Consider the following 288,358-nt stretch of genomic DNA (forward strand, 5'->3'; position numbering starts at 1 on the left):
CTCCCCCAAGCTCTTTCCCTCGACCCTCGCCCTTCACTACTCCCACTCATGTCCAGGCTGTTCATGTAGATCTCATTCCATTTCTCTGTCATTGGGCGATCCCCGTGTCTTTCTTGGGGTCCTGTTTTCCAGGTAGCCTCCCTGGTGATGTGAGTAGCAGTCCAGTCATCTTTGTTCCACATCTAGTAACCTGCTATGAGTGAGTACATACCATGTTTGTCTTTCTGAGTCTGGGTTACCTCACTCAGGATGATTTTTTCTAGATCCATCCATTTGTCTGCAAACCTCATGATATCATTTTTTTCTCTGCTGAGTAGTATTCCATTGTGTATATGTACTACATTTTGTTTATCCATTCTTCAGTTGAAGGGCATCTAGGTTGTTTCCATGTTCTGGCTATTACAAACAATGCTGATATGAACATAGCTGAACAAGTGCTCTTGTGGTGTAGTTGAGCATTCCTTGGGTATATGCCCAAGAGTGGTATAGCTGGATCTTGGGGGAGATGGATTCCCAGTTTTCTAAGAAAGCACCATATTGATTTCCAAAGTGGTTGTACAAGCTTGCATTCCCACCAGCAGTGGAGGAGAGTTCCTCTAGCTCCACATCCTCTCCAGCATAAGGTGTCTTCAGTGTTTTTGATCTTAGCCATTCTGACAGGCGTAAGGTGGTATCTCAGAGTTGTTTTGATTTGCATTTCCCTGATGATTAGGGATGTTGAGCAATTCCTTAAATGTCTTTCAGCCACTTGAATTTCCTCTGTTGAGAATTCTTTGTTTAGTTCTATAGCCCATTTCATAATTGGACTGTTGGGCATTTTGATGTCTAATTTCTTGAGTTCCTTATATATTCTGGATATCAGTCCTCTGTCAGATGTGGGGTTGGTGAAGATCTTTTCCCATTCTGTAGGCTGTTGCTTTGCCTTGTTGACCGGATCCTTTGCTCTACAAAAGCTTCTCAGGTTCAAGAGGTCCCATTGATTGATTGTTTCTCTCAGTGTCTGTGCTACTGGTGTTCTATTTAGGAAGTGGTCTCCTATGCTAATGCGTTCAAGACTACTTCCTACTTTCTCTTCTAGCAGGTTCAGAGTAGCTGGATTTATGTTGAGGTCCTTGATCCACTTGGACTTAAGTTTTGTACACGGTGATAGATATGGATCTATTTGCAGCCTTCTACATGTTGATATCCAGTTTTGCCAGCACCATTTGTTGAAGATGCTTTCTTTTTCCCATTGTGCACTTTTGGCTTCTTTGTCAAAAATTATTTGTTCATAGGTGTGCGGATTCATGTCAGGGTCTTCAATTTGATTCCATTGGTCCACATGTTGATTTTTATGCCAGTACCAAGCTGTTTTTATTACTGTAGCTCTATAGTAGAGCTTGAAGTCAGGGATCGTGATGCCTCCAGAGGTTGTTTTATTGTTCAGGATTCTTTTGGCTATCCTGGGTTTTTTGTTTTTCCATATGAAGTTGAGTATTATTCTTTCCAGGTCTGTGAAGAATTGTGTTGGTATTTTGATGGGGATTGCATTGAATCTGTAGATTGCTTTTGGTAAGATTGCCATTTTTACTATGTTAGTCCTGCCTATCCATGAGCATGGGAGACCTTTCCATTTTCTGACATCTTCTTCAATTTCTTTTTTCAGGGACTTAAAGTTCTTGTCATATTGGTCCTTCACTTGCTTGGATAGTGTTACCCCAAGGTATTTAATATCATTTGTGGCTATAGTAAAGGGTGATGTATCTCTGATTTCCTTCTCCACTTCTTTGTCCATTGTATATAGGAGGGCTACTGATTTTTTTTGAGTTGATCTTGTATCCTGCTATGTTGCTGAAGGTGTTTATAAGCTGTATCAGTTCCTTGGTGGAATCTTTGGGGTTGCTCAATATACTATCATGTCATCTGCAAATAGCGAAAGCTTGACTTCTTCCTTTCCAATTTGTATCCCCTTAATCTCCTTATGTTGTCTTATTGCTCTGGCTAGAACTTCAAGTACTATATTGAATAAGTATGGGGAGAGCGGACAGCCTTGCCTCGTTCCTGATTTTAGTGGAATTGCTTTGAGTTTCTCTCCATTTAATTTGAGGTTGGCTGTTGGCTTGCTGTAAATTGCCTTTATTATGTTTAGGTATGTTCCCTGTATTCCTGATCGCTCCAAGACCTTTATCATGAAGGGGTGTTGGATTTTGTCAAATGCCTTTTCAGCATCTAGTGAGATGATCATGTGGTTTTTTTCTTTGAGTTTGTTTATATGGTGTATTACATTGACAGACTTTCGTATGTTGAACCATCCTTGCATCCCTGGGATGAATCCTACTTGATCATGGTGGATAATTGTTTTGATGTGTTCTTGGAGTCTGTTTGCCAGTATTTTATTGAGTATTTTGGCATCAATGTTCATGAGGGAGATCGGTCTGTAGTTCTCTTTCTTTGTTGTATCCTTGTTTGGTTTAGGAATCAGGGTAATTGTAGCCTCATAGAAGGAGTTTGGTAATGTTCCTTCTGTTTCTATTGTGTGGAACTATTTAGAGAGTATTGGTATTAACTCTTGTTTGAAGATCTGGTAGAATTCTGTACTGAAACCATCTGGTCCTGGGTTTTTTTTTTTTTTTTTTGGTTGGAAGACTTTTAATGAGTGTTTCTATTTCATTAGGGGTTATAGGACAATTTAAATAGTTTATCTGGTCTTGATTTAATTTAGGTATGTGGTACCTATCCAGAAAATTATCCATTTCTTTTAGGTTTTCCTCTATTATGGAATAGAGGTTTTTGAAGTATGACCTGATGATTCTCTGGATTTCCTCAATGTCTGTCATTATGTCCCACTTTTCATTTCTGATTTTGTTGATTTGGGTGCTCTCTCTCTGTCTTTTGGTTAGTATGGATAAGGGCTTGTCTATCTTGTTGATTTTCTCAAAGAACCAACTCTTTGTTTCATTAATTTTTTGTATTGTTCTCTTTGTTTCTATTTTATTGATTTCAGCTCTCACTTTGAAAGGCTGTTATGTTGGTATAACATGTGGGCCACAGATGAAGAGGAAACATAGTCAACCATCTTTTTCATGTAATAGTATTTTAATATTTAATAGCAGTAAATGAGTTAACAGAATAAATACTTTAAAAATACCAAATTACTGGATTATATCTTCCTATGACCAAGTGTAGCCAGTGAGGAAGAAAGGCTTGACCTGATAATTAAAGGTGCCAGGGGGGTACCTGTATATGAGAGAACTCTTAGCAACATTCAGGAAACTTAAACTTCCATCCACACAATCAAGGAGCACCCCAACTCGACCTATTGGCTTCTCTATATAGTGCTGGAATACTGGGCACGTGGTGAGGAGACTATAATGACTACCCTCCTTCACACACACAAGAAGAAATGCACCTTCATATTCAATCAGTTGGTTTCTACTCCTCAACCAGGAATCCTTACAGACCCCCACAGCCCAGTCCCAAGAGTCCTTCAAATCCAGTTCCCAGTAATATTTCCCAGAGGTGAAGGAGTTCTTTGATCTCCAGGAAGCAAAATAGCATCCAGCAGAAACTGCAGAAGTATCATTATGGTGAGGTCGAAAGATAAATCTTCTCATGGCATTAAATATGTTCATCTTGTGATGGAATACGATTGTATTTTCAAAGAAAATGTGAACTGTTGGAAGAATCAACATTTTAGTTAAAATGAACATTTACATTTCTCAGGTGAGAGAGGTCTGTAGAGTCTTCTTGATCTTAAAAAATGAAGGCTAAGACTTGGAGTCATATACAAAGTGATGGATTTCCACAAGAAACAGAATAGTAGCATGAAACTTTGTAAGTGCTGTAGAGGAGCTTGCATCAGCCTACTTCTATCAGATGACTTTTATTACACTGGGCAAAAGATGATGTGTGTATTGTAGCGAGGGCCAGAGCAAAGGCTATGCTTGTGTGTCTACATCAAAAGTTATTACCAAGATATAAGCAGTGATAACTTTCATATTAGTGTTTTGATTGGCGTCTAACTGAGCACATTTATACTCAAGGAGAATCTAAATATGCTCTAGAAGTGGATCCCTGAATGTATCGGTCCTCCTTTAACCTCTGGTTCCTCTGATACTCTTTCCCTGTGAGGTTTCAATTGACTTTTAGATCTCTGAGAGGGATTTAGACACTGCCTCGATGTGACTTACCTGGATATATTACTGGGGAGTTAAAATATTTGTGTTTGCAAAAGATATCTCATTATTGAAGGGTACCTCTGGTCATTTTATCAGTGGAGACACTCACCTTGGAACTGTTTGTAACTTTCACTCAATCCAGTGATGGGTAGGGCATTGAGTTTGGGGTTCGTAGTCTGAGGCATGCTCAGCTGCATTGACTCACTCCTGCAAGGAAAAGAAAATATTGATCTGCCTGGTGCTAAAGATATTATCACAGTGATTAGGAAAAAACTCACTCCAAGTACAGCCAAATGGATCTGGGGATAAGTCCCTTGTTACACAAGTCTAAAAACTTGAGTTCAGTCCCATGGTGGAAGGAGAGGACTGTCTCCTGAAAGATGTCCTCTGACTTGCACATCTGTGCAATGGCACATGTGCATGTACATTCACACCCATTCACACACATAAGTATAACAAATCAAATAGAAGAATCCCAAACATATTAAACACCAACAATTGAGTACTTTCTATATAGAGTATATCTGTACTTTGCTAAGACAGGTTCATCAATTTTATAGCATATTTCAGGGTATCTTGGGTTGCACTGATATCTAAACTCACCTTCTGAACACGCCATCCAAACCCTGCAAACAAAACAAGAAAAAATTAGATATCTTAAGAAATGGCACACAAAGTTTGTTTTTAAAGTTCATGTAATTTTAGTCACCATCACATTTATCTACTGTTAAAACTTATAGTTATGTCTCAAGATAATGCCAATGAAGCAGTTTAGCAGAATTTGAATTCTTGTTGCATTTAGACTGCAAGAGTAAAATTTGAGAAGGACAAGGGCAGTGAACGAACATTGCATTTGAACCCCCACCTGTCTGAAAAGGTAACTTTTTCTGAGCTTTTCTACAAAGCAAGGGATACTTTAAGTAAGAGTACTTCAAATGGATAAGTTCACCTCTGCATGGTGCCTCACACCTGTAATTCCTGAATTACAGAGTTAGAGGCCTGAGCACTACTGTGAGTTGCAGGCCACCATCCACCAGAAAAGGACCTTATCTAAACCTCCAAAATCCCAACCTCCCAAAGAACTCTCAAAAACACAGCTTTCAAAGATAAGATATTAAGACATAGGTCACTTTAAAATTGTGCACAATATCCAAGTAGAGGGAAAAAGAGTGTTGGAAACACCAACCACTGAATTTGGGTTCTCAGAGAAGCAAGGTACAAAAGCCAACAGTTAGGACATATTCCTTGGGAAATCTACTGACAATTTCAAAAAGCTTGTTCTTTCAAGATTATTTGTAAAAAGGAAATCCCCTAATGTAAATACAGGGGACATTGAAAGCTATCTTAGTATATCAATCACCGGTGTGGGCCTAAGACAATAAAGCCTCTTCCTGCCCTCCTTCATGCCTACCTGCAGCAGGACCACATATGGCTCCTGGGACATTGCCATCAGCTCCTGATACATTTCTCTCAGTTCTTTGTTCTTTTGGACCATCATGGCTTCACTTGTCCTGAGTTTCTCTAAAACACATTGGCCTTTATTTCTCATACACTCAATGTGTTTCTCTTCTTCTTCACAGAGGAGTGGATGCAGTTTCCTATACTCTGTCCTGATCATTTCTTCCCGAAGAGTCAAGTACTCCTGAACAAAAAGGAACATTCCAATAATATTTGCAAACATTTTATCCTCCTCCATTGCATCCTCCTATGCTTACATTTCACAAATGACTTCTATAGCTTTGTACATAGACTGTGATTGACTGTCCCCACTTTTCAGAAAATGTAAATTCCTTGGTTTCTTTTATTTCTTCTTTATTAATTACACAGGCAAACAGACACTAAGCATTTTCACCTATATTAGAGATGCAGAGGTGCCTGAAGAAAAGGTATTGATTGATAATTCATATGTTCACAAAGATATGAAATTCTGCATGTAGTAATTATAATTCATGGTGTAGTCATAGAGTCTAATGCAGTGTGCTGAACTGTCAGCAATTCACTCATTATTTCCAGACTCTTCTGCCACAGCCAGACCATTCATTCCACATATAGTTATACTAACACTAGGAATTAGAGTCTAGCAGGACATGTACTCCTAATATCATATCCAATGCCTTATACTCAAATCTTAATTGATGAATTTTGAAAAATATCTGCTTCAACCAGATTTTAAGCATGAATCTCATACTTACCATCCACAGAGTTACCATTCTGTTCTCTGCCTCTATATTCTCTTGATTTTCTTGGATCTTCTCCCATAAAGATGCCATTTGCTTCAAAACTCTATCCTGTAAAAAAACAATGAATATCAATTTTGAAAAATATAACTGATTGACAGACTCTTGGGCAATTAATACAATTACTTTAGTGAGAGTAGAAGGATCACAATATTAATTTTTTTCTTGTTTAACTATGAATTTTAGATTTCAGAACATAGAAATAGAAAGTTCAGCATACCCTTTCTCTCAGGTATACTGCTTAATAATTTTGATTAATGTGTGGGTAATTTGTATAAGATTGGGATTCCCAGATTCTTGGATGTACCTGATTCCAATGTATTTTATTAATTTAGTCTCCAGGCAGAGACACTTTCAAAAGATATGAATTCAGTATAGCTGTTTCTGGTGACCTAGGTATAATGTATCATAAAATACAAATGATCTTTTCACTCATGGGTCAAGGCATATTTACATTTCTAGTCACCCTTTCTTTATTAGCTGTTATTAAAGTGCCACCATTCTGAAAACCGTGGCTTTGTCATAATGAGACCAGCATCTTACTGTGGTTTGCTAAGGCTACCTCTCTCCAGCTTGCAAGTTCTCTCAGAAGCATCACTTACCATTTGATCTTCAGCAGCTGCTTCAATGGGACAGTGTCTGTGTCCTCTGTGCTCATGGGAGTTAGAGCAGAGTTGACAGAGGAAGATCCTGTTCTCAGCACAGAAGATCCTCTTTGTTTCCTTGTGAGTCACACACTTATGCTTCTCAGAGCTCAGGTCCTTCATGAGGCTGGTTTGTCTGTCAATGGACACCAGCTTCTTCAGAACAACGTTAGTTCTCAAGCCCTTCTTCTGGTATGGTTCCCTGCACATAGGGCATTGGACAGGAAGTTGGATGTCTTCCCAGGAAAGGTGGAGGCAGGCTCGACAGAAGCTGTGACCACAGCTTATGGTGACTGGGTCTATCAGGCATCTCAGGCAGATGAAGCAGGTGAGTTCTTTCTGGAAGACTTGTGAGATGTCTGACTCCATTTTTCTGAAGGAGCAAAAGAAGAATTGCTATTATTGGACCCCGAAGAAAGAGACTGCACAAATTTTCCATCAAGTTGTGATTCAATTCTGTGTTTGGCAAAAATTTTTGGGTGACCAAAAATCAACATTAGTATAGGATTTCAGTTGCTGATCTTTCCTGTTTCACTTTTCTTGAAAGAAGCATGGATTCATCTAATGATCTTCTGCATCCCACCACCTGTATCATTTTTGGAGACTCCATCCAAGTTAGTACCTTGGTTCATGGTCTGAGACATGATCTCTCAGTTCTTATGAAAAAAAATTATACACTGTGGAGTGATCTAATTCCTTCACACCCACATTTTGGCCTTTCACTACAGACACATGCTTCTTTGTTGTCTATCCAAGAAAACACTCCCTATTTCACATGGTCCATTATAAATGATTTGCTTGATTTCTGATGTGAGTGTCCTACTGTTTTACATGCCATTGTCCCGCCCCGTGACACATGAAGGCAATATTAGTTACTTATCTTCTTTTTGTTGAAAATATGTAATGAGAATAAGAATTATGTGGGCTCATAATTCAAGGATATTGTTCATCATTGTGGGGAAGAAATGATGGCAGGAGCTTGAGGTAGCTGATCTCATGGCATCCAAAATCAGGAAGCAGAAAGCAAGGAACACTTGCTGCTCAGCTCCTGTTCCAATTTTTTTTTCAGATTAAGACCTCAAACCATGGAATGGTCAAGTGATCTCATGAGCATTTAGTGTGGATTTTTCCAAGTGTACTGAATCTACACCAAATAATCCTTTAGACATCCCCAGAGGTTTCCATGTCTTTCCTAAATCCCATTGAGTCCAATACTAAGGTACTCTCTGGCGAAACATTTGTTTACTAAAGATACAGTTCCTGGCTTGAGTTTATGGGATGAACATGAGGCATAAATTAGGTTCTCATGACTGTTGAGAATTGGCTGTCTAATCAACAGGTGTCCATTGTCCTTCTCTTTAAACATCTACACAAATAAAGAATTTTGGTTTGACCGAGATAAACATCCCTCATATAACTTAAGCTTCTGGGGTCTGAAGCAAATGGAGTCAATGATTTTAGTATTTAAATCAATGATAATACTAATACTCATTGTCAAGATTATTTTAGAAAAGAGATGGAGACTCCAATGCTGCCTTCCTTAAATTACCTGATGGACCTCATTTGGTATTTTTTTCTGTACATTAGATACTTCATTCCAAAATAATTCATGAGTTCACAGAAACAATGAAATCTGAACACAGAATTGAAAAATTGCACCAGATTATAACCAGAATCTGCTTTTTTGAATACAATATTGTGATTAGTTTTCTCTAATTTAATCACACATATATTTCCAACCTAATAAATCTATCTATAGCAGGAATAGCCAGTTCTTCCAAGATGTAAACTATTATCAAGCTTTATTTCACACTGTGATGTTCTCCTCTAGTTTACAACAGAAAATACTAAAATTTTTTTCCTTTGGTAAATCATGAGTTTTTACTTTTATACATAATATTTATAGAATGTATCTCTAAATACTAGTAATTATCAATCTAATCTGAGCAATTATTTTTATATATTATCCATAAAATTAATTTAGAGGTGTTGATCTTGCATATATGAAGTACATACAGAAATGCTCTAAAATGTTTTCAAAATTTAGAGAAAGATCAAAATTGAAAAGTAGAACATCAGAACAAAGAAAGACTGTATATATATATATATATATATATATATATATATATATATATACACTAAAATTTACCTATAGCTGTAACTCACAGTGTATTTATGAGGAAAGATGACCAAATAAGAGCAGAATCTCTTTTGATAAACAGCCAAATTTAAGCAATTATAAGCAGAAACCTCAGTTTGGTAATACATTAAAAATAGGAAATATCAATGACTTTCCAACTGTAAATTGTCTACTTACCCACAAATAGACTCTGGCCTCAGCAGTGTTTAGTGGAAACACAACAATATTAGCTCAGCTCTGGGGTATGATCTTCAATGTGTGGAGGAGATAGATCTAGCAGTCTGAGAGCCAGAAGCTATAGAAACACACTCTGTCTAGTGTAGAGAAGAATGAACCTGACTGGGCCCTGGAGTGTCCTTATATACTCTCTAAGGACCACGCCTTCTTCCTCCCATGTTGCTTTTACTAATGATTGTTGTAGGTGAGCTCCTGTAAATAGCAGTATTCTAAATGGATGGAAGATTGAATTAACTCTATGACCAGTATCCATAATCAAATCTCCACAACAAGGTTTCCTGAGTTCCTGCTTAGCTGGGTGTGGTAGCTCACACCTTTAATCCTAGAGTCCTAGGGAATGGGCTGCTGAAGCAGGAGGAGTTTTAGTTCAATGCCTTCTTAGGATATACAGTGAGAACTTGTCTAAAAAATTGCTACAATATTTCACTGTTTCTAAATATTTCATGGTGTGCTCATATTTTTTACTTTCCTGTTGTAATTTCACAGTTAATGATATCAATCTGTGGTTTTAGCAAATATCAATATTAAAAATTTCTTTAAAATTCTTTAGAATTGTGTTCAAATCATTTTTTATCATATTCACCTCAACTGTGATTTCTTTGAGATTCACCCCACTCTCTACCCACTCAACTGTTTGTTCTTTTCTTTTTAAATAAATACATGGTGAAGCCATGCAGTGGTTGCACATACCTTCAATCCTAGCATTCTGGAGGCAGAGGCAGGCAGATCTCTGTGAGTTAGAGGTTAGCCTGGTCTACAAAGTGTTTTCAAAGATGTGCTCCAAAGATACACAAAGAAACCAGGTTTCCAAAAAAAATTGATTAACTAAAACCCAAGAGTCTTAGATTTTTGTTATGAGGGAATTTTCTTGATTGAATCTTTTGAAGTGGGAAGCCCCAACTAATCTCAGATGTTTTGAGGTGTGACAATCCACCTTAAATCTTAGCTGGTGGCAGCCTATATAAAGGACATGGAAGAAGGAAACTCTCTCATCTTTACTCTTTCTTTGTCTTCTTGCTCTCATTCTCACTGCCAAGTTCATCCCTTCACTGGTATAAGAGCCTATTTTTTGTGGGGGATTCCAAAGTATACTGAAGACCAGCTGATACATCCATCCTTGTAGACTGAATCACTTCTCTCTCTCTCTGTCTCTCTCTCTCTCTCTCTCTGTCTCTCTCTGTCTCTGTCTCTGTCTCTGTCTCTCTCTCTCTCTCTCTCTCTCTCTCTCTCTGTGTGTGTGTGTGTGTGTGTATGTGTATGTGTGCCCATATTCATTTAGTTTTGTTTCTCTAGATTCAGGGTGGTTGCTATACTTATCTCTTGGGTTTTAGTTAACTTCACAAGTAGTCAAATTGACAACAAGGAATAGTCATCAGCAGGGATGACCACTTTGTGTATGGATGATCATTCCGGAGCTCGTCCCTAATAGAGCCTAATTCTTTGTCTAGGTGTTGGACTCTCAAAATTAATCATATTCATATCAACATATTTATTGTTCTGGTCTCTTTTATGCAGCCATTTCTAGGAGAGACTGTTTCACAGCACACTTCCTGGTCTTCTGGCTCTCACTGTCTTTCTGAGTCCTCTTCCATAATATTTCTGGAGCCATTGATGAAGGATATAGATGTATCTGTTGGGGTTCAGATCCCCATGATCTCTTGATTTTTACATTTTGTCCAGTTGTGGTATTTTGTGAGTGTCTGCCTGTATGGCCGATTGATTCTTTTCTATGTTCTTGTAAATAAGCATGACTAGTCTTCTCTTACTTGATCTGAAATCTAATGTATTGTTCAGTTTAATAGTAAACCAAGTCGGCTGGTGGTGGTGGTGGTGGAGCACACCTTAAATCCCAGCACTCAGGAGGCAGAGGCAGCAGGATCTCTGTGAGTTCAAGGCCAGCCTGGGCTACAGAGTTCGTTCCAGGACAGGCTCCAAAGCTACACAGAGAAACCCTGTCTCGAAAAACAAAAACAAAAACAAAAAAAAAAAAAGTAAACCAAATCAAGGATAAATTGTTTCAGGGATTACGAGTTCAAGTAATGATAGGAATAACTACAAAGAAAACAGGCAGGAAAAATGTGCTTAGTATTATTTGTCATGCAAGTTGTAAACACTGAGATGTGTTTAGTGTTTAGAGATCACAAGGATCTCTATTAATGGGTATCTTAACACAGCTTCTAAGGAGTATGTAAAAAGATGATGAGAAAGACTTTAATATTACATATAACTTACCCATTAAATACTGGGTGAGGGAACTGAAGTTGTCAGACTGGCGATGATTTCCTGTATGTAAAGTATTTGAGTCTTCTAATATAAATATGGTTCAGATAAAAATTATTTCTGTCTGGAGTTAGCAGGAATCTTATTGATGGAGTCATGACCTGTTCTATCATTCAGGCTGTGGCTTCTAGGTAGCATCTTCCTGGTGTTTGAATTAAAATCACTATAGTAACAAGTGTTACCTGACTGGAGACCAGGAGATGGAGCTTCTTGGTTCCTCTGAGGCAATTTTCTTTGCCTCTAAAGTCATCACCAGATCCTTGAAAGCCTTAACCCTGGTTGAAGCCATTTAGAATCTGCCATTGGGAATACCAGGGCAAAAGAAGTTGGATGATTTGGTTCCTTTAAGGAAAACTTGGGGTGCAAATGAAGCTTTTTGAGGAGCTCCCTGATCCTTCTCTATGGTGGGCTCAGTATTAGGAATGGAGGCTACAGGAAGAAGACATCCTGAAGTGGAGTTTGTTGTGTTTCTTCCTTTGGGAATTCTCTGTTTAGATCTATACTCCATTTTTAACTGGATTGATTGTTTTCTTGATATCCAGTTTTTTTAGTTCTTTATGTGTTTAAGATATCAGCCCTTTATTGGTTTTATAGTAGTTCAACTTCTTTTCTTATTCTGTAGGCTTCCATTTGTCCCAATGATGGTGTTTTATGCCAAACAGAATCTTTTCAGTTCCATGAAGTCCTATTTATTAATTGTTGTTCTTAGTGCTTTTGCTATTATTGTTCTGTTCAGAAAGTCACTGGGCGGTGGTGGTGCACGCCTTTAATCCCAGCACTCGGATGATAGAGGAAGGCAGATCTTTGTGAGTTTGAGGCCAGCCTGGTCTACAGAGTGAGATCCAGGAAAGGCACAAAGGTACATAGAGAAACCCTGTCTCAAAAAAAAAAAACAAAAACAAAAACAAAAAAAACCCAGAAAGTCTTTTCCTGTTCCAGTGAGTTCAAGGCTATTCTCTACTTTCTCTTCTATCATATTCCATGTATCTGGCTGAGGTCTTTTTTTCTATTTAGAGTTGAGTTCTATATAGTGTGATAAATATTGATGTATTTGGAATCTTCTACATGAGGTCGTCCAGTTTGACCAGGTACATTTGTTAAAGATGTTGTCTACATTTTAATATGCATTTTTGGCTTTTTTAATAATGAAAAATTAGGTGTCCATTTTGCATGAGTTTATGAATTTATGTGAAGATCTTCAATTTGTTTCTATTGATCAATGTGTCTATTTTTATGCCAACATCAAACTTTTTATTACTATAGCTCTGTAATACAGTTTGCAAACAATGATAGTGATATATACAACAGTTCTTTTATTGTTCATGATTGTTTTGGTTTTCCTGAGTTTTTTGCCTTTTTTGGTTCTTGTATTTGGTTTTGTTTGTTTTTTATTTCCATATGAATCTGATGATTGTCCTTTCAAGATCTCTAAAGAATTGGTGGCCTGGCAACAACCTAGATGCCCCTCAACCTAAGAATGGATTAAGAAATTGTGGTACACATACACAATGGAGTACTACTCAGCAGAGAAAAACAATGACATCATGAAATTTACAGGCAAATGGATGGAACTAGAGAATATCCAGAGTGAGGTAACCCAGACTCAGAAAGACAAACATGGTATGTACCCACACATAAATGGATTCTAGGTTTAAATCAAAGGGTAATCAGACAACAACCCACAACTCCAGAGAAGCTAGCTAGTAAGGAAAACCCAAAGAGAGATGCATGGATCACCCTGGGAAGGGGAAATAGATCAGATCTCCATGAGTAAACTGGGTATGAGGGGTGGACAATGGAGGATAGAGGATAGGGAATGGGAACATAAGGGAATGGGATCATTGAGATAGAACAGGGATGGATGGGGAAAGCAATGAAAGAGATACCACAATAGAGAGATATATCATGGGTATAGTGAGAAACCTGGTCCTTGGGAAGTTGCCAGGAATCCCCAAGGATGAACCCAGCTTAGACTGCTAGAAATAGTGGAGAAGTTGCCTGGACTGAACTAGCTTACCCCAGTGATCAGACCAGTGAATACCCTAACATCATCACAGAGCATCTCTCCAATGACTGATAGAAGCAGATGCAGAGATCCACAGACAAATTCCAGGCTGAGCTCTAGGAGTCCAGCCAAAGAGAGAGATATGGGATTCTATGAGCAAGTGCATCAGGATCATGATGGAGAAACCTTTAGAAATGACTAAACCAAACTAGTGGGAACTCATGAATGTTGCATCAATAACCGTGGAGCCTGCATGGGACTAGGGTAGTCCCTCTGCATGGCTAGACAGTTGTGAAGCTTGATCTGTTTGGGGGTGAACCCTGGTAGCAGGATCAGAATCCATTTCTGGTGCATGAGCAGGCTTTTTGGAGCCCACTACCTATGATGCAACACCTTTGGCAATCTTGAGACAGGGGCAAGGGATTGGATTTGACTCTACTGGATGTGACTTCTCATGGGAGGCCTTGCCTTCTTGTTGGGGAAACTGGTAGGTGGGTTGGGATGGGGAGGCTGGGGTGTGGGAGGAGGGAAGAGTGGGATCTTTTTTTTTTTTTTTTTTTGGTTTTTCGAGACAGGGTTTCTCTGTGTAGCTTTGCGCCTCTCCTGGAACTCACTTGGTAGTCCAGGCTGGCCTTGAACTCACAGAGATCCACCTGGCTCTGCCTCCCGAGTGCTGGGATTAAAGGCGTGCGCCACCACCGCCCGGCTAAGAGCAGGATCTTTGATTGGTGTGTAAAATGAATGAAAAATTTTCTTAACAAAAAAAAATGAATTGTGGGCCAGCAGCGGATTTTCACTCCTTTAATCTTAGCCCCAGGGAGGCAGAGTGGACAGATCTCTTTGAGTCTGAGGCCAGCCTAGTCTACAGTTGAAGTTCTGTAACAGAGAAGGCTACAGAGAGAAACCTGTTCTTGAACCAACCCAAATAAAGAGAGGGGGATCTTTCTTGTGGTGACATAAGCCTTTAATCCCAGCACTGGGAAAGCAGAGACAGGGAGATATCTGTGAATTCAAGGACACCCTGGTCTATAGCCTGATCCAGAACTTACAAGGCTACACAAAAATACCTTGTCTCAAATAACAAATAAAAGCAAGCAAGCAAAAATGAAAGAAAGAAAGGAAGAAAGAAAAAAAGAAAGAAAGAAGGAAAAAAGGAGAAAGAAAAAGAGAAAGAGAAAGAGTTTTTTTTTTCAAGTGTTGGTGGTATACAACTTTAATCCCAGTACTTGGGATGTGCAGAGGAGAGCCAAGGCTACACAGAGAAACTGTGTCTCAAAAAATAAAAATAGCCCATGTCAAGTTTACATTAAATTAGCCAGCACAATACATATCTGTGCTCATGCTTGATGGCATTAAAAGAAATTCCACAGCTAGATCATATTTTTATGATGCTAGATCCAAGTGAGGGTCCATATCATACTTAAAAGAGCTTTCTAACTCTAACCTAGACCCTTAGTTCGTAAGACTAGTCTTTTTTATACTCTAAGCTTAATAACTAAATTAGTACTTCTAGTAAGTATGGAAAAACAAACAAACAAATAATGAGGTTTTCTTCACAGTTCTTTTTCTCCAGAAGGTTCTTCCTGATTCCCCAGCTCTGGGTCCTGGACTCTGTATCATGCCAACATGATGGACGAAAATCCATTGCTTGTGCTCAGTCAAAATACAAAGTGTGAGTCTGGACGAAAAGTTCAATCTGGAAATATCAATGCTACTAAGAAAATTGCAGACATCATCCGGACATGTTTGGGACCTAAATCTATGATGAAGATGCTTTTGGACCCAATGGGAGGCATGGTGATGACCAATGATGGCAATGCTATTCTTTGAGAGATTCAAGTCCAACATCCAGCAGCCAATTCCATGATTGAAATTAGCAGGACCCAGGATAAAGAGGTTGGAGATGGAACCACATCAGTAATTATTCTTACAGGAGAAATGCTGTCTGTGGCTGAGCACTTTCTAGAGCAGCAGATACACCCAACAGTGGTGATCAGTGCTTACCACATGACACTGGATGATATGATCAGCACTCTGAATAAAATCAGTACCCCGTTGATGTCAATAACCGTGATATAATGCTGAACATCTATAGTGATATTTTATTTGTGCTGAAATGTGATTTTATTTGTATGTTAATAAATAAAGTTGCCTGGGAGGTCAGAGCTAATAGCAAGCCATAGCAGAAGTCTGGCAGGGGTAGCATACACCCTTAATCCAGATCACATGACAGGCAGATCTCTGTGTGTTCAAGGATATAGACAGAATGGAGACACACACCTTTAATCTCAATACCAACCATAGAAGACCTGGAGGTCTGTATAGACAGGCAGTGATGAGGAGGTCATATGGTTGGGTTTACAACCATTGAGAAGGCAGAACAGAAAGTCAATAAAAAGATAGATACACAGGAAGTAGGTCTCTTTCTGAGGGGAAGGATGACAGCGACAGCGAGGGGTAAGAAGGTGGTCTTGTTCTTAGCTCTTGGCTGCTGCTCTGACCTCTTGGGCTTTTAACTCTGCATTTGGCTCTATGTTTCTTATTTAATAATAAGACTGTTACATCTACATTTGGCACCCATGTGGCAAGGATTCATTAAAAACCACTCAGCTTGGCTTGGCTTGGCTGGGCTTGGAGGCCTTGGTGGGCCCGGTTCCCCATCTTGAGCCAGCTCGGCCTAGGCCCCAGGCCTGACCGACCATAGCTACAAGCAGTTACCACAACTGGAGCTACTTGCTTAACGCTGGTGCTACACACAACTCAGGCCTGCTAGAGCTACTGGTCAGCTGCACTCGACTAATTACAACAGCTACACGCAACTGCGGATATAGCTGCTTGAGGCCAAAATGCCAACACATGTGGTCAGAGCTTAAGGAAGCCGGAGCCCAGGCTCGACTCAGCTAAAGCAGGAACATGTGGTTGGATTTAAGCTTTTAGCCAGAACTTGTGGCTATTCTTTCTTTCTTTCTTTCTTTCTTTCTTTCTTTCTTTCTTTCTTTCTTTCTTTCTTTCTTCCTTTCTTCCTTTTCTTTTCTTCTTCTCTCTCTCTCTCTCTCTCTCTCTCTCTCTCTCTCTCTCTCTCTCTCTGGATTCCCACTTTGGATGCTGGGTAGCTGTTTTGAAATTCCCTCAGATTTCTACTGTTCTATGCAGATTTGGTAAGTTAATTAAGATATCAAATATTTTAAAGGAAAAAAACTATTTAAATTTTTTTTCACATAAAAAAAGGTTATTATGTGTACACTGGAAGAAAATTGGGCTTTGTTTAATAAAATTTTAGGCAGTCTGAAAATGGAACAACTATACGAGAAGATTAATGTTGATGGGATTATGCACATTATTACTTTCCTTATCCTTATTTTATTATTTAAAAAGATAGTCAATTTAAGTGCCAGGATAAAAGCTTTAGAAAAACCTGTTAAAATGAATTACAGAGAAATTCAGATTCAGATAGAAGAAATGAACAGTGAAATTGTTTCAGGATTGGATTATAAGGTTACAGAAACCAATCCTGTTTTCACACAATCACCCTTAATTTATCCAGTAATCGTACAGCAGGTACCTGGTCAAGTGAATGCACTAAATATTTGGACTCCAATTGAAATGTTAGATTTATGAAGGTTTAAGGAGGCAATAGTATCTTATAGCATGCATTCCCCATTTGTAAAGCAAATGTTAAACTCCTGGTCAACTTGTAAAAAGATTATACCACAGGACTGGCGAGAGCTGGTAAATGCTGTTCTGGAATCCAGGGCACAGCTGCAGTGGCAAATGTGGTTCAAAGAGGAAGCTAAAAGCATAGAAATTCGATGGAGGGCTAAAGATACACAAATCTTCCAGGATCAGCTTGTTGGAGAAGGCCAATATGCTGTAATACAAACACAATGTTTATATGATAACCAAACCCTAATTCTATGTTGAATGGCAGCCTTGAATGGATGGGACAGAGTTGAGGAACCAGGAAAGAAAACTGAGTCATTTACAAAGGTTATACAGGGCCTAAAAGGACCTTTCACAGATTTCTTACAAAGACTGACTTCAGCAGTAAAGAGAATGGTCCCGAATTCAGAAGCTAGTCAGATAATAATTGAATCTTTGACTTTTGAGAACTCGAATGCAGCATGCAAGAGAATAATCAGGCCATTAAAGGCAAGATCTGCACCCTTGGAAGATTGGATTAGAGATATGGTTAATGTTGAGGCTCATGACCATGATGACTTGTGGATAGGAGAAGCAATTTCAAAAGGTTTGAGGAATGTCAGATGTTTTGGATGTGGAAAGCAAGGACATTAAAAAGGGACTGCAAACAGGACATTCCTAGAAACAATGTTTCTTCAAGGAACAAATGCAACAGAATGCTCCTTCTTTCTGGAGTATGCAGAAGGTGTGGTAAGGGAAAACACTGAACCAATGAATGTAGATCAACAAGGGATAGGCAAGGTAATACTTTGCCTCAGTCTTTGGGAAAATTCCAGAGGGGCCTCAGGCAGGCCCCCACAGCAAATCCAGACCTTTCCTGCAGTCATAGAGGAAACCCCTACTCAGAGCAATTAAATGACCAAATGCCTAATGGAATAAATCAGGCTGCCCAGGATGATGAAACAGCTGAGACAGAGAGAACAGAAAATTCAGGAGAAATGATAAAAAAATTTTTTCGCAAACTTCTATAAATGAACAAAGACCTAAATTAACAATAAAAATAAATGGTGTTTTGTTGTCTGGTCTGGTAGACACAGGTGCTGACATTACCATAATTGCACCAGAATTTTGGCATCCAACTTGGCCTCTTCAGGAGGTAAACGTTCAACTGTTAGGAATTGGAATATTATCTCAAGTGAAACAGAGTGCAAGATGGCTTGGAATGTATAGTTCCAAGGACAGAGAGGAAAATTAAAACCATATGTGGCTAACATAGCTATGAACCTGTGGGGTTGAGACCTGTTGCAACAATGGAATACTCAGATTAACATGCCTCCAACCAAATTTTCTCTGAAGTAGATTGGTACTGCCAGGAGCCGACATGTCTCATAGTCATAACAAAAAAGAAAAATTTTCTAAGTTATTAGAACATTTTAAATGCCATATTCTGTAGATCTCTGAAGGGTTTGAAGATGACCTTTCTATCTAGAATATAGCTGCTTGATCTTGAAAACACACCTAATATGACTACAAGTTCTATTGCAATATCTAACTACTAACTTTCATTTCTTTATATCCTAATAGTTGGTAATAATAACATTCAAGGACCAGCAAATTGCATTGCATCTTAAATGAATGATATCTTATCTTGAACAAGATTAGAAATATACATATAGCATTTTCTAACAATATCAATCTCAATATATATAATTTGTGTACAAAATCCTATCCAATGTAAAGTATTTAAAACTAGTAATTGTCCTTTTTTTTTTTAAAAAAAAACAAGAACCTTAGATCTAATCACCTTTGCTTAGCCCTTTCCCTAACCATTAACAACAACTTGTAACCAACCCTCCTAAACAATGAAAATTATCCCAGACCCAAAACCCATTAAAAGACCAAAAACCCACCCGCACCACACCACCTCTTTGGGAATGTGGGCATCATATTCTTAAAATTGCTTCCAGCTGGGTATGGGTGAAGGTATCTTTATTCTGAAAAGAAAAAATTTGGGTTAATTGTCAAATTCTAGGAAAGGTAGCTATATCCTTTGTTATCCAGTCTGTGCATAATGCCAAAGTTCAGGGTTTATCTCAAGTCCTTATTCAAGTAGTCTTTGAAACTGGATCATCTCAGCTAGCCCTCTTAAAATTGCTCTGAGGACTTTGTAGTCCAAAGTTGATCTGTAGATGATGTTTGTCAACTTAGTGATATTACTATTGTCCACGTGGAATTATTGTTGTTGTGGGGCCCCATCTTCTTCCTGGAGACTTCAGTTGATGTTAAGCCTGACTGTGATTTCCTGCAGAAAACTGATAAGAGACTCAAACACAAAGACATATATAGGCAGCTAATTGAAGCCTTTTTTCTAGAATTAGTTAGTACTCTAATGATCATTAATATATTAACAAAGTTTAAAACTGCCTTTATATCCTCTGGATTTTCTTGGTTCTTCTCCCATAAAGATGCCATTTGCTTTATAAGTCTGTCCTGTAAAACACAATGAATATCAACTTTTGATAAATAGTACTGATAAACAGACTCTTGGGCAATTAATACAATTACTTTAATGAGAGTAGAAGGATCACAATATTCCTTCATTTTTTCTATTTGTAACTTGAATTTTATATTTCAGTATATAGAAATAGAAAATATAGCATACCCCTTTGCTCAGGTATAGTGATTAATAATTTTGGTTAATGTCTCTGTAATTTGCATAGGATTGGGATTCCCAGATGTTTGGCTGTACCTGACTACAAAGTATTTTTCCTAATTTAGTCTCCAGTCATAGACACTTTTAAAAGATATGAATTCAGTTTTGCACTTTCCAGTGACCTGGGCATAATGTATCATAAAATACAAATGATCTTTATACTCATGGGTCCCCCAACGGATGTTTACATTCCTAGTCACACTTTCTTCATTAGATGTTAATAAAGTACCACCGTTCTGAAAACAGTGCCTTTGTCATAATGAGGACCAGCATCTTCCTGTGGTTTGCTAATCCTACCTCTCTCCAGCTTGCAAGTTCTCTCAGAAGCATCACTTACCATTTGATCCTCAGCAGCTGCTTCAATGGGACAGTGTCTGTGTCCTCTGTGCTCATGGGAGTTTGAGCAGAGTTGACAGAGGAAGGTCCTATTCTCAGCACAGAAGATCCTCTTAGGATCCTCGTGGATCACACACTTATGCTCCTCAGAGCTCAGGTCCTGCCGGGCGGTGGTGGCGCACGCCTTTAATCCCAGCACTCGGGAGGCAGAGCCAGGCGGATTTCTGTGAGTTTGAGGCCAGCCTGGGCTACCAAGTGAGTTCCAGGAGAGGCACAAAGCTACACAGAGAAACCCTGTCTCGGAAAAAAAAAAAAAACAAACAGAGCTCAGGTCCTTCAATAGGCTGGCTTTTCTGGTAATGGACACAAGCTTCTTCAGAACAATGTTGGTTCTCAAGCCCTTCTTCTGGGATGGTTCCCTGCACATAGGGCATTGGACAGGAAGTTGGGTGTCTTCCCAGGAAAGGTGGAGGCAGGCTCGACAGAAGCTGTGGCCACAGCTTATGGTGACTGGGTCTGTCAGGCAGCTCAGGCAGATGAAGCAGTTTTTTCTGGAAGGCTTGTGAGATGTCTGACTCCATTTTTCTGAAGGAAGTGTAACTAGAGTTTTCCTGCCTTGCCCACGGTCAGGGCAAATCTCTCTCACCCGCCAGTCCCACAGCCACTCAGACCCGAGCAAGTAAACATAGAGACTTATATTGGTTACAAACTGTATGGCCGTGGCAGGCTTCTTGTTAACTGTTCTTACAGCTTAAATTAATCCATTTCTATAAATCTATACCTTGCCACATGGCTCGTGGCTTACCGGGATCTTCACATGCGGCTTGTCATGGTGGCGGCTGGCAATGTCTCTCTCCCCCAGCTTCCTGTTCTCTCAATTCTCCTCTCTGTTAGTCCCGCCTATACTTCCTGCCTGGCCACTGACCAATCAATGATTTATTTATTGACCAATCAACAACACATTTGTCATACAGACCAGCTAAGATTTAAGGTGGATTCTCAGACCTCAAAACTTCTGAGTTTAGGTGGGGCTTCCAACTTCACATGATTCAATCAAGAAAATTCCCTCCCAAGGAAAATCAGAGACACTTGGGTTTTAGTTAATAAAACATTTTATTTATTCAGACCTAGATTCTCTGTGTATTGTTGGAGCACAGATTTGAATTCATTTTGTAGATCAGGCTAGCCTCTAACTCACAGAGATCTGCCTGCCTCTGCCTCCAGAATGCTAGGACTGGAGGTATGTGCCACCACTGCCTGGCTTCCCCAAGTATGTGTTAAAGAAAGAAAAAAGAAAAAAAACAGACAGTTGAGTGGGTAGAGAAAGGGAGGAAACTCTTTGAAATCGCAGTTGAGGTAAATATGATAAAAAGGAGTTGAACAAAACTCTAAAGAATTTTTGAGAATTCTTTAATGTTGATATTTACTAAAATCACAGATTGATATCATTAACTGTGAAATTACAAAAGGAAAAGCAAGAATATAAGCACACCACAAATTATTTAGAAACAGTGAAATATTGTAGCAAAATTTCTCTTTATTTATTTATTTATTTATTTTTGAAAAGTTCTCACTGTATATTCTAGACAGTCCTTGAACTAAAACTCCTCCTGCTTCAGCAGCTTATCCTCTGTGACTCTAAGGATTAAAGGTGTGAGCTACCACACCCAGCTAAGCATGACCTCTGGAAACCTTGTTGTAGAGATTTGTTTGTGGATACTGGCCGTAGAGTTAATTCAATCTTCCATCCATTTAGAATACTGCTATTCACAGGAGCTCACCTACAGCAAGCATTGGTAAAAGCAACATGGGAGGAAGTGGGCGTGGTCTTTAGAGAGTATATAAGGACACATCAGGGGCCAGCCAGTTTGATTCTTCTCTAGACCAGACAGAGTGAGTCTCCATATCTTGTGGCTCCTAGACTGCTAGATCTATCTCCTCCACACATTGAGGATCATACCCCAGAGCTGAGCTAATATTGCTGTATCTCCACAAAACACTGCTGAGGCTGGAGACTATTTCTTGGGTAAGTGCATAGTTTAAGATTGATAGTCGTTGGTGTTTTCTATTTTAATTTATTGCCAAACTGAGATTTCTGCTAAAAAAATGCTTAAAATTTGGCTATTTATCAAAAGAGACTCTGCTCCAATTTGGTCATCTTGCTTTGTAAAAATACTGTGAGTTAGAGGTAGATAATTGTAGTTTATCCATTCACAGTCTTTCTTTGCGATGATGATCCAACATTCAATTTTGAATTTTCTCTTAATTTTAAGAATATTTATAGAGTATTTCTGTATGTAGTTCATAGATGTGAGATCAACACCTCTAAGTTAATTTTACATGTATAATATATAAAATAATTGCTCTGAATAGATTGATAATTATTAGCAGTTAGAGATATATTCTATGAGTATTATGTATAAAAGTGAAAACTCATTATTTAGTAAAGGAAAATATTTTAGTTTTTCCCTGTTATAAACTATAGGGAAACATCACAGTGTGAAATAATGCTTGATAATAGTTTAGCATCTTTGAAATACTGGCTCTTCCTGCTATTAGTTGATTTACTAGGTTGGAAGTATATATGTGATTAAATTAGAGAAAACTGAACACAATATTCTATTCAGGAAAGTAGATCCTTGTTATAATCTGGTGCAATTTTTTAAATTCTGCATTCAGTTTTCATTATTTCTGTGAATTCATAAATTGTTTTGGAATGATGTATCAGAAGCTCATTTTTTAGTAAAAGGGAGGACCTGAATGTCCCTGGCTCCCGTTTTGGGTAACTGTTGGCTTGCTTGCTGACCTTGACCTTGATATCCTCCCTATGCTAATTCCCTGCCGGGTTCCACCCTCCTGAATGCTTAAGGGAAGTTCCCTGTCTGTATATCCTGCATATTGGGCATTAACAACTGAGATGCAAGATTGTAAATCATCAGTAGCAACTTATGCCCTCCTGGGTTCTCCCATTGTGCTGTAAGCCTTTATTTAATACAGCATTAGGCATTCAAAAAAAATGAAGTATCCATTATACAGAAAATAATACCAAATGGGGGTGATTAGGTAAGTTAAGGAAGGCAGCATTGGAGTCTCCATCTCTTTTCTAAAATAATCTTGACAATGAGTATTAGTATTATTTTCAAGGTAAATAGGACCACCAGCTAAAGCCATGGATTCCATTTGCTTCAGACCACAGAAGCAAAAATTATTTGGGGGATGTTTATGTCACTCAATCCAAGATTCTTTATTTGTGTAGACCTTCCAAGAGAAGGAACAATGGGTGCCTGTTGATTAAATAGGAAATTCTGATAGAGTCATGACAGCCACATTTGTGCCTCAAGGTTCATCCCATAAACTGAAGCCAGGAACTGTATCTTTGCTAAACAAACAAGTTTCCACAGAGAGTACCCTAGAATTCAACTTGATGGGATTTAGGATAGATATGGAAACCTCTGGGGATGTCTGTGAAGGATTATTGGGGGTTAGATTCACAACAGTTGGTAAGATCCACACTAAATGCTCATGAGATCACCTGACCATTCCATGGTTTGAGGTCTCAAACTAAGGAAAAGGGAACAGGAGCTGAGCAGCAAGTGTTCCTTGCTTTCTTCTTGCTGATTTTGGATGCAATGGGACCAGCTCCCTCAAGCTCCTGCCACCATTTCTTCCCCACAATGATGGACATATGCTTGAATTATGAGCCTCCCTAATTCTTATTCTTGTTAACTATTTGCATCAGAAAGAAGTCAAGTAACTAATATTGACTTCAAGTGTCGAGGGGTGGGACAGGAAAATGTGAAGAACTAAGATGCTAAAATCAGAAATTAAGCAAAGCATTTACTAGGGACCATGTGAAATAGGGAGTGTTTTCTTGGATAGCCAAAAAGAAGGGTGTGTTTATCCTACCTATGTCTGTAGTGAAAGGCTAACATGTGGACTTCTAGGAGTTTGATCACTCTAGTGTATATTTATTTATAAACACTTGGAAAGCATGTCTCAGACCAGCAACCAAGACACTAATTTGAAGGGAGTCTCCAAAAAAGATGCAGGTGGAATGGCTCAGAAGGACATCAGATTAATCTATATTTCTGTCAAGAAGGGTGAAAGAGGAAAGACCAGCAACTGCAATCCTATACTTATCTTGATTTTTTGTTCCTGAAAAATGAAGCCTGCTTTGCCATACACAGAATTAAATCACAACTTGCATCAGTTTTTGTGCTGTTTCTGGCTTCTCTGGGGTCGAATAATAGCAATTCTTCTGCTTTTCTTCCTTCAGAAAAATGGACTCAGACATCTCACAAGCCTTCCAGAAAGAACTCACCTGCTTCATCTGCCTGAGCTGCCTGACAGACCCAGTCACCATAAGCTGTGGTCACAGCTTCTGTCGAGCCTGCCTCCATCTGTCCTGGGAAGACATCCAACCTCTTGTCCGATGCCCTTTGTGCAGAGAACAATATGGGAAGGAATTGAGTACTAACATTGTTTTGAAGAAGCTGGTGTCCATTGTCAGACAAGCCAGCCTCATGAAAGACCTGAGCTCTGAGGAGCAAAAGTGTGTGACCCACGAGGATACTAAGAAGATCTTCTGTGCTGAGAACAGGATCTTCCTCTGTCCACTCTGCTCAAACTCCCATGAGCACAGAGGACACAGACACTGTCCCATTGAAGCTGCTGCTGAGGATCAAATGGTAAGTGATGCTTCTGAGAGAACTTGCAAGCTGAAGAGAGGGAGCCTTAGCAAACAACAGGATGATGCTGGTCCTCATTATGACAAAGGCACTGTTTTCAGAATGGTAGTACTTTATTAACATCTAATGAAAAAGGTTGACTAGGAATGTAAGCATCCTTCGAGGTACCCTGAGTGTAAAGATCATTTGTACTTTATGATACATTATGCCCAGGTCACTGGACAGTGCAACACTAACTTCCTATCTTTTAAAAATGTCTATGTCTGGAGACTAAATTAGGAAAAGTACATGGGAGTCAGGTACAGCCAAACAGGTAATCAAAATAACTCATCAATATACCTGAGCAAAAGGGTAAGCTGCATTTTCTAATTCTGTGGTCTAATCTAATATTCATAGTTACAAAAAGAAGAAAATGAAGGATAATTTTGATTCTGGTACTCTTACTACAATAATTGTATTAATTGCCCAAGAGTCTGTCAATCAGTTATATTTTTCAAAATTGATATTCATTGTTTTTTTACAGGACAGACTTTTGAAGCAAATGGCATCTTTATGGGAGAAGGTCCAGGAAAATCAAGAGAATTTAGAGGCAGAGAACAGAATGAGAACTCTTTGGACGGTGAGTATGAGAACCATGCTTAAAATCAGCTTGATACACATATTTTCAAAATTTGCCATTTAAGAGTTGAATATAAGGCCTAGGATAGGATACTTGGTATATGTGTCCTGCTCACCTCTAATTCTGAGTTTATAATATGTCTCTGCTCTTGGAAAGAATGGTCTGCCTCTGGTAGAAGAGTCTGGGTCTAATGAGTGAATTGCTGACGGTTGTGCACACTGTGTTAGACTTTATGACTACACCATGAATTCTAATTACTACATGCAGAGTTTCATAACTTTGTGAACATATGAATGATCAATCTTTTTTCAGGCAATTCTGCACCTCTAATATAGGTGTAAATGCATCTTAGGGTTGGATTGCCTGTGTAATTAATAAAGAAGAAATAAATGAAACCAAGGCATTTACATTTTCTGAGGTGTGAAGACAGTCAATCAGAGTATATGCATCAGAGTTATACAAGTCATTTGTAGAATTTAAGCATAGGAAGATGGAATGAGGGAGGACAAAATACTTTGCAAAGAATATTGGGAATGTCTTTTTTTCTTCAGGACTACTTGAGTCTTCGGGAAGAAATGATCAGGACAGAGTATAGGAAACTGCATCCACTCCTCTGTGAAGAGGAAGAGAAACACATTGAGTCTATGAGAAACGAAGGCCAATGTGTTTTAGAGAAACTCAGGACAAGTGAAGCCATGATGGTCCAAAAGAGTAAAGAACTAAGAGAAATGTACCAGGAACTGATGGCAAAGTCCCAGGAGCCATCTGTGGTTCTGCTGCAGGTGAGCATGGAGGAGTGCAGGAAGAGGCTTTATAGTCTGAGTCCCACAGTGGTGATTGTTATACTAAGACAGCTTTCAATATATCCTGCATTTTTTTGGGAGTTTCCTTTTCAGAAATTTTCGGGAGAAACAAAATTCTGTAATAATCTTGAAAGAAGAAGCTTTTTGAAATTATGTCCATAGATTCTTCAGGGATTATGTCTTAACTTTTGGCTTTTGTTCCTTGCTTTTCTGACCGAAATTCAGTGATTTCTGTTTCCAACATTCTTTACCTCTACTTATATACTGTGCACAATATTAAGGTAACCTATGGCTTCATTTCTTCTGTTTGAGCACTGTGTTTTTGTGAGTCCTTTAGGAGGTTGGCATTTTGAGAAAAGACCCTATTTGGTAATACATGATACCTTGCAACTCACAGTAATGCTCAGGCCTCTAACCCTGCAATTCTGAAATACACATGTGAAGCAGCATGCAGGGGTGAGGCCACCCTTTTGAAGTATCTTTAGCTAAAGTATTCCTATGGCTTGCAGAAAAGCTCAGGGAAAGTTACCTTTGCAGACATTGGGGGTTCAAAAGCAAGGTACAGTCGATACCCATGTCCTTCTCAAATTACACTTTAGTCTGATTTCATCAAGTATTCGAGTTCTGCTAATCTATTTGGTTGGCATCATTTTAAGACATGAATATAATTTACCGGGATAGATTGATGTGATGGTGACTGGCATTTATATGAACTTTAGAAACTAACATTGTATTTCATTTCTTCAGATATCTAATTTTTTTTGTTTTCTTTGCAGGGTTTGGACGACATGTTCAGAAGGTAAGTTTAGCCATCAGTGCAAGTTCGGATACCCAAAAATATGCTATAAAATTGTCGAAGTTGCCTTAGGAAGAGCAGAGATCCTTCATATAGAAAATCCTCAATTGTTTTAGTGTGGTATTTTTAGGATTCTTTTATTTATTTTGTTATTTTTATGTGTGCGTGTGTGTGTGAATGTGTGTGTGAATGTGTGTGCATGTACTTGCACATTTGTGCAGGTCAGAGGACAACTTTCTCCTTCCATCAAGGGTTCCAAGGATTGAAGTCAAGTTGTCAGTCTTGTGTAACCTGAGGTGTTTGGCTGAACTTGGAATGAAGTTTTTCCTAATCACTATGTGATATCTTTAGCACCACGGAGGTCAATATTTTCTTTTCCTTGCAGAAGTGAGTCAATGCAGCTGAGCATGTCACAGCCTATTAAGACAGAACTCAATGCCTTACCCATCACTGGACTGACCGAAAGTTACAACCAGTTCCAAGGTGAGTGTCTCCACTGATAAAATGACCAGAGCTAACCTTCAATAATGAGAAAACCTTTGCAAATTCAATATTTTAACTCCCCAGAAATATGTCTGGGTAAGTCACATTGTATTGTTATTGAATCCCATGGTCATCTTACAAACAAACCAACAAACAGAAATGCATAGTGGCTGAAAAGAGACTATCAGTTGTTCATTGAGTAGAATGGTTATTTCATTCTGGACAGTATAATTCCAAGGAAGTGTAGCCAATGATGGAGATATTTGATTATTTTATTTTCAATGTGTTAGAAATTAATTTCTTACATTGCTTTTTACTCCATAGATTAAAAAATACACAAGATAAAGAGGTTCACACTATTAATCCCAGCATCAAAATCCTAGTTTGTGGAGGACTGCCAATGAGTTTGAGGACAGTCTGGTCAACATATTGAGTTCTATGCCAGTCTAGGACAAACAAAAAGACCCTATCATGAAAGGAACAAAAAAAATCATAAAATAACATAACAAACAAAGCCATGTATCATGAGCAATGAAAATGAAACAAATTGATAGCACATGAGGCATTGTCTAAATCCTCCTTGTAGATCTAAAAGTCAATTGTAACCTCACAGAGAAAGAGTATCAGATGAACCAGAGGTTAAAGGAGGACAGATACATTCAGGGATCCACTTCTAGAGCATATTTAGATACTCCTTGAGTACAAATATGCTCAGTTAGATGCAAATGAAAACACCAATATGAAAGTTTTCACTACTTATATCTACATAAAAATAACTTTTTATGTAGATCCATGAGCACAGCCTTTGCTCTGGCCCTTGTTGCAATGCACACATCTTCCCTGAGGCAGGTGTAATTTAAAGTCTTTTCAGCATGCTACCACTCTTTTCTTGTGGAAATCCTTGACATTGGTGTATTTGAGGCAAATTTAACCTCAGGTCTTATCCTTCCCCTTTTAAAATCTCAAGAATCTGTGGACCTCTCTCACCTGAGAAATGTAAATGGTCATTTTACCTAAATATTGTTTCTTCCCACAGTGCGCATTTCCTTACCAAACATAACAATGATCCATCACAAGATAAACCTGTTTAATGCCATGAGAAGATTGAGCTTCAGAACTCACCGTAAAGATACATCTGCGGATTATGCTGGATGCTATTCTGCTACATGGAGTTCACAGAGCTTCATCTTAGGGAAATATTACTGGGAGATTGATTTGAAGGACTCTTGGGACTGGGCTGTAGGGGTCTGTAAGGATTCCTTGTTAAGGAATAGAAACCAAGTGATTGAACCTGAAGGTGCTTTTCTTCTTGTGTGTGTGAAGGAGGGTAATCATTACAGTCTCCTCACCACATGCCCAGTATTCCAGCACTATATAGAGAAGCCACTGGGCCGAGTTGGTGTGTTCCTTGATTGTGAGGAGGGATGTTTAAGTTTTGTGAATGTTGCCAAGAGTTCCCTCATACACAAGTACCCTTCTGGCACCTTCAAAAACCCTGTCTGGCCTTACTTCTCCACGGGGAAATCTGTGATCCAGTACCATAGTGATTTTTAAGTATTCCCTACTGTTATGTTACATTCGTTATTGCTATTAAATATTAAAATACTATTAAATGAAAAAGTGGTAGACTATATTACCTTTTATTCTGTAGTCCACATATTCCATAAAGTAACCTTATTTCATAGTGATTTTTGTTTGCTTGTTTTTGTGTATTTGACATTAAGTAATTATGCTTAGATACTGAGAGTAGTCTTAGAGACTCAGGCTCTAGTTGGCTGTTCAAGCTCCTTTTAAGTGTACTCAGGACCCTCAGCTGCATTCTAGCACCATAAAAATATGCTCTACCTATGGGATTCCACTTAATGGTGTCAAGCTGGAGCACAGGTATGTATTGTGCTCACTAATTTAATATCAATTTGACACAGATTCTTTTGGTGTTTTGAGACATGGTTTCTCTGTAGAGCTTGGGCTGTCCTCTGCATTCCTGGTGCTGGGATTAAAGGCTTGTACCACCAACACCTGAGAGAAACATCCTTCCTTTCCTCTTTCTTTTCTTTCTTCCTTTCTTCCTTTCTCTCTTCCTTCCTTCCTATTCTTCTTAGTTATTGCTTTTAGACAAAATTTTTGAAACTTTGTTTATACTGGAGAAGGCTATGGAGGGGGCTGGTCTTGAAGTCTCAGACATGCCTCTGCCTCTGCTTCCCCAGTGGTTTGATTAAAGGCTTGTTTTACCACCACAAGAAAGATGCCATTCTTTTTTATATCTATCTATCTATCTATCTATCTATCTATCTATCTATCTATCTATCTATCATTTATTTATCTATCTATCTGTTATTTATTTATTTATTTTTGGTGAAGGGTGGGGTTCAAGACAAGGTTTCTTTCTGTAGTCTTAGCTGTCCCAAAATTTGAACTGTAGATGAGGCTGGGCTCAGAGACACAGAGATCTGTCTGCTCTTCTTCTTTGAGCTAAGACTAAAGGAGTGCAAGTCCACCCCCAGGTCAGAATTCTTCAGACATCTTGAAAAGACAATTATCAGATTCATATGGAAATACAAAAAAACAAAACAAAACAAAATCCAAAATATCCCAATGATAACAAAAATGTCCCAAAAAATAGAAAAGCTAAAGCAATCTTGAATAATAAAACAACTGTGGATCCATCACTATCTCCGTGTTCAAATTGTACTACAGAGCTATAATAATAAAAGTATTTTGATGTTGTCATAAAAATAGATGCATTGATCAATGGAAGCAAATTAAAGCTCCACACATAAGTTCATAAATTCATACACATATGAATACCTGATATTTTTATTTTTAAAGTGAAAAATACACACTAAATTGAAGACATCTTTAATAAATATACCAGGTCAAACTAGATGGCTTCATGTAGAAGACTCCAATACATCAATTTTTATCACCCTGTATGGAAATCAACTCTAAATAGATCAAGTACCTCAGGAAAATATTTTGAATATGACAGAAGAGAAAGCAAAGATTAGTCATAACCTCACTTGGAATAGGAAATGCTTTCTGAACAGAACATCAATAGCTCACGCACTAAGCACAACAATTAGTAAATAGGACCTCATGGAACTGAAAAGCTTCTGTCTGGCATAGAACACCATCATTGGGACAAAGTGGCAGCCCACGGAATAGGAAAAGAAGTTTAACTACTACACAGCCAACAAAGAGCTACTATGTAAATATATATAAAGAACTAAAAAAACTGGACATCAAGAGAATAACCCAGTTAAAAATGGAGTATAGATCTAAACAGAGAATTCCCAAAGGAGGAAACACATCAAACTGCACTTCAGGATGCCTTCATCCCAAGCCTCCTTTCCTAATCCTGAGCCTACCAAAGAGAAGGATCAGGGAGCTAACATAAAGCTTAGTTCACACCCCCAAAGATTTCCTTAAATGAACCAAATCATCCAACTTCTTCTGCCCTGGTATTATCAAAGGCAGATTCTAAATGGCTTCTATGACCTACTCAACTAGGGTTAAGGCTATGACTTTAGAGGCAGAGAAATTTGCTTAAAGGGAAGTGAAGGGCTCCATCTCCTGGTCTCCTATCAGGTAACACTTGTTACTGTAGTGATTTTAATTCAAACACCAGGAAGATGCCACAAAGAAGCCACAGCATAAATGATAGCACAGGACATGACTCCATCAATAGGAGTCATGCTAATTCCAGTTAGGAATAATCAATATCTGAACTGTATTTATAGCTAGAAAACTAAATAAACTTTACATACAAGAAGTCTTCACCAGGTCTGACAATACCAGTTCCCTCACCCAGGATTTAACAGGTAACTTACATGTAATATTATCGTGTTTCTCATCATCATTTTACACACTCCTTGGAAGCTGTGTTAAGATACCCATTATGGTTCTTGTGCTCTCTAAATACTAAACACATCTCAAAGATATGACAAATAATACTAAGCACATTTTTCTTGCAAGTCTTCTAAGTAGTTATTCCTATCATTGCATAACCTCACAATCCCTGAAATAATGTATCCTTGATTTGGCTTACTATTAAACAGAACAATACATTAGATTTCAGGTCAAGCAAGAAAGACCTCATCATGCTTATTTACACCAACATAGAAAAGACCTGATAGGCCATACAGGCAGACACTCCCAGAATATGACAACTGGACAGAATTTAAAAGTCAAGAGATCATGGGGATCTAAATCCCAACAGATACCTCTATATTCTACATCAACAGCTCCAGAAATATTGTGAAAGAGGGCTCAAAAAGACAGTAAGAGTCAGAAGACCATGAAGTGTGCTGTGAAACAGTCTCTCCTAGAAATGGCTGCACAAATGAATATGTTGAGCAGAACAATGAATATGTTGAGATGAATGTGGAAAATTTTGAAAGAATCCCATGTCCTGACACAGAATTAGCCTCTATGAGTGATGAGCTCCCTAAAGGTTCACTTAATAAAAAGTGATCATCCCTTGAGATGGCTATTCTTGGCTGTTAATTTTACTGCATCTGGAATTAACTTAAAGCAAGAGGCTGTGATTTTTTTTCTTGATAGGGATTTTTCATGATTGAGTCTTTTAAAGAAGGAAGACTGACTAAAACCTGGATCTTCTGGAGTGTTCAGATCACCTTACATCCCGCTCACATGGTCTACTGGCAGCCTATATAAAAAGGACCTGTAAGAAGGAAAGGGAGGAGAAAGTGGTCCAATTTTGTTTCACCTAAAAACATATTGGAAATAAGAAAACCACACATCATCCAGGAGGGAAGCAATCTACAGCACTTGACTGAGATACAGAAGGTTATTTGATATTTCATGTCTAGAGCATTTTACATAGTTTTCTGTGTGGTTACTGTGATCTCTAGATGCTGGGAAGCAAGGCATCTTTTGCCTCTATTGTCAACCATAAAAAGTTGTAAATGAAATAGAATGAGATTAATGAAATTTTTTTAAGACAGCGAGTTGAGTGAGTAGGAAAAGGGAAGGAGTTGAAGTTCAGATGTATATGCTCAAAACTAGTTGTACAAAATATTGTAAAAAAAACTAGTAAGGATTTTTTAATGTTGATATTGCTAATATCACAGATTGATGACATTATTTGATGAATTATCTAGAGTAAAATATAAGCACACTGCAAAATACTAAGCACAGAACAATAGTTTTTAATTGTTATTTTTTAGTCTTTTTAAAAATGATTTTTTTATTTTACATGCTGACCTAAGTGTCCACTGCCTCCTTTCCTCCCATTCCCTCCTCCCACTGCTTTCTGCCTACCCAAAATCTACTCCTGTTCTGGTTCTGTTCAGAAAAAGAAAGGCCTCCTCTGGGTATCAACAAAGCATGGCATACCAAGTTTCAAATAAGACTAAGAATCTCCCCTTGTATTAAGGTTGGGCAAGGCAACACAGTATGAGGAACAGATTACCAAGAGCCACCAAGAGCATTGTGGAAGCCTCTGCTCCCATTTTTATGAGTCCCAGAAATAGACCAAGCTACACAACTATCTATATTGAGAGAACTTATGTTAGTCCCATGCTCGTAGGCTCCCTGCCTGTTGGTTCCTATGAGCCAGGTGAGTTATTTCTGTGGGTCTTCTTTTTATGTACTTGACCCCTCTGGCTCTTACAATCCTTCTTCCCTGTCTTCAGCAGGATTTACTGTGCTCTGTCTAATATTTGGCCATAGGTCTCTGTATCTTTTTCTGTTAGTTACTGGATGATGCTTCTCTAATGACAACTGGGGTAATCACCAGTCTGAACACAGGAGATGGCCAACTCAGGCTACCTATCCACTATTGCTAGGAGTCTTAGCTGTGGTCATCTTGTAGATCCATAGGAGTTATCTTTACATCCAGTTTCTACCTGACCCTGAAAAAGTGTCTCCCCTTTTCAGTCATCTCTTTGAGTACTCTTCCCCTCCAACCAACCTCCAAGCTCATTCTTTATGTTCCCATCCCCTCCAAACATCAGTCTACCCAGGAGATCTCTTCTATTTCTCAGTTACAGAGAGTTCATGTGTCCCCTCTTGGGCCCTCCTTGTTATCGAGCCTATTTGGGTTTGTGGATTGCAGCATGGTTATCCATTACTTTAGTGCTGATATCTACTTATGAGTGAGTGCATACCACGTTTGTCTTTGTGGGTCTGGGTTACATCACTCAGGATGATTTTTTTCTAATTTTATCCATTCATCTTCAAAATTCCTAATGTCATTATTTTTAACAGCTGAGTAATACTCCATCCCTCCATCCTGTAAATATATTGCATTTTCTTATTTTTTTTTATGGTTTCTGTGTTTATTATAGGACATGTTCAGCAGGTGGCAGTAAAGTGTCGTTTTTTCTACATACATTTCTTTTTCTTTTTTTAATTTTATAATTTGATTTAATTTTACATATCAGCCATGGATTGCCCTGTCTCCCTCCTCCCGCCACCCCCTCTCCCCCTTCCCCCAGCACATCCCCCATTCCCATCTCCTCCAAGGCAAGGACTACCCAGGGGATTCAGCTCAACCTGGTAGATTCAGTCAAGGCAGGTTCAGTCCCCTCCTCCCAGGCTGAGCAAAGTGTCCCTACATAGGCCCCAGACTCCAAAAAGCCAGCTCATGCACTAAGGACAGGTCCTGGTCCTACTGCCTGGGTGTCTCCCAAACAGTTCAAGCTGATCAACTGTCTCACTTATCCAGAGGGCCTGATCCAGTCGGGAGCTTCTCAGCTATTGGTTTATAGTTCATGTGTTTCCACTAATTTGGCTATTTGTCCCTGTGCTTTTTCCAATCTTGGTCTCAACCATTCTCACTCATACAATCCCTCCTCTTTCTTGCCTATTGGATTCCTGGAGCTCCACCTGGGGCCTGGCCGTGGATCCCTTCATTCACTTCCATCAGTCATTGGATGAGATTTCTAGCACGACCATTAGGGTGTTTGGCCATTCTATCACCAGAGTAGGTCATTTTGAACTTTCTCTTGACCATTGCCAGTAGTCTATTGGGGAGGTATCTTGTGGATTTCTGGGGACCTCAATAGCACTTTGCTTCTTCCTATTCCCATGGGGCCTTCATTTATCATGGTCTCTTTTCCCTTATTCTCCCTCTCTGTTCATGATCAAGCTGGGATCTCCCACTTCCCTAATCTCTCTTTCCCTCGACCCTTGCCCTTCATTACCTCCCCCCCTCCTCACGTCTGGTTTGCTCATGTAGACCTCAACCATTTCTCTGTCACTGGGCAATCCTTGTGTCTTTCTTAGGGTTCTTTTTTCTAGGTAGCCTCTGTGGAGTTGTGAGTAGCAGTCTAGTCATCTTTGTTTTACATCTAGTATCCTCCTATGAGTGAGTACATACCATGTTCCTGTTACTGAATCTGGGTAACCTCACTCAGGATGATTTTTTTCTAGGTCCATCCATTTGCCTGCAAACCTCATGATGTCAGGTTCTGGCTATTAGAAATAAAGATGCCATGAACATAGTTGTTCAAGTGATCTTGTGGTATAATTGTGTATCTGTTGGATATATGAGCAAGAGTGGTATCACTGGGTATTGAGCTAGATTGGTTACCAATTTTCTGATAAACTGCCACGTTTATTTCCAAAGTGGCTGTATAAGTTTGCACTCTTACCAACAATAGAGTAATGTTTCCCTTACTCCAAGTTCTCTCCAAATTCTCACTGTATACCCTAGGCTGGCTTTGAACTAAAAATCTTCCTGCTTTGGTACCCTATTCCTTCTGACTGTGGGATTGAAAGTGTGAGCTACTATACCCAGCTAAGGAGTGACTCAAGGAATCTTGTTGTGGAGATTGACTGCTGTATGAGATCAATCGTTCATCATTTAGAATAATGTTAATTACAGGAGCTCATCATTGGAAACATTATTAAAAACAACCATGAAGGAAGTTGGTGTGGTCTTTAGAGACTACATGAAGGACATCTAAGAAGGAATAGAAGGAGAAAATGATGTACTTTCATTCCCACTAACAATATACTAGAAATAAAACAAAAAATCAGGGCATCGAGGTGCAATGCAATCAACACTATCTGACTGAAATGTTGCAGATTCTGCCTGGTGGTGGTGGAGTAAGTCTTTAATCCCAGAACTTGGGAGGCAGAGGCAGGTGGATCTCTGTTAGGTCCAGTCCAGACTGTTCCACAGTTACTTCCAGGAGAGCCAGGCTACACAGAGAAATCCAGTCTCTGATAAGAAAAGTGTTGCAGGTTTGAACTGCTTCACATCCACAGCATTTCCAGTTCTCTAGGGGGTTAACTTGAACTCTAGACAGGCTGGGACCAAGGATTCTTTGAACGCTAATGTCACTGTACATTGTTAGAACTGAAATAAAGTGATACACATGGAATCATTTTTTTTAAAGGAAGACAGGTTTATTCTTGCTAACAATTTGAGATGAAACCATTCAATATAAGGGACTGGGGTGTGATGGAAGGCGGGAATGGCTTGAAGCTCTGTTTCCAGCAGTGTGGGACAGTTTAGTAGAGTCTCCATGGACAAGGTAGGATAGAGGGGGGCAGCAAACAGATCTCATGTTCAAATCTCAAGCTTCCTCTACTTCCAGTGCCCTACTCCTCCAGCTAGGTCCCACCTCCTAAAGCTGCCAAGTCATGTATAAAGAGCACCTCCATCTGCATACATGTGTGTTTGTATGGATATTTAATATCCAAAGTTCCACACCCTGATAATCCAGGATAAAATTTCATCTCAAAACCCTTCATTGAATCCTTTCTACAAATCTTGTTTAGCATGAAGAAGACAGTCATAGGGTTCAGGGATTAGGACCTGGGAGCCATTCATGGTATTACATGGAGCCTCTGGGGGGGAATTGGATATCAAAAGAGCCAGTCAAAAAGTCAGCCACAATCTAGAGTACCCATTGGGGCCTCCAGCAGAGGGCTTCTTCAAGTCCATAGCCATAGTTGGGTCATGTGGTGACCCCAGGAGAGCCTGTGTATACATTCAGTGCCCAATACTTAGTGGAATCAACCAGCAACCAACAAATCACCAGCATCTACATGGCCCTCCCAGTGGTCATTCAGCCCTGAAACACTCAGTACTTATTAATCCCCTACTGTATGTAATTGCTGTTCTAAACAGTTGGGATCCATCAATGTGCAAAACAAAGAGAAGTTCTCCCTCTTAGTTAACAAACACTCCATTGGTGTCAAGAGGCAGTCATTAAATCAAATGAGAGCAGTCATGTGTTATACTGTGAGGTAACAAGGTATGGACAAAAGGGGTAGCAGTGCAGAGGAAGGGCAAGTGTACTTTTTATGGGGTAGGATAGGTGAGGGTATTAAAAGGACTATTCACAGAAGCTGTGCATGGTGCTTCTTACCTTCAATCCCAAAAGTCAGGAGGCTAGAGGCAGGAGATCTGTGAGTTCAAGGCCAGCCTGGTCTGCATAATGAGTTTCAGGCCAGGCAGCTACAGAGAAAGACAGAAACAGAGACAGACAGAGACAGAGAGAGATAAAGAGATATAGAGACTCAGAGACAAAGAGACCAGAATGAGTTCTGAAGAAATAAAAAGGCTATCATGAGAGGTCACCTCAGTTTGTCTTGAAGCTGAAATCTAAAAGATCTTTTGCTGGGATATCATATGTGCTTGAATGCTGAGATGGGATGGATGCTGGACTAGACATTTGTCTAAAAAGATAATGGGATGTGCTTGTCTAGTTGCCTTCTAAACATTTGTGTTTACACCTGTGGGTTATTGTTGCTATCCTCTTCATTGTAAGGAAAACTTTTCTTTTCAGCTGGAGGTAGTTTTGATGTAAACTTATAACCAGTTAAGCTGCTGAGAATAAGTGTCTGTTGCTCTGAAATGGTGGCCCTGTGCTCAGCCTTAAATGAAAGAAAATATCAAATGTATATATACCATCTCCAAAACTCAGGGAATATCATTTTGTTTTATAAAGAACAGAAAGTTGAGTGGGTAGGGAAAGGGGATGTATTTGGAAGGAGTTTCAGTAGAGGTAAATCTGATAAAAATAATCTGTGCAAAATACTTGAAGGACTAATGAGACCTTTTTAATGTTGATATTTGATAAAATCACAGATTGATATCATTATCTGTGAAATTATAAAAGGAAATCAAAAATATAAGCACACCACAAAATATTTATAAACAAGAAAATATGGTTTTAAAATTAGAATTTTAGAATTTTTTTGTATTTTTATACAAGTTCTTACTGTATATGCTAGGCAGGCCTTGAACTAAAACTCCTCCTGCTTCAGCAGGCTTATCTGTAGGACTCTAGGATTAAAGGTGTGAGCTACCACACTCAGCTAAACTGTGACTTAAGGAATCATCTTGTGAAGATTTGAATGTGGGTACTGGCCATAGAGTTAATTCAATCTTCCATTCCATTTAGAGTACTGCTATTTAGAAGAACTCACCTACAGCAAGCATTAGTAAAAACAATACCAATAGCCCCCACCAGACCCTGCAGTCTACATTCCCTGCCCCCATATCCATCCTCCTGAGATCCTAGCCACTTCTTGTAGCACAGAAACCAAATCACCTGCTTGCATTAGACCAAGAGCTTTCATTGGACCAAGGACTCCAATTGGACCAAGAGAGGAGGAGATGGGCAGACGTCAATGCAAAATATATACAACAACATAAAGAACAATAGGAAATCGCTGGAACCTAGCCCTCCTACAACAGCAAGACCTGAACATCACAATATAGAAGAAGCAGAAGAAAGTGACCTTAAGAATAGCATCACAATCAGGCGGTGGTGGGGCACGCCTTTAATCCCAGCACTGGCGAGGCAGAGGCAGGCAGATCTTTGTGAGTTGGAGGCCAGCCTGGTATATAGATTGAGATCCAGGAAAGGCACAAAGCTACACAGAGAAACCCTGCATGGAAAAACTGTTGGACCCAAAGTTTAGGGTCTCAAGTGGGCGCCCCAACAACCCAGACTCCAGTCCAGTTGATGCAACAGCATGAGGAATTTACTGGCTTCTGTACAGAAGGGCAAACTCTGCTCCTAAGAGCAAGAGCCGCATCTTACTGCAGCCACATGGGCGTTTTTAAAGGAAAACCCCACAAAAGCCATAAGATTACAGTTCCCATACAATTTCGTTTCACAAGATCATGGTCTGATCACAGAGTGGGTAATTCACCTCAACAGGCACATTTTTCCTGAAATTTCAAGGGGGGGGTATCAGGGTGGGAGTGGTGTTTACACAAAGGTCACAGTGGTCCTTCCTGGAACACTTGCAACTATCCCAGTCACAGTTGAGCACGTCTCTTAACAGAAATCTTTTTACATTGTTATATTGTTACAGGGGTGATTGAGTAGTGGCTGAGTCAGGTGGCCCTTGAAACTAGTTTTCTTTTTAGTTCCTTATTTCCTGGGGCTTGGGGGGTGTAAGCCTAAAGGGTTAGGGTCTTTCATTCCCCCATTTTCTTTTTGGCAATTTTTAATCTTAAAATTATATTACATTAACTCATGCCCTGTAATGGCCATGCATAGTCCATGTATAGTTAGCCATCTTGTCTCTATACCAGGGAGTTTTCTTTTGACACAGCATTTCAGCCTTTTCTGAACAAGGAATATGGGACAATGTATTCTCTTCTGGAACTGCTTCGAGCTGGCTTTGGGAAGCCGCTATCAGGGCCGCTCCCCCCAAAAGGCTGAAAAGCTGGTCAAAGACTGGGCAAGGGGGCATTTGTCAGAAGCATGTAGCTGCCTGACCCCATAGGGACAGAGAAGAATCATGTTAGCTGGGCTGGTCCACGTTAGCCTTTAGCAAGTCCAGAGCCCACAGTCGTCTGGAGCAGTGGAGTCAGCAACTGAAACTTGGAGGTGTCGGCCAGCCAAGTAAAAATCTGTTGAGACAAATTTAAACTAGGAACAGAAGTTAAAATTTATGAACTTATTTGGAACCCTTAGGTCCATACCCTTAGTAATGGGAAAAGCAGTAGTCCCAAGACCAGGAGAGAAGAAAAATGTTATCTTTAGGAATACTTATCTGGGGTCCTTTTGACCTCTGTGAAGTGGGTCTAGGTTTTTATGAGTCTTTTGATCCTTTGAGGCCTACTTACAAAATGACATAAATGTTTTAGATACATTAGTATTACCAATCTGTACTGAAATCCATATTTTAGACAAGGCAGGTAATGGGTATCTGTAAAACAGCAGAAGTGGACTCATACCTTTGAGTCCCAACAAGAACTACAGTTTTGAGCATTTTTCTTCTGTCCAGAAAGCCAGGTATAAGTTGGACAGAGTTTTTTGGTCTGGTGAGAAGCACTTTTAGGTTTACATTTATATATTTAGATGACATCTAAAAGAAATCCAAAATGTTGAGCTTGTGACTGAACAGTAAGTAGTCATTGCTCTACCAGCTCATCAGGACTCCTAAATGGACCATAGAACAGGAAAGTAATCTGAAACATATTTTATTTTAGACTCATCTCTGAACCTTTATGACTTATTTAAACTTTTATATTTTAGAGCATTTTTTTTAAAGTGAGCTAACAAGCTAGCTATGGCCTTGTAGAAGGATCTGGTTGTCTGATGCTGCCATGCTGACAAAGTTAGAGCTAGCCTAGCCATCAGTACTTTCAGAGATCCGAGAAGGATAAACTATATCTGAGTGCAGACCAAGAAGCATCCAATCCTATAAATTACAGGGATCAATCCCTACCCAGGTTTCCATAGCCTTAGAGGCACCAGTCAGAAGAGCATCAATTTTCTTCTGCCATCAGACCCACAAAGCAGAGTATTTTTCCTGTGGAATAGGGACACAGAAGACTGACTTCGACCAGGCAAAAGGGTGCATTCAATTCCAGTGTCCTACTACTTGTCCACAGTCTGGGCTGGGTCCTGGCGGCAGGCGTTGCATTGGGGCATCTTGCCCTGTGGTTAGCATTGTCATAATCCAGGCAGAGACGTTGTGGTGCCTCGTAAATAATCTTCTTCGGAGACCCTGGGTCACTGCTAGGATCTGGAAGCCTGTCTGATATAATAAACTTTTAGATCAACATTTAAATGCCATATTCTACAGATCTCTGAAGTATGAGGGCCGTCTAGGTGTCTGAATAGACAAACTTTGTTTCTAATTACTTGTTTCAAGCTCAACCCTGAAAACATATGCAATGGACTGAGTAAATGAGTAAACTTATCCCTGTAATATTACATCAGTACTTATTTATTCTGACTACAATTAAAAAGAAACTTGATTACTCATGACTATTAAAAACAATGCTTTTAAGTTGAAGCTCTTCTAGCATCAAATGCAGGTTCAGTAAAGAAGCAAAACCAAAATATCAATATATGTATCAGCTTATTCAAAAACCTTAAGTTTAACAAACTTAGCAAATACAAGGAGGCTAGACAACATTTTTAAGCCTGAATGTACCTTGGGTAAGGAGAAACATTTTCAAGTCATTGGTTTTTCACTATAAAAACTGTTTTTAAAGGATTAAGATTTTTCAAATGTCTTTTGTAATAACAATAAAGTACCTCTTTTTATTTTAAGGGGGAGAAAACATGGCATCCTCATAATATGAAGCCAAGCTCCAGACAGAGTACAAACAATCTCAAAGTTTAATATCTGGGATTTATTTATAATCTTTTTGGTTCTTTTACTTAGAGCCTTGGATGACTTCTTTGACCCTACCTTTGGCAGCATATACATAGCCTGTCTGCTCTATTTTATTATGGCTGGTGCTTTTGGTGATCATCACCTGACATTGGCAATTTTTAAAAATGCTAAGGTCCATCCCTGCAACCAGACTTTTTTCTGACATATATTTGCAAACCTTAGCTGTTTCCTAGGATCCTTTTATGTCTTAAAATCATTATCATTTTACATGGGTAAATCTTAAATTACAAAGTTTAGCTGTCAGAGCAATGTATATTTCTGTGTATAAAAGCATTGATGTGCAGCTTTAATATTTATCAAATATTTTAAACATATGTTGTTATCTATTTAAATTTTTTAGAAACTTACTGTTGAACCCTTGGTAAAGACATAAGTACTTAGGTGTTACATATATATATATATTTTGAAACAATAATTACTTGCACACATACACACAGTTGGATCCAAGTTACATACACGCATACATACATACAGTTAAAGCTTGCTTATTTTTCCAAGTCACATAACTGTCCATATACACACATAAGCAGTTTGCAGAATCATTAGCCATTTTTAAGATGGAAACCAACCAGAATTAATTTTCAAATTCAGTATTTGCAGGTATAAGAACAGTTTACTGGCCTTTTACATCATAACCTCATATAGGGAGTGACATTTTATTCTTGGAGCCAGATCCTGATCAGGTTTTAGCCCCAGGGCAGGTCTTGGGAGCCCCTCCCAACAGTATGGGAGATGAAGAGGATGAGAAGGCATGCACCATGGGGACAAAAGATTGCTATTAATCTCAGATTTTTAAGTACACGAGAGTGGCAGACTGAAAGTGACTTCATGCCCTGGCTGGGCCCACAGACCTATAGGCCATTTTTCAGCTGCGGTCCTGGAAGGGCAGTTAGTTTTCTACCAGCCCCCACACTCTGAGCTCCTCAAGGCTCCAGCTGGCTCCTGGACAGCTCTGTCCCTTGTCCATATGGGAGCCCAGCCAGAACCTGCCAGCCATGCTCACAGCCCTCCCTAGCACATGGCAATGCCTAGTTCCCATGCAGCCAAGCCTCTACTCCATAGCTTTCTGAGTGAGCTGGGGCAGGCAAAGCAGTAGGGAAATGGCCTCACTCAGGCACCTGCAAAATGACAGCAATCAACGTTAAAAGTCCCGTCCCCCGGCCAGCTGACCTCAAAGGCCAGCCCTTTAGAGGAGCAGAAGGTGATCCATTTCTTTTTCTTGACTTCCAGAGAGGCGTTGTGAGCCTGGGCAAGCACATCTCTCTAGTTATCTAAAGTCAAACTTAGGGAGGTAGTTAGTTGTTGTCCCATATGGAGAGAGAGAGAGAGAGAGAGAGAGAGAGAGAGAGAGAGAGAGAGAGGCAAAAGACAGACTCAAAAAAAAAACCATAAAGAGGACAAGGACAGATGTCTGTGCAGTGGTTGATTCAGCCACAAACTGAAAGTACAGATTCAGATGGGAGTGGCCGCGGACAGCCTGCAGCCTCACTCCCCCCTGGAAGGAGAGACACTATGTCTGCCTCCTTCCCCCCCCCCCCCCGACCACTCTGGAGAAAACCTCCAGAGGGGTGACCTGGGGTGTCTGAGCATGTCTGCTCCCCTCACAGGTCCCAGACACTGACCACTCTGGAGGAAACATTTAGAGGGGTGACCTGGGGGTGTCTGAGCACATCTGCTCCCCTCAAAGATCCCAGACACAGGTCCTGCGCTCACCTCATGCATAGGCACAGAATACAGATGCCAAATCAACCAGACAAAGGACAAGGACACAATAACATAAAACATTGATCGAGCTCGTTTTTACCTCTAACTGGCTGAGTTGGGGTCCAGGGGCACCCCAAAAATCTCGGTGGAAACTCCAATTGTTGAACCCCAAAGTTTAGGGTCTCAAGTAGGCACCCCAGGAACCCAGACTCCAGTCCAGTTGATGCAACAACATGAGGAATTTATTGGCTTCTGTACAGAAGGGCAAACTCTGCTCCTAAGAGCAAGAGCCGCATCTTACTGTAGACACATGGGTGCTTTTAAAGGAAAACCCCACAAAAGCCATAAGATTACAGTTCCCATACAATTTCATTTCACAAGATCATGGTCTGATCACAGAGTGAGTAAGTCACCTCAACAGGCACATTTTTCCTGAAATCTCAAGGGGGGGATATCAGGGTGGGAGTGGTGTTTACACAAAGGTCACAGTGGTCCTTCCTGGAACACTTGCAACTATCCCAGTCACAGTTGAGCACATCTCTTAACAGAAATCTTTTTACATTGTTATATTGTTATAGGGGTGATTGAGTAGTGGCTGAGTCAGGTGGCCCTTGGAACTAGTTTTCTTTTTAGTTCCTTATTTCCTGGGGCTTGGGGGGTGTAAGCCTAAAGGGTTAGGGTCTTTCAAAACCAAAAAAAAAAAAAAAAAAAGAATAACATCATGATGATGTTAGAGGCCTTTCAAGAAAAAATGAAAAATAAAATTGAGGAAAAGACAAACAAAAAATTGGAAGAAATCAATAAATCCCTTCAAGAAAGCCTAAATAACAACAAAAACCATAAAAAAGCAATTAAACATGTGAGGGAAACAGCTCAAGACCCGAAAAGGGAAATAGAACCAATGAAGAAAACACAAACAGAGGGAATGATGGAAATAGAAGATCTGAGTAAATGAACAGGAAACACTGATGCAAGCATAACCAACAGAATGGAAGAGATGGAAGAGAGAATCTCTGGTGTGGAGGATACTATAGAGGAAATAGATTTGTCAGTCAAAGAAAATACCCAAACCAAAAAAGTCATAACACAAAACATCCAGGAAATCGGGGATACAATGAAAAGGCCAAACCTAAGAATAATAGGGATAGAGGAAGGAGAAGAATACCAACTCAAAGGCACAGAAAATACATTCAACAAGATCAGAGAATAAAACTTTCCCAACTTAAAGAAAAAAATATCAGGGCTGGAGAGATGGCTCAGTGGTTAAGAGCACCGACTGCTCTTTCAGAGGTCCTGAGTTCAATTCCAGCAACCACATGGTGACTCATAACCACCTGTAATGAGATCTGGTGCCCTCTTCTGGCCCGCAGGGACACATGTAGGCAGAATACTGTATACCTAATAAATAAATCTTTAAAAAAAAAAGAAAAAGAAAAAAAAAAAAGAAAAAATATCAGTCAGGGCATGGTGGTGCATGCCTTTGATCCCAGCACTTGGGAGGCACAGCCAGGTAGGTCTCTGTGAGTTCATGACCAGCCTGGACTACAGAGTGAGTTCCAGATAAAGGCACAAAGCTACACAGAGAAATCCTGTCTCAAAAAAAAGAGAAAGAAATGAAAAGAAAAATATCTATGAAGATACAAGAAGCCTATAGAACACCAAACAGACTAGACCCTCAAAAAAGTCCCCTCACCACATAATTAAATAACTAAACCCACAGACTAAAGGAAGAATATTAAGAGCAGCAAAGAAAAAAGGCCAAGTGACTTATAAAGGCAGACTCATCAGAATAATACCTGATTGCTTAATGGAGATTTTGAAAGCCAGAAGGACCTGGAAAGATGTGATGCAGACACTAAGAGACCCTGGATGTCAGCCTAGACTTATATACCCTGCAAAACTTTAAATCACCATAGACAGAGTGAACAAGAAATTCCAAAACAAAACAAGATATAAACAATACCTACCCACAAATCCAGCCCAACAGAAAGCACTAGAAAAAAAATTCCAACCTAACAAGTCAGATAAACCCACAAAAACATAGGAAATAGATATCCCCACAGCAGTAAATCCCAAAGAAGAGAAATACACACACACACACTACCACCAAAAGATAACAGGAACTAACGATCACTGCTCATAAATACCTTTTAATATCAATGGACATAATTCACATATAATAAGGCACAGGCTTACAGAATGGATATGAAAGCAGGACCCATCTTTCTGCTGCAGACAAGAAACACACCTCAAATTCAAAGATAGGCATTACTTCAGAATAAAAGGCTGGGAAAAGACTTTCCAATCAAATGGTCTTAAGAAGCAAGCAGATGTAGCCATCCTAATATCCAGCAAAATAGACTTCAAACTAAAATCAATCAAAAGAGATCAAGAAGGGCATCACATACTCATCACAGGAAAGATCCACCAAGATGAAGTTTCCATTCTGAAAACTTATGCCCCAAACACAAGGGCACTCACATAAATAAAAGAAACATGACTAAAGCTTAAACCACATATAAAACCCCACACATTAATAGTGGCAGACTTCAACACCCAACTCTCACCACTAGACAGATCAGCCAAATTGAAACTTAACAGAGAAATAAAGGACTTAACTGATGTTATGACTCAAATGGACTTAATTGACATCTATGGAACATTCCACCCTAACAAAAAAGAACATAACTTCTTCTCAGTACTCCATGGAACCTTCTCTAAAATCGACCACATACTTGATCACAAAGCAAATCTCAACAGATACAAAAACAAAACAAAACAAAACAAACAAATAAAAAAAAACCGGAATAACCTCCTGTATTCAATCAGACCAAAATAGTTTAAAGTTAGATTTCAATAACATAAGTTACAGAAAGCCTACAATCTCATGGAAACTGAATAATGCTCAAATGAATCACGAATGGGTCAAGGAAGAAATGAAGAAAGAAATTAAAAACTTCCTAGAGATCAATGAAAATGAATATACCACATACCCAAACTTATGGGACACTATGAAAGCAGTACTAAGAGGAAAATTCATAACACTATATGCCCACATAAAGAAGTTGGAGAACTCTCACACTAGTGACTGAACAGCACACCTGAAAGCTCTAGAACAAGAAGAAACAAAGTCACCCAGGAGGAAGAGACGCCAGAAAATAATCAAATTGAGAGTAGAAATCAATAAAATAGGAACAAAAAGAACAATACAAAGAATCAATGAAATAAAGAGTTGGTTCTTTGAGAAAATAACAATATAGACAAGCCTTTATTCAGACTAACCCAAAGGTAGAGAGAGCGCATTTAAATTAGCAAAATCAGAAAAGAAAAGGGAGAGATAACAACTGACAATGAGGAAATCCAGAGAATCATCATGTCATACTTCAAATAACTTTACTACACAACATTGGAAAACCTAAAAGAAATGGACAATTTTCTGGATAGGCACCTCATACTTAAGTTAAACCAAGACCAGATAAACTATTTAAATAGACCAATGACCCATAAGAAAATAGAAGCAGTCATTAAAAGTCTCCCAACCAAAAAAAGTCCAGGACGAGATGGCTTGAACACAGAATTCTACCAATTATTCAAAAACAGTTAATACCAATACTCTTCAAATTGTTCTACAAAATAGAAACAGAAGGAATATTACCAAACTCCTTGTATGAAACTACAGTTACTCTGATTCCCAAGCCAAACAGAGATGCAACAAAGAAAGAGAATTACAGAACAATCTCCCTCAGGAACATTGATGCCAAAATACTCAATAACATTTTGGCAAACAGACTCCAAGAACACATCAAAAACATTATCCACCATGACCAAGTAGGCTTCATCTCAGAGATGCAAGGTTGGTTCAACATACAAAAGTCTGTCAATGTAATACACCATGTAAACAGATTGAAAGAAAAAAACCACATGATCATTTCAATAGATGCTGAAAAGGTGTTTTACAAAATTCAACACCCCTTCATGATAAAGGTCTTGGAGAGATCAGGACTACAAGAAACATACCTAAGTATGGTAAAGGCAAATTACAGCAAGCCAACAGCCAATATCAAAGTAAATGGAGAGAAACTAACAAAAAAAAATCCACTAAAATCAGGAACAAGGCAAGGCTGTACAATCCCCACATATTTACTCAAAATAGTACTTGAAGTTCTAGCTAGAGCAATAAGACAATAGGAGATCAAGGGGGATATAAATTGGAAAGGAAGAAGTCAAACTTTCAGTATTTGCTGGTGACATGATAGTATTCAGAAGTGACTCCAAAATTTGACCCTAGAAATCTTAGAGCTTATAAACTCCTTCAGTAAAGTGGCAGGATACAAGATTAACTGAAAAATTCAGTAGGCCTTCTATATACAAATGACAAACAGGCTGAGAAAGATATTAGAGAAATATCACCCTTTACAATACCCACAAATAATTCAAAAAACCTTGGTGTAACTCTAACTAAGCAAGTGAAGGACCTGTATGACAAGAACTTTAAGTCCCTGAAAAAAGAATTTGAAGAAGATATCAGAAAATGGAAATAGCTCCCATTCTCATGGGTAGGTAGGATTAACATAGTAAAAATGGCAATCTTACCAAAAGCAATGTACAGATTCAATGCAATCCCCATCAAAATTCTTCATAGACCTGGTAAGAACAATACTCAATTTCATATGGAAAAACAAAACACCCAGGATAGTCAAAAGAATCCTGTACAATAAAACAACCTCTAGAGGCATCACGACTCCTGGCTTCAAGCTCTACTATAGAGCTACAGTAATAAAAACAGCTTGGTACTGGCATAAAAACTGACATGTGGACCAATGGAACCAAACTGAAGACCCTGACATTAATCCGCACATGTATGAACACCTAATTTTTGACAAAGAGGCTAAAACTGTACAATGGAATGAAGAAAGCATCTTCAACAAATGGTGCTGGCACAACTGGATATCAATAGGCAGAAGATTGCAAATAGATCCATATTTGTCACTGTGCACAAAGCTTAAGTCCAAGTGGATCAAAGACCTGAACATAAATCTAGTCACTCTGATCCTCATAGAGATATTTGGAAGTAGTCTTGAATGCATTGGCACCAGAGATCACTTCCTAAATATAACACCAGTAGCACACACACTGAGAGAAATAATTAATACATAGGACCTCTTGTAACTGAAAAGATTTTGTAGGGCAAAGGATATGGTCAACAAGACAAAAGGACAGCCTACTGCATGGGAAAAGATCATCACCAACCCCACATCTGACAGAGGGCTTGACACAGGATATTTTGTTTTTTTGAGACAGGGTTTGTCTGTGTAGCCTTGGTTCTCCTCTACACATCCCAAGTGCTGATATTAAAGTTATGCACCACCAACACATGAAAAAAAACCTCTTTCTCTTTTTTCTTTCTTCCTTTCTTTCTTTTCTTCCTTCCTACCTTCTTTCCTTTCTTTCTTCCCTTCCTTCTTTCTTCCCTTTCTTCTTTCTTTCTTCCCTCCCTTCTTTCTTCCCTTCCTTCTTTTTTCCCTTCCTTCTTCCTTCCCTTCCTTCCTTCTTTCTTTTCTTTCTTTCTTTCTTTCTTTCTTTCTTTCTTTCTTTCTTTCTTTTTTCTTGCGTTTTTGCTTGCTTTTATTTGTTATTTTAGACAGGGTTTCTTTGTGTAGCCTTGTCTGTTTTGACTAGGCTATAGACCAGGGTGTCCTTGAATTCAAGAGATAACCCTTTCTCTGCTTTCCTCATGCTGAGATTAAAGACTTATGTCAACAACAAAAGAAAGATCCCCCTGTCTTTATTTGGGTTGTTGGTTCAAGAATGGGTTTCTCTTTGTAGCCTTGGCTGTTCTAGAACTTCATCTGTAAACCAGGCTGGTCTCAGACTCCCAGAGTTCTGTCCACTCTGTCTTCCAATTCCTAAGATAAAAAGAGTGAAAATCCACTACTAGCCAACAATTCTTTTTCTTTTTATTAAGACATTTTTTTCATTCATTTTACACACCAATCAAAAATCCCCCACTTCCTCCTTCCACACTCCCCAGCCTTGTCCTCCCAACCCACCCTCCAGTCTCCCCCACAAGAAGACAAGTCCTCCCATGGGGAGACACATCCAGCTGAGGCAAGTCAAACACTTCCCCCTGTCTCAAGGCTGCACTAGATGTCCCATCATAGATAGTGGGCTCCAAAAAGCCAGTTCTCATACCAGGGATTGATTCTGATCCTTGTACCAGGGGGCTTCTCAGGCAGATCAAGTTATACAACTGTCTAGCCACGCATAGGGGGGCCTAGTCCAGTACCGTGCAGGCTCCACAGCCAGTGAGCCAAGTTTCATGAGTTCCCACTAGTTTGGTTTGGTCATCTCTGCAGGTTTCCCCATCATGATCCTGATACACTTGCTTGTAGAATCCCTCTTCTCTCTCTTTGACTGGACTTTTGGAGCTCTGCCTGGTGTTTGGCTATGGATCTCTAGATCTGCTTCCATCAGTCTTTGGAGAGAAGCTCAGTGATGACAGTGTATTCACCGGTCTGATGCATAGGTAAGCCAGTTCAGTTCAGGTACCTTCTCCACAATTTCTAGTAATCCATGCTGAGGTCATCTTTGGGGATTCCTGGCAACTTCCCAAGCACAAGGTTCTCTCTTATCTTCATGGTATCTCCCTGTATCATAGTATCTCTGCCATTGGTTTTCCCTTCAAGCCCTGTTCCAGCTCAACCATTCCATTCCCTTATGATCTCATGCCCTATCCCCTACCCTCCTTGGCCCACCCATTATCCCCAGTTTACTCATGGAGATCTCATGTACTTCTTCCCATGATGATCCATCCATCCTTCTTTGGTTCTTTCTTGTTAGCTAGCTTCTCTGGAGTTGTAGGTTGTTGTCTGATTATCCATTGCTTTACATCTAGAATCCACTTATGTGTGGGTACACACCATGCTTGTCTTTCTGAGTCTGGGTTACCTCACTCTGGATGACATTTTCTAATTACATCTATTTGCTTGCAAATTTCATGATGTCATTGTTTTTCTCTGCTGAGTAGTATGCAATTGTGTATATGTACCACATTTTCTTAATCCATTCTTCAGTTGAGGGGCATCTATGGTGTTTCCAGGCCCACAATTCTTTAGAGATCTTGAAAGGACAATTGTCAGGTTTATACAGAAATATCAAAACAAACAAACAAACAAACAAAACAAACACAAGAACAAAAAACAGGGGAAAAACTCAGGAAAACAAACACAATCATGAACAATGAAAGAACTATCATTGTTTGCAAATTGTATTACAGAGCTATAGTAATAAAAAAGTTTGATGTTGGTATAAAAATAGACACATTGATCAGTGGAACCAAATGGAGATCTACAAATAAAGTCATATATCTAGAGACATTGGACACCTGAATTTTTTTTTTCTTAAAAAAGCCAAAAATATATACAAAAATGGAGACATCATCTTTAAGAAATATAACTGATCAAACTAGATGGGCTCATGTGGAAGACTACAAATACATCAATATTTATCACTCTGTATAGAACTCAACTTTAAATAGATCAAAGATCTCAGCCACATTCATTGAATATGATAGAAGAGAAAGTGGGGAATAGCCTTGAAATCACTGGGACAGGAAAAGACTTTCTGAACAGAGCACCAATAGCACAGGCACTAAGAACAACAATTAATAAATAGGATCTCATGGAACTGAAAAGCTTCTGTTTGGCATAGGACACCATCATTGAGACAAAGTATCAGTCTACAGAGTAGGAAAAGAAGTTTAACTACTACACAACCAATAGAGGGCTAATATCTAAAACCTATAAAGAATTAAAAAAAAAAACTGGACATCAAGAAAACAATTAACCTAGTTCAAAATGGAGTATAGATCTAAAGAGAGATCTCCCAAAGGAGGAAACACATCAATCTCCACTTCAGGATGCCTTCATTCTATAGCCTCCCTTCCTAATCCTGAGCTCACCGAAAAGAGAAGGATCAGGGAGCTCTATATAAAGTTTAGTTCACATCCCAAGTTTCCTGAAATGAACCAAATCATCCAACTTCTTTTGCCCTAGTATTCTCAAAGGCAGATTCTAAATGGCTTTAACTTGGGTTAAGGCTTTCCAAGACCTAGCTATGACTTTAGAGGCAAAGAAAACTGCATAAAGGGGAACCAAGAGGCACCATCTACTGGTAACAACTGTTACTGTAATGATTTTAATTCAAACACCAGGAAGATGCTTCATAGAAGCCACAGCATGAATGATAGCACATGTCATGACTCCATTAATAGGGTTTCTGCTAACTCCAGTTAGGAATAACCCTTATCTGAACCATATTTATAGCTAGAAGACTCAAATAAACTTTACATAAAGGAAATCTTAACCAGTCTGACAGCTCCAGTTCCCTCAGCCAGTATTTAATGGGTAAGTTACATGTAATATTATCATCTTTCTCATCATGATTTTACACACTCCATTAAAGCTGTGTTAAGATACCCATTATGGTTCCTTGTGCTCTCTAAATACTAAACACATCTCAGTGTTGACAACTTGCATGACAAATAATACTAAGCACATTTTTTTTTCTGCCAGTCCTCCCAGTAGTTATGCCTATCATTTCCTTGAACTCACAATCCCTGAAACAATTTAATCCTTGATCTGGTTTATTTTTTAACTAAAGAATATATTAGATTTCAGATCAAGTAAGTAAAACCTAGTCATGCTTATTTACAAGAACATAGAAACGAATCGGTCAGCCATACAGGCAGACACTCATAGGATACCACAACTGGACAGAATGTAAAAATGAAGAGATCATGGGGATCTGAACCCCAACATACACCTCTATATCCTACATTAATGGCTCCAGAAATATTGTGGAAGAGGGGACAGAAAGACAGTGAGAGCTAGAGTACCAGGAAGTGTGCTGTGAAACATTCTCTCCTAGAAATGGTTGCATAAACAAGACCAGAACAATGAATATGTTGGTATGAATGTGGGAAATTTTGAGAGTCCCATCCCTAGACAAAAAATTAGGCTCTATTAGGGACAAGCTTCCTAACTGATCATCCAACACCAAGTGGTCAGCCTTTCTGATGGCTATTCCTTATTGTCAATTTGACTAAACGTGGAGTTAACTAAAACCCAAGAGAAAAGTGTAGCAACCACCTTGAATCTACAGGAAGAAAACTAAATGGATATGAGCACACATACAGAGAGAGAGAGAGAGAGAGAGAGAGAGAGAGAGAGAGAGAGAGAGAGAGAAGTGGTTCAGTCTACAAGGCTGGATGTATCAGCTGGTCTTCAGTATACTTTGAAATCCTCCCTAAAAATAGCATCTAATACCAGTGATAGGATGAACTTGGCAGTGAGAATGAGAGCAAGAGGTCAAAGAGCAAAGATGAGAGAGTTTCCTTCTTCCATGTCCTTTATATAGGCTGCCACCAGCTAAGATTTAAGGTGGATTCTCAAACCTCAAAACTTCTTAGTTTAGGTGAGGCTTCTCACTTCAAATGATTCAATCAAGAAAATTCGCTCCCAAGGAAAATCAGAGACACTTGGGTTTTAGTTAATCAAATATTTTATTTATTCAGACCTAGTTTCTCTGTGTATTGTTGGAGCACAGATTTGAATTCATTTTGTAGATCAGGCTAGCCTCTAACTCACAGAGATCTGTCTGCCTCTGCCTCCAGAATGCTTGGATTGGAGGTATGTGCCACCACTGCCTGGCTTCCCCAAGTATGTGTTAAAAAAAGAAAAAAGAAAAGAACAGACAGTTGAGTGGGTAGAGAAATTGATGAAACTCTTTGAAATCCCAGTTGAGGTAAATATGATAAAAAGGAGTTGAACAAAACTCTAAAGAATTTTTGAGAATTCTTTAATGTTGATATTTACTAAAATCACAGATTGATATCATTAACTATGAAATTACAAAAGGAAAAGCAAGAATATAAGCACACCACAAATTATTTAGAAACAGTGAAATATTGTAGCAAAATTTCTCTTTATTTATTTATTTATTTATTTTTGAAAATTTCTCACTGTATATCCTAGACAGTCCTTGAACTAAAACTCCTCCTGTTTCAGTAGCTTATCCTCTGTGACTCTAAGGATTAAAGGTGTGAGCTACCACACCCAGCTAAGCATGACCTCAGGAAACCTTGTTGTGGAGATTTGTTTGTGGATACTGACCATAGAGTTAATTCAATCTTCCATCCATTTAGAATACTGCTATTCACAGAAGCTCACCTACAGCAAGCATTGGTAAAAGCAACATGGGAGAAAGTGGGCGTGGTCTTTAGAGAGTATATAAGGACACTTCAGGGGCCAGCCAGTTTGATTCTTCTCTAGACCAGACAGAGTGAGTCTCCATATCTTGTGGCTCCTAGACTGCTAGATCTATCTCCTCCACACATTGAGGATCTTACCCCAGAGCTGAGCTAATATTGCTGTATCTCCACAAAACATTGCTGAGGCTGGAGACTATTTCTTGGGTAAGTGCATAGTTTAATATTGATAGTCATGGGTGTTTTCTATTTTAATTTCTTACCAAACTGAGGTTTCTGCTAAAAAGTGCTTAAAATTTGGCTATTTATCAAAAGAGACTCTGCTCCTATTTGGTCATCTTGCTTTGTAAATATACTGTGAGTAAGAGGTATAGATAATTGTAGTTTATCCATTCACAGTCTTTCTTTGCGATGATGATCCAACATTCAATTTTGAATTTTCTCTTAATTTTAAGAATATTTATAGAGTATTTCTGTATGTAGTTCATAGATGTGAGATCAACACCTCTAAGTTAATTTTACATGTATAATATATAAAATAATTGCTCTGAATAGATTGATAACTATTAGCAGTTAGAGATATATTCTATGAGTATTATGTATAAAAGTGAAAACTCATTATTTAGTAAAGGAAAATATTTTAGTATTTCCCTGTTATAAACTATAGGGAAACATTACAGTGTGAAATAATGCTTGATAATAGTTTACCATCTTTGAAATACTGGCTCTTCCTGCTATTAGTTGATTTACTAGGTTGGAAGTATATATGTGATTAAATGAGAGAAAACTAAACACAATATTCTATTCAGGAAAGTAGATCCTTGTTATAATCTGGTGCAATTTTTTAAATTCTGCATTCAGTTTTCATTATTTCTGTGAATTCATAAATTGTTTTGGAATGATGTATCAGAAGCTCATTTTTTAGTAAAAGGGAGGACCTGTATGGCCCTGGCTCCTGTTTTGGGTAACTGTTGGCTTGCTTGCTGACCTTGAACTTAATATCCTCCCTATGCTAATTCCCTGCCGGGTTCCACCCTCCTGAATGCTTAAGGGAAGTTTCCTTTCTGTATATCCTGCATATTGGGCATTAACAGCTGAGATGCAAGATTGTAAATCATCAGTAGCAACTTCTGCCCTCCGGGTTCTCCCTTTGTGCTGTAAGCCTGTATGTATTAGGCATTCAAAAAAAATGAAGTATCCAATACACAGAAAAAAATATCAAATGGAGGTGATTAGGTAAGTTAAGGAAGGCAGCATTGGAGTCTCCATCTCTTTTCTAAAATAATCTTGACAATGAGTATTAGTATTATTTTCAAGGTAAATAGGACCACCAGCTAAAGCCATGGATTCCATTTGCTTCAGACCACAGAAGCAGAAGTTATTTGGGGAATGTTTATGTCACTCAATCCAAGATTTTTTATTTGTGTAGACCTTCAAAGAGAAGGAACAATGGGTGCCTGTTGATTAAATAGGAAATTCTGATAGAGTCATGACAGCCACATTTATGCCTCAAGGTTGATCCCATAAACTGAAGCCAGGAACTGTATCTTTGCTAAACAAACAAGTTTCCACAGAGAGTACCCTAGAATTCAACTTGATGGGATTTAGGATGGATATGGAAACCTCTGGGAATGTCTGTGAAGGATTATTGGGGTGTAGATTCACTACAGTTGGTAAGATCCACACTAAATGCTCATGAGATCACTTGACCATTCCATGGATTGAGGTCTCAAACTAAGGAAAAGGGAACAGGAGCTGAGCAGCAAGTGTTCCTTGCTTTCTTCTTGCTGATTTTGGATGCAATGCGACCAGGTCCCTCAAGCTCCTGCCACCATTTCTTCCCCACAATGATGGACATATGCTTGAATTATGAGCCTCCCTAATTCTTATTCTTGTTAACTATTTGCATCAGAAAGAAGTCAAGTAACTAATGTTGCCTTCAAGTGTTGAGGGTTGGGACAGGAGGGTGTGAAGGACTAAGATGCTAAAATCAGAAATTAAGCAAAGCATTTACTAGGGACCATGTGAAATAGGGAGTGTTTTCTTGGATAGCCAAGAAAAAAGGGTGTGTTTATCCTACCTGTGTCTGTAGTGAAAGGCAAACATGTGTACTTGAAGGAGTTTGATCACTCTAGTGTATATTTATTTATAAATACTTGGAAAGCATGTCTCAGACCAGCAACCAAGACCCTAATTTGAAGGGAGTCTCCAAAAAAGATGCAGGTGGAATGGCTCAGAAGGACATCAGATTAATCTATATTTCTGTCAAAAGGGTGAAAGAGGAAAGACCAGCAACTGCAATCCTATACTTATCTTGATTTTTTGTTCCTGAAAAATGAAGCCTGCTTTGCCACACACAGAATTAAATCACAACTTGCATCAGTTTTTGTGCTGTTTCTGACTTCCCTGGGGTCGAATAATAGCAATTCTTCTGCTTTTCTTCCTTCAGAAAAATGGAGTCAGACATCTCACAAGCCTTCCAGAAAGAACTCACCTGCTTCATCTGTCTGAGTTGCCTGACAGACCCAGTCACCATAAGCTGTGGTCACAGCTTCTGTCGAGCCTGCCTCCACCTTTCCTGGGAAGACATCCAACCTCCTGTCAGATGCCCTTTGTGTAGAGAACAATATGGGAAGGAATTGAGAACCAACATTGTTTTGAAGAAGCTGGTGTCCATTGTCAGACAAGCCAGCCTCATGAAGGACCTGAGCTCTGAGGAGCAAAAGTGTGTGACCCACGAGGATACTAAGAAGATCTTCTGTGCTGAGAACAGGATCTTCCTCTGTCCACTCTGCTCAAACTCCCATGAGCACAGAGGACACAGACACTGTCTCATTGAAGCAGCTGCTGAGGATCAAATGGTAAGTGATGCTTCTGAGAGAACTTGCAAGCTGGAGAGAGGTAGGCTTAGCAAACCACAGGAAGATGCTGGTCCTCATTATGACAAAGGCACTGTTTTCAGAATGGTGGTACTTTATTAACATCTAATGAAGAAAGGTTGACTAGGAATGTAAGCATCCTTTGGGGTACCCTGAGTGTAAAGATCATTTGTATTTTATGATACATTATGCCCAGGTCACTGGAGAGTGCAACACTAACTTCCTATCTTTTAAAAATATCTATGGCTTGAGACTAAATTAGGAAAAGTACATTGGAGTCAGGTACAGCCAAACAGGTAATCAAAATAATTCATCAATATACCTGAGCAATAGGGTAAGGTGCATTTTCTAATTCTGTGGTCTAATCTAATATTCATAGTTACAAAAAGAAAAAAATGAAGGATAATTTTGATTCTGGTACTCTCACTACAATAATTGTATTAATTGCCCAAGAGTCTGTCAATCAGTTATATTTTTCAAAATTGATATTCATTGTTTTTTTACAGGACACAATTTTGAAGCAAATGGCATCTTTATGGGAGAAGGTCCAGGAAAATCAAGAGAATTTAGAGGCAGAGAACAGAATGAGAACTCTTTTTACGGTGAGAATGAGAAACATGCTTAAAATCAGGTTGATACAGATATTTTCAAAATTTGCCATTTAAGAGTTGAATATAAGGCCTAGGATAGGATACTTGGTATATGTGTCCTGCTCACCTCTAATTCTGAGTTTATAATATGTCTCTGCTCTTGGAAAGAATGGTCTGCCCCTGGTAGAAGAGTCTGGGTCTAATGAGTGAATTGCTGACGGTTGTGCACACTGTGTTAGACTTTATGACTACACCATGAATTCTAATTACTACATGCAGAGTTTCATAACTTTGTGAACATATGAATGATCAATCTTTTTTCAGGCAATTCTGCACCTCTAATATAGGTGTAAATGCATCTTAGGGTTGGATTGCCTGTGTAATTAATAAAGAAGAAATAAATGAAACCAAGGAATTTACATTTTCTGAGGTGTGAAGACAGTCAATCAGAGTATATGCATCAGAGTTATACAAGTCATTTGTAGAATTTAAGCATAGCAGGATGGAATGAGGGAGGACAAAATACTTTGCAAAGATGATTGGGAATGTCTTTTTTTTCTTCAGGACTACTTGACTCTTCGGGAAGAAATGATCAGGACAGAGTATAGGAAACTGCATCCACTCCTCTGTGAAGAGGAAGAGAAACACATTGAGTCTATGAGAAATGAAGGCCAATGTGTTTTAGAGAAACTCAGGACAAGTGAATCCATGATGGTCCAAAAGAGTAAAGAACTAAAAGAAATGTACCAGGAACTGATGGCAAAGTCCCAGGAGCCATCTGTGGTCCTGCTGCAGGTGAGCATGGAGGAGTGCAGGAAGAGGCTTTATTGTCTTAGACCCACAGTGGTGATTGTTATATTAAGATAGCTTTCAATATATCCTGCATTTTTTTAGGGAGTTTCCTTTTCAGAAATTTTCTGGAGAAACAAAATTCTGTAATAATCTTGAAAGAAGAAGCTTTTTGAAATTATGTCCATAGATTCTTCAGGGATTATCTTAACTTTTGGCTTTTGTTCCTTGCTTTTCTGATAACTGAAATTCAGTGATTTCTGTTTCCAACATTCTTTACCTCTACTTATATATTGTGTACAATATTAAAGTAACCTATGGCTTAGTTTCTTCTGTTTGAGCACTGTGTTTTTGTGAGTCCTTTAAGAGGTTGGCATTTTGAGAAAAGATCCTATTTGGTAGTACATGATACCTTGCAACTCACAGGCCTCTAACTCTGCAATTCTGAAATACACATGTGAAGCAGCATGCAGGGGTGAGGCAACCCTTTTGAAGTATCTTTAGCTTAGATAATAAAGTATCCCTATGGCTTGCAGAGAAGCTCAGGGAAAGTTACCTTTGCACACAGGTGGGGGTTCAAAAACAAGGTACAGTCGATACCCATGTCCTTCTCAAATTACTCTTTAGTCTGATTTCATCAAGAATTCAAGTTCTGCTAATCTATGTGGTTGGCATCACTTTAAGACATGAATATAATTTACCAGGATAGATTGGTGTGATGGTGACTGGCATTTATATGAACTTTAGAAACTAACATTGTATTTTATATCTTCAGATATCTAATTTTTTTTTGTTTTCTTTGCAGGGTTTGGACGACATGTTCAGAAGGTGAGTTTAGCCATCAGTGCAAGTCCGGATACCCAAAAATATGCTATAAAATTGTCCAAGTTGCCTTAGGAATTACAGAGATCTTTTATATAGAAAATCCTCAACTGTTTTAGTGTGGTATTTTTGGGATTCTTTTATTTGTTTTGTTATTTTTATATGTGTGTGTGTGTGTGAATGTGTGTGCATGTACTTGCACATTTGTGCAGGTCAGAGGATAACTTTCTCCTTCCATCAAGGGTTCCAAGGATTGAGCTCAAGTTGTCAGGCTTGTGTAACCTGAGGTGTTTGGCTGAACTTGGAATGAAGTTTTTCCTAATCACTATGTGATATCTTTAGCACCACGGAGGTCAATATTTTCTTTTCCTTGCAGAAGTGAGTCAATGCAGCTGAGCATGCCACAGCTTATTAAGACAGAACTCAATGCCTTACCCATCACTGGACTGATGGAAAGTTACAACCAGTTCCAAGGTGAGTGTCACCACTGATAAAATGACCAGAGCTAACCTTCAATAATGAGATAATCTTTTCAAATACAATATTTTAACTCCCCAGAAATATGTCTAGGTAAGTCACATTGTATGGTTATTGAATCCCATAGTCATCATACAAACAAACCAATAAACAGAAATGCATACTAATATCATGTTGTATGTAATAGTGGCTGAAAAGAGACTATCAGTTGTTCATTGAGTAGAATGGTTATTTCACTCTGGACAGTATAATTCAAAGGAAGTGTAGCCAGTGATGGAGATATTTGATTATTTTCTTTTCAATGTGTTAGAATTTAATTTCTAACATTGCATTTTACTCCATAGATTAAAAAATACACAATATAAAGACGTTCACACTACTAATCCCAGCATCAAAATCCTAGTTTATGGAGGACTGCCAATGAGTTTGAGGATAGTCTGGTCAACATACTGAGTTCTATGACAGTCTAGGACATATAGAAAGACCCTATCACCAAAGGAACGAAAAAAATCATAAAACAGCTTAACAGAGAAAGCCATGTATCATGAGCAATGAAAATGAAACAAATTGATAGGACATGAGGCATTGTCTAAATCCTCCTTGTAGATCTAAAAGTCAATTGTAACCTCACAGAGAAAGAGTATCAGATGAACCATAGGTTAAAGGAGGAGAGATACATTCAAGGATCCACTTCTAGAGCATATTTAGATACTCCTTGAGTATAAATATGCTCATTTAGATGCAAATGAAAACACCAATATGAAAGTTATCACTACTTATATCTACATAAAAATAACTTTTCATGTAGATCCATGAGCACAGCCTTTGCTCTGGCCCTTGTCGCAATGCACACATCTTCCTTTAGGCATGCTACAACACTTTTCTTGTGGAAATCCTTGACATTGGTGTATTTGAGGCAAATTTAACCTCAGGTCTTATCCTTCCCCTTTTAAAATCTCGAGGAATCTATGGACCTCTCTCACCTGAGAAATGTAAATGGTCATTTTATCTAAATATTGTTTCTTCCCACAGTGCGCATTTCTTTACCAAACATAACAATGATCCATCACAAGATAAACCTGTTTAATGCCATGAGAAGACTGAGCTTCAGACCTCACCGTAAAGATACATCTGCGGATTATGCTGGATGCTATTCTGCTACCTGGAGTTCACAGAGCTTCATCTTAGGGAAATATTACTGGGAGATTGATTTGAAGGACTCTTGGGACTGGGCTGTAGGGGTCTGTAAGGATTCCTTGTTAAGGAATAGAAACCAAGTGATTGAACCTGAAGGTGCCTTTCTTCTTGTGTGTGTGAAGGAGGGTAATCATTACAGTCTCCTCACCACATGCCCAGTATTCCAGCACTATATAGAGAAGCCACTGGGCCGAGTTGGTGTGTTCCTTGATTGTGAGGAGGGATGTTTAAGTTTTGTGAATGTTGCCAAGAGTTCCCTCATACACAAGTACCCTTCTGGCACCTTCAAAAACCCTGTCTGGCCTTACTTCTCCACGGGGAAATCTGAGATCCAGTACCATAGTGATTTTTAAGTATTCCCCACTGTTATGTTACTTTCGTTATTGCTATTAAATATTAAAATACTATTAAATGAAACAATGGTAGACTATATTACCTTTTATTCTGTAGTCCACATATTCCATAAAGTAACCTTATTTCATAGTGATTTTTGTTTGCTTGTTTTTGTGTATTTGACATTAAGTAATTATGCTTAGATACTGAGAGTAGTCTTAGAGACTCAGGCTCTAGTTGGCTGTTCAAGCCCCTTTTAAGTGTACTCAGGACCCTCAGCTGCATTCTAGCACCATAAAAATATGCTCTGCCTATGGGATTCCACTTAATGGTGTCAAGCTGGAGCACATGTATATATTGTGCTCGCTAATTTAATGTCAATTTGACACAGATTCTTTTGTTGTTTTAAGACATGGTTTCTCTGTAGAGCTTGGGCTGTCCTCTGCATTCCAGGTGCTGGGATTAAAGGCTTGTACCACCAACACCTGAGAGAAACATCCTTCCTTCCCTCTTTCCTTCTTTCTTCTTTTCTTGCTTTCTCCCTTCCTTCCTTCCTATCCTTGTTTTTATTGCATTTAGACAAATTTTTTGAAACTTTGGTTATACTGGAGAAGGCTATGGAGGGGGCTGGTCTTGAAGTCTCAGACATGCCTCTGCATCTGCTTCCCCAGTGGTTTGATTAAAGGCTTGTTTTACCACCACAAGAAAGATGCCATTCTTTTTTGTATCTATCTATCTATCTATCTATCTATCTATCTATCTATCTTTCTGTTATTTATTTATTTATTTATTTATTTATTTATTTATTTATTTATTTATTTATTTTTGGTGAAGGGTGGGGTTCAAGACAAGGTTTCTTTCTGTAGCCTTGGCTGTCCCAAAATTTGAACTGTAGATGAGGCTGGGCTCAGAGACACAGAGATCTGTCTGTTCTTCTTCCTTTGAGCTAAGATTAAAGGAGTGAAAGTCCACCCCCAGGCTAGAATTCTTCAGACATCTTGAAAAGACAATTATCAGATTCATATGGAAATACAAAAAAAGAACAAAACAAAATCCAAAATATCCCAATGATAACAAAAATGCCAAAAAAATAGAAAAGCTAAAGCAATCTTGAATAATAAAACAACTGCTGGATCCATCACTATCTCCGTGTTCAAATTGTACTACAGAGCTATAATAATAAAAATAATTTGATGTTGTCAAAAAATAGATGCATTGATCAATGGAGGCAAATTAAAGCTCCACACATAAGTTCATAAATTCATACACATATGAATACCTGATATTTTTATTTTTAAAGTGAAAAATACACACTAAAGTGAAGACATCTTTAATAAACGTACCAGGTCAAACTAGATGGCTTCATGTAGAAGACTCCAATTCATCAATTTTTATCACCCTGTATAGAATTCAACTCTAAATAGATCAAATACCTCAGCAAAATATTTTGAATATGACAGAAGAGAAAGCAAAGATTAGTCCTAACCTCACTTGGAACAGGAAATGCTTTCTGAACAGAACACCGATAGCTCAAGCACTAAGAACAACAATTAGTAAATAGGACCTCATGGAACTAAAAAGCTTCTGTTTGGCATAGAACACCATCATTGGGACAAAGTGGCAGCCTACAGAATAGGAAAAGAAGTTTAACTACTACACAGCCAACAAAGAGCTACTAAGTAAATATATATAAAAAACTAAAAAAACTGGACATCAAGGAAATAACCCAGTTAAAAATGGAGTATAGATCTAAACAGAGAATTCCCAAAGGAGGAAACACATCAAACTGCACTTCAGGATGCCTTCATCCCAAGCCTCCTTTCCTAATCCTGAGCCTACCAAAGAGAAGGATCAGGGAGCTAACATAAAGCTTAGTTCACACCCCAAAGGTTTCCTTAAATGAACCAAATCATCCAACTTCTTCTGCCCTGGTATTATCAAAGGCAGATTCTACATGGCTTCTATGACCTACTCAACTAGGGTTAAGGCTATGACTTTAGAGGCAGAGAAATTTGCTTTAAGGGAAGTGAAGGGCTCCATCTCCTGGTCTCCTATCAGGTAACACTTGTTACTGTAGTGATTTTAATTCAAACACCAGGAAGATGCCACAAAGAAGCCACAGCATAAATGATAGCACAGGACATGACTCCATCAATAGGAGTCATGCTAATTCCAGTTAGGAATAATCAATATCTGAACTGTATTTATAGCTAGAAAACTGAATAAACTTTACATACAAGAAATCTTCACCAGTCTGACAACACCAATTCCCTCACCCAGGATTTAACGGGTAACTTACATGTAATATTAACGTGTTTCTCATCATCATTTTACACACTCCTTGGAAGCTGTGTTAAGATACCCATTATGGTTCCTTGTGCTCTCTAAATACTAAACACATCTCAAAGATATGACAAATAATACTAAGCACATTTTTCTTGCAAGTCTTCTAAGTAGTTATTCCTATCATTGCATAACCTCACAATCCCTAAATTACGTATCCTTGATTTGGTTTACTATTAAACAGAACAATACATTAGATTTCGGATCAAGCAAGAAAGACCTTGTCATGCTTATTTACATCAACATAGAAAAGACCTGATCAGCCATACAGGCAGACACTCACAGAATATGACAACTGGACAGAATTTAAAAATCAAGAGCTCATGGGGATCTGAATCCCAACAGATACCTCTATATTCTACATCACCAGCTCCAGAAATATTGTGAAAGAGGGCTCAAAAAGACAGTGAGAGTCAGAAGACCAGGATGTGTGCTGTGAAACAGTCTCTCCTAGAAATGGCTGCACAAATGAATATGTTGAGCAGAACAATGAATATGTTGATACGAATGTGGGAAATTTTGAAAGAATCCCATGTCTAGACACAGAATTAGCCTCTATGAGTGATGAGCTCCCTAAAGGTACACATAATACAAAGTGATCATCCCTTGAGGTGGCTATTCTTGGCTGTTAATTTTACTACATCTGGAATTAACTTAAAGCAAGAGGCTGTGATTTTTTTTTCTTGATAGGGATTTTCCTTGATTGAGTCTTTTAAAGAAGGAAGACTGACTAAAACCTGGATCTTCTGGAGTGTTCAGATCACCTTACATCCTGATCACATGGTCTACTGGCAGCCTACATAAAAAGGACCTGTAAGAAGGAAAGGGAGGAGAAAGTGGTCCAATTTTATTTCACCTAAAAACATATTGGAAATAAGAAAACCACACATCATCCAGGAGCAAAGCAATCTACAGCACTTGACTGAGATCCAGAAGGTTATTTGATATTTCATGTCTAGAGCATTTTACATAGTTTTCTGTGTGGTTACTGTGATCTCTAGATGCTGGGAAGCAAGGCATCTTTTGCCTCTATTGTCAACCACAAAAAGTTGAAAATGAAATAGAATGAGATTAATCAATTTTTTTTTTTTTTTTTTTTTTTTTTTTTTTTTTTTTTTTTGGTTTTTCGAGACAGGGTTTCTCTGTGTAGCTTTGCGCCTTTCCTGGAACTCACTTGGTAGCCCAGGCTGGCCTCGAACTCACAGGGATTAATCAAATTTTTTTAAGACAGCGAGTTGAGTGAGTAGGAAAAGGGGATGGATCTGGAAGGAGTTGCAGTTCAGATGTATATGCTCAAAACTAGTTGTACAAAATATTGTAAAAAAAACTAGTAAGGATTTTTTAATGTTGATATTGCTAAAATCATAGATTGATGACATTATTTGATGAATTATCTAGAGTAAAATATAAGCACACTCCAAAATACTAAGCACAGAACAATAGTTTTTAATTGTTATTTTTTAGTCTTTTTAAAAATGATTTTTTTATTTTACATGCTGACCTAAGTGTCTAATGCCTCCTTTCCTCCCATTCCCTCCTCCCACTGCTTTCTGCCTACCCAAAATCTACTCCTGTTCTGGTTCTGTTCAGAAAAAGAAAGGCCTCCCTTGGGTATCAACAAAGCATGGCATACCAAGTTTCAAATAAGACTAAGAATCTCCCCTTGTATTAAGGTTGGGCAAGGCAACACAGTATGAGGAACAGATTACCAAGAGCCACCAAGAGCATTGTGGAAGCCTCTGCTCCCATTTTTACGAGTCCCAGAAATAGACCAAGCTACACAACTATCTATATTGAGAGAACTTATGTTAGTCCCATGCTCATAGGCTCCCTGTCTGTTGGTTCCTATGAGCCAGGTGAGTTATTTCTGTGGGTCTTCTTTTGATGTACTTGACCCCTCTGGCTCTTACAATCCTTCTTCCCTGTCTTCAGCAGGATTTACTGAGCTCTGTCTAATGTTTGGCCATAGGTCTCTGTATCTTTTTCTGTTAGTTACTGGATGAAGCTTCTCTGATGACAACTGGGGTAATCACCAATCTGAACACAGGAGATGGCCAACTCAGGCTTCCCATCCACTATTGCGAGGAGTCTTAGCTGTGGTCATCTTATAGATTCATGGGAGTTACCCTTACATCCAGTTTCTACCTGACCCTGAAAAAGTGTCTCCCCTTTTCAGTCATCTCTTTGAGTACTCTTCCCCTCCAACCAACCTCCAAGCTAATTCTTTATGTTCCCATCCCCTCCCACCATCAGTCTACCCCCGAGATCTCTTCTATTTCTCAGTTACAGAGAGTTCATGTGTCCCCTCTTGGGCCCTCCTTGTTATCTAGCCTATTTGGGTCTGTGGATTGCAGCATGGTTATCCATTACTTTAGTGTTGATATCTACTTATGAGTGAGTTCATACAACGTTTGTCTTTGTGGGTCTGGGTTACATCACTCAGGATGATTTTTTTCTAATTTTTTTTTTTTTGGTTTTTTGAGACAGGGTTTCTCTGTGTAGCTTTGCGCCTTTCCTGGGACTCACTTAGTAGCCCAGGCTGGCCTCAAATTCACAGAGATCCGGCTGGCTCTGCCTCCGGAGTGCTGCTATTAAAGGCGTGCGCCACCACCACCCAGCTTTTTTTCTAATTTTATCCATTCATCTTCAAAATTCCTAATGTCAATATTTTTAACAGCTAAGTAATACTCTATCCTGTAAATATATTGCATTTTCTTAATTTTTTTTTATGGTTTCTGTGTTTATTATAGGACATGTTCAGCAGGTGGCAATAAAGTGTCATTTTTTTCTACATACATTTCTTTTTCTTTTTTTAATTTTATAATTTGATTTAATTTTACAAATCAGCCATGGATTCCCCTGTCTCCCTCCTCCCGCCACCCCCTCTCCCCCTTCCCCCAGCATATCCCCCATTCCCATCTCCTCCAAGGCAAGGACTACCCAGGGGATTCAGCTCAACCTGGTAGATTCAGTCAAGGCAGGTTCAGTCCCTTCCTCCCAGGCTGATCAAAGTGTCCCTGCATAGGCCCCAGACTCCAAAATGCCATCTTGCCAGCTCATGCACCAAGGATAGGTCCTGGTCCTACTGCCTGGGAGCCTCCCAAACAGTTCAAGCTGATCAACTGTCTCACTTATCCAGAGGGCCTGATCCAGTTGGGAGCTTCTCAGCTCTTGGTTTATAGTTCATGTGTTTCCACTAATTTGGCTATTTGTCGCTGTGCTTTTTCCAATCTTGGTCTCAACAATTCTCGCTCATATAATCCCTCCTCTTTCTTGCCTATAGGATTCCTGGAGCTCCACCTGAGGCCTGGCCGTGGATCTCTGCATTCACTTCCATCAGTCATTGGATGAGATTTCTTGCATGACCATTAGGGTGTTGGGCCATTGTATCACCAGAGTAGGTCATTTTGGGTTTTCTCTTGACCATTGCCAGTAGTCTATTGGGGAAGTATCTTTGTGGATTTCTGGGGACCTCGCTAGCACTTTGCTTCTTCCTATTCCCATGGGGCCTTCATTTATCATGGTCTGTTTTCCCTTATTCTCCCTCTCTGTTCTTGATCAAGCTGGGATCTCCAACTCCCCTAATCTCTCTTTCCCTCGACCCTAGCCCTTCATTACCTCCTCCCCTCCTCATGTCCGGTTTGCTCATGTAGATCTCATCCATTTCTGTCACTGGGCGATCCTTGTGTCTTTCTTAGGGTTCTTTTTTCTAGGTAGCCTCTCTGGAGTTGTGAGTAGCAGTCTAGTCATCTTTGTTTTACATCTAGTATCCTCCTATGAGTGAGTACATACCATGTTCCTGTTACTGAGTCTGGATAACCTCACTCAGGATGATTTTTTTCTAGATTCATCCATTTGCCTGCAAACCTCATGATGTCAGGTTCTGGCTATTAGAAATAAAGATGCCATGAACATAGTTGTTCAAGAGATCTTGTGGTATAATTGTGTATCTGTTGGATATATGAGCAAGAGTGGTATCACTGGGTATTGAGGTAGATTGGTTACCAATTTTCTGATAAACTGCCACGTTTATTTCCAAAGCGGCTGTACAAGTTTGCACTCTTACCAACAATAGAGTAATGTTCCCCTTACTCCAAGTTCTCTCCAAATTCTCACTGTACGTCCTCAGCTGGCTTTGAACTAAAACTCTTCCTGCTTTGGCACCCTGTTCCTTCTGACTGTGGGATTGAAAGTGTGAGCTACTATACCCAGCTAAGTAGTGACTCAAGAAATCTTGTTGTGGAGATTGACTGCTGTATGAGTTCAATCGTTCATCATTTAGAATAATGTTAATTACAGGAGTTCATCATTGGAAACATTATTAAAAACGACCATGAAGGAAGTTGGTGTGGTCTTTAGAGACTACATGAAGGACATCTAAGAAGGAATAGAAGGAGAAAATGATGTACTTTCATTCCCACTAACAACATACTAGAAATAAAACAAAAAATCAGGGCATCGAGGTGCAATGCAATCAACACTATCTGACTGAAGTGTTGCAGATTCTGCCTGGTGGTGGTGGAGTAAGTCTTTAACCCCAGAACTTGGGAGGCAGAGGCAGGTGGATCTCTGTTAGGTCCAGTCCAGACTGTTCCACAGTTACTTCCAGGAGAGCCAGGCTACACAGAGAAATCCAGTCTCTGATGAGAAAAATGTTGCAGGTTTGAACTGCTTCACATCCACAGCATTTCCAGTTCTCTAGGGGGTTAACTTGAACTCTAGACAGGCTGGGACCAAGGATTCTTTGAATGCTAATGTCACTGTACATTGTTGGAACTGAAATAAAGTGACACATATGGAATCATTTTTTTTAAGGGAAGACAGGTTTATTCTTGCTAACAATTTGAGATGAAACCATTCAATATAAGGGGCTGGGGTGTGATGGAAGTCGGGAATGGCTTGAAGCTCTGTTTCCAGCAGTGTGAGACTGTTTACTAGAGTCTCCATGAACAAGATAGGATAGAGGGGGATCAGCAAACAGAGCTCATCTTTAAATCTCAAGCTTCCTCCATCTCCAGTGCCCTACTCCTCCAGCTAAGTTCCACCTCCTAAAGCTGCCATGTCATGTATAAAGAGCACCTCCATCTGCATACATGTGTGTTTGTATGGATATTTAATATCCAAAGTTCGACATCCTGATAATCCAGGATAAAATTTCATCTCAAAACCCTTCATTGAATCCTACCTACAAATCCTGTTTAGCATGAAGAAGACAGTCATAGGTTCCAGGGATTAGGACCAGGGAGCCATTCATGGTATTACATGGAGCCTCTGGGGGGGAATTGGATAGTAAAAGAGCCAGTCAAAAAGTCAGCCACAATCTAGAGTACCCATTGGGGCCTCCAGCAGAGGGCTTCTTCAAGTCCATAGCCATAGTTGGGTCATGTGATGACCCCAGGAGAGCCTGTGTATACATTCAGTGCCCAATATTTAGTGGAATCAACCAGCAACCAACAAATCACCAGCATCTACATGGCCCTCCCAGTGGTCATTCAGCCCTGAAACACTCAGTACTTATTAATCCTCTACTGTATGTAATTGCTGTTCTAAACAGTTGGGATCCATCAATGTCAAAAATAAAGAGAAATTTTCCCTCTTAGATAACTAACACTCCATTGGTGTCAAGAGGCAGTCATTAAATCAAATGAGAGCAGTCATGTGTTATACTGTGAGGTAACAAGGTATGGACAAAAGGGATAGCAGTGCAGAGGAAGGGCAAGTGTGCTTTTTATGGGGTAGGATAGGTGAGGGTATTAAAAGGACTATTCACAGAAGCTGTGCATGGTGCTTCTTACCTTCAGTCCCAACAGTCAGGAGGCTAGATGCAGGAGATCTGTGAGTTCAAGAACACCCTGGTCTGCATAATTAGTTCCAGGCCAGGCAGCTACAGAGAGAGACAGAGATAGACAGAGACAGAGAGAGATAAAGAGATATAGAGACTCTGAGACAGAGAGACCAGAGTGAGTTCTGAAGAAATAAAAAGGCTATCATGAGAGGTCACCTCAGCTTATCTTGAAGCTGAAATCTAAGAGATCTTTTGCTAGGATGTCATATGTGCTTGAATTCGAGAAGCGGAAAACTAAAAGATCTTTTGCAGGGATGTCATATGTCCTTGAATTCGGAGACGGGATGGATGCTGAACTAGACATTTGTCTAAAAAACATAATGAGATGTGCCTGTCTAGTTGCTTTCTAAACATTTGTGTTTACACCTGTGGGTTACTGTTGCTGTCCTCTTCATCTTTTTTTTTTTTTTTTTGGTTTTTTTGAGACAGGGTTTCTCTGTGTAGCTTTGAGCCTCTCTGGAACTCACTTGGTAGCCCAGGCTGGCCTCGAACTCACAGAGATCCTCCTGGCTCTGCCTCCCGAGTGCTGTCCTCTTCATCTTAAGGGAAACTTTTCTTTTCAGATGGAAGTAGTTTTGATGTAAACTTATAACCAGTTAAGCTGCTGAGAATAAGTGTCTGTTGCTCTGAAATGGTGACCCTGTGCTCAGCCTTAAATGAAAGAAAATATCAAATGTATATATACCCTCTCCAAAACTCAGGGAATATCATTATTTTGTTTTATAAAGAACAGAAAGTTGAGTGGGTAGAGAAAGGGGATGTATTTGGAAGGAGTTGCAGTAGAGGTAAATCTGATAAAATTAATCTGTGCAAAATTCTTGAAGGACTAATGAGACCTTTTTAATGTTGATATTTGATAAAATCACAGATTGATATCATTATCTGTGAAATTATAAAAGGAAAAGCAAAACTATATGCACACCACAAAATATTTAGAAACATGAAAATATGGTTTTAAAATTAGAATTTTAGAACTTTTTTTTTAGACAAGTTCTTACTGTATATGCTAGGCAGGCCTTGAACTAACACTCCTCCTGCTTCAGCAGCCTTATCTGTAGGACTCTAGCATTAAAGGTGAGAGCTACCACACCCAGGTAAGCTGTGAGTAAGGAATCTTTTTGTGAAGATTTGAATGTGGATACTGGCCATAGAGTTAATTTAATCTTCCATTCCATTTAGAATACTGCTATATACAGGAACTCAACTCAGCAAGCATTAGTAAAAGCAATACCAAGACCCCCCACCAGACCCTGCAATCTACATTCCCTGCCCCCATATCCATCCACCTGAGATCCTAGCCACTTCCTGTAGCACAGACACTAAATCACATGCTTACATTAGACCAAGAGCTCGCATTGGACCAAGAACTCGAATTGGACCAAGAGAGGAGGAGATGGGCAGACATCAATGCAAAATACATACAACAACATAAAGAACAATAGGGAATCATTGGAACCTAGCCCTCCTTCAACAGCAAGACCTGAACATCACAATATAGAAGAAGCAGAAGAACATGACCTTAAGAATAACATCACAACCAGGCGGTGGTGGGGCATGCCTTTAATCCCAGCGATGGGGAGGCAGAGGTAGGCAGATCTCTGTGAGTTGGAGGCCAGCCTGGTTTATAGATTGAGATCCAGGAAAGGAACAAAGCTACACAGAGAAATCCTGTATGGAAATACCAAAAAAAAAAAAAAAAAAAAAAGAATAACATCATGATGATGTTAGAGGCCATTCAAGAAAAAATGAAAAATAAAATTGAGGAAAAGACAAACAAAAAATTGGAAGAAATCTATATATCCCTTCAAGATAGCCAAAACAACAATAAAAAAGCAATTAAACATGTGAGGGAAACAGTTCAAGACCTGAAAAGGGAAATAGAAACAATGAAGAAAACGCAAACAGAGGGAATGATGGAAATAGAAGATCTGAGTAAATGAACAGGAAACACCGATGCAAGCATAACCAACAAAATTCGAGAGATGGAAGAGAGAATCTCTGGTGTGGAGGATACTATGGAGGAAATAGATTCGTCAGTCAAATAAAATACCAAAACCAAAATTGACATAACACAAAACGTCCAGGAAATTGGGGATACAATGAAAAGGCCAAACTAAGAATAATAGGGATAGAAGAAGGAGAAGAATACCAACTCAAAGGCACAGAAAATATATTCAACAAGATCAGAGAAGAAAACTTTCCCAACTTAAAGAAAAAAATATCAGCCAGGGTTTTTAATCCCAGAACTTGGGAGGCACGGCCAGGTAGATCTCTGTGAGATCAAGACCAACTTGTGCTAAAGAGTGAGTTCCAGGAAAGGCACAAAGCTACATAGAGAAATCCTGTCTTAAAAAACTAAAAAAAAAAAAAACAATACAAACAAAAAAACAAAAAAAAAGAAAGAAAAGAAATGAAAAGAAAAATATCTATGAAGATACAAGAAGCCTATAGAACACAAAACTGACTAGACCCTCACTAAAGTCTCCTCACCACGTAATAAATAAACAACTAAACCTACAGACTAAAGAAAGAATATTAAGAGCAGCAAAGGAAAAAGGCCAAGTGACTTATAAAGGCAGACCCATCAGAATAACACCTGATTGCTCAATGGAGATTTTGAAAGCCAGAAGGACCTGGAAAGATGTAAAGCAGACACTAAGAGACCGTGGATGTCAGCCTAGACTAATATACCCAGCAAAACTTTAAATCAACATAGACAGAGTGAACAAGAAATTCCAAGACAAAACTAGACGTAAACAATACCTACCCACAAATCCAGCCCAACAGAAAGTACTAGAAAAAAAATATCCAACATAACAAGTCAGATACACCCACAAAAATATAGGCAATAGATATCACCACAGCAGTGTATCCCAAAGAAGAGAAATACACACACACTACCACCAAAAGATAACAGGCACTAACAATCACTGCTCATAAATACCACTTAATATCAATGGACTTAATTCACATATAATAAGGCACAGGCTTACAGAATGGATATGAAAGCAGGACCCAGCTTTCTGCTGCATAAAAGAAACATACCTCAAATTCAAAGATAGGCATTACCTCAGAATAAAAGGCTGGGAAAAGATTTTCCAATCAAATGGTCTTAAGAAGCATGTGGGTGTAGCCATCCTAATATCCAGCAAAATAGACTTCAAACTAAAATCAATCAAAAGAGATCAAGAAGGGCATCACACACTCATCACAGGAAAGATCCAAAAAGATGAAGTTTCCATTCTGATAATTTATGCCCCAAACACAGGGGCACCCACATATGTAAAAGAAACATTACTAAAGCTTAAACCACATATAAAACCCAACACATTAAGAGTGGCAGACTTCAACACCCCACTCTCACCACTTGACAGATCAGCCAAATCGAAACTTAACAGAGAAATAAAGGACTTAACAGATGTTATGACTCAAATGGACTTAATTGATATCTATGGAACATTCCACCCTAACAAAAAAGAACATAACTTCTTCTCAGTACTCCATGGAACCTTCTCTAAAATCAACCACATACTCAGTCACAAAGCAAATCTCAACAGATACAAAAAAAAAAAAAAAACTGGAATAACCTCCTGTATTTAATCAGACCACCATGGTTTAAAGTTAGATTTCAACAACATAAATGACAGAAAGCTTACAATCCCATGGAAACTGAATAATGCTTAAATGAATCACGAATGGGTCAAGGAAGTAATGAAGAAAGAAATTAAAAACTTCCTAGAGATCAATGAAAATGAATATACCACATACCCAAACTTATGGGACACTATGAAAGCAGTACTAAGAGGAAAATTCACAGCACTAAATGCCCACATAAAGAAGTTGGAAAAATCTCACACTAGTGACTGAACAGCACACCTGAAAGCTCTAGAACAAGAAGAAGCAAAGTCACCCAGGAGGAAGAGAAGCCAGAAAATAATCAAATTGAGAGCAGAAATCAATAAAATAGAAACCAAGAGAACAATACAAAGAATCAATGAAACAAAGAGTTGGTTCTTTGAGAAAATAACAATATAGACAAGCCTTTTTCCAGATTAACCAAAAGGCAGAGAGAGAGCATCTAAATCAGCAAAATCAGAAAAGAAAAGGGAGAGATAACAACTGACAATGAGGAAATCCAGAGAATCATCATGTCATACTTCAAATAACTTTACTCCACAAAATTAGAAAACCTAAAAGAAATGGACAATTTTCTGGATAGGTACCTCATACTTAAGTTAAGCAAAGATCAGATAAACTATTTAACTAGACCAATGACCCGTAAAAAATAGAAGCAGTCATTAAAAGTCTCCCAACCAACAAAAGCCCAGGACGAGATGGCTTGAACACAGAATTCTACCAATTATTCAAAAACAGTTAATACCAATACTCTTCAAATTGTTCTACAAAATAGAAACAGAAGGAACATTACCAAACTCCTTGTATGAAACTACAGTTACTCTGATTCCCAAGCCAAAAAAAGATGCAACAAAGAAAGAGAATTACAGAACAATGTCCCTCAGCCCCATTGATGCGAAAATACTCAATAAAATGTTGGCAAACAGACTCCAAGAACATATCAAAAACATTATCCACCATGACCAAGTAGGCTTCATCTCAGAGATGCAAGGTTGGTTCAACATACAAAAGTCTGTCAATGTGTTACACCATATAAACAGATTGAAAGAAAAAAAACACATGATCATTTCATTAGATGCTGAAAAGGCATTTTACAAAATTCAACACCCCTTCATGATAAAGGTCTTGGAGAGATCAGGACTACAAGAAACATACCTAAACATGGTAAAGGCAATTTACAACAAGCCAACAGACAATATCAAAGTAAATGGAGAGAAACTAAAAAAAAATCCACTAAAATCAGGAACAAGGCAAGTCTGTACAATCTCCCCATATTTACTCAAAATAGTACTTGAAGTTCTAGCTAGAGCAATAAGACAACAATAGGAGATCAAGGGGATATAAATTGGAAAGGAAGAAGTCAAACTTTCAGTATTTGCTGGTGACATGAAAGTATTCAGAAGTGACCCCAAAATTTGACCCAAGAACTCTTACCGTTTATAAACTCCTTCAGTAAAGTGGCAGGATACAAGATTAACTCAAAAAATCAGTAGCCCTCCTATACACAAATGACAAACAGGCTGAGAAAGAAATTAGAGAAATATCACCCTTTACAATACCCACAAATAATACAAACAGCCTTGGGGTAACTCTAACTAAGCAAGTGAAGGACCTGTATGACAAGAACTTTAAGTCCCTGAAAAAAGAATTTGAAGAAGATATCAAAAAATGGAAAGATCTCCCATGCTCATGGGTAGACAGGATTAACATAGTAAAAAGGCAATCTTAACAAAAGCAATCTACAGATTCAATGCAATCCCCATCAGAATTCTTCACAGACCTGGTAAGAACAATACTCAGCCGGGCGGTGGTGGCGCATGCCTTTAATCCCAGCACTCGGGAGGCAGAGCCAGGTGGATCTCTGTGAGTTCGAGGCCAGCCTGGTCTCCAAAGCGAGTTCCAGGAAAGGCACAAAGCTACACAGAGAAACCCTGTCTCAAAAAAACCAAAAAAAAAAAAAAAAAAAACAATACTCAATTTCATATGGAAAAACAAAACACCCAGGATAGCCAAAAGAATTCTGTACAATAAAACAACCTCTGGAGGCATCAAGATCCCTGGCTTCAAGCTCTACTATAGAGCTACAGTAATAGAAACAGCTTGGTACTGGCATAAAAACTGACATGTGGACCAATGGAACCAAAATGAAGACCCCGACATTAACGTGCACATGTATGAACACCTAATTTTTGACAAAGAAGCCAAAACTGTACAATGGAATGAAGAAAGCATCTTCAACAAATGGTGCTGGCACAACTGGATGTCAACAGGTAGAAGATTGCAAATAGATCCATATTTGTCACTGTGCACAAAGCTTAAGTCCAAGTGGATCAAAGACCTGAACATAAATCTAGTTATTCTGATCCTCATAGAAGAGAAATTTGGAAGTAGTCTTGAGCGCATTGACACTGGAGATCACTTCCTAAATACAACACCAGTAGCACAGACACTGAGAGGAACATTAATAAATAGGACCTCTTGAAACTGAGAAGCTTTTGTAGGGCAAAGGACATGGTCAACAAGACAAAAGGACAGCCTACAGAATGGGAAAAGATCTTCACCAACCCCACATCTGTCAGAGGGCTTGACACAGGATATTTTGGTTTTTGGAGACAGGGTTTGTCTGTGTAGTCTTGGTTCTCCTCTACACATCCCAAGTGCTGATATTAAAGTTATGCACCACCAACACATGTAAAAAACTCTTTTTCTTTCTTTCTCTTTTTTCTTTCTTCCTTTCTTTCTTTTCTTCCTTCCTGCCTTCTTTCCTTTCTTCCCTTCCTTCTTTCTTTCTTGTGTTTTTGCTTGCTTTTATTTATTATTTTAGACAGGGTTTCTTTGTGTAGCCTTGTCTGTTCTTGAGCAGGCTATAGACCAGGGTGTCCTTGAACTCAAGAGATACCCCTTTCTCTGCTTTCCCCGTGCTGACATTAAAGACTTATGTCACTAACACAAGAAAGATCCCCCTGTCTTTATTTGGGTTGGTCATCTCTGCAGGTTTCCCCATCATGATCCTGATACACTTGCTTGTAGAACCCCTCTTCTCCCTGGAGCTTTGCCTGGTGTTTGGCTATGGATCTCTAGATCTTCTTCCATCAGTCTTTGGAGAGAAGCTCTGTGATGACAGTTAGGGTATTCACTGGTCTGATGCATGGGTAAGCCAGTTCAGTTCAGGTACCTTCTCCACAATTTCTAGTAATCCATGCTGGGGTCATCTTTGGGGATTCCTGGCAACTTCCCAAGCAAAAGGTTTCTCTCTATCTCCATGGTATCTCCCTGTATCATAGTATCTCCGCCATTGGTTTTCCCCTCAAGCCCTGTTCCAGCTCAACCATTCCATTCCCTTAGGATCTCATGCCCTATCCCCTACCCTCCTTTGCCCACCCATCATCCCCAGTTTACTCATGAAGATCTCATGTACTTCTCCTTCCCATGATGATCCATGCATCCCTCTTTGGTTCTTCCTTGTTAGCTAGCTTCTCTGGAGTTGTGGGCTGTTGTCTGATTATCCATTGCTTTACATCTAGAATCCACTTATGTGTGGATACACACCATGCATGTCTTTCTGAGTCTGGGTTACCTCACTCAGGATGACATTTTCTAATTCCATCTATTTGCTTGCAAATTTCATGATGTCATTAATTTTTCTGCTATGTAGTATGCCATTGTGTATATGTACCACATTTTCTTAATCCATTCTTCAGTTGAGGGGCATCTAGGGTGTTTCCAGGCCCACAATTCTTTAGAGATCTTGAAAGGACAATTGTCAGATTTATATAGAAATACCAAAACAAAACAAACAAACAAACAAAACAAACACAAGAACAAAAAACAGGGAAAAAACTCAGGAAAGCAAACACAATCATGAACAATGAAAGAACTGTTGGATAAATCACTATCATTGTTTGCAAATTGTATTACAGAGCTATAGTAATAAAAAAAGTTTGATGTTGGTATAAAAATAGACACATTGATCAATGGAAACAAATGGAGATCTACAAATAAAGTCATATATCTAGAGACATTGGACACTTGAATTTTTTTTCTTAAAAAGGCCAAAAATATATACAAAAATGGAGGCATCATCTTTAAGAAATATAACTGATCAAACTAGATGGGCTCATGTGGAAGACTACAAATACATCAATATTTATCACCCTGTATAGAACTCAACTTTAAATAGATCAAAGATCTCAGCCACATACATTCAATATGATAGAAGAGAAAATGGGGAATAGCCTTGAACTCACTGGGACAGGAAAAGACTTTCTGAACAGAGCACCAATAGCACAGGCACTAAGAACAACAATTAATAAATAGGATCTCATGGAACTGAAAAGCTTCTGTTTGGCATAGGACACTATCATTGAGACAAAATAGCAGTCTACAGAATAGGAAAAGAAGTTTAACTACTACACAACCAATAAAGGGCTAATATCTAAAACATATAAAGAATTAAAGAAACTGGACATCAAGAAATCAATTAACCTAATTCAAAATGGAGTATAGATCTAAAGAGAGATCTCCCAAAGGAAGAAACACATCAATCTCCACTTCAGGATGCCTTCATTCTATAGCCTCCCTTCCTAATCCTGAGCTCACCGAAAAGAGAAGGATCAGGGAGCTCTATATAAAGTTTAGTTCACATCCCAAGTTTCCTGAAATGAACCAAATCATCCAACTTCTTTTGCCCTAGTATTCTCAAAGGCAGATTCTAAATGGCTTTAGCTTGGGTTAAGGCTTTCCAAGATTTAGCTATGACTTTAGAGGCAAAGAAAACTGCATAAAGGGGAACCAAAAGGCACCATCTCCTGGTCTCCCATCAGGTAACAACTGTTACTGTAATGTTTTTAATTCAAACACCAGGAAGATGCTACATAGAAGCCACAGCATGAATGATAGCACAGGTCATGACTCCATTAATAGGGTTCCTGCTAACTCCAGTTAGGAATAATCCTTATCTGAACCATATTTATAGCTAGAAGACTCAAATAAACTTTACATAAAGGAAATCTTCACCAGTCTGACAACTCCAGTTCCCTCAGCCAGTACTTAATGGGTAAGTTACATGTAATATTAGCATCTTTCTCATCATGATCTTACACACTTCTTGAAAGCTGTGTTAAGATACCCATTATGGTTCCTTGTTCTCTCTAAATAGTAAACACATCTCAGTGTTGACAACTTGCATGACAAATACTACTAAGAACATTTGTTTTTCTGCCAGTCCTCCTAGTAGTTATTCCTATGGATTCGTTGAAATCCCAATCCCTGAAACAATTTAATCTTTGATCTGGTGTGTTGTTTAACTAAACAATACATTAGATTTCAGATCAAGTAAGTAAAACCTAGTCATGCTTATTTACAAGAACATAGAAATGAAGGGATCAGCCATACAGGCAGACATTCATAGGATACCACAACTGGACAGAATGTAAAAATAAAGAGATCATGGGGATCTGAACCCCAACATACACCTCTATATCCTACATTAATGGCTCCAGAAATATTGTGGAAGAGGGGACAGAAAGACAGTGAGAGCCAGAATACCAGGGAGTGTGCTGTGAAACATTCTCTCCTAGAAATGGTTGCATAAACAAGACCAGAACAATGAATATGTTGGTATGAATGTGGGAAATTTTGAGAGTCCCATCCCTAGACAAAAAATTAGGCTCTATTAGGGACAAGCTCCCTAACTGATCATCCAACACCAAGTGGTCAGCCCTTCTGATGGCTATTCCTTATTGTCAATTTGACTACACGTGGAGTTACCTAAAACCCAAGAGATAAGTGTAGCAACCACCTTGAATCTACAGGAAGAAAACTAAATGGATATGAGTACACATACAGTGAGAGAGAGAGAGAGAGAGAGAGGAGAGAGAGAGAGAGAGAGAGAGAAGTGGTTCAGTCTACAAGGCTGGATGTACCAGCCTGTCTTCAGTATACTTTGAAATCCTCCCTAAAAATAGAATCTAATACCAGTGATAGGATGAACTTGGCAGTGAGAATGAGAGCAAGAGGTCAAAGAGCAAAGATGAGAGAGTTTCCTTCTTCCATGTCCTTTATATAGGCTGCCACCAGCTAAGATTTAAGGTGGATTCTCAAACCTCAAAACTTCTGAGTTTAGGTGGGGCTTCCCACTTCAAATGATTCAATCAAGAAAATTCCCTCCCAAGGAAAATCAGAGACACTTGGGTTTTAGTTAATCAAATATTTTATTTATTCAGACCTAGTTTCTCTGTGTATTGTTGGAGCACAGATTTGAATTCATTTTGTAGATCAGGCTAGCCTCTAACTCAGAGAGATCTGCCTGCCTCTGCCTCCAGAATGCTAGGACTGGAGGTATGTGCCACCACTGCCTGGCTTCCCCAAGTATGTGTTAAAAAAAGAAAAAAGAAAAGAACAGACAGTTGAGTGGGTAGAGAAAGGGATGAAACTCTGAAATCGCAGTTGAGGTAAATATGATAAAAATGAGTTGAACAAAACTCTAAAGAATTTTTGAGAATTCTTTAATGTTGATACTTACTAAAATCACAGATTGATATCATTAACTGTGAAATTACAAAAGGAAAAGCAAGAATATAAGCACACCACAAATTATTTAGAAACAGTGAAATATTGTAGCAAAATTTCTATTTATTTATTTATTATTTATTTATTTATTTATTTATTTATTTATTTATTTTTGAAAAGTTATTGCTGTATATTCTAGACAGTCCTTGTACTAAAACTCCTCCTGCTTCAGCAGCTTATCCTCTGTGACTCTAAGGATTAAAGGTGTGAGCTACCACACCCAGCTAAGCATGACCTCTGGAAACCTTGTTGTAGAGATTTGTTTGTGGATACTGGCCATAGAGTTAATTCAATCTTCCATGCATTTAGAATACTGCTATTCACAGGAGCTCACCTACAGCAAGCATTGGTAAAAGCAACATGGGAGGAAGTGGGCGTGGTCTTTAGAGAGTATATAAGGACACTTCAGGGGCCAGCCAGCTTGATTCTTCTCTAGACCAGACAGAGTGAGTCTCCATATCTTGTGGCTCCTAGACTGCTAGATCTATCTCCTCCACACATTGAGGATCATACCCCAGAGCTGAGCTAATATTGCTGTATCTCCACAAAACACTGCTGAGGCTGGAGACTATTTCTTGGGTAAGTGCATAGTTTAAGATTGATAGTCATGGGTGTTTTCTATTTTAATTTATTACCAAACTGAGGTTTCTACTAAAAAATGCTTAAAATTTGGCTATTTATCAAAAGAGACTCTGCTCCCATTTGGTCATCTTGCTTTTTAAATATATTATGAGTTACAGGTATAGATAATTGTAGCTTATCGATTTACAGTCCTTCTTTGCTCTCATGTTCCACCTTTCAATTTTGATCTTTCTCTTAATTTTAAGAATATTTATAGAGTATTTCTGTATGTAGTTCATAGATGTGAGATCAACACATCTAAGTTAATTTTACATGTATAATATATAAAATAATTGCTCTGAATAGATTGATAACTATTAGCAGTTAGAGATATATTCTATGAGTACTATGTATAATAGTGAAAACTCATTATTTAGTAAAGGAAAATATTTTAGTATTTCCCTGTTATAAACTATAGGGAAACATCACAGTGTGAAATAATGCTTGATAATAGTTTAGCATCTTTGAAATACTGGCTCTTCCTGCTATTAGTTGATTTACTAGGTTGGAAGTATATATGTAATTAAATGAGAGAAAACTAAACACAACATTCTGTTCAGGAAAGTAGATCCTTGTTATAATCTGGTGCAATTTTTTAAATTTCACATTCAGTTTTCATTATTTCTGTGAATTCATAAATTGTTTTGCAATGATGTATCAGAAGCTCATTTTTAGTAAAAGGGAGGACCTGTATGGCCCTGGCTCCCATTTTGGGTAACTGTTGGCTTGCTTGCTGAACTTGACCTTGATATCCTCCCTATGCTAATTCCCTGCCGGGTTCCACCCTCCTGAATGCTTAAGGGAAGTTCCCTGTCTGTATATCCTGCATATTGGGCATTAACAACTGAGATGCAAGATTGTAAATCATCAGTAGCAACTTCTGCCCTCCTGGGTTCTCCTATTGTGCTGTAAGCCTGTATTTAATACAGCATTAGGCATTCAAAAAAATGAAGTATCCATTATACAGAAAAAAATACCAAATGGGGGTAATTAGGTAAGTTAAGGAAGGCAGCATTGGAGTCTCCATCTCTTTTCTAAAATAATCTTGACAATGAGTATTAGTATTATTTTCGAGGTAAATAGGACCACTAGCTAAAGCCATGGATTCCATTTGCTTCAGACCACAGAAGCAGAAATTATTTGGGGGATGTTTATGTTACTCAATCCAAGATTCTTTATTTGTGTAGACCTTCAAAGAGAAGGAACAATGGGTGCCTGTTGATTAAATAGGAAATTCTACTAGAGTCATTACAGCCACATTTATGCCTCAAGGTTGATCCCATAAACTGAAGCCAGGAACTGTATCTTTGATAAACAAACAAGTTTCTACAGAGAGTACCCTAGAATTCAACTTGATGGGATTTAGGATAGATATGGAAACCTCTGGGGATGTCTGTGAAGGATTATTGGGGGTTAGATTCACTACAGTTGGTAAGATCCACACTAAATGCTCATGAGATCACCTGACCATTCCATGGTTTGAGGTCTCAAACTAAGGAAAAGGGAACAGGAGCTGAGCAGCAAGTGTTCCTTGCTTTCTTCTTGCTGAGTTTGGATGCAATGAGACCAGTTCCCTCAAGCTCCTGCCACCATTTCTTCCCCACAATGATGGACATATCCTTGAATTATGAGCCTCCCTAATTCTTATTCTTGTTAACTATTTGCATCAGAAAGAAGTCAAGTAACTAATGTTGCCTTCAAGTGTCAAGGGGTGGCACAGGAGGATGTGAAGAACTAAGGTGCTAAAATCAGAAATTAAGCAAAGCATTTACTAGGGACCATGTGAAATAGGGAGTGTTTTCTTGGATAGCCAACAAAGAAGGGTGTGTTTAACCTACCTATGTCTGTAGTGAAAGGCAAACATGTGGACTTCTAGGAATTTGATCTCTCTAGTGTATATTTATTTATAAACACTGGGAAAGCATGTCTCAGACCAGCAAACAAGACACTAATTTGAAGGGAGTCTCCAAAAAAGATGCAGGTGGAATGGCTCAGAAGGACATTAGATTAATCTATATTTCTGTCAAGAAGAGTGAAAGAGGAAAGATCATCACCTGCAATCCTATACTTATCTTGATTTTTTGTTCCTGAAAAATGAAGCCTGCTTTGCCATACACAGAACTAAATCACAACTTCCATCAGTTTTTGAGCTGTTTCTGGCTTCCCTGGGGTCGTATAATAGCAATTCTTCTGCTTTTCTTCCTTCAGAAAAATGGAGTCAGACATCTCACAAGCCTTCCAGAAAGAACTCACCTGCTTCATCTGCCTGAGCTGCCTGACAGACCCAGTCACCATAAGCTGTGGTCACAGCTTCTGTCGAGCCTGCCTCCATCTGTCGTGGGAAGACATCCAACCTCCTGTCAGATGCCCTTTGTGTAGAGAACAATATGGGAAGGAATTGAGAACCAACATTGTTTTGAAGAAGCTTGTGTCCATTGTCAGACAAGCCAGCCTCATGAAGGACCTGAACTCTGAGGAGCAAAAGTGTCTGACCCACGAGGGTACTAAGAAGATCTTCTGTGCTGAGAACAGGATCTTCCTCTCTCCACTCTGCTCAAACTCCCATGAGCACAGAGGACACAGACACTGTCCCATTGAAGCAGCTGCTGAGGATCAAATGGTAAGTGATGCTTCTGAGAGAACTTGCAAGCTGGAGAGAGGTAGGCTTAGCAAACCACAGGAAGATGCTGGTCCTCATTATGGCAAAGGCACTGTTTTCAGAATGGTGGTACTTTATTAACATCTAATGAAGAAAGTTGACTAGGAATGTAAGCATCCTTGGGGTACCCTGAGTGTAAAGGTCATTTGTATTTTATGATACATTATGCCCAGGTCACTGGAGAGTGCAACACTAACTTCCTATCTTTTAAAAATGTCTATGGCTGGAGACTAAATTAGGAAAAGTACATTGAAGTCAGGTACAGCCAAACATGTAATCAAAATAATTCATCAATATACCTGAGCAAAAGGGTAAGGTGCATTTTCTAATTCTGGGGTCTAATCTAATATTCATAGTTACAAAAAGAAGAAAATGAAGGATAATTTTGATTCTGGTACTCTCACTACAATAATTGTATTAATTGCCCAAGAGTCTGTCAATCAGTTATATTTTTCAAAATTGATATTCATTGTTTTTTTACAGGACAGACTTTTGAAGCAAATGGCATCTTTATGGGAGAAGGTCCAGGAAAATCAAGAGAATTTAGAGGCAGAGAACAGAATGAGAACTCTTTGGACGGTGAGTATGAGAACCATGCTTAAAATCAGCTTGATACACATATTTTCAAAATTTGCCATTGAAGAGTTGAGTATAAGGCCTAGGATAGGATACTTGGTATATGTGTCCTGCTCACCTCTAATTCTGAGTTTGTAATATGTCTCTGCTCTTGGAAAGAATGGTCTGCCTCTGGTAGAAGAGTCTGGGTCTAATGAGTGAATTGCTGACGGTTGTGCACACTGTGTTAGACTTTATGACTACACCATGAATTCTAATTACTACATGCAGAGTTTCATAACTTTGTGAACATATGAATGATTAATCTTTTTTCAGGCACTTCTGCACCTCTAATATAGGTGTAAATGCATCTTTAGGTTGGATTGCCTGTGTAATTAATAAAGAAGAAATAAATGAAACAAAGGCATTTACATTTTCTGAGGTGTGAAGACAGTCAATCAGAGTATAGGCATCAGAGTTATACAAGTCAATTGTAGAATTTAAGCATAGGAGGATGCAATGAGGGAGGACAAAATACTTTGCAAAGATGATTGGGAATGTCTTTTTTTCTTCAGGACTACTTGAGTCTTCGGGAAGAAATGATCAGGACAGAGTATAGGAAACTGCATCCACTCCTCTGTGAAGAGGAAGAGAAACACATTGAGTTTATGAGAAATGAAGGCCAATGTGTTTTAGAGAAACTCAGGACAAGTGAATCCATGATGGTCCAAAAGAGTAAAGAACTAAAAGAAATGTACCAGGAACTGATGGCAAAGTCCCAGGAGCCATCTGTGGTCCTCCTGCAGGTGAGCATGGAGGAGTGGAGGAAGAGGCTTTATTGTCTGAGTCCTACAGTGGTGATTGTTATATTAAGATAGCTTTCAATATATCCTGCATTTTTTTAGGGAGTTTCCTTTTCAGAAATTTTCTGGAGAAACAAAATTCTGTAATAATCTTGAAAGAAGAAGCTTTTTGAAATTATGTCCATAGATTCTTCAAGGATTATGTCTTAACTTTTGGCTCTTGTTCCTTGCTTTTCTGATAACTGAAATTCAGTGATTTCTGTTTCCGACATTCTTTACCTCTACTTATATATTGTGTACAATATTAAAGTAACCTATGGCTTCATTTCTTCTGTTTTAGCGCTGTGTTTTTGTGAGTCCTTTAAGAGGTTGGCATTTTGAGAAAAGATCCTATTTGGTAGTACATGATACCTTGCAACTCACAGTAATGCTCAGGCCTCTAATCCTGCAATTCTGAAATACACATGTGAAGCAGCATGCAGGGGTGAGGCCACCCTTTTGAAGTATCTTTAGCTAAAGTATCCCTATGGCTTGCAGAGAAGCTCAGGGAAAATTACCTTTGCACACAGGTGGGGGTTCAAAAACAAGGTACAGTCGATACCCATGTCCTTCTCAAATTACACTTTAGTCTGATTTCATCAAGAATTCGAGTTCTGCTAATCTATGTGGTTGGCATCATTTTAAGACATGAATATAATTTACCAGGATAGATTGGTGTGATGGTGACTGGCATTTATATGAACTGTAGAAACTAACATTGTATTTCATATCTTCAGATATCTAAGTTTTTTTTGTTTTCTTTGCAGGGTTTGGACGACATGTTCAGAAGGTGAGTTTAGCCATCAGTGCAAGTCTGGATACCCAAAAATGTGCTATAAAATTGTCCAAGTTGCCTTAGGAAGTGCAGAGATCTTTTATATAGAAAATCCTCAATTGTTTTAGTGTGGTATTTTTGTCATTCTTTTATTTGTTTTGTTATTTTTATGTGTGTGTGTGAATGTGTGTGCATGTACTTGCATATTTGTGCAGGCCAGAGGATAACTTTCTCCTTCTATCAAGGGTTCCAAGGATTGAGCTCAAGTTGTCAGGCTTGTGTAACCTGAGGTGTTTGGCTGAACTTGGAATGAAGTTTTTCCTAATCACTACGTGATATCTTTAGTACCACGGAGGTCAATATTTTCTTTTCCTTGCAGAAATGAGTCAATGCAGCTGAGCATGCCACAGCCTATTAAAATAGAACTCAATGCCTTACCCATCACTGGACTGATGGAAAGTTACAACCAGTTCCAAGGTGAGTGTCTCCAATGATAAAATGACCAGAGCTAAACTTCAATAATGAGATAACCTTGCAAATACAATATTTTAACTCCCCAGAGATATGTCTAGGTAAGTCACATTGTATTGTTATTGAATCCCATGGTCATCTTACAAACAAACCAACACACAGAAATGCATACTAATATCATGTTGTATGTAATAGTGGCTGAAAAGAGACTATCAGTTGTTCATTGAGTAGAAGGGTTATTTCACTCTAGACAGTATAATTCAAAGGAAGTGTAGCCAGTGATGGAGATATTTGATTATTTTACTTTCAATGTGTTAGAAATTAATTTCTAACATTGCATTTTATCTATAAATTAAAAAATACACAAGATAAAGAGGTTCACACTAGTAATCCCAGCATCAATATCCTAGTTTATGGAGGACGGCCAATGATTTTGAAGACAGTCTGGTCAACATATTGAGTTCTATGACAGTCTAGGACAAATAGAAAGACCCTATCACCAAAGGAACAAAAAAATCATAAAATAACTTAACAAACAAAGCCATGTATCATGAGCAATGAAAATGAAAAAAATTGATAGGACATGAGGCATTGTCTAAATCCTCCTTGTATATCTGAAAGTCAATTGTAACCTCACAGAGAAAGAGTATCAGATGAACCAGAGGTTAAAGGAGGACAGATACATTCAGGGATCCACTTCTAGAGAATATTTAGATACTCCTTGAGTATAAATATGCTCAGTAAGATGCAAATGCAAACACCAATATGAAAGTTATCACTACTTATATCTACATAAAAATAACTTTTCATGTAGATCCATGAGCACAGCCTTTGCTCTGGCCCTTGTTGCAATGCACACATCTTCCCTGAGGCATGTGTAATTTAAAGTCTTTTCAGCATGCTACCACTCTTTTCTTGTGGAAATCCTTGACATTGGTGTATTTGAGCCAAATTTAACCTCAGGTCTTATCCTTCCCCTTTTAAAATCTCGAGGAATCTATGGACCTCTCTCACCTGAGAAATATAAACGGTCATTTTACCTAAATATTGTTTCTTCCCACAGTGCGCATTTCCTTACCAAACATAACGATGATCCATAACAAGATAAACCTGTTTAATGCCATGAGAAGATTGAGCTTCAGACCTCACCGTAAAGATACATCTGCGGATTATGCTGGATGCTATTCTGCTACCTGGAGTTCACAGAGCTTCATCTTAGGGAAATATTACTGGGAGATTGATTTGAAGGACTCTTGGGACTGGGCTGTAGGTGTCTGTAAGGATTCCTTGTTAAGGAATAGAAACCAAGTGATTGAACCTGAAGGTGCCTTTCTTCTTGTGTGTGTGAAGGAGGGTAATCATTACAGTCTCCTCACCACATGCCCAGTATTCCAGCACTATATAGAGAAGCCACTGGGCCGAGTTGGTGTGTTCCTTGATTGTGAGGAGGGATGTTTAAGTTTTGTGAATGTTGCCAAGAGTTCCCTCATACACAAGTACCCTTCTGGCACCTTCAGAAACCCTGTCTGGCCTTACTTCTCCACGGGGAAATCTGAGATCCAGTACCATAGTGATTTTTAAGTATTCCCCACTGTTATGTTACTTTCGTTATTGCTATTAAATATTAAAATACTATTAAATGTAAAAATGGTAGACTATATTACCTTTTATTCTGTAGTCCACATATTCCATAAAGTAACCTTATTTCATAGTGATTTTTGTTTGCTTGTTTTTGTGTATTTGACATTAAGTAATTATGCTTAGATACTGAGAGTAGTCTTAGAGACTCAGGCTCTAGTTGGCTGTTAAAGCCCCTTTTAAGTGTACTCAGGACCCTCAGCTGCATTCTAGTACTATAAAAATATGCTCTACCTATGGGATTCCACTTAATGGTGTCAGGCTGGAGCACAGGTATGTATTGTGCTCGCTAATTTAATGTCAATTTGACACAGATTCTTTTGTTGTTTTGAGACATGGTTTCTCTGTAGAGCTTGGGCTGTCCTCTGCATTCCAGGTGCTGGGATTAAAGGCTTGTACCACCAACACCTGAGAGAAACATCCTTCATTCCCTCTTTCCTTTCTTTCTTCCTTTCTTGTTTTCTCTCTTCCTTCCTTCCTATCCTTCTTTATTATTGCATTTAGACAAAATTTTTGAAACTTTGGTTATACTGGAGAAGGCTATGGAGGGGGCTTGTCTTGAAGTCTCAGACATGCCTCTGTCTCTGCTTCCCCAGTGGTTTGATTAAAGGCTTGTTTTACCACTACAAGAAAGATGCCATTCTTTTTTGTATCTATCTATCTATCTTTCTGTTATTTATTTATTTATTTATTTATTTATTTATTTATTTGGTAAAGGGTGGGGTTCAAGACAAGATTTCTTTCTGTAGCCTTGGCTGTCCCAAAATTTGAACTGTAGATGAGGCTGGGCTCAGAGTCACAGAGATCTGTCTGTTCTTCTTCCTTTGAGCTAAGATTAAAGGAGTGAAAGTCCACCCCCAGGCTAGAATTCTTCAGACATCTTGAAAAGACAATTATCAGATTCATATGGAAATACAAAAAAAGAACAAAACAAAATCCAAAATATCCCAATGATAACAAAAATGCCAAAAAAATAGAAAAGCTAAAGCAATCTTGAATAATAAAACAACTGCTGGATCCATCACTATCTCCGTGTTCAAATTGTACTACAGAGCTATAATAATAAAAATAATTTGATGTTGTCAAAAAATAGATGCATTGATCAATGGAGGCAAATTAAAGCTCCACACATAAGTTCATAAATTCATACACATATGAATACCTGATATTTTTATTTTTAAAGTGAAAAATACACACTAAAGTGAAGACATCTTTAATAAACGTACCAGGTCAAACTAGATGGCTTCATGTAGAAGACTCCAATTCATCAATTTTTATCACCCTGTATAGAATTCAACTCTAAATAGATCAAATACCTCAGCAAAATATTTTGAATATGACAGAAGAGAAAGCAAAGATTAGTTCTAACCTCACTTGGAATAGGAAATGCTTTCTGAACAGAACACCGATAGCTCAAGCACTAAGAACAACAATTAGTAAATAGGACCTCATGGAACTAAAAAGCTTCTGTTTGGCATAGAACACCATCATTGGGACAAAGTGGCAGCCCACATAATAGGAAAAGAAGTTTAACTACTACACAGCCAACAAAGAGCTACTAAGTAAATATATATAAAAAACTAAAAAAACTGGACATCAAGGAAATAACCCAGTTAAAAATGGAGTATAGATCTAAACAGAGAATTCCCAAAGGAGGAAACACATCAAACTGCACTTCAGGATGCCTTCATCCCAAGCCTCCTTTCCTAATCCTGAGCCTACCAAAGAGAAGGATCAGGGAGCTAACATAAAGCTTAGTTCACACCCCAAAGGTTTCCTTAAATGAACCAAATCATCCAACTTCTTCTGCCCTGGTATTATCAAAGGCAGATTCTACATGGCTTCTATGACCTACTCAACTAGGGTTAAGGCTATGACTTTAGAGGCAGAGAAATTTGCTTTAAGGGAAGTGAAGGGCTCCATCTCCTGGTCTCCTATCAGGTAACACTTGTTACTGTAGTGATTTTAATTCAAACACCAGGAAGATGCCACAAAGAAGCCACAGCATAAATGATAGCACAGGACATGACTCCATCAATAGGAGTCATGCTAATTCCAGTTAGGAATAATCAATATCTGAACTGTATTTATAGCTAGAAAACTGAATAAACTTTACATACAAGAAATCTTCACCAGTCTGACAACACCAATTCCCTCACCCAGGATTTAACGGGTAACTTACATGTAATATTAACGTGTTTCTCATCATCATTTTACACACTCCTTGGAAGCTGTGTTAAGATACCCATTATGGTTCCTTGTGCTCTCTAAATACTAAACACATCTCAAAGATATGACAAATAATACTAAGCACATTTTCTTGCAAGTCTTCTAAGTAGTTATTCCTATCATTGCATAACCTCACAATCCCTGAAATAATGTATCCTTGATTTGGTTTACTATTAAACAGAACAATACATTAGATTTCGGGTCAAGCAAGAAAGACCTTGTCATGCTTATTTACATCAACATAGAAAAGACCTGATCGGCCATACAGGCAGACACTCACAGAATATGACAACTGGATAGAATTTAAAAATCAGGATATAATGGGGATCTGAATCCCAACAGATACCTCTATATTCTACATCACCAGCTCCAGAAATATTGTGAAAGAGGGCTCAAAAAGACAGTGAGAGTCAGAAGACCAGGAAGTGTGCTGTGAAACAGTCTCTCCTAGAAATGGCTGCACAAATGAATATGTTGAGCAGAACAATGAATATGTTGATATGAATGTGGGAAAATTTGAAAGAATCCCATGTCTAGACACAGAATTAGCCTCTATGAGTGATGAGCTCCCTAAAGGTACACATAATACAAAGTGATCATCCCTTGGGATGGCTATTCTTGGCTGTTAATTTTACTACATCTGGAATTAACTTAAAGCAAGAGGCTGTGATTTTTTTTTCTTGATAGGGATTTTTCTTGATTGAGTCTTTTAAAGAAGGGGGACTGACTAAAACCTGGATCTTCTGGAGTGTTCAGATCACCTTACATCCTGATCACATGGTCTACTGGCAGCCTACATAAAAAGGACCTGTAAGAAGGAAAGGGAGAAGAAAGTGGTCCAATTTTATTTCACCTAAAAACATATTGGAAATAAGAAAACCACACATCATCCAGGAGCAAAGCAATCTACAGCACTTGACTGAGATCCAGAAGGTTATTTGATATTTCATGTCTAGAGCATTTTACATAGTTTTCTGTGTGGTTACTATGATCTCTAGATGCTGGGAAGCAAGGCATCTTTTGCCTTTATTGTCAACCACAAAAAGTTGAAAATGAAATAGAATGAGATTAATCAAATTTTTTTAAGACAGCAAGTTGAGTGAGTAGGAAAAGGGGATGGATCTGGAAGGAGTTGCAGTTCAGATGTATATGCTCAAAACTAGTTGTACAAAATATTGTAAAAAAAACTAGTAAGGATTTTTTAATGTTGATATTGCTAAAATCACAGATTGATGACATTATTTGATGAATTATCTAGAGTAAAATATAAGCACACTCCAAAATACTAAGCACAGAACAATAGTTTTTAATTGTTATTTTTTAGTCTTTTTAAAAATGATTTTTTTATTTTACATGCTGACCTAAGTGTCCAATGCCTCCTTTCCTCCCATTCCCTCCTCCCACTGCTTTCTGCCTACCCAAAATCTACTCCTGTTCTGGTTCTGTTCAGAAAAAGAAAGGCCTCCCTTGGGTATCAACAAAGCATGGCATACCAAGTTTCAAATAAGACTAAGAATCTCCCCTTGTATTAAGGTTGGGCAAGGCAACACAGTCTGAGGAACAGATTACCAAGAGCCACCAAGAGCATTGTGGAAGCCTCTGCTCCCATTTTTATGAGTCCCAGAAATAGGCCAAGCTGCACAACTATCTATATTGAGAGAACTTATGTTAGTCCCATGCTCATAGGCTCCCTGTCTGTTGGTTCCTATGAGCCAGGTGAGTTATTTCTGTGGGTCTTCTTTTGTTGTACTTGACCCTTCTTGCTCTTACAATCCTTCTTCCCTGTCTTCAGCAGGATTTACTGAGCTCTGTCTAATGTTTGGCCATAGGTTTCTGTATCTTTTTCTGTTAGTTACTGGATGAAGCTTCAATGATGACAACTGGGGTAATCACCAATCTGAACAGAGGAGATGGCCAACTCAAGCTTCCCATCCACTATTGTGAGGAGTCTTAGCTGTGGTCATCTTGTAGATTCATGGGAGTTACCCTTGCATCCAGTTTCTACCTGACCCTGAAAAAGTGTCTCCCCTTTTCAGTCATCTCTTTGAGTACTCTTCCCCTCCAACCAACCTCCAAGCTAATTCTTTATGTTCCCATTTCCTCCCACCATCAGTCTACCCAGGAGATCTCTTCTATTTCTCAGTTACAGAGAGTTCATGTGTCCCCTCTTGGGCCTTCCTTGTTATCTAGCCTATTTGGGTCTGCGGATTGCAGCATGGTTATCCATTACTTTAGTGTTGATATCTACTTATGAGTGAGTGCATACCACGTTTGTCTTTGTGGGTCTGGGTTACATCACTCAGGATGATTTTTTTTTTTAATTTTCTTTTTTTTTCTTTTTTTTTTTTTAGTTTTTTGAGACAGGGTTTCTCTGTGTAGCTTTGCACCTTTCCTGGGACTCACTTGGTAGCCCAGGTTGGCCTCGAACTCACAGAGATCCGCCTGGCTATACCTCCCGAGTGCTGGTATTAAAGGCGTGCACCACAACCGCCCGGCTTTTTTTCTAATTTTATCCATTCATCTTCAAAATTCCTAATGTCATTATTTTTAACAGCTAAGTAATACTCCATCCGTCCATCCTGTAAATATATTGCATTTTCTTATTTTTTTTGTATGGTTTCTGTGTTTATTATAGGACATGTTCAGCAAGTGACAGTAAAGTGTTGTTTTCTTCTACATACATTTCTTTTTCTTTTTTTAATTGTATAATTTGATTTAATTTTACAAATCTGCCATGCATTCCCCTGTCGCCCTCCTCCCGCTCCCCACTCTCCCCCTCCCCCAGCATATCCCCCATTCCCATCTCCTCCATGGCAAGGACTACCCAGGGGATTCAGCTCAACCTCGTAGATTCAGTCAAGGCAGGTTCAGTCCCTTCCTCCCAGGCTGATCAAAGTGTCCCTGCATAGGCCCCAGACTCCAAAATGCCAGCTTGCCAGCTCATGCACCAAGGATAGGTCCTGGTCCTACTGCCTGGGTGTCTCCCAAACAGTTCAAGCGGATCAACTGTCTCACTTATCCAGAGGGCCTGATCCAGTTGGGAGCTTCTCAGCTATTGGTTTACAGTTCATGTGTTTCCACTAATTTGGCTATTTGTCGCCGTGCTTTTTCCAATCTTGGTCTCAACAATTCTCGCTCATACATTCCCTCCTCTTTCTTGCCTATTGGATTCCTGGAGCTCCACCTGAGGCCTGGCCGTGGATCTCTGCATTCACTTCCATCAGTCATTGGATGAGATTTCTAGCATGACCATTAGGGTGTTTGGCCATTGTATCACCAGAGTAGGTCATTTTGGGCTTTCTCTTGACCATTGCCAGTAGTTTATTGGGGAGGTATCTTTGTGAATTTCTGGGGACCTCGCTAGCACTTTGCTTCTTCCTATTCCCATGGGGCCTTCATTTATCATGGTCTCTTTTCCCTTATTCTCCCTCTCTGTTCTTGATCAAGCTGGGATCTCCCGCTCCCCTAATCTCTCTTTCCCTTGACCCTTGCCCTTCATTACCTCCCCCCCTCCTCACGTCCAGTTTGCTCATGTAGATCTCATCCATTTCTCTGTCACTGGGTGTCTTTCTTAGGGTTCTTTTTTCTAGGTAGTCTCTCTGGAGTTGTGAGTAGCAGTCTAGTCATCTTTGTTTTACATCTAGTATCCTCCTATGAGTGAGTACATACCATGTTCCTGTTACTGAGTCTGGATAAACTCACTCAGGATGATTTTTTTCTAGATCCATCCATTTGCCTGCAAACCTCATGATGTCAGGTTCTGGCTATTAGAAATAAAGATGCCATGAACATAGTTGTTCAAGAGATCTTGTGGTATAATTGTGTATCTGTTGGATATATGAGCAAGAGTGGTATCACTGGGTATTGAGCTAGATTGGCTACCAATTTTCTGATAAACTGCCACGTTTATTTCCAAAGTGGCTGTACAAGTTTGCACTCTTACCAACAATAGAGTAATGTTTCCCTTACTCCAAGTTCTCTCCAAATTCTCACTGTATACCCTAGGCTGGCTTTGAACTAAAAATCTTCCTGCTTTGGTACCCTATTCCTTCTGACTGTGGGATTGAAAGTGTGAGCTACTATACCCAGCTAAGTAACGACTCAAGAAATCTTGTTGTGGAGATTGACTGCTGTATGAGATCAATCGTTCATCATTTAGAATAATGTTAATTACAGGAGCTCATCATTGGAAACATTATTAAAAATGACCATGAAGGAAGTTGGTGTGGTCTTTAGAGACTACATGAAAGACATCTAAGAAGGAATAGAAGGAGAAAATGATGTACTTTCATTCCCACTAACAACATACTAGAAATAAAACAAAAAATCAGGGCATCGAGGTGCAATGCAATCAACACTGTCTGACTGAAGTGTTGCAGATTTTGCCCGGTGGTGGTGGAGTAAGTCTTTAATCCCAGAACTTGGGAGGCAGAGGCAGGTGGATCTCTGTTAGGTCCAGTCCAGACTGTTCCACAGTTACTTCCAGGAGAGCCAGGCTACACAGAGAAATCCAGTCTCTGATAAGAAAAATGTTGCAGGTTTGAACTGCTTCACATCCACAGCAGTTCCAGTTCTCTAGGGCGTTAACTTGAACTCTAGACAGGCTGGGACCAAGGATTCTTTGAACGCTAATGTCACTGTACATTGTTGGAACTGAAATAAAGTGATACATATGGAATGATTATTTTAAGGGAAGACAGGTTTATTCTTGCTAACAATTTCAGATGAAACCTTTCAATATAAGGGACTGGGGTGTGATGGAAGGCAGGAATGGCTTGAAGCTCGGATTCCAGCAGTATGGGACTGTTCACTAGAGTCTCCATGAACAAGGTAGGATAGAGGGGGGACAGCAAACAGAGCTCATCTTTAAATCTCAAGCTTCCTCCATCTCCAGTGCCCTACTCCTCCAGCTAGGTGCCACCTCCTAAAGCTGCCATGTCATGTATAAAGAGCACCTCCATCTGCATACATGTGTGTTTGTATGGATATTTAATATCCAAATTTCGACACCCTGATAATCCAGGATAAATTTTCATCTCAAAACCCTTCATTGAATCCTATCTACAAATCCTGTTTAGCATGAAGAAGACAGTCATAGGTTCCAGGGATTAGAACCTGGGAGGCATTCATGGTATTACATGGAGCCTCTGGGGGGGGGAATTGGATAGCAAAAGAGCCAGTCAAAAAGTCAGCCACAATCTAGAGTACCCATTGGGGCCTCCAGCAGAGGGCTTCTTCAAGTCCATAGCCATAGTTGGGTCATGTGGTGACCCCAGGAGAGCCTGTGTATACATTCAGTGCCCAATACTTAGTGGAATCAACCAGCAACCAACAAATCACCAACATCTACAGGGCCCTCCCAGTGGTCATTCAGCCCTGAAACACTCAGTACTTATTAATCCCCTACTGTATGTAATTGCTGTTCTAAACAGTTGGGATCCATCAATGTCAAAAACAAAGAGAAGTCTCCTCACCACATGCCCAGTATCCCAGCACTATATAGAGAAGCCACTGGGCTGAGTTGGTATGTTCCTTGATTGTGAGGAGGGATGTTTAAGTTTTGTGAATGTTGCCAAGAGTTCCCTCATACACAAGTACCCTTCTGGCACCTTCAAAAACCCTGTCTGGCCTTACTTCTTCACGGGGAAATCTGAGATCCAGTACCATAGTGATTTTTAAGTATTCCCTACTGTAATGTTACTTTCGTTATTGCTATTAAATATTAAAATACTATTCAATGTAAAAATGGTAGACTATATTACCTTTTATTCTGTAGTCCACATATTCCATAAAGTAACCTTATTTCATAGTGATTTTTGTTTGCTTGTTTTTGTGTATTTGACATTAAGTAATTATGCTTAGATACTGAGAGTAGTCTTAGAGACTCAGGCTCTAGTTGGCTGTTCAAGCCCCTTTTAAGTGTACTCAGGACCCTCAGCTGCATTCTAGCACCATAAAAATATGCTCTACCTATGGGATTCCACTTAATGGTGTCAAGCTGGAGCACAGGTATGTATTGTGCTCGCTAATTTAATGTCAATTTGACACAGACTCTTTTGGTGTTTTAAGATATGGTTTCTCTGTTTAGCTTGGGCTGTCCTCTGCATTTTTTCAAAGGTAGATATAGGTAACTAGGTAGTACTTTGTACATTTCCCCAGGAATTTGCTTAGACAGACCCATGAGATATCAGTTACGATTACCATTTTGCATGTCCTGTTAGGTAAGAAGTTTGCTCATATCCCTGTTTACTTCCTTCCTATTTTTCACCCATTTCTGACAATACATTTATGATCCCCCTTCACACCCTCATCAAGTGTTGTGGTGTCCTTCTAGCTTGAATTTTGGGTAACCTTTAGACCTCACCTTACTTGCAATGACAGGGTCATGGTATATAACTTTTTATTAAGACAAAATCCCATTTCTATATAACAGATTATATTTTATTTAGCTAGCTATTCTTGAATTAGGCTTTTTGTTGTTGTTGTAGCATGATAACTGGAGAGCAACAACCTATTGGAAAGGACATTTTGTTGTTGTTGCTCATGGTATTTGAAGGTTGAGTCTATGGTGTCCCAGTCTCCTGTCCTTGAACAGAACATCATACATCACACTGGTAGGTATGAGTGGCTTTGAAGCTTATTCTTCTGGTTGTAGAAAGCAATCAAAGAGGCCAGAAAGGGCCAGAGACTATAATGTACAAGGAAGGACATGACCCCAGTGATCTATTTCTTCTAGCTGGTCCCAACTTCCTGAAGTTTTCTTCCCTTTAAAAATAATGTCACCAGTTTATGTCCAAGCATCTGGTGCATGAATCTGTGGAGGATCTTTCATATTCAAACCATGGATCAAAAACCATCCTAAAAATGTGACAACTTAGAATAGTTTATGACTGCTGGTTCTGTGATAGGGATTCTCTGCTGACTGGCTTTAACTCAGGGTTGCTGTGATCTGGCAGCTGGAGTGGGTCCCTGAAAGCAGAACTGCGATGATGTACAAGAACACTCACTGTTGCCTGACAGTGGGCAGCTGCAGGAATTTCCATGTGTCCTAGGAAGAAGGGTTCTTCTGGATTTTCATTGTGCTTCTTTGGTTGTCTCAGGATAGCTGGATTTCCTACCTAATGCCTAGCTTCCTAACAAAGCTGTGCTGTTGGGGGCACAGAGGCCCTTTTACTCAAGAGAAGCCCCAGGAGAACCAGGAATGTTAATCATTGCAGGAGTGTCTCCTCAATGGAGGAGTTAAAAACCAAATACCACTATTCCATCCAGAAAGCTGAGAGTGGATTTTATTAATGACCTGGTGACTTTTTTCCTTTCTGTGGAGGCAGACCTCACCCACCTTTTGCTACAGAGGCAGACCTCACCTAGATTTTGCTACAGAGGCAGATGTTGCCAAAATTCACCGGAATTGTTATTCCAGATTCTTCCCTCCCTAGATAGTTACCAATCCTTTGGGAAGATGTTTCATGTACTTTATAGCCTACTCACCTCCATGCATTGGTCAGAGACCAATCTAGATTCTAGGTCTTAGCTTTAGAAATTACCCTCATGGTCACATGTACCTTGTAAAGGAGTTTCTTTGTAGTCACACTTTGAGCTTTATTGTGCACCTGGAATTGGATTGTTTGGACTGATTGTTGCCTAGAAACATTTTCCCAAATTGTACTCTTTTTAAATATGCTGACAACAAATACCTGGCATTAGACTCCCCACAGTCTGATCCAGGTTGACAAAGTCAATCTGTGCCAGGTTTTCTTTCCTTCCTTCCTTCTTTCTTTCTTTCTTTCTTTCTTTCTTTCTTTCTTTCTTTCTTTCTTTCTTTCTTTCTTTCTTTCTTTTCCTCCATCGCTCCCTCCCTCCCCCCGTCTCTCTCTCTCTTTCTTTCTTTCTTTCTTTCTTTCTTTCTTTCTTTCTTTCTTTCTTTCTTTCTTTCTTTCTTTTCTTCCTTTCTTTGAGATAGAGTTTCTCTGTGTAGCCTTGTCTGTTCTGGAACTTGCTCTGTAGACTAGGCTGGCCTCAAACTCAGAGATCTACCTGCTTCTACTTCCCAAATATTAGGATTAAAGGCATGAGCCACCACTACCCAGCTCAAGTTTTCATTCTTTTTTTTTTGTGCTGAGGACCAAACCCAGGGCCTTGTTCTTGCTAGGCAAGTGCTCTACCACTGAGCTAAATCCCCAACCTTCAGTTTTCATTCTTATCTCTTCAGTGGTTTGCTTCCCTGTATGACACCTGCAGGGACCCCCCCACTGTGTGACTTTTTGCAGCCTTGCCTATTAATTTTCCAGATGGTACCTTTGCCATGTTTCATTGATCAAACCAGTTGCTACAAATAAGGCCTAAGAGGATTTAGTTTCCACCAAAGATGGAAGAATATACTAGTAGTTGTGGCTACTGCTGGGACTCAATTATTTTTCTTTTCTTTTCTTTTTTCTTTCTTTCTTTCTTTTCTTTTTTTTTTTTTGGTTTTTTGAGACAAGGTTTCTCTGTATAGCTTTGGAGCCTGTCCTGGAACTCACTGAAGTTCACTTCAGTATTCTTCATGTATACTTGCTTAGCTCCAAGGTTATTTCAAAGAATAGTATTTAATTTCTGAATATTGAGTCATTCCTAGACTCTTGATTTGATACTGGTTTCTTATTTAAAGGATTTATATTCAGAGCATATATGGGATTTTATTTTGGGGATTTGTGTTATGGGTCAACATAATGTTCTGTTTTGGTGACTTTTCTGTTTCTTCTTTAACACTAAAGTCAAGATTTTTGTCATCAATATCTGCCTTCTTCTTGACTTTGTAGCCTATGTCCCATTAATTTCTTTTCTTTTCTTTGTTTGTTTGTTTGTTTGTGTTTTTTTTTTGGTTTTTCACGACAGGGTTTCTCTGTGTAGCTTTGGAGCCTCTCCTGGAACTCACCCTGTAGCCCAGGCTGGCCTCAAAGTCACAGAGATCCGCCTGCCTCTGCCTCCCGAGTGCTGGGATTAAAGGTGTTTCTTTTGATTTCTACCTGAGAACTGAACTCAGGTCCAGAATAGTTCTAACCCTCAATTGTTGAGCAGAGTGTGGTGTGTGTGTGTGTGTGTGTGTGTGTGTGTGTGTGTGTGTGTGTGTGCTCTCTATGCTAACTTTTTATTTTAATTTCATTGATTTATACTTTGATTCTTTTTCTTCTCCCATTGCTGTATTCAATTTTTGTTTTTCTGCTCTCAAAAGGCACAAACTTAGATTACTGATCTTAGCTTATTCTTCCTAACATTTTATTTCATGCATCAGTTTTCCTCTAGTAGCAGTTTATGCTGTGGTCTACATTTTTTATCTTACTCATTTTTTTAAAATTGAGTTCAGAATATAATTTTTTACATTTGTGTGTGTGTGTGTGTGTGTTTCCTCCTCTGTTTCTAAAAACACTCCCATGTCTCACTCTCTTTTCTTCCTTCTGACTCTCCCATAAGCCTTTCCAGTTTTTCCTGGGGATGGCTGTTGAAATCCATATCTGTTCAGTTCACTTACCTGTTCTGATACAACTTCATAGTATTATACTATAATTAGGAATTAGTAGGTCTTACAAATAACAAGTAATAAGCAGTTATTTGTATGGGCAAGGAAATATTGGAATGTCAGAGTACACACCTTTAATCTGTAAGGAATACCAGTCGGCATATAAAGCTTACCTATTGCTGCCATGAGGACCAGCCTCCAGCAACTCAAGGATTGAGGGGGAAGCCACAGAGTTGGTGAACTAATAAAGTATGCCTTTAAATCATTTTTCCAAGATATTTTTACCTCAGAGCCAATTAACAAAAACTTTTTAACCTAACCTCAAGTCATTATTTATTTAAAGCTTTGCTTTAGCTACGATGAACACCAAAACCTGTGAGCACATCTCTCAACATTAAGGTTAAAAGATTTTAAGCTATCTGGGCTACTGCTGGGACTCAATTATTTTTCTTTTCTTTTCTTTTTTCTTTCTTTCTTTTTTTTTTTTTTTTTTTTTTTTTTTGGTTTTTTGAGACAAGGTTTCTCTGTATAGCTTTGGAGCCTGTCCTGAAACTCACTTTGTAGCCCAGCCTGGCCTTGAACTCACAGAGATCCACATGGCTCTTCCTTCTAAGTGCTGGGATTAAAGGCGTGCACCACCACTGCCTGGCTTAAATTGTTTTTCTTTTTCTTTTTTAAATTTTTATTTTTATTTTGCAATACAATTCAGTTCTACATATTAGCCAAGGATTTCTTTGTTCTCCCCCCTCCCGCCCCCCTCACCTTCCCCCCATCCCAACCCCCATTCCCACCTCCTCCAGGGAAAAGCCTCCCTCGTGGACTAAGATCAACCTGGTAGACTCAGTCCAAGTAGGTCCAGTCCCCTCCTCCCAGGCCCATCCAAGCAATCCTGCATAGGCCCCAGGTTTCAAACAGCCAACTCATGCAATGAGCACAGGACCCGGTCCCACTGTCTGGATGCCTCCCAAACAGATCAAGCCAATCAACTGTCCCACCCATTCAGAGGGCCTGATCCAGTTGGGGACCCCTCAGCCATTGGTTCATAGTTCATGTGTTTCCATTCGTTTGGCTATTTGTCCCTGTGCTTTATCCAACCTTGGTCTCAACAATTCTCACTCATATAAACCCTCCTCATTCTTGCTAATTGGACTCCCAGAGATCCACCCGGGGCCTAGTCATGGATCTCTGCATCCAGATCCCTCAGTAGTTGGATGGGGTTTCTAGCATGACAATCAGGGTGTTTGGCCATCCCATCACCAGAGTAGGTCAGTTCGGGCTGTCTCTCGACCATTGCCAGCAGTCTGTTGTGGGGGTATCTTTGTGGATTTCTGTGGGCCTCTCTAGCACTTTGCTTCTTCCTATTCTCATGTGGTCTTCATTTACCATGGTCTCCTATTCCTGTTCTCCCTCTCTGTTGTTGATCCAGCTGGGGTCCTCTGCTCACCCAAGCTCTCTTTCCCTTGACCTTCACCCTTCATTACCCCCACTCATGTCCAGGCTGTTAATGTAGATCTCTTCCATTTCTCCATCATTGGGTGATCCCCGTGTATTTCTTGGGGTCCTGTTTTCCAGGTAGCCTTCCTGGTGATGTGAGTAGCAGTCCAGTCATCCTTGTTCCACCTCTAGTATCCTCCTATGAGTGAGTACATACCATGTTTGTCTTTCTGAGTCTGGGTTACCTCACTCAGGATGATTTTTTCTAGATCGATCCATTTGTCTGCAAACCTCATGATGTCATTGTTTTTCTCTGCTGAGTATTACCACATTTTGTTTATCCATTCTTCAGTTGAAGGGCATCTAGGTTGTTTCCATGTTCTGGCTATTACAAACAATGCTGATATGAACATAGCTGAACAAGTGCTCTTGTGGTGTGATTGAGCATTCCTTGGGTATATGCCCAAGAGTGGTATAGCTGGATCTTGTGGGAGATGGATTCCCAATTTTCTAAGAAAGTGCCATATTGATTTCCAAAGTGGTTGTACAAGCTTACATTCCCACCAGCAGTGGAGGAGAGTTCTCTAGCTCCACATCCTCTCCCACATAAGGTGTCTTCAGTGTTTTGATCTTAGTCATTCTGACAGGAGTAAGGTGGTATCTCAGAGCTGTTTTGATTTGCATTTCCCTGATAATTAGGCATGTTGAGCAATTCCTTAAATGTCTTTCAGCCATTTGAGTTTCCTCTATTCAGAATTCTCTGTTTAGTTCTATAGCCCATTTCTTAATTGGACTGTTGGGGATTTTGATGTCTAATTTCTTGAGTTCCTTATATATTCTGGATATCAGTCTTTTGTCAGATGTGGGGTTGGTGAAGATCTTTTCCGATGCTGTAGGCTGCCCTTTTGTCTTGTTGACCGTATCCTTTGCTCTACAAAAGATTCTCAGTTTCAAGAGGTCCCATTGATTGATTGTTTCTCTCAGTGTCTGTGCTACTGGTGTTCTATTTAGGAAATGATCTTCTATGCCAATGTGTTCAAGACTACTTCCTACTTTCTCTTCTAGCAGGTTCAGAGTAGCTGGATTTATGTTGAGTTTCTTGATCCACTTGGACTTAAGTTTTGTGCCCAGTGATAGATATGGATCTATTTGCAGCCTTCTACATGTTGATATCCAGTTATGCCAGCACCATTTTTGAAGATGCTTTCTTTTTTCCATTGTGCATTTTGGATTCTTTGTCAAAAATTATATGCTCATAGGTGTGCGGATTAATGTCAGGGTTGGATGTGAGGGTGATCTGGCTGGGACATCTGTAACCCCGTTGATCTCCAGGGTTGATTCGGCTGATCTGGCTGGCTAGGCGGGTGTCCGCTTCCTCCCTCTCAGCTCCAAGTGTGTCCCTCCTGCAGCTGCTTGCTCGGTCGAAGAGGACGACCTTCCCCAAATAGAGGAGGACAGGTCTTCGGTCAAGGGTATACGAGTAGCTGCACTCTCCTGCTAGAACCTCCAAACAAGCTCTCAATTGTTTTTCTTAATCATTAACCTAAGTCACTATTCAATGTCTATAGGGCTCCTCAAGAGACATTTTCTCGTTCTTATTTTCTGTCCTCTGTAGTCCCTGCTTTATTAGGGGCAAGAGCAACATTGTATCTTACTTTTACCTATATTAGTTCTTCCACTAAGCCTACCTTTATCCTAATCTCTTACTGTATTTATTAAAGACTGTCAATCATCAAAATCCTATTTAAGCCAGGTGGTGGCGGCACACGCCTTTAATCCTAGCACTCGGGAGACAGAGACAGAGCCAGGCGGATCTTTGTGAGTTCAAGGCCAGCCTAGTCTATAGAGTGAGATCTAGGACAGGCTCCAAAACTACACAGAATAAACTCTGTCTTGAAAAACAAACAAACAAACAAACAAACAAAAATATCCTATTTAAACTAATACTACTATTGTGTAAAATCATTGCTTTAGTTACAGTACAGTTTAGGAAGAAATCATTTTCATAATAATCCACAGGTAAAAATGCTTGGCAGAGCAGGATATTTCCATGAGGTAATCACACTACATTAAAGGCAACGGGGTTCCTCCCATGCCCATTCACACCATGCCAGATACCAGTGAAAAATGGCAGCAGCAAACATATAAAGGCATAGCAGTAGCAAGAGACATTTTGGGTCTGAAGCCCTCAGGGCCTTTCCTATCCAAGATTCACCTATCAATGCTTTGTTCCCTGTTGGGCTGACTTCTGTAACTTCAATTGCCACCTGCTGCTCCTCTGACATGCACTTACCACTGAAATCAGTCTAGATATATCTAGCTGGGTGGTGTTGGTAAACACCTTTAATCCCAGCAGAGGTAGGTGGATCCCTGTGGGTTGGAGGCCAGCCTGGTTTACAAAGCGAGTTCCAGGACAGCCAGGACTGCTACACAGAGAAACCTTCTCCTCCAGTAGTTGCCAGGCTGTGGTGGCCCATGCCTTTAGTCCCAGCACTTAGGAGGCAGAGGCAGTTGAATCTCTGAGTTCTAAACCAGCCTGGACTACATAGTGAGTTCCAGGACAACCAGAGCTACACAGGGAAACCGTGTCTGAAAACCTTATTTGAAAAACCAAACCCAAACCATACCAAAATAAAAAACAAACAACTCCACTCTCCCCACCAAAAAAAAAAGAAAAAGAAAAAGAAAGAAAGGAATTAGTCTAGATATGTAAATACAGAATCATTCACTTTACAATCAGTTTCTTCAATTTTATGTTTTCCTGTTGTCACAATACAGGGAGGTTCATTCACCTATATATGATACAATGTATAGGACTATTACTATGGTGTATGGTTGCTTGTGTGTTTGAGACAGGGTGCTGAAGGAGAGTTTCAGTCATGCCAGGTGAAGCAAAGGTTATACTTTCAAAGGTTCCTGAGGAAGGGGAGGTCTTGCAGGAAGCAGGTTTGGTTAACATATGACTTGTGCTGCATGACTTAGTGACAAGGGTCACTCTTTCTTTGGGAGTGGCAATTATTATTGCATGAGCCATACAACATGACAGTAGTGAGGCTGCCTCCAACCCCTAAGAGGGAAAGCGAGGCCTGGGTATGTTCATGCCTCACATGCAGCCCTATGTGATTAAGGCCTAGTTACCTGAATAGCCTTGGTTCTCTTACACCAACAGTGAAGGTTTTAATCTATAAGGTAATCATTGTAGTCCATTCATAAGTCAATAATATCAGAATAGTTCTTTGATATTTCTTTTTCTTCACTATATAAGCAGGGGAAATTATAATGTAAAATATACATGAGAGCCTTCCACTCCTTAAGACAAGCTGGGTCTTCAGGTTCCTGTTTATAAGCATAGAGTAATTGACTGAGGAGAAATGTGCTGTTACAGGATTTGGTGTCACTTGAGGATGTCACTGAACTTCACCTGGGAGGAGTGACAGAATCAGAGGGTGCTGTACAGGAAAGTGATGCTGGAGACATACAGCAGCCTGGTGTCACTGGGTAAGTAGTCTCAGAAGCAAGCACTTTCAGTGTAGTAAATATATGAACGAATGTGAGATCTAAAGCTGTTTAGGGGTAAGGTTCTAGGCCATACATTAGGATTGTTCAGTGCTCTCTAGTGAAAGGTCCACATTTGCACTTTGGTGGCACAGATCTTAAAACCTATTTTTGTCTTTCTTCAAAGAACCTTATTAGCAGAAATTTTCTCTAAGTCCTACACTATTTCTTATTAACAGGACAATGTATTCCTAAACCTCAGCTGATCTTCAAATTGAAACAGGGAGCAGAGCCATGGACAGCAGAGGAAACTGCAAACCAGAGTCTGCCAGGTTAGTTGTACTCATGGATGGGGAGATCATGTCTAGCATAGGTTGGTCATTTTACCAATTAGTCCCACGTTCCATATCTGAGGGTGCAAACTTGTTCATTACATACTCTACAAGGAGAATTCTCTTGAATATGTTCCTACCTTTCATTTGATGAAAATTTTCTAAGATTTATAACCAAAGTCTAATCATTGACATCTGTTTTTTGATAATTTCCTCTGGTACTTCTTTTTTCATAGTTTCAGTTGCCTCTTACACTCCAATCTCATGGGGATTTTGTTTTCAGACATTTTTTCATGTGTTTGTTTTTGTTTTAGTACATTTTAATGAAGCAGATTTCAAGTGCTGGTCATTTTATATATTGTACATCAATAAAAATGTAAAACTAATGTCTTACTTCATGGAATTAACATTTTGGTAAAGGACATATAAGTTTATTTACACTAAGGAGTCACAAACAACTCTATGTAGTGTTGAACCAGAGTATAGTGAGTAACAGATGGTGTTTAAGTTATAGAGTATTTTACTTAGGAAGTTGATAAGAAAATAGAGAAAGAGATCTAAAAGTTAGACTTGTGTGGCATGACCTAAGAAATCAGAAGGATCACCAAACGTAGGAAAAGGTGTTCCTACTTAAGAATCAAGGAGAAGTGAAATAAGTTTTCTTATTGAAGAACTCAGCGACTGGTGGTGGTGGTGCATGCCTTCAATCCAACCACATGGGAGGCAGAGCCAGGTGGATCTCTGTGAGTTCAAGGCCAGCCTGGTCTACAGAGTGGGTTCCAGGAAAGGCACAAAGCTACTCAGAGAAACCGTGTCTCGGAAAACCAAAAAAAAAAAAAAACAAACAAACAAAAAACAACAACAACAAAAACTAACCAAAAACCTAAGGCTGCTTCTTCTTTTTTTTAAATGGGGTGTATAGTCTGAGTGCAGCATTCCCCCCTCTATTTTCTTTTCTGTCATTATAAAGCAACAAAAATAATGAGAAATGGCAGAAGAGTCTACTTTTTATGAAACTAAAAGAAGCAATGTCTCTGTAAACATGATAACATCCTTGAGAAGCTATGGATTATAAGACACAGGAGTGTGTATCAACAATTTGGAGGTGAATGTCAAAGCTCATGAGATCACAAGTAGCTAGACACTTTAGAGATGATATACAACATACATATATCTCCAGGGTGGTGGTGGACAGTTGTTTCCTTGTATTTATTCTGGTTTTGAAAAGAATAGCACATATTGTTCAGTTAAGACCTCAGTTACTGGTATCTGTTTTGTGTGGAAGTGGAAAGGAAGAAATTTCATGTTTGAAAAACTCACAATCCATGACCACTCCTGAAGTAGTAATTCTAAACAAACTAAGATGCAAATTCATGGCCATAAGGGAAGCTTCAGGTTAGGAAGCAGTCCATTGGACTTCTCTCATAATCTGCAAAGAAGGTGTTCTAGAAATTATTGCCCATTTTAGACCAGAATAAAGAGAATGCCAGAAAGAAAAGGTCACAATTGTCCTATATCAAAGTATATATGAGAATAGAACAGTGTAAAAGAAATGTAACCATTATCTGAGTGGAAATGTATGCCTAGCAATTAATGTATATTTTCATTTATTATTTATTTATTTATTTATTTATTTATGTATTTATTTATTGGTTTTTCAAGACAGGGTTTCTCTGTGTAGCTTTGGAGCCTGTCCTGAAACTGGCTTTGTAGACAAGGCTAGCCTCAAACTCACAGAGATCCTCCTGCCTCTGCCTCCCAAGTGTTGGATTAAAGGCGTTGGCCACAACCACCCAGCTTGATATTTTAACAAAATATTTCTTCACAAAAATAAAATAAAGTGAGAAAAAATATGTTAACCTATTAGTGTGTTTCAGTATGTTATATCTAAAGTTTATAATTTAATCCTTAATATGATCTTAAAACACTGTGCTAGTAAGATAGGAAAAATTTCTTAACATGAACATGAGAATTCCATTAGAAAACCTAAAGTGTAATTCACAGAAATGATTTTTTTGGTCCTTCTAGGCTTCTACAATGTGGATGGCAACCTCACTGAACACCAAGAAACATACTCAGGGAGCAAATCTTGTAAATGCCTTGAAAGTAAAAAAACCTTTACTAGCCAATCAGACCTTACAATTCATCCGGGGACACATAACCAGAGGAAAGCCCATGTATATATCCAGTGTGAGAAACTCTTTAGCAATAAATCTTCCCTTACTAGTCATCAGAGAATTCACACAGGAGAAAAGCCCTATGGTTGTAGTAAATGTGATAAAACCTTCAGGCAAAAGTCAGCCTGTAGCTAGAGTTTTCCTGCCTGGCCCACAGTCAGGGCAAATCTCTCTCACCCACCAATCCAAGGCCGCTCAGATCCGACCAAGTAAACACAGAGACTTATATTGCTTACAAACTATATGGCCATGGCAGGCTTCTTGCTAACTGTTCTTACAGCTTAAATTAATCCATTTCTATAAATCTATAACTTGCCACGTGGCTCATGGCTTACCGGCATCTTCACATGCTGTTTGTCATCGTGGTGGCTGGCAGTGTCTTTCTCTCAGCCTTCCACTTCCCAGAATTCTTCTCCTTGTCCCACCTATACTTCCTGCCTAGCCAATGGCCAATCAGTGTTTTATTTATTGACCAATCAGCAACACATTTGTCATACAGAACATCCCACAGCATGTTGGGATATTAATCTGAGTATTCCATTGTTGTAACAAGTCTCGACCCCACAGGTTCATAGCTATGTTAGCCATATATGGTTTTAATTTTCCTTTCTGTCCTTCTGGACCTATACATTCAAGCCATCTTGCACTTTGTTTCACTCGAGATAATGTCCCAATTCCTAACAGTTGAACTTTTACCTCCTGAAGAGGCCAAGTTGGATGCCAAAATTCTGGTGCAATTATGGTAATGTCCACACCTGTGTCTACCAGACCAGACAAAAAAACACCATTTATTTTTATTGTTAGTTTTGGTCTTTGTTCATTAATAGAAGTTTGCCAAAAATTTTTCTTTATGTTTTTTCCTGAATTTCCTATTTTCTCTGTCTCATCATCTCGACCAACATGATTTATTCCAATAGACATTTGGTTATTTAGTTGCTTTGAGTAGGGGTTTCCTCTACAACTGCTGGAGAGGTTTGAACTGGATTTACTGTGGGGGCCTGCCTGAGGCCCCTCTGGGAGTTTCCCGAAGCTCAAGGCAGAGGATTACCCTGTCTGTCCCTTGTTGATCTACATTCCTTGGTCCACTGTTTTCCCTTACCACACCTTCTGCATACTCCAGAAGGAAGGGGCATTCTGTTGCCAGTGTTCCTTGAAGAAACATTATTTCTAGGAATGACCTGTTTCCAATCCCTTTCTAAATGTCCTTGCTTTCCACATCCAAAACATCTAACATTTCTCAAACCTTTTGAAATTGCTTTTCCTACCCACATAATCCTACAGGTCAAGCACTTATAGAAAGATCAAACAGAACTCTAAAGGATATGCTAAATAAACAAAAAGGAATAACAAAAACCCCCAGAAATAGACTACATAATGCTTTGTTAACTTTGAATTTTCTCAATGCCAATGAGAAAGGAACAACAGCTGCAGAGAGACATTGGATAATAGAAAAAACTACAGAATTAAATCAACCTATATACTTTAAGGATGTGCTGACCTCATAATGGAAACCAGGATATGTGTTACATTGGGGATGAGGTTTTGCTTTTATTTCTACAGGAGAAGATAAGCTGTGGGTACCATCAAAATTGATAAAGGTTTGATTTGAACAAGAGAGACCTCTTAATTAGAGGAGGTGATAGTTCATCAACTATCATGAACATCCAATTTAAACTGACTTATACCAGTAACACATGCCTTTTCATTTAATCAGATAAAAACTTGCCAAAAAGGTACATCCCCAAAAAAAAACCTTGGAGAAAGGTTTTTGTTTTTGTCTTTTAGGAGAATGAAGGTTAAGGAATTTGAAGAACACTGGACAAATGAGACAACTGAAGAAAAGGGACAAATAGTCTATCCTAAGAAACAGAATGAAATGGCATATGGGTATATTATCTAAAAAATTTTATGTCTTCCTAAATGTTTGTTTCTGCTTTTCTTTAAAGATTTAACACTATTGGTCTTCTAATAGTCCCAGTTCAATTAAAATTTAAAGCTGACTTTGGAGTTGGAGAATGGCTCTCTCCTTCTTTAAACTCAAGCATGTTGTTAAAAGGAAAATACAAACTCCCTGGATCATGCCAGAATAAAAGAGCCATCTTCTGCTATGGGACAGGAGAAAAGTCAAATTAATTAAGGGACTATTCTATTACTAATCTCAACTCTTTGATTCTATTCTGATTCTTTAAAACATTTCTTAAAGTATAAATTTTATATCAAAATTTACAAGATTAATATATATATATATATATATATAGATATATATATATATATATACACTTTAAACATTGTTAAGATATGAATGGTCATATAGAGTACTAATTAATTCTAGAAAAAAGGCTTCAATTAGCTGCATATATATGTCTTTGTGTTTGAGTCTCTTATCAGTTTTCTGCAGGAAATCACGGCCAGGCCTAACATCAACTGAAGTCTCCAGGAGGAAGATGGGGCTCCACAACAACAACAACAACAATTCCACGTGGACAATAATAATATCACTAAGCTGACAAACATCATCTACAGATCAGCTTTGAACTTCAAGGTGCTCTGAGCAATTTTGAGATGACTAGCTGAGATGGTACAGTCTCAAAGACTACTTGAATAAAGACTTGAGATAAACCCTGAACTTTGGCATTATACACAGAATGGATAATGAAAGATATAGTTACCTTTCCTAGAATTTGACAATTAACCTAAAATTTTTCTTTCAGGATAAAGATAACTTCGCCCATACCCAGCAGGAAGCAATTTTAAGAATACGATGCCCACATTCCCAAAGAGTGGTGTGGGGCAGGTGGTTTTTGGTCTTTTTAATGGGTTTTGGGTCTGGGATAATTTTCATTGTTTAGGGGGGTTGGTTACAAGTTGTTGTCAAGGGTTAGGGAAAAGGTTAAGCAGATTAGATTTAAGGTTCTTGTTTTAAAAAAAAAGAGAAAGAAGAAAACAAGACAATTACTAGTTTTAAATACTTTACATTGGATTGGATTGTTTTATATTATATACAAATTATATATATTAAAATTGATATTGTTAGAAAATGCTATATGTATAATTCTAATTATACTTATACTGTTCATTTAACAATGGAATTTTCTGATCCTTAAATGTTATTATTACCAACTATTAGGATATAAAGAAATGAAAGTTAATAGTTAGACATTACAATAGAACTTGTAGTCATATTAGATATGTTTTAAAAATTGAACAGATATATTTTAGACAGGTCAACTTCAAACCCTTCAGAGATCTACAGAATATGACATTTAAAATGTTTTAATAACTTAGAAAATTTTTCTTTTTTGTTATGACTATGACACATGTCGGCTCCTGGCAGTACCAATCTACTTCAAAAAAAATATGGGCATTAAAGAAACTATGTACGGAGTTAACTTTCATTGTGGCGAAAGTTAGCCACTGGACAACAAAGTATCCTCAAATCAACAGGACCAAATGGACAGACAGGACATGAAACAAAGGACTACTGTTTCTTGCCAAAAGAAGTGTGGTTATGGCTTTATCAAAAGGCATCTTCTGAGGCCAGGACAATATGGCAGCATCCCTGAAGTGGCCTTCGCAATTCAGAAAAGGTACAGTGCCCTTTTCTTCGAAGACAGCTGAACAGACAGTGGGCCGATGGCTTCTGATGTGATGAACAGCAGCTGAAACAGTTATTCTTAAAGAGTAACTAAGCTCATGCCTCTCAATAGTAGACTGGCATTTGATAGAGGGATGTGGAGAAGAACAGGATGCTGAGATGAAGCCATATATACACAGCCAAGAAGAATGGAGAGCTGAATTAAAAAACCATCAACAATTTCCAGAATTGAAAACCCTGAATCATGACATGACACTAGTGGAATTCAGGTGTTTCTGGTACATGGACTGCTCTCACCCAATGTGAGGTTGAACTGTTGACCTTGTGTACATCCTACTTCACAAATGAGTCTGTCAGATATGCTAAGCCTATAGGCTAAAGATGATGCCCCAGCATTTTGGAAAAACCTCAGGTGACTGTCCAGGCAGCTGGCTGTTTCTGTCAACTCACAAATTTTTGGAAGTTGCTTGCATGCACTTTCTGTTTTTATTTTTGTTAGCTAATATTATTTCCTTCTTGGGTCTCTGAAGGAGTTGAAGATTCGTTAGTTATAACAATGACTGGCTATGAACAGAAAGTCTATGAATCCAGAAGTACTAGGTCAGATGCTCTAAGATAGGTGTCAATGTGTCCTTTGACTCATTCACCATAAAAGTCAGTCTAGTATGAGGAGCACAGGCTGGAAATGAGCTCACATACAGCTGTTGTTCTGTTCCTGTCCCCACTGACACCTTGTACACATGACAGTGTAAACCCAAATGAAATGTAGTTACCTACCTTGAGCTACAGTACTTGATACCTTTCTCAACTTCCAGAGTTGTACTTCAAATGCATCATTCTGTGGGCTTATTCTGCCTACAGAAGATACAGTCATATCAGTTCACACCATATCAGCCTCAGCTTTCCACTGGTTCCTTGACATCTTAGGCTACAGAAGGTGCTTCAATGAGGCCAGATTACTCACTCTGCCATCCACCATAGAGTACCCTTTATATAAAGATTGAATGAGGGCTGCAGAGATGGTTCAGAAGTCAAGAGCACTGGCTTCCAGATACCCGGAGTTCAATTCCCAGCAACCACATGGTGGCTCACAACCATCTATGATGAGATCTGGAGCACTCTTCTGGCACGCAGGTGTACATGCAGGTAGAACACTGTATACATCATAAACAAACAAACAAATAAATAAATAGAAGTTGGTACTTCAAGAGTTTAGAAAAAAAAGACTGAACAGAAACATGGAGGTACTGTTACAAGTTCTTCAGGACCAGCCAGAAATGGATTAGCTTCTGCATTATTGGGCCCACACTAAAAGACCTTTGTACTCAGGTTCATATCATTGACTATAGAGAGTTGTGATCCATTGACAGTTCCTTCTGTCACAATTAATCAATCAAAAGTGAGCACCACATGTACACTTTTTCCAAGAATACATCAGAATACACACAATTTTCAAGAAGAGCTACTGATTGGAACCTGAGTCTGGGAGATTTGGAAGTAACAGAGGTAGGAAGGATGGGTGTTGTGGGAAAGATTATATTTTTATTTTTAAGTTTATTTCATCTATATTGCCTGCATTTGAATGTCTCCATATCTCTTGCATGCAGGCCAGCTGAGACCAGAAGAGGGCATCAGATACCCTGGAACTGAGTTACAGATGATTGTGAGCAGCTATATGGGTGCTGGGACTCAAATCTGGTCCTCTGGTAGAACAGAAAGTACTCTTAATCAAAGAGTCATCTCTCCAGCTCCCCCAAATCATCTTTAACTGACAGTGGGGTTTGGTGTCATTGTTTCTATCCCTCTTTACAATTATGCCTGGAAAAAGTAGTACACAAATCTCCATGCAAATCTTCACCTCACTGATACATTCCCCACTGCTTCAGCCTGCCAAGAAGAAGGTACAATCTGGCTGTGTCCTGGATCCTCTCCTATAGAGTCCAGTAGGGCATGCTGTTACTCTCCAGGAAAGCTCTCTTTACTGTCGATGTTCTGCTGTTGTTCAACATCTGTGTCTCCCACCTGGGCTATATCTGCAAGAATATCAGGACAGATTGCACCAGGTGAATCCATGCCAGTGCACACAAAATTAACCCCAGTTCTTCTTGGGAATTTTCATGGAGCATCTATGGCAGAATCATTTCCTCTCATTTAACTTTCAACCTTACTTCCCAACAAGAATCCTGATTCAGGCTTATTAGGAAGGAAACACTAAGAGATTTTCTGAACAAGAGACAAATTTCAGATGCTTACAACTTCCTAGCATGTTGGAAGCCACCTACAATTATAAATCAGGAAACATTGTTAAGATTGGGCTATACTATATATTTCACAATGGTCTGGTTTTCTCTGGATGACTTAGGGAAAATGGGAATATAGCTCTACTGGTGCTACACATGACACCAGTAGAGATGGAAAGAGACTTTCCTGCACTGTACTTTCCAAGTCCATTAATATTGCAAGCAAATCCTTAATAGAACAGGGAAAGTAATTCCTGAGGGAACTGCTTATATGATTCAATTTTAATAGATGTGGTGATGTCAAGGACACCAGAGAGCTAGAGACCCAGTGGCAGGAAAACCACCTGAACTCCACAAAGGAAACTCTCTTTCAAAGAGTAACACATATGGAACCCAAATAGAGCTGTATTTTTATAGAAGTCACAATAAAGTGTTCTTACCATATGTCTGGATTCTGGAACATGTATATCACATGGGAAATCTAGGAGAAAACAGAGTAACTGTGAGCATGTTGGCAAGTAATGATTATAAAACACTTAGGGAATATTTTCAGTGTGCACGTGTGTGTATGGAGATAGCTTGGGCTGCTGCTGGGCCATCCTCAAGTATTGAAGGATAGTCCAGAAAATAAACAAACAAACAAAAAAAAACAGAACAAAGTAAGTCATAGGATCCTTATTCCTCAATTAAAGCCCCTTTAAACAATATAAAATAAAATCCAGCTGATTCACACTTTGTGGCATATACTTATACTTTCAGCATTCAGGTGGTAGCTGAAGGACGATCAGGGTTCAAGGTCAACTATATAGTGACATAGAGTCCAGCCTGAGATAAATGTGTCCCTGTCACAAAATTATATAAATAAATATATATATATATTATATATATAAATTTATATATATAAAAGCAGCATAATTTCTAAATGTATTCTAAGTATTTATCCTCACACTCACAGGTCAGTGTAGCGTTAACCATCCAACAAAACAATTTCTCTTTGCAACAGAATGAGATCATAACAGAAAACCACAACCAATAAAAATGCAGAGAATAAGTTACTGTGGGGTGCCTGGCTTGAACTATCCATTTAGAACACTAGTCCTGCAACCAAAAACTTCAGAGAGTGGGAGATAATCCTCTTTCTCAGGGAATAGCCCAATTGGTTTTTAAATAAACTCTGGTCAGCTCTGAAATCTCATAGTACAGAGAACATATGGAAAGAGTGGATTGTATCTATATATTTAGGAATACACACACACACACACACACACACACACACACACAACTACAATCTACAATTACAGGAAAGGAGGCCAGAGGACATGAATTTGAAGAAGAAAGGGGGCAGGGCATGGGGATGGTCTGAGGGTGGAAAGAGAAAAATGATATAATTTAATTTCAAAAAATAGAAAGCTTCAAAGCACAGTATGTGTGATCATTGAAACTTGTTATGTGTCACCAGCAGGCATTTCTCAGAACTGCACAGGCTGCTCAACCAAGTCTTTCTTTGGTTACTGACAAGCTAGGTTGGAAAATCTTATTGCTCATAGTGCTATTTGAAAGTGTACTATAATATTTCAGTATATTTTTATGTTTTGGGTCAGCTTCTAAGATATTATGAGTACAGAATCTACAGAAGTAAGCCACCTTGATCTTAATGATTGTTTTTAACTCTAAAGGTCTCTGGGAAATGACCAGACACAGCAGGGAGTGTTTGGACTTTCATGAGTGACTTCAAGCATCTGTGGATGTGACCTAGTTTAATATGCAGTTAACAGGACATGGAGGCAGTTTGCCATGAAAGGGCAGCATCTCTGAACCACATGGTAAAACTCATCCCTGCTGACAATGCTCTCAAATTTCCTTAAATGTATTTAAGGCTCAACCATGGAAGCAAGAACAATGGATTTCCAAGAGAGACTTCTGTTTTAACTTTCTGCTTTTGACTTTGAGTCAGGGATTCTTCATTTTTGTTCTGAAGCAGGGGTTATAACAATTCCCAGGCACAAATGTCATGAAGACCAGCAGAGCTAATAAAAATCATTTAAAGTGTGTGTGGGAGCATGAATGTACTCCATAAACCATCACCCCGCACACAATCACATACACTAAGAATCACAAGACATTGAAGCACATGAAACCCTAACATTCTTCATGCATACAGCCTCATGGAAATCTATGCAGATACTTGACTGTAAAAGAGTATCTAGAATATCTTTAAAAATCATGTTGACTGTTTTGCTCCTTCCAGAAACAGCAAGTTGGGTGGCCTTTCAAAGAGAAGACAGTAAGGGACACCCTACCTATCTTAACATCTACATTTTTCCTCACCAAGGACTTAAACAATACTTATAACTTCCCTGAAATTTTGGAAACAAAGACATGTTGAGGACATGCAGGCATATGCCTTTGCTTTTCTTTGTCAGTAATGAAAAGGTATGGCAATCACTGCCAACACTAATCGCCGATAAAACAAAAATAAGATAAATCTGTCACAAATTTATGATTGTTTCCTGAATGATGTATCTGTAACCCTCTGTCAGTCGCCAATCACAAAACAGTTAATCCAAGGAAGAAGCATTGTTTTCCAGAGGAACAGGTAGAGCATCTATTCTGTACCTTCCTGTGCCATTCACAACTTCTCTTTATCATAAGCTGTCCATTGGCAAGAGACTGTTCTACTACTACAGAAAATACAGCATAGTATATATAACACACACTGTAATATTTTAATAACCAAACTCAAACAAAATAGGAAATTCAGACAGCAACATTTCTATTTCTGTCATAGAAAGGTTACCTTACCTCATTATGAGGGTTGAACTCTTCCTCTATACAAAAAGAATCTGTTTAATATCAGGGACATTTGTAGAACCTAGGAAAACAGAGTTACTGTTAATCACTGGTGCTGTGGGCCATGGCTTCCTGAGAGAACACTGCTTAGCTTACACAACAGGCTTACATGTATGGCTATGCTCTGAAGGCTAGACCAAGTGGCTGTTGGAGCATCCTTATTGAAGGCACTGAGTCAACAAGAAGCAGGGAAGGAATGGAAAACGGAACAGTTACAGTATGCTGATGGTAATAAAAAAAACAATAAGATAGTCTTCCAATGGTACAAACTTCCCATTACTCCTATCAATCACTTAAGGACCAGACAATCTTCTAAACCAGGAAAAAAATGTGAGTTTTAATTTATGCTAAGTGCCATCTAGTATACACTCTCCAGGGTACACAAAAGAACATGGTTTGTGGAATGGCATTTTGAACATGAGAAAATAAAGACCATGATTACTTCTGGGTACCTCAGAATGCTGGAAACGAAGCAAGGCTCACAGGAGTCCAGGAGCTAATTCAATGAACCATGCAGTATTTTAACATCTAGTGGCACCATGCTCCATGTTCAGTGCATGAACTACAAAGGAGCAGTCACATACTGGAGAAAGGAAAACCTAAAATGCTGTTGTGTTGGAGCAGCACAGCTTTTGTCTGGAGTAGATATGATTTTTAAAGTGGACTAATAGAGCTATGTAATTTTTATCTTTGGAGTAGAAAAGCCCTTTCCCAAGTCATCTGATAAAAACTTTGGCAGACCATGTTTTTTTTGGTGGTTTCATGTGATGATAGGCATATTCTGGAGCAAACATTCCATAAAATGAAATGACAATAAAATGAGTATCATGGAGATGATTTATACAATTCCTACATTCTTTTTGTAATGTAAGATCCACTCTTATGGAAGACAATGTACACACACACACACACACACACACACACACACACATACACAGAGTTCCAACTACAATCAAGACATGAAGCTTTATCTCTTTTCCCAGTGACATTGAAGCTCTGTACATATAGGAAGGTAAAACTAAGAATTCTGTACCCTCCATTGTATTGAATCTCATGACAAAGACTAGGACACTTGCTGGTTGTATGCAGTTAAAACTCATCTCAATCATTAATTCACTGTTACAGAAAACCCCCAGAAACACATGAGAAAGAGAATAATCACTGTAAACAAGTCATTCACAAAGTCATTAAAGAAACTGAAGATTTAAAACACACAGGAGGAATAACCAATTTCAAGGTAGACAAAACCATTTTAGAGCAATGTCTGACTAACAACAACAAAAAAAAACATAAGGTATATTTGAAAACATGAAATATGGCCATATGAAGAAATGTGCTACTAAAACTCGAAGTTTCTAATTGATATCTTTGAAAGGTCGTTATCACAATATTCATATTATCTTAGTGTGAAACTTAAGATTTAGATACTAACTTGGAGAACTATAGGGTTCAGCAGACTAAAAAGGGAACATTAATTGGTATGGAGAAGGAAGGAAGATATTAGGGGGTCATGATAGACACAGGTGACATGTAGGGAAAAGTAGGAAAATGGGAGGGGGTTCTGAGTGGGGAAAGGGATGGGAGGGTAGAACAAAGGAGGGATAGCACTGAGGATGTTTGAAAAAGCTAAACAGAAAATTCTAAGATTAAATATATACACAGATAGTCACACAAAAGTGTGTAATTTGAATTACTCCATACAGGAAATCATCCCAGAAGCCAGGTCTTGCCATATAAACATTTGAGTGCCTAGAAAGATGGCTTGAGGTAAAGAACACCTGTCTTTTGCAGAGGCCCTAGTGTTGATTCTCACAATCCACATGGTGTCTCATCACCATCTGTTGTAGCTGAAGTTTTCTCCATTCCTGCCTGGACCACAGTCAGGACAAATCTCTCTCACCTGCCAGTCCCACAGCTGCTTAGACCCAACCGAGTAAACACACGGAAACTTATATTGCTTACAAACTGTATGGCCGCCGCAGGATTCTTGTTATCTAGTTCTTCTATCTTAAATTAACTCATTTCTATTAATCTATACCTTGCCACATGGCTCGTGGCTTACTGGTACCTTACATCTCGCTTGTCATGGTGGCGGCTGGCAGTGTCTCTCCGACTCAGCCTTCCTGTTCCCAGGAAGAATTCTCTTCTCTCCTTGTCCCACCTATACTTCCTGCCTGGCTACTGGCCAATCAGTATTTTATTTATTAACCAATCAGAGCAACACATTTAACATACAGAACATCCCACAGCAATCTGTAACTTTAGTTCCAGAAGATCTGAGCTGTCCTCTGACCTGAGTGAAGTAGGTACTCATGTGGTGTACTAACATAAATACAAGCATGCAAAACATACATACACATAAGATAAAATAAGTCTAAATTACTTTTGAAGCCCAGTGTCTGTGAGTAGATATGTATGTGGGCATGTGCATTGGCATGTGGTTCATCCATGCCTGTAGTTGAAGGTTTTCCTGTGTCCTGGCCTGCCAGTATTCAGGACAAATCTCTCTCACTCTTATCACCCAAGTAAACACACAAGAGGCTTATATTAATTATAACTGCTTGGTCATTATCTCAGGCTTATTACTGGCTAGGTCTTACACTTAAACTAACCAATAATTCTAATCTATGGTTAGCCTCCTGGCTTGGTGCCTTTTCTTAGTTCTGCCTTGTCATCTTGCTTCCTCTGTCTGGCTGGAGACTCCTGACTCAGCCTTCCTCTTCTCAGAATTCTCCTTGTCTGCTTACACCACCTATACTTCCTGCCTGGTGACTGGCCAATAAGACCTTGCACCTACTAAAGACACTTAAAGGAAATGGGCTTCTTATCCCAAGAATGAAACATATAACAGTACTAAAGCACAGAGAACTGCTGTGGATATCGTTCTGTATAAATAAAACACTGATTGGCCAGTGGCCAGGCAGGAAGCAGGCGGGAGTAGGAGAGAGGAGAATTCTGGGAAGTGGAAGGCTGAGTGAGGGAGACACTGCCAGCTGCCGCCATGACAAGCACCATGTGAAGATGCCGGTAAGCCACGAGCCACGTGGCAAGGTATAGATTTATAGAAATGGATTAATTTAAGATGTAAGAACTAGACAGCTAGAAGCTTGAGCCATTAGCCAAACAGTTTAAATATTATAAGCATCTGTGTGTTTATTTTATAAGTGGGCTGTTGGACTGCTGGAGCTTGGTGGGACCTGGAGAGAAATCTCTCCAGCTACAAATGGCACCCAACATGTTGGCAAGAGTTTCCACCTAAAACCTGAGTAAAAAGATTCTAAAACAGAGCTAAAAACAGTTCCTAGTTTTCCCTCTCAAGTTAGCAGCAGCCTGTGTGTTTGAGCTACTATGGCGGGTTCCTGGAGTGCATGCTCGACCTGCAGTATGGTGGGAATGAAACCTCTGCAAGTGGCACATTAAGCTGCGTGGTGAATTTAGCCTTTGCTAGTACAAAACAAAATAAGAGGTTTCTGGGCTACACGCTGCTTTGATAGAAGCATAGACCCACTATGGCTCCCAGAGCTGGCGGAAAATGTACCACCCCCATGTTGGGAAGCTAAAGTGGGCGGATTCAGCAGGCACAGCCTCGTTTCAGTCTTAGAATGCTGCAGTTTAAAGCAATAGGCTCGAGGTAATATAAAAAAATAAGCCATGTAAACATGGCTACCAGACAGAGAATCTGGATTATGTTCTCTTTGATATTTATAACTGAAGGAAAACATTTGATTGCAAAAGCTGTTGATGTATGCCAAAATGTATATTTTAAAGGTACCTTGATTCAAAATTTGCATGTAAGGATATGTTGCTTTGGAAAGGAGGCTCTGCTTTTGTTTCCACAGAAAGCCAGAGGCTATGGATTTGTTCCAGTTTAAAATACGTCAGGTTTGACCAGCCAAGACCCCCTGACAGATCTCTGATGACACCAAGGCCCAGATGATCCAACATCCAGAACCATTTCAAGGCAACTGGCTCAGACGATACACCCTCACGGACTACTCCATAATCCTAAAATTTTCTTTGTGTCCCCATAAGATACAGCACCCCCCTCTAGCAGGAAGTAGTAACAGAAGATACACCCAAATTCCCAAATAATACCAAGCTGGCTTTGGAGATGTGTAAAAGTTAAAACCTTTTTGAAAGAAAAAAGAAAGAAAAGAAAAAGGGGAAGTGCTGTGGATATCGTTCTGTATAAATAAAACACTGAATAGCCAGTGGCCAGGAAGGAAGCAGGCGGGAGAAGGAGAGGGGAGTATTCTGAGTGAGGGAGACACTGCCAGCCGCCGCAATGACAAGCAGCATGTGAAGACACCGGTAAGCCATGAGCCATGTGGCAAGGTATAGATTTATAGAAATGAATTAATTTATGATGTAAGAACTAGACAAAAACCTGAGCCATTAGGCCAAACAGTTTAAATAATATAAGCATCTGTGTGTTTATTTTATAAGTGGGCTGTTGGACTGCCAGGGCTTGGTGGGACCTGGAATGAAAATTCTCCAGCTACAGAGGACAGATACAAACAAAGTCCAGATAGGTCGCAGCAGGACTGAGATCATGTTCCTAAGATGTAGTATATAGGTAGGAGTTCATGGGAACTCCCAAGACCTCTGACCTTGTAGATTGAATCCAGAGTGCATTAAAAAGGGTCAAAGCTAAGCCAAAGTCAAGGGTTTCCTCACCCACTAGGTCAGAGGTTACAAGACATAAGCCAGCTCCCAGATCTCCATTACCTCAGTCATCTTGCACATCAACAAGTCCAGAGAGAGGAGAAGAAAATTCAAATGAGTGAAACTCATATGTTTGACACTTACTTCCAGTGATGGAAGCCAGACTAAAAAGCTTTTCTGTCAGTTTAGCCATGCCATTCTCTGGGTGTCCTTTAAAACAGGTCTAAACATTGAAGAGCAGACCATGAAGATGGTAATACAAGCTCTAAAGGACTAGAGGAAGAGGATCTGATTCTCCTGCAGCATTGAGCCAACACTATGGGACTTTCATATTCAAGTTCATATGTATGATTACACATGAGAGAATTGTCCTAAGCAGAGTGATGGGGTCTACCATAGGTTAACACACAACCATTAACAAAGTACTTCATGGCTACTGTGATGATTCATGTCAGTTATCAATTTGAGGAGATCCAGATCCTCAGAGCACACCTGTGGGACATTATAGTGATGAGGACAGCTGAGGTGGGATGATCCACCAACTGTGGGAAGGCATCATTTCCTTGACTGGGATTTTAGACAGTAAAAATAGGAGAAAGTGAGTTGTGCAATACCATTCATTTTTCCCTGCTCTCTGGTTCTGGTTACTTTGGGTTTCTCTCTGTATAGATGCTCTACAATTATGACCTTAATTCTCAAGCTAATTTCAAAATAAACCTTTCATCCCTCAGATTGTTTTTCTCAACGTATTTTGTTAAAGAGGATAAAACATTAATTTATGCATCATTTCCCCCAGAGAGCTGTTGCATATTCTTATGCTTCTGAAAGAAGAAAAGCACAGGAACCTCCCATTTTCCTTGTACTTATAGATCTTTTTCCTGCTCTTTCACACTCCCAATCACAGTGTGTGACACTGCCAATCCTGGGATCCTTCTCCATTGAACCTGACCAAGAAGGCTGTTACGTAACTCAAATTTTACCTTTACATTGGGAACTCTTCACATCTGTTCCATCTGCATGACCCACATGTGGGAATAAGTAGCAGATAGGGTGGCTCACCTGTTTCTGCCCACATAAGGTGAAGCCACATCAATTTATATATGTGCCCTAGCTTTCCTCTAGTTTATGTTATTCAACGAGAGCCAATGCGACTTTTAAATACATCTTAAAATTCTATGGTTGTATTTCTACTGATGAGATAGATACATTAACATTTTTCACATTTAACAGTTCTGCTAAATCTGTTCAGTTTTACATATGGTACAGAGACTAATTGACTAATACATATAATGGAAGCAAAGCCTCAATCTGTACAGTACTTTCCCTTTGTGCTTGTGTTGTTTCTTTGGAAGTACTATCCACAGCTAGAGCAGCTGGAGCAGCTGCAGCAGATGACGATTGCTTCACATCCTGAAAAGTGACAGTTTTCTTCTTATGAAATCTTCTAAAAACTGAAGATACTTGGAATGTAGTCACAACATGGAGAGTTTTGTTAGTTAATGGCAGAAAAACAGAAAACTTATCATGACTGTGTGTTTGTAAATAAGATCTAATTTCCTGTTTCCAGCTAGTCATCAGAGTTAGAATGTTGCTTCAGGAAGATCACCACATTTTGTCATTAAGCAATACAGACACTATAGGCAATGTCTGCATTTACTTGGCTGGTACAATACAGAAAAAGCAGCAGGACTGAATGTGTTATATGGGTTTGATGCCAGATGGGAGCCCATCCTTCTGAGAATCACATGAATACCACTGTTGTTCACACAATTCCTCTTTCTTCCATGCTTTTCTCCAAACACTGGAAGTTTCAGAAGGACTTCTCATAATACTTTGTAGTCTAAAAGAGAACTACAAATGGTAAATCATAAGGAAAGGAACATGTACAGCAGAAATGCTTCAATGATGTTTGTTAAATATCAGAGGAATTCAGCTAGACGCTAGTGACTGAATTCAGAGTGATCCATTGGATCCAGCATGGGGAACATGGCTGTTGTTGACCTTCATTCTTCATTTACCCAATGTACTTATAGCTCACAGATAACATATGGTATTGCCTTAGATGAGTTGAGAAGTAAACAACTGTGTGCATTCCCTACTTTTAACCTTCAGGTACCATAGTAGTTATATTCCTGTCACTGTGGTCAAACCCCTGATAGAAGCAGCCTAAGAAAGATACCCTTTACCTTCCCATCTTTGACTCAAAATTGTACCAGCTTAGTAGAAATATTTGACCCTTCTCCTGCATCTTCAACCTGTCATATCCCTCTCAGGGAATAATTTTGATTGCCAGAGAATCACACTGAGAGATTATAGATTGGAGCATATTCCTTAGAAATACTCATAGTCCAAATCATTCTAAACCATGTTATTACATGATGGTTTGACAAAAATAAAACTCCCCTTCAACTGGCCAAATCTTTCTTGGTGTCTTCAACATGACCAGGCAAGAAAAGCAGTCTGACATTTGGGTAATATGTATGCAAATGGCTTTCTAGATGACAAATATCCTCAGCCTCTATATGGACAACCCAGATAAAAAGTAGGTAGAATGACAGAGTCTATATTAGCATTAAGTGTGCACCATACCTGCTTTGCTCTGACTCATCAGAGTCCAATTTCTACAGTCTTCCATCCATGGGCTCTATAGGGGAAATGAGTGTGGCTCACATGCTAAACATTTTTTTTAACTTCCAGAAATACTTCTAATAGAAGATTAGGCTGAAAATCCCTATATATAAAAGGATGAGTATGAATTTATGATTCTTCTCACTCCAGGTCTGAGGAATTGGGTTTACAGAAGTGTGCCTCCATGGGCACATATTATATACAGCCATTACAATCAAATCCAGGACTTTATATACGCTAAAAGCACACTAAACCAACTGGTCTTTACATTCCTGCCCATTGACCTTCTATGACAAATTCTGACTGTGAGGGTACTCTAACACAGACAGCATCTTCAAAATGATGATACCCAGCCATACTCTGCCTGTATAACTCACTGCTGCTTATATCATTTCAGTGAGTGCTCAGACATAGCAGGCAGCATGGAGATTGACCGCCAGTGATAGAAGTAATATTAGAACACAAACTTGAGCTCACCTTTAAAGATGTATATATAGCCAAAAGAATGATCCAGTGCCACTCAAAAACCAAGAGATGATTGGATTCCTTAGTGGACATTGCCCACAAATTGTGTGGTTCTTCAGGCGTATGTTAATGTTGTCTAATCTGTTAAGTCTTTATACCAGTTCTTATTGGAATGAGTCATCTCTACTATAAATCCATTTATCACACACATCCAACCTATTTTTCAGTGTAGTGTCTCCTATAGTCAAACTCTCTGATCTGACCAAACACATGGACTTTCCATCTATCATACTTATGAGCATCTGCAGGCAGGTATGGAGCACTGCCCTGGCCTTCTACTCACTTTGGTGCTCATCATTGTCTGTGATCTCCCTAGGGCTAGATTATTGCAGGCAAATGCTGAGAAGCTGGACCTATCATAAAGGGATTCCCCAGCCCTTGACGAAGTAAAACATGTTTTCTGAGTCTATCACTGGAAAGATTGATGACCTATCTCTTCACCTTGGGCTATGATTCTCCAGAGAGCTGCACAAAGAAACAAGTCTATCACACTTGGTTTGAACATTTTTGTAGGTAAAATGTGTATCTTGCTTTTTGAATCGACAAATTTGTCACTGGAAGTTGATTGTGTCATAAGGAGTAGTATAGTATAGTATAGTAGTCTGCTGAGTAGTATTCCATTGTGTATGTATACCACATTTTATTTATCCATTCTTCAGTTGAAGGGCATCTAGGTTGTTTCCAGGTTCTAGCTATTACAAACAATGCTGCTATGAACATAGCTGAGCAAGTGCCCTTGTGGTATGATTGAGCATTTCTTGGGAATATGCCCAAGAGTGATATAGCTGGGTCTTGAGGGAGATTGATTCCCAACTTGATTTCCAAAGTGTCTGTACAAGCTTGCATTCCCACTAACAGTGGAGGAGAGTTCCCCTAGCTCCACATCCTCTCCAGCATAAGCCTTCTTGAGTGTTTTTGATCTTAGCCATTCCGATGGGTGTAAGGTGGTATCTCAGAGTGGTTTTGATTTGCATTTCCCTGATAATTAGGGATGTTGAGCAATTCCTTAAATATCTTTCAGCCATTTGAGTTTCCTCTGTTGAGAATTCTCTGTTTAGTTCTATAGCCCATTTCTTAATTGGACTGTTGGGCATTTTGATGTCTAATTTCTTGAGTCTTTATAGATTCTGGATATCAGCCCTCTGTCAATGTGGGGTTGGTGAAGATCTTTTCCCATTCTGTAGGCTGTTCTTTGGTCTTGTTGACAATGTTCTTTGTCCTACAAAAGCTTCTCAATTTCAAGAGGTCCCATTTATTAATTGTTTCTCTCAGTGTCTGTGCTACTGGTGTTGTATTTAGGAAGTGATCTTCGGTGCCAATGCGTTCAAGACTACTTCCTACTTTCTCTTCTATTAGGTTCAGAATAACTGGATCTACATTGAGGTCTTTGATCCATTTGGACTTAAGTTTTGTGCATGGTTACAGATATGGATTTATTTGCAGTCTTTTACATGTTGACATCCAGTTATGCCAGCACCATTTGTTGAAGATGCTTTCTTTTTCCATTATATAGTTTTGGCTTCTTTGTCAAAAATTATATGTTTATAGGTGTTCAGATTAATGTCCAGGTCTTCAGTTTGCTTCCATTGTTCCACAGGTGAGTTTTTATGCCAGTACTAAGCTGTTTTTCTTACGGTAGCTCTATAGTAGAGCTTGAAGTCAGGGATTGTGATGCCTCCAGAGGTTGTTTTATTGTACAGGATTGTTTTGGCTATCCTGGGTGTTTTGTTTTACCATATGAAATTGAATATTGTTCTTACCAGGTCTGTGAAGAATTGTATTGGGATTTTGATGGGGATTGCATTGAATCTGTAGGTTGCTTTTGGTAAGATTGCCATTTTAATATGTTAATCCTAACTCTCTATGAGCATGGGAGATCTTTTCATTTTCTGACATCTTCTTCAATTTCTTTATTCAGGGAATTAAAGTTCTTGTCATACAGGTCCTTCACTTCCTTAGTTAGAGTTACCCCAAGGTATTTTTTATCATTTGTGGCTATTGTAAAGGGTGTTGTATCTCTGAAATCTTTCTCAGCCCATTCGTCATTTGTATATAGGAGGGCTACTGATTTTTTGAGTTAATCTTGTATCCTGCTACATTGCTGAAGGTGTTTATAAGATGTATTTGTTCCATGGTCAAATTTTTGGGCTCACTTATGTATACTATCATGTCATCTGCAAATAGTGCATGCTTGACATCTTCCTTTCCAATTTGTATCCCCTTGATCTCCTTATGTTGTCTTATTGCTCTGGCTACAACTTCAAGTACTATATTGAATAAGTATCAGGAGAACAGACAGCCTTGTCTTGTTCATGATTTTAGTGGAATCACTTTGAGCTTCTCTCCATTTACTTTGATGTTGGCTGTTGGCTTGCTGTAAATTGCCTTTATTATGTTTAGGTGTGTTTCTTATAGTCCTGATCTCTCCAAGACCTTTATCATGAAGGGGTGTTGAATTTTGTAAAAGGCCTTTTTAGCATCGAGTGAGATGATCATGTGTTTTTTTTTTAAGTTTGTTTATATGGTGTATTACTTTTTTTTTTTTTTTAAGATTTTTTTTTTTTAATTTTTATTTTGCAATACAATTCAGTTCTACATATCAGCCACAGATTCCCTTGTTCTCCCCCCTCCCGCCCCCCTCACCTTCCCCCCAGCCCGCCCCCCATTCCAATCTCCTCCAGGGCAAAGCCTTCCCCACAGACTGAGATCAACCTGGTGGACTCAGTCCAGGTAGGTCCAGTCCCCTCCTCCCATGCTGAGCCAAGGGACCCTGCATAGGCCCCAGGTTTCAAACAGCCAACTCATGCAATGAGCACAGGACCCGGTCCCACTGCCTGGATGCCTCCCAAACAGATCAGGCCAATCAACTGTCTCACCCACTCAGAGGGCCTGATCCAGTTGGTGACCCCTCAGCCATTGGTTCATATTTCATGTGTTTCCGTTTGTTTGGCTATTTGTCTCTGTGCTTTATCCGACCTTGGTCTCAACAATTCTCTCTCATATAAACCCTCCTCATTCTCGCTAATTGGACTCCCAGAGATCCACCTGGGGCCTAGTCATGGATCTCTGCCTCCAGATCCATCAGTAGTTGGATGAGGTTTCTAGCACGACAATTAGGGTGTTTGGCCATCCCATCACCAGAGTAGGTCAGTTCGGATTGTCTCTCGACCATTGCCAGCAGTCTGTTGTGGGGGTATCTTTGTGGATTTCTGTGGGCCTCTCTAGCACTTTGTTTCTTCCTATTCTCATGTGGTCTTCATTTACCATGGTCTCCTATTCCTTGTTCTCCCTCTCTGTTTTTGATCCAGCTGGGATCTCCCACTCACCCAAGCTCTCTTTCCCTCGACCCTCGCCCTTCACTACCCCCACTCCTGTCCAGGCTGTTCATGTAGATCTCATTCCATTACATTGACAGACTTTCATATGTTGAATGACCCTTGCATCCCTGGGATGAAGCCTACTTGGTCATGGTGGATAATTGTTTTTATGTGTTCCTGGAGTCTGTTTGCCAATATTTTATCGAGTATTTTTGCATCTATGTTCATAAGAGAGATTGGTGTATAATTTTCTTTCTTTGTTGCATTTTTGTTTGTCTTGGGAATTAGGGTAATTGTAGCCTCATAGAAGCAGTTGGGTAATGTTCCTTTTGTTTCTATTGTGTGGAACAATTTAAAAAGTATTGGTATTATCTCTTCTTTGAAGGTATGGTAGAATTCTGTGCTGAAACCGTCTAACCATTTGATCTTGGACTTTTTTTGGTTGGGAGATTTTAATGACTGTTTCTTTTTCCTTAGGGGTTATTGGTCTATTTAAATAGTTTATCCGGTTTTGATTTAACCCAGGTATGTGGTGCCTATCCAGAAAATTATCCATTTTTTTTTAGATTTTTCAGTTTTGTAGAGTACAGGTTTTTGAAGTATGACCTGATGATCCTCTGTATTTCCTCAATGTTAGTTGTTATGTCTCCCTTTTCTTTTCTGATAGTCATAATTTAGATGCTCTATCTCTACCTTTTGGTTAGTTTGGATATGGGTTGGTCTATCTTGTTGATTTTCTCAAAGAACCAACTCTTTGTTTCATTGATTCTTTGTATTGTTCTTTTTGTTTCTATTTTATTGATTTTTGCTCTTAATTTGATTATTTCCTGGCATCTCTTCCTCCTGGGTGACTTTGCTTCTTTTTGTTCTAGAGCTTTCAGGTGTGCTGTTAAGTCACTAGTGTGAGATTTCTCCAACTTCTTTAAGTGGGCATTTAGTGCTATGAATTTCCCTCTTAGCACTGCTTTCATTGTGTTTCATAAGTTTGAGTATGTGGTATATTCATTTTCCTTGATCTCTAGGAAGTCTTTAATTTCTTTCTTTATTTCTTCCTTGACCCGTTGGTGATTCAGTTGAGCATTATTAAGTTTCTATGAGATTATAGACTTTCTGTAATTTTTCTTGATGTTGAAATCTAGCTTTAAACCATGGTGGTCTGATAGAACACAGGAGGTCATTCCAGTTTTTTTGTATCTGTTGAGATTTGCTTTGTGGCCAAGTATGTGGTTGATTTCAGAGAAGGTACCATGGGGTGCTGAGAAGAAGGTATATTCTTTTTTGTTAGGATGGAATGTTCTGTAGATATCAATTAAGTCCATTTGAGTAATAACATCAGTTAAATGTCTTATTTCTCTGTTAAGTTTTGGTGTTGCATATCTGTCCAGTGGTGAGAGTAGGGTATTGAAGTCTGCCACTATTAATGTGTGGGGTTTTATATGTGATTCAAGCCTTAGTAATGTTTCTTTTACATATGTGGGTGCCCTTGTGTTTGGGGCATAAATGTTCATAATTGAAACTTCATTTTGGTGGATCTTTCTTGTGATGAGTATGTAATGTCTTTCTTGATCTCTTTTGATTGATTTTAGTTTGAAGTCTATTTTGCTGAATATTAGGATGGCTACAACACCTTCCTTCTTTTTTTTATTTTTATTTTGCAATACAATTCAGTTCTACATATCAGGATTTCCTTGTTCTCCTCCCTCCTGCCACCTCACCTTCCCCCCAGCCCACCCCCCATTCCCACCTCCTCCAGGGCAAATCCTCCCCCACGGACTGAGATCAACCTGGTAGACTCAGTCCAGGTAGGTCCAGTCCCCTCCTCCCAGGCCGAGCCAAGCGATCCTGCCACCTTCCTTCTTAAAACCATTTGATTACAAAGACTTTTCCCATCCTTATACTCTGCCAGGTAATGTCTATCTTTGAAACCAAGGTGGGATCAGAGACAGAACAGTCACTAGATACAAAGGCTAGAAAATGGTGGCACTCACACCTTTAATCCTAGCACTCCAGATGTAGAAATCCCTCTGGATCTCTGTGAGTTCAAGGCCACATTGGAAATGGCCAGGCATGGTGACACACACCTTTAATCCCAGAAAGCGAGCCTTTTATCCCAGGGAGTGGTGGTAGAAAGCAGAAAGGTATGTAAGGTATGAGGACCAGAAACTAGAAGCATTTGCCTGGTTAAGCTTTCAGGCTTCTAGCAGCACAGTTCAGCTGACAGCCATTTGGATATGAGGACACAGAGGCTTCCAGACTGAGGAAACAAGATCAGCTGAGAAATTGGCCAGGTGAGGTTAGCTGTGGCTTGTTCTGTCTCTCTGACCATCCAGGATTTCACCCCAATAACTGTGCCTGGGTTTGATTTTATTAATAAGTCTCTCTAAGATTCCTGCTACAGGGTCTAGTCTGTTCGGTGTTCTATAGGCTTCTTGTATCTTCATAGGTATTTCCTTCTTTAAGTTGGGAAAGTTTTCTTCTATGATCATGTTGAATGTATTTTCTGTGCCTTTGAGTTGGTATTCTTCTTCTTCTTCTTCTATCCCTATTATTCTTAGGTTTGGTCTTTTCGTTGTGTCCCAGAGTTCTTGGACATTTTGTGTTATGACTTTTTTGGCTTTGGTATTTTCTTTGACTGACGAATCCATTTCCTCTATTGTATCCTCTACACCAGAGATCCTCTCTTCCATTTCTTGCATTCTGTTCATTATGCTTGCATCCGTGTTTCCTTTTAGTTTTTAGAAGTATTTTGTACAACTAGTTTTGAGCATAAACATCTGAACTGCAGTTCCTTCCAGATCCATCCGTTTTTCCTACTCACTCAACTTTCTGTCTTAAAAAAAAATCATTAATCTCATTCTATTTCGTTTTCAACTGTTTGTAGTTGACAATAGAGATGGAAGACACCTTGCTCCCCAGCTTCTGGAGATCACAGTAACCAGACAGAAGACTGTGGAGAAATGTTCTAGATATGAAATATTGAAGAACGGTCTGAATCTCAATCAAGTGCTGTAGATCGCTTTGCACCTCCATGCTGTGGGATTTTCTTATTTCTAATGTTTTTAGGTGAAAGAAAACTGGACCACTTTGTCCTACTTTTCCATCTTACAGGTCCTTTGTATATAGCCTACCAGTAGACCATGTGAGCAGGATTTAAGATGATCTGAACACTCCAGAAGATCCAGGTTTTGGTGGGTCTTCCTGCTTTAAATGATTCAATCAAGAAAAATCACTAACAAGAAAAATCACAGCCTCTTGTTTTAAATTAATTCCAGATGTAGTCGAATTAACAGCCAAGAATAGCCATCTCAAGGGATGACCACTTTGTATTAGTGATTCTTTGGGGAGCTCATTGCTAATAGAGGCTAATTCTGTGTCTAGAGGTGAGACTCTTTCAAACCTTCCCACATTCATATCAACATATTCATTGTTCTTTTCTGGTTTATGCAGCCATTTCTAGGAGAGACTGTTTCACAGCACACTTCCAGGTATTCTGGCTCTCACTGTCTTTCTGACCCCTCTTCCACAATATTTCTGGAGCCATTGATGTAGGATATAGATGTATCTGTTGGGGTTCAGATCCCCATGATCTCTTGATATTTACGTTCTGTCCAGTTGTGAGTGTCTGCCTGTATCCCCAAGGGATTCTTTTCTATGTTCTTGTAAATAAGCATGACTAGGCTTTTCTTACTTGATATGAAATCTAATGCATTTTTCAGTTTAATAGTAAACCAAATCAAGCATAAATTGTTTCAGGGATTGTGAGATCAAGGCAAAGACAGGAATAACTAAAAAGGGTAAAGGCAGGAAAAATGTGTTTAGTATTTTTTGACATACAAGTTGTCAACATGGAGATGTGTTTAGTGTTTAGAGATCACAAGGAACCATACTGGTTAAGACAGCTTCCAAGGAGTGTGTAAAACGATGATGAGAAATACGATAATATTACATGTAACTTACCCATTAAATCCTGGGTGAGGGAACTGGTGTTGTCAGACTGGTAAGATTTTCTGTATGTAAAGCTTATTTAGACTTCTAGGTATAAATATGGTTCAGATAAGGATTATTCCTAACTGAGTTAGCAGGAATCCTATTGATGGAGTCATGACCTGTGCTATCATTCATGTTATGGCTCTTATGTAGTATCTTTTTGGTGTTTGAATTATAATCATTACAGTAACAGGTGTTACCTGATAGGGAACCAGGAGATGGAGCCCTTCACCACCCTTTAAGCAAATTTCACTGCCTCTAAAGTGGTAGCCTTAACCCTAGTTGAGTAGATCATGGAAGCCATTTAGAATCTGCCTTTGACAATACCAGAGGAAAAGAAGTTGGATGATTTGGTTCATTTAAGGAAACCTCTGGGGTGTAAACTAAGCTTTATGTGGAGCTCCCTGATCCTTCTCTTTGGTGGGCTCAGGATTAGGAAGGGAGGCTACAAGGATGAAGACATCCTGAAGTAGATGATGGTGGGTTTTCTCCTTTGGGAATTCTCTGTTTTTAACTGGGTTAATTGTTTGCCTGACGTCCAGTTGAGTTCTTTACATATTTTTGATATTAGCCCTTTATTGGTTGTGTAGTAGTTAAACCTCTTTTCCTATTCTGTAGGCTGACTCTTTGTCCCAATGATGGTGTCCTATGCCAAACAAAAGCTTTTCATTTCCACGAGATCCTATTTATTAATTGTTGTTCTTAGTGCCTGTGCTATTGGTGTTCTGTTAAAAAAATATTTTCCTGTTTCAAATGAGTTCAAGGCTATTCCTGCATTTCCCTTCTATCATATTCAAAATATTTTTCTGAGGTCTTTGATCTATTTAGAGTTGAGATCTGTACAGGGTAATAAAGATTGATGTGTTGGAATCTTCTACACAAAGCCATCTAGTTTGACCTGGTACATTTGTTAAAGATGTTGTATTCATTTTATTTTGTATTTTCCACTTTAAAAATAAAAAATCAGGTATTCATAAGTGTGTGAATTTATAAATTTATGTGTAGATCTTAATTTGCTTCCATTGATCAATGCATCTACTTTTATGACAACATCAAACTATTTTTATTGCTATAGCTCTGTAGTACAATTTGAAAACAGGGAGAGTGATATATCTAGCAGTTCTTTTATTATTCATGATTGTTTTGGCTTTCTCATTTTATTTTTATTTTTTGCATCTTTTGTTGTCCTCAAGATTTTTTTTGTATTTCTCTACGAATCTGATAATTGTCCTTTCAAGTGTTTAAAAATTATGGCCTGGCGGTGGATTTGCACTCCTTTAATCTTAGCAGACAGATTTCTGTGACTCTTATGCCAGCATGATCTACAGTTCAAAATCTAGGATAGCCAAGGCTACAGAGAGAAAACCTGTCTGGAATGTACCCATCACCAAAAAAAAAGTGGTTTCTTTTTTTGTGGTGGTAGCACAAGCCTTTAATCCTAGCATTGGGGATTCAGAGTCAGGGGGATATCTGCGAGTTCAAGATCAGCCTCCTCCATAGCCTTGTCCAGGACAGTCAAGGCTACAAAAATCTTGTCTCAAATAACAAAAAAAAAAATGAAGGAAGGAAGGATAGAAAGAAAGAAGGAAGTTTTTTTCAGGTGTTGGTGGTATATGCTTTTAATCCCACCACCTGGAATGCAGAGAACAGCCCAAGCTACAAAAAGAACCAGTGTCTCAAAACACCAAAGGAGCCTCTGTCAAACTGACATTAAATTAGTCTGCACAATGCGTATCTGTTCTCCTGCTTGACACCATTAAATGGAATCCCACAGTGTGCAAATCAAGCAAACAAAAATCCCTATGAAAGGAAGGGTTCTTTGTGGAATATGTGGACCACAGAATAAAACGAAACATAGTCTATCATTTTTTCCTTTAATACTATTTTAATATTTAATAGCAATAAAGGAGGTAACATGACACTAGGAAACACTTAAAAAACACTAAAGTACTGGATTCCAGGTTCCCCACATATGACCACGGGAGAAGAAAGGCCAGACAGGGTAATTGAAGGTGCCAGGAGGGTACCTGTATATGAGGGAACTCTTGGCAACATTCACAAAACTTAAACTTCCATCCTCACAATCAAGGAACACACCAACTCTGCCCAGTGGCTTCTCTATATAGTGCTGGAATACTGGGCATGTGGTAAGGAGACTGTAATCATTATCCTCCTTCACACACACAAGAAGAAATGCACCTTCGGGTTCTATCAGTTGGTTTCTATTCCTCAACCAGGAATACTTACAGACCCCTACAGCCCAGTCCCAAGAGTCATTCAACTTAATCTCCCAGTAATATTTCCCTGAGATGAAGCTCCGTGATCCCCAGGAAGCAAAATAGAATCCAGCATAACCCGCAGATTTATCTTTATGGTGAGGCCTGAAGCTCAATCTTCTCATGGCATGAAATAGGTTCATCTTGTAATGCAGCATGGTTACATTATCAAAGAAAATGGGCACTGTGGGAAAAGTAAACATTTTAAAGAAAATGACCATTTACATTTCTTGAGTGAGAGATGTCCATAGAGTCTTCATGGATTTTAAAAATAGAAAGCTGAGATTTGAGGCTAAATTTGGCTCATATACACCAATGTCAATAATTTCCACAAGAAGAGAGTGGTAGCATGCTGAAAAGTTTTTTGAAAATTTCAGATGCAGGGGAGTTAAAATATCTGTGTTTACAAAATGTTATCTCATTGTTGAAGGACACTTTATCAGTGGAGACACTCACCTTGCAAGTGGTTGTAACTTTCAGTCAGTCCAGTAATGGGTGGGGCTTGGAGTTTTGGTTTTATAGTGTGAATCATGCTCAGCTGCATTGACTCACTCCTGCAAGAGAAGAAGACATTGATCTACCTGGTGCTGACAATACCATCAGAGTGATTCGGAAAAACTTCACTTCCAAGTTCAGCCAAATGGCTCAGGGGATAAACACCTTCCCACATAAGCCTGACAACTTGAGTTTAATCCCATTATGGATGGAGAAGACTGTCTCCTGAAAGCTGTCCTCTGACCTGCACACATGTGCAATGGCACATGTACATGCACACTCACACATATTCACACACACATAAATATAACAAATTTAGTAAAAAATCCCAAACATATTAAACACAAACAATTGAGGATTTTCTATATAAAGTGTATCTGCACTTTGCTAAGGCAGCTTGTTCAATTTGATAGTTTATTTGAGAGTTTCCTGGCTTGCACTAATGGCAAAACTCACCTTCTGAATATGTCATCCAAGCCCTGCAAAGAAGACAACAAGAAGTTAGATTTCTGAAGAAATAGCATACGATGCTTGTTTATAGAGTTCATACAAATATCAGTCACCGTCACACCAATCTGGCCTGAAAATTTATATTCATGTCTCAGGATGATGCCAACCAAGTAGGTTAGCATGATTCAAATTCTGATGAAATCAGACTGGAGAGTCAAATTTGAGGACATGGGTATTGACTGTACATTGCTTTTGAACTCCCACCTGTCTTCAAAGGGAACTTTCCCTGAGCTTGTCTACAAGTCCCAGAGGTACTTTAGCTAAGGGTACTCAAAAAGGTTGGGCTCACTCCTGCATTGTTCCTCACACCTGTAAATCAAGAATTGAGAGGTTAGAGGCCTGAGAATTACTGTGAGTTGCAGGCCATCATGCATCACCTAGTAGGAACCTTTCTCAAATCCCAACCTCTCAAATAACACTCAAAATACAGCTTTCAAAGAGAAGAAATTGAACCATAGGTATCTTGAAAATTGTGCACAATATCCAAGTAGAGGAAAATGAGTGTTGGAAACAGCAGCCACTGAATTTGGGCTCTCAGAGAAGCAAGGTAAAAATCCAAAAATTAGGACCTTTTCCTTCAAGAATCTACTGACATAATTTCAAAAAGCTTGTTTTTTTCAAGATTATTTCTGAAAAGGAAAACCCCTAACATAAATCTAGGGAATATTGAAAGCTATCTTAGTATAACAATCACCATTGTGGGCCTAAGACAATAAAGCCTCTTCCTGTACTCCTCCATGCTCACCTGAAGCAGGACCACATATGGCTCCTGGGACATTGCCATTAGCTCCTGATACATTTCCCTTAGTTCTTTGCTCTTTTGGATCATCACGGCTTCACTTGTCCTGAGTTTCTCTAAAACACATTGGCCTTCATTTCTCATAGACTCAATGTGTTTCTCTTCCTCTTCACAGAGGAGTGGATGCAGTTTCCTATACTCTGTCCTGATCATTTCTTCCTGAAGAGTCAAGTAGTCCTGAAGAAAAAGGAACATTCTCAATCATTTGCAAAGTATTTTTTCTCCTCCATTGTATTCTCCTATGCTTAAATTTCACAAATGACTCTTATAACTATATAGAATCTTATTGACTATCCCTACATTTCAGAAAATGTAAATTCCTTGGTTTCATTTATTTCTTCTTTATTAATTACACAGGCAAACAGACCCTAAGCATTTTTACCTATATTAGAGGTGCAGAACTGCCTGAAGTAAAGGTATTGATTGATCATTCATATGTTGAGTCAGATGTGAAACTCCTCTTGTAGTAATTAGAATTCATGGTATAGTCATAGAGTCTAATGCATGCAGTGTGTTGAATTGTCAGCAATTCACTCATTAGTCCCAGACTCTTCTGGACAGCCAGACCATTCATTCTATGTATAGTTAGTTATACTAACACTCAGGATTAGGGCCAGCAGGAAATGTTTTCCAACTATCATATCCCATGCCTCATACTCAATTCACGATTGATAAATTTTGAAAAATATGTACATCAACCAGATTTTAAGCATGGTTCTCATACTCACCATCCACAGAGTTGTCATTCTGTTCTCTGCTTCTATATTCTCTTGATTTTCTTGGATCTTCTCCCATAAAGATGCCATTTGCTTCAGAATTCTTTCCTTTAAAAAACAATGAATGTCAACTTTTGATAAATAGTACTGAGACACAGACTCTCAGGCAATTAACACAATTACTTTACTGCGAGTCGGGGGATTACAATGCTATATTTTTTTCACATTTGGTAACTATGAATTTTAGATTTCAGAACATATTAATAGAAAATATAGCATACCAAGAGTCCAATTGGCGAGAAAGAGGAGGCTTTGTATGCGCTAGAATTGTTGAGACCAAGATTGGAAAAAGCACAGGGACAAATAGCCAAACTAATGGAAACACCTGAACTATGAACCAGTAGCTGAGGAGCCTCCATTTGGATCAGGCCCTCTGGATAAGTGAGACAGTTGATTAGCTTGAACTGTTTGGGAGGCACCCAGTCAATGAGCCCAGGACCTGTTGTTAGCGCATGAGCTGGTTGTTTGGAACCTGGTGCCTATTCAGGGACACTTCTCTCAGCCTGGGAGGAGGGGACTGGATGTGCCTGGACTGAATCTACCAGGTTGAGCTGAATCCACAGGGGAGTCTTTGCACTGGAGGAGATGGGAATGGGGGGTGGTTTGGGGGGAAGAGAGGGGGGAATGGATTGGGAGGACAAGGGAATCTGTGACTGAGATGTAAAATTAAATTAAATCATAAAATAAAAAAGAAAATATAGCATACCCCTTTACTGAGATATAGTGGTTAATAATTTTAATTAATGTCTGGGTAATTTGCATAATATTGGGATTTCCAGATACTTGTCTGTAGATGACTCCAATGTACTTTTTTAAATTGTGTCCTCAGTCATACAGACATTTAAGAGATATGAAGTTATTATTGCACTTTCCAGTGACCTAGGCATAATGTATCATAAAATACAAATGATCTTTACACTCATGGGTTCCCCCAAGGAATATTTAAATTCCTAGTCACCTTTTCTTCATTAGATGTTAATAAAGTGCCACCATTCTGAAAACAGTGCCTTTGTCATAATGAGGACCAGTATCTTCCTGTGGTTTCCTAAGCCTACCTATCTACAGCTTGGAAGTTCTCTCAGAATCATCACTTACCATTTGATCCTCAGCAGCTGCTTCAATGGGACAGTGTCTGTCTCCTCTGTGCTCATGAGAGTTAGAACAGAGTTGACAGAGGAAGATCCTGTTCTCAGCACAGAAGATCCTCTTAATAACCTTGTGAGTCACACACTTATGCTCCTCAGAGCTCAGGTCCTTCTCGAGGCTGGCTTTTCTGACAATGGACACCAGCTTCTTCAGAACAATGTTGGTTCTCCAGCTCTTCTTCTGTGATGGTTCCCTACACATAGGGCATTGGACAGGAAGTTGAGTATCTTCCCAGGAAAGGTGGAGGCAGGCTCGACAGAAGCTGTGGCCACAGGTTATGGTGACTGGGTCTGTCAGGCAGCTCAGGCAGATGAAGCAGGTAAGTTCTTTTTGAAAGGCTTGTGAGAGGTCTGACTCCATTTCTCTGAATGAAGAAAAGCAAAATTGCTATTATTGGACCCCAGAGATGCCAGAGACTGCACATAATTTGCTTAAAGGTGTGTTTCAATCTGTGTATTGCAGAACAGGCTTCATTTTTTTGAGACCAAAAATCAATATAATACAGAATTTTAGTTGCTGATCGTTCCTGTTTCACTCTTCTTAACAGAAATACACATTGATCTGATAAACTTCTGAGCCCTACCACCTGCATCTTTTTGGAGACTCCATCCAAATTAGTACCTTGGTTTATGGTCTGAGACAGGTTTCCCCAGTGCTTATGAAAAAAAATATACACTGTGGAGTGATCAAATTCCTTCATGTCCACTTGCTGGCCTTTCACTACAGACACAGGTAGGTTAAACACATGCTTCTTTGTTGTCTATTCAAGAAAGTACTTCCTACTTCACATGGTCCCTAGTAAATGCTTTACTTGATTTCTGATTTTAGCATCTTAGTCGTTCACATCCCACTGTCCCACCCCTTGACACTTGAAGGCAACATATGTTACTTGTCTTCATTTAGCTGAAAATACCTAACAAGAATAAGAATTAATTTGGTTCGTAATTCAAGGATATTGTTCATCATTGTGGTGAAGAAATGGTGGCAGGAGTTTGAGGTAGCTGGTCTAATGGCATCCAAAATCAAGAAACAGAAAACAAGAAACACTTGCTGCTCAGCTCCTGTTTTCTTTTTCCTTCCTTCAGTTTGAGACCTTAACCCATGGAGTGATCAAGTGATCTCATGAGAATTTAGTGTGGATCTTTCCAAGTGTAGCGATTCTACCTTAAATAATCCTTCACAGACAACCCCAGAGGTTCCATGTGTTTCTTAAAATCTCAATTAATCAAATATTAGGGTAATCTGTGGAGAACCTTGTTTGTTTACCAAGGATAGACTTCTGGGTTGAGTTTAAGGGATGAATCCTTGAGGCATAAATGAGGCTCTCATGACTACTGGATACTTGTCTATCTCAGCAACAGGTGCCCATTGCCCTTCTCTTTGAATATCTACACAAATGAAGAATCTTGATTTGATTGAGGTAAATATCCTCCAAAAAACTTAAGCTTTTGGTGTCTGAAGCAAATGGCATCAAATGGCTTTAGCTGGTGGTTCTGTATATGTATACTTCAATACAATACTAATACTCATTGTTGGAGACTGCAATGCTGCCTTTCTTAATTTGCTTGATGGCCCTCCTTCCCTTATTTTTCTGTACATTAGATACTTAATTCCAAAGTAATAAATAAGTACACAGAGATAATGAAAATTGAACAGAGACCTGAAAAATTGTACCTGATTTTAACTAGAATCTACTTTCATGAATAGAATATTGTGACTAGTTTTCTCTAATTTAATCACATGTATAGTTCCAACCTAATAAATCAATCAATAGTAGAAATAGCCAGTATTTCTAAGACCGTAAAATATGACCACACATTACTTCACACTGTGATATCTTTCTAAAAAGTTTACAAAAGGCGGGGCAGTGGTGGCACACTCCTTTAATCCCAGAACTCAGGAGACAGAGGCAGGCAGGTCTCTTTGAGTTCAAGGCCTGCCTGGTCTTCAAATCGATTTCCAGGAAAGGCACAAAACTACACAGAGAAACCCTGTCTCGAAAAACCAAAAAAAAAAAAAAAGTTTACGACAGAAAAATACTAAAATGTTTTTCTTTGCTAAATCATGAGTTTTCACTTTTATACATAATATTTATAGAATATATCTCTAAACACTAGAAATTTTCAACCTATTCAGAGTATGGATTTTCTATATTATATGTGTACATTTAATTTAGATATGTCCATGTTGCATATATGAAGTACATCAGACACGCTCAAAGAATGTTTTTAGAATTTAGAGAAAGATCAAAATTGAAAATAGAACATCAGAGCAATGAAAGACTGTATATGGATAAACTAAAATTATCTATAGCTGTAACTCACAGTATATTTACAAAGAGAGATGACCAATGGGAGCAGAATCTCTTTTGATAAACAGCAAAATATGAAGCATTTTTAGCAGAAACTTTAGTTTGTTAATAAATTAAAAACAAGAAATATCAACGACTTTCCACCTGTAAATTGTCCACTCACCCAAGAAATAGACTCCGGCCTCAGCAGTGTTTTGTGGAGACACAGCAATACTAGCTCAGCTCTGGGGTATGATCCTCAATGTGTGGAGGAGATAGATGTAGCAGTCTAGGAACCAGAAGATATAGAAACTCACTCTGTCTGGTCTAGAGAAGAATGAAGCTGTCTGGCCCATGGAGTGTCCTTATATACTCTCTAAAGACCACGCCCACTTCCTCCCATGGTTGCTTTAAATAATGCTTCCAATAGGTAAGTCCTTGAAAATAGCATTATTCTTAATAGACAGAAGATTAAATTAACTTTGTGGCCAATGTTCACAAACAAACCTCCACAGTAAGGTTTCCTGAGTTCCTGCTTAGCTGGGTGTGGTAGCTCACACCTTTAATCCTAGAGTGCTAGGGATTGGGCTGCTGAAGTAGTAGGAGTTTTAGTAGCTCACACCTTTAATCCTAGAGTCTTAGGGATTGGGCTGCTGAAGTAGTGTTTTAATTCAAGGCCACCTGGGATATACAATAATAACTTGACTTAAAAAAAACAGAGTAATTTTGCTCCAACATTACACTATTTCTAAATATTTTGTGCTATGTTTATATTTTTGCTTTTCCTTTTGTTTTTGTTTTTGTTTTCTTCTATCAAATGTCTTAGATTTAATCATTGGAAGCAAACTAAATGGAAAGGTTACAATAGAGAAGGTATACCTGTCAGTGCTTTTTGGAAACTGAGATGGGACAGACTGAGGGCTACCCCTCAGTTTGATCCTTTGCAAACAAAGATGTCCACAGTGTTCCTGGAACTCTGACTCAGGAAAGGGGGAGATTGCTGTTTCTGCACATTGAAGTCACCTTGCTCACCACTCACTCCTGGCCAGCATCTGGAGAACTACTTTGCCAGCCTTTCTTCTTGTGGCCAGAGATGATGTCATCAATCTGCAGAGGCAGAACTGCACTCTCCACTGTGGTTTTGTACATTTGTAGCTTCACAGGCAATGGCTCCCATATACCCAGCTCTTTCATGTCCCCTGAGGAACCAGTCTCACCCTTCCTACCCCAGGAATCACAACTCTCCTGTGTGTGCTTGGCTCGAAGGGAGGTAAGTGAATGCATGCTACTGGCCCCAAAGTTCTAGATCAAGGTACGAGAGATAACCTAAAGCTTGGGCCACAGCTTTATATGGCCATTGTTCCAAACCAGTCATGGCCTTAGATTTTTGTGTCAAGGCATGGGCCACAGCCATCTCTGAGGCTCCATAACCCAGTATCAACTGAGGGTCCAGAAGAATGTTTTGGCACACTTGCATGGATCTTAGAGGTTGCTTTCTACTTCTGACAGTATCACCGTGGTGGCTCCTCTAAGAAGAATGGTGCAGGCTTTGGGTCTATGCACTCAGTGAGGAATGTGAAGTATTCATCTCCAATTTTCTTGATTTCCAATAGGCCTGTGCCTGTACCATCATCTTTTCCTCTCAGTTCCTCTGATCTGCTTACTGTCTGTGCTGCACAGGCTCTAGCAATGATTATTGTGTGTCGTCCGTACTCTGCGAATGGCCGTGTCGTTGGCCAGCATGAGGTGGTGCTGAGCTAAATCTGAGATGCCCTTCTCTGAGATGACATTGCCAGGCTTCGGGTGGACAATGTCCTCACACAATTGCTGAATGTACTCTTCTTCCATTTGCAGAATTCGGGTGAAATACTCCTCTCGTGTAAATCAATGTCAGTATGGCTTTCTGCTTTCTTGTACTCCTTAGAAGAATCCAGTAGCACAATCTTAGGGTTCTTGATATAGTGGTGCATTCGTGAATGGGTCACATCCTCGATAATCATGACTCCACGTAAGACACATGAGTCTTCAATGATGCCCTCAGGGATCTTTTTTTCCACTCCTGCATACTTCTTGATGTCAGTTTCCTTTAGGCCAGTCTCTCCAAACTGCACAGTCTCGACAGCATCCAGGGCTATATTGCATGCCAAAGAGGACACTCAAATGAAGACTTTTGCAGTAATAGAGCTATTGATGATGTTCAGCATTATATCACAGTTATTGACATCAATGGGGTATTGATTTTCTTCAGAGTGCTCATCATATCAGCCAGTGTCATGTGGTAAGCACTGATCACCACTGTTGGGTGCATCTGCTGCTCTAGAAAGTGCTCAGCCACAGACAGCATTTCTCCTGCAAGAATAATTACTGATGTGGTCCCATCTCCAACCTCCTCATTCTGGGACCTGCTAATTTTAACCATGGACTTGTCTGCTGGATGCTAGACTTGAATGTCTGGAAGAACGGCATTGCCATCCTTGGTCATCACGATGCCTCCCATTGTGTCCATTGTTCATCATCGATGTAGGTCCCAAACATGTCCGGATGATGTCTGCAATTTTCTTCGTAGCATTGACATTTCCAGATTGAACTTTTCTTCCAGATTCATGCTTTGTATTTTGACTGAGCATGAGCACTGGACTGTGGTCCATCATGGTGGCACGGTTGAAAGCCCTGTACCCAGAGCTGGGGAAGCAGGCAGAAACTTCTGGAGAGAAAGAGCCATGAAGTAAACACTGCCCCCTCAGGACTGACATAGAAACCTCTGCTTTTCCTTTTGTAATTTAACAGTTAATGATATCAATCCGTATTTTAGCAAATATCAACATTAAAAAATTCTTAATAATTCTTGAGAATGTATTGAATTCATTTTTATCATATTCAACTCAACATCCATTTCTTTGAGATTCATCCCCTTTCTATACCCATTCACCATTCAACTTTCTGTTCTTTTTTTTAATACATGGAGAAGAAGACAGTGGTGGCACATGCCTTTAATCCTAGTATTTGGTAGGCAGAGCCATTTTTAAGAGGAAAACCAACCAGAATTAACTTTCAAATTCAGTATTTGCAGGTATAAACAGTTTACTGACCTTTTATAACCTTCCATATCAAAGTTTTTCTTGTGATTCCCCTCAGTAATCTAGAAATCTAAATTTGCATCAGCACTGTACCACAGACAAGAAACTGTTAGTTAACCTCATATAGGGAGTGACATTCCATTCTTGGAGCCAGAGCCTGATCAGGTTTTAGCTCCAGGGCAGGTCCTGGGAGTCCCATCCAACAGCATGGGAGATTCCATGCCCTGGCTGGGCCCACAGACCTGTCAGCTGTGACCCTGGAAGGGCAGCTGGAGCCTCTAGGAGCTCAGAATATGGGAATGGTGGAAAACTAACTGCCCTTCCAGGGCTTGGGGAAGGAAGGGATCCAGGCAGGGAGAGTTCGCCTTTGGAGCCTTTTTTGGAGGATTTTTTTTCCTGCCCAGACGGGCAGATCTGAGTCTCCTGGGTCCTCTGGAAGGACAGGGGGTTTTTCAGCACAGGGAGCAGTGCCAGCAGGAGTGCGTGAATCCTGCCTGCCAGGCCAGTGGGAGCATGAGTCCTGCCTGCCAGCAGGAGTCCTGCCATTGTGGGCCCTAGGCCACAGTCAGTCCTCAGAGAACAAATTCAAATGGGAGTGGCCTCAAACAGCCTCGCTCCCCCAAGGAAGGAGAGACTCATCTCCTTCAGATCACTCAGGAGGATTACTCTGGAGCGGGGACCCAGGGACCCTTGAGCACATCTGCTCTCCCATTTAAGTCCCAGAACAAGTCCTGCACACTTCTGCAGGCACCCAATACAAATGCCAAATCAACCAGACAAAAGACAAGGACATAATAACATAAAACATAGATCGAGCTTGTTTTTACCTCCAACTGGCTGAGTGGGGATCCAGGGGCACCCCCAAAATCTCAGGTGGGGCCTCCAATTGTTGAACCCCAAAGTTTAGGGTCTCAAGTGGGTGCCCCAAGAACCCAGACTCCAGTCCAGTTGATGCAACAGCACGAGGATTTATTAAGCTTCTATATAGAAGGGCTCCTCTGCTCCCAAGAGCAAGAGTTGCATCTTACTGCAGTCCCATAAGGGCTTTTAAAGGAAAAACCTACAAAAACCACAAGATTACAATTCCCATACAATTTCATGGCCTGATCACAGGGTGATCACAGAGGGGGTACAGTTACGTAAACCTCAAGGGGGGTATCAGGGCGGGAGTGGAGCTTACACACAGCTCACGGTGGTCCTTCCTGGAACACCTGCAACTATCCCAGTCACAGTTGAGTGCATCTCTTAACAGAAATCTTTTTACATTGTTATATTGTTACAGGGGTGATTGAGTAGTGGCTGAGTCAGGTTGCCCTGGGAACTAGACTTTTAGTTTCTCATTTCCTGGTGCTTGAAATTTTTCTCTTCTTGAGGCTTGGGGGTGTAAGCCTGAAGGGCTAGGGTCTTTCAATCTGTGAAATTATAAAAGGAAAAGCAAAAATATAAGCACACCACAAAATATTTAGAAACAAAAAAATATGGTTTTAAAATTAGAATTTTAGAATTTTTTTTGTATTTTGAGACAAGTTCTTACTGTATATGCTAGGCATGACTTGAACTAAAACTCCCCCTGCTTCAGCAGCCTTATCTGTAGGACTCTAGGATTAAAGGTGTGAGCTACCACATCCAGCTAAGCTGTGACTTAAGGAATCTTTTTGTGAAGATTTGAATGTGTATACTGGCCATAGAGTTAATTCAATCTTCCATCCATTTAGAATACTGCTATTTACAGGAACTCACCTACAGCAAGCATTAGTAACAGCAATATCAAGACCCCCCCCCCCCACCGGACCCTGCAATCTAAATTCCCTGCCCCCAAATCCATCCACCTGAGATCCTAGCCACTTCCTGTAGCACAGAAACCAAATCACCAGCTCGCATTAGACCTAGAGCTTGCATTGGACCAAGAACTCGAATCGGACGAAGAGATGAGAGATGGGCTGAACTCAATGCAAAAATACATACAACAACATAAAGAACAATAGGGAATCACTGGAACATAGCCCTCCTTCAACAACAAGACCTGAACATCACAATGTAGAAGAAGTAGAAGAAAGTGACCTTAAGAATAGCATCATGATGATGTTAGAGTCCTTTCAAGAAAAAAGGAAAAATGAAATTGAGGAAAAGACAAACAAAAATTGGAAGAAATCAATGAATCCCTTCAAGAAAGCAAAAAAAAAAAAAAACCCATAAAGAAGCAATTAAACATATGAGTGAAACGTTCATTTCAAAACATGAAAATGGAAGTAGAAACAATGAAGAAAACACAAACACAGGGAATGATGGAAACAGAAGATTTGAGTAAATGAACAGGAAACACTGATGCAAGCATAACCAACAGAATGCAAGAGATGGAAGAGAGAATCTCTGGTGTGGAGGATACTATAGAGGAAATAGATTCGTCAGTCAAAGAAAATACCCAAACCAAAAAAGTCATAACACAAAACGACCAGGAAATCCGGGATACAATGAAAAGGCCAAACCTAAGAATAATAGGGATAGAAGAAGGAGGAGAATACCAACTTAAAGGCACAGAAAATATATTCAACAAGATTAGAGAATAAAACTTTCCCAACTTAAAGAAAAAAATATCAGCCGGGTGGTGGTGGTGCATGCCTTTAATAACAGCACTGGGAGGCAGAGCCAGGTGGATCTCTGTGACTTTGAGAAACCCTGTCTCAAAAAAAAACAAAAAAGAAAAAAAAAAAGAAAAAAATCTATGAAGATAGAAGAAGCCTATAGAACGCCAAACAGACTAGACCCCCCAAAAAATCTCCTTGCCACATAATAATTAAACAACTAAATCTACAGAATAAAGAAAGAATATTAAGAGCAGCAAAGGAAAACGACCAAGTGACTTATAAAGGCAGACCCATCAGAATAACACCCAATTTCTCAATGGAGATTTTTTAAAGTCAGAAGGACTGGAAAGATATAATGCAGACACTAAAAGATCATGGATGCCAGCCTATCCTAATATACCCAGCAAAACTTTCAATCACCATAGACAGAGTGAACAAGAAAAAAACAAGATTTAAACAATACCTAACCACAAATCCAGCCCAACAGAAAGCACTAGAAAAAAAATTCCAACCTAAGGAAGTTAGATACACCCACAAAAACATAGGCAATAGATATATATCCCCACAGCAGTAAATCTTAAAGTAGAGAAATACACACACACTACCAGCAAAAGATAACAGCAACTAACAATCACTGCTCATAAATACTTCTTAATATCAATTCACTTAATTCACATATAATAAGACATAGGCTAACAGATGGATTTTAAAACAGGACCTATCTTTCTGCTACGTACAAGAAACACACCTCAGTTTCAAAGATAGACACTACCTCTGAGTAAAGGGCTGGGAAAAGTCTTTCCAATCAAATGGTCTTAAGAAGTAAGCTGGTGTGCTATCCTAATATCCAAGAAAATAGACTTTGAACTAAAATCAATTGAAAGAAATTGAGAAGAACATTACATACTCATCACAGGAAAGGTCCACAAAGATGAAGTTTCAATTCTGAAAAATTATGCCCCAAACACAAGGGCACCCACATATAAAAAAGAAACATCACTAAAGCTTAAATCTCATATAAAACCCCACACATTAATAGTGGCACACTTCAACACCCCACTCTCACCACTGGACAGATCTGCAACATCAAAACTTAACAGAGAAATAAGAGGTTTAACTGATATTATGACTCAAATGGACTTAATCCATATTGATTAATCCATATCCATAGTCAATATCTACAAAACATTCCATCCTAACAAAAAAGAGTATACCTTCTTCTCAGCATCCCATGGAACCTTCTCTAAAATCAACCACATACTTGGCCACAAAGCAAAACTCAACACAAACAAAAAAATTGGAATAACCTCCTTTGTTCTATCAGACTACCATGGTTTAAAGTTAGATTGCAACAACAACAAAAACTACAGAAAGCCTACAATCTCATGGAAACTGAATAATGCTCAATTGAATCACCAATGGGTCAAGGAAGAAATAAAGAAAGAAATTAATGACTTATTAGAGATCAATGAAAATGAAGATACCACATACCCAAACTAATGGGACACAATGAAAGCAGTGCTAAGAGGGAAATTCATAGCACTAAATGCCCACACAAAGAAGTTGGAGAAATCTCATACTACTGTCTTAACAGCATACCTGAAAGCTCTAAAACAAGAAGAAGCAAAGTCACCCAGGAGGAATAGACGCCAGAAAATAATCAAATTGAGAGCTGAAATCAATAAAATAGAAACAAAGAGAACAATACAAAAAATTAATGAGCCGGGCGGTGGTGGCACATGCCTTTAATCCCAGCACTCAGGAGGCAGAGCCAGACGGATCTCTGTGAGTTTGAGGCCAGCCTGGGCTACCAAGTGAGTCCCAGGAAAGGCACAAAGCTACACAGAGAAACCCTGTCTCCTAAAACCAAAAAAAAAAAAAAAAAAGTTAATGAAACAAAGAGTTGGTTCTTTGAGAAAATCGACAAGATAGACAAGCCCTTATGCAAACTAACCAAAAGGCAGAGAGAGAGAGAGCATCCAAATTATCAAAATCAGAAATGAAAAGGGAAACATAACAACTAACACTGAGGAAATACAGAAAACCATCAGGTCATACTTCAAAAATCTCTACTCCACAAAACTGGAATATCTAAAAGAAATGTATAATTTTCTGGATAGGTACCACATACCTAAGTTAAATCAAGGCCAGATAAACTATTTAAATAGTCCAATAACCCCTAAGGGAATAGAATCAGTCATTAAAAGTCTCCCAATCAAAAAATGCCCAGGACCCACCAGATGGTTTCAGCACACAATTCTACCAGATCTTCAAAGTAGAGTTAATACCCAGCTCTAGTTCACTTACAGACCTACTCAGGCCTTATTTTGTTCCCCATATATACTTCTAATGATTGAATCTGTTATAGTTTTTCTAAAACAATACACTTTGTATTTTCATGATATGCTTTTTTGGACATGTTCTATAATGCAGTAACTAGCATTAATTACACAATATCAGTATAAAATGAATATCCAACATTTCAAAGCAGCAGAAATTGAACAAAATTGTAATTGCATTTATTAATAATTGAGAAAAATTCAGAACTGATTGGAGGGTCAAAACAATCTATATTATATTTCATAAAATCTCAAATATTAACAACACAAAATATTTATATAAAAGCTATAGCAGTCTCAGATCAATATCCTGTACAATAAAATATACAGAAAATTGTGTGGAGGTTTCGACTTGATATAGTTATCCATAAAATTATCCTGGCATAAGTCTTCACATTTAAAATTAGTATTTATTTCATATTTGTGAAATTGATCCTATGTCATTTTAATGTATGATTATTGTGTAATTCTGTTTGATATATTGCTGTATATGTAGATTGTTTTCCAAGGAACTTTTATGAACATAAATTTTATTTCTTGGTAAAATGTTTCTAAAATCACAGCAAGCATAAGGCTTCTTGATGTCACTCTTCTGACACTGAATAAGGTTTGAACATCTGCTAAAGGTTTCCTTCCCCTACCCATATTATAGAGAATCCTTTTATCGCATGAGTACTTGGGTAATAATTATCAATTGAGTTTGTTTCTTTCATGAATTTTTCTTACATGTTCTAAGTTTTGAGCTACTTGTAAAGAAAATTTTAAAATTCTGAACGTGTTAAGTTTCTTCCCATTAGTGATACTCTGTTAGGCTTGAATATTTGAGGACTCTGTAACACTTGCCACATTCTTGATATTGTATGGGTTCTCTCTAATATGGATTACGTGATGATCTTCAAGATTTAAAAAACTAGATAAGGTTTTCCCACATGCTTTGTATTTGTAAGCTTTACCTAATGTATGGTTTTAGTGAGTTTATGCAGAGATGATCCATGGGAAAAGGATACAACATATGACACATTTATTACAATTTTAAGGGTTCTGCCTTTAGTGGGTCTTTAGTGGCCTTAAACATGTGAATAGTGGGCAAAGGACTTGTCATGATCAGTCTATTTTTAACTTTCTTCTCCATTTTGGATTCTTTGATGGACTTGAAGTTTTGAGGCCCTGGTAAAAAATTTGCCACATTCTTTACATCTGTAATGTTTCTTTCCTGTGTGGAGTTTGGGATGTCTTTGTAGATGTGAGATCTGCCTAAAGAATTGTCACATTCTTTACATCTCTAAGGTTTTACTCCTGTATGTATTCTTTGATGAATATAAAAACTTGAGCTATGAGGAAAAAAAAAGAAGAGTTAATACCAATACACTTTAAATTGCTCCACACAATAGAAACAGAAGGAACATTACCAAACTCCTTCTATGAGGCTACAATTGATTTCCAGGCTACTCTGATTCACACGCCAAACAAAGATGCAAACAAAGAAAAAGAACTACAGACCAATCTCTCTTATGAACATTGATGAAAAAATACTCAATAAAATACTGGCAAACAGACTCCAAGAACACATCAAAACAACTATCCACCATGATCAAGTAGGCTTCATCTGAGGGATGCAAGTGTAATTTAACATACAAAAGTCTGTCAATGTAATACACCATATAAACAAATTGAAAGAAAAAAAAAAACATATGATCATCTCACTAGATGCTGAAAAGGCCTTTTACAAAATGCAACATCCCTTCATGATAAAGGTATTGGAGAGCTCAGGAATACAGGGAACATACCTAAACATAATAAAGGCAATTTACAGCAAGCCAACAGCCAACATCAAAGTAAATGGAGAGAAACTCAAAAGAATTCCACTAAAATCAGGAACAAGGCAAGGCTGTCCAGCCTCCTGATAATTATTCAATATGGTACTTAAAGTTCTAGCCAGAGGATTAAGACAACATAAGGAGATCAAGGGGACACAAATTGGGAAGAAAGAAATCAAGCTTTCGCTATTTGCAGATGATATGATAGTATACAAAAGTTTCTCCAAAAATTCAACAAAGGAACTCATACTGCTTATAAACACCTTCAGAAACATAGCAGGACACAAGATTAACTCAAAAAAATCGGCAGTCCTCATATATACAATTGACAAACAGGCTGAAAAGGAAATCAGAGATACATCACCCTTTACAATAGCCACAAATGATATAAAATACCTTGGAGTAACACTAACTAAGCAAGTGATGGACTTATATGACAAGAACTTTAAGTCTCTCAAAAAAGAAACTGAAAAAGAAATCAGAAAATAGAAAGATCTCCTATGCTCATGGGTAGGCAGGATTAAAATAGTAAAAATGGCAATCTAACCAAAAGCAATCTACAGATACAATGCAATCCCCATCAAAATACCAACACAATTCTTCAAAGACCTGGAAACAACAATACTCAACTTCATATGGAAAAACAAATAAACCCAGGATAGCCAAAAGAATCCTGTACAATAAAACAACCTCTGGAGGCATCACGAACCCTGACCTCAAGCTCTACTATGGAGCTACAGTAATAAAAGCAGCTTGGTGCTGGCATAAAAACCGACATGTGGAACAATGGAATAAAATTGAAGACCCTGACATTAATCCTCACACCTATGAACATATAATTTTTGACAAAGAAGCCAAAACTGTACAATGGAAAAAAGAAAGCATCTTTAACAAATGGTGCTGGCAAAACTGGATGTCAACATGTAGAAGGCTGCAAATAAATCCATATCTGTCACCATGCACAAAACTTAAGTCCAAGTGGATCAAAGACCTCAACATAAATCCAGTTACTCTGAACCTGAAGGAAGAGAAAGCAGAAAGTAGTCCTGAATGTATTGGCACCGGAGATCACTTCCTAAATATAAGACCAGTAGCACAGACACTGAGAGAAACAATTAATCAATGGGACCGCTTGAAACTGAGAATATTTTGTAGAACAAAGGACACAGTCAACAAGGCAAAGTGACAGCCTATAGAACGGGAAAAGATCTTCACCAACCCCACATCTGACAGAGGGATGATATCCAAAAATATATAAAGAACTCAAGAAATTAGACATCAAAATGCCCAACAGTCCAATTGAGAAATGGGCTATAGAACTAAACAGAGAATTCTCAACAGAGGAAGCTCAAATGGCTGAAAGACATTTAAGGAATTGCTCAACATCCCTAATTATCAAAGAAATGCAAATCAAAAAGACTCTGAGATACCACCTTATGCTGGAGAGGATGTGGAGCAAGGGGAACTCTCCTCCACTGTTGGTGGGAATACAAGCTTGTACAGCCACTTTGGAAATCAATATGTCACTTTCTTAGAAAATTGGGAATCAATCATCAGCAAGACTCAGCTATACCACTCTTGGGCATATTCCCAAGAAATACTCAATCATACCACAAGGGCACATGCTCAGCTATGTTCATAGCAGCATTGTTTGGAAACAACCTAGATGCCCTTCAGCTGAAGAATAGATAAGTAAAATGTGGTCAATATACAAATGGAGTACTGCTCAGCAGGAAAAAACAATGACATCATGAGTTTTGCAGGCAAATGGATGGATCTAACCCAGACTCAGAAAGACAAACATGGTATGTACTCACTCATAGGAGGATACTAGATGTAAAACAAAGGATGACTTCTACTCACAACTCCAGGGATGCTACCTAGTAAAGAGGACCCTAAGAAAGACACAGGGATCACCCAACGACAGAGAAATGAATGAGATCCACATGAGCAAACTGGACATGGGGGGTGGGTAATGAAGGGCAAGGGTCAGGGGAAAGATAGCTTAGGTGAGCAGGAGATCCCAGCTGGATCAAGAACAGAGAAGGAGAACAAGGAAAGAGAGACCACGATAAATGAAGACCCTATCGGAATAGGAAGAAGCAAAGTGCTAGAGAGGTTCCCCAGAAATCCACAAAGATACCTCCACAATAGACTACTGGCAATGGTTGAGAGAAAGCCGAACTGACCTACTCTGGTGATCAGATGGCCAAACACCCTAACTGTCATGATAAAACTCTCATCCAATGACTGATGGAAGCAGATCCAGAGATTTACGTCCAGGCCCCAGGCGGAGCTCTGTGAGTCTATTCGGTGAGAAAGAGGAGGGATTGTATGAGTGAGAGGATTTGAGACCAAGGTTGGATAAAGCACAGGGACAAATAGCCAAACTAGTGGAAACACATGAACTATGAACCAATAGCTGAGGAGCCCCCAACTGGATCAGGCCCTCTGGATAAGTGAGACAGTTTATTAGCTTGAACTGTTTGGGAGGCCCCCAGGCAGTGGGATCAGGACCTATCCTTAGTGCATAAGCTAGCTTTTTGGAGCCTGGTGCATCTGTTTGGATACTTTGCTCAGCCTGGGTGAAGGCAGGAGGGGACTGGACCTGCTTCGACTGCATCTACCAGGCTGAGCTGAATCCCCAGGGGAGTTCTTGCCCTGGAGGAGATAGGAAGGGGGAGTGGATTAGGGGTGGTGGGGCAAGGGTGTGGGAGGAGGGAGGACTGGGGAATCCATGGCTAATATGTAAGATTAAATTAAATTATAAAAAAAGAAATATGGGTTAATTTAAATGTAAGAGTTAGGCAGTAACAAGCCTGAGCTATCAGCTTAGCATTTATCAGTCATCTTAGGTCTGTATGTTTGTTATTTGGGAGCAGGTGGTTGGGACAGGGAAACTCTCACCTACATACATTTTCTTCAAGTAGCTCAGGATCTCATTAAATGGTGAAGATACTTAGAGAAAAGGATGGGTTTGGTTGCTTGTGTTATTTAAAAAGAAATAAATGTAATCAAAGAATTTAAATTTTCTGAAAAGTGTGGACAGTAAATTACACTGATAGAAGTCACTAGTTGAATTTAAACATAGAAGTAGTTAATGGAGGAGGATAAAATATTCAATAAATGTGATCTAGAATGTCCCTCTTCATTTGAGACTGTGTAACTCTATGGAAAGAAATGATCAGAACAGAATATAGGAAATGGTATCCAGACTTCTACAAAGAAGAGGAGAATGATAGAGTGAATGAAAAATGAAGGCCAAACTATTTTAGAGGAACTCAAGCAAAGTGAAGCCATGATGTTCCAAAAGAGCAATTAATTGAGAGAAATGTATCAGGAACTGATGGCAATGTCACAGGAGCTGTTTGTGGTACTGCTGCAGGTGCACATGGAGGAGTCCATGAAAATGTTTTATTAAATGAAGCCCACATCTGTGACTGTTACATCTATGATAGCATTCTATATTCCCTACATTTTTATGTTTAAGGGGTTTCCTTTTTAGCAATAATCTGGAAGAACTAAATTCAGTAATAATCTTGAAAGAATAAGCTTTTTGAAATTGTGTCAGTAGATATCCCAAGGAATATGTCTTAATTTTTGGCTTCTGTAGCTTGCTTCTCTGAAAGCCCAAATTCACCGGTTGCTGTTTCCAACATTCCATTTTTACCTCTACTTGGATATTATGCACAATTTTAAAGAAAACTGTGTCTTAATTTCTTCTATTTGAAAGCTGTGTTTTTGAGAGTTCTTTGGGAGGTTGGGATTTTGAGATAGGGTCCTACTCTGTGGTGCATGATGGACTCCAACTCACAGTAATCCTCAGGCCTCCAATCTGGCAGTTCTGGAATTACAGGCATGAGGTCATCCTCTTGAAGTACCCTTAGTTAAAGTATCCCTGTGCTTTATGTTCAAGCCCAGGGAAAGTTACTTTTGTTGATGGCTTGGGATTATAAAGTAATGTACAATCAATTTATATGCCCTTCTCAAATTTTACTCTCATGGTCTGATTTATCAAGAATTTAAATTCTGCTAACCTGTTTCATTGGCATTTTCTGGAGACATGAAAATAAATTTGCAGGGTGGATTGGTGTGAAGATGACTGTTATTTATCTGAATGATATAAATGAACATTGTATGTCATTTTTTCAGAAGTCTAAGTTTCTGTTTTCGTTTGCAGGATTTTGATGATATGTTCAGAAGGTGAGTTTAGCTACCAGTGAAAGCCAGAATATCTCAAAATATGCTATAAAATTGACCAAGCCACCTTAGCGAAGTACAGATATACTTTATACAGATAATATACAATTGTTTGTGTATATTGTATTTTGGATTGTTTTCATGGATATTTGACTTCTGTTCTTCTTTACCAGAAAGTGTCCTTTATTTCTACTTATGAATGAAGGATTATATGTGTTTTAGTTAGGGTTTTTTTTTTATTGCTGTGAAGAGACACCATGGCACAGAAAAGATTGAATTGAATGGGCTCGCCTACAGCTTCAGAGGTTTAGTCCATTGTCATCATGGTGGGGAACATGTTGGAGTGTAGGCAGAGCTGGTGCTGGAGCTGAGAGTCCTTACATATTGATAAGTAGACAATGGGAATTCAACTGACTGTCACATTGAGGGAAGCTTGAGCAAAAAAGAACTTAAAGCCCTGACTCACAGTGACACACTTCCTCCAACAAGGCCACACCTAATAATAATGTCATTCCCTTTGGGGTCTATTTTATTTAAAACAATCACAGTATGTAATTAGGCTTGATGCTAAAATTTTTAATTTTGAAATCATAAACTTTGAAGCCCATGGGCTATTTTTCTGGTTATAGAAGAAAGACAGGAAACACTGAGAAGTGGATTGGTAACAGAAAGGGCTTCTAGGTGGAAACTATGCTGTTTCCTGATCATGGGGGTCAGTATGATATCAGAAATGGCTTGTTGTGAAACATGTTCAGATGAGTGTTTATTTCTTTTTAATTTGATTTGTGGTAACTATGTGTATGAGTGTGCATGCACATGTGCCATTGCACATGTGTGGAGGTCAGAGGACAACTTTCAGGAGACAGTCCTCTCCTTCCACCATGGATGAGTTCCAGGGATTGAACTCAATTTGTCAGGCTTGTGTGGCAAGGGATTTAACCCCTGAGCCATTTGGCTGAACTTGGAGTGAGGTTTTTCCTAATCACTTTGATGATATCTTTAGCAACAGGCAGATCTGAAGTGTTTAATTATTCTTTTATCAATAAAAATTTAGGAGTCAGATGTTGGAGTAAAAATCTTATTTGATCAGAGAAGTGAAGTAATGGTGAAGTGACCAGTGACTTGTCTTTCTCTCTCCTTCCTTGGTCCAAAAGGGCTGAGCATCTCTCTATTATTTCTCCGGTCTCTTTATATGTACTCAATCCTTTAAAATCTCTATGGCTAAATTTGGTCTTGTGACCATTTCTGGCGACCTTTGAAGACTCCAAAAGGAGGATGGGGCCTCACAATGACGATTCCACCTGGATTGTGGTGGCACGGTTAAGCTGACAAACACCACCCAAAGATCAGCTTTGAACTACAAACTACTCAGGACAATTTTCCAGTAGTTAGCTAAGATGGTTCAGTCTCACAGACTACTCCAACCAAGACTTCAGATAAGCACTGCACTTTCCCATCACATCTAGACTGGACAACAGCTAACTCTCCAAAGACTTGACCATTATCTCAATTTTCTCTGGGTCTCCTAAAGTTGCTATCACCTCCAGACAGCAAGAAGTAATTTTAAGAATATGATGCCCATATTTCCAAGAGGTGGGGTAGTAGTTTTCAGTCATTTTGTGTTTTATGGATGTTTGCCATTATTTAGAGGGGTTGGTTACAAGTTGTTATTGGTCATGGTCAGGGAGGAAACTAAGCAAAGGAGATCTCAGATTCAGGGATCTCATTCTGAAAAGAAAATAGGGAGGATATAGGAATCATAGGATAAAAGGATAGATTATTGAATCTGCTTTTAAACAAAAAAAACCCTACTCGTCTCAAATATTTTATATAGGTAAGGATTTTTGTATGTTGATGCAAATTTAAGGTTATATTTGTGATACTGTATATGATTATATTCTAGTTTAAGATATTTTTGTATATTGATACATATTTAAGATTATTTTTTGTCATACTATGTATATGTTTCTAATCTTGTTTAAGGTATTGTACTTACGCAGCTCATTTAACAATGTAATATAAGTTTTTAGTCCTTGAAGGTGTTATTACAAACTATTTAGGATAATTAACAAATAGAGGTTAGTGGCTAGTCGTCTAGCAATCAAATTTTGACCATATTGGTTAAGTTTTAAAGGTTAAACAGACATATATTTTAGATAGATGGTCTTCAAACACTTCAGAGATCCACATAATATGGCATTTAAGATGTTTTTAATAACATAAGGCTTTTCATTACAGTGAGACATGTCTGCTCCTGGCAGCACCAATCGACTTCAAAAAAGGATGATGAGCATTGAAGACTCTCTATATGGAGTTTGCTTTCATTGTAGCAAAAGTAGCCACTGGACAAGAAACTTCCCTTACCTCAATTGTTGACAGTATGTTGAGCAAACTGGCCAAGCAGGGCACAACGGAAGATGGCTGCCAAACTTTGCAAAGATAAGGTAGAAAGTCCTTCAAAATTCCTGCTTCACAGAAAAGTCTGTCAGATATTCTAGGCTTGTAGCCTAAATGTCAAAATGGAGTCAGTCAGCACCTGAGTTCCACAACACCCACTTTCTAGTTTCAACAGACACAAAACAATTTCTGTCTAAGACTTATCAGATGTTCCCTGATGTTAGCCAATCCATTAGTTCATCTGATAAGTATTCTAGTTTGTGAAGTGTTTTGTGATTCTGAAATGGAAAATAATGTCAACCAAGCTAGGTGTGGTGGAGCATACCTGTCACAGCAGTATGGAGGCAGAGGCAGGTAGATTGCCTCTAGTTTGAAGCTGGTATGGTCTACAATGAGTTCCAGACCAGCCAGTAATTATATATATATATATATATATATATATATATATATATATATATATATATATATATATATATGGTGAGACCTAGTCTTAAAGCAAAATGAAAATGAAGCCAGATCTTTATATTAAATTAAAAAGACCTTTTAAAGGTCTTTACAATGTGATTTTTAAGAAAAAAAAAGACTAAGTCAATAGCGGATGATATTTCAGCACTGGATGAATGAGTTGGGGGTTTGTTTTAATTACATTTACTTACTTCTTTTGTGCATTTGTGCTCTTGAAAAGGCAGCAATGTGGAGGTCACACAACAACCTCTACAAGGCAATCCTTGCCTTCCCCCTTGGGGGTCCTTAGTGTTGGAACTCAGGTTGTCAGGACTATTAGCAAGTGACTTTACCTCATGGGTCATCTGACCAGCAGGGATGTAGTAACTGATTGGAGAGTGGGGTGTCCTGAAAGAATCAAAACTGACTGATTGCAATAATTAAATAAAGTATCCTCAGGGGAAAAAAAAGAAAATGTTTCAAGATTTAAAAAGATAGTTTTGTGTTGGTAATACAAGTTAGGATAGAAAGTGAATTAGGTAAAAACTTTGAACTCACTAAGACAGGATAGATAATGGAATATTTTCTCTGAATTAGCCAAATGCAAATGGCCTGGACATTGTGAATATAATCCTTGCCTACTAATTGTCCTTACTGCATATGCTTTAAATGTGCTAGAATTAAAACCTTCCTTTTTATCTAGACAAAAAGGAGAAAATGTTGTGGGAAGTTTTGATCACACTCTGACACTCCTGAAACTGACAAAGTTTATCCTGAGTCAGAGGGCGGAGCTAACTACTAGCTGACCAGAAATACCAGAGAAAAACATCAAATAGCAGAGTCAGAGATTAGACTTTGGAGAATCTAAGAAAACACTCATCAGTGAAATGTAGGAACACACATGAGAGAATTCTCTTTGTAGACTATGTAATGTACAACTTTGAGCCCTAAGATATGGAACTTGGGATAAATTCGTGAAATGGCCAATGTGTGCTAGAAATGAGCTCCCCATCCATGAATACTGACTAACCTGGTAGATTCTGGTTTGGAGATTTTACTGATGTTCCCAGCACTGCTCCCTGTTCCAATTTGAAGACCAACTCAGGTTTAGGAATGCATTGCCCTGTTAATAAGTAATAATGTAGGACTTAGAAAAATTCTGCTAGTAAGATTCTTTGAAGAAAGAAAAGACCAGGTTTTAGGGTCTGTGCAATAAAAATGCAAATGTAAACCTTCCACTAGAGAGCATTGAACAATCATGTGATCCGAGGCCTAGATGCTTAACCCTATCTAGGTGGTGTTGATGCCTGCCTTTGATCCCAGCACTGGAGAGACAAAGGCAGGTGGATCTCTGTGAGTTTATAGCCATCCTCATTTATAGAGGGAGTTCCAGGACAGGCAGGGCTATGAAGAGAAACCCTGTCACAAAAAGAAACAAACAGAAGGAACCTTACTTCTAAACAGCCTTAAGTGTTTGCTTCTGAGTATTGCCAAGTGACAACAGGTTGCTATAGGTTTCCAACATTTCATTGCTGTATTGCATCTTCTGAGAATCATTTGAGATTCTGCCACTCCTCCCAGGTCAAGTTCACAGTTGTAGGCAGAGTTTTCACATACTGGCAGCTGTTTCCAAATTACCATACAGAGGCTTATATTAATAGTAAATGCTTTGGCTGATAGCTCAGGCTTGTTATTAGTTAACTCTTACACTTAAATTAACACATATTTCTTATCTATACTTTGCCACATGGCTCATGGCTAGTTACCTTATCTTCTGGCTGGTGTCTCCTGTGACTCCATTCTTCTTCTTCCCATCATTTTCAATTTGGCTTTCCCACCTAACTTTATCCTGTTCAGATATTGGCCAGTCAGCTTGTTTATTAAACCAATCATAGTGACATAATTACACAGTGTACAGCACACAGTGGCATCCTCAAATGAGATATAAATTAGTTTTTAGCATTTCCTGGACAAAACTCTACTAGTTAAAGAGTAATGAACAGTCTGGTTCTGTTAATTCAAACTAATCAAGTAGATGATCAAAGGTCACTCCTCTGGTTTGAACTAGGAATATAATACAGGAAGGCTGTGTCTTCTAGTCTCTGGCCACATTCCCATTTCAGGTAAGTTTTCTGTGATTGTGAATCATTTCTAAAGGGCATACCTTGATGTAAGAAAGAGCTCACTGGCTTGAGCTTGGTTATTTCCATACATGCAGCACGGATATCAATTAAACATAATCATCTCCTTGACTTTGATCTGCAAAATGAAGACTTTGCCATCAGTTCCTGTCCTCTTTTCAGACCTCATTCTAAGCCACCGCAGAAGAGCAACTGACAAGAAATTTAAAACTAACCAACTATATTGGTTAATTTTCATCTTGCCCTTACAAAAACAACTGTGATGTTTTTTTCCCCTCAGTTTCAGAGGACATAATCCATCATGGTCACGGGAGGATGCATCATCAGGTCACATTGCGTGTGTAACTGGGAAGCACTGAGAGATGAATGCTTGTGCTCATTTGATTTCAGTTTCACCCCTTTTTCCTCAGTCCTCTACACCAGCCCATGGCATGGTGCTGCCCTCACTGATGGAAGGTCTTCAGTTCAATTGCACAGACACAGCCCGTTGTTGTGTCTCCTCATAGATTCTAAACCCAATAACTGAAGAAGGAATGTTATTCATCACTCCAACACCCACAGTTTTCCAAGGATTTGAAGTGGTACATGGAGTGAGGGAATGGACACAGAAATTTCCAATACTGAATCTGGAGAAGAACTTTAACTGTGAAATGATGTCCCACTATTTCCATCCAGAGACTACACAACAAATCCTAAATACTTTCTCCTATACATATAATCTGTAGATATGACTGAGTTCTTCTTTTCCTTTGGTCCTCTAATTTCATTCCAAGATGTGACCACCTTAAGTCATGTGGGTTAAAGTCAGGCTTTCTTTCTATTGTTGAATTCAAGGCTGTCTGTGAGAGTATGTCACAACCAATTAAATGAGAATCATTATCTAAGATGTTTTAATAGATAATAAATCAATTAAATCCAGATAAAATAAGAAGACAGTCAGATTTTCTTGAATGTAAACCTGGGGGTAGGTATGACCATTTCAATACTTTTAGTTTTTCCATCAAGAAGGTGTTCTAACTTTTTTTTTATAAAAATCTAGTGGATGATATGGATGGCAAGTATAGAAAATGATTGTGTTGAGGCTGAATTCTTCTTCTTATTTGGGCAGCTAACATAGAGCATGCACTCCCATTAAGTCCTAGATATACACTAACCAATATTGATTCTAATATTAAGACAACTGTAGGTCTGCAGTGTGTATGATGGAGCCCTAATGCTACTTGGAAGATATTTTCTAGTGGCAACTCTGTGAGTCAGAAAGCAGAAGACATAGTTATTTGGGAGGAGGTGGTATATTTCAGGTTATCCTCAGGAGGAGTTCCTCAGAAGGCAGGATAAGTCTTTGTGCTGAACCTTTCTCTCAGTCAAGTGGATGAACAGGGACTTCTGGCAAGGAGGAGGACTACATGGCTAAGAAGTCAATAGCACAGTCTATCTTTTTGATTCTCAAAGGATGCTGACAATCTGGGGTTTTTACATTCTCTTGTGAGTTGAGCAAACTGAGTTATGGAAAGGAAATGCCTATTTCCTAGTGAACAGGGATAGCGATATAGATGCACATGAATATGATAACACATAAGCACACATGCACAGACACATTGAAACACAGGATGTGAAGATAGATGTAATGGAGCGCAAGTGACAGATAGAAATGACAGAACCATTAGACCTTCTCATAGGGATGTCTTCTGAAGAATTGAAAGATAGGTAACATCAGCTTTGCCTACCATGAACTTCACTTCCTTCCTAACATCTCCAGAATCAAGGAGAAATAGCCAGAACTTGAGGCTCTGCCATATGCCAGGGTACATCCTACTACCTTGACTGCATATGGGCAACATCAGTGGGTCCAGCCCCAGAATAATTTCAGCAGCTGTGTGCATAGATCTGCACAAATTAGACGCTGAGTCATAACTCTAGTATCCATGTGGAGGGCACATTTTTTGATATTTTGATATTTGGCTGCTTAGGTTTGTAACTTATCCAGCATCACCCAGGAGGAGGTTTAGCCCAGTTTTGCAAGGCCTGATGAACTACAGGCTCCTGTAGAGTCAGATGCTGCTGTTATGACAACTTGTCCCTTTCACATAGCCCTTTTCTTATGGAAGCTCAGCTTAGGACTGTAGGAGGGCCCCAAAGACCACAAGAACCCTCAACGGCTTCACTGATCTAGGAGCTCACACCATTATCCACACCTGTTCAGGCAGAAGGTAAAGCAGGGTGTATACTCTCCATGTAGGAAATCCTCACAAGTTTGACAAACCCTGCTCCCTCATTCAGAATTTAATGGGTAAGTTATAAGTCATTTTAATGTCTTTTGCATCATCATTTTGTACATACCTTGGATCTATCTTAACATACTCATTATGGTTTTTATGTTCTCTAAATTCTAAACACAACTCAATCTAAAAACTGATATACACATAAATAATATTAAAATGCTTTTCCCTCCAGCCCTCCTTAATAGTTAGACCTATCATGATCACTCAAACATTAATTTATCACTGATTTGGTTTACTACAAAAATAAACAAAACATTAGATTTTAAATGTAGTAAAAGAAAAGAAAAAAGCCTAGTAGTACTTATTTACAAGAACTTAGGAAAGAAGCACTAAGTCACACACTCACAGAATATCACAACTGGGGAAAACGAAAAAATCAGCAGATCATGGGGATCCCAACCCCCATGATACATCTATATCCTAGCTTCTGCATCAGTGGTTCCAGAAACATTGTGGAAGTGGGGTCAGAAGGATGGTAAGTGTCAGAATACTAGGAAATCTTCTGTGAAACAGTCTCTCCTAGAAATGGCTGCATAAATCAGAACAAAACAATGAATATGTGGATGTGGAAGTAGAAATTTTTTTCTTTATTAAGGAATTTTCTACTCACTCCTCGTGCTATCCACAGACCCCACTCCTCCCTCTTCTCACCCTCCAAGCCCTCTTTCCCAAGCCACCCCGCATCCCCACATCCCCCAAATCGAGGTCTCCCATGGGGAGTCAGCAGAGCCCAGCACACTGAGCCTAGGCAGGTCCAAGCCCCTTCCCACTGCACCAATGCTGTGCAAAGTGTCTTACCACAGGGAAGTGGGAAATTTTTGAAGAGACTCACACCTAGAATTAGCCTCTATCAGGGATGAGCTCACTCACTCTTCACACAATACAGAGTGATCAGCCCTGATGATGACTATTCTTGGTTGTCAATTTGACTATTTGTAGAATTAACTGAAAATCAAGAAGCTGTGATTATTCTTGTGGGAGATTTTTCTTGATTGAATCATTTGAAGTGGACAGTTCTACCTTAATCTCGATCTTTTGAGGTGTGAGAATCTACCTTAAATTTTGGCCACACCTTCTGGTGCCAGCTTAGAAAAAGGAAGTGTAAAAAAGAATAGAGGGAGAAAATGATGTAATTTTACTTCAACTAACAACATAGTAGAAATAAAGGTTAAAAACTCGGCATCCAGGTGCAAAGTGATCAACAGTACCTGACTGAGATATTGCAAGTTCCTCCTGGTGGCGGTGGTGGCACACGCCTTTAATCCCAGCTTTTCAGAGGCAGAGACAGGCAGATCTCTGGGAGTTCAGGGCCAACCCGATCTAAAGAGCTCATTCCAGGAAAGCCAAGGCCACACAGAGAGAAATCCAGTTTCTGAAAAAACGTGTTTTGGGTTCTGACTCGTTTCATATCTGAATTTTCATACAGTTCTCTGACTGGTTCATTTGAACTCTAGACAGCTGGAGAGCTAGGAATCTTTGAACTCTAATGTCACTATACACGCTTGGAACTAAAATAGAATGATGTATATGGAATGGATTTTTTGTTTTGTTAAAGAACAGAGAGTTGAGTGTGTAGGGAAAGAGGATGGATCTGGAAGGAGTTGCCGTTGAGGTGAATACGATCAAAAGAAGTTGTACAAAATTCTCAAAGAACTATTAACAATTTTTAATGTTGATATTTTTCAAAATCAGAGATTGATGACATCATTTGTTAAATTATCAACAGCAAAGAATAAACACACTGCAAAATATTTAGATACAGTAAAATATTGTAGGAAATTTACTTCCTTTTTTTTTTTTTTTTTTTAGAAATGTTCTCACTGTATATCCTAGGCAGACCTTGAACTAAAACTCTTCCTGCTTCAGCAGCCCATTCTCTAGGACACTAGGATTAAAGGTGTGAGCTACCACCACACCCAGTTAAGCAGTGAATCAGGAAATCTTGTTGTGGAGAATTGCTTGTGAAGATTGACCACAAATTTAATTCAATCTTCCATCCATTCAGAATACTGCATTTTCCAAGAGCTCACCTATTGGAAGCATTATTAAAAGCAACATAGGAGGAAGTGGGCATAGTCTTTAGAGAGTATATAAGGACATTCTAGGGGCCAGCCAGGTTCATTCTTCTCTACACCAGAGTGAGTCTCCATATCTTCTGGCTCCTAGACTGCTAGATCTATCCATTCCACACATTGAGGTTCATACCCCACAGCTGAGCTAATATTATTGTGTCTCCAGTAAATGCTGCTGAGGCCAGAGACAATTCCTTGGGTGAGTGCGCAATTTACAGGTGAGAAGTTTTTGATATTTCCTAGTATTAATTCATTACCAAACTAAGGTTTCTGCTTAACAATGACAGTTTGCAATTTTTCAAGGAAGATTATGCTCACATTTGGTCATCGGTCTTTGTAAAACTACTATATGTAACAGTCATAGCTAATTTTAGTGTATCCATATGCAGTCTTTTGTGGCTCTGATGTCTTATGTTCAGAGGCACTTACATGGTACTATTCAATTTTGATCACTCTTTAAACTCTAAGAACATTTTTAGAGAATTTCTGTATGTACCTCACAGATGCAAGAGCAACACCTCTAAATTAAGTGAAATATATATTAAATAAAATTAAATGCTTTGACTGGATTGCAAATTACTAGTTTTTAAAGATACATTCTATAAATATTATATATAAAAGTGGAAAATTGCCAGGCGGTGGTAGCACATGCCTTTAATCATAGCACTCCAAAGGCAGAGCCAGACAGATCTCTGTGAATTCAAGGCCAACCTGGGCTACAGAGTGAGCTCCAGGAAAGGCTCCAAAGCTACACAGAGAAACCCTGTCTCAAAAAACAACAAACAAACAACAAACAAAAAAAACCCACAAAAAACACAACAAAAAAAGAAAATTCAAGATAAAACAAAAGAAAATTTTTATTATTTTTCTATTGTAAACTATAGGAAGATAATACAGTGTGAAATAATGCCTGATAGTAGTTTACCATTTTGGTAGAACTGGCTATTACTGCTATTTATTGATTTACTAGGTTGGAAATGTACATGTGATTAAATTACAGAAAACTAATCATACTATTCTATTCAGGAAAGTAGATTCTGGTTAAAATCTGGTGCAATTTTTCACTTCTGTGTGCAATTTTTATTATTTTTGTGTTCTTATAAATAATTTTGGAATGAAGTACCTAGCATACAGAAAAAAATACCAAATGAGGGCCATCCAGTAAGTTAAGGAAGGCAGCACTGGAGTCTCCATCTCTTTTCTAATCTAATCTGGAAAATAAGAATTTGTATTGTTTTGATGTACACAGGGCCACCAGCTAAAGCCATTGACTCCATTTGCTTCAAGTTAAGGTTTAAGTTATATGGAGGCTTAAGTTATATGGAGGATATTTACATCAATCAAACCAAGATTCTTTAGATATTCAAAGAGAAGGGCAATAGGCACCTGTTGGTTAGATCGCCAAGTCTCCAGTAGTCATTATATATGACTTAAGTTATATGGAGGATATTTACATCAATCAAACCAAGATTCTTTAGATATTCAAAGAGAAGGGCAATAGGCACCTGTTGGTTAGATCTCCAAGTCTCCAGTAGTCATTAGAGCTTCATTTATGCCTCAAGGATTCATCCCTTAAACTCAAGCCAGGAATTCTATCTTTGTTTAACAAACCAGGGAGTACCCTAGTATTCAACTCGATGGGATTTGGGAAAGACATGGAAACTTCTGGGAATGTCTGTGATGGGTTATCTGCAGAAGGTTCACTACAGTTAGTAAGACCCACACTAAATGCTCATTAGATCACTTGACCATTCCATGACTTGAGTTCTCAAACTGAAGAAAAAAGGAAACAGGAGCTGAGCAGCAAGTGCTTCTTGCTTTCTGCTTGCTAATTTTGGATGCAATGAGACCAGCTACCTCAAACTCCTGCCACCATTTCTTCCCCACAGTGATGGACAGACATATCCTTGAATTATGAGCCTCCATAATTCTTATTCTTGTTAGGTATTTTCAGCAGAAAGAACATAAGTAAATATTGTTGCCTTCAAGTGTCAAGGGGCGGGACAGTGGGATGTGAACCACTAAGATACTAACATCAGAAATCAAGCAAAGCATTTACTAGAGACCATGTGAAATAGAGAGTGTTTTCTTGATAGACAACAAAAGGAGTTGTTTAGATGTACAGTTGTTTCACTACTATGTCTGTAGTGAAATACCAACATGTGGACTTGAAGGATTTTGATCAATCTATTGTATATTTTTTTCCTAAGAACTGAGTGAGCATGTTTCTGACCTTGAACCAAGGTACTAATTGATTTGGAGTTTCCAAGAAATATGCATATGGTAGGGCAGAGGAGAACATCAAATCAGTCTATATTTCTGTCAGGACAAGTTGTCAGGAAGACTAGCAACCAAAATCCTAGGCTAGTTTTATTTGATCATCAAAAAATGAGGTCTGTCTTGCCATACACAGAATTAAATCATAACTTGCATCAGTTTTTGTGAAGTTTCTGTCTTCCCTGGGGTTCAATGATAGTAATTCTGCTTTTCTTCCCTCAGAGAAATGGAAACAAACATCTCACAAGCCTTCCAGAAAGAACTTACCTGCTTCATCTGCCTGAGCTGCCTTATAGAGCCAGTCACTGTAAGCTGTGGCCACAGCTTCTGTCAAGCCTGCCTCCACATTTCCTGGGAAGACATCCAACCTCCTGTCCAATGCCCTATGTGCAGGGAACCATCTCAGAAGAAGAGCTTGAGAACTAACATTGTTCTGAAGAAGCTGGTGTCCATTGTCAGACAAACCAGCCTCATGAAGGACCTGAGCTCTGAGGAGCATAAGTGTATGACACACAAAGAGACAAAGAAGATCTTCTGTGCTGAGAACAGGATCTTCCTCTGTCAACCCTGCTCTAACTCCCATGAGCACAGAGGACACAGACACTGTCCCATTGAAGCAGCTGCTGAGAGTCAAATGGTAAGTGATGCTGCTGAGAGAACTTCAAAGCTGGAGAGAGGTAGGCTTAGCAAACCCCAGGAAGATGCTGGTCCCCATTATGACAAAGGCACTGTTTTCAGAATAGTGGCACTTTATTATCATCTAATTAAGAAAAGTTGACTATAAGTATAAGCATCCCTTGGGAGACCCATGAGTGTAAAGATCATTTGTATTTTATGATACATTATGCCCACGTCACTGGAAACTGCAATACTAAATTCCTATCTTTTTAAAGTGTCTATGACTGGAGACTAAATTAGAAATTATATATTCGACTCAGCTAGAGAGAAGCATCTGGGAATCCCAGTCTTAGGCAAATTATCCAGACATTAGCCATAATTATTAATCACTGTACCTGAACAAAGGGGTATGCTGTATTTTCTATGTTCTGAAATGTAAAAGTCATAGTTACCAAATGTAAAAAAAAGAAAGAGCAATGTGATCCTTTTACTCTCACTAAAGCAGTTGTATTTGTTGCCTAAGAGTCTGTCCATCAGTACTATTAATGAAAAGCTGATATTTATTGTTACAGGAACAACTTCTAAAGCAAATAGCATCTTTATGGGGAAAGATCCTAGAAAATCAAGAGAATTTAAAGGCAGAGAACAGAATGACAACTCTGTGGATGGTGAGTATGAGATTCATGCCCAAAATCTGGTCGAGGCAAGTATTTTTCAAATTCATCATTCAAGATTTGAGTATAAGACATGGGATATAATACTAGGAAAAGGTGTCTTGCTGGCCTCTAATTCTGAGTATTAGTATAACTGTACATGGAAATAATGGTCTGGCTGTGGCAGAAAAGCCTGAAACTAATGAGTGAATTGATGACAGTTCAGCACACTGCATTAGACTCAATGACTACACCATGAATTCTAATTACTACATGCAGAGTTTCATATATTTGTGAACATATGAATTATCAATCAATACCCTTTTTTCAGGCAGTTCTGCACCTCTAATATAGGTGAAAATGCTTAGGATCTGTTTGCCTGTGTAATTAATGAAGAAGAAATAAATGAAACCAAGGAATTTACATTTTTTGAAATGTGGAGACAGTCAATCAGAGTCTATGTAGCAGAGTTCTAGAAGTCATTTGTGAAATTTAAGCATAGGAGTATGGAATGAAAGAGGATAAAATGCTTTGCAAAAATGATTGAGAATGTTCCTTTTTCTTCAGGACTACTTGACTCTCCAGAAAGAAATGATCAGGACAGATTATAGAAAGCTACATCCACTCTTCTGTGAAGAGGAAGAGAAACATATTGAGTCTATGAGAAATGAAGGCCAACGTGTTTTAGAGAAACTCAGGACAAGTGAAGCCATGATGATCCAAAAGAGCAAAGAACTAAGAGAAACATATCAGGAGCTGATGGCAATGTCCCAGGAGCCATATGTGGTCCTGCTGCAGGTGAGCGTGGAGGAGTGCAGGAAGAGGCTTTTTTGTCTTAGGCCCACTTGGTGTTTGTTATTCTAAGATAGCTTTCAATATTCCCTGCATTTATGTTAGGGGGATTCATTTCAGCAATAATCTGGAGAAACTAAATTCTGCAATAATCTTGAAAGAACAAGCTTTTTGAAATTGTTGTAGTAAATTCTCCAAAGAATATGTACTAAATTTTTGCTTTTGAATCTTGCTTCTCTGAAAGCCCAAATTCAATATTTTTACTTCTACTTGGATATTATACACAATTGTAAAGAAAGCTATTACTTAATTTCTTTTGTTTTAAAGTTGTGTTTTTCAGAGTTCTTTAGGAGATTGGTATTTTGAGGAAGGATCCTACTTGGTGATGCATGATAGCCTCCCACTCACAGTAATTCTCAGGCCTCTAACCATGCAAGCTCAGGGAAAGTTACCTTTGCAGACAGGTGGGGGTTCAAAAGCAATGTACAATCAACACCTATGTCCTTCTCAAATTTTACTTTCATCTGATTTCCTCAAGAATTCAAATTCTGTCAATCTGATTCATTGGCATTATCCTGAGACATAAATATAATTTACGAGGATAGATAGGTGTGATGGTGACTCACATTTATGAGGACTTTACAAACAAATATTGTATGACATTTCCTCAGAAATCTGAGTTTTTCTTTTTTGTTTGCAGGTTTTGGATGACATAATCAGAAGGTGAGTTTAGTCATCAGTGCAAGCCAGGATATTCTGAAATATGCTATAAAATAGACCAATCTGCCTTAGCAATGTGCAGATAACTTTCAAATAGAAAATACTCAATTTTTTGTGTATGATGTGTTTGGGATTTTTTATTTGATTTGTTATATTTATGTGTGTTTGAGTGTGCATCCACCTGTGCCACTGCACATATGTGCAGGTCAGAGGACAACTTTCAGGAGACAGTGTTCTTCTTCCATCAAGGGTTCCAAGGATTGAACTCAAGTTGTCAGGCTTGTGTAATTAGGGATTTATTTATCCCCTGAGCCATTTGGCTGTACTTGGAGTGAGGTTTTTTCTAATCACTCTGATGATATCTTTAGCACCAGGTAGATCAATATTTTCTTCTCCTTGCAGGAATGAGTCATTGGAGCTGAGCATACCCCAGGCTGTGAAACTAGAACTCAATGCCCTACCCATCACTGGACTGATTGAAAATTATAAGCACTTCCAAGGTGAGTGTCTCCACTGATAAAATGACCAGAGGTCCCTCTCAATAATGTGATAACATTTGCAATTATTAAAATATTTTAACTTTACAGAAACATGACTAGATAAGTCACATTCTAATCCTATTTAATCACGTGGTCATCTTACAAATAAACAAACATAAATGAATACCAATATCATGTTGTATGATACAGTGGCTGAAAGAGAGCATCAATTGTTCCTTGAGACATAAAGGATGGTTAAGTAATTCAGGACAGCCTATTTCAATTTTAGGGTACTCAGTGATGGAGATATTTGATTATTTTCCTGTAAACTCTTCAGCAATTAATTTTTTTCTTTGTTTTTGTTTTGTTTTGTTTTGTTTTGTTTTGAGACCAGGTTTCTCTGTATAGCTTTGCGCCTTTCCTGGAATTCACTCTGTAGCCCAGGCTGGCCTCAAACTCACATGAATCTGTCTGGCTTTGCCCCTGAGTGCTGGGATTAAAGGGATGCACCACCACTGCTCAGCAGCAATTAATTTCTTATATTGGATTTAACTCCATAGATTAAAAAAGGCTCCCTCCTCTACAGCATCTAACATTCTGTTTCTTGTGGAAATCCTTTATTTTGATGTATTTGAGCCATACTTAACCTCAAGTCTTAGCCTTCTCTTTTTAAATCCAAGAAGACTCTATGGAACTTTCTCAACTGAGAAATATAAACGGTCAGTTTAACTAAAATATTGACTCTTCCAACAGTGCACATCTTCCTTGAAAATATAATTGTACTCTATTACAAGATGAACCTATTTAATGTTGTGAGAAGATTCATCTTCAGACCTCACCATAAGGATACATCTGTGAATTCTGCTGGATCCTGCTTGGCTTCCTGGGGATCACAGAGCTTCATCTCAGGGAAATATTACTGGGAGCTGGAATTGAGGGACTCTTGGGATTGGGCTGTGGGGGTCTGTAAGGATTCCTGGTTAAGGAGTAGAAACCAAATGAATGAATGTGAAGGTGCCTTTCTTCTTGTATGTGTGAAGGAGGGTAATCAATACAGTCTCCTCACCACATGCCCAGTTTTCCAACACTACATAGAGAAGCCACTGGGCCAAGTTGGTGTATTCCTTGATTGTGAGGATGGATGTTTAAGTTTCATGAATGTTGCCAAGAGTTCCCTCATATACAGGTATCCTCCTGACACCTTCAATTATCCTGTCAAGCCTTACTTCTCTAGGGCCCAAACATGAGCATATGAAGCTGTAATCCAGTACTTTAGTGTTTTTAAAGTATTTCCTGATGTAATGTTACCCCATTTATTGCTATTAAATATTAAAATGCTATTAAATGAAAAAGATGATAGACTATGTTTCCTTTTCATCAATGGTTCATATATTCCCCAAAGAGCACTTCATTTCAATGTAGTTTTTCTTTGTTTATTTATTTTACATATTTGCTAGAAGTACTCATTTAGTAATTAGACTTAGAGTATGAAACAAAGACTAGTCTTAGGAACTAAGGGTATAGTTTAGAGTTAAAAGCTCTTTTTAAGTATCTTCAGGACCCTCAGTTGGATCTAGCACCATAAAAATATGATGTACCTGCGGGATCCTATTTAATGGTGTCAAGCATGCTAATTTAATGTCAACTTGACACAGGCTATTTTGTTTTTTTGAGACATGGTTTCTCTGTGTAGTCTTGGTTCTCCTCTACACACCCCAAACACTGATATTAAAGTTGTGTACCACCAATACCTGAAAAAAAAACCTCTTTCTCTTATGGTGATATTTTATTTGTACTGAAATGTGATTTTATTTGTATGTTAATAAATAAAGTTGCCTGGGTGTCAGAGCTAATAGCAAGACATAGCAGAAGCTGGGTGGTGGTGGTGCATGCCTTTAATCCCAGCTCTTGGGAGGCAGAGCTAGATGGATCTCTGTGTGTTCAAAGATACAGCCAGCATGGAGACACATGCCTTTAATCTCAATACCAACCATAGAAGACCTAGAGGTCTGTACAGACAGGCAGTGATTGGGTTTAAAACCAATGAGAAGGCAGAACAGAAATTCTATATAAAGACAAACACACAGGAAGCAGGTCTCTTGGCTGAAGAGGAGAGCTGCAGCAGTGAAAGGTAAGGCTCTTAGCTCTGACCTCTTGGGCTTTCATCTCTGTATTGGCTCTGTGTTTCTTATTTAATAAGATGGTTACTAGTGAAGTGGCCTTAAGTCAAATCAGACACTGGTTTATTACTCCCACAAGTTTTGTGCCACCATTGCCCTAATATATTTCACAGGCAGGACAGCATTGTAGATCAAAGGGTTTGTGACAGGGTTGGTGTTTACATTTTTCTTTTTGGTAACCTACAGAGTACCTTCCCACACCAAAGACACTAGAATGTAGGAGTGAAGGTTCTGTGTAGGAACCAGCTCGACCCCTCCATGTTCAAAGAGTTGTATAGGTGATGTCTTCTACAGTGGGGCCTCACTGTCAGTTTGTGGAGAGCAGCCTATTGTCTAGGCAACAGCCTAAGTCATTTGGGGATTTCCATGGGACCTCTTTGGCCAATAACTCAATTGAATGCAATCCAGTCTTAGTACTGGACGCTTCATTTGGTGACAAGAGATGGCCAGTTGGGACTCAATCTTCCCATTATTTGAAGACTTCATTAGGATCTCCTTCATATATTTTAGGAAGTTTCCACTGCACTAGGTTTCCACACCACCCCACAAATGCCCCTAAATTCTAGCTTTCTTTCCATGCATTCTCTCCCTCAACCCCATCTACCTTCCCTCTCCCCACCTGATCCTCTGTTCCCAGCCTCCCTGCCTCATATCACAAGGATTCTAGCACAGTCATGTTCATGGCTGCTCTATTCATAATAGACAAAATCTAAAAAAACCTAGATATTCCTCAGCAGAAGACTGTATAAAGAAAATGTGGAATATTTATGCAATAGAATATTACTAAACTGTTTAAAAAAATGACATCTGCTGTCCATGGCTCTGCTCCCTGTTCCAATTTGAAGATCAACTCAGGCTTAGAAATACATTGTCCTGTTAATAAGAAATAGTGTAGGATGTAGAGAAAATTTCTGCTAATAAGGTTCTTTGAAGAAAGACAAAATCAAGTTTTAAGATCTGTGCAACCAAAGTGCAAATGTGGACGTTTCACTAGAGAGCACTGAACAATCCTAATGTGTGGCCTAGAACCTTAACCCTAAACAGCTTTAGGTCTCACATTTGTTCATATGTTTACTACACTGAATGTGCTCGCTCCTGAGACTACTTACCCAGGGACACCAGGCTGCTGTGTGTCTCCAGCATCACTTTCCTGTACTGCACCCTCTGAGTATCATCAAGATTCTGCCACTCCTCCCAGGTGAAGTTCACAGTGACATCCTCAAATGACACCAAATCCTGTAACAGCACATTTCTTCTCAGTCAATTACTCTATGCTTGTAAACAGGAACCTGAAGACCCAGCTTGTCTTAAGGAGTGGAAGGCTCTCATGTATATTTTACATTATAATTTCCCCTGCTTATATAGTGAAGAAAAAGAAATATCAAAGAACTATTCTGATATTATTGACTTATGAATGGACTACAATGATTACCTTATAGATTAAAACCTTCACTATTGGTGTAAGAGAAACAAGGCTATCCAGGTAACTAGGCCTTAATAACATAGGGCTGCATGTGAAGCATGAACATACCCAGGCCTCGCTTTCCCTTTTAGGGGTTGGAGGCAGCCTCACTACTGTCATGTTGTATGGCTCATGCAATAATAATCGCCACTCCCAAAGAAAGAGTGACCCTTGTCACTAAGTCATGCAGCATAAGTCATATGTTGACCAAACCTGCTTCCTGAAAGACCTCCTCTTCCTCAGGAACCTTTGAAAGTATAACCTTTGCTTCACCTGGCATGACTGAAACTCTCCTCCAGCACCCTGTCTCAATCACACAAGCAACCACACACCATAGTAATAGTCCTATACATAGTATCATATATAGGTGAATGAACCTCCCTGTATTGTGACAACAGGAAAACATAAAATTGAAGGAACTGATTGTGAAGTGAATGATTCTGTATTTACATATCTAGACTAACTCCTTTTTTTCTTTTTCTTTTTTTTTTTGGTGGGGGAGAAAGGGGTTGTTTGTTTTTTATTTTGGTCTGGTTTGGTTTTGGTTTTTCAAACAAGGTTTTCAGGCAAGGTTTCCCTGTGAAGCTCTGGCTGTCCTGGAACTCACTATATAGTCCAGGCTGGTTTAGAACTCAGAGATTCACCTGCCTCTGCCTCCTGAGTGCTGGGACTAAGGCATGGGCCACCACAGCCTGGCAACTACTGGGGGAGTAGGTTTCTCTGCGTAATAGTCTGGCTGTCCTGGAACTCGCTTTGTAAACCAGGCTGGCCTCCAACCCACAGGGATCCACCTACCTCTGCTGGGATTAAAGGTGTATACCACCACCACCCAGCTAGATATATCTAGACTGATTTCAGTGGTAAGTGCATGTCAGAGGAGCAGCAGGTGGCAATTGAAGTGAGAGAAGTCAGCCCACCAGGAAACAAAGCTTTGATAGGTGAATCTTGGATAGGAAAGGCCCCAAGAGCTTCAGCCCTAAAATGTCTCTTGCTACTGCTGTGCCTTTATATGTTTGCTTCTGTCATTTTTCACTGGTATCTGGCATAGTGTGAATAGGCATGGGAGGATTCCTGTTGCCTTTAATGTAGTGTGATTACCTCATGGAAATATCCTGTTCTGTTGGGCATTTTTACCTGTGGATTATTGTGAAGATAATTTCCTCCTAAACTGTACTGTAACTAAAGCAATGATTTTACACAATAGTAGTTTTAGTTTAAATAGGATTTTTTGTTGTTTTGTTTGTTTGTTTGTTTGTTTGTTTTTCAAGACAGGGTTTACTCTGTGTAGTTTTGGAGCCTGTCCTAGATCTCACTCTATAGACTAGGCTGGCCTCGAACTCACAAAGATCTGCCTGGCTCTGTCTCCCAGTGCTAGGATTAAAGGAATGTGCCACCACCACCTGACTTAAATAGGATTTTGATGATTGACAGTCTTTAATAAATAGAGTAAGAGATTAGGATAAAGGATAGCTTAGTGGGTAAACTAATATAGGTAAATGTAAGATACAATGTTGCCCCTGTCCCTAATAAAGCAGGGGCTACAGAGGATAAAAAATAAGAACAAGAAAATGTCTCTTGAGGAGCCCTATAGACATTGACTAGTGACTTAGGTTAATGATTAAGAAAAACAATTGAAGCCAGGCAGTGGTGGTGCATGCCTTTAATCCCAGCACTCAGAAGAAAGAGCCATGTGGATCTCTGTGAGTTCAAGGCCAGGCTGGGCTACAAAGTGAGTTCCAGGACAGGTTCCAAAGCTACACAGTGAAACCCTGTCTCAAAAAATCAAAGCAAAGAAAAAAAAAAGAAAGAAAGAAAGAAAGAAAGAAAGAAAAAAAGAAAGAAAAACAATTGAGTCCCAGTAGCCCAGATAGCTTAAATTCTTTTAACCTTAATGTTGGTAAATGTGCTCACAGGTTTTGGTGTACATCATAGCTAAAGCAAAGCTTTAAATAAATAATGACTTGAGGTTAGGTTAAAAAGTTTTTGTTAATTGGCTCTGAGGTAAAAATATCTTGGAAGATGATTTAAAGGCATACTTTATTAGTTCACCAACCATGTGGCTTCTCCCTCAATCCTTGAGTTGCTGGAGGCTGGTCCTCATGGCAGCAATAGGTAAGCTTTATATGCCGACTGGTATTCCTTACAGATTAAAGGTGTGTACTCTGACATTCCAATATTTCCTTGCCCATACAAATAACTGCTTATTACTTGTTATTTGTAAGACCTACTAATTCCAAAATTATAGTATAATACTATGAAGTTGTATCAGAAGAGGTAAGTGAACTGAGCAGATCTGGATTTCAACAGCCATTCCCTAGAGAAACTAGAAAGGCTTATGGGATAGTCAGAAGGAAGAAAAGAGAGTGAGACATGGGAGTGTTTTCAGATACAGAGGAGGAAAAACACACACACACACACACACATACACACACACACATAAATGTAAAAAATTATATTCTGAACTAAATTTTAAAAAAATGAGTAAGATAAAAATTGTAGACCACAGCATAAACTGCTACTAGAGGGAAACTGATGCATGAAATAAAATATTAGGGAGATAGGAAGAATAAGCTAAGATCAGTAATCTAAGTTTATGCCTTCTGAGAGCAGAAAGACAAAAATTGAATACAGCAATGGGAGAAGAAAAAGAATCAAAGAATAAATCCATGAAATTAAAATAAAAAGTTAGCATAGAGAGCACACACACACACACACACACAGAGAGAGAGACAGAGAGAGAGAGAGAGAGAGAGAGAGAGAGAGAGAGAGAGAGAGAGAGAGAGAGACCACACACTCTGCTCAACAATTGAGGGTTAGAACTATTCTGGACCTGAGTTCAGTTCTCAGGTAGAAATCAAAAGAAACACCTTTAATCCCAGCACTCGGGAGGCAGAGGCAGACGGATCTCTGTGACTTACAGGCCAGCCTGAACTACAGGGTAAGTTCCAGGACAGGCTCCAAAGCTACACAGAGAAACCCTGTGTCGAGTAAGCAAAAAAAAAAAAAAAAAAAAAAAGAAAAAAGAAAAAGAAAGGAAAAGAAAAGAAATTAATGGGACATAGGCTGCAAAGTCAAGAAGAAGGCAGATATTGATGACAAAAATCTTGACTTTAGTGTTAAAGAAGAAACAGAAAAGTCACAAAAACAGAACGTTATGTTGACCCATAACACAAATCCCCAAAATAAAATCCCATATATGCTCTGAATATAAATCCTTTAAATAAGAAACCAGTATCAAATCAAGAGTCTAGGAATGACTCAATTCAGAAATTAAATAGTGTACTTTGAAATAACCTTAGAGCTAAGCAAGTATACATGAAGAATACTGAAGTGAACTTGGATACTGACTTTTGGGAGAGGGCCACAACTACTAGGCAATTCTTCCATCTTTGGTGGAAACTAAATCCTCTTAGGCCTTATCTGTAGCAACTGGTTTGATCAATGAAACATGGCAAAGGTACCATCTGGGAAATTCATAGGCAAGGCTGCAAAAAGTCACACAGTGAGGGGGTCCCTGCAGGTGTCATACAGGGAAGCAAACCACTGAAGAGATAAGAATGAAAACTGAGGGTTGGGGATTTAGCTCAGTGGTAGAGCACTTGCCTAGCAAGAACAAGGCCCTGGGTTCGGTCCTCTGCTAAAAAAAAAAAAAATGAAAACTTGAGCTGGGTAGTGGTGGCTTATGCCTTTAATCCTAATACTTGGGAGGCAGAAGCAGGTAGATCTCTGAGTTTGAGGCCAGCATAGTCTACAGAGCAAGTTCCAGAACAGACAAGGCTACACAGAGAAACCCTATCTCAAAGAAAGAAAGAAAGAAAGAAAGAAAGAAAGAAAGAAAGAAAGAAAGAAAGAAAGAAAGAAAGAAAACCTGGTGCAGATTGACTTTGTCAACCCAGATCAGACTGTGGGGAGTCTAATGCCAGGTACTGGCTGTGAGCATATTTAAAACACAGTACAATTTGGGAAAAGGTTTCTAGGCAACAATCAGTCCAATCAATCCAATTCCAGGTACACAATAAAGCTCAAAGTGTGACTACAAAGAAACTCCTTTACAAGGTACATGTGACCATGAGGGTGAGTTCTATAGCTAAAAGACCTAGAATCTAGATTGTCTGACCAATGCATAGAGGTGAGCAGGCTATAAAGTGCGTTGAACATCTTCTCTAAGGATTGGTAACTATCTAGTGAGGGAAGAGTCTGGAATAACCATTCTGGTGAATTTGGGCAACGTCTGCCTCTGTAGCAAAATCTAGGTGAGGTCTGCCTCTGTAGCAAAAGGTGGGTGAGGTCTGACTCCAAAAAAAGGAAAAAAGTCACCAGGTCATTAACAAAATCCACTCTCAGCTTTCTGGATGGAATAGTGGTATTTGGTTTTTAACTCCTCCATTGAGGAGACACTCCTGCAATGATTAACATTCCTGGTTCTCCTGGGGCTTCTCTTGAGTAAAAGGGCCTCTGTGCCCCCAATAACACAGCTCTGTTAGGAAGCTAGGCATTAGATAGGAAATCCAGCTATCCTGAGACAACCAAAGAAGCACAATGAAAATCCAGAAGAACCCTTCTTCCTAGGACACACGGAAATTCCTGCAGCCGCCCACTGTCAGGCAACAGTGAGTGTTCTTGTACATCATCCCAGTTCTGCTTTCAGGGACCCACTCCAGCTGCCAGATCACAGCAACCCTGAGCCAAAGCCAGTCAGCAGAGAATCCCTATCACAGAACCAGCAGTCATAAACTATTCTAAGTTGTCACATTTTTAGGATGGTTTTTGATCCATGGTTTGAATATGAAAGATCCTCCACAGATTCATGCACCAGATACTTGGTCATAAACTGGTGACATTATTTTTAAAGGGAAGAAAACTTCAGGAAGTTGGGACCAGCTAGAAGAAATAGATCACTGGGGTCATGTCCTTCCTTGTACATTATAGTCTCTGGCCCTTTCTGGCCTCTTTGATTGTTTTCTACAACCAGAAGAATAAGCTTCAAAGCCACTCATACCTACCAGTGTGATGTATGATGTTCTGTTCAAGGACAGGAAACCGGGACGACAGAGACTCAACAACCTTCAATTATCATGAGCAACAACAACAAAATGTCCTTTCCAATAGGTTGTTGCTCTCCAGTTATCATGCTACAACAACAACAAAAAGCCTAATTCAAGAAGAATAGCTAGCTAAATAAAATATAATCTCAGCCGGGCGGTGGTGGCGCACGCCTTTAATCCCAGCACTCGGGAGGCAGAGCCAGGCGGATCTCTGTGAGTTCGAGGCCAGCCTGGACTACCAAGTGAGTCCCAGGAAAGGCGCAAAGCTACACAGAGAAACCCTGTCTCAAAAAACCAAAAAAAAAAAAAAAAAAAACAAAACAAAATATAATCTCTTATGTAGAAATGGGATTTTGTCTTAATAAAAAGTTATACACTGTGACTCTGTCATTTGCAAGTAAGGTGAGGTCTAAAGGTTACCGGAAATTCAACTAGAAGGACACCACAACATTTGATGAGGGTGTGAAGGGGGATCATAAATGTATTGTCAGAAATGGGTAAAAAATAGGGAGGAAGTAAACAGGGATATGAGCAAACGTCTTACCTAACAGGACACGCAAAATGGTAAGTGCAACTGAGTATCTCATGGGGCTGTCTAAGCAAAATCCTGGGGAAATGTACAAAGTACTACCTAGTTGCCTATCTGTACCTTTGAAAAAATGCAGAGGACAGCCCAAGCTGTACAGAGAAACCATGTCTCAAAACACCAAAAGAGTGTGTGTCAAATTGACATTAAATTAGTGAGCACAATACATATCTGTGCTCCAGCTTGACACCATTAAATGGAATCCCATAGGTAGATCATATTTTTATGGTGCTAAAATGTAGCTGAGGGTCGTGAGTACACTTAAAAGGGGCTTTAGCAGCCAAATAGAGCCTGAGTCTCTGAGACTACTGTTAGTATCTAAGTATAATTACTTAATGTCAAATACACAAAAACAAGCAAACAAAAATCACTATGAAATAAGGTTACTTTATGGAATATGTGGACGACAGAATAAAAGGTAATATACTCTACCATTTGTTAATTTAATAGTATTTTAATATTTAATAGAAATAACGAAAGTAACATTACAGTAGGGAGTACTTAAAAATCACTATGGTACTGGATTTCAGATTTCAGATTTTCCCGTGGAGAAGTAAGGCCAGACAGGGTTTTTGAAGGTGCCAGAAGGGTACTTGTGTATGAGGGAATTTTTGGCAACATTCACAAAACTTAAACATCCCTCCTCACAATCAAGGAACACACCAACTCGCCCCAGTGGCTTCTCTATATAGTGCTGGAATACTGGGCATGTGGTGAGGAGACTGTAATGATTACCCTCCTTCACACACACAAGAAGAAAGGCACCTTCAGGTTCAATCACTTGGTTTCTATTCCTTAATAAGGAATCCTTACAGACTCCTACAGCCCAGTCCCAAGAGTCCTTCAAATCAATCTCCCAGTAATATTTCCCTAAGATGAAGCTCTGTGAACTCCAGGTAGCAGAATAGCATCCAGCATAATCCCCAGATGTATCTTTACGGTGAGTTCTGAAGCTCAATCTTCTCATGGCATTAAACAGGTTTATCTTGTGATGGATCATCGTTATGTTTGGTAAGGAAATGCGCACTGTGGGAAGAAAAAACATTTAGGTAAAATGACTGTTTACATTTCTCAGGTGAGAGAGGTCCATAGAGTCTTTGAGATTTTAAAAAGAGAAGGATAAGACCTGAGGTTAAATTTGGCTCAAATACACCAATGTCAAGGATTTCCACAAGAAAAGAGTGGTAGCATGCTGAAAAGACTTTAAATTACACATGCCTCAGGGAAGATGTGTGCATTGCAACAAGGGCCAGAGCAAAGGCTGTGCTCATGGATCTACATAAAAAGTTATTTTTATGTAGATATAAGTAGTGAAAACTTTCATATTGGTGTTTTCATTTGCATCTAACTGAGCATATTTATACTCAAGGAGAATCTAAATATGCTCTAGAAGTGGATCCCTGAATGTATCTCTCCTCCTTTAACCTCTGGTTCATCTGATACTTTCTCTGTGAGGTTACAATTGACTTTTAGATCTACAAGGAGGATTTAGACAATGCCTCATGTCCTATCAATTTGTTTCATTTTCATTGCTCATGATACATGGCTTTCTCTGTTAAGCTGTTTTATGATTTTTTTCGTTCCTTTGGTGATAGGGTCTTTCTATTTGTCCTAGACTGGCATAGAACTCAATATGTTGACCAGACTGTCCTCAAAATCATTGGCAGTCCTCCACAAACTAGGATTTTGATGCTGGGATTACTAGTGTGAATCTCTTTATATTGTGTATTTTTTAATCTGTGGAGTAAAATGCAATGTAAGAAATTAATTTCTAACACATTGAAAATAAAATAATCAACTATCTCCATCACTGGCTACACTTCCTTTGAATTATACTGTCCAGAGTGAAATAACCATTTTACTCAATGAACAACTGATAGTCTCTTTTCAGCCACTATTACCTAAAACATAATATTAGTATCCATTTCTGTTTGTTGGTTTGTTTGTAAGATGACCATGGGATTCAATAACAATAGAATGTGACTTACCTAGACATATTTCTGGGGAGTTAAAATATTGTATTTGCAAAGGATATCTCATTATTGAAGGTTAGCTCTTGTCATTTTATCAGTGGAGACACTCACCTTGGAACTGGTTGTAACTTTCGGTCAGTCCAGTGATGGGTAGGGCATTGAGTTCTGTCTTAATAGCCTGTGGCAAGCTCAGCTGCATTGACTCACTTCTGCAAGGAAAAGAAAATATTGACCTCCATGGTGCTAAAAATATCACACAGTGATTAGGAAAAACTTCATTCCAAGTTCAGCCAAACACCTCAGGTTACACAAGCCTGACAACTTGAGTTCTAACCTTGGAACCCTTGATGGAAGGAGAAAGTTGTCCTCTGACCTGCACACATGTGCAAGTACATGCACACACATACACACACATAAATAACAAAACAAATGAAAGAATCCCAAAAATATCACACTAAAGCAATTGAGGATTTTCCATATAAAAGACATCTGCACTTCCTAAGGCACCTTGGACAACTTTATAGCATATTTTTAGGCATCTGGACTTGCACTGATGGCTAAACTCACCTTCTGAACATGTCGTCCAAACCCTGAAAAGAAAACAAGAAAAACTTAAATATCTGAAGAAATGAAATACAATGTTAGTTTCTAAAGTTCATATAAATGTCAGTCAACATCACACCAATCTATCCTGGTAAATTATATTCATGTCTTAAGATGATGCCAACCAAATAGATTAGCAGAATTAAAATACTTGATGAAATCAGACTAAAGAGTAATTTGAGAAGGACAAGGGTATGGACTGTACATTATTTTTGAACCCCCACCTGTCTGCAAAGGTAACTTTCCCTGAGCTTCTCTACAAGCCATAGGGATACTTTAACTAAGGATACTTCAAAAGGGTGGCCTCACCGCTGCATGGTGCTTCACAGGTGTATTTCAGAATTGCACGGTTAGAAGCCTGAGCATTACTCTGAGTTGTAAGGTATCATGTACTACCAAATAGGATCCTTTCTCAAAATGCCAACCTCCTAAAGGACTCTCAAAAACACAGCACTCAAACAGAAGATTAAGCCATAGGTTACTTTAATATTGTACACAATATATAAGTAGAGGTAAAGAATGTTGGAAACAGAAATCACTGAATTTCAGTTATCAGAAAAGCAAGGAACAAAAGCCAAAAGTTAGGACATAATCCCTGAAGAATCTATGGACATAATTTCAAAAAGCTTCTTCTTTCAAGATTATTACAGAATTTTGTTTCTCCAGAAAATTTCTGAAAAGGAAACTCCCTAAAAAAATGCAGGATATATTGAAAGCTATCTTAGTATAACAATCCCCAAGGTGGGCCTCCATGCTCACCTGCAGCAGAATCACATATGGCTCCTGGGACTTTGCCATCAGTTCCTGGTACATTTCTTTTAGTTCTTTTCTCTTTTGAACCATCATGGTTTCACTTCTCCTGAGTTTCTCTAAAACACATTGGCCTTCATTTCTCATAGACTCAATGTGTTTCTCTTCCTCTTCACAGTGGAGTAGATGCATTTTCCTATACTCTGTCCTGATCATTTCTTCCCGAAGAGTCAAGTAGTCCTGAAGAAAAAAAAGACACTCCCAATCATCTTTGCAAAGTATTTTGTCTTCCCTCATTCCATCTTCCTATGCTTAAATTCCACAAATGACTTGTATAACTCTGATGCATGTACTCTGATTGACTGTCTTCACACCTCAGAAAATGTAAATGCCTTGGTTTCATGTATTTCTTCTTTGTTAATTACACAGGCAATCCAACCCTAAGATGCATTTACACCTATATTAGAGGTGCAGAGGTGCCTGTAAAAAAGATTGATCATTCATATGTTCACAAAGTTACAAAACTCTACATGTAGTAATTAGAATTCACTGTGTAGTCATAAAGTCTAACACAGTGTGCAGAACTGTCAGCAATTCACTCACTACACCCAGACTCTTCTACAGAAGCAGACCATTCTTTCCAAGAACAGAGACATATTATACACTCAGAATTATAGGTGAGCAGAGCACATATTCCAAGCATCCTATCCCAGTCCTTATGGTGAATTTTGAAAATATCTGCATCAAGTTTATTTTAAGCATGGTTCAAATACTCACAGTCCAAAGAGTTCTCATTCTGTTCTCTGCCTCTAAATTCTCTTGATTTTCTTGGATCTTCTCCCATAAAGAGGTCATTTGCTTCAAAAGTGTGTCCTGTAAAAAAACAGTGAATATCAATTTTGAAAAATATAACTGATTGACAGACTCTTGGGCAATTAATACAATTATTGTAGTGAGAGTACCAGAATCAAAATTATCCTTCACTTTTTTCTTTCTGAAACTATGAATATTAGATTAGACCACAGAATTAGAAAATGCAGCTTACCCTTTTGCTCAGGTATATTGATGAATTATTTTGATTACCTGTTTGGCTGTACCTGACTCCCATGTACTTTTCCTAATTTAGTCTCCAGCCATAGATATTTTTAAAAGATAGGAAAGTAGTGTTGCACTTTCCAGTGACCTGGGCATAATGTATCATAAAATACAAATGATCTTTACACTCAGGGTACCCCAAAGGATGTTTATATTCCTATTCACTTTTTCTTCATTAGATGTTAATAAAGTGCTACCATTCTGAAAACAGTGCCTTTGTCATAATGAGGACCAGCATCTTCCTGTGGTTTGCTAAGGCTACCTCTCTCCAGCTTGCAAGTTCTCTCAGAAGCATCACTTACAATTTCATCTTCAGCAGCTGCTTCAATGGGACAGTGTCTGTGTCCTCTGTGCTCATGGGAGTTTGAGCAGAGTGGACAGAGGAAGATCCTGTTCTCAGCACAGATGATCTTCTTAGTATCCTCGTGGGCCATACACTTTTGCTCCTCAGAGCTCAGGTCCTTCATGAGGCTGGCTTGTCTGACAATGGACACCAGCTTCTTCAAAACAATGTTGGTTCTCAATTCCTTCCCATATTGTTCTCTACACAAAGGGCATCGGACAGGAGGTTGGATGTCTTCCCAGGAAAGATGGAGGCAGGCTCGACAGAAGCTGTGACCACAGCTTATGGTGACTGGGTCTGTCAGGCAGCTCAGACAGATGAAGCAGGTAAGTTCTTTCTGGAAGGCTTGTGAAATGTCTGACTCCATTTTTCTGAAGGAAGAAAAGCAGAAGAATTGTTATTATTCGACCCCAGAGAAGCCAGAAACAGCACAAAAACTGATGCAAGTTGTGATTTAATTCTGTGTGTGGCAAAGCAGGCTTCATTTTTCAGGAACAAAAAATCAAGATAAGTATAGGATTGCAGTTGCTGATCTTTCCTCTTTCCCTCTTCTTAACAGAAATATAGATGAATCTGATGTCCTTCTAAGCCATTCCACCTGCATCTTTTTTGGAGACTCCCTTCAAATTAGTGTCTTGGTTGTTGGTCTGAGACATGCTTTCCAAGTATTTATAAATAAATATACACTAGAGTGATAAAACTCCTTCAAGTCCACGTGTTGACCTTTCACTACAGACATAAGTAGGTTAAACACACCCTTCTTTGTTGGCTATCCAAGAAAACACTCCCTATTTCACATGGTCCCTAGTAAATGCTTTGATTAATTTCTGATTTTAGCACCTTAGTTCTTCACATCCTCCTGTCCCACCCCTTGACACTTGAAGGCAACATTAGTTACTTGACTTCTTTCTGATGCAAATAGTTAACAAGAATAAGAATTAGGGAGGCTCATAATTCAAGGATATGTCCATCATTGTGGGCAAGAAATGGTGGCAGGAGCTTGAGGGAGCTGGTCTCATTGCATCCAAAATCAGCAAGAAGAAAGCAAGGAACACTTGCTGCTCAGCTCCTGTTCCCTTTTCATTAGTTTGAGACCTCAAACCATGGAATGGTCAAGTGATCTCATGAGCATTTAGTGTGGATCTTACCAACTGTAGTGAATCTACCCCCCAATAATCCTTCACAGACATCCCCAGAGGTTTCCATATCTATCTTAAATCCCATCAAGTTGAATTCTAGGGTACTCTCTGTGGAAACTTGTTTGTTTAGCAAAGATACAGAGCCTGGCTTCAGTTTATGGAATGAACCTTTAGGCATAAATGTGGCTGTCATGGCTCTATCAGAATTTCCTATTTAATCAACAGGCACCCATTGTTCCTTCTCTTGGAATGTCCACACAAATAAAGAATCTTGGATTGAGTGAGATAAACATCCCCCAAATACCTTCAGCTTCTGTTATCTGAAGCAAATGGACTCCATGGCTTTAGCTGGTGGTCCTAATTACCTTGAAAATAATACTAATACTCATTGTAAAGATTATAATAGAAAAGAGATGGAAACTCCAATGCTGCCTTCCTTAACTTACCTAATCACCCCCATTTGGTATTTTTTTCTCTATGTTAGATTCTTCATTTGTTTTGAATGCCTAATGCTGTATAAAATACAGGCTTATAAAACAATGGGAGAACCCAGGAGGGCAGAATTTGCTACTGATGTTTTACAATCTTGCATCTCAGCTGTTAATGCCCAATATGTAGGATATACAGACAGGAAACTTCCCTTAAGCATTCAGGAGGGTGGAACACGGCAGGAAATTAACATAGGGAGGTTATCAAGGTCAAGGTCAGCAAGCAAGGCAACAGTTACCCAAAACCGGAGCCAGGGACATTCAGGTCCTCCCTTTTACTAAAAAATGAGCTTCTGATACATCATTCCAAAACAATTGATGAATTCACAGAAATAATGAAAACTGAATGCAGAATTTAAAAAACTGCACCAGATTACAACCAGGATCTACTTTCCTGAATAGAATATTGTGTTTAGTTTTCTCTAATTTAATCACATGTATACTTCCAACCTAGCAAATCAACCAATAGCAGGAATAGCCAGTATTTCAAAGATGGTAAACTATTATCAAGCATTATTTCACAATGTGATGTTTCCCTATAGTTTACAACAGGGAAATACTAAAATATTTTCCTTTGCTAAATAATGTTTCACTTTTATACATAATACTCAAAGAATATATCTCTAACTGCTAGTAATTATCAATCTATTCAGAGCAATTATTTTATATATTATACATGTAAAATTGACTTAGAGGTGTTGATGTCACATCTATGAACTACATACAGAAATACTCTACAAATATTCTTAAAATTTAGAGAAAGATCAAAATTCAAAGTTGGAACATCATAGCAAAGAAAGAATGTGAATGGATAAACTACAATTATCTATACCTGTTACTCACAATATATTTAAAATGCAAGATGACCAAATGGGAGCAGAATCTCTTTTGATAAATAGCCAAATTTTAAGCATTTTTTAGCAGAAACCTCAGTTTGGTAATAAATTAAAATAGAAAACATCAATGACTATCAATCTTAAACTATGCACTTACCCAAGGAATAGTCTCCAGCCTCAGCAGTGTTTTGTGGAGATACAGCAATATTAGCTCAGCTCTGGGGTATGATCCTCAATGTGTGGAGGAGATAGATCTAGCAGTCTAGGAGCCACAAGATATGGAGACTCACTCTGTCTGGTCTAGAGAAGAATCAAGCTGGCTGGCCCCTGAAGTGTCCTTATATATTCTCTAAAGACCACGCCCACTTCCTCCCATGTTGCTTTTATCAATGCTTGCTGTAGGTGAGCTCCTGTGAATAGCAGTATTCTAAATGGATGGAAGATTGAATTAACTCTATGGCCAGTATCCACAAACAAATCTCCACAACAAGGTTTCCTGAGGTCATGCTTAGCTGGGTGTGGTAGCTCACACCTTTAATCCTTAGAGTCACAAAGGATGAGCTGCTGAAGCAGGAGGAGTTTTAGTTCAAGGACTGTCTAGAATATACAGTGAGAACTTTTCAAAATAAATAAATAAATAAATAAATAAAGAGAAATTTTGCTACAATATTTTACTGTTTCTAAATAATTTGTGGTGTGCTTATATTCTTGCTTTTCCTTTTGTAATTTCACAGTTAATGATATCAATCTGTGATTTTAGTAAATATCAACATTAAAGAATTCTCAAAAATTCTTTAGAGTTTTGTTCAACTCCTTTTTATCATATTTACCTCAACTGCGATTTCAAAGAGATTCATCCCTTTCTCTACCCACTCAACTGTCTGTTCTTTTCTTTTTTCTTTTTTTAATACATAGTTGGGGAAGCCAGGCAGTGGTGGCACATACCTCCAGTCCTAGCATTCTGGAGGCAGAGGCAGGCAGATCTCTGTGAGTTAGAGGCTAGCCTGATCTACAAAATGAATTCAAATCTGTGCTCCAACAATACACAGAGAAACTAGGTCTGAATAAATAAAATATTTGATTAACTAAAACCCAAGTGTCTCTGATTTTCCTTGGGAGGGAATTTTCTTGATTGAATCATTTGAAGTGGGAAGCCCCACCTAAACTCAGAAGTTTTGAGGTTTCAGAATCCACCTTAAATCTTAGCTGGTGGCAGCCTATATAAAGGACATGGAAGAAGGAAACTCTCTCATCTTTGCTCTTTGACTTCTTGCTCTCATTCTCACTGCCAAGTTCATCCTATCACTGGTATTAGATGCTATTTTTAGGGAGGATTTCAAAGTATACTGAAGACCAGCTGATACATCCAGCCTTGTAGACTGAACCACTTCTCTCTCTCTCTCTCTCTCTCTCTCTCTCTCTCTGTCTCTCTCTCTGTGTGTGTGTGTGTGTGTATGTGTGCTCATATCCATTTAGTTTTGTTCCTGTAGAATCAAGGTGGTTGCTACACTTATCTCTTGGGTTTTATTTAACTCCACGTGTAGTCAAATTGACAATGAGGAATAGCCATCAGAAGGGCTGACGACTTGGTGTTGGATGATCAGTTAGGGAGCTTGTCCCTAATAGCGCCTAATTTTTTGTCTAGGGATGGGACTCTCAAAATTTCCCACATTCATACCAACATATTTATTGTTCTGGTGTTGTTTATGCAGCCATTTCTAGGAGAGAATGTTTCACAGCACACTTCCTGGTATTCTGGCTCTCACTGTCTTTCTGTCCCCTCTTCCACAATATTTCTGGAGCCATTAATGTAGGATATAGAGGTGTATGTTGGGGTTCAGATCCCCATGATCTCTTCATTTTTACATTCTGTCCAGTTGTGGTATCCTATGAGTGTCTGCCTGTATGACTGACTAATTCTTTTCTATGTTCTTGTAAATAAGCATGACTAGGTTTTACTTACTTGATCTGAAATCTAATGTATTGTTTAGTTAAATAATAAACTAGATCAAGGATTAAATTGTTTCAGGGATTGTGAGTTCAAGGAAATGATAGGCATAACTACTAGGAGGACTGATATGTCCTTGGAGTCTGTTTGTCAAAATTTTATTGAGTATTTTGGCATCAATGTTCATGAGGGAGATTGTTCTGTAATTCTCTTTCTTTGTTGCATCTTTGTTTGGCTTGGGAATCAGAGTAACTGTAGTTTCATACAAGGAGTTTGGTAATGTTCCTTCTGATTCTATTTTGTAGACCAATTTGAAGAGTATTGGTATTAACTCTTTTTGAATAATTGGTAGAATTCTGTGTTCAAGCCTTCTCGTCCTGGGCTTTTGTTGGTTGGGAGACTTTTAATGACTGCTTTTATTTTCTTACAGGTCATTGGTCTATTTAAATAGTTTATCTGGTCTTGGTTTAACTTAAGTATGAGGTACCTATGCAGAAAATTGTCCATTTCTTTTAGGTTTTCCAATTTTGTGGAGTAAAGTTATTTGAAGTATGACATGATGATTCTTTGGATTTCCTCATTGTCAGTTGTTATGACTCCCTTTTCTTTTCTGATTTTGCTAATTTAGATGCTCCCTCTTTGTCTTTTATGTTATTGAAATCTAGCTTTATACCATGGTGGTCTGATAGAATACATGAGGTTATTCCAATTTTTTTGTGTTTGTTGAGATTTGCTTTGTGGCCAAGTATGTGGTCGATTTTAGAGAAGGTTCCATGGGGTGCTGAGAGAAGGTATATTCTTTTTTATTAGGATGGAATTTTTTGTAGATATTGATTATGGATATGGATTAATCAATATGGATTAAGTCCATTTGAGTCATAACATCAGCTAAGTCCTTTATTTCTCTGTTAAGTTTCGATTTTGCAGATCTGTCCAGTATTGAGAATGGGGTGTTGAAGTCTGCCACTATTAATGTGTGGGGTTTTATATGTGATTTCAGCTTTAGTAATGTTTCTTTTTTATATGTGGGTGCACTTGTGTTTGAGGCATAATTTTTCAGAATTGAAACTTCATCCTTGTGGACCTTTTCTGTGATGAGTATGTAATGTTCTTCTCAATTTCTTTCAATTGATTTTAGTTCAAAGTCTATTTTCTTAGATATTAGGATAGCACACCAGCTTCCTTCTTAAGACCATTTGATTGGAAAGACTTTTCCCAGCCCTTTACTCTGAGGTAGTGTCTATCTTGGAAATTGAGGTATGTTTTTTATACGCAGCAGAGAGATAGGTCCTGTTTTAAAATCCATTCTGTTAGCCTATGTCTTATTATATGTCAATAAAGTCCATTGATATTAAGAGGTATTGATGAGCAGTGATTGTTAGTTTCTGTTATCCTTTGGTGGTAGTGTGTGTGTATTTCTCTTCTTTGGGATTTACTGCTGTGGGGATATCTATTGCCTATGTTTTTGTGCGTATATCTGACTTCCTTAGGTTGGAATTTTTCTTTGAGTGCTTTCTGTTGGGCTGGATTTGTGGGTAGGTATTGTTTAAATCTTGATTTGTCTTGTTCACTCTGTCTATGGTGGTTGAAAGTTTTGCCTGGTATATTAGTCTAGGCTGGCATCCATGGTCTCTTAGTGTCTGCATTACATCTTTCCAGGTCCTTCTGAGTTTCAAAAATCTCCATTGAGAAATTGGGTGTTATTCTGATGGGTCTGCCTTTATAAGTCACTAGGCCTTTTTTTGTATGCTGCTCTTAATATTCTTTCTTTATTCTGTAGATTTAATTGTTTAATAATTATGTGGCAAGGGGACTGGGGGGGGCAAGTCTGTGTGGTGTTCTATAGGCTTCCTGTATCTTCATAGATATTTTCTTTTTTTTTTTTTTGGTTTTTTCAGACAGAGTTTCTCAAACTCACAGAGATCCACCTGGCTCTGCCTCCAAAGTGCTGGGATTAAAGGTATGCACCAACACTGCTGGACTGATATTTTTTTTTTTAAGTTGGGAAAGTTTTATTCTCTGATCTTGTTGAATATATTTTCTATGCCTTTGAGTTGGTATTCATCTCCTTCTTCTATCCCTATTATTCTTAGGTTTGGCCTTTTCATTGTATCCCCGATTTCCTGGACATTTTGTGTTATGAATTTTTGGTTTGGGTATTTTCTTTGACTGACGAATCTATTTCCTCTATAGTATCCTCTACACCAGAGATTCTCTCTTCCATCTCTTCCATTCTGTTGGTTATGCTTGCATCGGTGTTTCCTGTTCATTTACTCAGATCTTTTATTTCCATCATTCCCTCTGTTTGTGTTTTCTTCATTGTTTCTATTTCCCTTTTCAGGTCTTGAGCTGTTTCCCTCACATGTTTAATTGCTTTTTTATGGTTTTTGTTGTTGTTTTGGCTACCTTGAAGTGATTTATTGATTTCTTCCAATTTTCTGTTTGTCTTTTCCCCAATTTCATTTTTCCTTGAATAGCCTCTAACATCATTATGATGTTGTTCTTTTTTTTTTTTTAGTTTTTGCATACAGGGTTTCTCTGTGTAGCTTTGTGCCTTTCCTGGATCTCAATTTATCAACCAGGCTGGCCTCGAACTCAGAAAGATCTGCCTGCCTCTGCCTCCTCATTGCTGGGATTAAAGGCGTGCCCCACCACTGCCTGGTTGTGATGCTATTCTTAAGGTCACTTTCTTCTGCTTCTTCTATATTGTGATGTTCAGGTCTTGCTGTTGTAGGAGGGCTAGGTTCCAGTGATTCCCTATTGTTCTTTATGTTGTTGTAAGTATTTTGCATTGATGTCTGCCTATCTCCTTCTTTCTTGGTCCCATTCGAGTTCTTGGTCCAATGAGAGCCGTTGGTCTAATGCAAGCAGGTGATTTGGTTTCTGTGCTACAGGAAGTGGCTAGGATCTCAGGTGGACAATATGGGGGCAGGGAATGTAGATTGCAGGGTCTGGTTGGGGTTCTTGGTATTGTTTTTACTAATGCTTGCTGAGGTGAGTTCCTGTATATAGCAGTATTCTAAATGGAATCGAAGATTGAATTAACTCTATGGCCAGTATCCACATTCAAATCTTCACAAAAAGATTCCTTAAGTCACAGCTTTGCTGGGTGTGGTAGCTCACACCTTTAATCCTATCGTCCTACAGATAAGGCTGCTGAAGCAGGAGGAGTTTTAGTTCAAGGCCTGCCTAGCATATACAGTAAGAACTTGTCTAAAAATACAAAAAAATTCTAAAATTCTAATTTTAAAACCATATTTTCTTGTTCCTAAATATTTTGCAGTATGGTTATATTTTTGCTTTTTTCTATAATTTCACAGATAATGATATCAATCTGTGATTTTATCAAATATCAACATTAAAAAGGTCTCATTAGTCCTTCAAGAATTTTTCACATATTATTTTTTATCAGATTTACCTCTACTGCAACTCCTTCCAAATACATCCCCTTTCCCTACACACTCAACTTTCTGTTCTTTATAAAACAAAATAATGATATTCCCTGAGTTTTTGAGAGGGTATATATACATGTAATATTTTCTGTCCTTTTAGGCTGAGCACAGGGCCACCATTTTAGAGCAACAGACACTTATTCTCAGCAGCTTTACTGGTTATAAGTTTACATCAAAACTACCTCCAGCTGAAAAGAAAAGTTTCCCTTAAGATGAAGAGGACAGCAACAATAACCCACAGGTGTAAACACAAATGTTTAGAAGGCAACTAGACAAGCACATCCCATTATCTTTTTTAGACAAATGTCTAGTCCAGCATCCATCCCTTCTCTGAATTCAAGCACATATGACATCCCAGCAAAGGATCTCTTAGATTTCAGCTTCAAGACAAGCTGAGGTGACCTCTCATGATAGCCTTTTTATTTCTTCAGAACTCACTCTGGTCTCTCTGTCTCTGAGTCTCTGTATCTCTTTATCTCTCTCTGTCTCTGTCTGTCTCTGTTTCTGTCTCTCTCTGTAGCTGCCTGGCCTGGAACTCATTATGCAGACCAGGCTGGCCTTGAACTACAGATCTCCTGCCTCTAGCCTCCTGACTGTTGGGATTGAAGGTAAGAAGCACCATGCACAGCTTCTGTGAATAGTCCTTTTAATACCCTCACCTATCCTACCCCATAAAAAGCACACTTGCCCTTCCTCTGCACTGCTATCCCTTTTGTCCATACCTTGTTACCTCACAGTATAACACATGACTGCTCTCATTTGATTTAATGACTGCCTCTTGACACCAATGGAGTGTTTGTTATCTAAGAGGGAAAACTTCTCTTTGTTTTGCACATTGATGGATCCCAACTGTTTAGAACAGCAATTACATACAGTAGAGGATTAATAAGTACTGAGAGTTTCAGGGCTGAATGACCACTGGGAGGGCCCTGTAGATGCTGGTGATCTGTTGGTTTGCTGGTTGATTCCACTAAGTATTGGGCACTGAATGTATACTCAGGCTCTCCTGGGGTCACCACATGACCCAACTATGGCTATGGACTTGAAGAGGTCCTCTGCTGGAGGCCCCAATGGGTACTCTAGATTGTGGCTGACTCTTTGACTGGCTCTTTTGCTATCCAATTCCCCCCAGAGGCTCCATGTGATACCATGAATGGCTCCCAGGTTCTGTGGGAGCCTGTTCTCGGGTTCCTCTTGGCTTTACCCAGCAGGTCCTCATAGAGGATGATTAGACCACGGGCCTGAGTGCAGGTGTCTGGGATGGTCTGCACTTGGCTGTGCTGGGGGAGGAGGTCTTTTGCTCCACCCCTTGGCATCTCTATAAAAACCCTGGGGCAGAGACAGTTGGGGCCATTGGAATAGGTTCCAGGCCCTCTTGAGGCTATCCTTTATTTTCTATCTGTTTATCTCCCCAAGATTCTCTGAAATAAATCCTTCTATCTAATATTTCCTGCTGCTCGCACTCAAGAAAACTCTGGGGACTGTGGGGGTGGTGGGTAAATGCCCCACAGAATGGCACCATGAACACGGACTAAAGAAAAAAGGGACTAAAGAAAAAAAGGGGGGACTAAAAAAAGGGGGGACTAAAGACAAATGAACAGGGACTAAAGACAAAGTAATAGGAACTATTGAATAAGGATAATAATAGTTTTATTACAGAGTTTTTGGCGAAAGTGCTGAGTCATCCCTGCCAGTGGCTAAGGCATGCTGGTGTATAGAAAATATATATTTTTTATATATATTATTGAGAGGCAGGGGTTTTATCCTCAAGAGAAAAGGAAAGCAGACTGGAAGGATGTCCGATGCTGCAGCAAAATTCTCTTCTGTCAAAATTTTCTATCTTCTATACCTTTCTCAATTTCTATCTGAAAAATAAGTGTAAGGCATAGGGTAGTAATATAGTGTAGGAAAAACTTAGAAGTGTAAGATTGTGTAGGAAAAAATAAGTAAGGCAACTAGACAGAAAAACTCTCCAATTTTCTAACTTTGGGGGCTATGAACGCAAACTGGGGAAAAAATCTTTCTTTGGGCGTTTTGGGTAGTAAAAAAGCTGCTCTTTGAGTTTATGGGGAAGAAAAAGTTTCCTATGGAAGCTTTTGACCTGGGGACAGCTGAAATGCTAAGTCCAAGCGGCAGGAGAAAGTGATTTCTCCCTGAGGCAATAATGGGGGTGTAAGAAGTCAGAGTTTAAAGTTGGGAAGTTTTGGGAAAACTGGTGGGAAAAATCTTTCTCTTAAACTATAAAGCTTTTCTTGGAAAATTTGGGGGGAAAATCTCTCTAAAAAGCCTTAATCTTTCTCAAAAACTCTCTTAAAAAACTTAAAAACTAAAACCTTTAACTTTCTCTGAAGGACAAAAATTAGAATCACCTGAAGATATTAGTATGGGGACTCCCTGTGATTAGCTTTAAGGGAAAACAACAAACCTCTGAAGACAGCAAAACCTAAGCTCTTTCAAGCTTTAAAAATCCTCCCTGCAATGCAGGAGGCAGGGACAAGTTCCTAAAAACCTCTTCTAAGCTCTGTCTCTTCAAGCTAGTAAAAAGCAGAGGGTCAGAGTACCCTGAGGGAAATGCTTGGGAGAGTATGGGTAAAGAGCTACAGAGAGCCCAAAAGGGCAAGAAACTTTACCTGAGAAAAGCAAAAAAAAAGCCAAGCTCTTCAGTTACAGCCAAGCTGAGGCATCAAGAGTTTTGTTTGAGCATTTCAGAATGAAAAGGTGCTCCTAATCATCCTAATGCAAAGATCCCCTGAAGCAATGCAAACTGTTAGCTTTGTATCCTCTCTTCTGAGCAAAAACCCAGAGGTGACTGGCCAGGTCTCTGAGTTGGAGTGCATCTCAGGGATACTAGGGTTCCTGCAGTTGCAAACTTCCTGGAGCACAGAGCTGAGGCAGGAAGGTGCAGGACCCAGGGGAAAACTGCTAATGAACAAACAAAACTAAAGCCGGTGGGAACAGCACAGTTGCCTGCTTTCCTACAAGTCCCAGATTGATAGGTCCACAGCTGAAAAAAAAAAATTGAGAAAAAAGCTTTTCTATCAAAGTAAGGACCTTTCTGGGAAAACAGTAAAACTGAACTGTGTCTGAAGCAGTTGTGCTGCTGAGTCAGAATGCTGTCTGAGGAAAGAGCCCAGCCAGGGCAGAACAGAACTATCCAGGAGTAAAGCTTTCTTTTCTATCAGAGAAAGCATCTTTTTGGGAAAAGCTTTGTTTCAACTGACTCCTGTGAGATGAGGGGGAGTGTAGCCTGAAGGGGTGATTGCCTCTGGCATAAGCTCTGTCCTTGAGCACTCAGACAAACAAATGCAACCCACTGGGGGACTGAGCCAGGTGAAGGCCTGATGAGACAAATCACCTGTCCTAATGGGAGTTTAGAAATGGCAAAAACCTCCCTTGTTAGATTTTCCGTCTGTACACAAACCACACAGACCCTGAAAACAGAAACGGACAAAAAAACCCTACCTTCAGTAGCAGGGAAAGCCGCCACTGTAGTGTTGGAAACTGTTTCTGGGGTAGAGGGGATAAACTGAGACCAAACTGGGAACTGTCTGGGAAAAAGACTCCGAAGAAACAGAAGGGACATAATCCTCCCCAGAAAATATGTGACCTGAAAAAGCTGCTAGAACTTGAGGCAGATTCGGGGGGAGAAAAAAAGCCCCTACCTCCAAAGGCAGCTAGCAGAGGTACAGAGCTGCAGACAGATACCTGAAGCTCTGCATCTGGGGGAGAAGGAACAAGCAAAATGAGAATAAAATCAGTGGGAGAAAATCTCTTCTGAAGGAGCTATGGAAAAGCTGTTGTAAATGATCACTGACTGGCTAAGGCAAACACAAGCCCCGAGGAAAGTTGCTATCACAAATTGCCCATCTCAATGTGCGCTAATGAGACAGGTGTGGTTCTGATCCGGGGCCAGTGTCTGATGAATGAGAGAGACCTGTTGAGGCCAGCTGAGGAGAGAATAGAAATCTCCCAACGTGCCATAGCTGAAAATGTAAAATGCTTGTTCAAATCTCCCGTTGCAAAAGCAAAAAACTTTGTTTAAACCTCCTGGGCAAGAATTTGTAAGCAAGTCTGGTAAAAGAGAACCAGTTGACTCTCAGACCCGAAAAGAACTATGGGAAATGACTGATATAAGGGACTGATATAAGGGAAATGCATTCTGGGAAAGGTAGTTTTTCCGCTAAAGATGGGGACATTGCCCTGAAACACACTTGTCAGCTCGAAAATACGTTCATGGTAAACTTTAAAATACAGCTTTTAAAAGAATAAGGAGGAAAATCATCTAAGAGTTTAAGTGTCAGTTCCAATGAAAAATTGGAAGAATATAGAACTAGATGCTTCGCGGTTTGGGGCTCCCTTGGTAAAATGCCTTATTTACCCTTATAGCTGTGCAAAGTTTTTACGGTAGTGGGATGACAAAAAGGTACCTATAAGAGCAAACAAGCCACTTTAAAATCCTTAAAACAAGAGAAAGCAGTTTATACACTGAACGTTGTCTTAGATATGAAGAAACTTATGTGAAATTAAAAATTCTTTACCTTTTGAACAAACTGCCTGCAATGAGTAATTCCTTTGCAAATCTAATAAGGAGACAAGGAAACAGGCATTCAAAAAGAAATGACTGCTTTATAGATGGGGACCAAACTTCCGAAAAATCTAGCTGTCTTACAAAACAGTTGCTTCACCTGAAAGTTTCTTATAAGAAATCAATGCTAAATATTACAGCTGCTAATAACACCAGGAGTTAAAGCTAATGAAGTGAAAATACTAAATACAGTTCGGAGCTGTGCCACTTGTAGCTTTACTAGCTCCTTTAAAAAAATACTTTATATCACCTAACAGCTGTGCAGTATTGAGGAAGAGCTTTACAGCAGCTAAATACGGTAATTTCACCATCATCCTGAAGTGAAGTTTTTTTGGTAGAACAAACCAAAAATACTGCTGTAATAGAAACGTTTGTCTGAATTGAAGCACTTAGGAGAACTATTATGAATTTGGGTGAAGGGATAGCCTCTAGTTAAAAACCGTTTACCTCTGACAGTGCATCTCTGCCGGTCCGGAAAGGCTGAGAGAACTGGCAACTTTGGAGTGTGGCCTCATCCCAGGAAGGTTATAGTCCCCTAGCAACAATTATCACAATTCTATAACAACACTCACTAAATCCCAGTGTTTTATAGCAAAGCTGACTATAAACTCTAAACTTTAGCAATAATGTACGTACTTCCTGTCTAGTTAGGAGAATCTTTCTAATAGAGATAGTAATAATTAAGAGTAAGAAATAGCCGGGCGGTGGTGGCGCACGCCTTTGATCCCAGCGCTCCGGAGGCAGAGCCAGGTGGATCTCTGTGAGTTCGAGGCCAGCCTGGGCTACCAAGTGAGTTCAAGGAAAAGGCGCAAAGCTACACAGAGAAACCCTGTCTTGAAAAACCAAAAAAAAAAAAAAAAGTAAGAAATAGAAAAAGATGAAAATAAGATATGTGAGTTTGTAAAAATTCTCTTGTTAGATCTGTGTTAAAAAAACTTTAGGTGTTTGCTAAGTTAAATATATGCTAATGGTAGCCCTGTATAAGTTTGTAAAATAGATCTATAGAGTTCCTTTAAGAATATAAGCTAGCAAGAAATATTTAAGGTAGTCTTAAGACATGTAATAATAAGCTTGTAATAAGTAAAGATACTAGTTGTAAATGTAAGTTTAAATAAGAAATAAGATAAGAAGTATATAAGAAGTAATAAGAAATATATTTGCTAAAGTAGTTCTATAGTTCCCTTAAAGAGTATAAATAAGTAGATGTTAATGTTATATGTGAATTTGTGAAAAAGTGTAAATGTTAAATATGAATCTATTCCTAATGTACATGGTGAAAGAACCCGAGACACAGAAGGTTAGTGTCCCAGTAGACTGCAAAGTAGGCAGTCTGAATGGTTTCAAAAGCTCCAGAAGCCACTAAGAAGCTAAGAATGGCAGATGCCAGAACCAGCACAAGGCATCCACAGCTGAGATCCGTGGAAAATCGACGCAACACAGAAAAACCTGAGCTAACATCAAAAACGGTGCGGTTTAGAATACTACTCTACCTAAAAAGGTCTCTGGCTTGAGAATAAGTTCAGAGATGCTTGTTTGAACAAAAATTGTTAACTGCAAAAAGTTTTGGTTGAAAAACGTCTCTTCATATTTTGAAGTGAAAGCCTAATGCCAGAATTTATTTGTTTGAACTTTTTGAACTTAAAATGAGATAAAACTACAAAAAGATTTTGGTTATGGATTTCTTCATATTTGGAAGGCTCGTACCAGAATTTATCATTTGAATTTTGGGACTTGAGAAATGAAATGAACAGTAGAGATTTCATTGCAATGGGACAATTTTGAGTTTACTTATAGTAATGACCTAGGAACTGTTTTCTGGAATTGGGTTAAAAACTGAACTGTTTAACTGAAGAAATTTATTATTTCTACCTAGAATCAAGATGCAGTTTTGTGTATGCATTTATGCTTTATTAATTGGTGATTCATGAATTGTTTTGTGGAACTGTTTATGTAAAATTGAAATTACTTACAGAACTTGTTTTGTGTTACAAATGGAACTGTTTAAATAGAAGTTTGGGTTTTCTAACTAGGCTTGAGATTTTGCTTAAATTATAAAGAAAAGGGAAGGAGCTAATATTCCTTAGTCTAATTTCAAAAGTTGTTTGAGTGGATTAATGTCATGTTTTTGTTAGTAAGAAATGCAAATGGGGTATACTTAGAGACTACTTTTAGAGTGTAAAGAGTTTTATTAAGAGACTGCTTTTGGATGTTTTGCTAAAAGTTTTCAAAGTGTTAATGGTTAGATTGAAAATATTGCTTTTCAATATGGGTTTGTAGAAATTGTATATGTTTGGGTTCCTCTAACTAGGTTTGAGATTTTGTTTAAAAAATTATGAAGGAAAGGAGGAGTTATGAGGTTGAATTATGTTTGCAGAAATTATATTTACCCTATTGATATTAATGCACCGTGGTTTTGTGGAGTTAAGGAAATATTTAAGTTTGATGTGAATACATTGAAGTTTTTCCTATGTTCTGTTAGCAAGAAAATTCAAATGATTGAGTTAAAGTTGTAAGATGGAGAAAATTGTTAACTATATATAGCACCATATATGCTAATTCAAATGGGTTTGTTAAGAGTTTGCTTTGAGTTATAAGATTGAGAGAATTGTGACTATGTATAGCAATATTTATGTTAACCTGTTAATGGTAATGATGAAGCTAAGGGATTCTTTAAGTTTGTAGTCGCCTTAAGAGTTTTTGGTTTAGAAAGGGCTTGAGGCAGCTAAGACTGCTGTAGTCACCTTGGACCTAATTCAAAAGAGAAATGCCATCTATATCATCCTTTACTCCCATACTGGGAGGTGTAACAGCTTGGAGATTGCTGTAAGCCATTAATAGTTATTTTTTATATATTAAGAAAGGGGGACCTGTGGGAGCCCATTCTCGGGTTCCTCGTGGCTTTACCCAGCAGGTCCTCATAGAGGATGATTAGACCAAGGGCCTAAGTGCAGGTGTCTGGGATGGTCTGTACTGGCTGTGCTGGGGGAGGAGGTCTTTTGCTCCACCCCTATAAAAACCCTGGGGCAGAGACAGTCGGGGCCATTGGAATAGGTTCCAGGCCTTCTCGAGGCTATCCTTTATTTTCTATCTGTTTATCTCCGCGATATAAATCCTTCTATCTAATATTTCTTGCTGCTTGCACTCAAGGAAACTCTGGGGAAATGTGGGGGTGGTGGGTAAATGCACCACAAGGTTCTAATCCCTGGAACCTATGACTGTCTTCTTTGTTCTAAACAGGATTTGTAGGTAGGATTAAATGAAGGGTTTTGAGATGAAATTTTATCCTGGATTATCAGGGTGTTGTAGTTTGGATATTAAACATCCACACAAACACACATGCATATATGGGGAGGTGCTCTTTATAAATGACATGGCTGCTTTAGGAGGTGGGACCAAACTGGAGAAGTAGGGCACTGGAGATGGAGGAAGCTTGAGGTTTAGAGATGAGCTCTGTTTCCTGCCCTCTCTCTCCTACCTGGTCCATGGAGATTCTAGTAAACAGTCCCACACTGCTGGAAACAGAGCTTCAAGCCATTCCCGCCTTCCATTACACCCCAGCCCCTTATATTGAATGGTTTCATCTCAAATTGTTAGCAAGAATAAACCTGTCTTGCCTTAAAAAAAATGATTCCACGTGTATCACTTTATTTCAGTTCCAAAAATGTACAGTGACATTAGTGTTCAAAGAATCCTTGGTCCCAGCCTGTCTAGAGTTCAAGTTAACCCCCTAGAGAGCTGGAAATGCTGTGGATGTGAAGCAGTTCAAAACCTGCAACATATTTCTTATCAGAGACTGGATTTCTCTGTGTAGCCTTAGCACTCTGGGAAGTAACTGTGTGGAACAGTCTGGACTGGACCTAACAGAGATCCACCTGATTCTGCCTCCCAAGTTCTGGGATTAAAGAGTTACTCCACCACCACCTGGCAGAATCTGCAACATTTCAGTCGGATAGTGTTGATTGTGTTGCACCTCGATACCCTGATTTTTTGTTTTATTTCTAATTTGTTAGTGGGAATGAAAGTACATCATTTTCTACTTCTATTCCTTCTTAGGTATCCTTCATGTAGTCTCTAAAGACCACACCAACTTGCTCCATGGTTGTTTTTAATAATACTACCAATAGATGAGCTCCTGTGATTAACATTATTCTAAATGATGAACGATTGAACTCATATAGCAGTCAATCTCCACAACAAGATTTTTTGAGTCATTACTTAGCTGGGTGTAGTAGCTCACACTTTCAATCCCACAGTCAGAAGGAGTAGGGTGCCAAAGCAGGAAGATTTCTAGTAAAGCGAGCCTAGGGTGTACAGTGAGAATTTGGAGAGAACTTGGAGTAAGGCGAGCTTTACTCTATTGTTGGTAAGAGTGCAAACTTGAACAGCCACTTTGGAAATAAATGTTGCATTTTATCAGAAAATTGGTAACCAATCTACCTCAATACCCAGTGATAACCCTCTTGCTCATATATCCAACAGATACACAATTATACCACAAGATCATTCGAACAACTATGTTCATGGCATCTTTATTTCTAATAGCCAGAACCTGACATCATGAGGTTTGCAGGCAAATGGATGGATCTAGAAAAAAAATCCTCCTGAGTGAGGTTACCCAGACTCAGAAAGAAAAACATCGTATGTACTCACTCATAGGAGGATACTAGATGTAAAACAAAGATGACTAGACTGCTATTCCCAACTCCAGGGAGACTACCTAGAAAACAGGACCTGAAGAAAGATACAGGGATCACCCAATGACAGAGAAATGGATGAGATCTATATGAGCAAACTGGACGTGAGAAGGGGGGAGGTAATGAAGGGCAAGGGTCGAGGGAAAGAGAGCTTAGGGGAGCAGGAGATCCCAGCTGGATCAAGAACAGAAAGGGAGAATAAGGAAAAAAGAGACCATGATAAATGAAGACCCCATGGGAATAGGAAGAAGCAAAGTGCTAAAGAGGTCCTCAGAAATCAAAAAAGATACCTACACAATAGACTACTGGCAATGGTCAAAAGTAAGCCTAAACTGACCTACTCTGGTGATAGGATGGCCAAATTCCCTAATGGTCGTGCTGGAAATCTCATCCAATGACTGATGGAAGTGGATGCAGAGATCCACTGCCAGGCCCCAGGTGCAGCTCCAGGAATCCAATTGGCAAGAAAGAAGAGGGATTGTATAAGCAAGAATTGTTGAGACCAAGATCTTCAAAAGCACAGGGACAAATAGTCAAACTAGTGGAAACACATGAACTATGAACCAATAGCTGAGGAGCCCCCAACTGGATCAGGCTTTCTGGATAAGTGAGACAGTTGATCAACTTGAACTGTTTGGGAGGCACCCAAGTAGTGGACCAGACCTGTTCTTAGTGCATGAGCTGGCAATTTGGAACCTGGGCCCTATGCAGGGACACTTTGCTCAGCTTGGGAGGAGGGAACTGAACCTGCCTTGACTGAATCTACCAGGTTGAGCTGAATCCCCAGGGGAGTCCTTGCCCTGGAGGAGATGGAAATGGGGGTTTGCTGGGGGGAGGGTGGGGGGACGGGAAAGGGAGGACAGGGGAATCTATGGCAAATATGTAAAAATAACTCATGTTACAAAATAAAAAAAGAAAATGTATGTGGAAAAAAGATACTTTACTGCCAACTGCTGAACATGTCCTATAATAAACATAGAAACCATAAAAGAATGAAAATGCATTATATTTACTGGATGGAGTATTACTCAGCTGTTAAAAATAATGACATTAGGAATTTTGAAGATGAATGGATAAAATTAGAAAAAAAATTCATCCTGAGTGATGTAACCCAGACCCACAAAGACAAACGTGGTATGCACTCACTCACAAGCAGATATCAACACTAAAGTAAAGGATAACCATGCTGCAATCCACAGACACAAATAGGCTAGATAACAAGGAGGGCCCAAGACAGGACACATGGACTCTCTGGGATGAGAAATAGAAGAGGTCTCCTGGGTAGACTGATGGTGGGAGGGGATGGGAACATAAAGAATGAGCTTGGAGGTTTGTTGGAGGGGGAGAGTACTCAAAGAGATAACTGAAAGGGGGATACACTTTTTCAGGGTCAGGTAGAAACTGGATGAAAGAGTAACTCCCATGAATCTACAAGGATGACCACATTTAAGATATGAAATATCAAATAACCTCTGGATCTCAGTCAAGTGCTGTAGATTTCTTTGCTCCTGGATGCTGTGTGGTTTTCTTATTTCTAATATGATTTTAGGTGAAATAAAATTGGACCACTTTGTCCTCCCTTTCTTTCTTACAGGTCCTTTTTATATAGACTGCCATTAGATCATGTAGGCAGGATATAAGGTGATCTGAACACTCCAGAAGATCCAGGTTTCAGTCATTCTTCCCACTTTAAAAGACTCAATCAAGAAAAATTGCTATCAAGAAAAAAATCACAGCCTCTTGGGTTTTAGTTAATTGCAGATGTAGTCAAATTGACAATCAAGAATAGCCCTCACAAGGGATGATCACTTTGTATTAGGTGAACCTTTAGGGAGCTCATCACGCATAGAGGTTAATTCTATGTCTAGACATGGGATTCTTTCAAAATTTCCCACATTTATATCAACATATTCATTGTTCTGTTCTGGTTTATGCAGCCATTTCTAGAAGAGACTGTTTCACAGCACACTTCCTGATCTTCTGATTCTCACTGTCTTTCTGAGCTCTCTTTCACAATATTTCTGGAGCCATTGATGTAGGATATAGAGGTATCTGTTGGGATTCAGATCCCAATGATCTCTTGATTTTTAAATTCTGTCCAGTTGTGGTATTCTGTGAATGTCTGCCTGTATGCCCGATCAGGTCTTTTCTATGTTGTTGTAAATAAGTATGACGAGGACTTTCTTACTTGATCTGAAATCTAATGTATTGTTCTGTTTCATAGTAAACCAAATCAAGGATATATTATTTCAGGGTTTGTGAGGTTATGCAATGATAGGAAAAACTACTAAGAAGACTGGCAAGAAAAAATGTGCTTAGAATTATTTGTCATATCATTGAGATGTGTTTAGTATTTAGAAAGCACAAGGAACCATAATGCGTATCTTAACACAGCTTCTAAGGAGTGTGTAAAATGATGATGAGAAAGTCAATAATATTACATGTAAGTTATCAGTTAAATCCTTGGTGAGGGAACTGGAGTTGTCAGACTGGTGAAGATTTCTTGTATGTAAAGTTTATTTAGTTTTCTTGCTATAAATACATTTCAGATATTAATTATTCCTAACTGGAATTAGCATGACTCCTATTGGTGGAGTCATGAGCTGTGCTATCATTCATGCTGTGGCTTTTTTGTGGCATCTTCCTGGTGTTTGAAATAAAATGACTACAGTAACAGGTGTTACCCCATAGGAGGCCAAGGGATGGAGCCCTTTACTTCCCTTTAAGCAAATTTCTCTGCCTCTAAAGTCATAGCCTTAACCCTAGTTGAGTAGGTCATAGAAGCCATTTAGAATCTGCCTTTGATAATACCAGGGCAGAAAAAGTTGGATGATTTGGTTCATTTAAGGAAACCTTTGGGGTGTGAACTAAGCTTTATGTCGAGCTCCCTGAGCCTTCTCTTTGGTAGGCTCAGGATTAGGAAAGGAGGCTTGGGATGAAGACATCCTGAAGTGTAGTTTGATGTGTTTCCTCCTTTGAGAATTCTTTGTTTAGCTCTATACTCCATTTTTAACTGGGTTAATTGTTTTCTTGATGTCCAGTTTTTTGAGTTCTTTAGATATATATACATATATATATATATATATATATATATATATATATATATCTCATTGGTATATAAATAAATTTAAAAATTTTACTTAAAAAAGAATGTAGGGGCTGTAGAATTTGGTGTTGATTGCACAATGTCAAGATGGATCCAATTAGTTTTTTTTTTGTTGTTTTGTTTTTTTTATAAACTGGAGTTTCTTGCTTTGGGGATGTTTGTTGATAATCTCTTCAAAGAAATTATTGCAAGCCCTTTTCTTTTCTTTCTTTTTTTTTTTGTTCATTTTCTGCCCATAATGAGGAAATTTCAGCATTAGTAAAGAGTATCACAATTTCTGCTTGGTCTATGCTTTCAATTGACAAAGTCTCAGTCTTCTTTTAGAATCAATTTATAAACCTTTCCTACATAGGTATTTAATGCTTTTAACTCTGTTTCTGTCGCAAAAAATATCCATTCTAAAATATTATCATCTCTCTGCAAAGAGATTCCTGTAGAAGAAATTGTGGAAGGTAGTATGACCAGAATACAACCATATTCTGCATCCAAACAATCCACATGAGCATCCTGTAGTTTCTTTTCTAAGCCAATTCTCTTTCACCTTCAGCTGATAAGTTTTTGGACTATTTATGTCTTTGTCACCTTGTAAAGTTTGAAATAAAATACTTAGTTCTTAAATTTTTAATGACTGAGGGCCATAACAGGTAATATCTCCCAACAATTTTTGAAAACTTTTATGAGTTTGTAATTGGTCTGGATTACCTCATTCAGTATGATATTTTTCTAGTTCCATCCATCTACCTGGAAATCTCATGATTGCATTGTGTGAGTGTCATTGTGTGAGTGTGTCATACTTTTTAATCCATTCATGTGTTGATTGACATCTAAGTTGTTCCAATTTCTGGGTAGTATGAACAAAGCATCAATGAACATGTTTTAACAAATGTCTCTGTAGTAGATCCTCCTTCAAAGGCTTCTCCTGGCCTCTCATGCTCCCAAGCCTGAGCTGTTCTCCATGACCTCTTCATGCCTTCACAACCAGTACCCCTTACACTACCAAGTCCAGTTACCAGCATGAGTACAAGCCCAGGTCGTCTGGAACACAGCTTTTGTGGGCTGACCCCGAGGAAACACTTACCAGAAGACATCACCTAGATGATGCTGGTCTCTTCTTAATCGTATCTGATTTCTTCAGCCAAGTTGACCAGCATCCATTGTCCCAGCAAAGCAAGGATTTTACTTTAGTGGTTCTGGTCTCTGGTTAATCACAGCTGATTCCAGCTCCAGCTGACAAGACATCACAGGATCTTTACACAAAGGTCCTGATAGACTCTTTCCTTCCCTCTGAAACTTCACAACTCAGGTCTCCATCATTTCAATATTCTTACCTTCCAAAGTCCTATAGAATAGGACATTGGGCACTCAACACTCAATGACTTTTCTAGCCCAAAGGTACCAAATCCTTCCACCATTCTCTCCAAGACAACATGGTCAGGGCTGTTACAGCTATACCCCACTATCCTGGTACTAAATTGTTCTATTAATAGTACTATTGCTGTGATGAAATACCTTGACAAAAGCAATCTGGGGAGAAAAGTGTTTACGGTGATATTTTATTTGAACTGAAATGTGATTTCATTTGTATGTTAATAAATAACATTGCCTGGGGGTCAGAGCTAATAGCAAGCCATAGCAGAAGTCTGGCAGTGGTAGCACATGCCCTTAATCCTGATCACATTATGGGCAGATCTCAGTATGGTCAAGGATACAGTCAGCATGGACACACATGCCTTTAATCTTATTACCAACCATAGAAGACCTGGACATCTGTATAGATGGGCAGTGACGAGGAGGTCATGTGGTTGGGTTTACAACCAATGAGAAGGCAGAATAGAAAGTCAATAAAAAGATAGATACACAGGAAGTAGCTCTTGCTGAGTGGAAGGACAGCAGCAACAGTGAAGGGTAAGAAAGGGTTTTTAGCTCTTAGCTATTGCTCTGACATCTTGGGCTTTCAACTAGGCATTTTTCTTTGTGTTTCTTATTTAAAAAGACTGTTCATCTACAAGTGTTTATTTGGCTTATGCTTCCATATCTTCATTGTTCACCATTAAAGGAAGTTAGGACAGCAACTCACACAGGGCAGGAACCTTGAAGCAGGAGCTGATGCAGAGGCCTTGGAGGAATCCTGCTTACTCGATTACACCCTGTGGCTTGCTAATACTACTTTCTTATAGAACCTACCACCAGCAGGCCTGGGAAAATCCTGCCAACAGTAATCTGCCGTGCTCCATCATCATCTACTAAGTAAGAAAATGCTCTACAGGCTTGCCCAGAGCCCATGGTCATGGATGCATTTTCATAACTGGAGTTCCTTTCTCTCAGATGACTGTAGCCTGTTTCAAGCTGACTTAAAATTAGTAAGTATGATACATACCTGTGCTCCTGCTTGGCACCAATAAGATAGTAAAATATTATATGCATAGATATGTATATATAACAGACATATATAAACAGCTACATGAATTTTTTGTGGTGCTAGAATCCAGCTGAAGGTCCTGAACATACTTAAAAAGGGCTCTAGGACCAAACTAAAGCTTTAGTCCTAATTAGTAATTCTGACAAATTTGCAAAAACAAATGAACAAACAAGACAAAGCCACTTTGAAAGGATGTTATCTTAGTATAACATGTGGGCCACAGATGAAAAGGAAACATAGTCAACCATCTTTTTCATGTAATAGTATTTTAATATTTAATAGCAGTAAATGAGGTAACAGAATAAATACTTTAAAAATACCAAATTACTGGATCATATCTTCCTATGACCAAGTGTAGCCAGTGAGGAAGAAAGGCTTGACCTGATAATTAAAGGTGCCAGGGGGGTACCTGTATATGAGAGAACTCTTAGCAACATTCAGGAAACTTAAACTTCCATCCACACAATCAGGGAGCACCCCAACTCGACCTATTGGCTTCTCTATATAGTGCTGGAATACTGGGCATGTGGTGAGGAGACTATAATGACTACCCTCCTTCACACACACAAGAAGAAATGCACCTTCATATTCAATCAGTTGGTTTCTACTCCTCAACCAGGAATCCTTACAGACCCCCATAGCCCAGTCCCAAGAGTCCTTCAAATCCAGTTCCCAGTAATATTTCCCAGAGGTGAAGGAGTTCTTTGATCTCCAGGAAGCAAAATAGCATCCAGCAGAAACTGCAGAAGTATCCTTATGGTGAGGTCGAAAGATAAATCTTCTCATGGCATTAAGTATGTTCATCTTGTGATGGAATACGATTGTATTTTCTTTTTCTTTTTTTTTTTAAATTTTTATTTTGCAATACAATTCAGTTCTACATATCAGCCACGGATTCCCTTGTTCTCCTCCCTCCCGCCCCCCTCACCTTCCCCATAGCCCGCCCCCCATTCCCATCTCCTCCAGGGCAAAGCCTTCCCCACAGACTAAGATCAACCTGGTAGACTCAGTCTAGGCAGGTCCAGTCCCCTCCTCCCAGGCCGAGCCAAGCTGACCCTACATAGGCCCCAGGTTTCAAACAGCCAACTCATGCAATGAGCACAGGACCCGGTCCCACTGCTTGGATGCCTCCCAAACAGATCAGGCCAATCAACTGTCTCACCCACTCAGAGGGCCTGATCCAGTTGGTGACCCCTCAGCCATTGGTTCATATTTTATGTGTTTCCCTTCGTTCGGATATTTGTCTCTGTGCTTTATCCTACCTTGGTCTCAACAATTCTTGCTCATATAAACCCTCCTCATTCTCGCTAAATGGACTCCCAGAGATCCACCCGGGGCCTAGTCATGGATCTCTGCATCCAGATCCCTCAGTAGTTGAATGAGGTTTCTAGCACGACAATTAGGGTGTTTCGCCATCCCATCACCAGAATAGGTCAGTTCGGGCTGTCTCTTGACCGTTGCCAGCAGTCTGTTGTGGGGGTATCTTTGTGGATTTCTGTGGGCCTCTCTAGCACTTTGCTTCTTCCTATTCTCATGTGGTCTTCATTTACCGTGGTCTCCTATTCCTTGTTCTCCCTCTCTGTTGTTGATCCAGCTGGGATCTCCCGCTCCCCCAAGCTCTTTCCCTCGACCCTCGCCCTTCACTACCCCCACTCATGTCCAGGCTGTTCATGTAGATCTCATTGCATTTCTCTGTCATTGGGCGATCCCCGTGTCTTTCTTGGGGTCCTGTTTTCCAGGTAGCCTCCCTGGTGATGTGAGTAGCAGTCCAGTCATCTTTGTTCCACATCTAGTAACCTGCTATGAGTGAGTACATACCATGTTTGTCTTTCTGAGTCTGGGTTACCTCACTCAGGATGATTTTTTCTAGATCCATCCATTTGTCTGCAAAGCTCATGATATCATTTTTTTCTCTGCTGAGTAGTATTCCATTGTGTATATGTACTACATTTTGTTTATCCATTCTTCAGTTGAAGGGCATCTAGGTTGTTTCCATGTCCTGGCTATTACAAACAATGCTGATATGAACATAGCTGAACAAGTGCTCTTGTGGTGTAGTTGAGCATTCCTTGGGTATATGCCCAAGAGTGGTATAGCTGGATCTTGGGGGAGATGGATTCCCAATTTTCTAAGAAAGCGCCATATTGATTTCCAAAGTGGTTGTACAAGCTTGCATTCCCACCAGCAGTGGAGGAGAGTTCCTCTAGCTCCACATCCTCTCCAGCATAAGGTGTCTTCAGTGTTTTTGATCTTAGCCATTCTGACAGGCGTAAGGTGGTATCTCAGAGTTGTTTTGATTTGCATTTCCCTGATGATTAGGGATGTTGAGCAATTCCTTAAATGTCTTTCAGCCATTTGAATTTCCTCTGTTGAGAATTCTTTGTTTAGTTCTATAGCCCATTTCATAATTGGACTGTTGGGCATTTTGATGTCTAATTTCTTGAGTTCCTTATATATTCTGGATATCAGTCCTCTGTCAGATGTTGGGTTGGTGAAGATCTTTTCCCATTCTGTAGGCTGTTGCTTTGCCTTGTTGACCGGATCCTTTGCTCTACAAAAGCTTCTCAGTTTCAAGAGGTCCCATTGATTGATTGTTTCTCTCAGTGTCTGTGCTACTGGTGTTCTATTTAGGAAGTGGTCTCCTATGCTAATGCGTTCAAGACTACTTCCTACTTTCTCTTCTAGCAGGTTCAGAGTAGCTGGATTTATGTTGAGGTCCTTGATCCACTTGGACTTAAGTTTTGTGCACGGTGATAGATATGGATCTATTTGCAGCCTTCTACATGTTGATATCCAGTTTTGCCAGCACCATTTGTTGAAGATGCTTTCTTTTTTCCATTGTGCACTTTTGGCTTCTTTGTCAAAAATTATTTGTTCATAGGTGTGCGGATTCATGTCAGGGTCTTCAATTTGATTCCATTGGTCCACATGTTGATTTTTATGCCAGTACCAAGCTGTTTTTATTACTGTAGATCTATAGTAGAGCTTGAAGTCAGGGATCGTGATGCCTCCAGAGGTTGTTTTATTGTACAGGATTCTTTTGGCTATCCTGGGTTTTTTGTTTTTCCATATGAAGTTGAGTATTATTCTTTCCAGGTCTGTGAAGAATTGTGTTGGTATTTTGATGGGGATTGCATTGAATCTGTAGATTGCTTTTGGTAAGATTGCCATTTTTACTATGTTAGTCCTGCCTATCCATGAGCATGGGAGATCTTTCCATTTTCTGACATCTTCTTCAATTTCTTTTTTCAGGGACTTAAAGTTCTTGTCATATTGGTCCTTCACTTGCTTGGATAGTGTTACCCCAAGGTATTTAATATCATTTGTGGCTATAGTAAAGGGTGATGTATCTCTGATTTCCTTCTCCACTTCTTTGTCCATTGTATATAGGAGGGCTACTGATTTTTTTGATTTGATCTTATATCCTGCTATGTTGCTGAAGGTGTTTATAAGCTGTATCAGTTCCTTGGTGGAATCTTTGGGGTTGCTCAATATACTATCATGTCATCTGCAAATAGTGAAAGCTTGACTTCTTCCTTTCCAATTTGTATCCCCTTAATCTCCTTATGTTGTCTTATTGCTCTGGCTAGAACTTCAAGTACTATATTGAATAAGTATGGGGAGAGCGGACAGCCTTGCCTCGTTCCTGATTTTAGTGGAATTGCTTTGAGTTTCTCTCCATTTAATTTGAGGTTGGCTGTTGGCTTGCTGTAAATTGCCTTTATTATGTTTAGGTATGTTCCCTGTATTCCTGATCGCTCCAAGACCTTTATCATGAAGGGGTGTTGGATTTTGTCAAATGCCTTTTCAGCATCTAGTGAGATGATCATGTGGTTTTTTTCTTTGAGTTTGTTTATATGGTGTATTACATTGACAGACTTTCGTATGTTGAACCATCCTTGCATCCCTGGAATGAATCCTACTTGATCATGGTGGATAATTGTTTTGATGTGTTCTTGGAGTCTGTTTGCCAGTATTTTATTGAGTATTTTGGCATCAATGTTCATGAGGGAGATCGGTCTGTAGTTCTCTTTCTTTGTTGTATCCTTGTTTGGTTTAGGAATCAGGGTAATTGTAGCCTCATAGAAGGAGTTTGGTAATGTTCCTTCTGTTTCTATTGTGTGGAACTATTTAGAGAGTATTGGTATTAACTCTTGTTTGAAGATCTGGTAGAATTCTGTACTGAAACCATCTGGTCCTGGGTGTTTTTTTTTTTTTTTTGGTTGGAAGACTTTTAATGACTGTTTCTATTTCATTAGGGGTTATAGGACAATTTAAATAGTTTATCTGGTCTTGATTTAATTTAGGTATGTGGTACCTATCCAGAAAATTATCCATTTCTTTTAGGTTTTCCTCTATTATGGAATAGAGGTTTTTGAAGTATGACCTGATGATTCTCTGGATTTCCTCAATGTCTGTCGTTATGTCCCACTTTTCATTTCTGATTTTGTTGATTTGGGTGCTCTCTCTCTGTCTTTTGGTTAGTATGGATAAGGGCTTGTCTATCTTGTTGATTTTCTCAAAGAACCAACTCTTTGTTTCATTAATTTTTTGTATTGTTCTCTTTGTTTCTATTTTATTGATTTCAGCTCTCACTTTGAAAGGATGTTATGTTGGTATAACATGTGGGCCACAGATGAAAAGGAAACATAGTCAACCATCTTTTTCATGTAATAGTATTTTAATATTTAATAGCAGTAAATGAGGTAACAGAATAAATACTTTAAAAATACCAAATTACTGGATTATATCTTCCTATGACCAAGTGTAGCCAGTGAGGAAGAAAGGCTTGACCTGATAATTAAAGGTGCCAGGGGGGTACCTGTATATGAGAGAACTCTTAGCAACATTCAGGAAACTTAAACTTCCATCCACACAATCAAGGAGCACCCCAACTCGACCTATTGGCTTCTCTATATAGTGCTGGAATACTGGGCACGTGGTGAGGAGACTATAATGACTACCCTCCTTCACACACACCAGAAGAAATGCACCTTCATATTCAATCAGTTGGTTTCTACTCCTCAACCAGGAATCCTTACAGACCCCCACAGCCCAGTCCCAAGAGTCCTTCAAATCCAGTTCCCAGTAATATTTCCCAGAGGTGAAGGAGTTCTTTGATCTCCAGGAAGCAAAATAGCATCCAGCAGAAACTGCAGAAGTATCATTATGGTGAGGTCGAAAGATAAATCTTCTCATGGCATTAAATATGTTCATCTTGTGATGGAATACGATTGTATTTTCAAAGAAAATGTGAACTGTTGGAAGAATCAACATTTTAGTTAAAATGAACATTTACATTTCTCAGGTGAGAGAGGTCTGTAGAGTCTTCTTGATCTTAAAAAATGAAGGCTAAGACTTGGAGTCATATACAAAGTGATGGATTTCCACAAGAAACAGAATAGTAGCATGAAACTTTGTAAGTGCTGTAGAGGAGCTTGCGTGAGCCTACTTCTATCAGATGACTTTTATTACACTGGGCAAAAGATGATGTGTGTATTGTAGCGAGGGCCAGAGCAAAGGCTATGCTTGTGTGTCTACATCAAAAGTTATTACCAAGATATAAGCAGTGATAACTTTCATGTTAGTGTTTTGATTGGCGTCTAACTGAGCACATTTATACTCAAGGAGAATCTAAATATGCTCTAGAAGTGGATCCCTGAATGTATCGGTCCTCCTTTAACCTCTGGTTCCTCTGATACTCTTTCCCTGTGAGGTTTCAATTGACTTTTAGATCTCTGAGAGGGATTTAGACACTGCCTCAATGTGACTTACCTGGATATATTACTGGGGAGTTAAAATATTTGTGTTTGCAAAAGATATCTCATTATTGAAGGGTACCTCTGGTCATTTTATCAGTGGAGACACTCACCTTGGAACTGTTTGTAACTTTCACTCAATCCAGTGATGGGTAGGGCATTGAGTTCGGGGTTCGTAGTCTGAGGCATGCTCAGCTGCATTGACTCACTCCTGCAAGGAAAAGAAAATATTGATCTGCCTGGTGCTAAAGATATTATCACAGTGATTAGGAAAAAACTCACTCCAAGTACAGCCAAATGGATCTGGGGATAAGTCCCTTGTTACACAAGTCTAAAAACTTGAGTTCAGTCCCATGGTGGAAGGAGAGGACTGTCTCCTGAAAGATGTCCTCTGACTTGCACATCTGTGCAATGGCACATGTGCATGTACATTCACACCCATTCACACACATAAGTATAACAAATCAAATAGAAGAATCCCAAACATATTAAACACCAACAATTGAGTACTTTCTATATAGAGTATATCTGTACTTTGCTAAGACAGGTTCATCAATTTTATAGCATATTTCAGGGTATCTTGGGTTGCACTGATATCTAAACTCACCTTCTGAACACGTCATCCAAACCCTGCAAACAAAACAAGAAAAAATTAGATATCTTAAGAAATGGCACACAAAGTTTGTTTTTAAAGTTCATGTAATTTTAGTCACCATCACATTTATCTACTGTTAAAACTTATAGTTATGTCTCAAGATAATGCCAATGAAGCAGTTTAGCAGAATTCGAATTCTTGTTGCATTTAGACTGCAAGAGTAAAATTTGAGAAGGACAAGGGCAGTGAACGAACATTGCATTTGAACCCCCACCTGTCTGAAAAGGTAACTTTTTCTGAGCTTTTCTACAAAGCAAGGGATACTTTAAGTAAGAGTACTTCAAATGGATAAGTTCACCTCTGCATGGTGCCTCACACCTGTAATTCCTGAATTACAGAGTTAGAGGCCTGAGCACTACTGTGAGTTGCAGGCCACCATCCACCAGAAAAGGACCTTATCTAAACCTCCAAAATCCCAACCTCCCAAAGAACTCTCAAAAACACAGCTTTCAAAGATAAGATATTAAGACATAGGTCACTTTAAAATTGTGCACAATATCCAAGTAGAGGGAAAAAGAGTGTTGGAAACACCAACCACTGAATTTGGGTTCTCAGAGAAGCAAGGTACAAAAGCCAACAGTTAGGACATATTCCTTGGGAAATCTACTGACAATTTCAAAAAGCTTGTTCTTTCAAGATTATTTGTAAAAAGGAAATCCCCTAATGTAAATACAGGGGACATTGAAAGCTATCTTAGTATATCAATCACCGGTGTGGGCCTAAGACAATAAAGCCTCTTCCTGCCCTCCTTCATGCCTACCTGCAGCAGGACCACATATGGCTCCTGGGACATTGCCATCAGCTCCTGATACATTTCTCTCAGTTCTTTGTTCTTTTGGACCATCATGGCTTCACTTGTCCTGAGTTTCTCTAAAACACATTGGCCTTTCTTTCTCATACACTCAATGTGTTTCTCTTCTTCTTCACAGAGGAGTGGATGCAGTTTCCTATACTCTGTCCTGATCATTTCTTCCCGAAGAGTCAAGTACTCCTGAACAAAAAGGAACATTCCAATAATATTTGCAAACATTTTATCCTCCTCCATTGCATCCTCCTATGCTTACATTTCACAAATGACTTCTATAGCTTTGTACATAGACTGTGATTGACTGTCCCCACTTTTCAGAAAATGTAAATTCCTTGGTTTCTTTTATTTCTTCTTTATTAATTACACAGGCAAATAGACACTAAGCATTTTCACCTATATTAGAGATGCAGAGGTGCCTGAAGAAAAGGTATTGATTGATAATTCATATGTTCACAAAGATATGAAATTCTGCATGTAGTAATTATAATTCATGGTGTAGTCATAGAGTCTAATGCAGTGTGCTGAACTGTCAGCAATTCACTCATTATTTCCAGACTCTTCTGCCACAGCCAGACCATTCATTCCACATATAGTTATACTAACACTAGGAATTAGAGTCTAGCAGGACATGTACTCCTAATATCATATCCAATGCCTTATATTCAAATCTTAATTGATGAATTTTGAAAAATATCTGCTTCAACCAGATTTTAAGCATGAATCTCATACTTACCATCCACAGAGTTACCATTCTGTTCTCTGCCTCTATATTCTCTTGATTTTCTTGGATCTTCTCCCATAAAGATGCCATTTGCTTCAAAACTCTATCCTGTAAAAAAACAATGAATATCAATTTTGAAAAATATAACTGATTGACAGACTCTTGGGCAATTAATACAATTACTTTAGTGAGAGTAGAAGGATCACAATATTAATTTTTTTCTTGTTTAACTATGAATTTTAGATTTCAGAACATAGAAATAGAAAGTTCAGCATACCCTTTCTCTCAGGTATACTGCTTAATAATTTTGATTAATGTGTGGGTAATTTGTATAAGATTGGGATTCCCAGATTCTTGGATGTACCTGATTCCAATGTATTTTATTAATTTAGTCTCCAGGCAGAGACACTTTCAAAAGATATGAATTCAGTATAGCTGTTTCTGGTGACCTAGGTATAATGTATCATAAAATACAAATGATCTTTTCACTCATGGGTCAAGGCATATTTACATTTCTAGTCACCCTTTCTTTATTAGCTGTTATTAAAGTGCCACCATTCTGAAAAGAGTGGCTTTGTCATAATGAGACCAGCATCTTACTGTGGTTTGCTAAGGCTACCTCTCTCCAGCTTGCAAGTTCTCTCAGAAGCATCACTTACCATTTGATCTTCAGCAGCTGCTTCAATGGGACAGTGTCTGTGTCCTCTGTGCTCATGGGAGTTAGAGCAGAGTTGACAGAGGAAGATCCTGTTCTCAGCACAGAAGATCCTCTTTGTTTCCTTGTGAGTCACACACTTATGCTTCTCAGAGCTCAGGTCCTTCATGAGGCTGGTTTGTCTGTCAATGGACACCAGCTTCTTCAGAACAACGTTAGTTCTCAAGCCCTTCTTCTGGTACGGTTCCCTGCACATAGGGCATTGGACAGGAAGTTGGATGTCTTCCCAGGAAAGGTGGAGGCAGGCTCGACAGAAGCTGTGACCACAGCTTATGGTGACTGGGTCTGTCAGGCATCTCAGGCAGATGAAGCAGGTGAGTTCTTTCTGGAAGACTTGTGAGATGTCTGACTCCATTTTTCTGAAGGAGCAAAAGAAGAATTGCTATTATTGGACCCCGAAGAAAGAGACTGCACAAATTTTCCATCAAGTTGTGATTCAATTCTGTGTTTGGCAAAAATTTTTGGGTGACCAAAAATCAACATTAGTATAGGATTTCAGTTGCTGATCTTTCCTGTTTCACTTTTCTTGAAAGAAGCATGGATTCATCTAATGATCTTCTGCATCCCACCACCTGTATCATTTTTGGAGACTCCATCCAAGTTAGTACCTTGGTTCATGGTCTGAGACATGATCTCTCAGTTCTTATGAAAAAAATTATACACTGTGGAGTGATCTAATTCCTTCACACCCACATTTTGGCCTTTCACTACAGACACATGCTTCTTTGTTGTCTATCCAAGAAAACACTCCCTATTTCACATGGTCCATTATAAATGATTTGCTTGATTTCTGATGTGAGTGTCCTACTGTTTTACATGCCACTGTCCCGCCCCGTGACACATGAAGGCAATATTAGTTACTTATCTTCTTTTTGTTGAAAATATGTAATGAGAATAAGAATTATGTGGGCTCATAATTCAAGGATATTGTTCATCATTGTGGGGAAGAAATGATGGCAGGAGCTTGAGGTAGCTGATCTCATGGCATCCAAAATCAGGAAGCAGAAAGCAAGGAACACTTGCTGCTCAGCTCCTGTTCCAATTTTTTTTTCAGATTAAGACCTCAAACCATGGAATGGTCAAGTGATCTCATGAGCATTTAGTGTGGATTTTTCCAAGTGTACTGAATCTACACCAAATAATCCTTTAGACATCCCCAGAGGTTTCCATGTCTTTCCTAAATCCCATTGAGTCCAATACTAAGGTACTCTCTGGGGAAACATTTGTTTACTAAAGATACATTTCCTGGCTTGAGTTTATGGGATGAACATGAGGCATAAATTAGGTTCTCATGACTGTTGAGAATTGGCTGTCTAATCAACAGGTGTCCATTGTCCTTCTCTTTAAACATCTACACAAATAAAGAATTTTGGTTTGACCGAGATAAACATCCCTCAAATAACTTAAGCTTCTGGGGTCTGAAGCAAATGGAGTCAATGATTTTAGTATTTAAATCAATGATAATACTAATACTCATTGTCAAGATTAGTTTAGAAAAGAGATGGAGACTCCAATGCTGCCTTCCTTAAATTACCTGATGGACCTCATTTGGTATTTTTTTTCTGTACATTAGATACTTCATTCCAAAATAATTCATGAGTTCACAGAAACAATGAAATCTGAACACAGAATTGAAAAATTGCACCAGATTATAACCAGAATCTGCTTTTTTGAATACAATATTGTGATTAGTTTTCTCTAATTTAATCACACATATATTTCCAACCTAACAAATCTGTCTATAGCAGGAATAGCCAGTTCTTCCAAGATGTAAACTATTATCAAGCTTTATTTCACACTGTGATGTTTTCCTCTAGTTTACAACAGAAAATACTAAAATTTTTTTCCTTTGGTAAATCATGAGTTTTTACTTTTATACATAATATTTATAGAATGTATCTCTAAATACTAGTAATTATCAATCTAATCTGAGCAATTATTTTTATATATTATCCATAAAATTAATTTAGAGGTGTTGATCTTGCATATATGAAGTACATACAGAAATGCTCTAAAATGTTTTCAAAATTTAGAGAAAGATCAAAATTGAAAAGTAGAACATCAGAACAAAGAAAGACTGTATATATATATATATATATATATATATATATATATATATATATATATATATATACTAAAATTTACCTATAGCTGTAACTCACAGTGTATTTATGAGGAAAGATGACCAAATAAGAGCAGAATCTCTTTTGATAAACAGCCAAATTTAAGCAATTTTAAGCAGAAACCTCAGTTTGGTAATACATTAAAAATAGGAAATATCAATGACTTTCCAACTGTAAATTGTCTACTTACCCACAAATAGACTCTGGCCTCAGCAGTGTTTAGTGGAAACACAACAATATTAGCTCAGCTCTGGGGTATGATCTTCAATGTGTGGAGGAGATAGATCTAGCAGTCTGAGAGCCAGAAGCTATAGAAACACACTCTGTCTAGTGTAGAGAAGAATGAACCTGACTGGGCCCTGGAGTGTCCTTATATACTCTCTAAGGACCACGCCTTCTTCCTCCCATGTTGCTTTTACTAATGATTGTTGTAGGTGAGCTCCTGTAAATAGCAGTATTCTAAATGGATGGAAGATTGAATTAACTCTATGACCAGTATCCATAATCAAATCTCCACAACAAGGTTTCCTGAGTTCCTGCTTAGCTGGGTGTGGTAGCTCACACCTTTAATCCTAGAGTCCTAGGGAATGGGCTGCTGAAGCAGGAGGAGTTTTAGTTCAATGCCTTCTTAGGATATACAGTGAGAACTTGTCTAAAAAAATTGCTACAATATTTCACTGTTTCTAAATATTTCATGGTGTGCTCATATTTTTTATTTTCCTGTTGTAATTTCACAGTTAATGATATCAATCTGTGGTTTTAGCAAATATCAATATTAAAAATTTCTTAAAAATTCTTTAGAATTGTGTTCAAATCATTTTTTATCATATTCACCTCAACTGTGATTTCTTTGAGATTCACCCCACTCTCTACCCACTCAACTGTTTGTTCTTTTCTTTTTAAATAAATACATGGTGAAGCCATGCAGTGGTTGCACATACCTTCAATCCTAGCATTCTGGAGGCAGAGGCAGGCAGATCTCTGTGAGTTAGAGGCTAGCCTGGTCTACAAAGTGTTTTCAAAGATGTGCTCCAAAGATACACAAAGAAACCAGGTTTCCAAAAAAAATTGATTAACTAAAACCCAAGAGTCTTAGATTTTTGTTATGAGGGAATTTTCTTGATTGAATCTTTTGAAGTGGGAAACCCCAACTAATCTCAGATGTTTTGAGGTGTGACAATCCACCTTAAATCTTAGCTGGTGGCAGCCTATATAAAGGACATGGAAGAAGGAAACTCTCTCATCTTTACTCTTTCTTTGTCTTCTTGCTCTCATTCTCACTGCCAAGTTCATCCCTTCACTGGTATAAGAGCCTATTTTTTGTGGGGGATTCCAAAGTATACTGAAGACCAGCTGATACATCCATCCTTGTAGACTGAATCACTTCTCTCTCTCTCTCTGTCTCTCTCTCTCTCTGTCTCTGTCTCTGTCTCTGTCTCTCTCTCTGTCTCTCTCTCTCTCTCTCTCTCTCTCTCTCTCTCTCTCTCTCTCTGTGTGTGTGTGTGTGTGTGTGTGTGTGTGTGTGTGTGTGTGTGTGTGTATGTGTATGTGTGCCCATATTCATTTAGTTTTGTTTCTCTAGATTCAGGGTGGTTGCTATACTTATCTCTTGGGTTTTAGTTAACTTCACAAGTAGTCAAATTGACAACAAGGAATAGTCATCAGCAGGGATGACCACTTTGTGTATGGATGATCATTCCGGAGCTCGTCCCTAATAGAGCCTAATTCTTTGTCTAGGTGTTGGACTCTCAAAATTAATCACATTCATATCAACATATTTATTGTTCTGGTCTCTTTTATGCAGCCATTTCTAGGAGAGACTGTTTCACAGCACACTTCCTGGTCTTCTGGCTCTCACTGTCTTTCTGAGTCCTCTTCCACAATATTTCTGGAGCCATTGATGAAGGATATAGATGTATCTGTTGGGGTTCAGATCCCCATGATCTCTTGATTTTTACATTTTGTCCAGTTGTGGTATTCTGTGAGTGTCTGCCTGTATGGCCGATTGATTCTTTTCTATGTTCTTGTAAATAAGCATGACTAGTCTTCTCTTACTTGATCTGAAATCTAATGTATTGTTCAGTTTAATAGTAAACCAAGTCGGCTGCTGGTGGTGGTGGTGGAGCACACCTTAAATCCCAGCACTCAGGAGGCAGAGGCAGCAGGATCTCTGTGAGTTCAAGGCCAGCCTGGGCTACAGAGTTCGTTCCAGGACAGGCTCCAAAGCTACACAGAGAAACCCTGTCTCGAAAAATAAAAACAAAAACAAAAAAAAAAAAGTAAACCAAATCAAGGATAAATTGTTTCAGGGATTACGAGTTCAAGTAATGATAGGAATAACTACAAAGAAAACAGGCAGGAAAAATGTGCTTAGTATTATTTGTCATGCAAGTTGTAAACACTGAGATGTGTTTAGTGTTTAGAGATCACAAGGAACCATAATGGGTATCTTAACACAGCTTCTAAGGAGTATGTAAAAAGATGATGAGAAAGACTTTAATATTACATATAACTTACCCATTAAATACTGGGTGAGGGAACTGAAGTTGTCAGACTGGCGATGATTTCCTGTATGTAAAGTATTTGAGTCTTCTAATATAAATATGGTTCAGATAAAAATTATTTCTGTCTGGAGTTAGCAGGAATCTTATTGATGGAGTCATGACCTGTTCTATCATTCAGGCTGTGGCTTCTAGGTAGCATCTTCCTGGTGTTTGAATTAAAATCACTATAGTAACAAGTGTTACCTGACTGGAGACCAGGAGATGGAGCTTCTTGGTTCCTCTGAGGCAATTTTCTTTGCCTCTAAAGTCATCACCAGATCCTTGAAAGCCTTAACCCTGGTTGAAGCCATTTAGAATCTGCCATTGGGAATACCAGGGCAAAAGAAGTTGGATGATTTGGTTCCTTTAAGGAAAACTTGGGGTGCAAATGAAGCTTTTTGAGGAGCTCCCTGATCCTTCTCTATGGTGGGCTCAGTATTAGGAATGGAGGCTACAGGAAGAAGACATCCTGAAGTGGAGTTTGTTGTGTTTCTTCCTTTGGGAATTCTCTGTTTAGATCTATACTCCATTTTTAACTGGATTGATTGTTTTCTTGATATCCAGTTTTTTTAGTTCTTTATGTGTTTAAGATATCAGCCCTTTATTGGTTTTATAGTAGTTCAACTTCTTTTCTTATTCTGTAGGCTTCCATTTGTCCCAATGATGGTGTTTTATGCCAAACAGAATCTTTTCAGTTCCATGAAGTCCTATTTATTAATTGTTGTTCTTAGTGCTTTTGCTATTATTGTTCTGTTCAGAAAGTCGCTGGGCGGTGGTGGTGCACGCCTTTAATCCCAGCACTCGGGAGGTAGAGGAAGGCGGATCTTTGTGAGTTTGAGGCCAGCCTGGTCTACAGAGCGAGATCCAGGAAAGGCACAAAGCTGTACAGAGAAACCCAACTTCCCAAGCAAGCAACTTCCCAAACTATAGAAATGACAGAGATATCTGGCTACCTGGACAGTCACCCAAGTTTCCTCTGCAAGGCTGGGGCATCCATCTTTGGCCTACACGCCAAGAATGTCTGACAAACTTTTCTGTGAAGAAGGAATTTTGCCAGACTGTCCTTCCTTGCTTTAGCAAAGTTTGACATTTGCCTTCTTTTGTGTCCTCCTTTTCTAATTTGGACAACATACTGTCAGCAGTTGAGGCAAGGGCAGTTTCTTGTTCAGTGGCAAAATTTACCACAATGAAAGCAAACTCCACCTGCAGGTTCTTCAATACCTACCATCCTCTTTTGAAGTAGATTTGCGCTGCCAGCAGTAGATGTATCTCACTGTCATGAAAAGCCTTATGTTACGAAAACATGAAAATGCCATATTCTGTAGGTCTCTGAAGTGTTTGAAGATCATCTGTCTATTTAATATATGTCTCTGTTGACCTTGAACACATACCTAACATAACTATAAGTTTGATTGTTATACATGACTAAATACTAATCTGCATTTCCTAATATCCTAGATAGCTTTTAAGGAATAGAACTTTGATTACATTTTTATTTTTTTCTTCATCTTTTTTTCTTTTTCTTAAGAAATTTTCTGTTCATTTTACATTCCAACCACAAATACCCCTCTCCTCCCTCCTCTCACCTGCCCCCTCAGACTTCTCACCCACCCCAACCATCATTGCCACTTCCTCCAAGGCAAGGACTCCCATGGGGATTCAGCAGATCCTGGTACTTTCAGTTGAGGCAGGTCCAAGCCCATACCCCTGAACCAGGATGTGTAAAGTGTCCCACCAGAGGTACTAGGATCTAAAAGGCCTACGCATGCACCAGGGATGGATCCTGATCCCACTGACAGGGGCTGCTTAAATAGGTCAAGCTAAACAACTGTCTCACCCATTCAGAGGGCATAGTCAAGTAACATGGAAGCTCCACAGGTATTGGTCTACAGTTCATGGGGTCCCACTAGTTTAGTTTGGTTGTCTCTGTGGGTTTCCCAATCATGATCTTGATGTCCCTTGCTCATAGAATCCCTCTTCTCTCTCTTCAACTGGACTCCTGTAGCTCAGCCTGTTGTTCAGCTGTGGGTCTCTGGGTCTGCTCCCCTCAATTACCTGATGGAGACTCTATGATGACAGTTAGGGTATTCACCATTTTGATTACTGGAGTAGTTCAAGTCGGACACCCTCTCCACTACTGCTTACAGTCTAAGGTGGTGGGTCATCCTTGTGGTTTCCTGGGAACTTCCCTAGCTCCCTGTTTCTTCCTGTTCCCTTGATGTCTTCCTCCATCATGGTATTTCTTTCCATGGTTTCCCACTCTATCCCTGTTCCAGTTCGACCATCCCATTCCCTCATGTTCTCATCCACAATTCCCTATCCTCCATTGACCTCCTCACCCCCAGTTTGCTCATGGAGATCTCATCAATTTCTTCTTCCCAAGGGTGATTCATTCATTCCCTCTTTGAGTCTTTCTTGTTAGCTGGTTTCTCTGAAGTTGTGGGTTGTAGTTTGGTTACCCTTTGCTTTACAACTAGTATCCTCTTATGAGTAAGTACATACCATGTTTGTCCTTCTGAGTCTGGGTTACTTCACTCAGGATGATATTTTCTAGTTCTATCAATTTGCCTGCACATTTCATGATGTCATTGTTTTTTTACTGCTGAGTAGTACTCCATTGTGTATATGTGCCACATTTTCTTTATGCATTTTTCAGTTGAGGGGCATCTAGGTTGTTTCCAGGTTCTGGCTATTATGAATAATGCTGCTATAAGCATAGTTGAGCATGTGTCCCTGTGGTATAATTAAGCATTCCTTAGGTATATGTCCAAGAGTGGTATAGCTGGGTCTTGAGGTAGATTGATTCCCAAATTTCTGAAAAAATGCCATACTGATTTTTAAAGGGGCTGTACAAGTTTGCACTCCCATCAACAGTGCAGTTTTCCCCTTTCTCTGCATCCTCTCCAACACAAGCTGTCTTTAGTGTTTTTGATCATAGCCATTCTGAGAGGTGTAAGATGGTATCTCAGAGTCATTTTTATTTGCATTGCCTTGATGGCTAAGGATGTTGAGCAATCCCTTAATGTCTATTTTTCGGCTATTTAAGATTCTTGCATTGAGAATTCTCAGTTTAGCTCTGTACCCCGTTTTTTTAACTGGACTGTTCAATATTTTGCTGTCTAGCTTGTTGAATTATTTATATATTTTGGAGATCAGCCCTCTTTCAGACATGAGATTGGTGACGATTTTCTCCATTATGTAGGATGCCTTTTTGTGTTATTAACTGTGTCCTTTGCCTTACAAAAGCATCTCAGTTTCAGGATGTCCCATTTATTAATTGTTTCTCTCAGTGTCTGTACTACTGGTGTTGTATTTAGTAAGTGGTCTCCTGTGCCAATGAGTGTTCAAGACTATTTCCCACTTTCTCTTCTATCAGGTTCAGTGTAACTGGATTTATGTTTGTAGCTAGAATTTTCCTGCCTGGCCCATGGTCAGGACAAATCTCTCTCCCTGCCAGTCCTGCAGCAGCTCAGACCCAACCAAGTAAACACACAGAGACTTATATTGCTTACAAACTGTATGGCCACAGCAGACTTCTTGTTATTTAGTTCTTATATCTTAAATTAACCCATTTCTATTAATCTATACCTTGCCACATGGCTTGTGGCTCACGGGCATCTTCATGTTGCTGGTCATGGTGGCGGCTGGCAGCATCTCCTTGACTCAGCCTTCCACTTCCCAGCATTCTCCTCTCTCATTGTCCCACCTATACTTCCTACCTGGCTACTGGCCAATCAGTGTTTCATTTATTAACCAATCAGAGCAACACATTTGACATTCAGAACATCCCAAGCATATGTTGAGGTCTTTGATCCACTTGGACTTGATTTTTGTGCATGTCCATAAATATGGATCTATTTGCAATCTTCTACATGTTGGCATCCAGTTATGCCAGCACCATTTGTTGAAGATGCTTTCCTTTTTCTTTTTTTAAAATTTTTTAACTTTTTTATTTTTTATTAAAAGATTTTCTATTCATTTTACATACCAACCACAGATTCCACTGTCCTCCCTCCTCCCATCCCCTAGCCCTCTCCCCAACCCACCACCCATTCCCACCTTCTCCAATGCAAGGTCTCCCCTGGGGAGTCAGCAGAGCCTGGTATATTCAGTTGAGGCAGGTCCAAGACCCTCCTCCTTGCACCAAGGCTGTGCAAAGTGTCTCATCATAGGCATTAGGCTCCAAAAAGCCAGCTCATGCCCTAGGGACAGGTCCCAATCTCCCTGCTTGAGTACCCCTTAAAAAGTTCAAGCTAAACAACTGTCTCACTTACCCAGAGGGCCTAGTCCAGTACCATGGGGGATCCTCAGCTACTGGTCCACAGTTCACGTGTTTCCACTGGTTTCACTAGTTGTCGTTGTACTTTTTCCAATTCAATTGTACAGTTTTGTCTTCTTTGTCAAAAATCAGGTGTTCATAGGTGTGCAGATTAATGTCAGGGTCTTCAGTTCTTTTACATTGATCCACATGTCGATTTTTATGCCAGTATCAAGCTATTATTATTACTATAGCTCGATAGTAGAGCTTGAGGTCAGGGAAGGTGATGCCTTCAGAGGTTGCTTTATTGTACAGGATTGTTTTAGCTATCCTAGGTTTTTTGTTTTTCCATATGAAGTTGAATATTGTTCTTTCCAGGTCTGTGAAGAATTGTGTTGGGATATTGATAGGCATTTCATTGTATCTATAGATTGTTTTTGAAAGGTTGCCATTTTTACTGTTAATTCTACCTATCGATGAGCATGGGAGATCTTTCCATTTTCTGATATCCCCTTCAATTTCTTTCTTCAGAGACTTAAATTATTGTCATACAGTCTTTCACTTGCTTAGTTAGAGTTACTCCCAAGGTATTTTATATTATTTGTGGCTATTGTAATGGGTGATGTTTCTCTGATTTCCTTCTCAGCCCATTTATCATTTGTATATAGGAGGGCTACTATTTTTTTAATTAATCTTGTATCCTGCCACATTACTGAAGGTGTTTATCAGCTGTAGGAGTTCCCTGGTAGAATTTTTGGGGTCACTTATGTATACTATATATCATCTGGAAATGGGGAAAGTTTGATTTCTTCATTTTGATTTATATCCTTTTGATCTCCTTTTGTTGTCTTATCACTCTAGCTATGACGTGGAGTACTATATTGAATAAATATGGAGAGAACAGACAGCCTTGTCTTGTTCCTGTTTTTAGTGGAATTGCTTTGAGTTTCTCTCCTTTTAATATGATGTTGGCTGTTGGCTTGCTGTAAATTTTATTTATTATGTTCAGGTATGGTCCTTTTATTGCTCTTCTCTCCAAGACCTCTTTCATGAAGGGGTGTCAGATTTTGTCAAAGGCTTTTTCAGCATCTAGTGAAATGATCATGTGGTTTTTTCTTTCATTGTGTTTATATGGTGTATTACATTGACAAATTTTTATATGTTGAAACATCCTTGCGTCTCTTGGATGAAGCCTACTTAGTCATGGTGGATAATGTTTTTGATGTGTTCTTGGATTTGGTTTGCCAATATTTTATTGAGTATTTTTGCATCAATATTCATGAGAGATTGGTCTATAATTTTCTGTCTTTGTTGCATCATTTTGTGGTTTGGATATCAATGTAACTGTAGCCTCAAAATAGGAGTTTGGTAATGTTCTTTCTGTTTCTACTGTATAGAACAATTTAGAAGAGTATTGGTATTAGCTCTTCTTTGAATAACTGGTAGAATTCTGTGTTGAAGCCATCTGATCCTGGACTTTTTTTAGTTGGGAGATTTTAATAAACATTTATATTTCCTTATGGGTTATTGGTCTATTTAAATTGTTTATCTGGTCTTGATTTAACTTAGGTATGTGGTACCTATCCAGAAAATTTTCCAGTTATTTTAGATTTTCCAATTTTGTGGTGTACAAGTTTTTGAAGTTTGACCTGTTGATTCTCTGGATTTCCTCATTGTCTGTTGTTATGTCTCCCTTTTCATTTCTGATTTTGTTAATTTAGATGCTTTCTCTCTCTGCCTTTTTGGTTAGTTTGGGTAAGTGCTTATCTATTTTGTTGATTTTCCCCAAGAAGCTACTTTGTTTCATTGATTTTTTGAATTATTCTTTTTGTTTCTACTTTATTGATTTCAGCCCTTAATTTGATTATTTCCTATTCCTTCTGGATGACTTTGCTTCTTTTTGTCCTAGAGCTTTCAGGTGTGCACTTAAGTCACTAGTGTGATATTTCTCCAACTTCTTTATGTGGGCATTTAATACTATAAATTTTCCTCTTAGCACTGTTTTTTACAGTGTCCCATGAATTTGGCTATGTTGTACATTAATTTTAATTGAATTCTAGGAAATCTTTAATTTTTTTTCTTTTTTCTTCCTTGACCCTTTGATTCAGTCGAACATTATTCAGTTTCTGTGAGATTATAGGCTTTCTGTAGTTTTTGTTGTAGTTGAGATCTAACTTTAAGCCACAGTGGTCTTATAAAATATAGGAGACCATTCCATTTCTTTTTTTGTATCTGTTGAGATTTTCTTTGTCATTGAATATGTGGTCGATTTAGAGTGATCCACAACCAAGCACTGGGATGAACTCCTAGACTTCAGTTAAAGAGAAGGAAGAGAGATCTCAGGAGCAAGTGAGGTCAGTATCATGATGGGGAAAACCACAGAAACAGCTGACCCAAACTGATGGGAGCTCATGGACAGCTTGGGAACATGTGTGGGATGGAAAGAGGCCCTATGAACATGGGTGACAGTTATGTGGCTAGATCTGTTTGGGGAGCCCCTGGCAGTGGGCCAGGACTTTTCCTAGGTACATGAAATGACTTTCTGGAACACATTCCCAAGAGTAGGATACCTTGCTCAGCCTTTGTGCAGCGGGGGGAGGGGCTTGGTCCTGCATCAGCTTAGTATGCCAGAATTGGTTGACTCCCCAACAGAGGCCTTACCCTCTCTGAGGAATGGATGGGGTGTGAGATGGGACACAGTGGGGGTAAGGTGGGAGAAGGAGAGGAAGGTTGAACAGGCACTGGTATGTAAAATTAAAAAACTTCTTTTAAAGATAGAAAGAGACAGAGATGGGGGGAGGTAAGGATGGAGGGAGGGAACAAGGAAGGAAGGAAGGAAGGAAGAAAGGAAAGAAGGAAGAAAGAAAGAAAGAAAGAAAGAAAGAAAGAAAGAAAGAAAGAGAGAAAGAAAAATTCAAAAGTTCTTGAAAATTATAATATCTTATGAAAAGACAAATTAGTAGTGAGGAGTAAATGGTATAAATTTGGTAAACTAGGTTCAGGTTTTCTTTGCAGTTTCTTGCTTTGGTTTATAAATCAGATTTTTATTAAAATACGTGACTTTGTTAATTTATTTTTCCTACAGGAATTCTTTAGTACATATGTAACATACTGGGCAAATACAGAATCTAAAACCTCAGCAATAACTGAGTTCTAGACCCAGGTACAATGACTTATAAATCAGATAATTTTTCATAGTTTTTACTTTAGCATAGTAATTACAATGCCATCTATATTTTCCTTGTAAGGATTTTTAATTTAAATTTTTATGTTTTTGAGAATATCATGCATGAGAACTGTATTTACATCATTTGTCCCTTTAGACTTCTCTCCACTCTTTTCATGCCCCCTACTCCCTTTTGAATTCATGACCTCTTCTTTATTGTTGTAGCATACAAAGGCCTGAATATGTACTTTGTGCTATGTATATATGGATATATTAAATCTACTGATATGTATATATATATATATATATCATATATGCACAATACATTTGAATTGTATTCAAACAATAAAAAAAACCAGCATGTTATTGGCTCAAAACCATCATTGCTGATCAATGGAATCAAATTGAAGGTCCAGATATGAATCCACACACCTATAGACACTTGATTTTTGGGAAAGAAGTCAGAAATACATATTGGAAAAATTGAAAAAGTAGTGCCAAAGTGGATAACTGTGTGTAGAACAATGAAAATAGATCCATACTTATGACTTTACACAAAACTCAGCTCCATGTGAATCACTCATCAACATAAGACCAGATATACTGAACCAAATAGAAGAGAAAGTGGGGAATAGTCTTGAACTCATAGGCACGAGAAAGGACATTCTGAAGAGAACACCAATAACACAGTCACTAAAAACAAGAATTAATAAATTGAACCTGATGGAATTCAAAAGCTTCTGTTTGGCAAATGACACCATCACTGGGACAAAGTCACAACCTAAAGAATGGGAAAAGATTTTTACTAACTACACATACAATAGATGGATAATATTTAAAATACATTAAGAGCTCAAAAATGCACATCAAGAAAACAATTAATGCAGATAAAAATGGAATACAGATCTAAACAGAGAATTCTCAAAAGTGGAAATACAACCTCCACTTCAGGATGCCTTTATCTTGTACACAGCCTTCCTAATCCTCAGTGCCCCAAAGAGCAGGATCAGGGAGCTCTGCACAAAGCTTAGTTCACACCACAAAAGTTTGCATAAATGAACCAATTCATCTATCTCTTTTTCCCTGATATTCTCAAAGACAGATTCAAAATGGCTTTTATGATCTACTCAACTAGGGTTAAGACTTTCCAGGATCTGACTATGATTTTAGAGAAAAAGAAAATTGCCTGAGGGGATGCAAGAATCTCCATCTCCTGGTCTCCCATCAGGTAACCCTTGTTACTGTAGTGATTTAAATTCAAACACTAGGAAGATGCTTCATAAAAGCCACAGCATGAATGATAGCACAGGTAGTGGCCTCATCCATGGGATTCCTGCTAACTCAGTTAGTAATAATCTTTATCTGAACTATATTTCTAGACACAAGACTCAAATAAATTTTACATGCAGGAAATCTTCACAAGTCTTAATCAGGATTTAGTAAGTTATCTATAATTTTTATGTCTTTCTCTGCATTGTTTTACACACTCCTTGGAATCCATCATAACATACCCCTTATGTTCCTTGTACTCTCTAAATACTAAACACATCTCAATGTTGACAACTGGCTTGCCACATAAATAATATTAAACATGCTTTAACCTGTGAGTCCTCTTAATAATTATACCTAGCCTTCTCTGAAACATTAATTTATCATTGATTTGGCTTACTATAAAATTAAGCAAAACATTCGATTTTAGATCAAGTAAGAAAAGCCTACTAAAGCTTATTTAGAAGAACATATAAAAGAAGCAATAGGCCATACAGGCAGATATGCACAGAATACCACAATGGAGAGTGAAAAAAGGCAAGAGATGATGGGGATCCAAACTCCAACAGATACCTATATTCTAGCTTCTGCATCAATAGCTCCAGAAATATTGTGGAATAGGGGTCAGAAAGACAGTGAGAGCCAGAATACCAGGAAGTGTGCTGTGAAACAATCTCTCCTAGAAATGGCTGCTTAAACAAGACCAGGACAATGAACATGTTGATATGAATGTGGGAAATTTTGAAAGAGTCCAACCTGCAGACAAAAAATTAGGCTCAATGAGGGATGAGCTCCCTAACTGATCATCCAACACAAAGTGGTCAGCTCTTCTGAAGGCTATTCCTGGTTGTCAATTCGTCTGCACGAGGAGTTAACTAAAGCCCAAGATAAGTGTAGCAACCACCCTGAATCTAGAGGAACAAAACAATATGTGCACACATGCAGAGAGAGAAAGAGAGAGAGAGAGACAGAGACAGAGACAGAGACAGAGACAGAGAGACAGAGAGAGAGCTCAGTGGTTCAGTCTACAAGGCTGGATGTATTAGCTGGTCTTTTTGGAATACCAAAAAACATAGCAGTGAAGGGATGAACTTGGCAATAACGGTGAGAACAAGAAGACAAAGAGCAAAGATGACAGAGTTTCCTTCTTCCATGTCCTGTATATAGGCTGCAACCTGCTAAGTTTTAAAGTGGATTCTCACACCTCAAAATATCTGAGTTTAGGTGGGGCTTCCCACTTCAAATGATTCAATCAAGAAAATTCCCTCACAAGAAAACCAGAGCCTCTTGGGTTTTAGTTAATCAAACATGTTTTTTTTTCCTTTTTTGTTTTTGTTTTGTTTTATTTTGTTTGAGACAGGGTTTTTCTGTGTAGCATTGGAGCCTGTCTTGGAACTCACTCTATAGACCTTGATAGCCTCAAACTTATAGAGATCTGCCTGCCTCTGCCTCCCGAATGCTAGGATTAAAGGCATGTGCCACCTCTGTCCTGCTTCCCCATGTATCAAAAAACAAGGAAGAACAGAAAGTTGAGTGGGTAGAGAAAGGGGATGAATCTCAAAGCAATTCCAGTTGAGGTGAATATGATATAAATGAGTTGAACACATTCTCAAGAAATATTAAGAATTTTTTAATGTTAATATTTGCTAAAATCATAGATTGATATCATTAACTGTTAAATTACAAAAGGAAAAAGGGAGGTTTCTATGTCAATTCTGAAGAAGCAATGTTTCCCTCATGGCTCTTTCTTTCCAGAAGGTTCTGTCTGCTTCCCCATCTCTGGGTACAGGGCTCTTCACCATGCCACCATGATGGACCACGGTCCAGTGCTCATGCTCAGTCAAAATACAAAACATGAATGTTGAAGAAAAGTTCAATCTGGAAATATCAATTCTACTAAGAAAACTGCAGACATCATCTGGACATATTTGGGACCTAAATCTGTGATGAAGATGCTTTTGGACACAATGGGAGGCATGGTGATGACCAGTGATAGCAATGCCATTCTTCGAGAGATTTAAGTCCAGCATTCAATAGTCAAGTCCATGGTTGAAATTAGCAGGACCCAAGATGAAGAGGTTGGAGATAGGACCACATCAGGAATTATTCTTGCAGGAGAAATTCTATCTGTGGCTGAGCACTTTCTAGAGCAGCACATGCACCCAACAAGGTAATCAGTGCTTACCAAATGACGCTGGCTGATATGATCAGCACTCTGAAGAAAAACAGTACCCCATTGATATCAATAAGGATGATATAATTCTGAACATCATCAATAGCTCTATTACTACAAAAGTCTTCAGTTAATGGTCCTTTTGGCATGCAATTTATCCTTGGATGTGCAGTTTAAAGAGAATGGCCTAAAGGAAATTGACATCAAGAAGTATGCAAGAGTGGAAAAATCCCTGAGGGCATATTGAAGACTTGTGTGTCTTATATGGAGTTATGATTAACAAGGATGTGACCCATTCACCGATCACTACTATATCAAGAACCCTAAGATTGTGCTTGGATTCTTCTCTGGAGTATAAGAAAGGATAAAGCCAGACTGACATTGAGATTACACAAGAGAAGGATTTCATCCGAATACTGCAAATGGAAGAAGAGTACATCCAGCAGTTGTGTGAGGACGTTATCTGCCTGAAGCCTGGCATGGTCATCTCAGAGAAGGGCATCTCAGATTTAGCTCATCACTACCTCATTTGACCCAACATCACCACCATTCGCAGAGTATGGAAGACAGGCAATATTCACATTGCTGCAGACTTTGGAGCACAGATCAGAGGAATTGAGAGAAGATGATTGTGCAGGCACAGGCCTATTGGAAATCAAGAAAATTGGAGATGAATACTTCACATTCCTCACTGAGTGCAAAGACCCAAAGGCCTACACCATTCTTCTTAGAGGAGCCAGCAAGGAGATACTGTCAGAAGTAGAAAGCAACCTCTAGGATGCCATGCAAGTGTGCCAAAACATTCTTCTGGACCCTCAGGTAGTACCTGGTGGTGGAGCCTCAGAGAAGGCTGTGGCCCATGCCTTGACACAAAAATCTAAGGCCATGACTGGTGTGGAGCAATGGCCCTATAGAGCTGTGGCCCAAGCTTTAGAGGTTCTCCCTTGTACCTTGATTCAGAACTTTGGGGCCAGTACCCTGCATTTACTTACCTCCCTTCGGGCCAAGCACACACAGGAGAGTTGTGATTCCTGGGGTAGGAATGGTGAGACTTGTTCCTCACGGGACATGAAAGAGCTGGGTATATGGGAGCCATGGCCTGTGAAGCTACAAATGTACAAAACCACAATGGAGGGTGCAGTTCTGCCTCTGCAGATGGATGACATCGTCTCTGGCCACAAGAAGAAGGGCTGGCAAAGCAGTTCTCCAGATGCTGGCCAGGAGTGAGTGGTGAGCAAGGTGACTTCAATGTGCAGAACCAGCAATCTCTGCATTTCCTGAGCCAGAGTTCCAGGAACACTGTGGACATCTTTGTTTGCAAAGGATCAAGTTGAGGGGCAGCCCGCAGTCTGTCCCATTTCAGTTTCTAAAAAGCACTAACATGTATCTCTTCTCTGTTGTATCCTTTCCATTTAGTTTGCTTCAAATAATTAAATCTAAGACATTTGATAGAAAAAAACAAAACAAAACAAAAAGAAAAGGCAAAATATAAGTATACCACAAAGTATTTAGATACAGCGAAGTTTTGTAGCAGAATTACTCTGTATTTTTTAGACAAGTTCCTATTGTATGTCCTAGGCAGGCCTTGAAGTAAAACTCCTCCTGCTTCCACAGCCCATTCCCTAGGACACTAGGATTAAAGGTGTGAGCTACCACACCCAGCTAAACAGGAACTCAGGAAACCTTGTTTTGCAGATTTGATTGTGGATACTGGTCATAAATTTAATACAATCTTCCATCCATTTAGAATACTGCTATTTACAGGAACTCCCCTACAGCAAGTATTATGTGGGCTCCCCTACAAAAGCAACATGGGAGGAAGTGGGCATGGTCTTTAGAGAGTATATAAGGACAATCTAGGGGCCAGCCAGGTTCATTCTTCTCTAGACCAGACAGAGTGTGTTTCTGTAACTTCTGGCTCCTAGACTACTAGATCTATCACCACCATACATTGAATATCATACCCCAGAGCTGAGCTAATACTGTATCTCCACTAAAAAGTGCCGAGGCCAGAGAAAATTTCTTGGGTGAGTGCACAATTTACAGGTGCAATGTCATTGATATTTCCTAATTTTAATTTTTTACCAAACTAAGGTTTCTACTTTAAAATGCTTAATATTTTGCTATTTATCAAAAGAGATTCTACTCCCATTTGGTCATCTTTCTTCATGAATATACTGTAAATTGCAGCTGTATATAATTTTAGTTTATACATATACAGTCTTTCATTGCTCTGATGTTCTACTACTCAATTTTGATGTTTCTCTAAATTCTAAAACATTTTTAGAATGTTTCTGATGTACTTCATACATGCAACATGGACATCTCTAAATTATTGTACACATATAATATATAAAAATAAATACTCTGAATGGGTTGAAAATTACTAGTGTTTAGAAATTTGTTATATAAATACTATGTATAAAAGTGAAAACTCATGATTTATCAAAGGAAAATATTTTAGTATTTTTCTGTTGTAAACTTTAGGAAGATATTATTACCGTGTGAAGTAATGTGTAGTCATAGTTTACCATCTTGGTTATTCCTGCTATTGACTGATTTACTAGGTTAGAAGTATACATGTGATTAAATTAGAGAAAACTAGTCACAATATTCTATTCATGAAAGTAGATTCTAGTTAAAATCAGGTGCAATTTTTCAGTTCTGTGTTCACTTTTCATTATCTCTGTGTATGTATTTATTACATTGGAATTAAGTATCTAATGTACAGAAAAAATAGGGAAGGAGGGCCATCAGGTAAGTTAAAGAAGGCAGCATTGGAGTCTCCATCTCTTTTCTAAACTAACCTTCACAATGTGTATTAGTATTGTATTTGAAGTATACAGGACCACCATCTAAAGCCATTGATTCCATTTACTTCAGACACCAGAAGCTTAAGTTATTTGGAGGATATTTACCTCAATCAAACCAAGATTCTTCATTTGTGTAGATGTTGAAAGAGAAGGGCAATGGGCACCTGTTGATTAAATAGCCAAATCTCCAGTAGTCATGAAAGCCTCGTTTATGCCTCAAGGATTCATCCCTCAAACTCAACCCAGGAATTGTTATCTTTAGTAAACAAACAAGTTTCCCCAGAGAGTACTCTAGTACACGACTCTATGGGATTTAAGAGACACAAGGAAACTTCTGAAGATATCTGTGAAGGATTATTAGAAGTAGATTTACTACACTTGGAAAGAACCACACTAATTGCTAATGAGATCACTTGATCATTCCATGGTTTGAGGTCTCAAACTGAAGGAAAAAAGAGAACAGGAGCTGAGCAGCAAGTGTTCCTTGTTTTCTACTTCCTGATTTTGAATGCCTTGAGAACACCTACCTCAACCTCCTACCACCATTTCTACCCCACAATGATGGACAATATTCTTGAATTATGAGCCAAAATAATTCTTATTCTTGTTAGATATTTTTAGCTGAAAGAAGACAAGTAACTAATATTGCCTTCAAGTGTCAAGGAGTCAGACAGTAGTATGTGAACCATTAAGACACTAAGATCAGAAATCAAGCAAAGGATTTACATGGGACCATGTGAAGCGGGGAGTGTTTTCTTGGTAAGGCAACAAAGAATCAGGTTTAACCTTCCTATGTCAGTAGCGAAAGGCCAACATATGGACTTGAAGGAGTTTGATCTCTCCACAGTGTATAATTTTTTCATACTCACTGAGAGAGCATGTCTCAGATCATGAACCAAGGTACTAATTTGGATGGAGTCTCCAGAAAAGATGCAGGTGGTCGGGCACAGAAGGTCATTAGATCACTATATACTTCTGTCAAGAAGAGTGAAACAGGAAAGATTAGCAACTACAATTCTATACTAATACTGACTTTTGATCACCAAAAAATAAAGCTTGTTTTGCCATACACAGAATTAAATCACAACTTGAAGGAAATTTTTTGCAGTCTCTTGCTTCTCTGGGGTCCAATAATAGCAATTCTGTTTTCTTCCTGCTGTGGGATGGTCTGTATGACAAATGTGTTGTTGATTGGTCAATAAATAAATCATTGATTGGTCAGTGGCCAGGCAGGAAGTATAGGCGGGACTAACAGAGAGGAGAATTGAGAGAACAGGAAGCTGGGGGAGAGAGACATTGCCAGCCGCCACCATGACAAGCCGCATGTGAAGATCCCGGTAAGCCACGAGCCATGTGGCAAGGTATAGATTTATAGAAATGGATTAATTTAAGCTGTAAGAACAGTTAACAAGAAGCCTGCCACGGCCATACAGTTTGTAACCAATATAAGTCTCTATGTTTACTTGCTCGGGTCTGAGTGGCTGTGGGACTGGCGGGTGAGAGAGATTTGCCCTGACCGTGGGCAAGGCAGGAAAACTCTAGTTACACTTCCTTCAGAAAAATGGAGTCAGACATCTCACAAGCCTTCCAGAAAAAACTGCTTCATCTGCCTGAGCTGCCTGACAGACCCAGTCACCATAAGCTGTGGCCACAGCTTCTGTCGAGCCTGCCTCCACCTTTCCTGGGAAGACACCCAACTTCCTGTCCAATGCCCTATGTGCAGGGAACCATCCCAGAAGAAGGGCTTGAGAACCAACATTGTTCTGAAGAAGCTTGTGTCCATTACCAGAAAAGCCAGCCTATTGAAGGACCTGAGTTCTGTTTTTTTTTTTTTTTTTTTTCCGAGACAGGGTTTCTCTGTGTAGCTTTGTGCCTCTCCTGGAACTCACTTGGTAGCCCAGGCTGGCCTCGAACTCACAGAAATCCGCCTGGCTCTGCCTCCCGAGTGCTGGGATTAAAGGCGTGCGCCACCACCGCCCGGCAGGACCTGAGCTCTGAGGAGCATAAGTGTGTGATCCACGAGGATCCTAAGAGGATCTTCTGTGCTGAGAATAGGACCTTCCTCTGTCAACTCTGCTCAAACTCCCATGAGCACAGAGGACACAGACACTGTCCCATTGAAGCAGCTGCTGAGGATCAAATGGTAAGTGATGCTTCTGAGAGAACTTGCAAGCTGGAGAGAGGTAGGATTAGCAAACCACAGGAAGATGCTGGTCCTCATTATGACAAAGGCACTGTTTTCAGAACGGTGGTACTTTATTAACATCTAATGAAGAAAGTGTGACTAGGAATGTAAACATCCGTTGGGGGACCCATGAGTATAAAGATCATTTGTATTTTATGATACATTATGCCCAGGTCACTGGAAAGTGCAAAACTGAATTCATATCTTTTAAAAGTGTCTATGACTGGAGACTAAATTAGGAAAAATACTTTGTAGTCAGGTACAGCCAAACATCTGGGAATCCCAATCCTATGCAAATTACAGAGACATTAACCAAAATTATTAATCACTATACCTGAGCAAAGGGGTATGCTATATTTTCTATTTCTATATACTGAAATATAAAATTCAAGTTACAAATAGAAAAAATGAAGGAATATTGTGATCCTTCTACTCTCATTAAAGTAATTGTATTAATTGCCCAAGAGTCTGTTTATCAGTACTATTTATCAAAAGTTGATATTCATTGTGTTTTACAGGACAGACTTATAAAGCAAATGGCATCTTTATGGGAGAAGAACCAAGAAAATCCAGAGAATATAAAGGCAGTTTTAAACTTTGTTAATATATTAATGATCATTAGAGTACTAACTAATTCTAGAAAAAAGGCTTCAATTAGCTGCCTATATATGTCTTTGTGTTTGAGTCTCTTATCAGTTTTCTGCAGGAAATCACAGTCAGGCTTAACATCAACTGAAGTCTCCAGGAAGAAGATGGGGCCCCACAACAACAATAATTCCACGTGGACAATAGTAATATCACTAAGTTGACAAACATCATCTACAGATCAACTTTGGACTACAAAGTCCTCAGAGCAATTTTAAGAGGGCTAGCTGAGATGATCCAGTTTCAAAGACTACTTGAATAAGGACTTGAGATAAACCCTGAACTTTGGCATTATGCACAGACTGGATAACAAAGGATATAGCTACCTTTCCTAGAATTTGACAATTAACCCAAATTTTTTCTTTTCAGAATAAAGATACCTTCACCCATACCCAGCTGGAAGCAATTTTAAGAATATGATGCCCACATTCCCAAAGAGGTGGTGTGGTGCGGGTGGGTTTTTGGTCTTTTAATGGGTTTTGGGTCTGGGATAATTTTCATTGTTTAGGAGGGTTGGTTACAAGTTGTTGTTAATGGTTAGGGAAAGGGCTAAGCAAAGGTGATTAGATCTAAGGTTCTTGTTTTTTTTTTTTAAAAAAAAGGACAATTACTAGTTTTAAATACTTTACATTGGATAGGATTTTGTACACAAATTATATATATTGAGATTGATATTGTTAGAAAATGCTATATGTATATTTCTAATCTTGTTCAAGATAAGATATCATTCATTTAAGATGCAATGCAATTTGCTGGTCCTTGAATGTTATTATTACCAACTATTAGGATATAAAGAAATGAAAGTTAGTAGTTAGATATTGCAATAGAACTTGTAGTCATATTAGGTGTGTTTTCAAGATCAAGCAGCTATATTCTAGATAGAAAGGTCATCTTCAAACCCTTCAGAGATCTACAGAATATGGCATTTAAAATGTTCTAATAACTTAGAAAATTTTTCTTTTTTGTTATGACTATGAGACATGTCGGCTCCTGGCAGTACCAATCTACTTCAGAGAAAATTTGGTTGGAGGCATGTTAATCTGAGTATTCCATTGTTGCAACAGGTCTCAACCCCACAGGTTCATAGCTATGTTAGCCACATATGGTTTTAATTTTCCTCTCTGTCCTTGGAACTATACATTCCAAGCCATCTTGCACTCTGTTTCACTTGAGATAATATTCCAATTCCTAACAGTTGAACGTTTACCTCCTGAAGAGGCCAAGTTGGATGCCAAAATTCTGGTGCAATTATGGTAATGTCAGCACCTGTGTCTACCAGACCAGACAACAAAACACCATTTATTTTTATTGTTAATTTAGGTCTTTGTTCATTTATAGAAGTTTGCGAAAAAAATTTTTTATCATTTCTCCTGAATTTTCTGTTCTCTCTGTCTCAGCTGTTTCATCATCCTGGGCAGCCTGATTTATTCCATTAGGCATTTGGTCATTTAATTGCTCTGAGTAGGGGTTTCCTCTATGACTGCAGGAAAGGTCTGGATTTGCTGTGGGGGCCTGCCTGAGGCCCCTCTGGAATTTTCCCAAAGACTGAGGCAAAGTATTACCTTGCCTATCCCTTGTTGATCTACATTCATTGGTTCAGTGTTTTCCCTTACCACACCTTCTGCATACTCCAGAAAGAAGGGGCATTCTGTTGCATTTGTTCCTTGAAGAAACATTGTTTCTAGGAATGTCCTGTTTGCAGTCCCTTTTTAATGTCCTTGCTTTCCACATCCAAAACATCTGACATTCCTCAAACCTTTTGAAATTGCTTCTCCTAGCCACAAGTCATCATGGTCATGAGCCTCAACATTAACCATATCTCTAATCCAATCTTCCAAGGGTGCAGATCTTGCCTTTAATGGCCTGATTATTCTCTTGCATGCTGCATTCGAGTTCTCAAAAGTCAAAGATTCAATTATTATCTGACTAGCTTCTGAATTTGGGACCATTCTCTTTACTGCTGAAGTCAGTCTTTGTAAGAAATCTGTGAAAGGTCCTTTTAGGCCCTGTATAACCTTTGTAAATGACTCAGTTTTCTTTCCTGGTTCCTCAACTCTGTCCCATCCATTCAAGGCTGCCATTCAACATAGAATTAGGGTTTGGTTATCATATAAACATTGTGTTTGTATTACAGCATATTGGCCTTCTCCAACAAGCTGATCCTGGAAGATTTGTGTATCTTTAGCCCTCCATCGAATTTCTATGCTTTTAGCTTCCTCTTTGAACCACATTTGCCACTGCAGCTGTGCCCTGGATTCCAGAACAGCATTTACCAGCTCTCGCCAGTCCTGTGGTATAATCTTTTTACAAGTTGACCAGGAGTTTAACATTTGCTTTACAAATGGGGAATGCATGCTATAAGATACTATTGCCTCCTTAAACCTTCATAAATCTAACATTTCAATTGGAGTCCAGATATTTAGTGCATTCACTTGACCAGGTACCTGCTGTACGATTACTGGATAAATTAAGGGTGATTGTGTGAAAACAGGATTGGTTTCTGTAACCTTATAATCCAATCCTGAAACAATTTCACTGTTCATTTCTTCTATCTGAATCTGAATTTCTCTGTAATTCATTTTAACAGGTTTTTCTAAAGCTTTTATCCTGGCACTTAAATTGACTATCTTTTTAAATAATAAAATAAGGATAAGGAAAGTAATAATGTGCATAATCCCATCAACATTAATCTTCTCGTATAGTTGTTCCATTTTCAGACTGCCTAAAATTTTATTAAACAAAGCCCAATTTTCTTCCAGTGTACACATAATAACCTTTTTTTATGTGAAAAAAATTTTAAATAGTTTTTTTCCTTTAAAATATTTGATATCTTAATTAACTTACCAAATCTGCATAGAACAGTAGAAATCTGAGGGAATTTCAAAACAGCTACCCAGCATCCAAAGTGGGAATCCAGAGAGAGAGAGAGAGAGAGAGAAAGAGAGAGAGAGAGAAGAAGAAGAAAAGAAAAGGAAGAAAGAAAAAAAGAAAGAAAGAAAGAAAGAAAGAAAGAAAGAAAGAAAGAAAGAAAGAAAGAAAGAATAGCCACAAGTTCTGGCTAAAAGCTTAAATCCAACCACATGTTCCTGCTTTAGCTGAGTGGAGCCTGGGCTCCGGCTTCCTTAAGCTCTGACCACATGTGTTGGCATTTTGGCCTCAAGCAGCTATATCCGCAGTTACCTGTAGCTGTTGTAATTAGTCGAGTGCAGCTGACCAGTAGCTCTAGCAGGCCTGAGTTGTGTGTAGCACCAGCGTTAAGCAAGTAGCTCCAGTTGTGGTAACTGCTTGTAGCTATGGTCGGTCAGGCCTGGGGCCTAGGCCGAGCTGGCTCAAGATGGGGAACCGGGCCCACCAAGGCCTCCAAGCCCAGCCAAGCCAAGCCAAGCTGAGTGGTTTTTAATGAATCCTTGCCACATGGGTGCCAAATGTAGATGTAACAGTCTTATTATTAAATAAGAAACATAGAGCCAAATGCAGAGTTAAAAGCCCAAGAGGTCAGAGCAGCAGCCAAGAGCTAAGAACAAGACCACCTTCTTACCCCTCGCTGTCGCTGTCATCCTTCCCCTCAGAAAGAGACCTACTTCCTGTGTATCTATCTTTTTATTGACTTTCTGTTCTGCCTTCTCAATGGTTGTAAACCCTACCATATGACCTCCTCATCACTGCCTGTCTATACAGACCTCAAGGTCTTCTATGGTTGGTATTGAGATTAAAGGTGTGTGTCTCCATTCTGTCTATATCCTTGAACACACAGAGATCTGCCTGTCATGTGATCTGGATTAAGGGTGTATGCTACCCCTGCCAGACTTCTGCTATGGCTTGCTATTAGCTCTGACCTCCCAGGCAACTTTATTTATTAACATACAAATAAAATCACATTTCAGCACAAATAAAATATCACTATAGATGTTCAGCATTATATCACGGTTATTGACATCAACGGGGTACTGATTTTATTCAGAGTGCTGATCATATCATCCAGTGTCATGTGGTAAGCACTGATCACCACTGTTGGGTGTATCTGCTGCTCTAGAAAGTGCTCAGCCACAGACAGCATTTCTCCTGTAAGAATAATTACTGATGTGGTTCCATCTCCAACCTCTTTATCCTGGGTCCTGCTAATTTCAATCATGGAATTGGCTGCTGGATGTTGGACTTGAATCTCTCAAAGAATAGCATTGCCATCATTGGTCATCACCATGCCTCCCATTGGGTCCAAAAGCATCTTCATCATAGATTTAGGTCCCAAACATGTCCGGATGATGTCTGCAATTTTCTTAGTAGCATTGATATTTCCAGATTGAACTTTTCGTCCAGACTCACACTTTGTATTTTGACTGAGCACAAGCAATGGATTTTCGTCCATCATGTTGGCATGATACAGAGTCCAGGACCCAGAGCTGGGGAATCAGGAAGAACCTTCTGGAGAAAAAGAACTGTGAAGAAAACCTCATTATTTGTTTGTTTGTTTTTCCATACTTACTAGAAGTACTAATTTAGTTATTAAGCTTAGAGTATAAAAAAGACTAGTCTTACGAACTAAGGGTCTAGGTTAGAGTTAGAAAGCTCTTTTAAGTATGCTATGGACCCTCACTTGGATCTAGCATCATAAAAATATGATCTAGCTGTGGAATTTCTTTTAATGCCATCAAGCATGAGCACAGATATGTATTGTGCTGGCTAATTTAATGTAAACTTGACATGGGCTATTTTTATTTTTTGAGACACAGTTTCTCTGTGTAGCCTTGGCTCTCCTCTGCACATCCCAAGTACTGGGATTAAAGTTGTATACCACCAACACTTGAAAAAAAAACTCTTTCTCTTTCTCTTTTTCTTTCTCCTTTTTTCCTTCTTTCTTTCTTTTTTTCTTTCTTCCTTTCTTTCTTTCATTTTTGCTTGCTTGCTTTTATTTGTTATTTGAGACAAGGTATTTTTGTGTAGCCTTGTAAGTTCTGGATCAGGCTATAGACCAGGGTGTCCTTGAATTCACAGATATCTCCCTGTCTCTGCTTTCCCAGTGCTGGGATTAAAGGCTTATGTCACCACAAGAAAGATCCCCCTCTCTTTATTTGGGTTGGTTCAAGAACAGGTTTCTCTCTGTAGCCTTCTCTGTTACAGAACTTCAACTGTAGACTAGGCTGGCCTCAGACTCAAAGAGATCTGTCCACTCTGCCTCCCTGGGGCTAAGATTAAAGGAGTGAAAATCCGCTGCTGGCCCACAATTCATTTTTTTTGTTAAGAAAATTTTTCATTCATTTTACACACTAATCAAAGATCCTGCTCTTAGCCGGGCGGTGGTGGCGCACGCCTTTAATCCCAGCACTCGGGAGGCAGAGCCAGGTGGATCTCTGTGAGTTCAAGGCCAGCCTGGACTACCAAGTGAGTTCCAGGAGAGGCGCAAAGCTACACAGAGAAACTCTGTCTCGAAAAACCAAAAAAAAAAAAAAAAAAAAAAGATCCCGCTCTTCCCTCCTCCCACACCCCAGCCTCCCCATCCCAACCCACCTACCAGTTTCCCCAACAAGAAGGCAAGGCCTCCCATGAGAAGTCACATCCAGTAGAGTCAAATCCAATCCCTTGCCCCTGTCTCAAGATTGCCAAAGGTGTTGCATCATAGGTAGTGGGCTCCAAAAAGCCTGCTCATGCACCAGAAATGGATTCTGATCCTGCTACCAGGGTTCACCCCCAAACAGATCAAGCTTCACAACTGTCTAGCCATGCAGAGGGACTACCCTAGTCCCATGCAGGCTCCACGGTTATTGATGCAACATTCATGAGTTCCCACTAGTTTGGTTTAGTCATTTCTAAAGGTTTCTCCATCATGATCCTGATGCACTTGCTCATAGAATCCCATATCTCTCTCTTTGGCTGGACTCCTAGAGTTCAGCCTGGTGTTTGTCTGTGGATCTCTGCATCTGCTTCTATCAGTCATTGGAGAGATGCTCTGTGATGATGTTAGGGTATTCACTGGTCTGATCACTGGGGTAAGCTAGTTCAGTCCAGGCAACTTCTCCACTATTTCTAGCAGTCTAAGCTGGGTTCATCCTTGGGGATTCCTGGCAACTTCCCAAGGACCAGGTTTCTCACTATACCCATGATATATCTCTCTATTGTGGTATCTCTTTCATTGCTTTCCCCATCCATCCCTGTTCTATCTCAATGATGCCATTCCCTTATGTTCCCATTCCCTATCCTCTATCCTCCATTGTCCACCCTCATACCCAGTTTACTCATGGAGATCTGATCTATTTCCCCTTCCCAGGGTGATCCATGCATCTCTCTTTGGGTTTTCCTTACTAGCTAGCTTCTCTGGAGTTGTGGGTTGTTGTCTGATTACCCTTTGATTTAAACCTAGAATCCATTTATGTGTGGGTACATACCATGTTTGTCTTTCTGAGTCTGGGTTACCTCACTCTGGATATTTTCTAGTTCCATCCATTTGCCCGTAAATTTCATGATGTCATTGTTTTTCTCTGCTGAGTAGTACTCCATTGTATATGTGCACCACAATTTCTTAATCCATTCTTAGGTTGAGGGGCATCTATGTTGTTGCCAGGCCACCAATTCTTTAGAGATCTTGAAAGGACAATCATCAGATTCATATGGAAATAAAAAACAAACAAAACCAAATACAAGAACCAAAAAAGGCAAAAAACTCAGGAAAACCAAAACAATCATGAACAATAAAAGAACTGTTGTATATATCACTATCATTGTTTGCAAACTGTATTACAGAGCTATAGTAATAAAAAGTTTGATGTTGGCATAAAAATAGACACATTGATCAATAGAAACAAATTGAAGATCTTCACATAAATTCATAAACTCATGCAAAATGGACACCTAATTTTTCATTATTAAAAAAGCCAAAAATGCATATTAAAATGTAGACAACATCTTTAACAAATGTACCTGGTCAAACTGGACGACCTCATGTAGAAGATTCCAAATACATCAATATTTATCACACTATATAGAACTCAACTCTAAATAGATAAAAAAACCTCAGCCAGATACATGGAATATGATAGAAGAGAAAGTAGAGAATAGCCTTGAACTCACTGGAACAGGAAAAGACTTTCTGGGTTTTTTTTTTTTGTTGTTGTTTTTCTTGAGACAGGGTTTCTCTATGTACCTTTGCGCCTTTCCTGGATCTCGCTCTGTAGACCAGGCTGGCCTCAAACTCACAAAGATCCGCCTTCCTCTACCTCCCGAGTGCTGGGATTAAAGGCGTGCACAACCACCGCCCAGCGACTTTCTGAACAGAACAATAATAGCAAAAGCACTAAGAACAACAATTAATAAATAGGACTTCATGGAACTGAAAAGATTCTGTTTGGCATAAAACACCATCATTGGGACAAATGGAAGCCTACAGAATAAGAAAAGAAGTTGAACTACTATAAAACCAATAAAGGGCTGATATCTTAAACACATAAAGAACTAAAAAAACTGGATATCAAGAAAACAATCAATCCAGTTAAAAATGGAGTATAGATCTAAACAGAGAATTCCCAAAGGAAGAAACACAACAAACTCCACTTCAGGATGTCTTCTTCCTGTAGCCTCCATTCCTAATACTGAGCCCACCATAGAGAAGGATCAGGGAGCTCCTCAAAAAGCTTCATTTGCACCCCAAGTTTTCCTTAAAGGAACCAAATCATCCAACTTCTTTTGCCCTGGTATTCCCAATGGCAGATTCTAAATGGCTTCAACCAGGGTTAAGGCTTTCAAGGATCTGGTGATGACTTTAGAGGCAAAGAAAATTGCCTCAGAGGAACCAAGAAGCTCCATCTCCTGGTCTCCAGTCAGGTAACACTTGTTACTATAGTGATTTTAATTCAAACACCAGGAAGATGCTACCTAGAAGCCACAGCCTGAATGATAGAACAGGTCATGACTCCATCAATAAGATTCCTGCTAACTCCAGACAGAAATAATTTTTATCTGAACCATATTTATATTAGAAGACTCAAATACTTTACATACAGGAAATCATCGCCAGTCTGACAACTTCAGTTCCCTCACCCAGTATTTAATGGGTAAGTTATATGTAATATTAAAGTCTTTCTCATCATCTTTTTACATACTCCTTAGAAGCTGTGTTAAGATACCCATTATGGTTCCTTGTGATCTCTAAACACTAAACACATCTCAGTGTTTACAACTTGCATGACAAATAATACTAAGCACATTTTTCCTGCCTGTTTTCTTTGTAGTTATTCCTATCATTACTTGAACTCGTAATCCCTGAAACAATTTATCCTTGATTTGGTTTACTTTTTTTTTTTTGTTTTTGTTTTTATTTTTCGAGACAGGGTTTCTCTGTGTAGCTTTGGAGCCTGTCCTGGAACGAACTCTGTAGCCCAGGCTGGCCTTGAACTCACAGAGATCCTGCTGCCTCTGCCTCCTGAGTGCTGGGATTTAAGGTGTGCTCCACCACCACCACCAGCAGCCGACTTGGTTTACTATTAAACTGAACAATACATTAGATTTCAGATCAAGTAAGAGAAGACTAGTCATGCTTATTTACAAGAACATAGAAAAGAATCAATCGGCCATACAGGCAGACACTCACAGAATACCACAACTGGACAAAATGTAAAAATCAAGAGATCATGGGGATCTGAACCCCAACAGATACATCTATATCCTTCATCAATGGCTCCAGAAATATTGTGGAAGAGGACTCAGAAAGACAGTGAGAGCCAGAAGACCAGGAAGTGTGCTGTGAAACAGTCTCTCCTAGAAATGGCTGCATAAAAGAGACCAGAACAATAAATATGTTGATATGAATGTGATTAATTTTGAGAGTCCAACACCTAGACAAAGAATTAGGCTCTATTAGGGACGAGCTCCGGAATGATCATCCATACACAAAGTGGTCATCCCTGCTGATGACTATTCCTTGTCAATTTGACTACATGTGAAGTTAACTAAAACCCAAGAGATAAATATAGCAACCACCCTGAATCTAGAGAAACAAAACTAAATGAATATGGGCACACATACACATACACACACACACACACACACACACACACACAGAGAGAGAGAGAGAGAGAGAGAGAGAGAGACAGAGAGAGAGAGAGAGACAGAGAGAGAGACAGAGACAGAGAGAGAGAGAAGTGATTCAGTCTACAAGGATGGATGTATCAGCTGGTCTTCAGTATACTTTGGAATCCCCCACAAAAAATAGGCTCTTATACCAGTGAAGGGATGAACTTGGCAGTGAGAATGAGAGCAAGAAGACAAAGAAAGAGTAAAGATGAGAGAGTTTCCTTCTTCCATGTCCTTTATATAGGCTGCCACCAGCTAAGATTTAAGGTGGATTGTCACACCTCAAAACATCTGAGATTAGTTGGGGTTTCCCACTTCAAAAGATTCAATCAAGAAAATTCCCTCATAACAAAAATCTAAGACTCTTGGGTTTTAGTTAATCAATTTTTTTTGGAAACCTGGTTTCTTTGTGTATCTTTGGAGCACATCTTTGAAAACACTTTGTAGACCAGGCTAGCCTCTAACTCACAGAGATCTGCCTGCCTCTGCCTCCAGAATGCTAGGATTGAAGGTATGTGCAACCACTGCATGGCTTCACCATGTATTTATTTAAAAAGAAAAGAACAAACAGTTGAGTGGGTAGAGAGTGGGGTGACTCTCAAAGAAATCACAGTTGAGGTGAATATGATAAAAAATGATTTGAACACAATTCTAAAGAATTTTTAAGAAATTTTTAATATTGATATTTGCTAAAACCACAGATTGATATCATTAACTGTGAAATTACAACAGGAAAATAAAAAATATGAGCACACCATGAAATATTTAGAAACAGTGAAATATTGTAGCAATTTTTTTAGACAAGTTCTCACTGTATATCCTAAGAAGGCATTGAACTAAAACTCCTCCTGCTTCAGCAGCCCATTCCCTAGGACTCTAGGATTAAAGGTGTGAGCTACCACACCCAGCTAAGCAGGAACTCAGGAAACCTTGTTGTGGAGATTTGATTATGGATACTGGTCATAGAGTTAATTCAATCTTCCATCCATTTAGAATACTGCTATTTACAGGAGCTCACCTACAACAATCATTAGTAAAAGCAACATGGGAGGAAGAAGGCGTGGTCATTAGAGAGTATATAAGGACACTCCAGGGCCCAGTCAGGTTCATTCTTCTCTACACTAGACAGAGTGTGTTTCTATAGCTTCTGGCTCTCAGACTGCTAGATCTATCTCCTCCACACATTGAGGATCATACCCCAGAGCTGAGCTAATATTGTTGTGTTTCCACTAAATACTGCTGAGGCCAGAGTCTATTTGTGGGTAAGTAGACAATTTGCAGTTGGAAAGTCATTGATATTTCCTATTTTTAATGTATTACCAAACTGAGGTTTCTGCTTAAAATTGCTTAAATTTGGCTGTTTATCAAAAGAGATTCTGCTCTTATTTGGTCATCTTTCCTCATAAATACACTGTGAGTTACAGCTATAGGTAAATTTTAGTTTATATATATATACAGTCTTTCTTTGTTCTGATGTTCTACTTTTCAATTTTGATCTTTCTCTAAATTTTGAAAACATTTTAGAGCATTTCTGTATGTACTTCATATATGCAAGATCAACACCTCTAAATTAATTTTATGGATAATATATAAAAATAATTGCTCAGATTAGATTGATAATTACTAGTATTTAGAGATACATTCTATAAATATTATGTATAAAAGTAAAAACTCATGATTTACCAAAGGAAAAAATTTTAGTATTTTCTGTTGTAAACTAGAGGAAAACATCACAGTGTGAAATAAAGCTTGATAATAGTTTACATCTTGGAAGAACTGGCTATTCCTGCTATAGACAGATTTATTAGGTTGGAAATATATGTGTGATTAAATTAGAGAAAACTAATCACAATATTGTATTCAAAAAAGCAGATTCTGGTTATAATCTGGTGCAATTTTTCAATTCTGTGTTCAGATTTCATTGTTTCTGTGAACTCATGAATTATTTTGGAATGAAGTATCTAATGTACAGAAAAAAAATACCAAATGAGGTCCATCAGGTAATTTAAGGAAGGCAGCATTGGAGTCTCCATCTCTTTTCTAAACTAATCTTGACAATGAGTATTAGTATTATCATTGATTTAAATACTAAAATCATTGACTCCATTTGCTTCAGACCCCAGAAGCTTAAGTTATTTGAGGGATGTTTATCTCGGTCAAACCAAAATTCTTTATTTGTGTAGATGTTTAAAGAGAAGGACAATGGACACCTGTTGATTAGACAGCCAATTCTCAACAGTCATGAGAACCTAATTTATGCCTCATGTTCATCCCATAAACTCAAGCCAGGAACTGTATCTTTAGTAAACAAATGTTTCCCCAGAGAGTACCTTAGTATTGGACTCAATGGGATTTAGGAAAGACATGGAAACCTCTGGGGATGTCTAAAGGATTATTTGGTGTAGATTCAGTACACTTGGAAAAATCCACACTAAATGCTCATGAGATCACTTGACCATTCCATGGTTTGAGGTCTTAATCTGAAAAAAAAATTGGAACAGGAGCTGAGCAGCAAGTGTTCCTTGCTTTCTGCTTCCTGATTTTGGATGCCATGAGATCAGCTACCTCAAGCTCCTGCCATCATTTCTTCCCCACAATGATGAACAATATCCTTGAATTATGAGCCCACATAATTCTTATTCTCATTACATATTTTCAACAAAAAGAAGATAAGTAACTAATATTGCCTTCATGTGTCACGGGGCGGGACAGTGGCATGTAAAACAGTAGGACACTCACATCAGAAATCAAGCAAATCATTTATAATGGACCATGTGAAATAGGGAGTGTTTTCTTGGATAGACAACAAAGAAGCATGTGTCTGTAGTGAAAGGCCAAAATGTGGGTGTGAAGGAATTAGATCACTCCACAGTGTATAATTTTTTTTCATAAGAACTGAGAGATCATGTCTCAGACCATGAACCAAGGTACTAACTTGGATGGACTCTCCAAAAATGATACAGGTGGTGGGATGCAGAAGATCATTAGATGAATCCATGCTTCTTTCAAGAAAAGTGAAACAGGAAAGATCAGCAACTGAAATCCTATACTAATGTTGATTTTTGGTCACCCAAAAATTTTTGCCAAACACAGAATTGAATCACAACTTGATGGAAAATTTGTGCAGTCTCTTTCTTCGGGGTCCAATAATAGCAATTCTTCTTTTGCTCCTTCAGAAAAATGGAGTCAGACATCTCACAAGTCTTCCAGAAAGAACTCACCTGCTTCATCTGCCTGAGATGCCTGACAGACCCAGTCACCATAAGCTGTGGTCACAGCTTCTGTCGAGCCTGCCTCCACCTTTCCTGGGAAGACATCCAACTTCCTGTCCAATGCCCTATGTGCAGGGAACCGTACCAGAAGAAGGGCTTGAGAACTAACGTTGTTCTGAAGAAGCTGGTGTCCATTGACAGACAAACCAGCCTCATGAAGGACCTGAGCTCTGAGAAGCATAAGTGTGTGACTCACAAGGAAACAAAGAGGATCTTCTGTGCTGAGAACAGGATCTTCCTCTGTCAACTCTGCTCTAACTCCCATGAGCACAGAGGACACAGACACTGTCCCATTGAAGCAGCTGCTGAAGATCAAATGGTAAGTGATGCTTCTGAGAGAACTTGCAAGCTGGAGAGAGGTAGCCTTAGCAAACCACAGTAAGATGCTGGTCTCATTATGACAAAGCCACTCTTTTCAGAATGGTGGCACTTTAATAACAGCTAATAAAGAAAGGGTGACTAGAAATGTAAATATGCCTTGACCCATGAGTGAAAAGATCATTTGTATTTTATGATACATTATACCTAGGTCACCAGAAACAGCTATACTGAATTCATATCTTTTGAAAGTGTCTCTGCCTGGAGACTAAATTAATAAAATACATTGGAATCAGGTACATCCAAGAATCTGGGAATCCCAATCTTATACAAATTACCCACACATTAATCAAAATTATTAAGCAGTATACCTGAGAGAAAGGGTATGCTGAACTTTCTATTTCTATGTTCTGAAATCTAAAATTCATAGTTAAACAAGAAAAAAATTAATATTGTGATCCTTCTACTCTCACTAAAGTAATTGTATTAATTGCCCAAGAGTCTGTCAATCAGTTATATTTTTCAAAATTGATATTCATTGTTTTTTTACAGGATAGAGTTTTGAAGCAAATGGCATCTTTATGGGAGAAGATCCAAGAAAATCAAGAGAATATAGAGGCAGAGAACAGAATGGTAACTCTGTGGATGGTAAGTATGAGATTCATGCTTAAAATCTGGTTGAAGCAGATATTTTTCAAAATTCATCAATTAAGATTTGAATATAAGGCATTGGATATGATATTAGGAGTACATGTCCTGCTAGACTCTAATTCCTAGTGTTAGTATAACTATATGTGGAATGAATGGTCTGGCTGTGGCAGAAGAGTCTGGAAATAATGAGTGAATTGCTGACAGTTCAGCACACTGCATTAGACTCTATGACTACACCATGAATTATAATTACTACATGCAGAATTTCATATCTTTGTGAACATATGAATTATCAATCAATACCTTTTCTTCAGGCACCTCTGCATCTCTAATATAGGTGAAAATGCTTAGTGTCTATTTGCCTGTGTAATTAATAAAGAAGAAATAAAAGAAACCAAGGAATTTACATTTTCTGAAAAGTGGGGACAGTCAATCACAGTCTATGTACAAAGCTATAGAAGTCATTTGTGAAATGTAAGCATAGGAGGATGCAATGGAGGAGGATAAAATGTTTGCAAATATTATTGGAATGTTCCTTTTTGTTCAGGAGTACTTGACTCTTCGGGAAGAAATGATCAGGACAGAGTATAGGAAACTGCATCCACTCCTCTGTGAAGAAGAAGAGAAACACATTGAGTGTATGAGAAAGAAAGGCCAATGTGTTTTAGAGAAACTCAGGACAAGTGAAGCCATGATGGTCCAAAAGAACAAAGAACTGAGAGAAATGTATCAGGAGCTGATGGCAATGTCCCAGGAGCCATATGTGGTCCTGCTGCAGGTAGGCATGAAGGAGGGCAGGAAGAGGCTTTATTGTCTTAGGCCCACACCGGTGATTGATATACTAAGATAGCTTTCAATGTCCCCTGTATTTACATTAGGGGATTTCCTTTTTACAAATAATCTTGAAAGAACAAGCTTTTTGAAATTGTCAGTAGATTTCCCAAGGAATATGTCCTAACTGTTGGCTTTTGTACCTTGCTTCTCTGAGAACCCAAATTCAGTGGTTGGTGTTTCCAACACTCTTTTTCCCTCTACTTGGATATTGTGCACAATTTTAAAGTGACCTATGTCTTAATATCTTATCTTTGAAAGCTGTGTTTTTGAGAGTTCTTTGGGAGGTTGGGATTTTGGAGGTTTAGATAAGGTCCTTTTCTGGTGGATGGTGGCCTGCAACTCACAGTAGTGCTCAGGCCTCTAACTCTGTAATTCAGGAATTACAGGTGTGAGGCACCATGCAGAGGTGAACTTATCCATTTGAAGTACTCTTACTTAAAGTATCCCTTGCTTTGTAGAAAAGCTCAGAAAAAGTTACCTTTTCAGACAGGTGGGGGTTCAAATGCAATGTTCGTTCACTGCCCTTGTCCTTCTCAAATTTTACTCTTGCAGTCTAAATGCAACAAGAATTCGAATTCTGCTAAACTGCTTCATTGGCATTATCTTGAGACATAACTATAAGTTTTAACAGTAGATAAATGTGATGGTGACTAAAATTACATGAACTTTAAAAACAAACTTTGTGTGCCATTTCTTAAGATATCTAATTTTTTCTTGTTTTGTTTGCAGGGTTTGGATGACGTGTTCAGAAGGTGAGTTTAGATATCAGTGCAACCCAAGATACCCTGAAATATGCTATAAAATTGATGAACCTGTCTTAGCAAAGTACAGATATACTCTATATAGAAAGTACTCAATTGTTGGTGTTTAATATGTTTGGGATTCTTCTATTTGATTTGTTATACTTATGTGTGTGAATGGGTGTGAATGTACATGCACATGTGCCATTGCACAGATGTGCAAGTCAGAGGACATCTTTCAGGAGACAGTCCTCTCCTTCCACCATGGGACTGAACTCAAGTTTTTAGACTTGTGTAACAAGGGACTTATCCCCAGATCCATTTGGCTGTACTTGGAGTGAGTTTTTTCCTAATCACTGTGATAATATCTTTAGCACCAGGCAGATCAATATTTTCTTTTCCTTGCAGGAGTGAGTCAATGCAGCTGAGCATGCCTCAGACTACGAACCCCGAACTCAATGCCCTACCCATCACTGGATTGAGTGAAAGTTACAAACAGTTCCAAGGTGAGTGTCTCCACTGATAAAATGACCAGAGGTACCCTTCAATAATGAGATATCTTTTGCAAACACAAATATTTTAACTCCCCAGTAATATATCCAGGTAAGTCACATTGAGGCAGTGTCTAAATCCCTCTCAGAGATCTAAAAGTCAATTGAAACCTCACAGGGAAAGAGTATCAGAGGAACCAGAGGTTAAAGGAGGACCGATACATTCAGGGATCCACTTCTAGAGCATATTTAGATTCTCCTTGAGTATAAATGTGCTCAGTTAGACGCCAATCAAAACACTAACATGAAAGTTATCACTGCTTATATCTTGGTAATAACTTTTGATGTAGACACACAAGCATAGCCTTTGCTCTGGCCCTCGCTACAATACACACATCATCTTTTGCCCAGTGTAATAAAAGTCATCTGATAGAAGTAGGCTCACGCAAGCTCCTCTACAGCACTTACAAAGTTTCATGCTACTATTCTGTTTCTTGTGGAAATCCATCACTTTGTATATGACTCCAAGTCTTAGCCTTCATTTTTTAAGATCAAGAAGACTCTACAGACCTCTCTCACCTGAGAAATGTAAATGTTCATTTTAACTAAAATGTTGATTCTTCCAACAGTTCACATTTTCTTTGAAAATACAATCGTATTCCATCACAAGATGAACATATTTAATGCCATGAGAAGATTTATCTTTCGACCTCACCATAATGATACTTCTGCAGTTTCTGCTGGATGCTATTTTGCTTCCTGGAGATCAAAGAACTCCTTCACCTCTGGGAAATATTACTGGGAACTGGATTTGAAGGACTCTTGGGACTGGGCTGTGGGGGTCTGTAAGGATTCCTGGTTGAGGAGTAGAAACCAACTGATTGAATATGAAGGTGCATTTCTTCTGGTGTGTGTGAAGGAGGGTAGTCATTATAGTCTCCTCACCACGTGCCCAGTATTCCAGCACTATATAGAGAAGCCAATAGGTCGAGTTGGGGTGCTTCTTGATTGTGTGGATGGAAGTTTAAGTTTCCTGAATGTTGCTAAGAGTTCTCTCATATACAGGTACCCCCCTGGCACCTTTAATTATCAGGTCAAGCCTTTCTTCCTCACTGGCTACACTTGGTCATAGGAAGATATAATCCAGTAATTTGGTATTCTTAAAGTATTTATTCTGTTACCTCATTTACTGCTATTAAATATTAAAATACTATTACATGAAAAAGATGGTTGACTATGTTTCCTTTTCATCTGTGGCCCACATGTTATACCAACATAACATCCTTTCAAAGTGAGAGCTGAAATCAATAAAATAGAAACAAAGAGAACAATACAAAAAATTAATGAAACAAAGAGTTGGTTCTTTGAGAAAATCAACAAGATAGACAAGCCCTTATCCATACTAACCAAAAGACAGAGAGAGAGCACCCAAATCAACAAAATCAGAAATGAAAAGTGGGACATAACGACAGACATTGAGGAAATCCAGAGAAACATCAGGTCATACTTCAAAAACCTCTATTCCATAATAGAGGAAAACCTAAAAGAAATGGATAATTTTCTGGATAGGTACCACATACCTAAATTAAATCAAGACCAGATAAACTATTTAAATTGTCCTATAACCCCTAATGAAATAGAAACAGTCATTAAAAGTCTTCCAACCAAAAAAAAAAAAAAACCCAGGACCAGATGGTTTCAGTACAGAATTCTACCAGATCTTCAAACAAGAGTTAATACCAATACTCTCTAAATAGTTCCACAAAATAGAAACAGAAGGAACATTACCAAACTCCTTCTATGAGGCTACAATTACCCTGATTCCTAAACCAAACAAGGATACAACAAAGAAAGAGAACTACAGACCGATCTCCCTCATGAACATTGATGCCAAAATACTCAATAAAATACTGGCAAACAGACTCCAAGAACACATCAAAACAATTATCCACCATGATCAAGTAGGATTCATTCCAGGGATGCAAGGATGGTTCAACATACGAAAGTCTGTCAATGTAATACACCATATAAACAAACTCAAAGAAAAAAACCACATGATCATCTCACTAGATGCTGAAAAGGCATTTGACAAAATCCAACACCCCTTCATGATAAAGGTCTTGGAGCGATCAGGAATACAGGGAACATACCTAAACATAATAAAGGCAATTTACAGCAAGCCAACAGCCAACCTCAAATTAAATGGAGAGAAACTCAAAGCAATTCCACTAAAATCAGGAACGAGGCAAGGCTGTCCGCTCTCCCCATACTTATTCAATATAGTACTTGAAGTTCTAGCCAGAGCAATAAGACAACATAAGGAGATTAAGGGGATACAAATTGGAAAGGAAGAAGTCAAGCTTTCACTATTTGCAGATGACATGATAGTATATTGAGCAACCCCAAAGATTCCACCAAGGAACTGATACAGCTTATAAATACCTTCAGCAACATAGCAGGATATAAGATCAAATCAAAAAAATCAGTAGCCCTCCTATATACAATGGACAAAGAAGTGGAGAAGGAAATCAGAGATACATCACCCTTTACTATAGCCACAAATGATATTAAATACCTTGGGGTAACACTATCCAAGCAAGTGAAGGACCAATATGACAAGAACTTTAAGTCCCTGAAAAAAGAAATTGAAGAAGATGTCAGAAAATGGAAAGATCTCCCATGCTCATGGATAGGCAGGACTAACATAGTAAAAATGGCAATCTTACCAAAAGCAATCTACAGATTCAATGCAATCCCCATCAAAATACCAACACAATTCTTCACAGACCTGGAAAGAATAATACTCAACTTCATATGGAAAAACAAAAAACCCAGGATAGCCAAAAGAATCCTGTACAATAAAACAACCTCTGGAGGCATCACGATCCCTGACTTCAAGCTCTACTATAGAGCTACAGTAATAAAAACAGCTTGGTACTGGCATAAAAATCAACATGTGGACCAATGGAATCAAATTGAAGACCCTGACATGAATCCGCACACCTATGAACAAATAATTTTTGACAAAGAAGCCAAAAGTGCACAATGGAAAAAAGAAAGCATCTTCAACAAATGGTGCTGGCAAAACTGGATATCAACATGTAGAAGGCTGCAAATAGATCCATATCTATCACCGTGCACAAAACTTAAGTCCAAGTGGATCAAGGACCTCAACATAAATCCAGCTACTCTGAACCTGCTAGAAGAGAAAGTAGGAAGTAGTCTTGAACGCATTAGCATAGGAGACCACTTCCTAAATAGAACACCAGTAGCACAGACACTGAGAGAAACAATCAATCAATGGGACCTCTTGAAACTGAGAAGCTTTTGTAGAGCAAAGGATCCGGTCAACAAGGCAAAGCAACAGCCTATAGAATGGGAAAAGATCTTCACCAACCCCACATCTGACAGAGGACTGATATCCAGAATATATAAGGAACTCAAGAAATTAGACATCAAAATGCCCAACAGTCCAATTATGAAATGGGCTATAGAACTAAACAAAGAATTCTCAACAGAGGAAATTCAAATGGCTGAAAGACATTTAAGGAATTGCTCAACATCCCTAATCATCAGGGAAATGCAAATCAAAACAACTCTGAGATACCACCTTACGCCTGTCAGAATGGCTAAGATCAAAAACACTGAAGACACCTTATGCTGGAGAGGATGTGGAGCTAGAGGAACTCTCCTCCACTGCTGGTGGGAATGCAAGCTTGTACAACCACTTTGGAAATCAATATGGCGCTTTCTTAGAAAATTGGGAATCCATCTCCCCCAAGATCCAGCTATACCACTCTTGGGCATATACCCAAGGAATGCTCAACTACACCACAAGAGCACTTGTTCAGCTATGTTCATATCAGCATTGTTTGTAATAGCCAGGACATGGAAACAACCTAGATGCCCTTCAACTGAAGAATGGATAAACAAAATGTAGTACATATACACAATGGAATACTACTCAGCAGAGAAAAAAATGATATCATGAGCTTTGCAGACAAATGGATGGATCTAGAAAAAATCATCCTGAGTGAGGTAACCCAGACTCAGAAAGACAAACATGGTATGTACTCACTCATAGCAGTTTACTAGATGTGGAACAAAGATGACTGGACTGCTACTCACATCACCAGGGAGGCTACCTGGAAAACAGGACCCCAAGAAAGACACGGGGATCGCCCAATGACAGAGAAATGCAATGAGATCTACATGAACAGCCTGGACATGAGTGGGGGTAGTGAAGGGCGAGGGTCGAGGGAAAGAGCTTGGGGGAGCGGGAGATCCCAGCTGGATCAACAACAGAGAGGGAGAACAAGGAATAGGAGACCACGGTAAATGAAGACCACATGAGAATAGGAAGAAGCAAAGTGCTAGAGAGGCCCACAGAAATCCACAAAGATACCCCCACAACAGACTGCTGGCAACGGTCAAGAGACAGCCCGAACTGACCTATTCTGGTGATGGGATGGCGAAACACCCTAATTGTCGTGCTAGAAACCTCATTCAACTACTGAGGGATCTGGATGCAGAGATCCATGACTAGGCCCCGGGTGGATCTCTGGGAGTCCATTTAGCGAGAATGAGGAGGGTTTATATGAGCAAGAATTGTTGAGACCAAGGTAGGATAAAGCACAGAGACAAATATCCGAACGAAGGGAAACACATAAAATATGAACCAATGGCTGAGGGGTCACCAACTGGATCAGGCCCTCTGAGTGGGTGAGACAGTTGATTGGCCTGATCTGTTTGGGAGGCATCCAAGCAGTGGGACCGGGTCCTGTGCTCATTGCATGAGTTGGCTGTTTGAAACCTGGGGCCTATGTAGGGTCAGCTTGGCTCGGCCTGGGAGGAGGGGACTGGACCTGCCTAGACTGAGTCTACCAGGTTGATCTTAGTCTGTGGGGAAGGCTTTGCCCTGGAGGAGATGGGAATGGGGGGCGGGCTGGGGGGAAGGTGAGGGGGGCGGGAGGGGGGAGAACAAGGGAATCCGTGGCTGATATGTAGAACTGAATTGTATTGCAAAATAAAAATTTAAAAAAAAAAGAAAAAGAAAATACAATCGTATTCCATCACAAGATGAACATACTTAATGCCATGAGAAGATTTATCTTTCGACCTCACCATAATGATACTTCTGCAGTTTCTGCTGGATGCTATTTTGCTTCCTGGAGATCAAAGAACTCCTTCACCTCTGGGAAATATTACTGGGAACTGGATTTGAAGGACTCTTGGGACTGGGCTATGGGGGTCTGTAAGGATTCCTGGTTGAGGAGTAGAAACCAACTGATTGAATATGGAGGTGCATTTCTTCTTGTGTGTGTGAAGGAGGGTAGTCATTATAGTCTCCTCACCACGTGCCCAGTATTCCAGCACTATATAGGGAAGCCAATAGGTCGAGTTGGGGTGCTCCCTGATTGTGTGGATGGAAGTTTAAGTTTAAGTTTCCTGAATGTTGCTAAGAGTTCTCTCATATACAGGTACCCCCCTGGCACCTTTAATTATCAGGTCAAGCCTTTCTTCCTCACTGGCTACACTTGGTCATAGGAAGATATAATCCAGTAATTTGGTATTTATTCTGTTACCTCATTTACTGCTATTAAATATTAAAATACTATTACATGAAAAAGATGGTTGACTATGTTTCCTTTTCATCTGTGGCCCACATGTTATACTAAGATAACATCCTTTCAAAGTGGCTTTGTCTTGTTTGTTCATTTGTTTTTGCAAATTTGTCAGAATTACTAATTAGGACTAAAGCTTTAGTTTGGTCCTAGAGCCCTTTTTAAGTATGTTCAGGACCTTCAGCTGGATTCTAGCACCACAAAAAATTCATGTAGCTGTTTATATATGTCTGTTATATATACATATCTATGCATATAATATTTTACTATCTTATTGGTGCCAAGCAGGAGCACAGGTATGTATCATACTTACTAATTTTAAGTCAGCTTGAAACAGGCTACAGTCATCTGAGAGAAAGGAACTCCAGTTATGAAAATGCATCCATGACCATGGGCTCTGGGCAAGCCTGTAGAGCATTTTCTTACTTAGTAGATGATGATGGAGCACGGCAGATTACTGTTGGCAGGATTTTCCCAGGCCTGCTGGTGGTAGGTTCTATAAGAAAGTAGTATTAGCAAGCCACAGGGTGTAATCGAGTAAGCAGGATTCCTCCAAGGCCTCTGCATCAGCTCCTGCTTCAAGGTTCCTGCCCTGTGTGAGTTGCTGTCCTAACTTCCTTTAATGGTGAACAATGAAGATATGGAAGCATAAGCCAAATAAACACTTGTAGATGAACAGTCTTTTTAAATAAGAAACACAAAGAAAAATGCCTAGTTGAAAGCCCAAGATGTCAGAGCAATAGCTAAGAGCTAAAAACCCTTTCTTACCCTTCACTGTTGCTGCTGTCCTTCCACTCAGCAAGAGCTACTTCCTGTGTATCTATCTTTTTATTGACTTTCTATTCTGCCTTCTCATTGGTTGTAAACCCAACCACATGACCTCCTCGTCACTGCCCATCTATACAGACGTCCAGGTCTTCTATGGTTGGTAATAAGATTAAAGGCATGTGTGTCCATGCTGACTGTATCCTTGACCATACTGAGATCTGCCCATAATGTGATCAGGATTAAGGGCATGTGCTACCACTGCCAGACTTCTGCTATGGCTTGCTATTAGCTCTGACCCCCAGGCAATGTTATTTATTAACATACAAATGAAATCACATTTCAGTTCAAATAAAATATCACCGTAAACACTTTTCTCCCCAGATTGCTTTTGTCAAGGTATTTCATCACAGCAATAGTACTATTAATAGAACAATTTAGTACCAGGATAGTGGGGTATAGCTGTAACAGCCCTGACCATGTTGTCTTGGAGAGAATGGTGGAAGGATTTGGTACCTTTGGGCTAGAAAAGTCATTGAGTGTTGAGTGCCCAATGTCCTATTCTATAGGACTTTGGAAGGTAAGAATATTGAAATGATGGAGACCTGAGTTGTGAAGTTTCAGAGGGAAGGAAAGAGTCTATCAGGACCTTTGTGTAAAGATCCTGTGATGTCTTGTCAGCTGGAGCTGGAATCAGCTGTGATTAACCAGAGACCAGAACCACTAAAGTAAAATCCTTGCTTTGCTGGGACAATGGATGCTGGTCAACTTGGCTGAAGAAATCAGATACGATTAAGAAGAGACCAGCATCATCTAGGTGATGTCTTCTGGTAAGTGTTTCCTCGGGGTCAGCCCACAAAAGCTGTGTTCCAGACGACCTGGGCTTGTACTCATGCTGGTAACTGGACTTGGTAGTGTAAGGGGTACTGGTTGTGAAGGCATGAAGAGGTCATGGAGAACAGCTCAGGCTTGGGAGCATGAGAGGCCAGGAGAAGCCTTTGAAGGAGGATCTACTACAGAGACATTTGTTAAAACATGTTCATTGATGCTTTGTTCATACTACCCAGAAATTGGAACAACTTAGATGTCAATCAACACATGAATGGATTAAAAAGTATGACACACTCACACAATGACACTCACACAATGCAATCATGAGATTTCCAGGTAGATGGATGGAACTAGAAAAATATCATACTGAATGAGGTAATCCAGACCAATTACAAACTCATAAAAGTTTTCAAAAATTGTTGGGAGATATTACCTGTTATGGCCCTCAGTCATTAAAAATTTAAGAACTAAGTATTTTATTTCAAACTTTACAAGGTGACAAAGACATAAATAGTCCAAAAACTTATCAGCTGAAGGTGAAAGAGAATTGGCTTAGAAAAGAAACTACAGGATGCTCATGTGGATTGTTTGGATGCAGAATATGGTTGTATTCTGGTCATACTACCTTCCACAATTTCTTCTACAGGAATCTCTTTGCAGAGAGATGATAATATTTTAGAATGGATATTTTTTGCGACAGAAATAGAGTTAAAAGCATTAAATACCTATGTAGGAAAGGTTTATAAATTGATTCTAAAAGAAGACTGAGACTTTGTCAATTGAAAGCATAGACCAAGCAGAAATTGTGATACTCTTTACTAATGCTGAAATTTCCTCATTATGGGCAGAAAATGAACAAAAAAAAAGAAAGAAAAGAAAAGGGCTTGCAATAATTTCTTTGAAGAGATTATCAACAAACATCCCCAAAGCAAGAAACTCCAGTTTATAAAAAAAACAAAACAACAAAAAAAAACTAATTGGATCCATCTTGACATTGTGCAATCAACACCAAATTCTACAGCCCCTACATTCTTTTTTAAGTAAAATTTTTAAATTTATTTATATACCAATGATATATATATATATATATATATATGTATATATATCTAAAGAACTCAAAAAACTGGACATCAAGAAAACAATTAACCCAGTTAAAAATGGAGTATAGAGCTAAACAAAGAATTCTCAAAGGAGGAAACACATCAAACTACACTTCAGGATGTCTTCATCCCAAGCCTCCTTTCCTAATCCTGAGCCTACCAAAGAGAAGGCTCAGGGAGCTCGACATAAAGCTTAGTTCACACCCCAAAGGTTTCCTTAAATGAACCAAATCATCCAACTTTTTCTGCCCTGGTATTATCAAAGGCAGATTCTAAATGGCTTCTATGACCTACTCAACTAGGGTTAAGGCTATGACTTTAGAGGCAGAGAAATTTGCTTAAAGGGAAGTAAAGGGCTCCATCCCTTGGCCTCCTATGGGGTAACACCTGTTACTGTAGTCATTTTATTTCAAACACCAGGAAGATGCCACAAAAAAGCCACAGCATGAATGATAGCACAGCTCATGACTCCACCAATAGGAGTCATGCTAATTCCAGTTAGGAATAATTAATATCTGAAATGTATTTATAGCAAGAAAACTAAATAAACTTTACATACAAGAAATCTTCACCAGTCTGACAACTCCAGTTCCCTCACCAAGGATTTAACTGATAACTTACATGTAATATTATTGACTTTCTCATCATCATTTTACACACTCCTTAGAAGCTGTGTTAAGATACGCATTATGGTTCCTTGTGCTTTCTAAATACTAAACACATCTCAATGATATGACAAATAATTCTAAGCACATTTTTTCTTGCCAGTCTTCTTAGTAGTTTTTCCTATCATTGCATAACCTCACAAACCCTGAAATAATATATCCTTGATTTGGTTTACTATGAAACAGAACAATACATTAGATTTCAGATCAAGTAAGAAAGTCCTCGTCATACTTATTTACAACAACATAGAAAAGACCTGATCGGGCATACAGGCAGACATTCACAGAATACCACAACTGGACAGAATTTAAAAATCAAGAGATCGTTGGGATCTGAATCCCAACAGATACCTCTATATCCTACATCAATGGCTCCAGAAATATTGTGAAAGAGAGCTCAGAAAGACAGTGAGAATCAGAAGATCAGGAAGTGTGCTGTGAAACAGTCTCTTCTAGAAATGGCTGCATAAACCAGAACAGAACAATGAATATGTTGATATAAATGTGGGAAATTTTGAAAGAATCCCATGTCTAGACATAGAATTAACCTCTATGCGTGATGAGCTCCCTAAAGGTTCACCTAATACAAAGTGATCATCCCTTGTGAGGGCTATTCTTGATTGTCAATTTGACTACATCTGCAATTAACTAAAACCCAAGAGGCTGTGATTTTTTTCTTGATAGCAATTTTTCTTGATTGAGTCTTTTAAAGTGGGAAGAATGACTGAAACCTGGATCTTCTGGAGTGTTCAGATCACCTTATATCCTGCCTACATGATCTACTGGCAGTCTATATAAAAAGGACCTGTAAGAAAGAAAGGGAGGACAAAGTGGTCCAATTTTATTTCACCTAAAATCATATTAGAAATAAGAAAACCACACAGCATCCAGGAGCAAAGAAATCTACAGCACTTGACTGAGATCCAGAGGTTATTTGATATTTCATATCTTAAATGTGGTCATCCTTGTAGATTCATGGGAGTTACTCTTTCATCCAGTTTCTACCTGACCCTGAAAAAGTGTATCCCCCTTTCAGTTATCTCTTTGAGTACTCTCCCCCTCCAACAAACCTCCAAGCTCATTCTTTATGTTCCCATCCCCTCCCACCATCAGTCTACCCAGGAGACCTCTTCTATTTCTCATCCCAGAGAGTCCATGTGTCCTGTCTTGGGCCCTCCTTGTTATCTAGCCTATTTGTGTCTGTGGATTGCAGCATGGTTATCCTTTACTTTAGTGTTGATATCTGCTTGTGAGTGAGTGCATACCACGTTTGTCTTTGTGGGTCTGGGTTACATCACTCAGGATGAATTTTTTTTCTAATTTTATCCATTCATCTTCAAAATTCCTAATGTCATTATTTTTAACAGCTGAGTAATACTCCATCCAGTAAATATAATGCATTTTCATTCTTTTATGGTTTCTATGTTTATTATAGGACATGTTCAGCAGTTGGCAGTAAAGTATCTTTTTTCCACATACATTTTCTTTTTTTATTTTGTAACATGAGTTATTTTTACATATTTGCCATAGATTCCCCTGTCCTCCCTTTCCCGTCCCCCCACCCTCCCCCCAGCAAACCCCCATTTCCATCTCCTCCAGGGCAAGGACTCCCCAGGGGATTCAGCTCAACCTGGTAGATTCAGTCAAGGCAGGTTCAGTTCCCTCCTCCCAGGCTGAGCAAAGTGTCCCTGCATAGGGCCCAGGTTCCAAATTGCCAGCTCATGCACTAAGAACAGGTCTGGTCCACTACTTGGGTGCCTCCCAAACAGTTCAAGTTGATCAACTGTCTCACTTATCCAGAAAGCCTGATCCAGTTGGGGGCTCCTCAGCTATTGGTTCATAGTTCATGTGTTTCCACTAGTTTGACTATTTGTCCCTGTGCTTTTGAAGATCTTGGTCTCAACAATTCTTGCTTATACAATCCCTCTTCTTTCTTGCCAATTGGATTCCTGGAGCTGCACCTGGGGCCTGGCAGTGGATCTCTGCATCCACTTCCATCAGTCATTGGATGAGATTTCCAGCACGACCATTAGGGAATTTGGCCATCCTATCACCAGAGTAGGTCAGTTTAGGCTTACTTTTGACCATTGCCAGTAGTCTATTGTGTAGGTATCTTTTTTGATTTCTGAGGACCTCTTTAGCACTTTGCTTCTTCCTATTCCCATGGGGTCTTCATTTATCATGGTCTCTTTTTTCCTTATTCTCCCTTTCTGTTCTTGATCCAGCTGGGATCTCCTGCTCCCCTAAGCTCTCTTTCCCTCGACCCTTGCCCTTCATTACCTCCCCCCTTCTCACGTCCGGTTTGCTCATATAGATCTCATCCATTTCTCTGTCATTGGGTGATCCCTGTATCTTTCTTCAGGTCCTGTTTTCTAGGTAGTCTCCCTGGAGTTGGGAATAGCAGTCTAGTCATCTTTGTTTTACATCTAGTATCCTCCTATGAGTGAGTACATACGATGTTTTTCTTTCTGAGTCTGGGTAACCTCACTCAGGAGGATTTTTTTTCTAGATCCATCCATTTGCCTGCAAACCTCATGATGTCAGGTTCTGGCTATTAGAAATAAAGATGCCATGAACATAGTTGTTCGAATGATCTTGTGGTATAATTGTGTATCTGTTGGATATATGAGCAAGAGGGTTATCACTGGGTATTGAGGTAGATTGGTTACCAATTTTCTGATAAAATGCAACATTTATTTCCAAAGTGGCTGTTCAAGTTTGCACTCTTACCAACAATAGAGTAAAGCTCGCCTTACTCCAAGTTCTCTCCAAATTCTCACTGTACACCCTAGGCTCGCTTTACTAGAAATCTTCCTGCTTTGGCACCCTACTCCTTCTGACTGTGGGATTGAAAGTGTGAGCTACTACACCCAGCTAAGTAATGACTCAAAAAATCTTGTTGTGGAGATTGACTGCTATATGAGTTCAATCGTTCATCATTTAGAATAATGTTAATCACAGGAGCTCATCTATTGGTAGTATTATTAAAAACAACCATGGAGCAAGTTGGTGTGGTCTTTAGAGACTACATGAAGGACACCTAAGAAGGAATAGAAGTAGAAAATGATGTACTTTCATTCCCACTAACAAATTAGAAATAAAACAAAAAATCAGGGTATCGAGGTGCAACACAATCAACACTATCCGACTGAAATGTTGCAGATTCTGCCAGGTGGTGGTGGAGTAACTCTTTAATCCCAGAACTTGGGAGGCAGAATCAGGTGGATCTCTGTTAGGTCCAGTCCAGACTGTTCCACACAGTTACTTCCCAGAGTGCTAAGGCTACACAGAGAAATCCAGTCTCTGATAAGAAATATGTTGCAGGTTTTGAACTGCTTCACATCCACAGCATTTCCAGCTCTCTAGGGGGTTAACTTGAACTCTAGACAGGCTGGGACCAAGGATTCTTTGAACGCTAATGTCACTGTACATTGTTGGACCTGAAATAAAATGATACACATGGAATCATTTTTTTTAAGGCAAGAGAGGTTTATTCTTGTTAACAATTTGAGATGAAACCATTCAATATAAGGGGCTGGGGTGTGATGGAAGGCAGGAATGGCTTGAAGCTCTGTTTCCAGCAGTGTGGGACTGTTTACTAGAATCTCCATGGACCAGGTAGGAGAGAGAGGGCAGGAAACAGAGCTCATCTCTAAACCTCAAGCTTCCTCCATCTCCAGTGCCCTACTCCTCCAGTTTGGTCCCACCTCTTAAAGCAGCCATGTCATTTATAAAGAGCACCTCCCCATATATGCATGTGTGTTTGTGTGGATGTTTAATATCCAAACTACAACACCCTGATAATCCAGGATAAAATTTCATCTCAAAACCCTTCATTTAATCCTACCTACAAATCCTGTTTAGAACAAAGAAGACAGTCATAGGTTCCAGGGATTAGAACCTTGTGGTGCATTTACCCACCACCCCCACATTTCCCCAGAGTTTCCTTGAGTGCAAGCAGCAAGAAATATTAGATAGAAGGATTTATATCGCGGAGATAAACAGATAGAAAATAAAGGATAGCCTCGAGAAGGCCTGGAACCTATTCCAATGGCCCCGACTGTCTCTGCCCCAGGGTTTTTATAGGGGTGGAGCAAAAGACCTCCTCCCCCAGCACAGCCAGTACAGACCATCCCAGACACCTGCACTTAGGCCCTTGGTCTAATCATCCTCTATGAGGACCTGCTGGGTAAAGCCACGAGGAACCCGAGAATGGGCTCCCACAGGTCCCCCTTTCTTAATATATAAAAAATAACTATTAATGGCTTACAGCAATCTCCAAGCTGTTACACCTCCCAGTATGGGAGTAAAGGATGATATAGATGGCATTTCTCTTTTGAATTAGGTCCAAGGTGACTACAGCAGTCTTAGCTGCCTCAAGCCCTTTCTAAACCAAAAACTCTTAAGGCGACTACAAACTTAAAGAATCCCTTAGCTTCATCATTACCATTAACAGGTTAACATAAATATTGCTATACATAGTCACAATTCTCTCAATCTTATAACTCAAAGCAAACTCTTAACAAACCCATTTGAATTAGCATATATGGTGCTATATATAGTTAACAATTTTCTCCATCTTACAACTTTAACTCAATCATTTGAATTTTCTTGCTAACAGAACATAGGAAAAACTTCAATGTATTCACATCAAACTTAAATATTTCCTTAACTCCACAAAACCACGGTGCATTAATATCAATAGGGTAAATATAATTTCTGCAAACATAATTCAACCTCATAACTCCTCCTTTCCTTCATAATTTTTTAAACAAAATCTCAAACCTAGTTAGAGGAACCCAAACATATACAATTTCTACAAACCCATATTGAAAAGCAATATTTTCAATCTAACCATTAACACTTTGAAAACTTTTAGCAAAACATCCAAAAGCAGTCTCTTAATAAAACTCTTTACACTCTAAAAGTAGTCTCTAAGTATACCCCATTTGCATTTCTTACTAACAAAAACATGACATTAATCCACTCAAACAACTTTTGAAATTAGACTAAGGAATATTAGCTCCTTCCCTTTTCTTTATAATTTAAGCAAAATCTCAAGCCTAGTTAGAAAACCCAAACTTCTATTTAAACAGTTCCATTTGTAACACAAAACAAGTTCTGTAAGTAATTTCAATTTTACATAAACAGTTCCAAAAAACAATTCATGAATTACCAATTAATAAAGCATATATGCATACACAAAACTGCATCTTGATTCTAGGTAGAAATAATAAATTTCTTCAGTTAAACAGTTCAGTTTTTAACCCAATTCCAGAAAACAGTTCCTAGGTCATTACTATAAGTAAACTCAAAATTGTCCCATTGCAATGAAATCTCTACTGTTCATTTCATTTCTTAAGTCCCAAAATTCAAATGATAAATTCTTGTACGAGCCTTCCAAATATGAAGAAATCCATAACCAAAATCTTTTTGTAGTTTTATCTCATTTTAAGTTCAAAAAGTTCAAACAAATAAATTCTGGCATTAGGCTTTCACTTCAAAATATGAAGAGACGTTTTTCAACCAAAACTTTTTGCAGTTAACAATTTTTGTTCAAACAAGCATCTCTGAACTTATTCTCAAGCCAGAGACCTTTTTAGGTAGAGTAGTATTCTAAACCGCACCGTTTTTGATGTTAGCTCAGGTTTTTCTGTGTTGCGTCGATTTTCCATGGATCTCAGCTGTGGATGCCTTGTGCTGCTTCTGGCCTCTGCCATTCTTAGCTTCTTAGCGGCTTCTGGAGCTTTTGAAACCATTCAGACTGCCTACTTTGCAGTCTACTGGGACACTAACCTTCTGTGTCTCGGGTTCTTTCACCATGTACATTAGGAATAGATTCATATTTAACATTTACACTTTTTCACAAATTCACATATAACATTAACATCTACTTATTTATACTCTTTAAGGGAACTATAGAACTACTTTAGCAAATATATTTCTTATTACTTCTTATATACTTCTTATCTTATTTCTTATTTAAACTTACATTTATAACTAGTATCTTTACTTATTACAAGCTTATTATTACATGTCTTAAGACTACCTTAAATATTTCTTGCTAGCTTATATTCTTAAAGGAACTCTATAGATCTATTTTACAAACTTATACAGGGCTACCATTAGCATATATTTAACTTAGCAAACACCTAAAGTTTTCTTAACACAGATCTAACAAGAGAATTTTTACAAACTCACATATCTTATTTTCATCTTTTTCTATTTCTTACTTTTTTTTTTTTTTTTTTTTTTGGTTTTTCAAGACAGGGTTTCTCTGTGTAGCTTTGCGCCTTTTCCTTGCATTCACTTGGTAGCCCAGGCTGGTCTCGAATTCACAGAGATCCACCTGGCTCTGCCTCCCTAGTGCTGGGATTAAAGGCATGCGCCACCACCGCCAGGCTATTTCTTACTCTTAATTATTACTATCTCTATTAGAAAGATTCTCTTAACTAGACAGGAACTATGTACATTATTGCTAAAGTTTAGAGTTTATAGTCAGCTTTGCTATAAAACACTGGGATTTAGTGAGTGTTGCTGTTATAGAATTGTGATAGTTGTTGCTAGGGGACTATAACCTTCCTGGGATGAGGCCATACTCCAAAGTTGTCAGTTCTCTCAGCCTTTCCGGACCGGCAGAGATGCACTGTCAGAGGTAAACGGTTTTTAACTAGAGGCTATCCCTTCACCCAAATTCATAATAGTTCCCCTAAGTGCTTCAATTCAGACAAACGTTTCTATTACAGCAGTATTTTTGGTTTGTTCTACCAAAAAAACCACTTCACGCTGATGGTGAAATTACCGTATTTAGCTGCTGTAAAGCTCTTCCCCAATACTGCACAGCTATTAGGTGATATAAAGTATTTTTCTAAAGGAGCTAGTAAAGCTACAAGTGGCACAGCTCCGAACTGTATTTAGTATTTTCACTTCATTAGCTTTAACTCCTGGTGTTATTAGCAGCTGTAATATTTAGCATTGATTTCTTATAAGAAACTTTCAGGTGAAGCAACTGTTTTGTAAGACAGCTAGGTTTTTCTGAAGTTTGTTCCCCATCTATAAAGCAGTCATTTCTTTTTGAATGCCTGTTTCCTTGTCTCCTTATTAGATTTGCAAAGGAATTACTCATTGCAGGCAGTTTGTTCCAAAGGTAAAGAATTTTTAATTTCACATAAGTTTCTTCATATCTAAGACAACGTTCAGTGTATAAACTGCTTTCTCTTGTTTTAAGGATTTTAAAGTGGCTTGTTTGCTCTTATAGGTACCTTTTTGTCATCCCACTACCTTAAAAACTTTGCACAGCTATAAGGGTAAATAAGGCATTTTACCAAGGGAGCCCCAAACAGCGAAGCATCTAGTTCTGTATTCTTCCAATTTTTCATTGGAACTGACACTTAAACTCTTAGATGATTTTCCTCCTTATTCTTTTAAAAGCTGTATTTTAAAGTTTACCATGAACTTATTTTCGAGCTGACAAGTGTGTTTCAGGGCAATGTCGCCATCTTTAGCGGAAAAACTACCTTTCCCAGAATGCATTTCCCTTATATCAGTCCCTTATATCAGTCATTTCCCATAGTTCTTTTCGGGTCTGAGAGTCAACTGGTTCTCTTTTACCAGACTTGCTTACAAATTCTTGCCCGGGAAGTTTAAACAAAGATTTTTGCTTTTGCAATGGGAGATTTGAACAAGCATTTTACATTTTCAGCTATGGCACGTTGGGAGATTTCTATTCTCTCCTCAGCTGGCCTCAACAGGTGTCTCTCCTTCATCAGACACTGGCCCCGGATCAGAACCTCACCTGTCTCATTAGCACACATTGAGGTGGGCAATTTGTGATAGCAACTTTCCTCGGGGCTTGTGTTTGCCTTAGCCAGTCAGTGATCATTTACAACAGCTTTTCCATAGCTCCTTCAGAAGAGATTTTCTCCCACTGATTTTATTCTCATTTTGCTTGTTCCTTCTCCCCCAGATGCAGAGCTTCAGGTATCTGTCTGCAGCTCTGTACCTCTGCTAGCTGCCTTTGGAGGTAGGGACTTTTTTTCTCCCCCCGAATCTGCCTCAAATTCTAGCAGCTTTTTCAGGTCACATATTTTCTGGGGAGGATTATGTCCCTTCTGTTTCTTCGGAGTCTTTTTCCCAGACAGTTCCCAGTTTGGTCTCAGTTTATCCCCTCTACCCCAGAAACAGTTTCCAACACTACAGTGGCGGCTTTCCCTGCTACTGAAGGTAGGGTTTTTTTGTCCGTTTCTGTTTTCAGGGTCTGTGTGGTTTGTGTACAGACGGAAAATCTAACAAGGGAGGTTTTTGCCATTTCTAAACTCCCATTAGGACAGGTGATTTGTCTCATCAGGCCTTCACCTGGCTCAGTCCCCCAGTGGGTTGCATTTGTTTGTCTGAGTGCTCAAGGACAGAGCTTATGCCAGAGGCAATCACCCCTTCGGGCTACACTCCCCCTCATCTCACTGGAGTCAGTTGAAACAAAGCTTTTCTCAAAAAGATGCTTTCTCTGATAGAAAAGAAAGCTTTACTCTTGGATAGTTCTGTTCTGCCCTGGCTGGGCTCTTTCCCCAGACAGCGTTCTGACTCAGCAGCACAACTGCTTCAGACACAGTTCAGCTTTACTGTTTTCCCAGAAAGGTCCTTACTTTGATAGAAAAGCTTTTTTCTCAGATTTTTTTTTTTCAGCTGTGGACCTATCAATCTGGGACTTGTAGGAAAGCAGGCAACTGTGCTGTTCCCACCGGCTTTAGTTTTGTTTGTTCATTAGCAGTTTTCCCCTGGGTCCTGCACCTTCCTGCCTCAGCTCTGTGCTCCAGGAAGTTTGCAACTGCAGGAACCCTAGTATCCCTGAGATGCACTCCAACTCAGAGACCTGGCCAGTCACCTCTGGGTTTTTGCTCAGAAGAGAGGATACAAAGCTAACAGTTTGCATTGCTTCAGGGGATCTTTGCATTAGGATGATTAGGAGCACCTTTTCATTCTGAAACACTCAAACAAAACTCTTGATGCCTCAGCTTGGCTGTAACTGAAAAGCTTGGCTTTTTTTGCTTTTCTCAGGTAAAGTTTCTTGCCCTTTTGGGCTCTCTGTAGCTCTTTACCCATACTCTCCCAAGCATTTCCCTCAGGGTACTCTGACCCTCTGCTTTTTACTAGCTTGAAGAGACAGAGCTTAGAAGAGGTTTTTAGGAACTTGTCCCTGCCTCCTGCATTGCAGGGAGGATTTTTAAAGCTTGAAAGAGCTTAGGTTTTGCTGTCTTCAGAGGTTTGTTGTTTTCCCTTAAAGCTAATCACAGGGGGTCCCCATACTAATATCTTCAGGTGATTCTAATTTTTGTCCTTCAGAGAAAGTTAAAGGTTTTAGTTTTTAAGTTTTTTAAGAGAGTTTTCGAGAAAGATTAAGGCTTTTTAGAGAGATTTTTCCCCCAAATTTTCCAAGAAAAGCTTTATAGTTTGAGAAAGATTTTTCCCCCCAGTTTTCCCAAAACTTCCCAACTTTAAACTCTGACTTCTTACACCCCCATTATTGCCTCAGGGAGAAATCACTTTCTCCTGCCTCTTGGACTTAGCATTTCAGCTGTCCCCAGGTCAAAAGCTTCCATAGGAAACTTTTTCTTCCCCATAATCTCAAAGAGCAGCTTTTTTACTACCCAAAACGCCCAAAGAAAGATTTTTTCCCCAGTTTGCGTTCATAGCCCCCAAAGTTAGAAAATTGGAGAGTTTTTCTGTCTAGTTGCCTTACTTATTTTTTCCTACACAATCTTACACTTCTAAGTTTTTCCTATACTATATTATTACCCTATGCCTTACACTTATTTTTCAGATAGAAATTGAGAAAGGTATAGAAGATAGAAAATTTTGACAGAAGAGAATTTTGCTGCAGCATCGGACATCCTTCCAGTCTGCTTTCCTTTTCTCTTGAGGATAAAACCCCTGCCTCTCAATAATATATATAAAAAATATATATTTTCTATACACCAGCATGCCTTAGCCACTGGCAGGGCTGACTCAGCACTTTCGCCAAAAACTCTGTAATAAAACTATTATTATCCTTATTCAATAGTTCCTATTACTTTGTCTTTAGTCCCTGTTCATTTGTCTTTAGTCCCCCCTTTTTTTAGTCCCCCCTTTTTTTCTTTAGTCACTTTTTTCTTTAGTCCCTGTTCATGGTGCCATTCTGTGGGGCATTTAGCCACCACCCCCACAGTTCCCCAGAGTTTTCTTGATTGCGAGCAGCAGGAAATACTAGATAGAAGGATTTATTGCAGAGAATCTTGGGGAGATAAACAGATAGAAAATAAAGGATAGCCTCAAGAGGGCCTGGAACCTATTCCAATGGCCCCAACTGTCTCTGCCCCAGGGTTTTTATAGAGATGCCAAGGGGTGGAGCAAAAGACCTCCTCCCCCAGCACAGCCAAGTGCAGACCATCCCAGACATCTGCACTCAGGCCCGTGGTCTAATCATCCTCTATGAGGACCTGCTGGGTAAAGCCAAGAGGAACCTGAGAACAGGCTCCCACAGAACCTAGGAGCCATTCATGGTATCACATGGAGCCTCTGGGGGGAATTGGATAGCAAAAGAGCCAGTCAAAAAGTCAGCCACAATCTAGAGTACGCATTGGGGCCTCCAGCAGAGGACCTCTTCAAGTCCATAGCCATAGTTGGGTCATGTGGTGACCCCAGGAGAGCCTGAGTATACATTCAGTGCCCAATACTTAGTGGAATCAACCAGCAAACCAACAGATCACCAGCATCTACAGGGCCCTCCCAGTGGTCATTCAGCCCTGAAACTCTCAGTACTTATTAATGCCCTACTTTATGTAATTGTTATTCTAAACAGTTGGGATCCATCAATGTACAAAACAAAGAGAAGTTTTCCCTCTTAGATAACAAACACTCCATTGGTGTCAAGAGACAGTCATTAAATCAAATGAGAGCAGTCATGTGTTATACTGTGAGGTAACAAGGTATGGACAAAAGGGATAGCAGTGCAGAGGAAAGGCAAGTGTGCTTTTTATGGGGTAGGATAGGTGAGGGTATTAAAAGGACTATTCACAGAAGCTGTGCATGGTGCTTCTTACCTTCAATCCCAACAGTCAGGAGGCTAGAGGCAGGAGATCTGTAGTTCAAGGCCAGCCTGGTCTGCATAATGAGTTCCAGGCCAGGCAGCTACAGAGAAAGACAGAAACAGAGACAGACAGAGACAGAGAGAGATAAAGAGATACAGAGACTCAGAGACAGAGAGACCAGAGTGAGTTCTGAAGAAATAAAAAGGCTATCATGAGAGGTCACCTCAGCTTGTCTTGAAGCTGAAATCTAAGAGATCTTTTGCTGGGATGTCATATGTGCTTGAATTCAGAGAAGGGATGGATGCTAATCTAGACATTTGTCTAAAAAAGATAACGGGATGTGCCTGTCTAGTTGCCTTCTAAACATTTATGTTTACACCTGTGGGTTATTGTTGCTGTCCTCTTCATCTTAAGGGAAACATTTCTTTTCAGCTGGAGGTAGTTTTGATGTAAACTTATAACCAGTAAAGCTGCTGAGAATAAGTGTCTGTTGCTCTAAAATGGTGGCCCTGTGCTCAGCCTAAAAGGACAGGAAATATTACATGTATATATACCCTCTCCAAAACTCAGGGAATATCATTATTTTGTTTTATAAAGAACAGAAAGTTGAGTGTGTAGGGAAAGGGGATGTATTTGGAAGGAGTTGCAGTAGAGGTAAATCTGATAAAAAATAATATGTGAAAAATTCTTGAAGGACTAATGAGACCTTTTTAATGTTGATATTTGATAAAATCACAGATTGATATCATTATCTGTGAAATTATAGAAAAAAGCAAAAATATAACCATACTGCAAAATATTTAGGAACAAGAAAATATGGTTTTAAAATTAGAATTTTAGAATTTTTTTGTATTTTTAGACAAGTTCTTACTGTATATGCTAGGCAGGCCTTGAACTAAAACTCCTCCTGCTTCAGCAGCCTTATCTGTAGGACGATAGGATTAAAGGTATGAGCTACCACACCCAGCAAAGCTGTGACTTAAGGAATCTTTTTGTGAAGATTTGAATGTGGATACTGGCCATAGAGTTAATTCAATCTTCGATTCCATTTAGAATACTGCTATATACAGGAACTCACCTCAGCAAGCATTAGTAAAAACAATACCAAGAACCCCAACCAGACCCTGCAATCTACATTCCCTGCCCCCATATTGTCCACCTGAGATCCTAGCCACTTCCTGTAGCACAGAAACCAAATCACCTGCTTGCATTAGACCAACGGCTCTCATTGGACCAAGAACTCGAATGGGACCAAGAAAGGAGATAGGCAGACATCAATGCAAAATACTTACAACAACATAAAGAACAATAGGGAATCACTGGAACCTAGCCCTCCTACAACAGCAAGACCTGAACATCACAATATAGAAGAAGCAGAAGAAGGTGACCTTAAGAATAGCATCACAACCAGGCAGTGGTGGGGCACGCCTTTAATCCCAGCAATGGGGAGGCAGAGGCAGGCAGATCTTTCTGAGTTCGAGACCAGCCTGGTTGATAAATTGAGATCCAGGAAAGGCACAAAGCTACACAGAGAAACCCTGTATGCAAAAACTAAAAAAAAAAAAAAAAAAGAACAACATCATAATGATGTTAGAGGCCATTCAAGGAAAAATGAAATTGAGGAAAAGACAAACAGAAAATTGGAAGAAATCAATAAATCACTTCAAGGTAGCCAAAACAACAACAAAAACCATAAAAAAGCAATTAAACATGTGAGGGAAACAGCTCAAGACGTGAAAAGGGAAATAGAAACAATGAAGAAAACACAAACAGAGGGAATGATGGAAATAGAAGATCTGAGTAAATGAACAGGAAACACCGATGCAAGCATAACCAACAGAATGGAAGAGATGGAAGAGAGAATCTCTGGTGTAGAGGATACTATAGAGGAAATAGATTCGTCAGTCAAAGAAAATACCCAAACCAAAAATTCATAACACAAAATGTCCAGGAAATCGGGGATACAATGAAAAGGCCAAACCTAAGAATAATAGGGATAGAAGAAGGAGATGAATACCAACTCAAAGGCATAGAAAATATATTCAACAAGATCAGAGAATAAAACTTTCCCAACTTAAAGAAAAAAATATCAGTCCAGCAGTGTTGGTACATACCTTTAATCCCAGCACTTTGGAGGCAGAGCCAGGTGGATGTCTGTGAGTTTGAGAAACTCTGTCTGGAAAAACCAAAAAAAAAAAAAAAGAAAATATCTATGAAGATACAGGAAGCCTATAGAACACCAAACAGATTTGCCCCCCCCCAGTCCCCTTGCCACATAATTATTAAACAATTAAATCTACAGAATAAAGAAAGAATATTAAGAGCAGCATACAAAAAAAGGCCTAGTGACTTATAAAGGCAGACCCATCAGAATAACACCCAATTTCTCAATGGAGATTTTTGAAAGTCAGAAGGACCTGGAAAGATGTAATGCAGACACTAAGAGACCATGGATGCCAGCCTAGACTAATATACCAGGCAAAACTTTCAACCACCATAGACAGAGTGAACAAGACAAAACAAGATTTAAACAATACCTACCCACAAATCCAGCCCAACAGAAAGCACTCAAAGAAAAATTCCAACCTAAGGAAGTCAGATATACACACAAAAACATAGGCAATAGATATCCCCACAGCAGTAAATCCCAAAGAAGAGAAATACACACACACTACCACCAAAGGATAACAGAAACTAACAATCACTGCTCATTAATACCTCTTAATATCAATGGACTTTATTCACATATAATAAGACATAGGCTAACAGAATGGATTTTAAAACAGGACCTATCTCTCTGCTGCGTACAAAACACATACCTCAATTTCCAAGATAGACACTACCTCAGAGTAAAGGGCTGGGAAAAGTCTTTCCAATCAAATGGTCTTAAGAAGGAAGCTGGTGTGCTATCCTAATATCTAAGAAAATAGACTTTGAACTAAAATCAATTGAAAGAAATTGAGAAGAACATTACATACTCATCACAGAAAAGGTCCACAAAGATGAAGTTTCAATTCTGAAAAATTATGCCTCAAACACAAGCACACCCACATATAAAAAAGAAACATTACTAAAGCTGAAATCACATATAAAACCCCACACATAGTAGTGGCAGACTTCAACACGCCATTCTCAATACTGGACAGATATGCAAAATCGAAACTTAACAGAGAAATAAAGGACTTAGCTGATGTTATGACTCAAATGGACTTAATCCATATTGATTAATCCATATCCATAATCAATATCTACAAAAAATTCCATCCTAATAAAAAAGAATATACCTTCTCTCAGCACCCCATGGAACCTTCTCTAAAATCGACCACATACTTGGCCACAAAGCAAATCTCAACAAACACAAAAAAATTGGAATAACCTCATGTATTCTATCAGACCACCATGGTATAAAGCTAGATTTCAATAACATAAAAGACAAAGAGGGAGCATCTAAATTAGCAAAATCAGAAAAGAAAAGGGAGTCATAACAACTGACAATGAGGAAATCCAGAGAATCATCATGTCATACTTCAAATAACTTTACTCCTCAACATTGGAAAACCTAAAAGAAGTGGACAATTTTCTGGATAGGTACCTCATACTTAAGTTAAACCAAGACCAGGTAAACTATTTAAATAGACCAATGACCTGTAAGAAAATAAAAGCAGTCATTAAAAGTCTCCCAACTAACAAAAGCCCAGGATGAGATGGCTTGAACACAGAATTCTACCAATTATTCAAAAAGAGTTAATGCCAATACTCTTCAAATTGTTCTACAAAATAGAATCAGAAGGAACATTACCAAACTCCTTGTATGAAACTACAGTTACTCTGATTCCCAAGCCAAACAAAGATGCAACAAAGAAAGAGAATTACAGAACAATCTCCCTCATGAACATTGATGCCAAAATACTCAATAAAATTTTGACAAACAGACTCCAAGGACACATCAGTCCTCCTAGTAGTTATGCCTATCATTTCCTTGAACTCACAATCCCTGAAACAATTTAATCCTTGATCTGGTTTATTATTTAACTAAACAATACATTAGATTTCAGATCAAGTAAGTAAAACCTAGTCATGCTTATTTACAAGAACATAGAAAAGAATTGGTCAGTCATACAGGCAGACACTCATAGGATACTACAACTGGACAGAATGTAAAAATGAAGAGATCATGGGAATCTGAACCCCAACATACACCTCTATATCCTACATTAATGGCTCCAGAAATATTGTGGAAGAGGGGACAGAAAGACAGTGAGAGCCAGAATACCAGGAAGTGTGCTGTGCAATATTCTGTCCTAGAAATGGTAGCATAAACAAGACCAGAACAATGAATATGTTGGTATGAATGTGGGAAATTTTGAGAGTCCCATCCCTAGACAAAAAATTAGGCTCTATTAGGGACAAGCTCCCTAACTGATCATCCAACACCAAGTGGTCAGCCCTTCTGATGGCTATTCCTTATTGTCAATTTGACTAAACGTGGAGTTACCTAAAACCCAAGAGATAAGTGTAGCAACCACCTTGAATCTACAGGAACAAAACTAAATGGATATGAGCACACATACAGTGAGAGAGAGAGAGAGAGAGAGAGAGAGAGAGAGAGAGAGAGAGAGAAGTGGTTCAGTCTACAAGGCTGGATGTACCAGCTGGTCTTCAGTATACTTTGAAATCCTCCCTAAAAATAGCATCTAATACCAGTGATAGGATGACTTGGCAGTGAGAATGAGAGCAAGAGGTCAAAGAGCAAAGATGAGAGAGTTTCCTTCTTCCATGTCCTTTATATAGGCTGCCACCAGCTAAGATTTAAGGTGGATTCTCAAACCTCAAAACTTCTGAGTTTAGGTGGGGCTTCCCACTTCAAATGATTCAATCAAGAAAATTCCCTCCCAAGGAAAATCAGAGACACTTGGGTTTTAGTTAATCAAACATTTTATTTATTCAGACCTAGATTCTCTGTGTATTGTTGGAGCACCGATTTGAATTCATTTTGTAGATCAGGCTAGCCTCTAACTCACAGAGATCTGCCTGCCTCTGCCTCCAGAATGCTAGGACTGGAGGTATGTGCCACCACTGCCTGGCTTCCCCAAGTATGTGTTAAAGAAAGAAAAAAGAAAAAAACAGACAGTTGAGTGGGTAGAGAAAGGGAGGAAACTCTTTGAAATCGCAGTTGAGGTAAATATGATAAAAAGGAGTTGAACAAAACTCTAAAGAATTTTTGAGAATTCTTTAATGTTGATATTTACTAAAATCACAGATTGATATCATTAACTGTGAAATTACAAAAGGAAAAGCAAGAATATAAGCACACCACAAATTATTTAGAAACAGTGAAATATTGTAGCAAAATTTCTCTTTATTTATTTATTTATTTATTTTTGAAAAGTTCTCGCTGTATATTCTAGACAGTCCTTGAACTAAAACTCCTCCTGCTTCAGCAGCTTATCCTCTGTGACTCTAAGGATTAAAGGTGTGAGCTACCACACCCACCTAAGCATGACCTCTGGAAACCTTGTTGTAGAGATTTGTTTGTGGATACTGGCCATAGAGTTAATTCAATCTTCCATCCATTTAGAATACTGCTATTCACAGGAGCTCACCTACAGCAAGCATTGGTAAAAGCAAAATGGGACGAAGTGGGCGTGGTCTTTAGAGAGTATATAAGGACACTTCAGGGGCCAGCCAGCTTGATTCTTCTCTAGACCAGACAGAGTGAGTCTCCATATCTTGTGGCTCCTAGACTGCTAGATCTATCTCCTCCACACATTGAGGATCATACCCCAGAGCTGAGCTAATATTGCTGTATCTCCACAAAACACTGCTGAGGCTGGAGACTATTTCTTGGGTAAGCGCATAGTTTAAGATTGATAGTCGTTGGTGTTTTCTATTTTAATTTATTGCCAAACTGAGATTTCTGCAAAAAATGCTTAAAATTTGGCTATTTATCAAAAGAGACTCTGCTCCCATTTGGTCATCTTGCTTTGTAAAAATACTGTGAGTTACAGGTATAGATAATTGTAGTTTATCCATTCACAGTCTTTCTTTGCGATGATGATCCAACATTCAATTTTGAATTTTCTCTTAATTTTAAGAATATTTATAGAGTATTTCTGTATGTAGTTCATAGGTGTGAGAACAACACCTCTAAGTTAATTTTACATGTATAATATATAAAATAATTGCTCTGAATAGATTGATAACTATTAGCAGTTAGAGATATATTCTACGAGTATTATGTATAAAAGTGAAAACTCATTATTTAGTAAAGGAAAATATTTTAGTATTTCTCTGTTATAAACTATAGGGAAACATCACAGTGTGAAATAATGCTTGATAATAGTTTAGCATCTTTGAAATACTGGCTCTTCCTGCTATTAGTTGATTTACTAGGTTGGAAGTATATATGTGATTAAATTAGAGAAAACTGAACACAATATTCTATTCAGGAAAGTAGATCCTTGTTATAATCTGGTGCAATTTTTTAAATTCTGCATTCAGTTTTCATTATTTCTGTGAATTCATAAATTGTTTTGGAATGATGTATCAGAAGCTCATTTTTTAGTAAAAGGGAGGACCTGAATGTCCCTGGCTCCTGTTTTGGGTAACTGTTGGCTTGCTTGCTGACCTTGACCTTGATATCCTCCCTATGCTAATTCTCTGCCGGGTTCCACCCTCCTGAATGCTTAAGGGAAGTTCCCTGTCTGTATATCCTGCATATTGGGCATTAACAACTGAGATGCAAGATTGTAAATCATCAGTAGCAACTTATGCCCTCCTGGGTTCTCCCATTGTGCTGTAAGCCTGTATTTAATACAGCATTAGGCATTCAAAAAAAAAAATGAAGTATCCATTATACAGAAAATAATACCAAATGGGGGTGATTAGGTAAGTTAAGGAAGGCAGCATTGGAGTCTCCATCTCTTTTCTAAAATAATCTTGACAATGAGTATTAGTATTATTTTCAAGGTAAATAGGACCACCAGCTAAAGCCATGGATTCCATTTGCTTCAGACCACAGAAGCAAAAATTATTTGGGGGATGTTTATGTCACTCAATCCAAGATTCTTTATTTGTGTAGACCTTCCAAGAGAAGGAACAATGGGTGCCTGTTGATTAAATAGGAAATTCTGATAGAGTCATGACAGCCACATTTGTGCCTCAAGGTCCATCCCATAAACTGAAGCCAGGAACTGTATCTTTGCTAAACAAACAAGTTTCCACAGAGAGTACCCTAGAATTCAACTTGATGGGATTTAGGATAGATATGGAAACCTCTGGGGATGTCTGTGAAGGATTATTGGGGGGTAGATTCACAACAGTTGGTAAGATCCACACTAAATGCTCATGAGATCACTTGACCATTCCATGGTTTGAGGTCTCAAGCTAAGGAAAAGGGAACAGGAGCTGAGCAGCAAGTGTTCCTTGCTTTCTTCTTGCTGAGTTTGGATGCAATGAGACCAGCTCCCTCAAGCTCCTGCCACCATTTCTTCCCCACAATGATGGACATATCCTTGAATTATGAGCCTCCCTAATTCTTTTTCTTGTTAACTATTTGCATCAGAAAGTAGTCAAGTAACTAATATTGACTTCAAGTGTCTAGGGGTGGGACAGGAGGATGTGAAGAACTAAGATGCTAAAATCAGAAATTAAGCAAAGCATTTACTAGGGACCATGTGAAATAGGGAGTGTTTTCTTGGATAGCCAAAAAGAAGGGTGTGTTTAACCTACCTATGTCTGTAATGAAAGGCTAACATGTGGACTTGAAGGAGTTTGATCACTCTAGTGTATATTTATTTATAAACACTTGGAAAGCATGTCTCAGACCAGCAACCAAGACCCTAATTTGAAGGGAGTCTCCAAAAAAGATGCAGGTGGAATGGCTCAGAAGGACATCAGATTAATCTATATTTCTGTCAAGAAGGGTGAAAGAGGAAAGATCATCAACTGCAATCCTATACTTATCTTGATTTTTTTGTTGCTGAAAAATGAAGCCTGCTTTGCCATACACAGAATTAAATCACAACTTGCATCAGTTTTGTGCTGTTTCTGGCTTCTCTGGGGTCGAATAATAGCAATTCTTCTGCTTTTCTTCCTTCAGAAAAATGGAGTCAGACATCTCACAAGCCTTCCAGAAAGAACTCACCTGCTTCATCTGCCTGAGCTGCCTGACAGACCCAGTCACTATAAGCTGTGGTCACAGCTTCTGTCGAGCCTGCCTCCACCTTTCCTGGGAAGACATCCAACCTCTTGTCCGATGCCCTTTGTGCAGAGAACAATATGGGAAGGAATTGAGTACTAACATTGTTTTGAAGAAGCTGGTGTCCATTGTCAGACAAGCCAGCCTCATGAAGGACCTGAGCTCTGAGGAGCAAAAGTGTGTGACCCACGAGGATACTAAGAAGATCTTCTGTGCTGAGAACAGGATCTTCCTCTGTCCACTCTGCTCAAACTCCCATGAGCACAGAGGACACAGACACTGTCCCATTGAAGCTGCTGCTGAGGATCAAATCGTAAGTGATGCTTCTGAGAGAACTTGCAAGCTGAAGAGAGGGAGCCTTAGCAAACAACAGGATGATGCTGGTCCTCATTATGACAAAGGCACTGTTTTCAGAATGGTAGTACTTTATTAACATCTAATGAAAAAGGTTGACTAGGAATGTAAGCATCCTTCGAGGTACCCTGAGTGTAAAGATCATTTGTACTTTATGATACATTATGCCCAGGTCACTGGACAGTGCAACACTAACTTCCTATCTTTTAAAAATGTCTATGTCTGGAGACTAAATTAGGAAAAGTACATGGGAGTCAGGTACAGCCAAACAGGTAATCAAAATAATTCATCAATATACCTGAGCAAAAGGGTAAGCTGCATTTTCTAATTCTGGGGTCTAATCTAATATTCATAGTTACAAAAAGAAGAAAATGAAGGATAATTTTGATTCTGGTACTCTTACTACAATAATTGTATTAATTGCCCAAGAGTCTGTCAATCAGTTATATTTTTCAAAATTGATATTCATTGTTTTTTTATAGGACACAATTTTGAAGCAAATGGCATCTTTATGGGAGAAGGTCCAGGAAAATCAAGAGAATTTAGAGGCAGAGAACAGAATGAGAACTCTTTGGACGGTGAGTATGAGAACCATGCTTAAAATCAGCTTGATACACATATTTTCAAAATTTGCCATTGAAGAGTTGAGTATAAGGCCTAGGATAGGATACTTGGTATATGTGTCCTGCTCACCTCTAATTCTGAGTTTATAATATGTCTCTGCTCTTGGAAAGAATGGTCTGCCTCTGGTAGAAGAGTCTGGGTCTAATGAGTGAATTGCTGACGGTTGTGCACACTGTGTTAGACTTTATGACTACACCATGAATTCTAATTACTACATGCAGAGTTTCATAACTTTGTGAACATATGAATGATTAATCTTTTTTCAGGCACTTCTGCACCTCTAATATAGGTGTAAATGCATCTTTAGGTTGGATTGCCTGTGTAATTAATAAAGAAGAAATAAATGAAACAAAGGCATTTACATTTTCTGAGGTGTGAAGACAGTCAATCAGAGTATAGGCATCAGAGTTATACAAGTCATTTGTAGAATTTAAGCATAGGAGGATGCAATGAGGGAGGACAAAATACTTTGCAAAGATGATTGGGAATGTCTTTTTTTCTTCAGGACTACTTGACTCTTCGGGAACAAATGATCAGGACAGAGTATAGGAAACTGCATCCACTCCTCTGTGAAGAGGAAGAGAAACACATTGAGTCTATGAGAAATGAAGGCCAATGTGTTTTAGAGAAACTCAGGACAAGTGAAGCCATGATGGTCCAAAAGAGTAAAGAACTAAAAGAAATGTACCAGGAACTGATGGCGAAGTCCCAGGAGCCATCTGTGGTCCTGCTGCAGGTGAGCATGGAGGAGTGCAGGAAGAGGCTTTATTGTCTGAGTCCTACACTGGTGATTGTTATATTAAGATAGCTTTCAATATATCCTGCATTTTTTTTAGGGAGTTTCCTTTTCAGAAATTTTCTGGAGAAACAAAATTCTGTAATAATCTTGAAAGAAGAAGCTTTTTGAAATTATGTCCATAGATTCTTAAGGATTATGTCTTAACTTTTGGCTCTTTTTCCTTGCTTTTCTGATAACTGAAATTCAGTGATTTCTGTTTCCGACATTCTTTACCTCTACTTATATATTGTGTACAATATTAAAGTAACCTATGGCTTCATTTCTTCTGTTTGAGCACTGTGTTTTTGTGAGTCCTTTAAGAGGTTGGCATTTTGAGAAAAGATCCTATTTGGTAGTACATGATACCTTGCAACTCACAGTAATGCTCAGGCCTCTAATCCTGCAATTCTGAAATACACATGTGAAGCAGCATGCAGGGGTGAGGCCACCCTTTTGAAGTATCTTTAGCTAAAGTATTCCTATGGCTTGCAGAAAAGCTCAGGGAAAGTTACCTTTGCAGACATTGGGGGTTCAAAAGCAAGGTACAGTCGATACCCATGTCCTTCTCAAATTACTCTTTAGTCTGATTTCATCAAGAATTCGAGTTCTGCTAATCTATGTGGTTGGCATCATTTTAAGACATGAATATAATTTACCGGGATAGATTGGTGTGATGGTGACTGGCATTTATATGAACTGTAGAAACTAACATTGTATTTCATATCTTCAGATATCTAAGTTTTTTTTGTTTTCTTTGCAGGGTTTGGACGACCTGTTCAGAAGGTGAGTTTAGCCATCAGTGCAAGTCCAGATACCCAAAAATGTGCTATAAAATTGTCCAAGTTGCCTTAGGAAGTGCAGAGATCTTTTATATAGAAAATCCTCAATTGTTTTAGTGTGGTATTTTTGGGATTCTTTTATTTGTTTTGTTATTTTTATGTGTGTGTGTGAATGTGTGTGCATGTACTTGCACATTTGTGCAGGCCAGAGGATAACTTTCTCCTTCTATCAAGGGTTCCAAGGATTGAGCTCAAGTTGTCAGGCTTGTGTAACCTGAGGTGTTTGGCTGAACTTGGAATGAAGTTTTTCCTAATCACTCCATGATATCTTTAGCACCACAGAGGTCAATATTTTCTTTTCCTTGCAGAAGTGAGTCAATGCAGCTGAGCATGCCACAGCCTATTAAGATAGAACTCAATGCCCTACCCATCACTGGACTGACCGAAAGTTACAACCAGTTCCAAGGTGAGTGTCTCCACTGATAAAATGACCAGAGCTAACCTTCAATAATGAGATAATCTTTGCAAATACAATATTTTAACTCCCCAGAGATATGTCTAGGTAAGTCACATTGTATTGTTATTGAATCCCATGGTCATCTTACAAACAAACCAACAAACAGAAATGCATACTAATATCATGTTGTATGTAATAGTGGCTGAAAAGAGACTATCAGTTGTTCATTGAGTAGAATGGTTATTTCACTCTAGACAGTATAATTCAAAGGAAGTGTAGCCAGTGATGGAGATATTTGATTATTTTATTTTCAATGTGTTAGAAATTAATTTCTAACATTGCATTTTATCTGTAAATTAAAAAATATACAATATAAAGAGGTTCACACTAGTAATCCCAGCATCAAAATCCTAGTTTATGGAGTATGGCCAATGAGTTTGAGGACAGTCTGGTCAACATATTGAGTTCTATGCCGCTATAGGACAAACAGAAAGACCCTATCACCAAAAGAACAAAAAAAATCATAAAATAACTTAACAGACAAAGCCATGTATCATGAGCAATGAAAATGAAACAAATTGATAGGACATGAGTCATTGTCTAAATCCTCCTTGTAGAAATAAAAGTCAATTGTAACCTCACAGAGAAAGAGTATCAGATGAACCAGAGGTTAAAGGAGGAGAGATACATTCAGGGATCCACTTCTAGAGCATATTTAGATACTACTTGAGTATAAATATGCTCAGTAAGATGCAAATGCAAACACCAATATGAAAGTTATCACTACTTATATCTACATAAAAATAACGTTTCATGTAGATCCATGAGCACAGCCTTTGCTCTGGTCCTTGTTGCAATGCACACATCTTCCCTGAGGCATGTGTAATTTAAATCTTTTCAGCATGCTACCACTCTTTTCTTGTGGAAATCCTTGACATTGGTGTATTTGAGGCAAATTTAACCTCAGGTCTTATCCTTCCCCTTTTAAAATCTCGAAGAATCTATGGACCTCTCTCACCTGAGAAATGTAAACGGTCATTTTACCTAAATATGTTTCTTCCCACAGTGCGCATTTCCTTACCAAACATAACAATGATCCATCACAAGATAAACCTGTTTAATGCCATGAGAAGATTGAGCTTCAGAACTCACCGTAAAGATACATCTGCGGATTATGCTGGATGCTATTCTGCTACCTGGAGTTCACAGAGCTTCATCTTAGGGAAATATTACTGGGAGATTGATTTGAAGGACTCTTGGGACTGGGCTGTAGGGGTCTGTAAGGATTCCTTGTTAAGGAATAGAAACCAAGTGATTGAACCTGAAGGTGCCTTTCTTCTTGTGTGTGTGAAGGAGGGTAATCATTACAGTCTCCTCACCACATGCCCAGTATTCCAGCACTATATAGAGAAGCCACTGGGCCGAGTTGGTGTGTTCCTTGATTGTGAGGAGGGATGTTTAAGTTTTGTGAATGTTGCCAAGAGTTCCCTCATACACAAGTACCCTTCTGGCACCTTCAAAAACCCTGTCTGGCCTTACTTCTCCACGGGGAAATCTGAGATCCAGTACCATAGTGATTTTTAAGTATTCCCCACTGTTATGTTACTTTCGTTATTGCTATTAAATATTAAAATACTATTAAATGAAACAATGGTAGACTATATTACCTTTTATTCTGTAGTCCACATATTCCATAAAGTAACCTTATTTCATAGTGATTTTTGTTTGCTTGTTTTTGTGTATTTGACATTAAGTAATTATGCTTAGATACTGAGAGTAGTCTTAGAGACTCAGGCTCTAGTTGGCTGTTAAAGCCCCTTTTAAGTGTACTCAGGACCCTCAGCTGCATTCTAATACTATAAAAATATGCTCTACCTATGGGATTCCACTTAATGGTGTCAGGCTGGAGCACAGGTATGTATTGTGCTCGCTAATTTAATGTCAATTTGACACAGATTCTTTTGTTGTTTTGAGACATGGTTTCTCTGTAGAGCTTGGGCTGTCCTCTGCATTCCAGGTGCTGGGATTAAAGGCTTGTACCACCAACACCTGAGAGAAACATCCTTCATTCCCTCTTTCCTTTCTTTCTTCCTTTCTTGTTTTCTCTCTTCCTTCCTTCCTATCCTTCTTTATTATTGCATTTAGACAAAATTTTTGAAACTTTGGTTATACTGGAGAAGCCTATGGAGGGGGCTGGTCTTGAAGTCTCAGACATGCCTCTGTCTCTGCTTCCCCAGTGGTTTGATTAAAGGCTTGTTTTACTACCACAAGAAAGATGCCATTCTTTTTTGTATCTATCTATCTATCTATCTATCTATCTATCTATCTATCTATCTATCTATCCATCTATCTATCTTTCTGTTATTTATTTATTTATTTATTTATTTATTTATTTTTTTTTTTGGTAAAGGGTGGGGTTCAAGACAAGATTTCTTTCTGTAGCCTTGGCTGTCCCAAAATTTGAACTGTAGATGAGGCTGGGCTCAGAGTCACAGAGATCTGTCTGCTCTTCTTCCTTTGAGCTAAGATTAAAGGAGTGAAAGTCCACCCCCAGGCTAGAATTCTTCAGACATCTTGAAAAGACAATTATCAGATTCATATGGAAATACAAAAAAAAGAACAAAACAAAATCCAAAATATCCCAATGATAACAAAAATGCCAAAAAAATAGAAAAGCTAAGGCAATCTTGAATAATAAAACAACTGCTGGATCCATCACTATCTCCGTGTTCAAATTGTACTACAGAGCTATAATAATAAAAATAATTTGATGTTGTCATAAAAATAGATGCATTGATCAATGGAAGCAAATTAAAGCTCCACACATAAGTTCATAAATTCATACACATATGAATACCTGATATTTTTATTTTTAAAGTGAAAAATACACACTAAAATGAAGACATCTTTAATAAACGTACCAGGTCAAACTAGATGGCTTCATGTAGAAGAGTCCAATACATCAATTTTTATCACCCTGTATAGAATTCAACTCTAAATAGATCAAATACCTCAGCAAAATATTTTGAATATGACAGAAGAGAAAGCAAAGATTAGTTCTAACCTCACTTGGAACAGGAAATGCTTTCTGAACAGAATACCGATAGCTCAAGCACTAAGAACAACAATTAGTAAATAGGACCTCATGGAACTAAAAAGCTTCTGTTTGGCATAGAACACCATCATTGGGACAAAGTGGCAGCCCACAGAATAGGAAAAGAAGTTTAACTACTACACAGCCAACAAAGAGTTACTAACTAAATATATATAAAGAACTAAAAAAACTGGACATCAAGAAAATAACCCAGTTAAAAATGGAGTATAGATCTAAACAGAGGATTCCCAAAGGAGGAAACACATCAAACTGCACTTCAGGATGCCTTCATCCCAAGCCTCCTTTCCTAATCCTGAGCCTACCAAAGAGAAGGATCAGGGAGCTAACATAAAGCTTAGTTCACACCCCAAAGGTTTCCTTAAATGAACCAAATCATCCAACTTCTTCTGCCCTGGTATTATCAAAGGCAGATACTAAATGGCTTCTATGACCTACTCAACTAGGGTTAAGGCTATGACTTTAGAGGCAGAGAAATTTGCTTAAAGGGAAGTGAAGGGCTCTATCTCCTGGTCTCCTATGAGGTAACACTTGTCACTGTAGTGATTTTAATTCAAACACCAGGAAGATGCCACAAAGAAGCCACAGCATAAATGATAGCACAGGACATGACTCCATCAATAGGAGTTATGCTAATTCCAGTTAGGAATAATCAATATCTGAACTGTATTTATAGCTAGAAAACTGAATAAACTTTACATACAAGAAATCTTCACCAGTCTGACAACACTAATTCCCTCACCCAGGTTTTAATGGGTAACTTACATGTAATATTATCGTGTTTCTCATCATCATTTTACACACTCCTTGGAAGCTGTGTTAAGATACCCATTATGGTTCCTTGTGCTCTCTAAATACTAAACACATCTCAAAGATATGACAAATAATACTAAGCACATTTTTCTTGCAAGTCTTCTAAGTAGTTATTCCTATCATTGCATAACCTCAAAATCCCTGAAATAATGTATTCTTGATTTGGTTTACTATTGAACAGAACAATACATTAGATTTCGGGTCAAGCAAGAAAGATCTTGTCATGCTTATTTACATCAACATAGAAAAGACCTGATCGGCCATACAGGCAGACACTCACAGAATATGACAACTGGACAGAATTTAAAAATCAAGAGATCATGGGGATCTGAATCCCAACAGATACCTCTATATTCTACATCAACAGCTCCAGAAATATTGTGAAAGAGGGCTCAAAAAGACAGTGAGAGTCAGAAGACCAGGAAGTGTGCTGTGAAACAGTCTCTCCTAGAAATGGCTGCACAAATGAATATGTTGAGTAGAACAATGAATATGTTGATACGAATGTGGGAAATTTTGAAAGAATCCCATGTCTAGACACAGAATTAGCCTCTATGAGTGATGAGCTCCCTAAAGGTACACATAATACAAAGTGGTCATCTCTTGAGATGGTATTCTTGGCTGTTAATTTTACTACATCTGAAATTAACTTAAAGCAAGAGGCTGTGATTTTTTTTTCTTGATAGGGATTTTTCTTGATTGAGTTTTTTAAAGAAGGAAGACTGACTAAAACCTGGATCTTCTGGAGTGTTCAGATCACCTTACATCCTGCTCACATGGTCTACTGGCAGCCTATATAAAAAGGACCTGTAAGAAGGAAAGGGAGGAGAAAGTGGTCCAATTTTATTTCACCTAAAAACATATTGGAAATAAGAAAACCACACATCATTCAGGAGCAAAGCAATCTACAGCACTTCACTGAGATCCAGAAGGTTATTTGATATTTCATGTCTAGAGCATTTTACATAGTTTTCTGTGTGGTTACTGTGATCTCTAGATGCTGGGAAGCAAGGCATCTTTTGCCTCTATTGTCAACCACAAAAAGTTGAAAATGAAATAGAATGAGATTAATCAAATTTTTTTAAGAGAGCAAGTTGAGTGAGTAGGAAAAGGGGATGGATCTGGAAGGAGTTGCAGTTCAGATGTATATGCTCAAAACTAGTTGTACAAAATATTGTAAAAAAAACTAGTAAGGATTTTTTAATGTTGATATTGCTAAAATCACAGATTGATGACATCATTTGATGAATTATCTAGAGTAAAATATAAGCACACTCCAAAATACTGAGCACAGAACAATAGTTTTTAATTGTTATTTTTTAGTCTTTTTAAAAATGATTTTTTTAATTTACATGCTGACCTAAGTGTCCACTGCCTCCTTTCCTCCCATTCCCTCCACCCACTGCTTTCTGCCTACCCAAAATATTTTTTTGTTTGTTTGTTTGTTTTTGTTTGTTTGTTTGTTTGTTTTTTGGTTTTTCGAGACAGTGTTTCTCTGTGTAGCTTTGCGCCTTTCCTGGAACTCACTTTGGAGACCAGGCTGGCCTCGAACTCACAGAGATCCGCCTGCCTCTGCCTCCCGAGTGCTGGGATTAAAGGCGTGCGCCACCACCGCCCGGCTGCCTACCCAAAATCTACTCCTGTTCTGGTTCTGTTCAGAAAAAGAAAGGCCTCCCTTGGGTATCAACAAAGCATGGCATACCAAGTTTCAAATAAGACTAAGAATCTCCCCTTGTATTAAGGTTGGGCAAGGCAACACAGTTTGAGGAACAGATTACCAAGAGCCACCAAGAGCATTGTGGAAGCCTCTGCTCCCATTTTTATGAGTCCCAGAAATAGACCAAGGTACACAACTATCTATATTGAGAGAACTTATGTTAGTCCCATGCTCGTAGGTTCCCTGTCTTGGTTCCTATGAGCCAGGTGAGTTATTTCTGTGGGTCTTCTTTTGATGTACTTGACCCCTCTGGCTCTTACAATCCTTCTTCCCTGTCTTCAGCAGGATTTACTGAGCTCTGTCTAATATTTGGCCATAGGTCTCTGTATCTTTTTCTGTTAGTTACTGGATGAAGCTTCTCTGATGACAACTGGGGTAATCACCAATCTGAACACAGGAGATGGCCCACTCAGGCTACCTATCCACTATTGCAAGGAGTCTTAGCTGTGGTCATCTTGTAGATTCATGGGAGTTACCCTTGCATCTAGTTTCTACCTGACCCTGAAAAAGTGTCTCCCCTTTTCAGTCATCTCTTTGAGTACTCTTCCCCTCCAACCAATCTCCAAGCTAATTCTTTATGTTCCCATTTCCTCCCACCATCAGTCTACCCAGGAGATCTCTTCTATTTCTCAGTTACCGAGAGTTCATGTGTCCCCTCTTGGGCCCTCCTTGTTATCTAGCCTATTTGGGTCTGTGGATTGCAGCATGGTTATCCATTACTTTAGGGTTGATATCTACTTATGAGTGAGTGCATACCACGTTTGTCTTTGTGGGTCTGGGTTACATGACTCAGGATGATTTTTTTTCTAATTTTTTTTTTTTTTTTTTGGTTTTTTGAGACAGGGTTTCTCTGTGTAGCTTTGCGCCTTTCCTGGGACTCACTTGGTAGCCCAGGCTGGCCTTGAACTCACAGAGATCCGCATGGCTCTGCCTCCCGAGGGCTGGGATTAAAGGCGTGCGCCAACCGGGCCCGCAATTTTTCTAATTTTATCCATTCATCTTCAAAATTCCTAATGTCATTATTTTTAACAGCTAAGTAATACTCCATCCCTCCATCCTGTAAATATATTGCATTTTCTTATTTTTTTTGTATGGTTTCTGTGTTTATTATAGGACATGTTCAGCAAGTGACAGTAAAGTGTCGTTTTTTCTACATACATTTCTTTTTCTTTTTTAATTTTATAATTTGGTTTAATTTTACATATCAGCCATGGATTGCCCTGTCTCCCTCCTCCTGCCACCCCCTCTCCCCATTCCCCCAGCACATCTCCCATTCCCATCTCCTCCACGGCAAGGACTACCCAGGGGATTCAGCTCAACCTGGTAGATTCAGTCAAGGCAGGTTCAGTCCCTTCCTCCCAGGCTGATCAAAGTGTCCCTGCATAGGCCCCAGACTCCAAAATGCCAGCTCGCCAGCTCATGCACCAAGGATAGGTCCTGGTCCTACTGCCTGAGTGTCTCCCAAACAGTTCAAGCTGATCAACTGTCTCACTTATCCAGAGGGCCTGATCCAGTTGGGAGCTTCTCAGCTATTGGTTTATAGTTCATGTGTTTCCACTAATTTGGCTATTTGTCGTTGTGCTTTTTCCAATCTTGGTCTCAACAATTCTCGCTCATACAATCCCTCCTCTTTCTTGCCTATTGGATTCCTGGAGCTCCACCTGGGGCCTGGCCGTGGATCTCCGCATTCACTTCCATCCGTCATTGGATGAGATTTCTAGCATGACCATTAGGGTGTTTGGCCATTCTATCACCAGAGTAGGTCATTTTGGGCTTTCTCTTGACCATTGCCAGTAGTCTATTGGGGAGGTATCTTTGTGGATTTCTGGGGACCTCGCTAGCACTTTGGTTCTTCCTATTCCCATGAGGCCTTCATTTATCATGGTCTCTTTTCCCTTATTCTCCCTCTCTGTTCTTGATCAAGCTGGGATCTCCCGCTCCCCTAATCTCTCTTTCCCTTGACCCTTGCCCTTCATTACCTCCGGCCCTCCTCACGTCCGGTTTGCTCATGTAGATCTCATCCATTTCTCTGTCACTGGGCGATCCTTGTGTCTTTCTTACGGTTCTTTTTTCTAGGTAGCCTCTCTGGAGTTGTGAGTAGCAGTTTAGTCATCTTTGTTTTACATCTAGTATCCTCCTATGAGTGAGTACATACCATGTTCCTGTTACTGAGTCTGGATAACCGCACTCAGGATGATTTTTTTCTAGATCCATCCATTTGCCTGCAAACCTCATGATGTCAGGTTCTGGCTATTAGAAATAAAGATGCCATGAACATAGTTGTTCAAGAAATCTTGTGGTATAATTGTGTATCTGTTGGATATATGAGCAAGAGTGGTATCACTGGGTATTGAGGTAGATTGGCTACCAATTTTCTGATAAACTGCCACGTTTATTTCCAAAGTGGCTGTACAAGTTTGCACTCTTACCAACAATAGAGTAATGTTTCCCTTACTCCAAGTTCTCTCCAAATTCTCACTGTATGCCCTAGGCTGGCTTTGAACTAAAAATCTTCCTGCTTTGGCACCCTATTCCTTCTGACTGTGGGATTAAAAGTGTGAGCTACTATACCCAGCTAAGTAGCGACTCAAGAAATCTTGTGGTGAAGATTGACTGCTGTATGAGTTCAATCGTTCATCATTTAGAATAATGTTAATTACAGGAGCTCATCATTGGAAACATTATTAAAAATGACCATGAAGGAAGTTGGTGTGGTCTATAGAGACTACATGAAAGACATCTAAGAAGGAATAGAAGGAGAAAATGATGTACTTTCATTCCCACTAACAACATACTAGAAATAAAACAAAAAATCAGGGCATCGAGGTGCAACACAATCAACACTATCTGACTGAAATGTTGCAGATTCTGCCTGGTGGTGGTGGAGTTGAAAGACCCCGCTTATAGCAGGCTTTTACTTAGCATAAGAAACACCATTCTGCGAGGCAAGTACCAGAAAAACAGGGCGTCCTTGGCCTAACTGAAAATGTACGTTT

The 288,358-nt window shown here is 39.0% G+C and overlaps 2 protein-coding genes, 1 long non-coding RNA gene and 2 pseudogenes across 3 annotated transcripts; 3 read left to right on the forward strand and 2 right to left on the reverse strand.

The window, feature by feature from the left end:
- Positions 1-6,388: 6,388 nt before the first annotated feature.
- LOC131914433 (tripartite motif-containing protein 43B-like) lies at positions 6,389-7,407 on the reverse strand (the record flags this gene model as incomplete). Its single annotated transcript, XM_059267051.1, has 2 exons — positions 6,997-7,407; positions 6,389-6,445 (listed from the first exon to the last, which is right to left on the reverse strand). Coding segments are annotated over exons 1-2 (468 nt in total), but the record flags the coding sequence as incomplete, so codon positions are not given.
- Positions 7,408-15,326: 7,919 nt separating this feature from the next.
- On the forward strand, positions 15,327-228,804 carry LOC131914435 (T-complex protein 1 subunit gamma-like; annotated as a pseudogene).
- Positions 103,315-105,537, forward strand: LOC131915260 (uncharacterized). Its single transcript, XR_009380308.1, has 2 exons — positions 103,315-103,408; positions 105,437-105,537. It is a non-coding gene; the product is annotated as an uncharacterized LOC131915260 (long non-coding RNA).
- On the reverse strand, positions 138,720-237,483 carry LOC131914434 (T-complex protein 1 subunit gamma-like; annotated as a pseudogene).
- A 7,871-nt stretch (positions 237,484-245,354) lies between these two features.
- Positions 245,355-246,373, forward strand: LOC131914598 (tripartite motif-containing protein 43B-like; the record flags this gene model as incomplete). Its single annotated transcript, XM_059267212.1, has 2 exons — positions 245,355-245,765; positions 246,317-246,373. Coding segments are annotated over exons 1-2 (468 nt in total), but the record flags the coding sequence as incomplete, so codon positions are not given.
- Between the last annotated feature and the right edge of the window lie 41,985 nt (positions 246,374-288,358).

The sequence above is a fragment of the Peromyscus eremicus genome, chromosome 7, assembly GCF_949786415.1.
Source record: "Peromyscus eremicus chromosome 7, PerEre_H2_v1, whole genome shotgun sequence".
Classification (NCBI taxonomy): Eukaryota; Metazoa; Chordata; class Mammalia; order Rodentia; family Cricetidae; genus Peromyscus; species Peromyscus eremicus.